General features: G+C 39.7%; 1 protein-coding gene, 2 long non-coding RNA genes and 2 pseudogenes across 8 annotated transcripts; 4 read left to right on the forward strand and 1 right to left on the reverse strand.

The window, feature by feature from the left end:
* Positions 1–9,359: 9,359 nt before the first annotated feature.
* On the reverse strand, positions 9,360–13,845 carry LOC143421044 (uncharacterized). The gene is made up of 2 exons (XR_013100767.1): positions 12,733–13,845; positions 9,360–10,197 (listed from the first exon to the last, which is right to left on the reverse strand). It is a non-coding gene; the product is annotated as an uncharacterized LOC143421044 (long non-coding RNA).
* An 11,757-nt stretch (positions 13,846–25,602) lies between these two features.
* On the forward strand, positions 25,603–30,253 carry sox4b (SRY-box transcription factor 4b). The gene has a single exon (XM_004565132.3). It carries the CDS (start codon positions 26,199–26,201, stop codon positions 27,441–27,443), a length of 1,245 nt encoding a protein of 414 aa, XP_004565189.1. The 5' UTR covers positions 25,603–26,198; the 3' UTR covers positions 27,444–30,253.
* A 4,583-nt stretch (positions 30,254–34,836) lies between these two features.
* On the forward strand, positions 34,837–173,568 carry LOC101476487 (uncharacterized). 6 transcript variants are annotated; one of them, XR_013100771.1, is made up of 9 exons: positions 34,837–34,950; positions 36,466–36,849; positions 91,819–91,955; positions 126,165–126,440; positions 131,505–131,567; positions 146,520–146,576; positions 155,446–161,034; positions 170,338–171,496; positions 171,576–173,568. It is a non-coding gene; the product is annotated as an uncharacterized LOC101476487 (long non-coding RNA). The 6 variants fall into 6 exon arrangements; XR_013100768.1 differs by lacking the exon at positions 131,505–131,567; XR_013100770.1 differs by lacking the exons at positions 34,837–34,950; positions 131,505–131,567 and adding an exon at positions 35,013–35,427.
* A 63,251-nt stretch (positions 173,569–236,819) lies between these two features.
* On the forward strand, positions 236,820–250,180 carry LOC106675675 (uncharacterized; annotated as a pseudogene).
* Positions 250,181–266,149: 15,969 nt separating this feature from the next.
* On the forward strand, positions 266,150–282,344 carry LOC143421001 (uncharacterized; annotated as a pseudogene).
* The last annotated feature ends 6,014 nt before the right edge of the window (positions 282,345–288,358 follow it).

Below are 288,358 nucleotides of genomic sequence, written 5' to 3' on the forward strand. Positions count from 1 at the left end.
CACAGCCTCAGATTCTCCATAGCCTCCTGCATGGCCTTGCAATCCATCCGCAGTCAGGCTGGTCCGTGATACTGCAGTCAATTCCACCTTGGTTCACACTCCATCCTGCTCCACAATTCTTATTATAGGTATCTCCATCATGTTGAAATTCAGCATGAAGATGGACAAAACTTACAGCTTTCCTTGTGCTTGAGTTCTGTAAGTTATTGACAAAATCCCAGAGATTAAAGAAGACTATCTGAAGTTGAAGTGGGTTGTAGTCCATGTGGGAACAAATGACATCCAGTATCAACAGTATGAACTTGTGGTTACAGTCACCTGCTGAGTTTGCAGACCTGGCTGTCATCAATGTGTAACGACTATGGGGTGATTTTTATAGATAACTTTGACTTGTTTTGGGAGCACAGACAGCTTTACCAAATAGACTGTCTCTACACTCTAATAGACTGGGTTCATGGAGGTTATTGGCATAAATAGCTTAATGTTTACACCACTTGCATGCTGCACCTTTCTCTGACAACTGCAACCCAACTGCCACAATCTGGTGTTTAAGTGATGACGTATGAATCCTTCTCCTGGGTCTAAACGACTCTGTGTTTATTAAGGCAGTTGTATTTTTAACGTGTTTTAATGCTTTGTATCTTGTTCTATTTAATCTGAACAAGCCCCTAAAAAAGGCAGTAATCACTGTCGGCCTCTCTTGGGTTTTATTACCACTATTCATTTTAAAAGTCAGTTTTAAAAACATTACTATGTAACTACAGCTCAGCCCATGAAGCGGTAAATTAATTACTAACCTCATATTGTGGATCGATTATCTCAGTTGTTCTCCTGACTGAAGTTTGGTCCGTTTACGGCATCCTGCCATGCAATTGCATTTGTCCCTAACCATCAGGAACCATCACGTTAGCTTTCATCGAGTGGAAAAAAGTTAGCGTTTATCCTCCAACTTCACTGCGCTAATGTGTTTATATTATGCTAATCATGGCTTTGTAGCTAGCCAACTCCGGCCTCGAGTGCCGGTGTCCTGCAGGTTTTACCCTGGGTCAACACACCTGAATCAAATGATTAGTTCGTTACCAGGCCTCTGCAAAACTTCAGGAGATGTTGGGGAGGTCATTTAGCCATTTGAATCAGCTGTGTTGGATTAAGGACACATTTAAAACCTGCAGGACAGCCCTCGAGGCCTGGAGTTGCCCACCCCTGACATAGCACATCATTATATACCAGGTAGCCCAACTTCAGTAACCCCACAAACATCACTGCTATTTAATGATAATAATAATAATAATAATAATAATAATGGATTGGATTTATATAGCGCTTTTCAAGGCACCCAAAGCGCTTTACAATGCCACTATTCATTCACTCTCGCATTCACACACTGGTGGAGGCAAGCTACGGTTGTAGCCACAGCTGCCCTAGGGCAGACTGACAGAAGTGAGGCTGCCATATCGCGCCATCGGCCCCTCTGGCCAACACCAGTAGGGTAAAGTGTCTTGCCCAAAGACACAACGACCAGGACAGAGAGCCCGGGGATCGAACCGGCAACCTTCCGGTTACAGATATGCTTCCCAACCCCCTGAGCCACGGTCGCCCCAGTTTAGTTTAATGTCTTCATTTATGTTCCCTTATTTAGAACATGGTATATCATGTTTAGGTGGAAACTAGCGAGCTACCTTCCTGCTAACTTCTAACTCCGTTAAATTTCAGAAATTCTGTTTCTGTGGATGACTGGATGTTAAACTTAATTGTTACACCTGGTAAAGCAGCCACACTGATCATTTTATTAAAGATGAAAGAATTTTGACAGTTTGTAACTCTCAGTGGTGCTGCAGTATTCTTTTGACTTTAGGACCTGTAGCGGAGTTTGGACCCAGAAACGGCTAATGACGTCAGACTTAAAGGCTGAACCAGAACTACACGTCAAGCTTCAATCCCTTGAGTGACCAGTTCACATTTTTAATAGAGTAATTCATTTAAATGGGGACTTTAATTATTTAATGCATCTGCATGACTGTCATAGCCACCAATAAACCAAATCCTGTGGAGACTGTCTGCTCCTAGACCAGCGGTCACCAGTACCGGTCTGTGTTTGGTACTGGGCCGCGAGAGTTGAGGTTCGGGTGTGAAATGTATGGTTTTCAGGGTTTTTATCGGTTTTTAGCATAATTTTGTTATCGTTTTTGTCGTTTACTTGTTTTTCTGGGTCGTTTCACGTGTGTTATGAATAAATCGTCTTTTTTCGGTACCGGTACTAGTTTTATTTTGTTGTATTTATCTGCAACACCTTAAAGGCCGGTCCGTGAAAATATTGTCGGGCATAAACCGGTCCGTGGCGCAAAAAAGGTTGGGGACCACTGTCCTAGACCACCTAAGAACAAACAAAATACCAGAAAAAAATATTTGAATTATGAAAAATCACAAGAAAAAAATACTTTTTTAACTGTACTAAAGAACAATAAATAAATAAATAAATGTGGAGTATTAAAAACACGAGATTACTCTCTTTCAAGTCCCTGACAGTTTATGACTTAATTGATTAAAAGATTGATTTATTTTGCCTCACAGAAACCTGGCTGCAGCAGAATGAATATGATAGTTTAAATGAATCAACAACTGAAGTTATATTAACTGTCAGAATCCTCAAGGCAAAGGCCAAGGAAATTATTTTAACATTCATATATATTTTGCCAATAACAGCCTCAATACTGTATTGAATTATTAGACTCAGCTGGCTTTTCTCAAAATGTAAAGTAACGTACATATGGCACTGAACAGTTTTTCCTGAAAACCCTCTTTTGTCTGACAATTTCTTAATAACATTTAATTTTATAATAATGGACTACACCGAACTGGAAAACATTTTCGGTACACTAGATATTTCACTGAAAATGCTGTAACACAATTTAAAGTTCTTCCTTCTATGTTCAATAGAATTCTTTGTACCAACACAATTAAGAGCAGTTACAAGAACCTCACTCCCACAGAAGTCAATTATCTTGGTAATAGTATTATATCTTTATGGTTTATGGCCCTGAATACAGTCACTCCAAAAAAAGAAAGTGTCAAATCAAAGAGTCAAATTGATGATTCTCAAATGCCTTAAAGTAAAAATGGCATTGTACTAATTTAAATAAGTCTTTGTTATAGTTTTTTGCTCTCTAAAAAAAGATTTCTTTAAAAATAAAATTCCAACCATAAGAGAAAAAAAATATTCAGAGTCATCCCTCAGACATATGATTAATTACAGCAACTTTAATAACTGCTGATATTTGATTACACTATTTCATGCCTATTGATCTTTCTGAATTAACTTCAATAATATCTTCCTCTAAATCATCTACATCTTTATTGGACATCATTCCTAGAAGACCGATCAAAAAAGTATGATCATTACTCAGCACCACAATTTAATATGCATATTAAAAAAAGGTAAAAAGTCCTTACTTCATCGAACTATCTTAGCTAATTCTAGAACAATTTCCATCCTTATTAAGCACAAGGCCACACATAGGCCAGCACAAGGCAGTTGCATACACACTGTTGGTCCTATGCTGGCCCATGTGTGGATTACCTCCGGCAAACCTGATCTGGGCCACCAAAGGGCCGTCAATCTTTGCAGTATGTGAGCCATCTGTAGGTGGTGTGCAGCCACGGGCCAGTTGTAGACAGACTGCTGGCCCTGTGCTGGCCCAGAATAGTTTCAGCTCTGGCCCCAGATATCAGCCTCTAATGTGTACATTAATCAAGCCATGTAATAACAACATGTGCCAGAACATGCAAAACAGGGCAAAAGTAACATGCCGAAACTCTGTTCAGACAGCAAATGGACTGATTATTGTCTAACACTTTACTACTCTCCCAGAATACTTAATGTGCTCTATACAACATGCCACATTCCCCCAATCACACACTTTCTCTTAACTGAGAGCTTTCTAACTACATACATATTCACACTCTTGACATGCAGACTGGAGGAGCCAGGAATCGAACCACTAAACGTCCGATCAGCAGGTGACCTGCTCTACCGCCCGAGCTACAGCCACCCAGTGGTAAACACGAGTAAACCGTTACTAGGTTTTGGATAAAGTGTACACTCACAAACTTGTCAGACCTGCATTTGAAACATTAGCTACCATAGCAGTATAGTATTGCAACATGGCATTTGGATCTTCTAACTAAAATAGGAACATAAATAGTGCCATCATTGCCAGACCTGGCCCATATGTGGTTGACATACACTCTGCCAAGACACCGGTCAGTCAGAAGTGCCAGCTTGATGCCAGATCTGGGCCAGACCTGTTTTCTATGAGCCTGGGCCACATAACCCAAACCACAATCAAGCCAGATATGGCATGCCATCACGTAGACAGTGCCATCTATGCCAGGCCTGGCCCATATCTGGATGACATACGTCTTATCATGCCAGAAGTCAGCCAGCAGTGCCGGCTTGATACCAGATCCGGGCCAGACCTGCTTGCTATGTGGGAAGTTAGCCATGTAGTTCCACGTGGTTTTTTGCTGGACATTTTATGTTATAGATGCTTCCCTCAGGTAATATTATTAACACAACACTAGGATACATTTTCATTTCTATGCAGATGAAACCCAACTATTTTTATCTATATTATTCCTCTATTTATTTATCTTTAAAGCCACATGCATAATTCAATTAGTTATAGAACATAGTTGGTGCAGGTGTGTCTTAAAGAAAAAAGCTTTGATTTCCCATAAATTTCTCCTCCTAAATTCAAACAAAGCTAAGGTTATTATATTCTGCCCTAAAATCCTCAGAAACATGGCGTCAAATCAGATCCTTACTCCAGATGGTATTACTTCGGCCTCCAGCAACACCGTCAGTAATCTTGGAATAAATTTTGACCAGGATATGTCCTTCAATACACACATTAAGTATGCAGGACTTTTTCAACTCCTCAATGTGTCTAAAATTAAAAACACCCGGTCTCAGTCAGATGCTGAAAAACTAATTCATACATTCATTAATTCCAGGCTGAAGTATTGTAATTAATTATTTTCACATTCTAAAAGCTTCCTTTTAATCCAAAATGTTGTAGTGAGAGTACTCAGAGGGACGAGAAAGATCATATTTCCCCCATATCAGCTTTTCTTCACCACTCCCTATCAAATCCAAAGTTGAATTTAAAATCTTTGTCCTCCTCACTTACTAAGTCTTGATGTGATCCCATTTTATCTTGAAGACCTCGGTAGCACATTATCACAAAAGAGCACTTTGCTCTCAGACTGCCACCTTACTTGTGGTTTCTAAAAGTAGAATGGGAGGCAGAACCTTCAACTGTCAGGTCACACTCCCATGAAATCAGTTCCCATTTTTTAAAATCAGACTAAGCTTTCCTTTTTGATGAAGCTTATTGTTAAAGCTGGATCAGGTGACCCTGTGATGGTGCAGGGTTATAATTATTATATAGGCTCATACGGCTACGTGATTTATGTGGTGCTCTAAGTATTTCATCTCCACTCACAGTTTTTCACGTCACAGCTGTTTATATACCGCTCCAGCATGTCATTAAATTTTTGTTTCCTCCCTCTCTTAGTCTGTGTAATCCTATCTCCCTAGGCTCTCTTTTTCTCTTCTCCCTTCCCTCACCCCAGCTGGTCACGGTAGATGGGTACCCCTTCCTGAGCCTGCATTTGACTGATGTTTCATCCTGTTTAAAGAGAGTTATCCCTTATCACCATTGCAAAGTACTTGCTCATGGGAAGTTGCTTGATTATTTGGGGTTTTCTCAGGAATCCTTTAGGTCTTTATCTCGCAGTATAAAAGCCCTCAAGTTAGCTAAATAAATAAGCCTGAATTCAGCTGAACTGAACTTTTGTTGTTATGTGGTGTTGTTAAAAAGCTGCCCAAGTTACTTAAAAGATTAACTAATAATACAAATATGTGACTATAATGTAAGAAACAGTGTGCCTTCAAATGGTTAGTCTGACCTTAATATTGTGTTTCCTTGTAATCTTTGTCTTTAATGATAAAATGTTTAAGCATAGCAGAATCCATTTTTATGCAACAGATCTATCTGCAGGATTTTTGCTTACAAATGCAAAAGAAAGGGAACAGTTATATCAGTTTAACTGAACACAGTGGACAGATGTGTTTCACACAGTCGGCTTTGTGTACACTAAACTTAAACTATGAGGTGTGTGTGTGCTAGATTTTTCCATTCGAGTTCAAAAGAGTTATCTCTTTATCTGTTTATTCAACACAGGCTGAGTCACAGTGTTGAGTCAGTGGTTTAAAGCAGGTTTGACCTGCTACATGAAACCTGCCTCACATCATCTGGAGGGGCGAGACGGCTGCAAAAACAATAACAAAGAGCACTTTGTGTCAGCAGACTACCAAAGTGACACATTTCATTATGCATGGTGGAGAGAATCTCCAGTAAACACTTTGATGTTTTTCTAAAATGTCAAAATACAATTAACATACAATCCAATTCAGTGTTAGCAGCATACTGCTTTGTGTTATGTGTTACAAGTTTTGTTTGGATTAGCAGCAAACACAAGAAAAGTAGGAATAAATGAATGAATGAAAATGTGTGAAGAAGATCGGATTCAGTGAAAGAAGTGCGACGCTTTCAGTTATTTTATAATGGGCATTATAACAGAGGAGCTCTACACACATCACAAATCTTGTGCTTACTTTGGAAGTGATTTTATTTTCTGTATTTCTGTCATCATGTGCAGAAGCAGAAAGACGTCACAAAATCAGCGTTTTGAAAAATAATTTTAATCACATTTTTCACAAATAGCTGCCTTGTACAGTTCTTTTGAAATATACTTACAGAAAACTTAGTGGACAACCACTTACCTGTTACCTGATCATTTAGTGTTTGCCTTGCTGGATTTACTGGCTGTTAACCAAAGATGACCAGCTGTATTAAAATATAAATGACATAACAGCATCAAAGTGATTCGCTTGCCATTGTGGAAGTCAGTAAGAAAGGAGGAAATTAGATGAATCATTTGAAAGAAATGCCTTTTGCTTAGCTTAATGCATCAGACAGACTTCAGAGCCGATAGTCAAACTGACTACATCACAATCCATCACAACAGTATATGTTAACTTTCCTCCTTTCACACATCAGATATAACTACAAGTCAGCAGGAGAAAGGTGAACAATTTGTTCTTCATTCAAATAGTTTAAGGATACTTCCTGTTATTTAGTCTTTATTGCCTTGTTGTCTTATTGAGGCCTAACATTTCATATAATAATTAGAACAGTCTGCTCTAATTAGGGTTGCCAACCGTCCCTTAAAATACGGAATCGTCCCGTATTTAGAAACAAAAGTACACGTCCCGTATTGAGCTAATAAGGGACGCACTTTGTCCCGTAATACAGTGAGAATCAAAAGTAGTCTATAAATGTTAATGGAATTAACGCTTTGTTGGAAAGCATAATTCCCAGCCCCTCTTCTGCTTTGTGACCAATGAGCTGACAGCACACTTATGACAATTCGAGTATGACAATTCAGATTACCGCTCATCTCATTGGTCGATGAAAGGTCGCTTACGGAGAAAATACCGGAAGACAACAGATGACCACAACAAGAAGCATGGTCAACAGGGAAACAAACGCCGACACTGCGGTGCAAGTCTCGGACGACAGTACACCTAAAGCTGGGCAGACACTGTGCGATTTTCAGTCACGTTATTCAGCTCCTGCTCAAACTGCACGATTGACTCGCAGGGGTTAGAAGTTGGTAGGTCACGATGCAGGTCTCACACTATACCGCCCGATGCTCTGATGCGACCTGAGTGCTCACACTGTGCCTCCATAACATGAAGGTTATAACAGAAAATCTGTCGCTCGCTCTCTCTGTCTTTCACTCACACAGACACACCACCATCAACTTTGCTAAATTGCTAATGAAAAACATGATCAGGCAGCTGTGATTGAGCAGCAGTGTAGATCCAACTATTTTCACGGTTGTTGTGGTCGTGATAATTTTGTGATGCCACATCGAAAAGGCTCGGATGAGCTTTCCAAAGTTCTACAAGTTGTGCCTCCATCACTTGTGTCCAGATCACACGCTGCACTGCCGTGCTGCGCCGTCTTTTTCACCGACGTTTACGTGTTTGCGCGTGAGCAGTGTGAGCGGCTCACGAGCGATTGATGATCGGGAGCTGCTCGAGGTGTTAATCGCTTCTCGTTACCCCACGTATACTACACGATGCACGATGAAGGCCAAAATCTGGCCGATCACCAAATCGGTCGCACGACTCAAAAATCGGCTCAAAATGGGCCAAAAATCGCACAGTGTAAGCCCAGCATTAGCGCAGCAATGTTTGTTCGCTCAGAGAAAGAAAAATAGGCTGCAAAAGTACTGGGAGGAATGGGAAAAGGGAAACACCTGGCTGGGAAAATACACCATAACACCTTTAAAGCGCACTGCACTGTGTGCCGGCGCACTTTTTCCATAGGCATGCTTCTAGTGGTGGGCACATGAAGAACATGAGGGGCGTGAAAGCTCGGGGAACCCTTAACCAATTTTTTGTCCACCAGGCCACGGCAGAAGCAGATATGGTATGTAAACACTGGTTTGTTGTTTAAACCCTCTGGTTAAGGTTAATATGGGCATGTGCGGTGAATATCAGCGCTATGTGGCCAGAAGTGTGATAATATCATTTATTTTGTGTAATAAACAACTGCAAGGATGGATGATTACAACAAATAGATGAATAATACATAAAAGTAATACATAGATGAATAATGATGATGAGTTAAGGTGCGTAATCATGGGAACAAGCGGGTTTACAAACAGGAGCAGCTGATTAGCATTAGAAAAGCTGAAATAATACCTCAACTGAAGCCAATTGTACTAAATGCACTATATGTGCACTGTTACAAGAATGATTTTGTTCTATTGTTTTCTATTAATTTATATAATTTTAAGTTAAGCAGGACAGAGTTCTTTTAAAGAAAGATTTACTTATATTCTCAAAAGCTAAGCATGACAGGCTTCTGTTTAAGAAAGAGACCTGTTTTACTGTGTTAATGTTGTCATTTTGAGCTAAAAATAAATGGCTAAATGATCATTTGTTTCCCATATGGTCATATCACAAAGAATATGCATCTGCTTAAATCAAATTCAAGTCAAATGGTTAAAAAATAATTTCACACACAAAAAAAAGAGCTACCACACTGGGAAGGGTGAAGACAACTGGGTTGCCCGGCCCTGGCCACGAGGTGTCCCTTATTTATTTTTCAGGGAGTTGGCAACCCTAGCTCTAATGCATCTGAGCAGGAAGAGTTAATGAAAAGGGAACAGTGCTGTCTTGGAAGCAGATGACTGAGACAACAAAAAAGAATATAATGAGGAATAATATAGCGCTTTTTCCGCCTACTGAGGACAGAACTGTATTAGACACGGTGAGGAAGCTTAATGTGAAGGACGTGACTTATAAGAGGCAAAAACATTTTTTCCTTGATTAATGTAATGCTATGCGGTCAGTTCACCGGTTGATCCATGAGCATTACTGTGCCAACGTTACCTCCTGGTGTGCCGGTTATTTCCATTAATTCAGACTCAATGTGACATTAGAAATAAACCACAAGGAGGACGAGTGTCATGGCACTGATGAGAGAGTTAAGACTACAAGCCTGGGTTTTTCAAAATTCTCATTACCATTTGTATTAAAGAAATAGAAATGTTAAATGATATTTAGAATGAATGCGGTTTTTTTAGTATTTAGTGTCTAATGGTCTATTGAAACAGAAATGTGGCATTTGTTGAACGTAGTTGTTGCTAAAAAGTCTTACATCACCATGGATGTGGATTATTTTCCAGCACATCTACCTCTTAGGTACACATTTGGAATTTACTTTATGGGTCAAACACAAAGCAACACTAAAGAGAAACATAGCACACATTAATTTAGAAACCAGATTCAGCAACACTACAACACATTTCCTTGTTAAATGCCTCTATTATTAGGAATATATTCATATATCTGTATTTATATTTAGCTAAAATTACTATGTTTAAAAAATAAACTGTATTTGAGTTACATAAAAAATCACTGTAACGGTGGACCCAAGAAATACCAGCCGGAGCGACTTTGACAATGCAGACCTTTTTATTAAACTCGGGGTTGTACGTGGACACATATACTCCCGCGCTCTCTTTCTCTGCTGTCACCTCCGTCTCCGTCTGTCACTGCCAACATATAAAGAGACACAATCACTGTCAGATCCCAGCACACCTGTTCACCCCGCCCCTGCGCCGCCCCGGGAGCTCACTGCGTCACCCCTCCTCTGCAGCTGGCCAAGGACCACACCCACGCCACAATCACTATACTATTTGAAGCACATTTAAAGCAAAACCTGCCGAGAACCAAGACTCCTCACTAACATCAAATAGATGGCGGTTACATTAAGGACCATGGAGCAGAGTGCATTTGTTTCCTGGCGTTGAAGTCCTGCATAAAATCTCCAATTCTGCAGCACTTTTATGACTGTTACTGACAACTAGCATTGTCCACCATGTACTTGGCTAATAATAGACTATGCAATGTTGAAGTAGTGCCAGCCATGAAGGCTTTTTTCATCTCCCTTGGGATTTTAGAGACATTTACAAACCAGGTTTCAATAGGAAACAAGATAAAAGTGAGACGAACAGAGGAAAAAATATAAGTACATTTAGTAGTAGGCAATTTTGACAGAGACAGAAAACACCATTGCCGACAGATGTGATTTACTCTAAGTGGCTTAAAACAAGAGATGTGCTGTGTAGTTGCCATTTACAAATAATGGACCTGTCATATATGATGTGGGAAGACAAGGGTATAGAAAATGGGGGATGCTACTGATTCTTTGTGTGAATGTTTATGCAAAGGTCAACCTTATTATACTGATATACAGAGAGAGCACAGTAGCAAAAACAAGCTTGTCAAACAAGGCAAGTATCTGTCAGGGTTACAAGGCAAGCAGAAGCCTTGTTAGTGATTATTTAAGCTGCCAGAGTGCTCCAATGAGGGGAAATAACACTCTATTTATAAATTCACATGTCTCAGGGCAAAGTGTGTTCTGTCCTGGACTCGTGTACAGAGAGAGAGCAAGAATGAATGCTAACAAACACAATCGTAAATGCTTCTCTAGGATATTTCCATTGTTTTTTTGTTACTTACAGTAGATGTGAACTAGAAATCCTACTAATAAAATTAGCAACATTTGTTTTATGACTGTAGGTATAAGTAAATAATTCAGTGATGTTGGAATTTGTTGTGTGAGCAAAACCAAAAGAGATCAGAAAGAGCTGGCTGTACTTATGCGTTCTCGCATCACGAATGCAATGTACGTGGCATTTGTTTAAAGTGTGTTGGAAACCATAAAATAAATATAAACCAAAAAAGTCTGAGCAGTTCTTACAGTCTTACAGTCTGATGGAAGAAGTGCTCCCACCACCTTTTTCTTTAAAGAGTTAAAGGAAATACAGGATTCTGATCAAGCCTATTCAAGAAGGTGAAAGCAGTGTAATTCTCTTTCATGAATAAATCATTTTCTCCCCCTTTCCAGCCTCGATTTTCCTTGACAGATGCCTGTGTGTCCTCTTCCATTACCCATGTCATTTCCTCTCCTTCAAGTGCAATTCCTGCTCTTGTCCTTAACACTGATCCCTGAGGACTGACATGTAAAGGGAGGGAAGTGATGGGGGGGGGGGGGGTCACGAGGAAAATTGGTAAAAACTATAAAAAGGTTGCAGTGGGTGCATTAAAAAAACAGACTTAAAGACAAAAGAGCACATAAGATAATTAAGACATCTCTTTGTTAAAAGTAATAATCATTATGAAAAAGAAAAAAAACTTGCAGAATGACACAATATAAATCCAATGCTGCCAGATGGACAAATGCTCAACCAGCCAGGCAGTCACACTTGAATATCGCACCTTACCAACTGTACAGTCAGCTACACAAAAGCTGTGAGAACCAGCTTGGAGGCCATCAGCTTTCAGACAGGCAGCTTTCTATTCGTGAGGCAATCAAATAGATATAAAGCCGAGCTCATGAGTTAGGCTCACACACAGATAGATATAACTGCTGCTGCTACTTTTATGCTTCCTCTCTACTGACACTAGATAAAAGAAGCTAGATAACATAATCCAGTATGAAAAAGTGTTGCGGTTAGAGTTAGCCATACATGATAAATGCTGGGGAGGAGAGAAAAGAAGAAAGAGGTAAATATATAGGGGAGGGGTTATGGGGTGGTTGAACGTAGGGGAATGAAGTTTAAAGAGTGCTGAGAAAAACTGGAGTGGGTGGTCAATATGGAGTAAGAAGGGTGCAATAGAAAATAAAGAGTCAAAATCTGTGGAAAAATATGGAGAACATAAGCAAAACCAAGACGACGTCCCGGGGTGACTTTTCTGTTTCTCAGCTGTTTGTGTGCCAGAGACTTGGGTTACACCACAGTCAGCTCCATTCCCCCCAGACACCCCACACAATGGATGATTAATGGTAAAAGATGAAAGTAAAGCAGCAACATAGCAGGAAGAAAATAACATTGGATATGGGGAGAGGAAGGGTGTGAAAGGTGTAAAATGAGTGGATGGAGGAAAAAAAGACAAAATGTAGGAGAGACAGCGCTGAGGATCGGCTTTCTCTCTCCTCTGCCACGGCTAATTTGTGATTGTGTTTGTTTCTGTATCTCATCTTCTGCTTTTCATCTTTTATTCATGCGGTTTCATCCCCCTACCTTGTTTTTCTTCATACATTTCTCCCTGTCTCTCTCTTTCTCTCTCCCTCTCCCTCTGTCTTTAACTCCAGACTGTTAAATGTAGGTCACTCTGTCTGGAAGCTCCCCTCTCCTTTCTCCCTCTCTCTCCCTTGCCAGTCATTCAGCCCATCGTTTCCTGCCTCTTCTTCTCCTCCACTGGGGATGCAATTTGTCTGGGCTGGGAGCCGGTTGCCGGATAGCTTGCTCGCCTGGCTGGATACCGCTGTACTGGATATGATTTATATTGCGTATGGAGAGTGCAGGAGCTGCACAATTATAAGGCCCGGCCGCATCTATATCCTGGAATTAGCGGAGACATTTCCAGTGCTTTTTCCCTAGCAACGTGCAGGTGGAGATTGAGCATAGCCAGAGCCCAAGCTGCTGCAAGACTGTTTTTTAAAAGAGGGCAGGAAAAAACCTTTGGCATTGCCCCTGCCTTCTTAATCTCGTCCAAAAAAGAAAAAGACCCTTGGAACGTTGCGTGTTCGTTCGCTTCCAAAATCCACCACATAGGTCCAAATTTCGTTTTCTTTCCTCTCACTTTTTGTGTCTCGTTATTGGCAGGCAGGTTGAGTTGTGCATATTCCTTTTGTCAGGATGATGCTCCGAGCCTCTTTGAAACAACTTTCAGCACAAGGCAAGAAAACAGAGATTTTTGAAAGGTATTTCTGGATTTTACAGCAGCTCTCCATCAAGAAGCGTAAAAATATCGTAGTTATGTCAAGGCTTTGCTTGCTCCTCTTCTCTCCCCTTCCAAAAAATCTGGGAGTGGAGTGGTGAGTGTGTGTGTCTGCTTCCCCTGCTTGCCGCAGTGCAGTGCGACTGGCTTGGAGAAGTGAGGGAGGCAAAACGCAGACTGTTGCTAACTCTGTGGTGGCAGACTGGCAAAAAGAGTGGTTGAATTGTGTGGAGCTGGATGGCTGCAGTTTTAGTAGCACAAAAATCAGCTGAGGCTGTCAATCAGCCATCACTCACTGTCAAGCACAGTCAAAACAAACAGCCTCGTGCATTAGTGGGAGCGTGAGTGGGTGTGTAAGTGGGTGTGAGTACAACAGTCATCACCTCAGAGACCATGCAGACAGACACCCTAAAATTCATATAGACAAAGACACCTCACGCACAGACACGCAGACACATATGACTGCACATACAGACAGCACTTATCCTGACTAGCAAGGTTTTTGCTCTGCCTCTATATTTAGTTTAGTCTCCTGTAGTTTAGATACCTTAATGTAGTTTTCAACTGCCCAAAGATACAGATACGTATCTTTCTCTGTCTTATTGGGTTGAGAAGATCAGGCATTCATACAAAGCTTATCATAATTAACTAAAATTAGACTAAAACTAGGTTTGAAACAACCGATTACCTGGAAGAAAAAGAAAAAATGAGAAAAGGGTACTTATGAAACGACCTAAATTCTAAAATAAAAGTACAGATGAAAGGTCTTCAGTTTTAGTCTTTGACATTGAATTGAAATTCAGCAACCCCCAAATAATCAGGCTTTGGTACACGTATCTTTAATTCTTAAAATGCCAGTGCTCTGTAAGAGTATTTGAAATGCACACAGGTCAGAGGAGGACCTGACTTACCACCTCTTTCACCTCTCCTCGGGTGTCTTCAAAGCTTTTTTCAGAGGCTTTCCTTCAGTCATTCACATTTTTCCCCACTCCTTCTTGCTTGTTTTTTCCCTCCTTCTCGTCTTCACATGAGCAGGGCCAAGGTCTTCAGATGCACCTTTGTGTAAGGCTCCCTTTTTTTTCACTGACCCGGCTGATCCCAGTCTCCCTTTCCTCCACTGCTAAAAGCTAGCTCACCTGCTTTTGCCACTGGTTTTCCAGGTCCTTCAGCAGGGTGGCCCGCTCCATGTCTCGAGTGCTTTAAGATTTTTTTCAAATGCTACTTTCATCTTGCCCTTGTCCTTCCTCCAGGCAGCACTGCCTGTTTAATTTTAAAAGAGTTTGTCCTGAGGGGAGGTAATCTTCTTTTCTCCTCATACTTACCTTCATATCTGCTTTCTGTTTTGTGACCTAATCTTTCAAAGCAAAATTTAGCCTGCTGTTCTCTTCCTTGGGATATTAAGGAAATACAAAAGGATACAATTTCTTCTATTTTCTTTCTGACTTTAATGCATTCCTCTATCAAACAGTTCTGTTTTCAAGGTCTGGTTAATTATATTATAGCACATATGTCTCCAAAGAATACATATGGACATCTACAGTTATTCAGTTATTTAAAAACACATTGCTATGGAATGAATGTACCTACAGTCAGTGGAGAGCCATCTACATGTATGTCTGGTGCATTTTTGCTTGATAATGCAGTGATATCTAAGAGAATGTGAGTTGTAAATATACTGTTTGTGCAGTGCAATTAAATATAGTAATCTAAATGTTTTTCTAAGAGCTGAACAGCTGGTGGTTATTGAATTTCTGTTGTCAGCTGACTAAGACTCAGTTCACTAGCACATGGCTTTCAGCATCCAGACTGAGATAAGAAACATGGAGGATGTGATTTTTTTTTAAAGCCTTCAACCTTTGAAACAAGTCTTGTACAGTTCATGTTTGTTTTAAATGAGAGTTTGCATTCTTGAAAAAAAAAAAAACAATTTGAAGGCAGAGCCAACTGCTTTTTCCCTTTGTTTCCAATTCACACAATGCTTGTTTTGTGTCATCACTGCAACACACAGCGAGTGTAAAATAGCCACTTACCAGAGATTACATTTAACCTCTGTCTGGTTTGTTTAAACCAGTGTGTGTTTAATCTAATTTAAATTCCCAATCAATGATAATCCACGAATATATTGAAAAGCAAAGTAGACATGCATAAGAGGAATATCCAGTGTCAAAATGTTCTGATTCCTGCACAGAGCAAAATGGTCGATGAGGAAGTAAGAGAAAAACACTGCTATAGAGGGCCTAAATACAGCAGTGTGATATTGCAGAAACAAAGATATGTCATTCTCCTGATGATAACTGAGAAAATGTAAACACAAGTGACAACCCTTTTAAAACCTCTCTCTGACTTAATCTGACACTGTTGCTCTTGCTGCCCTTTTTTTTTTTTACCCCTTTCCCCTCTCACCCCTCCCAACCTCTCCCCCATCCCTCTGTGACATGCACATACACATTGTCAGCCACATCCATCCATCCCATGCCTGCTAGGTGTGAAGAGGGAGATGGCAGTCGGTAATTGGTGAGAAAGCACTTTATCACTTTGCTGGAGAATAGATTACATCCAATGTGTTTCTAATATGATTGAACATAGAGAATAGAAATCATATCCCCTCTTGTCACAGAAACCCCAAAGCAAACTCCTAAAGTGAAAAACAAAATGCAGTACTACATTGCCCTGATATTTGTAATAAAATGCACTCTGATTTCACAAAACTGCTCATGATGGATGCTGGAAAGAACTAAAGTTGTTCTGTTTTTCTAAAAGGACCACAACATACAAAAAAGTGGAATGTAATTAAAGCCAATAAAGAAAACCAAAAAAAAAACAAACCCACTTACACACATTGTACTACATCTTGCTGAGAGCAAATTGTACCTTCTTGCTAATTGAAGTCTTTAAAGCTGTAAGCTGAGACACATTTACATCATGTACTCATGTCTGCACAATCAAACAGCATTTTTACAGGGCTCTCAATAGGTCTGCCCATGATATGTTTCTCCAAATGCACTGTATGAAGGTTTAAACTTGGGAATAAATCAACACAGATCTTTCATTTTACATCTGTTTGTGTTCCATCCTCTACCCTGAAAACATACCACAAGTCACTGACTTCCCACTGACAAAGCATATTCTTAAAGACGTGAAGCAGAGAACCATTTCTTGTATGCTTCGCAAATGTGCTACTTGTGTTATATATACATAGACCTGGTGCCATTTTATGTAAAGTGGAGCGCTGGTGTAAAAGACGGCTTCTAATTTCTCCAAAACTTAAAACCTTATTGAGATGCTCGTTTGTTTCTTCCTTCTTTTCTTTCCTCAATTCTCTTTTCCTTTGACCCTGATATTGACTGACTGCACCATCACTGAAAGAGCAGAGCTTAACTTTCCTTATGTCAAAACTGTGTAACCATCAATTCTCCAAAGAAGATCGTTAATCTCAGGAGATGTGAACCACACACATACGCTGCTGTCTCATCACCTGAGGTTCACTCCAGGGAGCCTTCCATGTGTGTCATCCAGGCACTTTGCCTGGGGCAGGTTAGGAGGTGTCTCTGGAGAGGTATGCCCCACACTGACACAAACGCACACGTGCGCACACAAAAACGTTGGAGGTGACAAGGTGACGCTATGTCTCTGTGATACCTGGTCTCTGTCAAAGCTCAGTGACAACTGGTCACCTCTGACTGCTCGCACACACGTTGATGTGTAAATGAACTTGGGCATATGCACACAGAGATGCGCATGATATAAGCTACTCTATCACACCAAACAATGATATTTTGAAAGTGCAGCATTTTGCACATGAATGTCAGATGTCAATCATCATATTTAGTTTAATACACATGCATTAATAGTAATCTTTCTTTGCCTGCACCCAGAGCTCTTTATACCCTGCTACACTCTGTGTTGGATGACAGAGAATCCAAATGGAAAGCGACACTATCTGTGTTCTTTTTTACCATCTACAGTGGGGCAAAAAAGTATTTAGTCAGCCACCGATTGTGCAAGTTCCCCCACCTAAAATGATGACAGCGGTCAGTAATTTGCACCAGAGGTACACTTCAACTGTGAGAGACAGAATGTGAAAAAAAAAATCCATGAATCCACATGGTAGGATTTGTAAAGAATTTATTCGTAAATCAGGGTGGAAAATAAGTATTTGGTCACCTCAAACAAGGAAAATCTCTGGCTCTCACAGACCTGTAACGTCTTCTGTAAGAAGCTTTTCTGTCCCCCACTCGTTACCTGTATGAATGGCACCCACTGTATACTGTATTCATCACTATGCTCTCTAGGTACAACTGTTTATTTAGATGGAAACTGATATTATATCTAATTTGGGTCTAAAGCTGACAGTGTGGCTACCCCACAAGCACATTTGGTGGCTAGAGTAAAGGCTTTCTCTTTAACTGGACTGTTTGCACACTGCACAATGGACAAAACCACTGAGGCTGACACAAGCTCATTGAATATATAGCAGCACCCTGTGTCTCACAGAAAATAATCAAATGCCTTATAACGATGCACAAAAACAAAATATTTATACGTGTATATATATATTTTCTCACACACCATGATAAGTTCAAGGCACATATACCTACTCTGTGTGTCTGTGTGTGTGTTTGCATTTCACTTAACCATTGCCTTGGTAGTTAAGCCCTGCCTGTGTTTGCGCTTCCTAGAGAAACAACCTTGAAATGCGACAGATGTTCAAATTCACCTTTCTGAACTTCACAAATCAAAGCAAGACCACTAATAATAAGCTCCTGTCAGTTTAGAAAAGGGGAGATTGTGGGGGTTAAAACCAAAAAAACCAAAAACGTATATATGCACAAACATACACGCTCCCAAACACACACCGCCAATCATTAACAGCTAAACTAGGGGTCATACTTTGCAGCTGCTCTTTCTGGATAAGATAAGACTTTGCTGCTGTGAAAGAGACACTGTTGTGTGTTCTTTTGTGTGGATTTATGTCTGCATCTTTGGCTCTATCTGCGCTTGAAAACACCTGTTCAAACAAAGCTTTAGAAATATTACTGAATAAATACATTTTATATATACAGTAACCAGCCATCTGTCTGTTATAAGGTTGTAAAGGACCCTGTTGGGGTCATTGACTTCAATGACTTGAATATAATAAATCAAAGAACTTTATTGTCTCTATTGTAGTTTAGTAATACATGCTGTGGGTCCTACTGCCATGTAGATCCATGTGCTTTCAAGAGGTTGAAAGTTTTCCTGAATTTCTGTAATTCTTTGGATGCCACCCATGCCCAGATCATCAAGTTACAGACCCCTGGGCACAAATGTTTGGTGGACCCTAGCCAACTTCTTTTAGTGGTCACACTGTTTTTCTTTCTTCAGTAATCAGACATATCATACAGGAATGTTGACATCCATGTACACAGAGTAGTTTGAAATGAAGGGCACTGTGCCTTACTGAAAAAATGAAAAGTAACCATCACAATACAACTTCACAACAATCTCTAAAACCTTCCAGGCCATGCACTGGGATTCTCCTTTAGAAAAATGAACAGGTAGGAACAGAGGTGTCACTGCTCATCACTGCTTTTGTTACCTGTTGAAGTTCAGGACCCAGCCTGCTGGGCTGGGGTCAGCATTCACTTAAGTTTTAACATCACTCTCGGTTCTTGGCTAGCTTAGCGTTAGCATGCTATCTGTGCAGATGCTTGCAGAGAGCTAAATTTGTGTGAGCAGTGTAAAGTAGTTGTTTCGTCCCTGGATGCAGTTTGCACTTTACCATCATGTTCTTGTCCTTTTGTGCAATAAAATTAAAAGTAATGTCCATATCTACTGCACAGCTGCTTTCTTCTTCCAGCACACAAACCGAAATCAGTTGATTGTAGCGCAGTGCAAGGGGAACTGATATACTTGATTGATAGGCAAGCAGATTAACATTTCCAAGAAACTGAACTACTGGGAACCCATCCCTACTTCTCATCACTGTCTTTGTTACCTGTTTAAGATCTGGCTCTGGCTGCTGAGCTGGTCAGTATACAATCAGCTTTAACATCATTCTGGGTTCTTTGTTAGCTTTGTGTTTGCATGCAGTCAGTCTAGATGCTTGCAGACAGCCAAAGTTGTGTTAGTAGTATAATGCTGTTGTTTCTGTCCTGGATGCAGTTTGCATTAAACCATCGCACTCGTTTTCATTTCATGAAGATATGGCATGCAGATAACTGAAAACACAAGTAATGACATAATTGTAAATGAAGTTGCAGTTGACAGTGGTATTTACTCTTGCAATTAATACAAAATCATTATATTTAGCAACTTAACACATCACATTACTAAAAAAATGTAGAGTGACTACTAACATGTTACTTTGGAACATTTTACACCCACCACTTAGGTATCACTTTTTTTTCTTTTTTCTTCTATCATGCCCTTTTCAGTCCTTTTGGAAGTGCTGAAATACTCTTCCAAAGCTAGCTGACTTTGGGAGAGACAACTAGTCTCAGCAATATATGGAAGAAAGGGGCAGATTGTACATTGTCCCCGTGACATGTGCCCAGAATGCCCATTGGATAAACCCAGATGCCACAGTCCACAAGGTGAAGCAGAGGGGAAAAATCCAAGGCCATTCCAATATTGGGGTTATATCACTATCCATTAGTTTTTGTTGTGTTCAGCTCTCTACAGAGTATAACATAAAACAGTGTTATTCTTGTTGTGCTCAAAAGAATAACACAAAATCCTTGAAAAAAGTATTTCAGCCTTGCCGCCGGCCCAGGCCCTTCCTATATAATGGTCTTCTCCTTTTACAGCTACCTAAGGAGGCAGGTATGTGGTCCATCTGCAGACTCTAATTCAAGTGGCATGCATTGTCAGAGTGTAATTATAAACATCCGATCCACTGGTTATCTTGATTAACTCTTGCGCAACCAACATCAGGCAAAGTAACCATGCAGATTGCTGTGTGGATCAAATCAAATCAAATCAAAATTTATTTATATAGCACATTTTTAAGACCGAAGTACACCAAAGTGCTTTCCATTAAAATCGCAGTACAAATAAAATCACAATAAAATATAAATTACAAATATATAAAATATAAGATAATTACATAATCTAAATACAGAGCCAGATGTAAATTACCCTAATTTGCCTTAAATGCTAGATCAAACAAATACGTTTTTAAACGTGATTTAAAAGACTGAATGGAATCTGACGCGCGAATATGAAGAGGGAGAGTATTCCATAGCCTGGGTGCAGCAACGGCAAAGGCACGGTCTCCTCTGGTCTTCAGCCGAGACCTAGGTTGCACCAAGAGCAGTTGGCCCGATGATCTTAGTGCTCTCTGAGGGCTGTACAGACAGAGGAGATCAGCTAAGTAGTCAGGTGCCATATTGTTCAAAATTTTATAAGTAAACAATAAAATTTTAAAATCAATTCGATATCTGATAGGAAGCCAGTGTAAATTTTTCAAAACAGGGGTGATAGAGTCAAACTTTCTAGTGCCGGTCAAGAGACGTGCTGCGGCATTCTGGACCAGCTGCAGACGCTGCAGAAGGGAAGATTGTAGACCCAAGTAGAGAGAATTACAATAGTCCAGTCTTGACATAATGAAAGCATGAATGAGTTTCTCCATATCTTTGTGTGGTATGTAGGGTTTAGCCTTAGAGATTAGGCGTAGTTGATGGAAGCTAGTTTTTACCACAGTAGAGACCTGTTTGTCAAGTGTGCACATTAAAGTGATGAGCTTCTGTTTAGTATTCCACGCTCTCTGCTAGTTTGTGGAGTGAAAATAATTAGGAGTGTTAGAGATAGTGACATGCCTGAGATGCATAGGAACACAGAGTTCATTCATTTCCATGAAAAATTGTGGAACAATTAAAACCTTTCACAGTTTTTTACATCGCTGACACCCTCCAGACATCCATTACCACCACTCGCCTCACTACATGCTTAATACTGCAGTTGTGGCTATTTCTTTTGGAAGATTGCAATAAAGGTCAACCATGGCTGGGATGAACAAAAAAAAATGTGGTAGTGGAAAAAGCATAACTGTTAATTTAATTGTGTTTGTTAATGCTGGTGATTGTGTTTCCCAGCTTCACTCTACATCCCATCATATTTTCATAAGTGATTTCATCATTAAACTTTGTATTTTCCTATTTGCCATTCTGGGATTTCCATTACTTATATTCCACTTATATCTATACTCTTTGGGGTTTTTTTTAATTATTTATCATGAACATTCACGTATTTAATTATTAAAAGGCCAGTATTTTTTAATAGATCAACTACTGTTATGATTCAAGCAGAGTAAAGTATCCCATATGGAAAAGATATATATAAATCTTATAAAGTTTGTATCTGTCTTGTGTGAAACTTGTATGAAAAGCATACAAGAGTGAAAACAGATGTAAGATCCCTTGAAAAATTATATAAATGAAACTTGTATGTTTTGGATACTTACTAAAACAATATATGAAAGTAATGAGAAAGTGGCCACTTTCATGAGTAAATCATATAAGTTTTTACTATTTCTTTTCCATATGAGATAAGCAGGGTTTGTGACAGCCGGGAAGTATAACACCTTCATCAATATTTAAGTATGGGAAGATTTAAGTTTTCATGATACCGACTGAATGCACCCCGAGTGGGTGGCTGACCATATGGTGTCAGTGTTCTGAATAACAGATGACCTCAGATCAGATTTATCTTCGGGAGGGAGATGGGGCGAGAAAGGAAAGAGAGACGGGGTTCTTTGGCAACAGTGTTCACCTAACATTCATGCCAATAAAACAAAGTGGGCTTGAGAGTAGAGAGAGGGAGGCAGAAAGCAGAGAAGGAGCACTGAATGACAGATGGGTAAGAAGAGAGAGTGCACACAGAAAGAAGACAGAAGAAGGAGAGTTAAAGAGTTTTTGCTGCTCTGTAGCCTGTATAAAGACATAAATACCAAGTTCCTGACGCAATCTAAGACCCAAGCAAAATTCAGTTTGTACTTCAGTAGAAAACCTGACATTTCTATAAGTCTTATTTAAGTGGCAGGATATTCAGAAGCTTTGAATTCCACCTTTTTTTCTCATGTTTATGTTTATTTTTACCATCTTACCCATTTCAAGTCGTATTATATTTTAAGTGTAATGTAACATAGGATGTAATGTGTGCTAATGTATTTTCTTACACGTTTTTATGCTTAACTTCATTTAATTGTGGTCATTCTATTTGGTTCAAGTAAATTTGGATCTGGGAGGGGCAGGGAGAGAGAGAAAAGAGAGAGAGAAAAGAGAGAGAGGGCGAGAAAAGTTAGTGAAGTGAAAAATGGAGGGAGGAGTTGAGTGAGAGAGAGAGAAAGTGTGTGAGAAGGAAAGAGTGAGGACAGACAAAGGAAGTTGGGGGCTTGGGGTGTGTACAAAAAGAACACCTGTTGAGATTGGGGTTGGCACGCGACCCACTCCGACTCGCGTGGCAGCTGCACCTTAGTGTAACAATGGCAGTAAAAGAGAGAGACGGAGAAAGCGAGAGGAAAGTTTGAATGCACTACTTATCCTTTTAGGTCGTGCGAACCTCTGTGTGTGTGTGTGTGTGTGTGTGTGTGTGTGTGTGTGTGTGTGTGTGTGTGTGTGTGCGTGTGCGTGTGTGTGTGTGTGTGTGGCATGTTAATGTTTACAGAGAAGGTAAGGGGGGGGGGGGGGCAGAGTGAAAGAAAGACAGATAAGTGTGCCAAGAAATTGCCGTGTATTCAAGTTAACTGTGAAACCAAAACTAGGTGGAAGGTTGCATTTATGTTTTAGAATAGAATAGAATAGAATAGAATAGAATAGAATAGAATAGAATATACAACACCTGCTCAAGGTACTGAATGAGGTGTTAGGTTTAAAAGCTTACCAGCTGTCCCTCCAGGTGCACAGAGCTCCCAAGAGTTTGTTGGAAGAGAGGAAAATGTATGAAGAAGATATACTACCCTTGAAATTGTTGTCTGTAATTATTATTACTACTGAATTTGTACCAGCCTCAACAGACTCAAGCTGAAATGTGTGTGTTTTTAGCTTTAAACTTGTACAGTAAATGGTCATTCCTGGGCTATAGCACAGCGACTTCTATAGCAAAGAGTGAAACTGCATCGTGTTGTCCCACATTTCCATAATAAAAGACGCATTATGGCAAAGTGTGAGTTTACGAGTTAACATTCTTATATCCATTGCAGTTCTGCTCCATGAACACACAAATTGGAGCCCAATTACCCACTGCTTTACTTGGATGCACTGCAGATACGAGGCCATATTGAATATAATTGTATCCAGTGAAATGCATCCAGTAACTCTGGCGACTGTACTTTCATACTAATTTCCCTGTGGCGGTCTAAGTCACCTCTGACTCCACTTTCATTAAGACACTGAACATCTGATCAACTCTCCTGGTCTCTCTCTGTTACACAGACACTTGGCACTATTTTTTTTTAAATTATTATTTAGATTGATTTTTTTAATGTGAAGAAACAGGCATGCTCCCCTGGAAGCCAGAATCATTAAAGTGGTGACTGTTTTCAATCTTTTTTTTAACACCACCATATTGCTTCCATTTCCAGTTAATTCCACAGCCTGTTCTACCTCAGTGCAGTCTGTTATACCTTATTCCAACATACCCGCAGATACACGTTCACTCTGCACAACCGTATCGCTTGGATGCCTCCCTGTCGCACAGAGACATTATGTAATTCACCCCTGGTAACTGTATTCAATGCTGGGGTTGATCTCTTTTTACTCTCCCTAAATTTTCTGTAGCACAGACCGAGACAGGGTCCTCTCCGGCTATGCGACGCCATCTAGCGTCACTCCTAACTCCGCATTGTAGTTTAAAGCCTTCCTACGTCCTACTCTCATTCGTCTCTTTTCATTTATGTGACTCATTACATTTAAAGTAGATTAAATCACAAATTGTCATACTGGGTGAACTGGATGCCCCGAGAAAACAGAGCCTACTACGTGCTGTGATTGCTTTAGGATGATAATATGTCTACAAGCAAAATATGTTTTTTTTTTCTTTTTACCCAGATACTTTTTGCGCACCTTTATTAGGTGCATGTGTTAAGATTCAGGAAAACAAGATAAAGTGATGCTGTCTGTTGGCTTTCTGTTTTTGTACACACGTTTCATCTGATTGTGGTCTTACCTTGCGCTGTGCCGTGCGTTTCTCTCTCACCGGTGCTTTTTGTGTTACGAAAAACTGCACTGAGTGTCAGTTTTGAGTTGTGTGTGCGTGTGCGCGCGAACGAGAGAGACAGAGAACAAGCGCTCTCGCAGGCGGTTAATGCGCACACACATCGCACACACAGCCTACTTCTTCTTTTTTTTCTCCTTTTTTTCTCCCTCCTCGCTTCTCTCTTTCTAGTGCGCTGGAGAGGGTTCGTTCGATATGTGTTATGTGACAAAAGACCGCCCAACCCCGCCTCGGAGAGAGAGAGGAGTGAAAGCAAAGCAAAGCATATATACAGCTTGGCTGTCTTGGAGTCTTTACTCACACCAGCCAAACTATCATGTCAGTCTGCTCGCACGGTGACCACCTGTAGGCAAACTATCACCAATTAAACTAATTATCGCATGTTTCAGTCAGTCGTTAGAATGATAATCAGTTTAAATGAGTGATCCCATTATAATATAGCCTGCAGTATACGCCAGATAACCTTAGAGTGTGTTATCTTTAGCATTGCAAGCACACGGCAATGGACCACTGTATCAGCTGGCTTTATTATAGGTGCGCACCATGCACAATATCCTCACTCTCTGTGTGAGGATAATGGAAGAAAAGGAGGCTGGTTAAAACAGAGTGCGTGGCTTTTGTGCCGTCTCGGGCGCGCTGGTACAAACTGCACTGTGTTTAAACGGCCATATGGTGAAGTATACTTAGCTTTCCTATAGCAAGGCTACATGTTAATGATATACACATGGGCTGGTGGTGAGGGGGGTGTTCATAACATAAGCCAATGTCTCTTTAAAAAAAATGAAGTTTCTTGTTGTATTCTGGAATGAGGTCAGACACGAGGCTCCTCATTGCACGCGCTGATTATTATTAGATTCCATTTTTGGCCAATCGGCGCCGAGGTGGGCGTGAGTCTGGCGCGCAGGCAGGCTAGCGACAGGATTTCATTGGTGGATTTTTATCGCCGTTGTATTACGGGAAGGAATAAATGCAAGTAAGGGGGCCGGGCCGTGAGGGCTGCTTGAATCGCGACTGTAGTTGATGGGAGGCGGACAGTGTAACTCGCTCTAGCTGATTTTTTCTCCCTTACACAGCATGCATGGCTTTTGTTTCTGATGCAGAGAAAAGCACTTACCCTACACACTGTACTTGGGAGCCCTTTGTAAGTGCCCGAGCGCACAGTGTGGCACCCGGTCTGCGCTCTGCAGCTGCATAGACTGTGCTCAGTGGCCCCCACGGCTAAACTGGTTTTTTATAACAGAAGGGGAGACTGAGAGACTGATTACAGGGTACACAGTGGAGACTGGGCTACCATCCGTGCTGTTTTAAACGCCAACAGAAGCTGGAAATTAAACTTTTTTTTTCTTTTTACGCATCTAGCCGACTGAGGCTACTCTGGACTGAAGTGTTGCCGAGTTTACTGCGCATCTCAGGAGTGAATTATTTCTTGCACTGGCTTTTACTCGGCTCAAACTGTGAAGAGGAGGAGAGAAAAGAGCTGAGTTTGCTTTAATAGTGAATCAGAGGAGCAAGGAGAGAGGGAGAGAAAGAGCAAGCACACCGCTCTCCCCCTCTGTCTGCACAGCTGGGCAGCATGGTGCAGAAAATGAGCCACACAGAGAGCACCACCGAGGCGCTGTCCTTCTTCGCCGGGGACTCGAGCTCCGACTCCGGGGCGTGCATGGACCTTGAAACGGCCGCTTCGCCTCTCTCCCCGGGCTCCACCGCTTCTTCGACCGCCGGCGACAAGTTGGGAGACAACCCGGCGTGGTGTAAAACTCCCAGCGGTCACATCAAGAGACCCATGAACGCGTTCATGGTGTGGTCCCAGATAGAGAGGAGAAAAATCATGGAGCAGTCCCCGGACATGCACAACGCCGAGATCTCAAAGAGGCTGGGGAAGCGGTGGAAACTGCTCAGAGACAGCGACAAGATCCCCTTCATCAGAGAGGCGGAGCGGCTCAGGCTGAAGCACATGGCGGACTATCCCGACTACAAGTACCGGCCAAGAAAGAAGGTAAAATCGAGCGCATCCAAGCCCGCAGGAGAGAAGGGGGAAAAGCTCAACTGTAGCTCCAACAACACCAGCACTAAGACGTCCTCCTCTTCGAGGAAGACCGGATCCAAATCACCCAGCAGCAGCAGCAAACCCCACAAATCACTTTTCGGGAGCAGCAGCAATAGCACCAAAGCATCAATGTTTGCCTCTGAGCACCCAGCAGAGCACCACCACAACTCTCTCTACAAGTCCAAGTCCGTCTCCTCCTCAGTAGCCAAGCAGATACCTGATGGCAAGAAGCCCCGACGAGTGTACGTGTTGGGGAGCAGCGGGACTAGCTTGAGCGTGAGCCCGGCGTCTTCCGTCGTGGTCCCGGCCAGCCCGACGCTCAGCAGCTCGGCGGACTCCAGCGACCCGCTCAGCCTGTACGAGGACGCGGCCAGCGGCAGAGAGGAGGGTGCGGACTCCCCCGGCAGCAGCGGCAGCTTGGGCGGCTCTTCGGAGCGCCACGGTGGGCACACGTACAGCAGTCGGCGGGCTTCCTCGCCTACCCCCTCCGGCTCTCACTCCTCCGCCTCGTCGCACTCCTCCTCGTCCTCCTCGGAGGACGAAGAGTTCGAGGACGACTTGCTCGACATCAACCCGAGCCCCAGCTTTGATAGCATGTCGCTGGGGAGCTTTGGCTCCTCGGTGCTGGACAGGGACTGGGATTTGAACTTTGAGTCCGGCTCCGGAGGGTCCCACTTCGAATTCCCCGACTACTGCACACCCGAAGTCAGCGAGATGATCTCCGGGGATTGGCTAGAGTCCACCATCTCCAACCTGGTGTTCACGTACTGAGAAAGGCAAGAGACGACAGGTAACACCCTGAAAGCAAATTAATAATAATAACGAGAAGAAGAATGAGACCACAAACAGAAACGGGGACATAAGTGGGCGCAATAGTTTGTGTTATAGGTTTAACTGCATCAGACTATTAAAGCTCCGCTGAAACTACCCCCCAGTCCTTTCTCGTCCCCCAAAATAGGCAAGAGGCTGCATATCCTTGGAGAGCTACACTTTAAAGCAAATAAATGCCTTTTCTAGGCTACTTTTCTTTGGATGCGTCGACTGTGGGACTTAATACCAACACGACAGTGAAGGGGGTGAAGAAGAAGAAGAGGAAGTAGTACTGGAGACTGAAAACGCTCAGTCGTGGACTGTTTTGAACTGAACAACTTTACTGTGATTGATTTGCACGTCGTTCACTTAATCAATGTTGTTGACGATTTAGCAAAAGAAAGAAAGGAAAAAAAAGAGACATTTTGCAACTTTTTACCAATCGCCAGGTGAACTTCACCACTAAAAAGGTACAGAAATGGGACTGCCGTGCGACATTTTTTGTTGTTGTGGTGTGTCACTAAAGAGGGATTTAAAAAAAAAAAAGAAAAAAAAAGTGAAACCAAGGTGGGTTGGAGTTTTTTTTAAATTTTTTTTCTAAGTCGACTATTTTCTCAAAAAGCAAAAGGAAAAAAACACGTTAAGCATGATAGCCTACTTTGTTCCTATCTTGTGCTGAGATTTTCTGTGAGACTGTCGAGCAGTTTAAAAACTAGTATTAGGGTTATTTAAATGGATAGGTGGCGCTCGCTTCGGTTCTTCTCTTTAAAAGAAAGAAAGGAAAAAACGGACATTGAAATAATCACCAGCTGTTGTAATTTTTCAGACTTCAGGATTCAAACGCAACTTCAAATCTGTGCTGAACTTTATACACATGTTCTCTATGATTCAGGACCAAAATTCTTTTAATGTTTTCGAGATTTTAACTATAGAGAAATCCTCACCGGTTTCGCTCTCTTCTTTTCCCCTTTTCTCCTCCATCCTTTGAGCTTTGTTTTGTACATGTATTCAGATGCCATTTTATATGGGATGTTGTATTTATATACTGGGCCAAGCATTTTTGACTTGATCATTTTTTAATTTCTTGTATACATGATCTAGTCCTGTATTATTATTATTTTCTTACACGATTGTTTGTCAGTATGTCTGTGTCTGTCACATTTCCTTCTCAGGCGAAGGGCTAGAGTTAAAAAAAAACACAACTTTTGATTTCTTTTTTTATATTTAAATGTACACACTTTTGGACACTTAAAAAGAGAGGAAACAGTTTGATTATTTTCTCAGTGTATTTTTGTACAAATCTATATAGAAACTGGGGGAGTCAACAATCGGTGTGTGTAGCCTACTAATACAGCTGTATTGGATTTTCTAATTTTTAATACCACCGGCAGGCTGCTTTTCATGCTGCCTTCAAGTGCTTACAGTAAGCTCGTGTGCTCTAAGGTTTTGTTGCCTGTCCAAACGTTTCCCCCACATTTTTTCTTTCTTTTTTCTTTTTTTTTCTTTCGCAAAAACAGGCAACAAAACAGACCTTTTAACCGCGGTGCCAATTGTTTTTGATTTTAGAAATCAAAGGCACCAAACTACATTTACCTACTGACGAAATGAAGGAGCCCCCGTGGCTCAGGTGTGTAATTCATGTTTTACTTCAGTAAACAGGCAAACTTTGCGTGTCTTTTACCAGCATATGCTCTTAAGACTTCTCTGATATCCAGTCCCTAAATATTTCAATATCCTGTATTGACCGTAGCCTGCAGGCATGACATGCTTAACTTCTAAGGATTTAATTGCGATTTGCCCGACAGCACTTGAAAGCAGCATCAGCCTTTGTATCAGCCTACCTTCAACGTTTACAGTGCCAGACTGCAGGCTCCTTAAAGACACAGGAACGCATTGTTTCTGCAGGCTATTCCTGTGGGCCATGTGGGTTTAAGAGCATCACTATCTTGAGCAGCCACTTTGCTTTTGCATTTCCTGTCAAATATCTTGCCTGTGACAACAACAAGGAGATTGTAGCTTTAAATTTGACTTATTTCTTGATGTTTTCATTAACTGATGTCACATTTGCCAATCAACCACTGGATTGAAATAGCACTAGCGTTGCAGCAAGTAAACAACAAGGATGATAACATCAAGCGTATTCAAATTTCAGACTTGAGTTCTGCAAACACCTACTTGTACTGCGTTTCTCATTGTATTTGAATATATAATCTTTTCTACTTGTGGGCTAACTATTAGCTAATAATTGTTTTAGTATCTTTATGGCATGGTGAATAGCATTTGTATTTCAGATTCAGGTTATTAGCTGTTGTGTTTTTCAGAAAAAAATGGAAAAAAATGAGGAAAAGCGATGAAACGTGAACTCGGTCTTTGTATATTTGACTGTATCATAAAGCAAAAAGATTGTGTGTTTATGTACGTTGTTGCTATCGAGGACAGGCACTGTCTAGAGCTGCCATCTTTTACACATCATTACCTACATTCGAGGTGGTCAGTTCAGACTGTTTTTTTATATATAAATATGAAAGCATTTTTAAATATATTAACTTTATTTTTCATCCATCCTGTGCAATATGATGTGTAGAATTATCATTTATTGTCTCTAATCATGCCATAAACAAAAGTACCCACCCTCTTTTTGAGTCTCAGAGAAAAGGGGCGGGGACTCATGCCAGCTAAATTGTGTCCATTCACTGCCTGTCAGATTGTTGATACAAACTTGTGTACAGAACTTTTTCAAGGAAGGAAATAAATATCAGCTGGAACTGAAACTCAACAGCTTTTTTCTTTATTCATGAGTGTTGTTTTTTTGTTTGTTTTTTAATCTCTCTTTCAATGCCACAAATACCCAAGACATGATACATTTGTGTTATTATGTTCCAAGTTCATCTCCTAACAGTAGTTGTCCAAACTGTGTTTAATTATTACATTATATGTTGTTAAGTGTTTTCTATAAGAGGATGAAGATTTTTTACTCACCACTTCAGCTGCTTTTAATTGGCTCTTCTATTCTTCTCTCCCCAAGTTAATCAAGCCATGGTTTACTTGGGGAGAAATGGACAACTGAAAGCAAACGTTTGCGATGCGGGCTGAAAATAACTTAAGTGCTCAAAATAACTTATAAAAACTGTCTTGAGTAATGAGCATTAACTGCTTTTGGGGAAATGCACTCCAGCGGTGTGGCAACACGCTCCCCCACCAAAAAAACTACTATTTACATAATTTTAAGAGGCAAGCAAAAATGGTTGTGAGGTCTGCAGTGTGAAAGAAAAGTGGTTTAGCGAAGAATTATTCAAATATTGTGTTGTAAACTTTCTCAGCCACTGTGGCAATTGCACATTAAGTCAGTTTATATTATCCATGTCTGCACATCGCAGGGACTTTTATTTAAGTTTCCTCTTAATGCGGTGTAAATGCCTCATTCATATAGGAAACTTTCTGAAAACTGTCGCAGCTCAAAAAAAGCACACACACTTTAAATTCTAGTCACCACAAAATGGGATGGTTTGGTTTGGAAAGAGTTTTGTAGCAGGTGTCAGCATCCCTAGAGTCACTATCCACTTTATTCTGTAAATAAAGCTTAAAAGGCGATGCTCTTAACCCCTTTGTGACATAAGTTTGATGCTGGAGTTAAGTGGTATGGAAGCTTTATGTTAGGATTCAAGTCTACATCAGATATTCAAACGTGTAGATTTGTTTATTTTAATTTTTTGTATAAATGACATGACCTTTTTCTGTATTTACTGTTTTTATTATATTTACACATCACCAAGAAACCGCATGAAGGCTGCACCCATCTGTTCAAGCACACATGTAAAATATGATTTATGTTTAAAATTCTAATGCATTATGCATAACTTAAAACCACGCTGCTACTGGGTCAAAGCAGAAAATAGTTTAGCGTCACGCGTATCGAACAGAATACACAAGTCGTATTCCCAGCAGCGCTAAATCATGACGATTAACAACGACCTCAGAGTATCTTTTGGTGTTGCTACAATGTTACTTCTGGAGTTCACGTGAATTTCTTTAGTAATAAAAAACAGAAGAGATAGCATTGAATGGACAGAACGCTCTTTATCCCTGAATATTTAATAAAACAACCTGGTAACCGGAAAACTGTTAGAAAGATGATGCAAGAATACAACCTGAAAAGGAAAATATGAATTGCCTGCTGCACCCCTCCTTTATTTCCCCTTCAAACCTCCCCTGGATAATACATGAAAGAGAACACACCCAAGCCAAGAACTGATCATGAAAAGCGATCCCACACCATTGCAACTGACCAAAATATGCCTCAAGCAGTTAGGGCAGGTTTGCCTAAGCACCTTATTTCTTCTATATAATAGCACACTGCTTATTTACGTCATTAATCAAAGACACACACATACTGAGACCACCTTAAGTGACTGAATGAAGGCGGCTCATTACTGAATACATAATTATCTTCATCCAAGATATGTCTATTCTATTCTATTCCAGCCTGTTGTGCCGTTACGCTGGCATTCAGACTTGATTCAGTCATGATTTCCCTTCCCCCTCTCCCAGACAGACCCTTATTGTGGGGGAAGGGCTGTTTTAGCAGCAGTCAGCCAAGGGCCCTCCAGCGTAGCTGACAAGCATGTCTGTCTACAGTATGCGGATGTGTCTGTGTGTGTGCATGTGTGTGTGCGGGCATGTGCATCATACCACATGACATGGGTATTTTTTGATAACAAGGCAAGAGACTGTATACTTAACTCAAATATTAATGGTTTAATTTATTATTATCATTGTTATTATTATTATTAATTGTTGCTATTTCTCTTCTGTCAGATACTTTAACACAACAGACGATGCAGCTCGAAGCCCACAGCGACTGGTTTTATTGCATAACAGTTTATTTTATTAAATTACTGTAAGTGTTCCATGGTTATTAGTGTAACTGGTTTTGTGAAACTGTTATGTATGGTAAAAACACCAGCATGTTTAGGAGTTATCAGTTATTTTTATTGTCGTAATTAGATGCATCTTGATGCCCTTTTTCACTGTCTGACGTCTACTTTTAAATAAACGAGGAGTAGATGTATAAAAAACAAATCTGCATTGATTGTGGAAACAAAGTGAGCGTGTACAAGTGCATAAATCCATAGTGGATATCATGATACGACTGCTAACTATCTCCTTAATGAAATGCAGATATATGCATTTTATAGCAGCTTAATTAGTCGTGTTTTAAAACTAACCTTACACTGCAAATAAACAGTTATTTCAGCTGCCAGTTTTAGCACCCACTGCATACTTCATATCTTAATGTCCTCATGATTGTGAAGCAATAATATCTGTACTGTTTGGTATAATCTTGCAAATTTCTTAAGATTTCCAGCACTTCTGTGTGTCTGTGTGTGTGTTAAGCTCCTCTAAGCTGTATGTAGCCTGTTCAGTGTGCAGTCTCATGCCTGGCTCAGCTGACTCCTCAGTGGGAGATGTGCAGGCAGCAGTCAGGGCAGAGCAGAGTGGAGCAGAACAGGCTGATTGCTGGAGTCAGTGGCCCAGTAAAACCACAGCAGGGGGGGATAAGAGCTCTGCCGGAGGGGCAGAGAGAGGTATGACTGTATCTCTGTCTGTCTGTCTGTATATAATATATCCATCCTGAGCTAAACCCAAGGGGGTAGATGGTGTTGCTGTGGTGATGTGACTATATGACTATTTATCTGCTTTCTGTGATTTACACCCCCCCCCCCCCCCCCCCCCAATTATTGATGTGCAAATACCATTTGTTATAGTCGCTGTTAATACACAGATTTCCGTGAGGAGTAGCTCCTTCCTTTTATATATATATAAATGAAGGACACAGTAGTGGTGTTGTCGGCTATCTTTAGTTTTTAAGTTTTTACCTAACTGGCTGTGTCTAGATGTTCCCAAAATGCATTCACTCACACACTTGTGGAAACCGGTGTACACAAAGAATGCCGCACACAAAAGCAGTATTGACTAGTACGCTGCTTTTTCAGGACCCAGGTCAGGTCCAATAGGCAGAGCCACAGAGGCTTTTTCTTCTGCCTGTGAACAGCAGTGTGGTTAATCACTGTCACTGCATGTATTTGCATTTGAATGTTTCCTGTTGTCCTGCGTGCTCCTTTACAGCCGTTACAAACGTTACAGCCGGGACAAAGAGCTGCACATAACTGGGAGAAGGGAGACGTGATTATGACTTCTTCCCTGCCCCTGCTCATCTCCCTCTTCCCCCTCCTTCCAGCACACCCACATGTAATATTACCAGCACCACCCTCACCGACTGCAGTACCAAAAGCAGCCTTCCTAATGAAAAAAAAGCCTGAAACTCTGAAACTCCTTTAATTTATTTTTTTATTTCTCACGACATCCATACAGATTTACATTTCCTATTGGAAGGAGTTATACAACAAAGAGTAACTGATGTTAAGGTAGTGGTTAAGTAAAATTTCAAGTTAAGTTATAAAAACTAGAAAGTTTGCTCATGTAAATGAACTTAATCAAATTAATTAATTAAATAAATGAATAAATATTTATGTATTTACAGGGTGCAAAGATGTCTAAATATTCTATTTACGCATGTTTTGGTGTATCACTGTTACTGTTCTCCAAACTCAAAATAAAGCTTTTGCATAAGATTTGACGTAGCAGTAGCACAGCGGATCCCCGTCATTACAAGTCTAGAGCTACTGATATACACACACCACTTCATTCTTTATTAAAAAAATAAAAATAAAAATAAAAATCATTTCCCCCCTTTTTTTGGTCTCTTTCTTTGTTCCCCTGCTACTGCTATCCAGACACAATGGTTGTCTCCACGCGGAGGATACAGGAAAGTTTTTGTCAGCCAGCCAAAAGACAAGAAGAATGGAGGAAAAAAGTATTTCGGAAGCAAAGATTTTCTAGTGTGACAGTTTTATGAGGGTTTCTTTTGGTTGCGACTTGAACGAAAGAGAGAGAGAGAGAGAGAGAGAGAGAGAGAGAGAGAGAGAGAGAGAGAGAGAGAGAGAGAGAATGCTCAGTGAAGAGCACCTTGCAAGCCAGTGCCACAAAGAGGCTTTAATGAATAAACAAACGCAAGAAGAAAAAAATTTGGGTAAAAAGAATAAATAGATATCCCACGACACAGACAGACATAATTAGCTGCTTTGTAAAAAAAAACTTTTGGGGAGTTAGTGTGTTTAAATAAAGTAAAATAGTAATAATAAGTATAATGATAGAACCCAACACCGTGATCTTTATCACTCGCACGGATCCACAGTGTACATTGTTTTGTGCATAGTTGTTTGACTTTGAGAGGGCGGGACTCTTTGGAGAGCGAAATGAACTAGGCGCGGCCAAAAAAGAGCCCCATCCATCTATCACACGTGTAGACAAAGGGGGACTCCACAACACAAAGCTAGATGTGCCCTCTCAAACTTTTTTTTTTTCCTACAACCGACAGCAGCGCGCGCACAGGAAGCCGACTGCCCAGGTGAGTTGTCTCCAAGCGGCACACTGTCTTTGCTTTCAATCCTCGAGCGATTTTTTGGAATTTATTCCCAGTTAAAAGTTGCGGCTGTAGTTGGTGCGTCAGCGCTCAAACTTGAGCACAAAGCAGGAGGGAGAGGGAGAGAGAGCTAGAGAAATCGAGGCAGCAAGGAAGGAGAGAGAGAGAGGGAGCGAGAGGAGCGGTCCCCTGTTCCTTTGTCTGATGCGGGTCGCTTTGAGGAGAGAACTTGAGGGGGATGCTCACACACGCATCTCCATAACGCTCATTAACACTCAACTTGTGCTACTTAGAAGCAATTGTCAGGGAGCTTTCATGGAGTTGAGGCAGAGTTTGTGGGGTTGCTGTATTTTTTTGTCTCTCGAGGATGTTGCGACACAAGACAAAGCCTGTCAGAAGTTTGCGGAGGAAAGGACCTTTTTACGCACGCGAGAAAAATCACAGTTGGCTGATGGATAGTTTGTAAATACTTCTTTTTTCCTTCTTAGTGCAGTAGTTTTATGACTGTTGTGTTTACGTTCTTGCGAAGTTGTCTTTCTGCACTATGGGAATTCCGCGCAGTGCAATCAGGTGTAAAGTCTCCAAGAAACAAGAAACGGTAACACAGAATTAAACTTTTTTTTCGCACTAATGAGAAATGATGTTTATAGGCAACAAAAAAGATGCAATGACGTGAATCTAAAGCGAGCTCGTCTTGAAAATCTTTAAGAAACTTGTTAGAGTTTATTTGGAAATAGATCAACAGGTATAAGTCGCTGCAGCTTCTTTGTTAGGCTACTGTAAAGGCTCCTTTGTTCTCAGTCCATACAAAGAAAGCTAGCAGAAAGGAGCGCAGATCCACCAGGAAACAACTTTTTCTTTTCTTTTTCAAACTTGCAAAGTTAAATTTATGTGATATATATTTTTTAATTATGTTGTTTAATTCTAGTATTTCAAAGTGTTTGAATAGCTTTTATTTGCCTTGTTTTCTTTTAAAGAAGCAAATACCCGGGAAATGTCAATGTAAATACTTTTTATTGTTTATTGAGTTTTATTGTTAAGTTCCACCTTCATTTTTTATTATTTTTCCTCGTTATTTAAAAAAATAAAGTGGACACGATTTAAAAACAAACAAACTTTCTTTATGTTGTGAAGGTGTGGCCAAACAACTTGTGTGGATTTGAAGCATTCCACAGTGGAGTAGCTCTACCCTTAAACTTTGCATTATTCAGCAAAGGGGAGAATTCACACCTACAGGATTTACATGTGGTTTGAAACCAAATCAGTTTGTTATTCTATATAAAGAAATATATATATATTTAAAAGTTTCTAAAAACAAATTTGACTCATACAGTTCATTCACACACTTTTACGCTGCTTATTCACTCCTAAAGTACGAGTTTAATATGATTTAGACTGGGATTCCATTTGAATGAGAAAAATGTGCTGTAGCTTTGACTGACTGCAATGCCTTTAACCTTTTTTCTTTTTTCTTTTTATTTGTCTGGGCACTGTCCTTAGGTGGGAATTTAAGCAATTTAACCAGTACAGTGCTTGCTTCTGATGGATTAAGAAAATAAAAAAGATGTGTAGAAAAAAAAACACACGGAAGATGTACAGATTCACCTATCAAGCCATTTTTAAGATGAAATGAAGGATTAAGAGACTGTTCACTTTTCTTCTGGATGAACATGAAGACTTATCTCATGAGGATTTAGACTTCAGCAGCAGCAGCGCCAGTCGGATTGTGTTTTAGGCACACTTGGAAATCTAAACCTCATGGAGATACTTTGAGGATTATAAAAGATGTGCATGTAGAATGCCACAATACAAGACGCGTCCTGGGCCAAAGTCCTTGGGATAGCAGGATATTGCTTTCCTGATCCTTCTCAGCCCCCAGAATGGGTAGGTAATATTACTCTTTAGTGGGAGATGGTATGTGGCACTTGTTCAACCACTTGTTTGCAGGGCTGGTACATGTGTGAAATCCCTAGCACACGCAGGGACACACAAACACACACACACTATTTTCCAGCTACATTTGTCATCAGCTGTATTTTGTAAGGCGTTGTGTTGCCCCTGTACTGTAATCTGAGTTTATTTGTAATGCCATATATTATTTAGGCTTAAAGCTAAAATCAATATACAGTTGATAAAAGATTATTTTGAGGCAACCAGCTTGTCTTATCATGCCAGTCATTAGTCATTGCCCCTGAGAAACTAAGATAATTTTGGCATGGTTAAACAATGATGACTACCAATACTGTAAACTTGCAATTCTCGCAATGTATTTTTGTATTCCACACTTGTTATGCACGGGGACATTTTTTTAATAACACAGTGAATAACCATGAAATGCCCAAAGCACCTTAATGAAGCTGGACGTTTAGTCCAAGTTTGTTGCACATGACCACTAGTCTGTATTGTAAAATAATGAGCTAAAAGTTCATCTGATGATGTGCAGTTTGTACAGTTCAGTAGTAGTAGAGTCCCTACCTCATGACATGTTTATATTTTAGTTTAGTTTTATCTGTGCATGGTCTCGGCATAGCACAGCAGCATCATTGTGTCATAGTCGGAGTGCATGTTTCATCTGATTTGACTTCAGTTATCTTTTATAAAGCCCAAGAACGCTTTTGGGCCAAATTTGAGTGTCCACGGTCTGATCAGTTTTAACACTGATAGTTAGTTTCACTTACGATTGCGTGACAGTCGCATAATTTGCACGCACTGTGATCCACAGCATTCATCAGTTGCGAAATGTTCTGTAGAAAGAGAAATCTTTCTTCAAATGCTCAGTTCATTCAGGGGTCAGGCGAGAGCGAGACCATCCTACGATGGAGAAGGCAGTTTTGTATTTCGCCTAATGCTTTAGCAGCAACTAATTCAGACGAATCTCTTAGAGTCAGAAAAGAGTCACAAGCTATTCAACTGGCCTTCTTAACCTGCATTTGCATTCTACTATACAGGAGTGTGAGGGAGAGAGGAGAGTCACTCCTTTCTCTCTCTTTGCAGCCCCTTATCAATGATGTCATTGAGAGCCAATGAGAGCGTACAGTGGAACTTGTAAGCATCCAAGCTCCACCTTCCAGTCGCTTTGTGCATGGTAGCCCACATGGTCCTGCAGCATCACATTTTCACCATGCATTACTCTGCAGCAGAGAACGGGAGAGAGAGAGGCAGAGATACAGGGATGTGGCTCTTGGCTATGTGTTCTGATGTTAATCTACCGTGTCTGCTCAGAAATGAGTTGTTTATCATTTTAAACATGCAAAGAGCAATCAGATAACATTTTAAAAATGATTTGCCAAAAGCCTCTGAGATACTATTAAATAAGATTATAAAGAAGAATAAAATCCAGCCAAATAACATCGTTAATGTATACTAAATTATTGAAAGTAAGGCTAAAATGCAAAGAATCATTGGAGAAGATTACCTCGATAATATCCCTTAAATCAGTTCGAAATTTCAAATTAGTTACTAAAAGACATGCGGGTCCCTGACAATGCTTTCATCGGCTTTAATCACATTACTCACTTTTTTCTTCTTGTAACCAGTGGAATTGACTGGAAGAGAAATATTTTACTTGCTTCCTGCTGGTGTTGTGCTAAAGACTCACGTCACTGTCTGGAAGTGAGTAGATCAGTTGGAATCAAGGTCAGTCGATAGTGTGACACACAGGTAGGGCAGATATAGGTCAGTGGCACAATATGGGTGGTGATGAGTCACAAACACACACAGACAGACATAGAGGGAGGGAGGAAGAGGGAGCATGGCAAATTGGACTCTGAGATATGGAAGCTTTATTTAACACAAATCATATCAACTTTGCAATGTAACATATAAATGAACAGGAAGTGCATATTAAGCTGCACTCATAACTCTGTAGCTCTTACATGTGACATAGTGAATTTGAGTTGTGCAGTTGCATCCAGTACTCAGATAATGAAATAGTGAGTAAAACAGACACATCAGGGTTATAATAAATAATCATTATGACATGCCCGGCACTTGGCTCTTAATAGAGATTGCACTGGGGTGCTTTTTCCCACAATACAGCATGCTCCACTCTGTGCATCTTAATTACATTGCTTATCAGTAATGCTGTTATCAAGTGCGGGGCAGTTTTCTTAGCATTTGCCATTCAGTGGACTCTTTATGAGAGGATACATTCTTGTATGCGGTCGCCCTAGTGGGAGCTGCAAATCTAAACCTAATCCACTGAGTTACACAGGATGACATTAACGCAGCAATCTGTGCCATCTCTCAGTTCTGAAGTCTCAATATCCATCTAAGCTGCTCATTAAAGTGGGGAATGGTTTAACACCCTCTTTTTCTATGCGCCATATGCACAACTAAATCTGTGTCACTATAATCGCTTATCCATCCTTGTTTGTTGTTACACTAAAATGCAGCTCATTCTCTGCCTGGAAGTGAAGTCTAATAAGAGCCACGCTTTGTACTGCAGAGTTGGAGCAATGTATTACCTTAGATTCTCATCCCGGAGATGCCAGCATTCTTACATCTACATTGTTTCTATCCATTTATAATGCACAGCATGTCTGTAAACCCGACTCATGCTATGCAAAGTGCATTAGATTAGAATACAACATTAGGCCCAGAGTAACTAATCACTACAATGAGCCTAATTCTCCTAGACATTGTGTGGTTGGGCCTCTTGAAAGCTATCAGGTTTATTTTTTACCGCTCGCTGTATGGAGGTTATGGGAAATGCAGCTGATAGTGGCTCACATAAAATCCCTATAATAAATTTATGTGTACGCTGCTGGTGTTTTCTGGTTTATTAAGCAACAAAATGACAACAAATGCCACTTAAGGCCCAATCTGTTTATGCAGCATGTGATGCCTACACACCGTCGACCCTTAACTGTGTATGTTAACACTGCGCTTTATCTAATTCATGCTATTTTTACAGTCTCATATGTACTGTCTGATGCTCTGATACTAGCGCTGACAGATGGCCAAACAAATTTTGAGTTGGACCTTCAGAGCGCAACAGCCGCTCAAACAGATTTTGTATGTGTTATGTTCTGCGCGCCTTAACAAAAGAACAGAATTGGTTGAGATGGGCTGGTTGTCAAAAACAGCAGCAGTTAATAATCTTTTCATTTTCTCCACCAGCCGATTTTGGGCTGATAGTCCTTTTTTGCATATCATTGAGTCATACAGTTGGTACAGTTCAGTGAATTACAGTGCAGTAAAACAGGCCCACCATTACTAATCATGACGACAGCCCTAATTCTCCGAGCTACAGGCATTCTGTGGTCATCCTGTTGCAAACTATCAGAGCTTAGTTTTACCACTCAGCGCCTGTAGCCGAGAGATAAGTTAACGTGCTCTGCTGGCATGCTAATACATACCAGCACTGGGGGACAGGAATAAATTATTTCTTTATGACTGCGCACAAGGCAGAGCATTTGAAGGGAGCGTAGGGAGAGATAGAGAGGAAACATAGGGAGATGAAGCAGAAAGAACAGACATGGGGGTAAATGATGGGCAGAGAAGACAGGAGGGGAAAAAAGGAAATAGAGATCCAGACTGAGAGGGGAAAAAAGAGTTAGAAAGAGAGATAAAAAAGACAAGGATAATGCAGATAGCAAGCATCATTGTGCTCTTTATACCAGCCTTTCTTCAGTTTGTAGTAATTCTGTCACCATGCCTGTGGTGAGAGAAGCAGCCATAAGTTAAGCTATGAGCTCATTATCAACAAAGGGTTTGTTTTGGGAAATAATAATGGCAGAGAAAGTTTTATTGCTCTGACCAGGAAACAACAGCCTGCATCCACAAACGTGCGACCTTTTCACCGGTTTTGCCCTACTTTTAAACGCTCAAGTCACGCAACGACAAATGGGTGTCAGATAACATTAAAGTGAGTGAAATCTCACTAAAATACACCCGGATTGGTTTCAGTGAAAATAGCTTTGATTCAAATGGCAATTTAAGCTCTCTGAAACATTAAATAAAAGAGTACTAACATTTAGCTAAATTATTTTTGAGTCTGCGTGCTGATGTCTTGTGTCGTGCCACGTTGTGTGCTTACACTTGGCAGCCGCTGTACGTTTGCACTCTGGGATTTTAGTAGAGGCAAAACCACACCACAAACAGTAGCATGACGAGTCAGTCAATACATAAAGGTAAGCGCCAAATCAAAATTCACCGGATGATAGCTCGCACGAGGTGTTGCACAGCAGGTCTGACTGTCTCTGAAGATATTGCTTTCCAACCCTCTTTCATCTATGCCCAGGTATAGATATGGGGGACACAATTTCCAATAACAGCCTTTAGCTGTCTGGTGGTCTGTCTATTATGGATCAACTTATTACCTCCATAAATGCAGAGCGTGTTGCTGTCTGGGAATGGGCTGATAATCCCTCTAAAGACTGGGGTTTTATCAAAGCTAAATCTGCTACACACACACGCACAGACACGGACAGGCATGCCCCACATGAGTACACATAGACACACACATACACACACACATGACTTGCCTGGTATAAGCATAGACATATGTGTGAGGACTAGGATTTTATCACAGACAAATCTGTGATTGTCTGGTAGTTAAAAGATTATAAAGCAGTGATTTTATAGACACAAACACACACACGTGTCATTAGCGCATGAACACTGGCTTCCTTGCTACAGGCACAGTGTAGTTAAGTGATATCATTGCTGCTATTCTTCAATACTGTGATTCGCTTTGGATTATTAATCTGATAAGGGCTCAGTAAATCATTTCACTGACAGCTTTTATTATATCCACTTACTTCTGTTTTCTTTTTACCCCCGCTTTAATATAAAGTCCCATTCCCAGCCATGCCCGGCTTTTTTCAGTTTCCTACGATTGCAGAGGTAATGTGTCTAACGTCACCATCAACACTGCAAAGCCCATTTCGATTTTTGCTATAGTTTTACAGAGATAACATTTTGAACATCATGTTTCCCCTTTTGAAAAATAGAAGAAAAAAAAAATAGTAAGATGTGTGTCAATCCAGTTAAGGAGAAAACGGTTCTGAGATAAGCAGTCGGGCACTGCATTGTACAGCCTAATTGAAATGACAGCTGTCTCAAGCTAATTGATCTGCAGCAGAGCCAGAACACAGGGAGTGAAGAGACGCTGGCCTTCAGTGCAAGGTTAGAGAAAGAAAAGCTGCCAGTGATGAAGACCCAGCTTGCAGCCAGCACGCTGCTTTTTCGAGGTTGGACCTAGACTGAGTTGGCACTGTTTTCCCAGACCAGCAAGTCAGAGGAGAATGCCCTCCAGTAGTGAATGCTTGGACTGTCCTCAGTGCTGGGTACTCACTCTTAGATGCAAGTACATGACCCGACTGTATCTGTTTACTTTATTTTCCATCATTCTTTTAACAGCGTTGGAAGGATGTAGGCTTTCTGTCATTTTTTGACAGAGCAGAGCAGCACTGAAAATTAAAAATAGCATACCGTCAAGTCACTCACGGGCAAGTCGTGACAGCAGTAGCAGTTCATAAAATGTAACATACATTGCAGAGTTCCCCATTGGAGCATGTCTATGAGGACTAAAGGACCTTAGGTGCAGAAGAAGTGCACACTGCTGGATTTCTTTTGGTTTAAGCCCCACAATCAGCTACTTTTGGTGACTCCTGGAAGAAATGTCCCTGCGACTCGAAAACTCTTGCTAAACAGAGCTCTTAGTTTCCCCCATGCATTCGATTACACTCATGTCCATGTAGTTCACATTTTCTAGTTTAGACACGTTGGCCGCTTCATTTTGGTGTCTCGGAGTCAGTTTGGTGTCAATACTTGCCCTTAATCAGCAGGCAGAAGTTAGGAGTTACATAAAGGTTGTGTATTTTGGTGCTTTAGATGAAATGAACTCAAAGTAGCGTTCATTTTTTCAGGTTGTGTGTAATTTGACAGAAGTAGGAGATATAAGATGACAGAAGAGGTGTTGCTTACCTCCATTGTGTGCTTGTAAACAAATTTACAGTGATTTTGTGTCACCTTTCCACATTCCCTCCAAAAGATGTATTCTGTCAGCCAGAGAATGATGCTTCCTTATATTAGGGAGCAACCTGCCTCAGCTGCCAGCCATATTCTGTAAACTGAAAGGAAAATTAAAGACAGTTATTCTGTTTGAAACTACATCCTTTGATTTCCTAAAGGATTTATAATGTTTTGACAGTAATTATTTAAAATATTAACTTTAAAAAACAACACAAAACAATCACAGCAAGAGAGCAAATATTTCATACAGGGATAAAAGCGCAGGAGAATGAGTGAGAATCTCGAGAATGCAATAAATGAGCTTTAGCTACAATCCTGCTGCCCTGGAAATGTTACTTGAGATTTTTTCTTAGTTTCCCTTAATTATTTATTTATTATATTTTATTATATTATATTTATAGTGATGATTTTTCTTTTCACTTATTTCAAAATATGAAGTACAGTTTTCTTGTCTCTTGTGTCACTCTATCATTTAGTCCTGGGAACTTCAGATATAGAAATATATATAGAAACATAAAGACAATGTCTAAATAAAAAATGCTGTGTCTTAATGACATGCAAATCCAAAGTATATCTTTGAGCTTTTTTGAGAAATAGATAGCGAGTGGAAGTGGGGTTTTTCCAGTTATAGGTGGCAATATTAGAGTTAGGTGGTGTGTTGTCTCTTTTTGTGTCTGTTTGATATTTTGTGATATGCGCTTTCTGCTTTTGGAGAAGTATTATTCAAGCAGGTTAATCCAGAATATTATCTTCTGTCATCTTGCCTCTGCACCATGTCAGGACTGTGTACTTTGGCTGACTAATACCAAATCTATTTTGATGTTTTGATGGAGATATCTTTGAGCTTAGCTGGATATAGTGTGATAAATCAGATTATGTCCCATAACACTAGCTGAGATATCAGACTCGAAACTGTCCTGCTCTATGCAAACAACTCTGCTTTCAGGAATGGGAATTTTGTTGCTATCAAGATTACCGAGTAGAATAAAGATATCTACATCATCTTACTCAATGCCGTTCCTAACCTTTTGGGAGATATAAGGTGACATGTAGACAGCTAGGACAGGAGCCTCATTTAAACCATATCTGCCAACAGGGCCTGGATTTCTTTGGATGTGCTTTTGCATGCTGTTCTTTTCTTTCTTTTTGTTGCAAAAAGACTACAAAGTTTTAGAAAGTCCATAAAAGCATTTATTTTAAATATTCATGTCTACCCTTTCATCAATTAAAATCTTATTCTGTTTTAAAATGGACCTTTTGCTGATAAAGTACAGTGTGATTGGTACTTGTTACAGTATGGTGAATGTCATACTGAGAGATAACTCAGAGTTTATCTATGTGCATGGCAGTGCCATTTATAGCTATGATGGTGAATATTAAATGCTGGGATTCCTTGAGGCAGATAATGCCTGTGACTGTAAGTCTTACCCTGAGAGTATCTGCAAGGACACGATTTTCCAGTCCAGTGCGGGACATAATCTGAGTGCCTGGAAATGGGCTGAATAAACTCAAGTTAATTTCCTGCTCTGAATAAAGCAGTAATTCCAGGCTGGATACAGCCTTGACGATGGACACAGGTGGATAAAAGCGCAGGTTTTTGTAAAACATGGCACCACACGCAACAGTAAGGGCTCACATTTAATTTAAAAGCTGTTTAAAGCAATGCACCTCAAGCTAAGGCTTTTCTGGGCAATATTAAAAATTCAGTGGAGTATAAAGGTTGACATATTGCTTTTCCAGGTCATACGAGGTCAATATGAAATCTCTGGTGGGAATGCGGCTGAATGAGGCCAAGTTGTGTCCCACTCTTATTATTATTATGCATTCAATTGCTTTGCATCAGCTGTCAGCTATTCTGTGCTATACTTGGTTACCAGCTCTGCTGCACAAGGTCAAGTTCATGGTGCTTGTATATCCTTGCTGAATAAGACTGATTATGACTCAAACCCACCATAGTGTGTCTGACTCATTGACAATCACTGAAAGTCTTACACATATTTGCACCATCATCCGCCTGTAGTGTTTGGGTTGTACGGCTGGGGGCAAAGTTCATAAAACCTTAACATAACCTGCTCTTATTAAGACTAACAATCCACTTGAAATCACATTTGGAGGCAAATTTCTTTTCAGACAAGGTCACCTGAGAAATGAGCTGATTAAGAATGAGTCATACCTTTATTTATACATTAGGCAGTTACTCGGCACACTTTGACAAACAAGCTATCAGATATCTGTCACGGGCGAGACTCATCAGTGGCTCCGTAATCTGTGCCCCACTTTTTAGAAGCCTATGATCAGTGGGCTCAGTGGACTCATTCAACAAGCAGCTGAAGACTCATCTTTTAAAATTGGCATTTGGGTAGAATTTCATTTCATTTTATTGTTTTATTTCATTCAAATTTTTTTTTTTGCCATTGTTGGTTTTGTTTGGTGTGAAGCACTTTGTGATTTCAAAAGGCGCTAAATAAATAAATGTACTTACTTTTTGCCAGCGAGCCTGTTGTGGAAATAGGAATCATTTACTATTGTCTTAATTATAAGGAGTGGAACTAATTTACTCCTCAGAACCTGGCTACCTAGTACAGCTACTACACTACGTTTCTTTTCTGGTGTTCAGGCTGATAACTTGTTAAATATTAATTCACTCTTTTTCCAAACTGAGGTACCTCCTTGTACACTTTAATTGGTTTAGTGGGCATTAAGAATGCTCACATGCAGCTTAATTGCCCATTAATATGACTCATTTACTTTTATTACAAATTGCCTAGCCTTATTTCAGCACTTCGGGCAGACTAGATGAAACTGACTGGACTTGTTCTGCCTAAAATTCAATCCAGAATCAACTAAATCTTCCTGCACGTACAAATTTAATCCATGTGCCTAATTTAGGACGCTTAGAAAACAGACATATGTGTGAGTGTCAAGGTGTTTCAAGCGCCTCAGTGATTCCATGCTCATTTGTGAGACAGAGGATGCTTTACCGGCTACTTGGTAAGATCTCTGATGTCCTCAGCATGTATAGTAATGAGAACTGCTGACACAGTGATCCAGGGACACTCAGACACAAAGATGTTCAGGATGAAAGCACGCAGACAGAAGGTGTTTTTTCTTTCTTTCGTCCATTCTTATCTATTTCACTTCATTTCCTTCATGTGATTTCTCACTTTCTCGTATCTGTTTGCCCTCCCTTGTAATTTATTCCATCTTTCTTTTCCCTGTTGCCTACACTGCATGTCTGAGTCTGTATTTTTAAATATATATATATATATATATAATTTTTACCTCTGACTTCATTTTTCAGATTTTCTCCATCACACACAGACTCACACTGAAGTGCTGTCTTGCCACAATAGACAGTGGGAGGACTGCGCCAGCCTCCTCTTCAGTTCACTGCCAGTTCACTCAGCTGCACACTGACAGGAATGATGCTAGAGAGAAATGCAAATCTGATCATGACGGCTATGCCAGCCACAAATGTTAACATCCCTCCTCAAAACTTTAGGTACCGTTTTGCATTCACTTGAAAGTGCAGCTCTAGACTTTTAGACATGGTTTTGTATTATTCTCGTCTCAGTGCGGCTAGACTGGTAATGTACTGTCACTCTGTGCTGATTCACCTGTCCCTGTAGCTCGCACGGAGTCTAAAAATATCACTTCAGGCTTTGTGAAAGTCAAAAGCATCTCATTTCTCATTTGATGAGAATACAACACAAAGTGGCATCATTACATTAAGTGCATTCTGGGACCCCAAAATGCGAGGTTGTCACCCCTTTGTGACGACCTTGCAAAGATCATCAGTCTTACAAAGTTTTTTATTTGGCACAGTTTCTTTTCACAGTATGAATGGCTGGTAATTTTGGTTGTGTAGAGCAAAGACAAGCTGTCCTTGTCATGTCGAGTATTTTTTTTATGCTGGACTGTGCCCTTGGACAAAAATATTAGAGTCCCCACTGAGTTATGCACTCTCCATCAGTCTGTGTGCATGTCTGCCTCATCATCTTGGCCTCTTTCTCACACACTGCACTTGCACTACCTCCTCTGTCACTTTCCCTCTTCCTCCTTTAGTTACGCTTTGACTTTTTCTTCTTTTTTGTCTCTCTGCTTTCTTTTTTCCCTCCCTCAGTCTCTTGTCTGCATTGCTGTCTTTCAGAATTTGCTTTTTTAAGTTTCCTTGTGCTGTCTGCCTGTCACAGTTGAGATGCATGTCTGTCTTACTCTCGCTTTTCTTAATCTCTGGCTGCCTCTCTGGCTGGCTGCATGACTGTCTGTTTCTATAGCTCTGCCTCTGTTTCTAGCTGTGTCTGTCTGTTGGCCTCTACCTCCCACTCTCTAACTCTCTTTGTCTTATGCTCAAATGCCTTCTTAGCTCTAATGGCTTTTTTTTTTGCTCTCTACTTAACTCTATTTCCATATTTTTTTCTGAACCATTGTAGTTCTCCATGTTAACATAGCCCGTTGAGCACCCCTTCATTTTGCACTGGTTTGCTCCTTCTCTCTTTTGATGACTGAGTCATTGTCCTCCTCCGTCACATGTGTTCATTCAATCACTGTGAGAGCTCACTTCTTGAGGAGTTTCCCTCCTTAGATTACCTCTGACCTGCATGGGAAAGATGGTGACTTATTCCTTTTTTAGCGAGTTCACATTACTTTTCATGTATTTTAGGCTACCTGCATAATACCAAGTACAGTTGGCTTTGACCTGGATGTGTACAAATTATTTTATCTGCCGAGAATAAAATATTTGCTCACCATCTTCACAACATTTATGGCGCTAACTGGCCTCTAGCAGGTACAGCTAATATTTTGCACTCAGTCAATTTTGATTTGATGGAGTTTGTTTTTGTGTTTTTATAAGTAAAATTAAACTGAAATGAATTGAACTGAAATCTATGCCAGTTCCCATTTGTGTTTTGCAGGGCTCGTCATGTGTGTATACATACGACATGTACATTTGTGTAAGATCCCATCCATATTCTGTGCTGTTGAAATTCTGTGTGTGTCTATATTTAGATTACCTTTCCTATTCAACACATTAGGATATCTCTCAATTAGTGACAAGGAATTTCCAAACCACTGGAGCCATTGTCTTAAACTAGGGCTCCATAAAGCTTAATTTCCCATAGAGAAAAGGGGTAGCGGGGTTGTTTTGACGTCCAAATGTTCTTATCTCATGCACTATTAAGTGAGGCACTGGGGTGTGTTGGTAACATGGTTTAGAGTCCGTCTGTCACAGCCTCAGGTTATGCTGCTTCTAGTGCACACACACGCATACATGTACATAGAAACGCATGCATATTCACACAAATGAAAAGACAAACTACATGCACACATAAACACATAAGCAACTATTTTTTTCAGCCACCCATTTGCACACCTAAACACTGCCTCAGGGCTGTATAGCACGAGTCCTGTTTGGCATTGGTGCAGGTCAGAAGGGTTCCCTGAGACTTCACTTCACTGATCACATCAGGGGACACTAATAGCTTTTATGTATGTGTTTCCATATATATTAAGTATTGATTCCACTTTGACTTGAAAGGTAACATAGGGCGTTTTGGCTGGCTTTGGATTATTCAGTTTGATCTCAGTGTGAATATAATGAGAGAATAGTGTACATGTACGGCACACTTTTCTTATTACATTTTAAGTGACATTCAGTACACTACTGCACATGCATTTCCATTGAGAGTCAATCCATTCTTTGTAACAATAATGCAAATATTTATTTTTACTACACCTCGAGTATTTCAGCAGACCTCCTTCAATGAACCAACCCAGTCATCAGGAAGCAGGAAAGAAAGGAAGTAAAGGATGTTTGAGCATATGTAAGAGCACCTATGAGTTTGGTGTTCGTTTATCATGTGAACGTTTTCTTCTTTCAAATCAAAGACTTTGCTAAAGAACACTTCACTTTATTTGCTTTGCAACCCAGAATAAAATGTGAATGCACTGAATGCACTTTCAATCATTTTATAGACATGGAGTAGAGATGGATAAGAAGATGAAAACAAGCATGAAACTAATCTTTAAGCACTCAACAGCATGGAATGTGGAGTTGCTGCAAATCTGTGAAAAGCACAAGAGTAGTTAATTGTTAATAATAGTAATAGCTATCGTTACTTCTTCATGTATGTGTGTGGAAATGCATATATTTCCTTGGTTAAGAAAAATCTGTCTAATAAAATCATGCCAGTTCAAGAACATCCTTGAAGAAGTGAGCGTTTCACTGTCGAGGTCAACGACCAAGAGACGCCCTCATGAATGTAAATACAGAGGGGTGCAACTCAATGGAAACACTGAAGAACAGAAAGGCCAGATTAAACTTTGACAGAGAACATTTAAAAGAGTCTGCACACTTCTGAAATTTTTTTTGGACAGATGAAACCAAGATTAGCATGTGCCAGAATGATGGGAAAAGTAAAGAGAAGGAAAGGAACCGCTCATGTGAGCACATCACATTAACAGTCAAACATTGGAGATGCAGTATTATGGCACGGGGGTGTATGACTCCCGGCTGAAACAGATCTCTGATGTTTAGTGTTGATGTGACTGCTGATAGAAACAGCAGGTTGAATTGTGATGTGTAGAGGGCTATATTCTCTGCTCAGATTCAACCAAATGCTGCAAAACTGAGCCGACACTTCACAGTGGCAGTGGAACAGCACCTAAAGCACACTACAAAATCAACCCAAGGGTTTCTCAAAGCAAAGAAATGCAGTATTCTTACATGGCCAAGCCAGTCACCTGATCTCAACCCATAAGTGCGTGCTTTGCAGTTACTGAAGCACAAACTGAATGCAGAAAGATCCACAAAGAAGAAGCTTCAGTGATGGCCTCAAATAGCATCTTAGCATTTGTTGATGTCCATGAGTTGTAGACTTTAGGCCCATCACTGACTGTAAAGTAATCCACTGTGTTGATGTAGAGAGGGAAAATAACCAGAATGTGTAATTTCCCCTAAACCAAACTAGATGCAGTTGTAATGCACTGACGCAGATCTCCATGTGCATACATACGTCCACCTATAGATGAACTGAAAAACACAAGCAGATGCAGACATCAAGCCTGGGAGAGGCTCTGGCAGGCTGTGAGGTGCTGCAGTGAAATTGATGCCACATACACTTTGTGTATTTTGCTTGTGTGTGAAGGCGTGCATACATGTGTGTTTTGGCCTTAACTGCTGGCAGTCCCGTGTAGGAGCTCTGATAGTGTGTGTTTGTGTGTGTCTATAAAAGATAGAGGCCAGATTTTGGGACAAAAGTTAAAGATTATCCTAAGTTGGTACACTCTTTTTGTTTTTTCCTCAAATTCATCCTCAAGGTTTTTCTCATATTGTCAGACTCTGACACACACACACACACACACACACACACACACACACACACACACACACACACACACACACACACACACACACATAGTATACAATGTCTTTGCTGCAGGCACCAAAGTAACATTCTCTTTTTTTTTTTTTTTTTGCCTGTCCCGTTTGGCTCTTTTGCCATCAGAATTGTTGTCTAAAGGCAAAGAAAGATGCCCAACGGATTTACTTTACCAAATTGACCATCCCAGCCTTGCCGTAATGGTCCATTTGATTCACCTTTTATTGTTTATTTTATTTTCACTTACTGAATACGGGACAGACTTGACTGGGGGAAAGAGGGGGAGAAAGAAAGAGGGAAAGAGAAACAGCTGAGAAGAGGGACGGGGGAGAAGGGCAAAAAACAAAAACCAACAGAACGGGCAGGAAAAAAAAAAGAAAAAAAATGCATATATCAATCACCTGGATCACCTGCTGAGAAAGAAAAAAGAAAACAAGCAGAAGAGAACAAGAGTAATAGAATAAACAACATCACAATGATATATGGGAATATGACAGTAAATACTAAATATTAAACATTATTGTGCAGCACATAAGATCAACAGCACACAGTGTGCTTTGAGGTAGGAGCCAAAAAGGGTGTAGTTTGTGGGTGTGATCACCCGTGTGTACACCTGTGAGCATGGACGCGCTTGTTTTTTTAAAAGGTTCCTTCATGTAATGATCTGCTAGAGGGTGTGGGGGGGCCACAGCCCCGTCCTCCAGGGCATGAAGCAGGTATGGAGGAGATCAAAACTCCAGACATCCAGAGGCCCCCAGAACACAAGAGACCAAGGAGCTCTGATAGTGTGTGTTTGTGTGTGTCTATAAAAGATAGAGGCCAGATTTTGGGACAAAAGTTAAAGATTATCCTAAGTTGGTACACTCTTTTTGTTTTTTCCTCAAATTCATCCTCAAGGTTTTTCTCATATTGTCAGACTCTGACACACACACACACACACACACACACACACACACACACACACACACACACACACACACACACACACACACACACATAGTATACAGTGTCTTTGCTGCAGGCACCAAAGTAGGTAGTCAGGCAGTATTTGTCTTTCTTTGCATGCGTGCCAGGTAAACTGATGCCTGATGTGTCTCTGCATATGTGTGGATGAAACTGGGTGAGGGGTATGTTAGCGTCCACGCAGTCATCATGGAAGCAGGAAAGAAAAGAAGTAAAGGATGTTTGAGCATATGTAGGAGCACCTGTGACTTTGGTCTTTGTTTGTCATGTGAAAATTTTTCCTTCAAATTAAAAACTATTCTAAACATGAACTACAGAACCCACTTTAACTTCTCTGCAAGACAGAGTAAAATATCCACAGCTAGTGGGTTTGTTTGGCAGTTAACAAACTCAATGAAGTCTCTTTTCTTATGATTTCACTCTGAGCTCACGGAAGAGCTGGGCTTCTACCACCAAAGGCACCAAACTTAGAATACATTTTTCTGTTTCATTTCTTTGTTTTCTGGTTATCCAGGGCTGAATTCTTTTTTTCTGCTGTCACACAAAACGCTCATGTATGCTTTAAGCTTTTGCTGAGTGAGTAACACAAAGTACGACAGACTGTGTGTAAAGTGCTAAGTGAGCAGAAGACTGCATGGCAGCCTCTCACAGAGTTTGCCAAATGCATGTTGCCTTGGCAGAAGAACTGTCCTTTCTGAGCAGCTAGTGGTACCAATGATCTAGCTAGTGTTACATGTATACGTCTGTGTGTTGGTGAGTCAGACCGCTCAGTATTTCTCAGTTTGTTTGGAGCACCAAGTAGCATCTGAAGAGAAGAGTGGCTTCCTGCTCTGATAATGACAGAACAGCATGCATTTTTAGCGTGAGTGTAGTGTATCTACTGATAACATCAGCTTAAATCCAGATTAGAAAATCCCTAGAGCTTGTATTTATGTTTGTAGGGCTGGGGTGTGCTCTTTTAACTAATCTGTTAGGTACAGTTTTTCACAGTCGTTTTTCTATGTGGACGCATGCACACAAAAATGCCGGTTTGTCCATAACACAACAAAGGGCAAGATCTTCTGACAAGCCTGGTGAGCCCTAAAGTGGGTTTATCAACAAAGCACTTCGGAGCAGTGAGGAGGAGGCGAAAGAGGAGATGAAGAGTTTAAAGTAGCAACAGGGGTCTTTTCTACTTAAAAGTTTACCCGAGAGAAACTTTTGAGATCAAGGCCCAGGCGACTGACTAGCAGCTGACCAAAGTCCGGGTAAAAAAACACAAACCAAAACCAAAAAAACATCATCTGAAAACTTGGGGAAGTTACGAAAGGCTTCAAAGTGAGACAGGTGTGCTGGATCCTGTGGTTGTTGTGATACTGGAATTTAAAACTCGATACCAATATCCAGGAAAATGTCATAGATACTACCGTATTTCCCGGACTACAAAGCGCACCTGAATATTAGCCGCACAAGCTAAAATCAGGGGAAAATCCTGTTTTGTACATACATTAGCTGCACCTGACTAAAAGCCGCAGGTGATTCAATGTTGACTTATCATATGTTAGAGAATATGCACAAAGGGAATTGTCAGGAAAGAGATGGCTGTTTGGAGACACACCCCTTTTATTAATATTTTGAAAAACAAGTTATGGGTACATATTTGCATAACTTTTTAGGTATATGTACAAGTAGCGGTAATTACAAGTACGAAACATGTACTGTGCTTCATAAATGAGTACCAAAGTCCTCTTCTCCAGTGTCGGATACGAACAGGCTCAGGATGGCTTCGTCATCCACTCTCAGCTTCTTTCCTTCGTTGTCACTTTCAAAACCAAACAAATCCTTGTTGTCAGTAGGGATGGGTACCGGTGTCCGGTGCCATGATGGCACCGGTTCTGACATAAACGGTAGTAACCAGACCGAAAAGCAGCGCACATTTCGGTGCTTTATTTCGGTGCTTTTTTTTCCTGAGCTGTGATACACTTTAGATTCTAGCCAATCATTTTACGTTTCCGAGGATAGTAGGCGGGGCCAGGTACGTACGTTCTGTTAGAGCAGAGCTACAGATTAAAAATGTCCAAGGCGAAGCGGTCAAAAGTCTGGCTGTACTTCATAGCAAAAGATGCAAACTCAGCAGCCTGCAACAAGTGCTTTAAGCTGATACTGTGATACTGTCAAAGGAGGTAACACCTCAAATCCGATGAAACACCTGGCGACGCATAGCGTTTTTTTTAAAAGCCCAGAAATGCGCCGTATTTGATAGCTTGCCGCGAGACCTCACACCGAGCACATCTACTGCCGGTGGGTTGCCTGTTATGCAACATCCCCCAAAAACACGAAGAGGAGAGTCCTGGCCCCTAGCCCTGCCAGTGTAGCAGAAATGATGACGGATGATGGTGGCAGCAGCCGTTCTTCTCTGCGTGAGTAGCTAATTTACGTTGAGTAGGCTAACCACGTTATTACATTAATGCATGTAAGGTGAGCTAGCAAACATCATCATAGCTACATGCGGCTGTCTTCTTGTTTGATGGCAGATACTCCCTTCACCCTGGCTAAAAAGGCTAAAATGACCAAAGAAAAAGTGGAAAACAGTTAAACATGAGAGGTTTTTGGACAAAGTTTGTGTTTTTTCCATTGTTTAAGCACTGCTTCCAGCCAAGAGTGATACCATATATGCCCCATAGCTGCAGAAAAGGCTAACATTGTTATCTTTTTACAAAAAACAGCTGAACATGAGAGGTTTTTGGACCAATTTTGTGTTCTCCATTCTTTAAGCACCGGTTTGAGCACCGTTTGAGCACCGGCACCGTTTCAAAAGTACCGATTTGGCACCGGTATCGGATAAAACCTAAACGATACCCATCCCTAGTTGTCAGTGTCAGAGTCGAACACCCTCAGAAGGGCTGTAGCGGTGTCCTCCTCTCCATCATGCAGCAGTCCAGCCCTTCGAAATCCGTTGGTGATCATGGATGTTTTCACACTTTTCCACGCTGTCAGATTCCACCGGTGGAGTTGAGCATAACTTGCTTTTCGCAAGTTTATCGCCGCTCGTCATCCACGCCTCCCGCTGAACGCGTAGCGCTACTTTGAAGTTTGTTCAAAGTAGAGTGGTATGTTGTGACCAACATACCACTCTTGAACCCCGATACTGTGTGTCTGATCACATGCCCTTCCGCCAGACAACGTGGTGCTGTACAACAGCGGAACAAACAAAACAAATCATCTTACGATATGACAAAAATCATGGACAATCCATAGAAAAGCCGCACCTGACTAAAAGCCGCAGGGTTCAAAGCTTGTGCAAAAAGTAGCGGCTTATAGCCCGACAATTACGGTAATTTAGATGCCATGAGAGAAAAAATGACACAATTGTGAGGTTTATTAAAAAAACAAAAAAGACTACAACAATACTGGTTGGTGCAAAAGAATTCAACTATAACCCTGTTTAATTTCTGTGCTTCTGGTGACTTGGCACCATATTTTTAGGGGTGTGCAAATAAAACTGGAAGCTTGTTAACATTACAGACAAGCAGGACTGATAATGTTTGCTAATAGCTGCTACCTTAATTGTGACTTAACATATAGCTAATAAGGGTAAAAGCTGAACACCTAATGCTAAAATGTTCTGACCAGGTATGTATTTATATTAAGTGTTTAATTAAGTGTTTTCTTAAGTGTTGTTGAACCGGAAGCTTTATTGACCTAACAAAACACCTCATAAAGACTGGGGTATGAGTCATTAAGGTTACATTCACACTGCAGGCGAAAGCGCACTTTTTTGACCCTATACAACCCATATCCGATCATGGTATGACAGTGTTAACAGCACAAATCCGACCTAAGTCACTTTCGTATGTGGTACTGAATCCGATACATATCTGATATTTTAGAAAGCGACTGCTGTTTGAATGGTCATGTCACATTAATAATAATAATGGATTGCATTTCGAGAACCTCAAAACGCTTTACAATTCCATTATTCATTCACTCTCACATTCACACACTGGTGGAGGCAAGCTACAGTTGTAGCCACAGCTGGCCTGGGGCAGACTGACAGAAGCAAGGCTGCCATATCGCGCCAACGGCCCCTTTGGCCATCACCAGTAGGCGGTAGGTGAAGTGTCTTGCCCAAGGACACAACGACCGAGGCTATCCAAGCTGGGGCTCGAACCGGCAACCTTCCGATTACAGGACGAACTGCCGACTCTTGAGCCACGATCGCCCCTTGAATCTGTCTTTTTAAATCTATTAAATTAAATCTGTCTTTTGCGTCACTGACACAAGACAGACGCCAATTATCAGTGCCGGAGAAGCGCCCAAGAAGACATCGTGAACGCTTCCTGGCCTTCCATTGTAGATGTTAGCGAAACTGTTGGGAAGACAACGTTGGAGAAATGTGAACATTTTATTTGTATAATAATCTGTATAATCTGCAGATTCTGACAAAAATCTGCAACTATCCTTTGAAGCACCGCTCCTCTAACAGCAATCCGATCGTTCAGTCTGACGTCACTAGCCATGTCTGGGCCTAAACTCTGCTGCAGGTCCATATATCAAATGATCACTGTGGCATTACTGAGAGTTAAAACACTGTCTTTAGTCTTTCATCTTTAATAAAATTATCAGCGTTCTGCTCTACCAGGTGTAACAACTGAGTTTAACATCCAGGCATCCATGAAAACGGAATTTATGACATTTAACGGAATTAGAAGTTAGCTCGCTAGCTTCCATCTAAATACAATATAGCATGTCCTGACTGCGGGGTTTTGGAAACAAATTAAAACGTACAGCTTTCTTATCACTTCCAACATAAATGAAGACAGAAAACTAAACAGCAGTGACGTCTGTAGGGTTACTGAAGTTTGGCTAGCTGGTATATAATGATGTGCTACGTGACCGCTAGCAACACAGCTATGTTAGCATAATATAAACAAGCTAACTTTTTTTCCACTCGATAAAAGTTAACGTGAGTGTTCTCGGTGGTCAGGATCAAATGTAATCGCATGGCAGGATGCTGTAAAAGGACCAAACTTCAGCCAGGAGAACAACTGAGATAATCCATCCACAATACGAGGTTAGTCATTCATATACTGCTGCATGGGCTGGGCTGTAGTTACATCGTAAGGTTTTAAAAACTGAGCTTAAATAAATGATTAGCGGTAATAAAAGCTGAGGGAGGTCAACGGTGATCACTGACTTTTTTTAGGAGCTTTTTGAGATTAAATAGAAGAAAATACAAAGCATTAAACATGTTAACAACACAAAAGCCATATTAAATGCAGACTACTTTAGGCCCGGAAGTAGGATTCGTCACGTCATCACTTAATAATCGGACAAGGATAATTATTAGACCATATTTAAATAACAAAATAACTTTATAACTTAAAGCAAAATTGGGAAACGTAAAGTTCGAAACAAATCTTTATATTAAGGGCCATCAGTCAAACAATACTGTTTGGTCTGGGTCTAAACAGAGCGCGTTGTGTGTGACATCTTCTTTTGCACATGCAGGCCGCTTTGAGGGCCGTGAACGGTTCACACTAGGGTGCGTTTGCTGTCACATTTTATTTGTAGTGTGAACAACCACACAAAAAAAATCGGATTTGATCAAAAAATCTGAATTGAGCATTAAGACCTTCAGTGTGAACGTAGCCTAAGATGCTATGCTAAGTTTGCTGCGCTGCTGTTCATGTGTCAGGTGCTGGTGAAGAGAAGGGCTTTATGCCTGCCTGTCTTCAGGAGTGTTCTGTCACATTGCGAGCCAGCTGCTGGAAACAATGCTGTTTGAAATGATTAGTCATACTAAAAGTAATTTTTAGTATCAGTTAGTATTCAATTATGCCATGGTATATGCTAGCTTCTTTAAAATTTTGGTATTGAAAGGTACTGTATTGGTTCTGGAATTGGTTATAGTGACATCCATAGCGGATATCTTGCATAGATAAGAAATAGGGGGAAAAAAACAAAACAAAAAAATAAACCACACACAAAATACACACTCACATAAATTTTACTAGTTGCACAAAATTTCAAGCCAATTTGGAACAACGTTCAGACTTGTTTTATTCATGATGGACTTTGTTGTCAGAAAGGTGAGACAAAGAACCAAGTTGGGTGCTTGTATCTTAACATGCAGCATGCATTATGCTCACTTCTCACTGTGACTTTAATTAACCATCGTTCAGCCTCATCACAAATTTTTAATAGTATCCAAAGCTATTTTTGACAATACCCAGCAAGCCTGCCTATTCAGATAATTAAGCTCCAAAGTTGCCATCACAGCCAAAATTTCAAGTTTAGGGTTGTCCCAAGGCTGTTGAATTTTTTATTTTTTTTCCACCGCCACATTCTCCTAAATTTGCATGAGCGGGCCTAATTAGAGGTTGAATTTGGTTGCAAAGCACTGACTGCACCACCAAGTTTTTATCCAGCCTTAAAGCACACAAGAGGCCTGTCTTGGTGTCTCAGCAGAATTAAGCGTATAATATCACAAGTGTTGATGCAGCTCACAACCCGGAATGTTTTCCCTGCCGCTCTTCATTTCATGCTATGACATTTACATTTTTTTAAGAAACCCACATTCCTTTAAATACTGAGACAAAGATAAAATGAAAGCCAAAGTTGCAAATATGGTAACGAAACCCAGTGAGTTCTTTCAAACATTTAGCAAAAAGATAGTAATGCATTACATGGTGTGTTTCTGCACAGTATATGTATTTGTGCTTCAGAAGTCATATAATGATCTCTACAGGGTCTTTGAAGCATTATGTGAGGTATCAGTCTCATGCAATGTTACTTCCCACTTACAATGTATCTGCATAGCCAAAAGCAAAGAGCCTGAAGTTCAGCCCATTAAATGGATCCAAGTTATCCTCAGGCTTCTTTTCCATCCAGCAGGGTTTTATAAGGGGTATATTTCACTGACTCACTGGCACAGCTGAGCAGGGAAATCCTTCTCTTCACGGTCTAGTTAGGATGACTGATGCAAATATGCTGCTGCTGAGTCCAGACACTGACACCATCATCACACTGACCCACTTAAAGAGCGAGAGAGCGAAATAGAGACAGAGTGAGAGAGGATGTTCCAAGTCATTTGTGACTTACATTTATTATTGTGACTTCACGTGTTTTAAGTCGTTTCAAAGCTATTAAAGCACCAACTCGTGCACGCAAGCTCTGTGATGTGGGAAGGAGGACGAGATATATTTCAGCTCATTTCAGATGAATGTCCGGGACATTCTTTGGACATGCATGAAAGAAAGAGATCAGCTTCAGATCATTTGTGATGCATATTGCGTTGTATATTTTCTGTGCAACCACATGCCTTTCCTCTGTGTGGGACTTTCCTAATTGATACATATGGTAGCCATCAACTTTTGCATGGATCTTTTGATCTGGTCGTCTTGTTAAGGAAAGAGTGAATGCTCGTTTTACAAGATCATGATAGTATCATCCAGTTTTATTTTTGTAAGTTTGAACATTTAGCAATCTTAGACTAAGGATATAGTTAACTATCCCCTCTATAGCCTTGGCTTGTTCAGTCTGGTAAGCATTAAAGAGGAACTCATTTAACTTAAGTAACTTTACCATTTAACTGTCACAACCTGGCTTGATTTGGTCCAGGTTTTTGCAAAGAATGAATGCCATTGAAATGCAGCAGATTTAACTGGAGGTGGATGGAGTGGATGACAGGTGAAAGATCAGTGATTACTGGTAATATTGGCAATCAAGTCACTGCAGGATTCAGTACTAAGCCTGAACGCTACTCGCATCAACCAAGATCTGTGAGTGCCTAAACGTAACCATTAAAACTAACAATGCTGTAGCAGCAAAAGCTGTAAATCAAATACATTGTTACGCATTCATCGTCAACATTTTTACAACTTGTCTGGTTAATAGAAAGCATATTAAAAGCTGTATGATTTCTTCAAAATGCATTTTCAGTTGTTGACTACTTGGCTTTAAATATCTTCTAGGCGGCAACTTTGTGAGGTAAAAGTGAAAGGCACTATGGGACAGGAAGTCTCTGATTGTAGCCCGGCCCACTAATTTGTCTGGGTAACAAACAAAGTCAGCATTTTGGAAGGGCTGTAACACAACTGATGAAAGTCGTTATGTTATTTAAACGTTTACAATTGCCCCATTTTATATCAAGTAAATTAGACTGATTGTGAATCAGTCGCAAACGCCCGTACACTTCAGGAGTTGCACGAAACTCATCTCTAATCCTTGCCGTTGTCACTTATTTTTTTTCTCACCAAGTTTATGGCTTTTTGTGTATTTGTTATTTGCTTATTGTGATTACTTTATTGAAAATATCTTGCCCAGCTACTGAAATCCACATGAGCTCCTATGCCTTCTTCTTGTTTATATTCCACGTGAGTGCTGCTGGCCTTATTGCTCGTTAACCTTTCCTAATATGACCTGCGTGTATTAATAACACTCAGTAGGAAAGGTCAATCAATGTGTGTGCGTGCATTAGTGTTTGTTTAATTGTTTGTCAGCAGGAATGCTTATGCAATCTGTAAGTGGCTCTGCATAGGAGGTATATGGGCTTTTCAGTGAAGTGGTGAGGGTAAATTGAATTTGCTCTTAATAATTAACCAGGACAAATGGTTTGATTTTTGTAATTCAGTTAAAACATAGGAACGCAAAACCCCTTTTTATCTATACAGAATTGCCTTGTACTCAATTACTTCATTAAATTCAGCTTGACCTTAAAGAATATTATTACAATATAAATGTATATATCTGACTCGTGAATTTCAACCAATTGTCTCATTAAAATGTTGCGTGCAATTCTACGCTGACCTTTTTAGTGCAGCAGTGCTTGGAGATGCTTATCTTCCAAAAAGAAAAAAAATGAAGATTTTCGATGTGCACCACTAAACAAATTACATAAAAATGTCCTAGTAGGCTTCTAATTGTTATAGTAGTAGTAGCAATGCAGCTAAATATGTATCAGCACAGTGATTCAGTTATTTAACTTAGCTTTCGATTTTTGCCGTTTTTCTGTGTTAAACTACTGGATCAAGCAGTTTTGATGATTTATTTTTAGCTTCTGCACTGTAAGTGAACCCTCTTTAATGAGCTCCATGTTTTTTTTCACTCTGGATCCAAATCATTGGGAAAGGAAGTCCAGGCATGTGTGCATCTGCAGAATCAGAGAGTGGGTATGCTTGGCAGTCAAACAGATCAGGGTGTCATGCGTGAATCCACTAAAAGTATTGATTATAGCTAAGAATGCTCAAATGTTCGGAGAAGTCCCTGCTAACCTGCCTACTGAGTAGTCCTGCTTGGTGCATTACCACCTGCTTCCTGAAACATGGATGTCTGAGTGATGGACATTGTTAATAAAACCAAAGCTTACTGTCCTGAACCATGAACCGTGGATAATTTTCATTTAGTGTTAGTGTTTATAGTGATCGTGCACTTATGTCTACATTATCGTGTACTCTTGGCAAATAGTCTATATTTATAGTTTTTTGAGCCAGAAGTGACCATGTTTGAGTGAGAGGATGGCGTGCTGACACAAGTCTTTTTCTTTGACTTAGAGTGATGTACATTTTGTCATCGGATGGTGAGCGCAAGGCTCTGACTGAATGTCCGTGTTGATGTTTTGACTGTGCAGACTCGTCCTCTGAGACGGCACATTATTATGCATCAACTATCTGCCCTTCAGGCAGACCTCAAGAGAAGTCAAACAGGAATGAATACTTAGCAGAGGTGTCTCCAGCTGTTCATGTCTGCAACAGAGTACAATCACTCAGTAACGCTAACAAGCCTGGTTAGCAAGGTGTGTAAATGTACTGTATGGTTAAATTGCAAAGACGCATAGATGTGCTAATTAGTGCATACAAGCAAACAAGACGTAAAAAAAAAGCTGCAGTACACTTATTGGGCAGTCTGTCAGTGCATTAACAAAATAACTTGTTGTATTATTCATCCAATACCTGTGTTAGACATGCACCAACATTACAAACATGGACACGTTGTCTAGTTCAGAGCAAAACTTTCAAACATTTAAACCTAAATACTACCAGTAATGACAGCTAAATGTTTGTTGACATTGACAGCTTGGCACGGGGAATTAACGATAGATTATTGAGACTTGACAAAGTGGCATTCACATGGGTCAGTGAGGATTATTTCAACAGGGCCACTGAGGTAAAGAGATATTTTGATCAACACCTCTGAAAGCATAATACCCCATGCAGGTTTTTGTAAACTCAGTAATGCACAACTCTAGTACACAAATAGCAAAGTTGATGACAACAATGTATCAGCATGTAAATGTTAGCTAAAACAGCAGCTTGGTGCTTCATATATTAACACATCCCCATTGGCACCAAATAATCTTCCAAGGTCAGGTTCAGCTCATGGAAATCTTTAAATGTGCAGTGAATGCTTTCTGTGTTTTTGAAATATTAGATCGTTATCTGCCATCCCAGAATTGCGTATGAAATTTGTCTTGAACTCTCTGTTTAATACGTCCTTGTGCTCTTAATTTTTTTTGTCTCAGACCTCAACAAACCGTTTTTCATTTTGTTTTAGATAACAGACCACCACTGTCTAGTATTATTAATTATAGCCCACAACAAGATAAAAATAATAAACGGAGGCATTGCTTCACAAACAGAGAAGCATACCTGAGTGTTTATCTCTGTGTGGTTGACTGCTAGGTGAATGCGAATGCAGTCAACCACAGCTCGATTCTTGGTTTATGTACACTGTATATATATATATATTTACAAGCCTGTTTGTTGTGCTGACTTTGCTGTGTAAGAGCTTAAAAGCATGCACACAAAGTTCAGCTTTCATTTAATTGCAGCCCACCAAATACCCAATTTTGGGTCCCAATCCGTGGTTTAGAAAAACAGCCGACACGACCCACTGCAGACGAGCATTTCATGTTTTCTCGGTGTGTGATTTCCAATCTGACTGAGGCCCGATAACAGCGACATTGCTGTTACTCATTCCCTCAGATCCCCATGCCTTCGTCTCTCCTAATCAGATTTCTCTGGTTGGGTTATTTATCATCGCCAGCTCTGACTGTGAGTGATGCTTGGCTAATGGGTTTAGCATTCAAATGTGCCGGCTTGATGCGACAGAATCCCAACAAGGGTTGTCATTCCTGTGGCAGCAGCAGCTCCAGAGTGGCGTAAATAAGAGCAAAAAATAACACTGAAATTTGCATTCATGTCATGTCCTTTTTTTTTTTTTTTGAACTTTTTGGTTTGATTGATTTTAAAAGTGTTAAAGTAATATGGAGATAGAGGTGAAGAAAGGAAAAAAGAAAGAAAGTTCAAGTTTGTTAAGAATGACAAGATCAAGATGTTCATCCATGCATATGTTTACTGATGTATCCATCCAACCATCCATGAACTGTGCATTTCTGTTTGCCTGTTCATTTATTTCCAGTTCAGATGGGATAAAAAAGGGATCTTGACTCACTGAGAGAGAGCCAGGAAATAAAGAAATGCATCAAAAAACAGTATACAGCACAGAGTCTTTGACAGGGTGAAGAGCCCATAAACAGAAATGAGTTGTGCTGAATGACAGTTATGGTTATGACAGTAAGTCATAAACCAACAGCTGTGAGTCTTCTGCGACTCTTCTATCTAATTTCACAATTGCACCTGCACCGTGCGGTGACATTCTGTGGTATGTGCTTGTGAGACGGGTCGTCGTCTCTTTTTGTTTGTTGCACAATCTGCAGCGATGACAGAACGCTAAATAACAAGACAGCTGTTTGTCTCTCGATGATATGTGGTTGAGTGTCAGGTGCATCCTTTCCTGCACTGTAAAAAAAAACGTGCTGTTTTTACAGGAAAACCCTGGCAGCTGGGGTTACCAGGGACTTCCTGTAAAAACGCTTTACAGATGCAACTTGTAAATTGATTTACAGTGAATGAATCTCAGATTAAAACTGTTAAATCTACAGGAAAAAGAAGTTAATTTCACACATAGATGTAAAAGATACAGGAAATAGTGTATTTATATATCACAAGTAATAAATGCTTTTTGTGGATCCATAAACTGCAAAATTAACAGGGAAATATCGTACAAAGAACTAATTTAAAATGGTAGAACTACAGTGAAACTGTGCATATTAAATGGAGCTGCTCTGTAAATTATACATAAAATCTATGCTGAATATTATATGTTTTAATGTAAAATTTTAACCATAACCCAGCAAATTTCTTACTGCTACGCCTACACCCAAACATGCAAAAATACATCTTGAGAAAACACAAGAGAGGAAAATATCACTTTTGGGAAATTTATTTTGCAGCCACATTAGCAAAATGACAGCAAATGGATCCATTTTTCCAACTAACACAATATGCAAGGCACACAGCAACTACACAATTCAATCAAAATATAGGCTATAAAAGCTGTGGAACATTCCTGCAAAGCAAGAACCATGTTCATGAAACAAGCATTTGTTAGACCCTCCACCAGAAAAAGTTAACTAACCTGTTAAGACTTTAAAACAAAAAACACATATTGTGTCAAAAATGATCATAATCACCGTGCAACGCAACACGCACCCTGCTGTCACCACAACCATGGCCCTGGTCAGAAAACATCAGCAAAACCACGTGGTGAAACAAACCTACACATGTGGTCTAGAAACACTGCAGTAGCAGCATGTTGTTTTTTTCTTTTCTTATGTAAATAAAGAACATTCCTACAAAGAAAGAACATCTTCATGAATTGGCTTCATGCATTCGACCAGTAAAAGGTTCCAGTACACATTGTGGAACAAAATTAACAAAGTAAAACTAACAGTCCACAGAGAGTCAAGATTTAGGCTTAGCGCCACTCGTGGATGGCGAGATCCTGAATCAGGGTGAGGACTCGAGGGTTCACACTGAGACGACGCTTTGAGTTTTTGTTCTCTACTTTGGTTCCTTTTTCTGGGTTTATGGAGAAGAAACACCTGTAGAATAACAATCATATAAAAGTTTATTAAGCATTTTTATAATTGATCAGTTAAAATACACGTACAAAGTAAGTAAAAATTAAGTATATACATATATATACACAGTCATGGCCATGACCACGTTCAAGACAAAGTATAACCAAAATGCTGTGGGGAAGTGAACAATGCATGGTCAAAAGTATTGGCACCCTTCACGAGTGTCTTCTGCAGTGATATGTCACACTTTAGCATTGTTAAAATCCAAAGCAAAGGTTATAGGTAGTCAGACGTCAGTTGACGCTTGGTCTAGCCCTGAGTCTCGGCCAGGCTTGGACCCGGATTCAGACTGTTAATGTATTTAAAAAAAACAAACAAACAAAAAAAACAACAACAAAAAACAGAAAAAAAACAACTGAAACCGGCTCCAAAGCCGACCGAGACTCAGAGCCAGACCTGGACTCGAACCACATCAAAGCCAGACTCCAGATCCCAGAGTCTCAGTTATGAGAAATAACAAAGCCATATTTGTTCACCTCTGAAGAAACTCTAAAGTGGAAGCAAGCTCAGATGGATAATGGATGTTGAAATTGTAGTAGCTCCCGAACATGAGGCACAGTGCAGAAATGAAGGAGGATATGTTTGTGCTGACGAGGTGCCGATCAACACTCAGCATGTATCTTCTTGAGGAATAGCAGGACTGTCCTGTGAACAAATTATTTAACAGGTTATATCAATAAACACGGCAGTCACATGACATTCTATAAAAAGTGCACTTAAAAAAAAAGAAAGAGAGAGAGCTATGAAACAGACTTACCACACACGATAATAGTGGGTGTCAGAGGCACTTGCTCCAGTTGTACCTCATCTGCCAGACATGTATCTTCAACACAGAGAAGCATGGACTCCTCCTTCTCTTCAAAGTAGCTGAGCAGAAGCAGGACCATCTCTTTCACATCATCTGAGCAGCCACTCTGCGGTCCCCGCATCCTCTGAAGCCTTGCATAAGTCTGAAGGAACACCTTGCTTTTGCTGACAGCAACTGTGGTCAAGTAGTCCAGTAGCCTTTTCCCCTTCAAATCCAAATTACGTGTGAATGTCTCTTTGAGGTCAATCCCAGTAAGTTCCTTGAAGTGGACAGACATGCCAAGTTCATCAAACCAAAACGGCCACTCCTCCCTAAGGCATTTGATACTTTTCCCCTGATTGACATGCAGACGTTGTGTGTAGTAAGTGGACTTCATTAGACTTTTTACCTCTTCTGGATTGGTGTCAGCTTGCTGGAACATCACCTTGAGTTTTTCCATCTTTTGCTGTTGGCTCTCTGGAGTTTCTTCAAGAGGCAGAAATTCTACATTCCATTTAATGCACCCGTATGTATCCTGCATGGCTGCTCTTTCTTCTAAAGGGATCTCGTCTGTGTGGTCTGAGTCAGTCTGATGTTTTCTTTTTCTTATTTTGGGTGTTGAAGTGCGCCTTACATTTTCAATTCTGTTCTGCAACTGTTTGACAAGTGAAAGGTAGCCTGCGCCAACAATCTCACCCTCTATTAAATCTTGCAGAGAATTGGGATATTTTGCCACCATTTTTCTTGCAACGTCAATTGAATGTTTTCTACCTACATGAGGGCATTTTTCCATCATCTCAGTCACAACAATCCGGACCATTTGCCTCCTCAGTTTTGGGCGAGGCCTTTTCCCCCTCTCAAGAAAATGCATCACTTCTGCAGGAAGTTTACTCCATGGAATTTCAAAGTTGTCATCCCATTGTATGTCACATCCTGGGCTGCTGGAAGAGGTCGACGATAGACTTTGGGGTGAAAGTGAGAGCAATGACAGCGACTGGGTTGATGAGGCTTCCACAGATGATAGCGAGCTGTTCTCTGGAGTTTGGTCTTTAAATTACAAAACAAATACAATTATGATTCACACTGTATGTCTGTTCATGACCATCTCTGCTTTTGAGTTTGAATAGTTGTTTGTTGTTTTTACTTACATTTCTGTTTCCAAGCAGAAAGAAGCTTTCTTGCTTGTACAGGTCTTAATGCTGTCATCAAATCTGCCTCCGTTACGAAGCGTAGATCATCACTTGTCTCAACTCCAATGGACTGCAAGTGCTCCTCCAGGATGTTTTTGTTCACAGCTTGAAGTTCTGGTAGGACTTCCGTGATGGCGACATCTAGGAAGGTTCGCTCTGAGTCACTCATACTTGCACTGAAGAAGAAATGCCACATCCAAACAAAATAGAAAATCACATACAGTTCATACACTTGATGGAGCAGGGTGTGGATTACGTGACACTTATATTAATGTTAAACTATTTACAGTGAGAAGTGAGCTATTAGTTGGACATTATTTTGCCACAATACTATGCTTTAGTGGAATGACTCTGTATTCTTGAAGAATGTATGATACCAAAGGATAGAAATCAGGCAGGTCATTAATGTTGATACACTGTAACCCAAGACTGTCCTTTGTCACAGAATACAGATGGTATTCTGAGAGGAAGATGCCTTTGTGGATATCCATTAGAACATACACAGATGTGTCATTTTGAATCAAGATGAGTAGAAGTTCACCAAACTCCATACACTCGTCATTTCTGTACACAAGAAACTGTCCCTTTTTATATGCAGTGCCCTTGTACTGAATGTCTGTGGTAACTGTGGTATTGCTTTCTGAAAAAGCTAACTCCCTGACCGCATGCTGAATAGTGTCACTGTAGAGGTTGGGATAAAACGCACAGCTCTCCTTGACTTGCAGCAGTTCACGGCATTCTTGCCCTGCTAAAAGATAAGCCTGATACATCTGATGACGTGTTGACAAAGTTTGACAAATATTTTTGAAGCTTTTCAAGTGTCTGGCACATCTTTTGAAGTAACTGTGTTTACATTCAAACCTAAGCGTCCATAACCTCATCAATGGACCAAATTTCAACAACAGTGCTGAATAATGGCGCAAATAGTGGTGCTTGGGTTTTAGTTTAATTCCAGGAAACAACATCTCTCTCATCTCCAAATATTCTTGGATCAAAATGTCAGCGAATGCTATCTGGGACAAGGAAATGCTCTGAGCACAAATAAGATCCACAATGTCTTTCAACTGGAGAGCTAACTGCCATACTTCATCCTCATGGTTTTGTACTTTGTCACCAATCAAAACTGGCAGCAATCTCAAAAGGTTCCAGTTTTGAACGGCTTGCCCTGATAATTTGGATCCGTCAGGTTTGACAGTACATGGCTTTGTAAGTGCTTCGGATCCTTTATATTTAAACTGTTTAATGCGTCTGTTTAAAAGGGAGTATGTGAACCATTTTTTATTTTTTATAATGTTCTTCAGGTACAGTGCTAGATCATATGACACAACTCCTTCAAAGAGGTCATGACCTAGACAAGGTGGGAGACCAGGCTGGGATACGTGAAAAGACTGAAGGGTATTGAAGATGGAGTTTACCTTTATTCCTCTGACGTCTTGGATAGTTTCAGACTGGAGATCAGCAACAGCCGCGTCATATGTCTCTGGAGTGCGTGGAGGACCACAGGCATTCGGATCAGCATAAAACTCACTTCGTGTTACTTCACAGTACCTGCAAAAATATTGAGAGCAGCTGAAGTTTTCTGTAAACCCTCCTATGCAATGAGAACCCAAGTTGTCCCCAGCAATACAGTAAAGACCCCCTTTTACAGTTTCTCCATCTACATCTATTCCATCTGTCTCCAAAGATTTCAGATCTGCCAACAACTCTGAGAAAACTTTGGCTATTCCAAAACGCTTGAAGTCATTCTCAACACACAACAAGACTAAAAACATGTTATCTGTATTTGAACGCAAATGAATGGGTAAATTTGCTAATGACAGATAGACTGCAAGAAGTTTGTGCGTCTTTTTAGCAGAACCCAGGGGATTCACTACCTCAAATGAATCTTGGTACAAAATCAGTTTGAGGCTTTCAGGGTTTTCATTAAAGAACTGGTGACATTTGAAAATTTTGCCATCATATAAATCCTTAAAAATTTCTACATCAGGACCCCCAAACTGTTGTGACTGTGTATTCCTCCATAACTGTGACTCTAAAAAGCTCTTCAGGGTTTCTCCAACTGGTATGTCGTAAGCACATTTTTCTGTCATGTTTTCATCCATTCCCAATGGCACTTTCTTGGGTTCTGTGTATTTAAACATTTTTTTGAATGTTTGATTTCTGGTGTGTGTTGTTCCTAGTTGTCCCTGATGGCAAGCAGAGAACAAATCTGACTCTTTAATGCAGTCACAGATTTTAGTGACTGCTTCATCTGATAGGTTCATTTCATTTTTTAGTAAACAACTTACCTTATTAATTGTGTAGGCTTGACCCAATTCGTGCACATTCTGCATTTCCTCAGCAATACTCTATATAGTAGAGGCAGGAATTAGCAGCTGTCCTTGCAGTTTAAGGTAAAAGAGACACATGTTTCTGAGATAAGAATGACTATCCTTCTCTGGCATATCACTGGCTGAACTAGCAGATGCCATGGTTTCATGTGTGTTTTCTGAATATTCTGTACTGTCATTTGGGGGCTGAGGACGAGATTCCTTGTACATGTCATCAATACCATCTGGAGAACAAGCTTTATGCTTCCTACACATGTGAGAAGTAAATGATGACTTTTTTGTAAACATATGCTTACAACCACTTACTGGACATGACACAGACCTGCCCTCTGCAATATGATCGTTTAAGTGAGACACTAGCTCTTTCACTGTTTGAAAATGGCGGGCACATAATGAAACCGCACATTTTAAATCTGCAACAAGAGCTTTAGGAGTAGCTTGAAGTGCAGGTGCATTGTGCACACGATAAAAATGCCCCTTGAAAGCAGAGTACGTGGTGAATGTTTGGCTGCAATTGGCGCCAACACATTTAAAAATACAACAAGGCTCATTCTTATGCACTCTGCAATGTAGTACATAGCCTCTTAATGTGACCAATACCTTTTTACAAAAGACGCAGATGATCATTTTTAGTATTTCAAAAGTTTGCCTGTGCTTTTCAGCTGAACTAGCATGCTAGCGCTAGGTTATGAGCATTGGTCTAAATATCAACTGGTGCTTTTATCTCGAAAAAACGTCGCCAAGATATTGAACTTACCGTGCAGACTTTCTGACGAACAAACACAGATCCTCAAAAAACACTTGAAATCGTATGTTTGTAATTTGTCCTAACAACGTAGTTGCTGAAAGTTCGACGTTTTCTTATCTAGTGCTGGCTCGTTAGCTAAGTTCGTGAACTAGGCGCTCTTCTCCTCCCGCCCTCACGTCATTATCCAATCAGAGACGAGCTTCAGATGCACATTCAAAATTAGGCGCGCTCAGTGCAACGTGAGTGGCCTGAAGTAGCTTACAGCTCTGTGGAGATGAGGCACCATAGAGATCCTATGGGAGGCACTGTAAGTTTGTTTAGCCTGTAATAATGAGACATTGCTGACCTAACCCAAAAAAGTATTCTAGTCTAAGTATCACATTGCAATTAAAAGAAACATAAAGAATACAAGCATTATGACAGAAGCATTACTTAGTCGTTAAATAATAATTTCTTATTGGTTACCCTACAATAGGCTGCAAATAGCCCGAATGATTTAAGAAAAAAACATGATGTAAACAATTTTAATTGTATATTTTTATATAGCCTATAAATGGAGAGGCAACCTCTCAGGTTCACAATGACATCTTCTGTGAAAACATTTTTATTAGTCCTATCCATGACTTTGCATCATTTCATGAATCATGTTAAAAGTAGGCCCAGTACATCCATGCAGTTGTAAAGTGACTTATAGGTCATGTGTTTTTAAGAAAAACTGACTAAAACTGTGATTTTTACAGTATTTGCATGTCAAATTAACATGATTGTTTGGTTATGAGTATTACGGTGTTTCACTGTTTTTATTCACAGTATTTGTAGTTTTAACCAATAAATTTGATTATAATCACACATTCATGTTGTAAATATAACAGGAACATTCTGTTTAAAGGTTTACAATAATTCACTGTGATCGAAACAGGAAAGTTGTGTTTTGGGGTTTACTATACATTTCTGTAGGGGTTTTACATGGTTTTTATGTCAATTTCACTGCCCTTTTTTACAGTGTGATGTTTGATCTAAGGCCATAAATTAACTGATAGCAGTGATAACGACGCAGAGTGCATGTGTATGGATGCACGTGTGGGCTTGTGTGCGTGTACGTCAGACTCTGCAGTCTTCACTGTTCCATGTAAATAGCTCCATATGTGTGGATGGAAGACTTTATAGGGCTCATGGGAAACATTATGGACGCCCTTATCGGCTCATCAGTCATGTAACCCGGTTACAAAGGGAAACATTTGATCACAATGAGCGATATCAAGAATGCTTTACTTTCAACTATTAGTTCTGCTCCTTAGTAGTTTCTAAAGTGTGTAGATTCTTCCTCAGCAGATTGCTAATCAACCACCAGTTTCAGCATGATTCCGGGCAAGTCTCGACATGCATACACCCTCTGAGTTTAGGCAGTTTGTCTTGCCTTCCAGGATTCTGCTCACACCTACACTCACAGAAACACATGCGGCGCCAGTTTACTGGGATGTTTAGCATTCATTGGCGTCAAAAGAAAAGAAAAAGTGAAAAAAAACCTCAATTTAAAAAATGCAACAGAGCACATCTGTATCACCCTACATGGCGGTAAAGTTGCAAAACCTGATCATGAGTTTATCGTTATGTAACACACTGTTTGTTTCTGTATCTGTGGCGGGATTTTGCTGAGGCCTGACAAGCTGCATGGACAAGTTAACCAGGTAGTTAGTATCTTGTTCTGGTTAGAAAAATACAACGTCACCTCTATAATCTCTATCATGTCGCACTCATAATAGATTACAGTTTTTTGCTGCAATCTCATCCTTTTTTCACCTCCTCCAGCCTTATTTCTCAGTGTCTCTCGTCCCTTTACTCCTAGTGTTTACTTCTATATTATTGCCCCTGTATTTTATCCTCGCATGCATTACATTTAATTACGTGGTTTGCGCTGGATCATCTTGCTGAATAAAAAAAGTATCTATTACTTATCCTAGAGTATTTCCTTGCAGCACAGTTTAAATGTGATTGAATTGTCACAGTGTATCTGTGTTTTGTCCCTCCTTTTGTGCGGGCTGATGAACTGACAAACCCTCATGTCTCTGTATTTTGATTCAGTGTGCGTGCTTATTTGCCTAAACGTGTGCGCCTAGGTTATGTGTCCCAGCATGACTTCAAGTCTCCCACTTAGCTTTGTAATTACCTTTTTTCCTGCTATGACTGTTAATTGGAGTAGGGGAAAGTCACTGCTGTGCACATGCAGACACACAGATTAACACATGCACAGTTGAGCTGTCTCACCGAGAGCGATCAGGACTCTTAAGTGCTCTTAATTAAGTTAAAGCTCCACAGTGACATGTTTTTGTATTTATCTGTTCTGATTTTTCATTTATCATTTTCTGAAACTAATCCTTTGTGTATATAGTTACCCCGGTGAGTGGGAAATGACACTTTGACAGCCTGTTCGGTCTGCTGTTGACAAGTGCGAGTGAGAAATTTCATTTTTCATTCGGATGCAGGGGAGCTGACACCAAATGACTGTGATGAAGTTTTTAATTGAATTTTGAAAATGGTTATGTATTTTCATTTTTACATATTTCATTACTTACTATGTCGAAAGCTGCTCATCAACATTTGCCACGAGGACAAGGAAACTCAAACTTAACATCAGTTTGCAGCTTTTTACATATTGATTTGACAATACTACAATTTGACATGCTTCGATGAAAGCTGCTAAGTTGGGGAAATTATGTTTTAAGTGTTAAATATGTATATTTTAACATGCTATTTGTTTTGTTGATTTTTGTTAGTCTGTCTAAACTCTAATTGAGATCTTTTCCGACTGTTTTTTTCACTCATTCATAGCATTCAAACCTCACAGTTTTCGAGCCTACAGTTACAGGGCCTAGTCGGTACCATTACTGGTACCATGAAGCTAAATGTGAGCTTGCACAAGTAGTCCACATCCATACATGCCACCGCCCGTCGGACATTATGTTTAGGCTCATCTGACTGTTCGGGTGCTTTCAGAACAGATCATGTGGTTTGAGTTATAGGTTAGTATAAATCAGAGGATCAGTGAAACAGGAAGGCAGTTAGGCGTGAGTTGAATAAAATGGTTTTCTGATTGTTACACTGCCAACACATTGTAACTTATTATAGCTTTAGTTTCTTTCTCTTTCTGTCTGTGGCTTTCTCCTTCTTTCTTATTGACTTCAATAACGTTTTCTTTATTCTTTATTCATTCTGGAATCAAAGGTGATCTATAATTTCATAATGTTGACAGACTGACAAAAAGTAAAAAGTGTGCAGAGACAGAAGATTTCAAATAGAGTATCTGAAAGTGTCACTTCAAGATCCAGTCCAGAACACTGCAGTTGATTGTGCTTTTTTTTTAAGTGCTTTGTTTTTTCTGGTTAGAAATGTTTAAAATGACAGCTATCTCCTGGCACATGATGTCTCGCATGTCACAGTATTCCTGTTCTTAATGTATTGCAGTGCGGGTTTCAAGTTTTCGCATCATTCTTGTATGCCTATTTGCAGGAATGTTTCCCTTCCAAGTCATGAGGTCAAGGATTCCTGCAGGTGCATGGCCCAAAGGCTGCATTTTTGGAGACATCAGAGAAAGTTTCTCATGCTGACAAAACAAGCGAGACACGTAACAATAACCAACACACATTTTTAGGAGGTGGACTTTCTGCAACCATCAGGGATGTGTCTGTACATGGGATGCATTTACACACAGATTACTTATTAATTTTTGTTTGGTCCGCTTGTTCCAGTGGTAAGGAAACATTTTTTTTGTCATTTGCATTTTTTCTTTTGCATTTTGTGAGTCTGAGATGTAATGTGTGATTGTAGCCATGGTTGAGACCGTTCCTAGTCTATGTGTGTGTATATCTGTGTGAGTGCGCACGCGCGTGTGCATGTACGTAATTTTGTGACAAGAAAGCCACAGATTATTGCACATGAAATGTTATTCATACAAAGCAGCTCTAGCGTGACTATCCCCCTGCTACAGCACTCAACAGCCTATTGGAGAAATACAACAGAACAAATCTCAGTGAAAATAACAGTCTGCAAATCTCACAAGGGAGGTTCTCTTCAACTTCTCGTCATTTCTGATTTTACTTTTTTCCAACTGAGGTCCTTGTTGTAAGTTAAAAAAAAAGAATGTGTCCTTTTTTTTATATGAACAGAAAGGCTGTAAACATTTGTGTGCTGGGAACTGTTACAGTACAGCATGAGGGTGTTGTCTAGAAACCCCCCAGAACAAGGAAGCTGTCTAAAAGTTTGGAGGTTAACACTAACTAGAGGTGGGAATTACCACACACTGCATGACACAATTATTACAATACTTTGCTCATAATAGGATATTCTGATATTAGTGCAATTTTAAACATTCTGTGATATGCTGAGCATTGCAATAACATATGCTGCCATTCTTAACCTTTTTTCAGCTGCAGATTATTTCCTCAAAGTAATATGTCATCAGTGTCAGTTTTGACGGACAAGATAAAGATATTTCACTTCAGTTACTTTGTTGCTGGAAAATAAGACTACCAAGTACACTAACAATGTCAATGAATGGTATCAAAAGTCAGTCTGAAATTGACTGGAGTCAAGGTGGCAATTACATGCAGTCTGTTTGTGATTTTACAGCAATTACCTGCAATAAATCATTAAAAATCACATATCTATTGCTGTCTACATAAACAGAAATTCATATTTAACCATTATATTTGCACTCAGTAACCTTCGTGTTCTTCATGGATATAACCAGAATACAACCAGCCAGCAGCTAGGTGTGCTCACAGACAAAGACTCATTCAGACTTATGCAACATGTTGGCAATCTGTCTGCCTTTATAAACAGTCGTTCCAGGTTAGACTGCAACTATCTGCACAAAGGTTGCTCTCCTATTAGGTAACCTGTGCAATCGTTTTGCAGTCAAAAGTGGTTGACACCCTCTATCTGTGGGCTACTGTTTAGTCAGCTCATGTTACAATTTGTTGCAGAATTTGAAAAAATAAAATCAATATAATCACGGGGAAGTTATTGTTTTTTTGTAGATGCAATGTCCTATTTTTACATATGTGGCTAAGTCATTAGCTTGCTCTGAATTTAGAGGCAGCTTTGTCAAGCTAAGTGTATCCAGTGTCCAGAAAATATTGTGATACCACGCTGTATCGACTTTTTCTCCCCACCCCTATAAACACTCAAGAAAAAAAAATTTATACAGTCTGCTTACTAACAAATAGCTGCTCGCAGGTCATATAACTTGTGTACAGAAAAGAAAATAGAAAAATATAGAAAAACATGAAAAGAGAAGTTGTGCACACTACTTTTCTTTTCCGTTCCTTTTGAGAATTGCACACTCACTCAAGCACCCCTTTTCTCCATCATATATCCTTTTACACTATACTTTCACTGCCCACTCAACATTTGACCAGAGGCTACAGAGTGTGACCATTCAACACGCTGACATCAAAATCCATACTTATAATGGTGCGAGAAGTCCGCGTTTGATATTTGATTCTGGTGTCTGCTGCGCAGGCAATCTGGAGCTTTACAAAGTAATGTCTTTGAAATGTCACACAGGATTATTGGGGGTATAGGGAGATTATTTTTTAGTGATCTGGAGATCTCTTTAGCTCACTATGTAGTTTTATATTGTGCCTTCTTCACAAAGGCTTTGTGAGTGTGATAAGAGATCGTGATTGAAATGATGGGCTGGCAGTTAAAAAAAAAAGGTAAGTGAAGAAAGAGGACCAGAAAAAAGCCTTTTGACTAAAAAGATTTCTAATAAATAGGTTAAAAGACAGCAAGAAACAAAATTTGAGGAAACATTGAACAGAAAGTTTGCAGAGATCAACTATAATGTCAGTGCAGTGAAGGGACATAAACAAACAAGCAGTCCATCATCTTTTTGTCTCATTCTATCAGTGCCTGAGTTATTTTCTTATCCTAGCTCATTTTGTTTTTCTGCATCCATACTTACCCCACCCTGTTTTTAAGCTGGATCTTGTTGTGTTTTTTCTTTCCCCCATTCACTGTTAGTTTTCTCTTCTTCTTTTCCTTTTCCTCGCTGTGTCCTGTGATTTCTTCCCTCTGGTGTTCTGGTTTTGTAGATGTAATCTCTGTGATCTCGATGCGAGCTGTTTATAACTTCTAAATATGCCGCTTCCCTACCTTGACTTATTTTCCCAGAGTAACAGTTATGAGGCAAATGTTTTCATTTTCATGGTGTTCTGCATGCTTATCTTTTATTTCCCGCTAGATTTCATTTTTGGCAATCCAGAAGTTATTTCCTACGGTGAGAAGTGATAGGTAAAGTGGGAAAGCATTTCCTCTGTATTTTTCCTGTTCTGAAGCCGTAGTTACAGATCCTGTACGGCTTCTCTGTTGTTGAGTTGTACTGCCGCGGTGAAATGTTCTTAGAGATCATATTGGAACAAAATGGCTTTTTGTATCGCAGATTGAATAATAATCATTTTATTGGTTATTTTACCTAAAAATCATTGTGCCATAACAATTTCCCCTGGCTGCTCTAAACATGTAAAGCGCAGCCTGACATGGCTCATAGCTCAGCTATAATTCTGATAATATATGGGCGTAATAACACAGGGGAGAACTGTGGAAGACATATTCTTTTTAATAAACAAGATTTCAGTCCTATTTCTACTCTCAGAAAAGTCCTTGAACAGTAGCTAAACAAGTGGCAGTTGCTATGCAACATCCAAGTGATAAATTTTGCTTTGGCACGTTCATTTTATAATCATTGCTAATGCAGTTGTTTCTGTGTGTCTGTATGTTTTGAAACCTGCATCAGTCAGTCAAAACGGCACTCAACAAGCCGTTTCAAAAAAGATTCTTTTAATAGCGCCGTCTGCTGTTTTTGAGAAACTGTGGGTCTGCCTCACCGACAGTTAAAAAAATGAATAAAGGGAAAGTATTAGAGCATTTGAAGCCCTGCAATTGTGCGGATGATTATTAAAAGGATTTTTCAAATTCTGATTTCATTTAGATGTGGTAGAAATGCTGACAGACCGCTATTGTTCACCGCACACAAAAGAAACTTCTTTAGGCTTACTTTATAGCAATGAAGCATATTTCAGCCTAACGCCACAGCTTTGTGAGGCAAGAGACGGCAGAAGAGAAGAATGGCCTCTATAGTCTGCCTTTGACACTTATGCTGCCTGCGACTTTTTAACCCTAACTTCCATTGGATGAAAGAGTCCCTGGGTCTGTCTGCTGCCTTTTTTTCATTCGCTCCCCTCCATGTCTGTCACTGATCTGATCATCTCTCTCGACCCCCCGCCCCTTCCACACACAGTTCCTGCCTATTCTCTCCCAGCGCCTGTGGTCATTTTCAGTTAGTGGTTGAACTGACTCTTTGAAACAGGAGCAGCAGGAAAGAGAGTGAGAGCCAATGAAGAGAACAAGGCAGTAAAAAGTAACAGAATAATGAGAAGAGAATTAGAGAGCTCTGAAGACCGAGGAAGCGGGGAGAGAGAAAAAGGGATTGATCCTGATACTCGTGTACCGACGGCCTCTTTTTCAGCAGACCTCACTCTCCCCATGAACTCTGTGTAAAATCACCTTAAGCAATTAGCTTTTTAGTGTTATGCTCCATTTACCACTGTTGCATAATTATGCAGAATTAAAGTGCGAGCAGAGTTTCACAAACAGAAAGCCTGATCCCATTGTCTCCTTTCTCCTTCTGAATGTGATTAGTATTTCAGTGTAAAAGCCTCAGCCATCCATTGTCACTCCATTTCTCTCCTTATATTCTTCTCATGTAATTTGAGAAGTAACGCAATGAAAAAAAAAAATCCCCCCGCTCGTCTGACCCACCGTTGAACCTTTGGTTGCTCTGACAGATCGCTCCAACACAAGCCTTTCATTTCATCAGTGAAAAAGGGTCTCTCTCCGCTATTTTTTTTAATGCGTCGCGTCTCTCAGCGCAAATAGACAGCAGTAAAAAGATCAAGTCCAGTGCCATTAACGTGTGTGATATCTGCGCTTTGTGCGTGTTTGTCCACCTCGGTGCCATTGATGTATGTGATGATTGTGTGTCTGTATAGGGCCCATTTGTGAGATAAGGAGCTATAGTGGATATAAGGGACGTGCAGAAAGGGGCTTTGTTTCGTCCAGACATGGTGAGAGGTATTGCAGACAATTATAATGTTTCTTTGGAGCTCGACTCTTCAGAAGATGACACACCCTAACACAGACCGCCCATTCAGTCCCTGTGGTTACGTATTGGACAAATGACAACTGTGCAGGTCTACGTCTGTGCAGACATTATATGTCTTAAAGAAATGATATTATATGAACATCTCTTAATGAAGCTTTTCATTTCATGCATTTTTAAAAATGATTATTTCTGTGGATGAAAAGCAGCAAAAATTGAGATTATTGTCAGGCGAGTGGAAACACTGAAATAAATATCATAAATGAAATTTTAATTTTCCTGCTCGAGGACATTTGTGAGGTTGTAATCGGTAATTTTGAGCCTAAAAGAGACTAGATAAACGAAATGAAAAAAGGTTTAGTATCGGTTTGATTTTACAAAAGGTGTAAAGTGTGTGGTAAGAGCGTGCACCCAGAGATGCAGTAGATGTATGGGATCGTTAAAGTATGGGAATGGGATCAAGCAATACTGTAGATGGAGAGCACTGTTGTACTGTTTTAGTTGTAGCTTAATCTATTATATTTTGGGAGTACAAACTATGAAGTTCTCCCTCTGTGTGTTTTTTGAGGTTTTAAATAATTAAAATAATAAAAATGATTCCCATGTCTGAACACGGGGGCGGACTTAGCTATGGTTTGAGATGTAAAATATACTGGTTTTCTGTGTCAGAGTATAAAGTGCTCAGGTGTTTCAAGGTTTGAGAGTTCATGTGTGGCCTCTGTTGGTGTCAGAAGGACTTGCACTGTGGGACTGGTTTTATTTCATGTGCATAACTATTAGTGTGCGCATATTTCAGTGTTTTTCAACTGCACATCTGACACGCACTGAACTCTTCACCCCTTGCATTGCAAATCTTTGGCTCAGGACCTGCAGTGCTTGGCAAACAATCTAGGAAATGGAAATAATTTTGTTTGTGTGTGCGTTCTTAATTTCTAGGTAATTTCTAAGTGTAAAGCTGAGGTGTGTTAGTTGTTTTGATTAAGATTTGAGCTGAAACTGATACATCTCTGCCTTTTGACAAATGAAACATTTACATTTGAGGTACACAACATGTACTTTTCTCACTTTTGTGCCCTTAGCCAGATTCTTAGTGCCTATAAAATGTCAGTATTTCCCCATGTGGAGAGTCCAGGAGTGTTTTAATGATCAGTTCCTGTACCACAGCTTGATAAAAACTGTAGTTCCATAAAAATATTTTGCTAAAAAGTTTTAAGCTGCTGATCTGTTCTGTGTAATAGATTACATTCCAAAAGTAAGCTTTCCAGCTTTGTTCACACTATAAAGCTTTTATAATAGCTTTTATGAACCTCAGGCTTTGTACAGTATGAAGCTTTTATCTATAAGACTTTCAGCTGTGCGTTAGCTTTGCCAATAAGACATGCTGTTTAAGAGTTGGCAGCTGGTCTCTAGCCTCCACAGTAAATGGTTTGCAGCTGACTCTTATTCATAGTGTGTGTTTTTTCCCCTTTTTTCCTTTTCAAAATGATTTTGTCATGACCAAAACTTTTCTTAGGTAGAGTTACCAATCTTTGCCAGCTTGTTAGTCATGCTGTCCCACGTCTGAGACTCAAAAATCTCTACTAAGCTAATTTATAGTCCACTTTTTTAAAAGGGTGTTTTAGTGCTTTTTAAATATTTATTTATAAAAAGGGAGCTGTAAATCATCACAGGAAGCTCTAATACTTCTTTTTAAAGATTAAGGTGCCCATGTGGGAAATCCCGTATGTTTAGCTGCTGTGGTGGAACTTGCCATGGGAGACATTCCTTTCTACCTGAGTAAGCTGAGGCACACACACGCTTGCACGCACGCACGCACACACGCACACACACACGCACACACACACACACACGCACACACACCTAACATTTTAACAAGATAGGCCTGTTGTGCTTGTTCTCACTAAAACTAACAACTAATATACTATATCAGGAAGCAAAGTTATAATAAAGATAATAGACGTGTATGTGAGGCTGTTTGCGAGGGGGGAGGAAGGGGTAGGGCTGCACTTTAATTACTTACAGCTGAGCAACTGAATCTCTCTCGCCCTCTCTCTCTCTCTCTCTGTCTACCCTATAATCCACATTTAAGTTATAAACACTGTTAAGTTTCCATCTCTTTCTTTTTCTCATCTTGGGTGGCCAAACTGTGTTCATGACCCAAATTATGCTTCTTTTGCCTAATAGGGCTAACATTTGAACACGTGTATTTAAACACAAACTTTAGCAGTTTAGTTTTCTTTGGTTGTTTGGCATATAATTGCACGTCTTAACAGCTTTGACAGAAAACTGAGGGAAATTATGTGAAATTGCAGAGTGAATAATAAGCGAGTCTCGTGGAATTAAATACAAAACTTTACAATGGAAGAGATGCAAAAGAAAATGCATTGCTTGGGATGTTTTCCTGTTATCTTTGTGTTTATTGCAATTGTCACAAAAGCCCTAAGAAGCAGTTGTTGTAAAATTCATATAATTACAGACTTCCTTTCACGCTGCTGAGTGAAGATTATAAAGCCTTTCTCACAGAGGCTTCAGGTTTAATATTGCTTGGGTACTTGTAGTTCCTGGGTAGCTAAAGTTGACGTTTGATACTCTATTGATCCCTTAACAGAGTTTTCAGGTTTTATTGAGGTCAGAGGTCAAGCTTTGCTGTAGAAAAAACCCCACTGTGGTTGGAGTTGCTGGCAGGTAGCAATAACACCACCCCTCACTTCCATTTGATTTCAGCATTATTCTGAATGGCTGATAAGTAGTTTGGATTAAGTTTTACAATTATTAATGCGGTAACCAAATTAATAGTTTAATTTATTGAAGTTGATGACTAAATGCTCAAACTGAGGTATTTTAACTTCCCACTGTTCCTAGAAAATGTACTGAGCCCGCTTTCAGATGGGCTACTATATGCAAACTGCTGAAGTAAAAGGCTTAGATATTCAATTCAATTCAATTCAATTCAAGTCAATTCAATTCAGTTTTATTTATACAGCACTAAATCACAACAACAGTCGCCTCAAGGCACTTTATATTGTAAGGTAGACCCTACAATGATGCATACAGAGAAACACCCAACAATCACAGGACCTCCTATGAGCAAGCATTTTGGCGACCGTGGGAAGGAAAAACTCCCTTTTAACAGGAAGAAACCTTTGATAGAACCAGGCACAGGGGCAGCCACCTGCCGCGACCGGTTGGGGTGAGAGAAGGAAGACAGGACAAAAGGAGAACCAGAGATTAGTAACAAGTATGATTCAGTGCAGAAAGGCCTATTAACACATAGTGAGTGAGAAAGGTGTTTGCTTTAAACAGAGCTCGGAAAAAAACCTGAAGCTGTGAAGCTGTTGTTGCATCTTTAGGTTCTTAGGTATGCTCACTTTTAGTAAAGACGGTGGATTGAAACTGTGTTTAGTGGTGTGCATACAGATGGTTGGTGTTCAGGTTTCCCTCAAATGCCTTTATTTTCTCTAACTCTGACTTCGAGGTTCACTGTAGAGGCCATTTGAATACAGTGACATGTTTACGAAACCAGTTTGAGATGATCTGAGCTTTGTGACATGGTGCTTTAGCCATTAGAAGATGGAAGATGGGTACAGTATGATCATAAATGAATGGACATGATCAGCAACAATGCTCAGGCAGGCTGTGGCTTTTTAAAAAATGCTGAGTTGGTGTTAAAAAGACCCAAAGTGTGCCAAGAAAATGTTATATCCCCCACATCATTACAACACCACCAGCAGCATTTAAACTGTTGATATGACGCAGGATGTTGTTCGTGCCAAATTTGAATGCTGAAATCCAAAACGTTGCAACAGAAATCAAGACTCATCGGACCAGGCAACACTGAATATTTTCTCGCCTTTGGACAGTTGTCTATAAACTCTATAAATGATCTGTGTGTGGTATTCTCAGTAAACCAGCTATTTCTGAAATACTCAGAAAAGTCCATCTGGCCCCAACAACCACCCTGATCATCTTTACCACATCTGAGTTAGAAAGAGTGAGTACGTGAGAGTGAAAGAGGGAGAGATTTTCTTATATAATGTGAAAGTAAATAAAAATACAGTAAAACTGTGAGGGTCAGCATAAATGGACAAGGTGGTAGAGGTGAAGAACAGAGTGAAACAGAAGCAGGAGTGTAGGAAGTTATGAGTAGCTGCTGACACCACTCTTTAGCTGTACAGTATATGGAGAGTCTCTATATGATCTGTGGGTGGCCTGAATTCATTCGGTGGAAACTGAAACCAGCCTATCCTCTCTAGTCTTACATCAACAGAATGTTATTTATGTGTTCTATTTTAAGGTGAAAGCTCTGAGTTTCTCCCTCTCTGTCTCCCTCTTTCTGTGTGTATGCCTGGAGCATTCCTCTTACTGCAAACTATGTGAAAAAAAATAAACCGGGTTGGCTACGTTTCCCTAAAGTTAATGATTATAAAGAGGTGTTGGCAGACTAAATTATCACCTTCTGAAAGGACTCTTTGAAAAATATGTGAACCACACATATCTGCAGGAAATGTCAGTGTAATCCTGCCACCCTTACCTCACTGACTCCACCCATTTCTGAGCTTGAAAAACCCTCAAAAGCTACATAAATTTTTGAATGAAATGTTGATTTTTGTCCGTAAAAAGGCATCACTGTAAAAAGGTTAGTTAATCTATCGATAACATTAGATGCACCTGAATGATATAAAGCAGAATGATTCCTTCTCATAGTATCACATCACTGAAACACTTTGCCTCCTGTTCAGATTATGTGCAGGTTAACAGTGCCAATCTTAACTCAGTTGATTGATACGACCGTTTCGTTTCTGAGGAATTCCACACGCTTAACTCTTTTGCCAAAACTCCTGTATTAAAATCATGAGGCGAAAAATCCCCCAGATGAAAGCGCAAAAAGAGCCAGTGTAATATGACAGCTAAATTTGATGGCACCGGGCAGACTAAGATGACTGCTCTGAAAATCTAATGAAAGGTTTCTTTGAGAGGCCATGTTAGCAGGTGAATGGAAGTGAAATATGTAGGCTTCCTCCTCCTCCTGCTCCCCTCTCCCCACCTGTACTCTTTCTCCAGGCTGAAAGGAAAGCCTGTCTAGGCTTCGACTCTGTGTAACCACAGCTCACTAACAACTTCTAGTGATTCATTTCTGTGTGATTTATCTATACAGTTGTCCGTGTCCCAATGAAGGAAGGAGTTATTCCAATATAGCTACTTTTAAAGCCTTTTTTAAATTACACTTTTCCTTTCTCTTGCATAAAGAGGCATTGTACATGGGACAGACCAAAAAGAAAATTAAATAGATTAAGTCTTTATTCTGATTGTTTTTAAGAGCGAGTTATTAATTCGACATAAGAAAAGGTAATAAATTAAATGACTGTTTACATTTTCCTCTCCTCATTTTTAACATTTTGTGTCTAAGTGAGTAATGCTGTTCATTATTCAAACTGAAGCTTAGGAAACAAAACGAGATCTGACACACCCTTGTATCAAGCCCCTGGGCTAGTGAGAGACAATATGTTGTTCTAATATGCTAATTTCACATTATGGATTCAGTGAAAATGAGCATGTGAGATGATCACACCATTAAAAGTTAGCATTAGCAATGTACTATGCTAATCACACCAGATGGGACCATTCTGTTTGTGTAAATTAACTTCCTCCACTTCTTTGTCGTCAGACCTGGGAAGATAATCCTTGACAGGCCTTACTTGACTGAAATATATTGGCTGAAATAAATTCATTTAAATGAGCTTTCAGGAAACAGTCCGAGCTCAGATACCCTCAGACTACGAATGTGCTGCGCGCCTCATTCCAGGAGCTGCTGTAAATTACTTTTTCATTTTCAAGGTTTAAAATAAGCTGTGAAAATATACCAGACTTGGTGGTAACTAAAAGAAAATGTAACTGGTATGTTTTAGAAATACATATGTATCTTGGCAACAGTGTCTCGCTTGAGCCTGTAAGCCTGAAGTACTCAGCTGATGGGGTCTTTTCAGGAGTTTGTGTCTGGTTTTATGTGAGTTATGGGTAAGCCCTTTCTTTCCTCTTGTGCCGCTTGCCAACAGTCTAGCTGGGTAGACTGATTTGCTCATACACATCTTTGGTACAGTCTGTTTCTGCAGTCTGCATATAATCATTAGCACTTTAGGATTTTAGAGTTATTCTTCTATCGTGATTTGCTCTAGGTGGTGGCTTGGGGGAAGGTGTGATAAGTACTAATGTGAGGAAAACATCTACCTCTAGTAGAGAAACTTGCCCCATTAAAATGCGTTGTTTTTATGCCAAGAATACTGTCATTATCATAACAAACTACACAAATGGACTCTGATAAAATTCAGTAACCCTCCTTAGCCAAAATCAGTATTAGTTTTCCACCACTGTCCCCGGGCATGTTCTGGCTCTCTGGCTCCATAATCCAGGGCATATTCTAAGATCCCTAACCCAGCAGTAAGCTTTGTTATTGGGCTTTCGTCCAGCTCTGCTCTTGGGAGGTCCAAGAGCTCCTCTAAAACCCCTCTGGTATTTTTTTTTTTTTTGTTATGTGAAGGATTTTTATTTTCAATCACACTGTCCCAATCCCCGGGACAATTAGAGGTCGTCACAGAGCAGTTTACAGAAAGTGCAGAGCAACTGAATGTTGTTTTGGAAAGTTGTTATGGTCCCTTGTGTAACTGAATAGTCTTGGAACAGCAACATTAAAAAGAAAGAAAGAAAAAAAACTTCACAATACAGTAGCAGAAATAGGTTGCTTATCTTTTAATATTTTATACTTACCAGAGACCTTGTTTATCTAAATCCCCGAAAAGTTGAGGGTGTCCAAGAAAATTAAATGTTTTACACAGACATTCGGTAAGCATTTCTTCCAAGACCTTATTCAAATCCCAACATGAGATAATTATATGTTTTCATCTTCCAGGTACTTGAACTCATTATCTCAATTCAGTCTACTTATATCATCAGATCTAATAATTTCACACAAGGAGCTTATACAGTATCATGTAGTGCTAATAGACCTTTACATCTTGCCAGATTTATGTTTGTAAAATCAATGTTTAAAGAGACAATTTGGCATTTTTGTTATGTTCCATTTCTTTCACTAAAAGATAGCCATAGTTACCCTTTATTAGAACTCTGTCACACAATGCACACAACTTTTACTTTGAAGGCTAACAATCTCCATTGCTTTTTACTTTGCACTTTTTACAGTAGTACAACACTAGATGTTGGCATGTGCTAGCAGATAAGTCGGTGTATTCCATGCAAACTACAGGCGACTGCAGCAGTCTGCTAGCAACCAAAGCTATCACAAAGAAGTATCCCCAGCAAGTATCCCGAGCTCTTATTGTACTTAGCTAGTAACCAGCCATTGGGGAATTTGCCTTTTTCCCGTGATAGCCAGGTGGTTGCTGAGTGGTCTCTGGGCTGGGGTGACTTGGGCCTTATTCAGCAGTCTCTAGCTACCTTGTATGATAGCAGTATTGTTCATGCCAATGTTTACATGTAGGACAAAGCTCTCCAGTGGTGATAGATGGAAGCACATGAGAAAAAAAGAGGTTATATACAGCAATGTCTCAAGTAGAAGTAGTGGTAGATCATTGGATTCTTCAGCTTTGTTTCCTTTTTCAAAAAGGTGATTACTTCATTTATTATTTTATATTACGTTCAGTAACATAAAATCAAGTGTATATATTGAAGCGAAAATAGATCTTTCCATAAACCAATACTTACTATACTGACATGACAAAACCACAATGTAGAAGCAGAAATAATGTATTAGTGCACTGAAAACACAAGGAAACTACTGTTCACTTATTGTGTGCAAGAGCTTGCTCTAAATTGCTGCTTAAAATATTTGTCCAACATTAGAGCTAATGATAGCATAAGGAAAAAACAAGCAATGCAACATTACCAAATTATAATCACCCGGTATTTATGAGCCACTATTTAACAGTTGTGGCAGTGGAGCAGTTCATTTTGTGCCTTTAAATAACTACGTCGAACTCATTAACCTTTCACATGTACACATTACTTCTGCAACCAACCCTGTTCTCTCTCTTTCTCTCTCTCTCTCTCTTGGCCATTATCTTGTCAGCATGAAGTCATTGTCTGAACCAATCCCAATGATGTAATTTCCTTCATAAACAAGTCCAATTTCCTCTTGAGGTTCCATGTGAGCTGAGTTTATCCAGAGTGCCCCAAAGGGACTTCAGTTTGCTTCAGTCTTTCTACTTCACCCAGTATACTGCAGGACTTTCCATTACAGCTTGCTTATTTCTATAGGTGGATGAGCCTTGTGTGCAGCAAAACCACATAAGACGTGTTTGATGAGACAGACCCTGTCATAAAATCATTCATATATTAAGATGTTCTATACTCTTCTATAAGTATCCATCCATCCGTCCATTTTTTTTGCTCCTCCAGTTTAGGGTCACGGATGGACTGGAGCCATCCCAGTCACCAAAGGGCTTCAATAACTAGTCCATAAGTAATATACCAAACAGTTGATTCTTTTCATCTGGATGCAGTGTTTTCCATTCATCAAGTGACTTCCTCTAAAAACACTGCATCCAGATGAACAGAATCAACTTTGTGGAATTTCCTTACCTGGATGATTGAGGATGCATCAAAACTTAAGTAATATAGTTTTCTATAAGTACCCTGGCTTAAAGTGTAGATTATCTGAGTGAAAGCATATAATCTTTTGATAGGTTTTTGTTGGAGCAGTGGTTCTTTTTTTTCTTTTTACAGCAATGCAGATTAACAATCCAGTCACAACCTGGACTGATGTCAATGCTCAGGCATCACAATATGTGGAAACGCTGCGCTGTTCAAGCAGAAGTTGTAGTTTCTTTAAATCAGCAAGGTGAAACGAACGACCACAGCATGAAGTGTTTTTGGGATTTTTTTATGGAGTACATCACAGCTGTGGCCTGCCTGCAACAACATGGCCTTGGTTATTGTATTCAGCAAACGTAATCACAATCTAGATGAGCTTTAAAGCTGCTCGTTGCTGTCAGGGGAAAAAGAGCACCATTTTCCTTGCCAAATACCCTCCTTGGTCTGTTTCTCATGGAAGAGTGATATGGGTTAGGAGTTTAGAACTGTAACACACCCATGTGTTTTAACAGTTCTCCACCACATGTGTTATCAGCTGAATGTGGGAAAGCCCCGCTGAGAGAATGACATCATCCCCTAAAACTAGTGATATTTTTAACACACAAGGGTGTAACTGGGAGGAAAGAAGGCCATGGCAGAGACTGCTGAAAACAACTGAAACTAATGTAAACAGATAAAGAGGCAGATGCCAATTAAGGGTCGGAGGAGAGCTTTAGATTTTGCACAATTTGGAAAAGGTGCAAAAGTGCACAGCGTACAGTTTATGGAACTTCCAGAAAGAACTTTGAATCTCAAAGCTTTAAAAGGTTATCAAAGCATCCTTTATAATAAGTAAAACACAATGTGGGCTATAAAATGAAGCATTTGCAATATTTTTTTCACCTTTTAAAGCTCCAACATAGTCGGGAGTTTGATCTTAAAATGTTTTAACTCTGCATGTGCTGTCAGTTTAGCCATAATTAGCATGAAACCCAGTGACATAATTTATAGTTTTGCAGTAAGAGAGAAGGGTGGAACTGGAAAATCGCAGGGAATCTTTGGAAATGAGTGAATGCTAAGAAAGACTGAAAACAATGGAAACAATGATGATGCCTGCAGTTTTTTTTTCTGGGAACAGGGTCGTGATATGCTATAATTCACTGGCATTACCATAGAAACATGAGCATGTTAAAGTAATTGGTTTCGACAATAAATACAAAGTGTGAGCACACAATGTCTCATCAATTCTGAATAGGGCAAAAGACGCTGAACTGCCTTCTCAGCAGTTGAGCCTGCATTTCAGACTTCTCCAAAGGTTGTGGGCTCTGTTTAGCAGAACTTTGGCAAAGACACAAACTCATCCTAATAATTGTGAAGGTTTCTTCCAACATATTAACTGTCAGCTGAAAGTGTTCTTGCAGCATTAAAAGCATAGACACTTAAATCTGATACTTCTCTTACTTTAACAGGCATGTTTTGGCTTAGTGTGTAAAATCTTGCATTAACGTTCTAAAATTCTGTTAAACATTCTTTAGGTTAGACACCACATGATGATGTAACATTGTAAGTGTTTTTTTTTCTTCTGATCTACTGATACTGATACTATCTGGCGTAGTCGACTGATTAAGGGGTGAAGTCAGCTAAAGTCATCTGGCCACTGCTTCTTTAAAGAAAAGTGGTGAGCTGCTCATGCTATTAAACTAAAAAAAGGGGGGGGGGGGGCTTTGGGGAAGCTTACATCACCATTGTCATTACCACCATGACCACTGCACTGACCAGCAATATCATCTGCCTCACCGCTGTCATCATTATCAGCTCCCAAAGCTCAGTGCAGTAGCATAATAAACTCTGAGATTTAAAGCCCTGCTGGAAAGATGACATCATCTTTAACCTCCCAATAATTCTTCAGCGAAGAACTGACAGAACTGAAGAGCTAGCTGTGTAAATGATGTGGTGTGTTGGCATCTTTGCAGGAATTGTCAGCTGCTTTGCTGTCTACATCTCAAAGAAAAGGCCCTGTGGGAAAGTTGACATCATTCACATGCTGCAGAACAATAACTGGCATCTCTAATCCTCTGACATAAAATTGACATATGTCTAGAATTGGAGGGGGAAAAAATATGTGAGCAGTGGAAATCGTTGGCCCTTCTGCCGGAATCATCAGCTGTTTGGCGTTCTGGAAATGAGCGCGGGGTTTTTTATTTTAGCAGACTTGTCAGAGACACAGCCCGTGAACTGCAACTGCGAGGGTTCAGCGGTTCTTCATGAAATGCTGTCACACATCTCTGTGCAGTGTTCCAAGGGTATCTACTCTGTAATGTCCAAGATCGCTTAATAACCCTCAAGAATATGTCTTCAGTCTAACCCCAGGCTAAATGACATAATTCCTAGACAGTGAAAGCTCAGCTGTAAACTTCAAACTGGTATGAAAGGAAATAAATATGAGGTCAAAAGCATCTGAAAATTTACAACCATAGCGGCAAGCCCAAGGTTAGAAACTTGAAAACTTGTCAGCAGGCGTTCATCAAAGATGCAGTAAGGGCTTGAGGGACATACAAGCTCTCTATTGCAAAGTTTTGTGTTTTCACAGAAAACTGACAGAAAGGCAATGTAGTAATCTTGCTGAAAGGTATAGTTATATGCAACATTTCAATTCAGTTGAGTAAAATTCAATTTCATTTATATAATGACAATCACAACAACTGCCAAAGTGAATACTGTTTATCTTGTTTATGTTTACTGATCAAATATGACATAGAAATGTAGATAAAATGTGTTTTAGATAAAAAGTTTTCATATAAAGCTGTTAAAATGCATAAATACAAAGTAAAGAACCATTTTTTTTACACTGTAATCTAATAGCTAATTAATCTAATTTGCTCTTTTCTACCCTTTTCTTCATGGGGGTGGGGGGTCCACTGGATGCTGCCTTTGGGAAAAAGCACTCAGTTTACTAAACTGGCTGAGAAAGCATGCCCACTCTACACCAAGATTTTATATATATTTATATAATGGCGGTCTAACCTGGTACCTTTACTGTTAGTGTTTGGAATAATTTAAAAGCAACAATAGTAATTACAAGGAACTGCTGATGAAGTCAAAGTTCATTTACTTGGTATTTATTCTGTATATGAGCAGTTATGATGTTAAAGGTTAGCACCTAGAGCTGGGCGATATGAGATTTTTTCATATCACGATATGTTTTTTTCATTTCAGGCGATAACGATATCTATCACGATATAAGCCAAATAACTATATTTGTAAGATTTAAATGTGCCGTTGCTCACAAGTAAAATGTGAAATAATCAGCAGCTTGTTTTTATTTAAATATTTATTTCCCATAATAAGTTCAACAGGGTAGATGTACTTAAGGAACATGAGACTTTTTCAGATAAATAAAGGCAAATATTGCAAACTACACAAAAGGCAGCCGCTAAAGCGTTTAAGTTTCAAAATAGAACAAACGAAACAGACTAAATTGTCAATTCCACTTAGAAACAAAATATTAATTCTAAAAATAAATCTTAGTTTGTTTTACAGAAGAACAGACAAAACTGACTAACTTTTGTCAATATCAAATAAACTGAGAACTAAAAGGAAATTCTCAATCTCTCCTTGTTGTATAGCTGAGCTTTTCAAACAGTTTTAACAGTTACTTTAGTCTGACAAAAGCCGAATGACGAATTAGCGCTTCCAGTCAGAGACTGAGGCTACGTCCACACGTACACGGGTATTTTTGAAAACGGAGATTTTCCGCTTTCGTTTTAAAAAATAATCCCGTCCACACATAAAGGCAGAAATGAAGGAAAACGCTGCTATGAACATGCCAAAGCAGCAGGTGGCGCTAGATTCCTAACCGCGCAGAAATGTTGGCCAATCAGAAGTCTAGAAGCCTCGGTGGGAAAAAGTAAACAAAGCTGGGGCATAGAAGCAGAACAGAGTCGTATGTGTGGACGGACAGTAACTGTGTGTATATGTAAGCATTTAAACACTGCAGAGTAGAATTAACAGTATTATAGAAATTCATTTCACCGAAACAATAACGTGGCGCACAGTGTGACGCATGCACCAGTTTATTGTATTTCCAGACTTGCTTTCGGCACAATTTACAGTGCACGCTACTCTGTTTTTTGTCAGACTTGAAATAGCCGAAATACCTTCACACTACGGAACTTCTATGGCTCTTCCGTTCGACAATCTCTCCGGAACCATCATCTGTTTTCTCTTCGGTTGATTTTTCTAGTCGGCACACTGATTTCCTCCATTACGTGCTGGCTGCTTCCCAAACAAACACACGTGCGGCTTGGCACTTGTGCTGTATGTAACAAGTCATGCGACGTGACGCTGCGGCTGTGATTGGTTCGGCTCTGCGCTACTTAATTTGGATTGGCTGACCTTTTTTTTTTTTTTTTTTTTTTTTTTAAGAGGACAAGAGCGGCGAGGTCTATCGCGATAGCTTAATTTCTCTATCGAGTAAAAGTTATATCGCGATACATATCGTTATCGTTCTATCGCCCAGCTCTATTAGCACCCCATAGCATACAAAATCAAATCAAGACAAAATGTGGCATTTACATCCTCTGACTTGCTATAGTACGTCCCTCTGTCCTATTTAGGGATTCATGGGGTTCTACATGAATATTTGAATTCATTTGCATGAACAAACAAGCTGTGTTGCTCATGATGCAGTGTTGTTTAGCTGGCTTGTCTGGGGTTCTCACCTGCTCAGGAAGAAGGATGAGTAACACCTTTAATTGTTGAGGTCACTGAATATTGCAAAGTCCATAAAAGGGTCTAACAAAGCTGAATCACTTAATGAATCAGTAACTGGAGAACCAGAGTGGAGAACCAGTGCCGTTAGAGTTTCGCGGGCACATACAAGAAGGATACATCACATGCTGAGCCTTTCTAACTCCTCAAAGAAGTGATGGCATCACTGAATGAATAATGAAAAGCTGACGTCTCAAGTGTCCTGTATACTTTGCATTCTCTTCAGATCTTTCCTCAGGCACAATGTAACTTAGTGTCTGACTCAAGTGAGTCACGCTAACATCTGTAGAGAAAATATGGTGTGCTGTTTTTAAGTCAGTAAGTGAGTGACTCTGCCTGATGAGTCATTGGGTTTATACTGGACAAACTCAGTGGCTCATTCGCAAATATTTAATCAGAATCCGTAGCATCATTTTACAATAGGAACAACTCTATAATTAGTCAGTGAGTTGCTTTATAATAAGGAAAAAAGTACAAGAATTCAGGTTGCATGCAAAAGCTCAGGCTTTTACACCAGGATATCAAAGTACACATGACTAAGCTGCTGATAGTGCTACTTTTAACAGGCATGGATTAAACACGCTGGCTGCTTATGCCCATGTTCAGGATGCCACAGTGTTTGAATTGGATGTCAGTACGATTTCAGCATGTGACCGAATGATGAGCGTGAGTCCTCCATGTGACTGGAAGGATCTTCAAGTCGTCACCTAATTATTGTTGAAATCCCCTACAACACATGTACGCAGACAGACACACAGTTGGACATGTCTTCTTTCCTATGGAGTATTAACTCTTCCTTGTTTATCCAGTTGCTATGAAAACACAATCAGCCACAAGTCAACACTGAAATACTCCAAACAAGCTTGATTATTTCTCTAATTAAGCTTTAATAAGCCCTTATTAAACGGCCACAGGCCTCGTTAGGCGGTTCATTAAGCCATTTCATCCTTTTATTCCTTCATTAAGTCCCTTTTTCTTCTTTCTTTTCTTCTCAGGGAGTGTGGGAGTGGTGAGGTCTGGGAGATCACGACCTTAATTCTCTCCAAGACAGACGGTTTAATTAACACTGGAAGAATCCTCACTGACTCCAGACCTCTACAGTGAGAATGTACAGGGGAATTGGCTTGCCAAGGTAAGTCACTATGCTAATGTGCTTTTTACTGGCAATATACACTAATAACCTCTTAGGTTAGAACAACTCTGTCTCCTGTATTTGTGATGTAATTAGATGATAATATTGTGTGCATTAAAATATGCAAAAAATATCAATTCACATCTAATTTGGCAGTGTTTTGGAGAGATGATTATCATGAGCATGAGTGAATTAAATATGAAATACATTTTTTTTGAAACCTCAATCTTAGAAATGGAGGGGTAAGCAATTTTTAAAGTGGTGCAAGCTACAGAACAGCAAGATGTAAATATTCAACCAACTGACAGCATGCTAAAAGTGGATAATTTTTTTGGTTCCCCTTCACCGGGTAGCACGTTATGTGCAGTCAACACTGACATTTTGGTTGCAACAGCTGTCGCAAAGTGCAAAATGTTAAGATCCCACCACTTGTGTGTGGGTTGTTTACAGTTAGAAGCAGGAAATCTATTCGTGTTATCAAGACAAGTTCGACTGCGAAAGCAACTAGAACGGAACATTTGCCACAGATAGAGAGAAGTCTGAAGTGGCTAACCATCAAAACTTCCTAAATGTTGATCACCTTTTTAAATTTTCTCACATTGGTTTGCACTTTGACATTATGCACCAATACTGAGTTAACAGTATCCTGTTTGAACAGTGTATCAGTTTCAGGATGGCATCTAGTTAAAAATATCTTTTTACAAGGATTTGATGCTCACAGTGATGCTTGTGATAGTTGTTTTTTGTACTGACTAAAGGTAATAAACTGATACCAGCTGGACACCCAAACATTATGCTCAAAACGAGTTTTCGGCATTACAGTTTTGGAACTAAAAAGAGTCCCTTTTGAAAAGTGAAATACTAAATATTCACCCTGAAGCTCAAAAGTTGCAGATAAGGGTTAATAGCACCTGTTTTTAATGTCTGCTGTGTTGGGGGATTCCCCTCTCTGTGTGGAATAGTGAATCTCCCACACACAGAGCTTCTATTTCACATGATAACAAACAGCACCTGACAGTGTGTTTGCCTTTAGCAGTAAAGAAATTTATACCCCTGGGAATCTTAAAGAACAGGTGTTCCTCAGTTCATCCACCATAACGCTGTTTATAATTGCATTAAGAATCAGTACACTCAGAAAAATAAATGGACCTATTGTACTTGCAGGGCAATGTTTTTCCTGCGGTCTCTCCAGGTGAGGCTTGACGTTGAATGACTAAGACTTCTGATCCAGATTTAACTGACATTCAGCCTGGTTCCCATTAAAACAAACATAACAAAACTATGTTGTTAAAATGTTTATGATTGCATAAGACTGTGATTTTCTCCAGCCAGCTAGGACGTTTGAGTGCTAACGTTGTACCTTTGCATATTAGTACATAGCATAGCATTTTTCTACTTAAGCTTTGACAAGTCGGTCAGTATATCTCACATCTGCACCTATGCTCAGCTAACATGCATGCCTCCAGATGGTGAGAGGAAAGGAGAGCACCCAGTTAGAAAAGCACCAGGCACGGGAAGAACAAAGGCCCCAAGAAGGCTGACACCCAGAGCTCACTTGCAGAAAAGAGAAAAAAAACAAACCAAAACCCCCCCAGAATTATGCAACTACATGTTTACTGTTTGGAAACAGCTTTTTGGTCCTTGAACGGATACCTTTAGTCAGTGTCAGAAATTAGTAACTCTAACAGTAAGTACCAAACAAGTAGGGCATGGAAGCAGTACATCTAATGTAGACGTGTGTGTATTTTTGTGGGGATAGAGAAAGAGAGTGGTAGAAAATTAAATATTGTGGGAAAAGTTAATGTCTGTATGTGTACGCACACAAAAATGCATTTTTTAAAATCCTGCTGAGGTAACAGATGTTCACTGTAGCGATAAGCAGCGAATGTCCAAACTAATCACTGGTTTGTGTGTGTGTGTCTGTGTGAAGGGGAATATGTGTCCCTGTGTCAGTCAGAAAAGCTGTCCTTCACCTGTCTGTGCTGTTTTTGGTACACTGTATGCATGTGTGTGTGTAGGCTGACATGCTCTAGTGCACATAGATAAATATTACACCTTCAGTGATGAAGTGACTGAGCTTCCTGACACTTCTCCAGATGTCCAAACCCCAGGATTCACCGTCTGCCTCCTTCATTTTTTGTCTTTCTTCCTGTCCTGGTTGTTTTGGATTTCTTTGAGTACCAACACAGCATCCCTGTTGTACAATTTATTTTATCACAATGCTTCTGTAGATCACTCGCTTCAGTTACCCTTGCTAACACATATAGCATTAAACACGTACTCAACATACACATGCACATTCGTATTTACTGCGGTGAATATGAATATGCCCCCTCCCCGCATGGAAGTGCTGGTTTTGACGTTATGCAAAGTCACAGCTCCTACATAGGAAGACAAAACGAGAAACACACACACCCCATATGTCAAGTGATAAGTTACAACATTAGTGCCAAAAATTCCATTGAAAAGCAGAAGCTCTGACTGTTTTTACCTTTTTTGTAGAGAGAAATGAAACTTGTGTAACTACAGTATCCACAGTTGAGAGATTATATTGACTTACACATTAAGTATGATGAAAAAACGTAGAAATATCTGCCATTATTGTGTATTTAATCAGAGATGCCTTTGCAGACGGCTTTTTGATGTGCTAAATAATGCTCGGAGCGAGTAATCCTAACTTAAGTGGGTACTTGGTTTTATTCAAGTCCAAATCTGAAAATAGGGGGATAAGCTTTGGACAAATGCTGAATCCACAAGATTACGGTGTGCAGCTTAGCCTGCTGAGCAAGCCAATCACTGGCTGAGTGTCTTAATTGTCTGTAATTGTAGCTGTAGTCTAGTCAGTGAAACAATCAAAGCAAGCTATTACAAGACCTCGGTCACCAGCCCTTAGGGTGGGACCTTAGATCTCCAGATACGTGCATGCACATAGAAATATACAATTGCGTATACATGCACGCATCCATGCACGCACGCACACAGAAACAGACACATACACATACACATACACATACAAGCAGTCACCCACACATTTCCTGTGTGTTTCATGTAAGACAGTCTTTTTCTTCCTTCTCTTCTGTTTGGAGAGGAAGTGCAGGTCTAATGACTTTTCCAATGCGTCACAAGCAGTGCATGTGGGAGGCAAGCAGCCGCACTGCACGTGTGTGCATGTGAGAATCTTTATGCATATATGTATGAGTCTGTGAAGGGCTTGACACATGCGAGATTTGTTATTCATTTGTTAAAGGCTTTATGTGTATTTCGCCTGTCTGTTTCAGAGAAACTTCACAAAAAGTTTGTGAGCGCTTTTGAAATAAAGTTATTCATGTGCTTGTGTTCACAGGAAGTGTGCACACCTAACTGAGTATTTTTGGTCAGCCTCTGAAAAATAAGCATCTCATAGGGATTCCGATTCACTCCTTGCATCGATGTGGCCATGTGCACCACTGAATACTGCATGTGTACACAGTTTGTTTTTGAAAGTGCATCTTGTTTCTCGTAAACAGAGCTACCACTGAGAACATACACAACTGTAAAACCTAGTCTGTCTGCACTACTCATACTCTACATATCAATCCTAATCAATATTTTATTTTATGGGAGAATGTGTAGCAAGCTGAACTTTCAGTAATAATATTTTCTGTTAATGTATAATGTATTTATGATGGTTGCTGCCAATATTTCTCCTCATTTTCAGTGTCCCACTGCATCATTGTGGGGCTCTGGAGGGTTCCACTCATAAATCACCAGCAACTGGTGAAAGTCAGGCTTTTCACCATGAAATGTAACAGTTTTTAAAAAATTGGAGTCTTTTTAAGGAAACAGTTGAAGCAAAGACAAACCGTTACAATGGCTGCAGATTTCATGTGTCCATTGGTATTGGCACTTTTTAGTTTTGTTCCATTGGTGCATTCTTGAATTAGAAGTTTTTATGGGATGCCCTCTCAACCTCGATTTCCTACTCAGAAAGTCCAATCTCTATCCATGAATGTACTGCAACAGCAAAAAGCATAATGATTGTGATCCCTGAATGGCTCTACTTTGCGAGGAACCAAACAAATCTGACATTTGTGTTTCCAGGTATCTGGACTGCAACATATGTTACAGCTAAGTTAGCTGTAAATGCAGGCAACAAGAATCAGAGGAACTGGTTAAGATGCCGTTGCACAAAAAGGTGACTAAATGACTAAATGAACTGAGCAAAGAAAAGTGGCCATGGAGAAGCTCAGTTAGTAGTAGGAAGCGCTGGAGCTAAAGCAGGGTGCCAGAAACCTGACTGAGTTTACTTTGAAACTGCAGACACATGGATAGAAGTTAACTAGAGAAAGAATACGTTTAGAATAGCACATTATATACAAGTTACTGAACGTGTGACTGATTATATAAGCAGAGTATCTACTAGGTGGTAGACATGTTGGAGGTTGTAATGTAAGGCATGATCCTTAGCTCTGACCTCGAGCATAGATTTCTAGCAACACAACTACATCGCCACAAGCAGGAACCATTCTTCTTGGGTTGCCAGTGTGAAAAACCATTAGCTAATCCCCACAATGCCTTGTTCCCCAAGCTCCAGCTGCAGTGAGCTTGCACAGTTCAGCTGAGGCCACAGAGAAGTGTTTTGCTCAAAACAAGTACCCATTCAAAGACCAGGGTTGGTTCTTAGCAACTTCAGCAAGTGACTATTGAAACATTATTTTAGGTGAAATGAAAAACAGAATCAAAAACAGTGTTTTGATTGGATTCAAGGCCTTTACTGAACCCTTCCACCACATTCATCACTCCTATTCTTTACCTTTGCTCCCTAGTGCCAACTCCATCATTTTCTTCACTGTCTTATGCTTATGAACACCCACTCACATTTTCCTTCTTTTTTCTCCTCCTTTCATGTTTTTCCTTCAGTTTATTCCTCTTTCTACTTGTCCTTCCATTCTCCTCTGTCCTCCATCGTTTCATGCCCAACACCCAACCTCTTTCAGCAGCTGTTCGTCTCCACTCCATTCCTTTTCCACACTTTTTCCTTTGGATCCTTTACTATCATTACATTCTTTCTGTTGTTTGACATATTAAACTTCTTTGTGCTTTACTGGCTTTAAGTCTGGCTCCAATGCCACATATGTGGTGATCGAAGGATGAAAAAGGTTATAAGTATAGTGGAAAAGCAATGGCTTGGTGTAAGTATGTATTATTCAGTGATAAAATGGAATGACTTAGTTGTCTGCAATACCAAGAGCAAATGATAGCTATACATTTACAATAATCATTGATAATCATTACTAGTTAGTTTAGGCACCTATTAATTTTCTTACCAAAACATGGGAAATGTCATGAACCCTCATGCTTGTCTACTGAATATAAGACTACAGGCTTAGCATTGGTTAGCTTAGCCTTAAGACTGGGTAATCATTAACATTCGCATCTGGAAAACAAGAGCTAAAGTTGCTACTGAATGAGTATGATCACCACTGACAGTGAGAAGAAGACATGGGAATGAAGCCCAACAGTCTTTTCCCCTGACATGTTTGAAACCTTTACTAGTTCTCATCAGTTTAAGTTTTATATCAGCATGAAACTGTCATCCTATTTGTATTTATGATTTTTCCCATATATTTATTCCCCCCCCACAGAACCTTTAATATAGGCTTTAAAAAAAGAAAAAAGAAAGTAGTAGAGATAAAACAAATGAGATAATGTGTCAATATAGTAAAACTTAGGAGGTGAAGCTTTACTTGTCTGATCTGATCTGGCTGTCTGGTTTCATATTTAGTATTCACATGTGTGCGTGATATTGAGCTTCTTCTCTGACTCTCAGCCAAAAAGTCAATTGTTCAACATTAATTTTTCATATCACCATGGCGGTTTCAGTCATAGTTTTAACAGCGTATTGACCTGAAATGTGTTTGAAATCAACCAATTTGCAGAATCTTCTTTTGCCTGGTTCCAGTAAATGGATAACATACTGTACAACAACCATGTCTCTACAAGCAAACTGTATTATTATTTCCCTTATTAGATTTTATGTTGTTATTGTTATTTTGTTCTGAATTGTTATTTGCTTAGATTTGGGCACTAAAACTGATTACTTATTTCAGGGAAAGGGATCATGATTAAAATGTAACCTTTTATCACATTAACCACCTTAGGAGCTCCTCCTTCATTTTCTGGGTTACCAGGGTGAAAGAGTTCCACCCCATCTATTGTATGATTGTTCAACTGAAGAGCAGCTAAAGCAGCAAAACCAATATATCATGAGGTTGAAACTATTGATGAAATGTCACAAATCTGAAGAATTAAGTCGCCCTTGAAATGTAATTGAGAATGCAGTTTAGCGGCGTAGGAAGGTAATTCTTAGGAGACAGGCCTTATGTTTTATTGGTTTTAAAGTACTGACTCAGTTTAGCCTTGAGTTGCGTTTATTTTATTTGCAGCTGTATAATGAAGGGTCTTGGGTTTATCATCTCCACCAGGACCCTGTAAGGGAAGTCATTGCGTTCCGTCCTGCATGCTCTCTACTGCTCTCGTTAGCTTTTCATATCCCTTCTATCTGAGACTACTGAGGCAGTTCAGCTGAGGTCAGATAGATAGTGTGCGCTGCCCTGGGGATACACAGATTGGCTACCAACCAGAGAACCAGAATAAGTTTGAAGGAGATGTTCAAGTATGCTTTCAATCCCTCTCTCTCTCACTTTGCTGCTATATGCCAAGGCTTGTTGCTTGTAGAGGCTTGTGCCAGAGGCTTAAAAGAAATTTTGGGAATAATACTACTACTAATAATAAATAATAATAATAATAATAATAGTCTCTTTGTTTGAGGGATAGAAATGGGGTAAGAAAGTGCTTGAAGCAGTGAGAAAGCCAGAAAGGCAGAGGCAAATACTTGCTCAGGCTAAAGCCTGAAGTCATTGCAGGAAGCTGATATTTTCCCAGACTTACTTTACTCTTTCTCGGAGTCTGATCCAACAATTGCAGCTTCCTCTGAGGGGCTAATAATACAGCAGAACCATTGTGCAAAGCGTCATTTCCTTTTGCCTGATTTAGCAAGAGAGAATGTTTGCATGCAATCTTTCCCCTCCCAGTGTGGTTGGGAGATTTTGCTGCCATCAGATTGGATTGTCACACCACATCGTAATAATGCACTATTATAGTCTGGCTCAGATGATCGTAGATACACAGATAACAGTCCTTTAGCTGCTATAGCTGCTCAGCTGTTCTCTAAGTCTCAGCTGTCTTGTAACAGTACTGTTTTTTGGTGTATAAAAAGACGAGCAACATGCTTTAATTTTTAAACAGTGTTTTTCTTTTACGCACATAATGACCTGAGATACACAGACTGATCACTGTGCATCTCAGCTTAGCCTTGATCATTCCCGCAGGCAAAGCATACTCAGCCTGTCTGACCAGCTTGACCAGTTTATCTATCTGTGTTTTTTGTGGATGCGTCTGTGTGTATGTGTGCGTGCGTGTGTGCGTGTGCATTCATATCTGTTCACCTGGCTCTCGGCCTATCTTGCAGTTTGTCTTTATGTTTGGCTGACTATGCAGTTTCTATTTTATCGGTACGTCTACCAGTTTGTGTGTATGTGTGTGTCCATGGGTGAAATGACCACTGGGTTTCCTGCTGTGTTGACCACATGCTCAGCTCCATTCTCCTTTCCTTCAGTGCTGCTTTTTACCCCACTTGGCTGCTCTACCTTGACTACCCATGTTGTTCTGTCTTGCCTGGCTTTTCATTTTGTAGTGAATGGTCATGGTTTTGGGCCTTATTCTATCCTTGAGGTTTTGGACCTCATGGGGATCCCTTTCAGGTAAAACTGGTACACTGTGAAAAGAAAGCCTACAGGGACAAACACACAGGATTCAGATGGATACATTTTGCTACTCGCAGTTGAAATTGTAAATGTCACGTGCAGGTTTGCTTTTGAAATCACCTGGAGCCAAAGAGGTGTTTTATGACACCTCTGTGTCAGGAGATAAAGATCTAGGAACCACAGCATGAGCAGTTATAGTCCTTTTCACTCAACAGATAATGCAATGAGCACCACCTACAGTGACTCAAACAATACTGAATGGAAATGAATAGAGTCACAGTGCTGCATACTGAATGACAAAGAATGATAAAAAACAAAAACAACAAAAACAACATCCTCAAAGAAGCCTTGTGCTCTAAATTTGCATGTTTAAGAGTTCTGATTTTTCTTTGTTAATGCCAGTGCTGAGAGGTACTCTTAAAACTCAGCACCACTGCCATCTTCATTATCATTACCACCAAAAAGTGCAACAAAATCCCTCCTTCTCTATCTCTCCACTTGATCGCAGCTCTATTTCCTTCTCTCCTCATAGCCACATTCTCCAGTAGTCAGAGACAATAATGGTCTAATTTGTCTGGGTGAGAGCTTGTGAGTGCAAATGCCTGGCCAGTAGACCATATGGTGTTGAGACTCAAGGAGAAATGCATGTCTCTGTGTATGACCTTACCTGTCTGAAAGCATGACATATTTGTTTGTAAAACATGTGCAGCTTGTGTGATTAGAGATTAAGTGTGTAGATATGCCCATTTGTCTTTGAGTGTGTGAAGAAATAAACTACCAGTCAAAAGGCTGGACTCAGGGAATTTTTTAAATGAAAACCTGTTGCTTGATTCAGTAAATAAATTACAAAATAATTGAGGAATATAGTCAATACACTGGGAACTTCTTAGATAGGGTCAAAGCTATTCCCAACACGGTCAACCCCAACAACTCAGCAGAACTGATTGTGTTGCCTACTCCATTATAAACAGTCCTAACTCTTTTTTCTTCTGTAAATAGTTCTTGTAGAGCTTACAGTTAAGCTCTGGGTCACTGCATGTGAAAATGTGTTCTAATTAAGTGGTGTCCACACATAATGATAAGGTATTGATAAAGTATTTGTTCCTGAAGACTCGTTTTATCCTGTGAAATTCTGTCTCTGCAAAACTACAAAAACGCTCCCAAACCCTGCCTGGGAGATGCCATCAATCACTTATCCAGCATCTTTCATTTATCTCTGATGGTCTCTTGACCTATCAAGTTGCATTTTGTCCAACTAAGTCTGTGTCATTTTACTGGAACTGCAAGCTACAGTCTAATACAAGTATCGTGTACTTGTTTCGCTTGTTTCTTTATATTATGTGCTGTGATTTACTGAAATATGTGCAAACAGAGTATTTACAATTCTAAAGAGGTTGAAAGTGTTACACCCCGGCCTAGGCAACCGGCGTGCAACACAGGAAAAATAAAAATAAGGGAAAAAAACAACAAAACAACTACTACGGTTTTCCACGAAAATATCCCAAAACAAAAGTATCGACAACTATTTACCTCAAAGCAAAATAAGACATTTATTTACATCAAAACACCAAACTATTTACAACCGGGGGGGAGATCGCGACCATGACAAACACAAGGCTTAAATACATAGAGGGAGCAATCAGGGAATGGACCACAGGAGGGAAACACAGCTGGGGCAAATCAGAACTGACGAGACAAGGAAGCGTAAACTGAACACACTGAGATAAGACAGACTTTCAAAGTAAAGCAGGAAACACATAACAGTCACGCCTAAAACAAAACACTGACAACACTGAATCGTAACAGTTCCCCCCACCCAAAAATCAAACATTTAAAACATGTAACCCTAAAGAAAATGTTTGATTCATGACCAGCGCATACGGCACCGGCTGCTGTTCTGCGGCGACGCTGATGGCTGGACGGGCCCCTTGGATCCTCCAGTGGAAACGGAAGGCTGGAGCGGTCCCTCGGACCCTCCAGCGAAGGCAGACGAAGGCTGGAGCGGTCCCTCGGTCCCTCCAGCGAAGACAAACGAAGGCTGGAGCGGTCCCTCGGACCCTCCAGCGAAGACGACGAAGGCTGGAGCGGTCCCTCGGACAGCGGGTGGCCGCGGTCCTGGAGTCCCTGAGGAGGGCGGGGCTCACGGCCAACCCGAAGAAGTGTGCGGTTGGACGGAGGGAGGTACAGTATCTGGGGTACCACTTGGGGGGCGGGCAGGTGCGTCCACAGGTGGAGAAGACGGCGGCTATCGCATCCCCAAGACTAAAAAGGAGGTGAGACGGTTTCTGGGGCTGGCAGGTTACTATCGCCGTTTCGTGCCAGGGTTTGCGCAGCTGACCAGCCCCCTGACCGATCTCACCCGAAAGGGTGCTCCAGATCTGGTTCAGTGGACAGGGCCGTGCCAGGCGGCGTTTGTGCAGGTGAAAAAGTCTCTCTGTGGGGAGCCGCTGCTTCACACTCCTAACCTTTCCCTCCCTTTTGTTCTGCAGACTGACGCCGCGAACAGAGGGCTGGGGGCCGTTTTGTCCCAGCAGGTAAGGGGGGTCGACCGTCGCGTTCTTTACATCAGCCAGAAGCTGGCAGAGCGTGAAAGACGGTACAGCACTGTGGAGAAGGAGTGCTTGGCTATCCGGTGGGCGGTCGACTCCCTTCGCTATTACCTCCTGGGGCGCTCATTCACCCTCTGCTCGGACCACGCCCCGCTGCAGTGGCTCCACCGCATGAAGGATGCCAACGCCTAGATCACCCGGTGGTATCTGGCTGTACAGCCCTTTAAGTTCAAGGTGGTCCATAGGCCATAGAAGCAGATGGCGGTGGCTGATTTCCTTTCTCGCTTGCGGGGGTGGGGGGGGGGGAGTAGATTCGGCCGGACGGCTCCCAGGCCTCAGTCGGGCGGTGGGGGTGTGTGGCGCAGGTGTGGTCCCGGGCGCGGCTGCAGGGGAGGAGTGGTGCAGTGAGCTCAACGGGGCGGTGCTGGAGATGCCGGTGAGAACAGCTGATGGCGATTTGGACTGATGGTGGTTTCCTTCCCTTTTTATAGTGAGATGGAGAGGAGCGGGGAGAGAGGGAAATCAGCTGGGACCGACAGCTGTCAGACTGTCTTCAGTCATAACCCAGGGAAAAGTATAAATAAATGTGGAATCTGGTGATAAAGACCTGTGTGTGTGTGTACCTGTGTGTAGTGCATTTCACAGACTCAAACAAGTTTTGCTGAAAAACTGAATATGGAACAAGCAAAGCTTAATACTAAACAATATATACATTAGCTGTATAATACCAGTAGGCCAGCTCTTATAGTAATTTGGTATGGCTTTGCGGGCCAAATGTAATTAGGCTGCAGGCCAAATTTGGTCCGCGGGCCAAAGTTTGACACCTATGGCATAGTGGATCAAAATCCTATGGTACTTTTTTGCATGGCTGAACTGCAGCCCAAACCATGACAGAGCCTCAACCAGGTTTTACAGATGGATGTACTCACCGTTTCCCCATCCTGACCTCTACAGGGTGGGCCATTTATATGGATACACCGTAATAAAATGGGAATGGTTGGTGATATTAAAATCCTGTTTGTGGCACATTAGTATATGTGAGGGGGCAAACTCCTCAAGATGGGTGGTGACCATGGTGGCCATTTAGAAGTCGGCCATCTTGGATACAACTTTTGTTTTTTCAATAGGAAGAGGGCCATGTGACACATCAAACTTATTGGTAATCCATCCATCCATTCGTTTCCGCTTATCCTTTTCAGGGTCGCGGGGGGCGCTGGAGCCTATCCCAGCTGTCATAGGGCGAGAGGCAGGGTACACCCTGGACAGGTCGCCAGTCTGTCGCAGGGCCAACACACAGGGACAGACAACCATTCGCACTCACATTCATTCGCACATTCACACCTAGTGACAATTTGGATTATCCAATTAACCTATCCCCACAAGCTGCATGTCTTTGGACGGTGGGAGGAAGCCGGAGTACCCGGAGGGAACCCACGCAAACATGGGGAGAACATGCAAACTCCACACAGAAAGACCCCGGCCTGATGTTGAAATTGAACTCAGGACCTTCTTGCTGTGCGGCAACAGTGCTAACCACCGTGCCACCGTGCTGCCCCTTATTGGTAATGTCACAAGAAAAACAATGGTGTGCTTGGTTTCAACGTAACTTTATTCTTTCATGAGTTATTTACAAGTTTCTCTTTGTTCACAGCCATTGACATGTCGAAGAGGTTAACACGTGAGGAGCGGATCGAAATTGTGTTGATATCTGGTGAACGCAGTAACCGGGTCATTGCAGCAGATTTCAATGCAAGACACCCTACGAGACCACCCCTCTCCCATGCTACAGTTAGCAAACTGCTTGCTAAGTTTCGTGAAACTGGTTCAGTGTTGGATTTGCCAAAATGTGGACGCAAGAAAACTGTCACTAATGAAGAAACATCAGTGGCTGTCCTAGCTTCATTCAGCAAGAGCCCACAGCGTAGCGCTCACCGCATGTCACTGGAGAGTGGCATTAGTCGAACATCCCTTCGGCGGATATTAGCTACTCACAAATGGCACCCTTACAAACTCCAGCTACTGCAGCATCTCAACGAGGATGACCCAGATCGGCGCACAGAATTTGCCGAATGGGCAAAACAAAAATTGGAACAGGACCCTCAGTTCACGCAGAAGATTTTGTTCAGTGATGAGGCAAACTTTTATGTGAATGGTGAAGTTAACAAACAAAACCACCACTATTGGTCTGACACTAACCCACATTGGATGGATCCCTCCAAGACTGTTGGAACAACAAAAGTGATGGTTTGGTGTGGTATATGGGGTACAACGGTAGTGGGTCCAATAGTTCTTCATCAATGGAAACCTCAAGGCCACTGGATATTTGAAATCGCTACATGATGTTTTCCCTCTTTATGCACTGAAGCTGGCACGTTCCCTTAGTTTTTCCAGCAAGATGGTGCACCACCACATTATGGGTGCCAGGTCCGAGCATTCCTAGATGAACAGTTTCCTGGAAAGTGGATTGGTCGTCGTGGGCCAGTTGAATGGCCCCCAAGGTCTTCGAATCTGACCCCCTTAGACTTTTATCTTTGGGGTCATCTGAAGGAAATTGTCTATGGTGTGAAGATACGAGATGTGCAGCACCTGAAACTACAGATACTGGATGCCTGTGCTGGCATTTCTCCTGCGGTGTTGTTATCAGTGTATGAAGAGTGGGAGAAGAGGGTTGCATTGACAATCCAACACAATAGAGATTGACAGACCACGTGACTTTCGCGCATTGCATGCCGGGAACTCGTGGCAAAACAATCAAAGCAATGCATCAAATGCAAACATTTGCAGCACCGCAAAACGTTCATTCTTCAGTTCCAATACCTTCTTGCTTTTTCTTTGTCCCCCAAAAAAGTTATGTACAAAACAAAGGAGAACAAGGCCGGTCCGTACAAAGACAGACTCGACGAAAAGTCAAAGAAAAGATACGAGGAAAAAATCAAAGGAGTGAAAGGTTTGGACCCTTACGAGCACACAGAGTGTACAAAAGATGTGAGTGTGCTGCCCAACTTTCACCACGCTCATATTTATAATTATACGGTTCTTTGATGAGTGCATACACTCATGAAGTTTTAGCAACTTCAGGTCACTGCAACAAGCCCAGGTACAGTTTACCGACGGATGGGTACAGGACCTTGAAATGCACCGTGTAGAACGAAAGACCATCGTACATATCACAAGTTTACCAGTCTCACAAATCGTCTTCATAAATACACATTGGTTAACCGTTTCTTAATAGGACCTTTAAGCTTAACGGTAATTAATTAGTAGTGGAAATAATTTCTGGTTCGCATTACAGAAATGTAGCAGTGACAATAATATTGTATGCTGTAATCGTACTGGGCAATTAGTGATACAAAAAAACCTGTTTTATCCTGTGAATAAAAGTATATGTTTTTGTCAATGTACCATGGTAATAACAGAAGCGAAACGCAATATTGTGTCAGGACAATTCACTATTTATACACAATTAATAAAGGAGCATAGCGCGACAATTTCTGTTCAGCACCAGACTTGCTTTTAACCTATATCACCAATTATGTTAAGAAAAATGACGCATTAACTACTACAAAACACTGACCTTTGTGGAAGTGCTTGGAGCAGACTAACATGTGAGCTGGAGTGTTCTGAGACGTTATATTTGGTCTTTGAATGGCTGCAATCCAGGCCATCCGTTGCCTCTTTGTTACTTCGGAAACATGGCTCGAACAATTTCTCTTTAACGACGTAATACGATAACAACTGATCTCTTTACCTGTCGGTTTCCCGTGGCTGTCATGCGACCGGCTATTGCAGTTAATAATACAACAGCTTCTTGCCATTTTTTGTGTTTCTTTTCTTTTCTGTAATTTCAATTGAAAGCCTGCGTGCGCTAGTACCTCTTGCCACGAGTTCCCAGAATCCCTTACGGTTTTAACCCTGAATGACGTCACATTTTCAATCTCTATGGGCAGCACATTGAACACATTTTATAAGTGGTCAGAAACTTGTAAATAACTCATGAAAGAATAAAGTTACGTTGAAACCAAGCACACCATTGTTTTTCTTGTGACATTACCAATAAGTTTGATGTGTCACATGGCCCTCTTCCTATTGAAAAAACAAAAGTTGTATCCAAGATGGCCGACTTCTAAATGGCCACCATGGTCACCACCCATCTTGAGGAGTTTGCCCCCTCACATATACTAATGTGCCACAAACAGGATTTTAATATCACCAACCATTCCCATTTTATTACGGTGTATCCATATAAATGGCCCACCCTGTAGACTGAAGATGATGTGAACCAGAAACTTGAAATTTGGATTCATCGCTTTATCAGACCTGTTTCCACAGATTTTTAGTCCAGTTCTTGTATAAGTTGGCATACCTCAGCCTTTTCTTTCCTTTTTTCTTCCTTCGGTGAGCAGTGGATTAACTGAAGGGTCAGATGCATCTCTCAGATCCTGTGTCACATGTTTACTTAATTTCCCATTTCTTAAAGACATGACTTTCAGATACTGTTTCTATGCTGTAGATAGTTTTTAGGTCTGCTGCTTCATCCTTTGTCCTGAGCTTGTCCAGGTTCTTCAAATTGTTTAGGAAACACTGTATACCACACTGAGATATGCCAAGTTTTTGGCTGATAGCTCTTTGGGAATCATCTTGATTGTGTAGAATTGCTATTTATTTCTATCAAACTATGTTTTCTTTGGCATTTTTCATAGATTCAACTAAAGAAATGTGAAGAAATGACTTGTTTTTGTGTCAGGCTGCTAGTAACAAACTAAACAAACTACAGTTTAAAATCTTTTTTTCTGTATTGTCTGTTATGTGTAGACACAGCAATGGTCATTTCTTGAGTTAGGTGCCTTTTTTATGCTTGAATGATTCGTTGGCCAGTGTTAAGTGGTTTAACAAACAAAACAAAAGCAGCCAAACCCTAAAAGACCTCCAGGAAGCCTGGAGAACTATTGCTCAAGACTACTTGGGGAAAATATAAGACAAGAAAGTCTGGCTTCTTGGAAGCAAGATAAAAAGAATTGAGGGTGTGGGTCAAAACTTTTTCACAACACTACATTTGTGTTAGTTATGCACAGCCTCTATCTTCTCTTCCATAAAACTCTTGAATGGTAGGATATATTCTACCCATGAGTTTTGTCTATGTCTTTTCATTATGGCATTAGCTGTTCCAATGTGGACTTAAAAAGGAAAGCAGATCTTCAGTCCCAAGACAAGAGCTGAATTAGTGTGTCCAAGTCTAGACTAATCTGGATTATTAGAAGGTGTGCCATAGTGGCATGAAGTTTAAAAGAAGAGGATTTGGCTTGGGGAGTGTTTATGTTTTACCTGCTTCCTTTTTCTGCTTTGAGAGGAAATGAGGGCTTAACTTCAGAATGCTTGTGGCAAAACATAAAGACAACTTTTCTCTGGTCCCATAACTTTATTGCATCATTAACTGCTTCTCTTTTGCTGATTGAATTCACTAACAAAGTGCCCATGAATTCTTAAAAGCATGTTATTGATATAAAGTCCACTCAGAACAATTGAAATAAGTTCTTGCACCTCTTTGCCCTACTATAAACATTCACTTGTGCCCTTTTAAACTTGCTTGCAGACACTAGTAAAATTCCCCAGCTGTCTGCACTCTCTCTTTCTCTCTGTAAACCTAGCCAGCTGCCTGCCCTCCACTTTTGACCTTGTTTTAATGAACTTGATTGTTTGTGTGTTTATATATATATGTATGCGTGTGTGTGTGTGTGTGTGTGTGTGTGTGTGTGTGTGTGTGTGTGTGTGCATATTTGAGTGAATATATGTCAGTTGGCTCCCACTGTGACCCTTGACCTTTTAAGACTGACAGGCTAAATCTAGCCTCCCTGGTTCTCTGTATGGCTCTCGTCTCCTTTTCTTTCCCCTGTTTCGTGACTGATACCCTGTCAACGGGACAAGCTCTCAGGTTGTATGTGTGTGCATGTGTGTATGTGTGTGTTTGGGGTGAAATATGTCTTACAGATCCAAAGAAACAAATAGTTTATGACCCCTTTAACCTCCACTTTGACAGTCGGGTCAGAGTGACCCGAACAGTATATACGTAATATAAACATGGCAGTGGGGTGCTTAAAAGTGCTTTCAACTATATATATATATATATATATATATATATATATAATTTCAACAATAAAAGGAGGGCTAATTACTCCATAAAGATGGGGAAACAGCACAGTACCAATCCATTCACCAGAACAAGGAACAAACTGCTGAAAGAGAAGCTTTTACATCAATGTTTTTGAATCCAGAAAAACACTCCCTGTATTGTACAGACCCAGCACAGACCATCATGTACTCCCATACAAAGAGTAGATTTGTAGTGTGTCACATCAGTGTAGTGGGAACAATCCTGGCAGACATTTTTTTGAATAAAACGAACCCCGTCAAATGCAAATTTTCATATCAATACATTTTGTGTAGAATGTCCACTGGCATTTTTAAGTGTCTACTGGAAAGCACACAAAGCATTCATAAATACATTTAAAATTATTTTGTGAAAAATAATGTGTGTTTTTCCACCGAACTTCATTATCTGCTAATTTGCTCACCTGGTTCTTTCTGCTCTTCTACAATCTCTCTGTCCTCTCTCTCTCTCTTTCGACATCCTCCTCGCTCCTTCTTTGCTCAGACAATTACACACAAACACATTATTTTCAATGAGAAAATAACACAAAAATATAATCTTAGGAAACTTATAAGATTCTCATAAGATTCTATACACATTTGATAACCCTGCTTAGTGATGTGAAATCATCATCAGTGTGTATGGGCAAAACAGAAGCTACTTTGGCTTTATAACTACCTATCCACACGCTCCTGTTTCTTTTTGCTGTCTCTCTCTTTGTTGTCTTTATCCTTCTCTCTGCCTCTCTGTTGTCCCCTCTCACTCTTTGTGCTGTCACCTAAACGTCAAATGTAGCAGTGAGATGAAATTTCCAATCCAATAAAAGGCATAAACTTATCCATATTAATTTACAGCCATATTCAAACTGAATACAGGCTGCCGTTGGCCATTGACATTAACATCCTTTTGACATGAAGTAAGCAGCTAGCTTATTGCTAGCAGCTAGCAATAAGCTATAGGACCACTAATTTGGAAGGTTTAAATGAAGCTAGTAATCTCCAGATATCTAGCCTATATTGATTAATATTTATGCTATTTATTTTATTTATGCTATTTAGACAGAAAATATTTATAAGCAGACACTTTCTAAGTCTCAGTGATGTCCCCAGCTGTAGAAGCATTGTGATATCAAGAACACGGGACAGTTAGACGTGTTTTCATTGTGTCCCGTCTCTAGTAGATGAGTTGGCAAATTACGACACTTTCAATGATGGCAATGTCACAAAATTTGGGGGTCTTTGATCACCACAAAAGAAGGGTCTAAACTTGCCTTTGCTGAAAGGATTGCTCCACCCCCATATCAATCCTTCTTGTAGGGGAGACCGGGGATAGTTGTAACATGGGTCAGTTGTAACACTTCCAATTTCTCCAATCAGGGCTAAGTTTCAAATGATGTGATTCATCCTGTGCATGCCTAATTCAGTTCTGCTATCACATGTAAAAAATCAGCACATTTTGTCAAACACAGACAATTTAACACGAATAAAAATCATTTGTATGCCAAAAAGTAAGTTTTTCTTCTTTATTTCAATTTCTAATAGCATTATCTGCTTTGCAGTTAAACTCATCAAACTTGAATTATGTTATTTGTATGTCTATGGGGATATATTCTGTGTAGGTCTTTAGTGCTAATGTTTTAGCCGTTGGCTGTAATGTTAGCTAGTTCATGGCTATAGGAGTCTGGGTTAGTTGTAACAATAATGCACATGTTACAACTTACCACACTATTACTTTAACTTATATTAAACAAGTTGGGGCAACGACATCAGCAGAGAGAGGTTCACTGGTCACTTTTGTATATGCAGTTAATGCCATTGGCAACACAATTCCTCCACTGTTTGTGTTCCCACACATACATTATGCAGATCACTGTGTCAGAGATGGACCAGTAGGAAGTACTGGTAGTGGAAATAAATCAGGATGGGTGCAAGAAACAGATTTCCTCATCTTTCTGAAGCACTTTGCAAACCACACCAAGGTAAGCCATGATAAAAAGTAATGGAATTGCGATGCTGGTGAACAACTACATTTTTTCAGCTTCATTGTTATGTTCAAAATTGGTGCAAGAGTTGTAGGTTATAATGCCCACTGAGCCAATGAGGCCAAACTCAAGGAAGACCAACCAAAATTAATGAAATATTCAGTTGCAGAAAATTCCATAATTTGTCTTTTTTGGGGGGTTGGAATATGTTCAAAAGCTAGATTTCTGCATTCTGTTACACACACACATAGCTACATAAATGGCTCTAAGTGCATTCATGTGTTGAATAAAAAAGATTACATGTTAATGTTTTGTCAGTACCCTTATTTCATTATGTTACATTTCACCCCAGGATATGTTACAACTAACCCAGACTATGGGGTTAATTGTAACATTTCACTCTTTGTGTTTGAGACCATACCATGCAATGGGTAATTGTGCTGTAGAGAAAATAGCTGCACTATGTATTAGCAGAGACATGTAAATACTTTGCATTACATTTTGAATCCACTACCTTAAAAGAGCTCCAATTTACAGACAAATGTCAAAAATGTTTCTGGTCTCCCCTACTCCTCATTTTGTTAGACTAGACTAATCATTAAGTTAGCTAGCGGCTATGGCTAATAAAAAGATAGTTACGTTAATGGTTAATGTGGGAGCTAGGCCTGTTGTCATATTAAAGCCTTAAAGTCGCAGGTTGAGGCTGAGAAATCTCTGCCAGTGACAGAAACAGTGGAAGCCTGTCTTACCAACTGTACGTGATCACCGATCAGATTATGATTCAAAGTCAGCAGACGCTCAGCACTACTTTAGACAAGCTAGAATTATTGTTGTCTTTTTAATTGTTTCTGGTTTTTTCACTACCTAAGAGAAATATTTCAAATATTTTTCATGTACATTCATGGATACTTTATTAAGTACACCTGATCAACTGGCTTTGAACCTGGTATGGGTTTTGTCTGTTCAGAATACTTCAGAAACTGCTGATTTACCCACACAAACATCTCCAGTGTTTATAGAGAACTGTTGGAAAAAGAGAAAATATCCAGCAATCAACAGTTCTCAAGCTAGTTCACACTAGTGTTGATGGTGTAATGGTGTAGGAGATATTTTCTTGGCACGCGTTTAGCCTCTTCGAATCGAACATTATTTATAACGGCCTACCTGAGTGTTGTTGCTGGTCGTAGCCATCCCTGTGACAAAGTAGCTATAACGGAATTAATTTGTGACTAAAGTGTACTCATCTTCTGATGGCTGCTTCCAGGAGGATACAACACTTTGTTAATAAGCTCAAATCATCTCCCAATGGTTTACTGAACATGATGAGTTCACTGTACTCACATGGACTACAGAATCACCGGACCTTAATCCAACAGGACCACCTTCAGGATGTGGCAGAACAGGAGATTTCTATCACAGATTTGTAGCTGAAAATCTGCATCGATGGTGTGATGTTATCATGTCAGAGTAAGGACTCAGAGGAATGTTTTCAGCATCTTGTGGAATCTGTGCCAGTACTTAATGTAAAAGAGTGTCCAAGCTGGTGCTACAATGGTACAAAGTGTCCAGTGATTTTATATACCTTATATAACTTGTTATATAACATTAAAATAGTTTTGTCAAAATCACAATAGTTTCATTTTGACACTGTGGCGGTATCTGCTCAGGCAGGTGGAACAGAGCACACCCGTTTGTGAATGGGATCACTTAAAAATGAGGCGACTTAGAATTTTCAAATCAATACCACAGATACACCTACTAGGAGACTGAGGGGAAGGAACAATGACAAACAACAATTAGTTGATGCTTAAAGCTGGTTTATTTAACATGACATAAACAGTAAATTGTATCCAAGTTATCTGTCTTAATGTGTTGTGCAAGGTCTGGCTGAAGGACTGATGTGCAGAAATGATGTTATGTCCCTCAATAATTCACAAGACCTGCTGCTCTGCTTCGAATATTGGTAAGAACTTCACCCAGTGATTACTGAATGGATTTTCACCAAAATTTTGCCCAAGTTCAAGACCAGATTTGTTGGTTGTTTTTTTGTTATTTAGTCTATTTTGTTTTAAATTTTCACAAGAATTGCTTGTTCCTGTAGAATATTGGTGATCCCCACAATCAGACGATTCCCTATGTGCAAGCATTTACCCACAGTGGGAATGAAAAACCTGCTTGTAAGAGGAAGAAACATCTGGCAGAACCAGATTGTTGTCACAGCAGTGACTGGTTGGGGTGGGGGAAGTGAAAAAAAAAGCCAAGGTGATAATTGTTGGAGCAACTTAATTATTTTTTTTGTTAAAATATTAAACTGTTGTAATCAGATTTAATTGAGTATTGGGTTTTACAATGTGGATAAGCATTTGCACTGGAATGCATCTGTAATTTTGCTGTTAATTGCTTTTTCCAATCCCTGTTTGTGGTTTTAAATTGAATGTTTACTTTTGTCTGGGGTCAAAGAAACAATGCTGGGGATTGCAGGAGATTGATTTTGTGTGGTGTTTCTTGTTTCCAATTTTAAGTCTGCTGAGAGATCACAAGGTTTTCTCCCTCTGTCCTTCTAATGTCAATGCAAAGGGAACTCGTAGAGAGGTCAGTGTCATAGAATAGATGCTGGAGAACCTCCAGTGTTGTGATGCCATCAGCTTGTCCTAGGTCACGGTTTCCTTCCACATATAGCTATGCAAAAACTGCATAAAAAGCACTTGCAACAACAAATACATAATATTCCATAAACACGCTTTGCCGATCCGATCAGCTGTTCATAACATTTCCTAGACGTCATCGGGAACTTTCACATGTCCGCCATTACCTGCCCGAAACCGGAAGTGACATCATTTCGTGGAAATGTAGTTTTTTACCATCAGGGCCTCATGAGCCTATACTGGTGTTTTTAAAAGTTATCTTTGACTTTATGACTTTCTGTGTCGTTTCTGGGATGCTTAGGACTCCTATTGCACTGCTGGAAATAGTTTATTTTGATGCATATGCTGCTTTTTTGCAAATTTGCACTATGATATGTATTTTCATTTTTCCTGCAGTGTATAAAAATTGGTGTATTTCAAAAATAAAACTATGAAGACACTCAAAATAAATTTCCTGTGGTGGGAAACTATTTTGTGCAACTTTTTTGTATTTACAGTTTTGAGGGATAAGCCTCTTAAATTTCTCTAACTAGAAATATATGTTAAAAAAACAAAAACGATTTTCAATTTTTTTGTAGTTTATGTAAATACTATGCACTTAATGCATACATATTATTAAAATTTGGGCTATAATGGTTGTATTGATGTATAGCAACTTGAAATGCTCCCAAAAATGGCATTGCAGCATATAAAATATAATATAAGCTCTGGTGGACTTGGTTCTATGGTAGGTCTTAAAGGGTTAAATGGAATACGAAGCATAATTTTAGGCTCTCTGTACCAAACCGTCTGCTCTCAGGAACCAGGAATCACTTAGATATGGGACGTGCTTGGCCAAAGTCAATAACTTTAACTTTGATGGGATACTGATGGCGTTCCACAACCATTATGTTTCCAGGTTTGAGGTCAGCATGCACTATTCCCAGAGAATGCAGGTGGAACAGAGTATTTGCTAGTTGATGTAAAATTAGACTTGTTTTTCTTATGAGGACACCCTGGTTATTCCAATCCTCTATGTTGCTCCTCATGTGCATATGCGTGTATGCGTGTGTGGTGTGTGCATGTGTGTGTGAAGGTGGGTGTCTAAGTGCCAAAGACACAGGCAAAGAGACAGAGCATATTCAAGTGTGTTTTTGTGTAAGGAGGTCACAAAGGAAGACACTGTCCAGACTTTTCAAAAATAACAACATATAGAGTTGCGTTTGGACAATGTGTGTGTCTGTGTTTCTGTGAGTGCATATATGTGTGTGTGTGCATGTGTGTATTACTGAAAAGAGTATCTGGTTATTATTTAGTCAGGCTTGACTTCTGACCCTCTCCTTTTTGACCTCCCGCATCCTGTTCATCTGGGGAGATGGGCATACATTCATACACATGCACCCACTCAATACCCCACCCCCATCACCACCACCAACCTAACAGCGCCACCCCCAGCCCTCTTGGCCACCAACAGACACGCTGGAGTCACAAAGAGTTCATGTTTATGTGAAATGAAGTGAAATCAAAGGTTTATCGATTTTCTCTCGTGAGTAGTTCAGCATACACGACTTATCCGTGATAGAATGTGCTGGAATAATAAAAAATAAAGGATGGCCTATAAATGGTAAATGGCCTGTATTTGTATAGTGCTTTACTAGTCCCTAAGGACCTCAAAGCGCTTTATACATCCAGCCATCCACCCATGCACACACTGATGATGGCAAGCTACATTGTAGCCACAGCCACCCTGGGGCGCACTGACAGAGGCGAGGCTGCCGAGGATGATCAAAGGTGGCTCAGAAATGACGTAAATACACACACTCTGTAAAGGCATACAGCTTTATTAGAGTCTATATCTAAATATTCTTTCCTAACATACCCGTCTGCACGTGTTTTCAAACTGGATGTGTTTTGTAACAGGATTTAAAGAGATTTCAATCTGAACAATGAGACTGTGAAAAAAGAATATGCACTCCCTCCTAAAAAAAACTAAACAGAAACAAGATGATTAGACGGAGGCTGCTGCCACTGCACTGACAAAAAAAAGGAAAGCATCAGATGTAGGTCTTAGCTTTGTCCCGCTGGATGCCATTACATTACTCTTCAGTCGTGGTATTTTATCTACTCAGAGCTTCATTATGCTTCATTAGTCATTGGATGGTTTTTGTGAGTCATTGTGTAAACAACACTTGCATTCATATATGGCATGCACAATTTGTAAATTTATGTTTGCATATGCTGTGCATGTCAAATATTGCATCTGTAAGCAGAAAAGGGGAGAGAGACTCGTCAGTGCCTTTTATAGCATACTCACCTTCTTATCTCCTTTTGACATTTCAAAGACCAAAACCCTCGTCTGTGCAGCTATAGCTGAAGCGATAAACTGCTGTGGTATACTGGATGGCACTTCACCATTTTTGCATATGGTGTTTAACAGCACTATTATGTGTACTTGAAGCGGCATACATTCATTGCCGTAATCATCGCTGCAAATATCCAGAAATGTGATAGCAATAAAGCATAACCACACAATGTCTTGAAATATAAGACAAAAAAAGAATGTATTGGCACACGGCGTAATTTTATTTCACCAAGTCTTCCCAAGTTGTCAAACGTCAAAACAGAATGCAGCAGTATAGAAAACAAAATAAAAACAATAAAAATACAGCAGTGAAGTGGAATTCAATAAAATGAGTTGAAAGCGCAGGCTCGCTTATGGTCAGGCTTGAGTTTAGCCGGAGGGCAAAACTTTGCTTTTAACTGCTGGGACTGGGTGAATAGGTTGACTTAGTGCTTGTGTGAAATATTTGTTTTGGCAGTGTTAGAGTGAGTGTGTTAGTGTGAGGGAACTGCTGTGTTGGTGTGTGGATGTCAACAGATGTCTCTGTGTATGTAAGCTAAACATGCCCTATTCTTAATTCCAGGGTGAACCTGAACTTCCTCCCCTTTCAAGTCTTTTTTTTTCTTCCTTTCTCCAACACAGACTGACACAAGATGAATGAGTCATCTTTCAGACAGTTTTTTCTCATTCTTCTTTGTACAGATGTTTATTGTTTTAACAACATGCCTCCATAGGGGCAGGGAATGTGACAGGACGCTGTCCGCACAATGATTACCACTAAATAAACCAAAGAAAGGGGTTTATTAAGATTGGAGTTAACATAAAACAACAAACTAAAGGTATCTGGAAGACAGAGAGAGTACTTTATTTACTTTCATGCTACTATGAGGGTTGTGGTGTGCATTGCTTTTTGTGACAGTGAGCCTGAAATGCCACAATTACTAATGTGATTTTCTTAAAATAATATAAGTCATTTACTCATTTTTTATTAGCTTTTACCTTTTCTTGCCCTTTTCTTATTACACTGAAGTTGCTGTCCATTTTGGATGTTTCCCGAGTCCTCAGAGGTGTCAGTGCTACAGCTTTGTGCTTGTTCACTGTCACCTCACACCAAACCTGACCTGATCGCTGCCCACCTTTGAAAGAGTGAACTTTGACCAGAAAAACCCCTGCCAGGTCCTAATGATGTAGAGAGGATTGCGGGTGACAGGAGACGAATGCGAAGACAGACACACGTGGGCTGGTGCACAGACTTTGAGACACAATAATAGAGTGAAAAGGGCTTTTCTGCAGACCCGAGTGACGAGAGAACACGCACACACACACAGAGCACAGCTTACAGCTTACACAGGAAACTGCTGAGACGTGCGGGTCATGTCCGCTTCCATGTTTATAGTCTTTACAGACATATTAAAGCAGACACGTGCACACCCACACGGGCACACCTGGCGTAATCAGTTATCTTTGTTTTTGCATATTGTCTTTTTGACAAAGTAGTATGTGCTTTAGTTTAGCCTGAGCCACGGGGTCAATTTGACATTGTTTTATTATTGCTCTTTGAGAACATATAAGCAATTCTTCAAAAAGTCCTGAAGAACATGCATGCAATCGCCTTACCTCCTGTAATTGACTCTTCTGAAGGTTAAACTGGACACAAACTAATTTGCTTTGGCCTCCGAGGGCTTCCTTCACCTAAAATAACGAGCCACGCAGTTTACCCTTTACTAAACCTCCCCAGTAGACCACAGATGGCCTTTCAATTACCGAGCTAAAACATGCAGAATGGCAACGCATAGCATTATTAATGAAGTGCAAGAGGGGCTGTATTCATATCTCATCACGATAAAGCAAGCAAAACCACACATACGCAAAAACACGGAGACACACACACACACACACACAAATTTGCAGACATGCTCATGCACACATGAACAGACAGATATACAAGCATGTGGCAGTGTACTAGTCACATATATGGCCATGCACATATACACACACACAAACCAAGATTACCTTTCTTATTTGCTTAGCATGCAATCTTTCTTAGGGTCACTACTCCATTCATCTACATTGCACCAATCTATAAATCCAACCCTCTGATGCCAAGGAAAGCCAGTGCATATGCAGAGCGATCTGGAGCTAGTTACTGTGTTTCTGCTGACTCATTTGCACATCACATTGAGCTTTTACATTTATTATAAATGGAGTAGGCAGCAAGAAACACTGAGGGTCAGTTTTTTTTAATTCTGAAGTTATCAAGCCATTTATTTGAGGGTGGACTTTTTTTTATTTCTCTCTCTCTAGTTTGCCATGATAATTCTTCTGTTAGAGTCCACAAGTATAATAGCCTATTTAAATTAAGGAAACTTGCATTAAATAAAATTAAAATGTGAACAAGGAGGGTGAAAATTGAGAATAGAAGGACCATAATTATTCTTTTCTAACTGTAAAATCACACTGGCCACAGGGAGCAGGGTATTAAATCACCAAACTAGCAATTAGCAGCTGACCCGCACTACCTCCTGAGCCACAACCACCCACATATACAACTGTAATACAGTTAGTGATTTGAAGTTTGCTAAATCAGTAGTCTTTAATATTTATATTTTACTTATCTAATAAAAGTTTTATGCAAGCAGTCTTGTACAATTTACATTTTTATAATCTAAATGTTTTGAGTGAATAACCAATATTTAATATTACTGATTAAACTGGGACTGTTTTGCACGTAAGTGTTTGTATTTTCTATGCAGTGTATATATATTACATGCTGTAGTGCTGGCACAGAGCATTGACCAGCCTGCTGAAGTCATGTGGTCTGGTGGATTTCATTTACCCAAGCCCAGCATCACATGGCCAATGATAAACAAGGTTTAAGATTCCAGACTTTGCCACACACTTTAAAAAAACAAAACAAAAACGTATTATAATTCAGAAAATAACATGTCTAAATTTGCTTATGCAATATTTATGGTGACAGAGGGAGAAGGAAATCATGACAGAAAACCTCTGTAGTCTTTACATCAGTGTGACGGCTAAATGTTACTTTCGAGTGTGTTTTGTGTGGAATGTTTGCACACACATTAAAAAAACAAAACAAAGAAAAATCCGACTCACACTGTGACATTATGAGATGAGAAAGTTGTGAAAAACTGTATGTATGTAAGTCCCACTGTTTAGGAATATATAATTCTCTATTGATATGCTAAAAAGACATTTGGGATTGGAGTTTTAAAGGCAGATATCCACCAGGGAGTTGTGGGCTGGCAGAGGGTAGCTGCATAATCAGCTCTACCATCAGCCAACTGATATTCTGCATAATAGAGAGGGGATTTCTGGGTCAGTGTGTGTCTGTGTGTGTTGTGTATGTGTGTGGCTGTAGCAATGTTGGTGGGGGTCTATCCTTTTATCCACACGGATGTGTGCATGTCTGCATGTGTCCTATCCGCATGTGTATGTATGTGTTCCCTCCACGGCTTGGTGTTTACGTGTGCATGTGTGTATCTGGGGCTCTGACCCTTTACCCCACCGGGAACAGATTTCATTAGGGAACAGAGAGTGAGGTACATGCAGACAGACAGACAGAGAGCCAGAGAAATAGGAAGAAAAAAATCAGGGGACCAAATGAATGAAAGATGGGCAGGAGGCAAGTAAGGGTAGCTTTAGAATGTATTAATAGGTCAAAGGTCACTTCATTTTCACAACAAGGAAAAAGAGCCAATGCAAAAGAAGCCATGACCTTTTGTAATTCACACACACATATGCACGTTTGTATGAAGCTTTTTCCAATTAGACACTTGACCCAATGCTAGGTTTAGCCTAGCGTTAAAAATATCTGCCCATCTGTCCCCCACACGAAAGAGAAGACCCCACAATGTGTCTGTGTAAACAGTTTTATGGCCCCACGACATGATTAATACCTGGTCCACTTTTTCTCAAACAACCCAGCTGAACAATCTAGACTTAAGTGTGGTTTAATTAAGTTGCCGTGCGAGTGTTTGAGGTGTAGGAAATGGGTGAACAAGGCATGCAGGGTCGCTTGATAGAAGGTTAGAAGATTGCGTGTGTATAGCAGAAAATGAGACTGTCAGGTTCCATGTGTGTACAAATGCACCCGTGGTGCTCTCTGTATTTGTGTGCTTCAGTGCTTCTGTGTGGAAGGTGTGGGTGTATACAAATAGGTTTACTGAAAAATCAGAGTCTTGAGCCGACCAGTGTTGCAAAAGGCAGGTTAAAACTTTTTAAGTTTAAAAAAAGAAAAAATAAAGATGAGGAGAAGAGGAAGAAAGGAAGAAAAAAAGTTGTGTAGCAATAAGCATTAGAAAAACTAAAGGAACAAATGTGATTATTGCTCATATTCAGTTATAAGTTATTAAAGGAAAATTAAGTCATATTCAAAGAAAGCAGGGTGAAACAGAGAAGAAGTTGATTGATGAAAAATGCCAGGATAATCTTAGAGGAAAAAAATGGCATCGAGGTACAAAGCAACCACAACAGAAGCCCAAAACCTTAACAAAGCCCACCACCGTATGATCACACCACACCACACCACACCACCGTATGAGTGTTGTGGTTTATCTGACAGGACGTTCCCATATTTATTACAGTCATAAACTAAACTGCCCGTGTGGTCAAATTACAGTATCTTGGCTCACACATGTGTAAAAGATCAGGTTCTTTAGTCATTTGTAGGACAGGTTTTACTGATGGTTTTTGTAAAAAGTTTGCTTTTTTACTGGCCAAGTTCTTGTCATGTTCTTTTTTCCACGACTGAATTTCGATTGCTGGCTCTTGAGTCGCGCCTTCCTATTTGATTTGTTACATGCAGGACTCATGACGTTAGATAACTTCAAATGTTATTCACGGATGTGTATTGCCTTGAAGAAAGTGAAGGATGAATGGTTTAAGGATGAGAGAAAGATCGATGGATATAGAGAGAAGAAAATCCAGAGAAACAGCCAAAGGGAAGCAGAGCGTTGAGAAACAGACTGAGAAACAGACAGACAGCTAGGACAGAGATTGAGTGAGAGTCAGAGACAGAAAAAAAAGACAGGGAGAGAATTAAAGGAACCACAACAGAAGCCAAAAGCCCACTAAGTCTCCTACTCCTTATGGTGGCGGGGTGTGGTGTTGGGGATCTGGCACAACTTCCTACAGTACAGCCCCTTTCTAAACATCTCATATATACACCCAGTCAGACACAAAGTCACGGCTAACCACATCACAATTTGGTGCATATGTGTGTGTGTGTGTGTGTTTGTGCATGTGGGAGTGTGTGCAACCACTCAGCTCAGCTGCTCCCAGGCTCACAGAAAGCATTGGCTGCTTGAGCGTGTCAGAACGGTCTCTTGATCTCATCTGTCTTTTTATTGCCTAATCCCTATCTGTATTTTCTTCCATTCTCCCCTCTTATATACCCCTCTTATTGCCCTTCATCTTCTCCCTTCTACCCAACAATCCCTATCAATACAACTTTAGTTTCTCTGGAAGCATTTTTCAGTTCATACCAGTAAAAGTGTTTCTTAAGTAGTGTACCGGTAATTCAGTAAGTTTGACATCTGTCTAACACATTGAGCCTTTCTAAGCATTCCTGTTTTTATGGATGAGATTCAGATCGTAGCCAGCCCTCCATATGCGTCTTTCACGCACAATCTCAATGGGTCGATAGTCCGATGAGGTTTTTGGCTATGAATGTTTCATCCTGGTTTACATAACAGTAGCTGAGCTCTTTGGTAGCACATTGTGAATGTGTGATTACAAAGTGCTGTTTGTTCTACTCAACCTCTTCTTACTCTCTGTCTGACTGCGCTTTAAATTTCCCTCTTCTTTGTTTCTTATTTCAGATAAATACTTTTCATTTGCAACTTACCTCATTACATAACATTCAGTTTGTGTTGTTAAATTTTGCAGACAGGAGTACATAAAGAAAAACAACAGTGTAACTGTAACTAAAGGTCCTCATTTGTACAGTTTTGTTACTTTGGGATACCTTTAATTTTTAAATATTTTTTTTTATATGTAGCTGCTTTAACATTGATGGAATGTAGAAATAATTTTGAATAAATTATGATTTTAAACTAGAAATTATGCTTGAAATGAACAAAGCAAAGGGAAACAATGTAAAGAAAATCTATGGTCATGTTTGTATGTCTATGAGACTATACATCATCACAGACGTTCTAAATGCTAGCATGTTAACAACAATTGGATAGAGAAAAAATCCCTAATTTTATGTGCCAGTTTAAAAGAAATCAATAAAAATCTGTTCAAATCCTGATGGGGACATGACATTTGTGTACCAAATGACATGGCAGTCCATCCAATATATGTCAGGACATTTCTCTTATCAACCTCAGCAATCCCGTTGAAGCACTCCAGACTGGGCATGTTGTCGTGCACTAGCTAAAATGTGTTATTAACTGTTCCTTGATTCTTCTTCCTCCTAGCGTTTTTCCCACTCGGTTGCAGGGTCCGCTTTTCTGCAAAGTCGTCTCCACTTGGGTCGGTCAAGGGCGTCGGTCAGATCGGCTTCGATCTTCTTCACGTCGTCCTTGATTCGGTCCATCCATCTCCGCTTTGGTCTGCCTCTAGGTCGACGTCCTTGGGGGCTGAGCCGCAGTGCTGTTCTCACCACTGAGTTCTCATCGCTCCGTACCACATGTCCGTACCACCGCAGCCTCGCTTCTTGTATCTTATCTGTGATTGGCGCGATTCCCATCCTCTTTCTAACGTCGGTGTTCATGACGTGGTCCCATCGTGTTAGGCCTAGGCACCATCGCAGCATCCGCATTTCCATCGTGTGAAGGGCTTGTTCGTGCTTTGCGGTGGCTGGCCAGCACTCGGATCCATAGAGGGCAACGGGGCGCACTACACTCTTGTAGATTTTTGACTTGAGGCGATTGGGCATTCTTCGGTCACACAGGACGCCGGTGACTTGGCGCCATTTCATCCACGCTGCGTTGATCCTGGCTCATACATCTAGTAGGATATCGCCGTCATTGCTGATCATCGATCCGAGGTATTTGAAATGAGGTACTTTCGCCAGATCTTCTCCATTGACGCTGATCGTGCCGTCGGTCTGGGGGCCAGCCTCTAAGTATTCGGTCTTGTTGGTGTTGAGCCTCAGGCCGAAGTCAGCTAGGCGAGTCTTCCATTGCTGCGTTTGGTATTGCAGTTCTATTCGCGATTCATCGGCCAGGAAGACATCGTCGGCGTAGAGAAGTGTCCAGGGATGGGGTGACTGGAGATCCGCCGTCGCAGTGTCCATGCAAAGGATGAAGAGCAGCGGGGAGAGTGCCGAGCCTTGGTGGACGCCCACATTGATGTTAAAGGGCGGCGATGTTCCCACTGGGCTTCTGACCACGCTGGTGACTTGTCGGTAGAGGAGCTTTGTCCAGTTGACGTAGGCTTCAGGAACTACATGTGATCGCAGGGAGTGCCAGATGAGGTCGTGTGGGACACGGTCAAACGCCTTTTCCAAGTCGAGGAAGGCCATGTGGATGGTCTTGGACTTCTCTCGGTGCTTCTCCAAAAGCAGGCGGGCAGCATGGATGGCGTCCGTCGTGCCACGCCCCCTGATGAAGCCACATTGGTTGGGCGTTAAGTTGATGATTTCTCGCATCCTGGCGTCGATGATCCGTTCGAAAACCTTCATGGTATGGCTTAGGAGTCGGATCGGGCGGTAGTTGGAGCATTCAGCCACATCGCCTTTCCCTTTCCAGATGGGCACCGTTATGCTGGTTGACCAGGCTGCTGGGACGGTCCCGTCTCTGATGATGCTATTGAACAGGCTGGCGAGGACTAAGGCGCCTTGGCGCCCGAGCAGCTTCCAGACTTCAGCTGGTATGTCGTCTGGTCCGGTCGCTTTACCATTCTTCATATTTTTAACGGCTGTTTCCACTTCCTTGATGGTGATTGGCGGGACAGGTCCTGGGACGGGCGGGGCACTGTGGATTGGCTGGTGAGGGAACTCCACGTTGCAGATATCGGAGAAATACTCGCTCCAGCGATTGAGGATGGCGGGCGGGTCGCGGAGGGTTTGATGGTTGGCATCCTTGATGTGTTTGACCTGGCCAATATCCTGTGTTGCTCGATGGCGGCTGCTGGCAAGGCGGTAGATTTTGTTCGCTCCTCCGGGCGTGTCCAACTCTTCATACAGTTGGTCATAGTGCGATGCCTTTGCCGCTGCTACCGCCTTCTTTGCGGCCGATCGTAGGGCCCTGTATTGCTGGTAGTCGCCATCGCTGCGGGATTGAAGCCACACTTTGAGTGCCGACTTCTTTTCCTTGATGGTTTGCTGCACGCTATCATTCCACCACCATACTTGCTTGTCGATGAAGTGCTTCCCTGGCTTCGTCGCCCCCAAGGGTGTTGCCTGCTGCGTCACGTATTTGACTGGCGATGTTCTCCCAAGCCTTGTCCACTGGCTCATTGGAGTCCACGTCGAGGTGTTCAAGGGCGTCCATAAGCTGCTGTTTGCACTCAGGGAGGCGCCACCACTTGATCTTCTCCACCGTCGTGGTTGGTGTTCTTCGTCGTCGTTGGCCAAGGTTGAGTCGGAGATCCATCACAAGTAGCCGATGTTGAGGGCCAATATTGGTTGATGGTATGACTTTTACGTTCGTGACTAGGCTGAGATGGGGTCTTCGGACTAGCCAGTAGTCGATTTGGGTGTCTCTGCCGCCGCTGGAGTACGTGATGAGGTGTGCCGGCTTCTTTTTGAAGAAGGTGTTGGTCACGGCAAGATCGTGGGCCTCTGCGTAGTCCAGTACCCGGCAACCGTCGTCGTTTCTGGTCCCAAATCCTTGGCCGCCATGGAATAGGTGATATCCGTCTCTCCCCTTGCCTACATGTCCATTTAGGTCGCCGCCTACCGCCACGTGTTCCTCAGGGCTAATCGTTTGCAGGTGGTCGTCGAGGGCGCGCCAGAATTCTGTCTTCTCCTCGTCGGGGCAGTTGGTCTGTGGTGCATAGCAGGAGATAATCCGTAACTGTTCCTTGATTAATGCACTTATATGTGGAAATAAATCTGTCTGGAGACCATCTTTGAAAGGCAGAGTACAAAAGTAAAACCTTTCCCCACAAGGCAATTTCCTTAACAGACAGTAGACCAACACAACACAATACATAATTATAGTACATCGTACAAAACACAATACAAGGTCCAAATATCCTACACTGTTAGAAAAACAAACAAAAAGAAGAACAGATGGAACAAAGGACAACCTGTATCTATTAGTATTATCTTCGTACAACTTAAACTTTAGCCCTAATAGAAGCATCTGGAACTCGATGTAAAGGATGCTGACAATCCCAAATAGTGGTTGTAGCTTGAAGAAAGATAGCTGTAAGTCAGCTGTCAGTGGAAACTAAAACTTACCTCTACAAAGATTATAAGAGTCTAAAAAAACAAATTTTATTGTTGTTAGAAAATTTGTAATATTGTGGCACAAGCAGAACTTTCAGGCTGCGCCTTTTTGCTTCTCAGAAGGTTAGTATAAGTCTCAGCAGACGAGTGTCTGTGCTTTTGATTATTAAAGTAGGAATTAATGTCATCGCCCTTGCAGACAGACAAAAAGCTGTCTTGTGTCAGTTTTTCCAATATTTGCACATTTAATCAGCATCAGCATCTTGATCATCTTACTAATGTGCAAACCTTCAGATGCATTGCCTCAAACAGTCCGTGCTATTATTGAAATAAACGACACCAGAATCTTTTGATTCTACGAGCTCAATTTATGTACATGAAAACACAGCCTGCATTTCATTCAGTTGTCGCATGCAGTGCGCCTATAATTAGAGTGATTTACTGAGGCAACAGATAATTATATAATCATAGGCTGTGAATGTGTTGTATACTCATTTAGGGAGTGAAGCTGGAATCGATATTTCTACACATAACCGAGGTTGCTTTAGTTCAAGAGGAAGCAGTATAATAAAATATCGCCTAAAGCCTGAAAAGTTGATACTTGTTTAGTAACATCCAATAACTTCTGTGTCTCAATTAGATTCCTATCAGTTATCCTAATATGCTCTTTACTGAGTGATGGAAACGTAACTAGAATCTTTCATTTGTTGCATAAACATCACAGATAAGGCAGTGTGTCTGCTTCAATTGGAAATACAGTATATTACAATCCAATGAGTACGCCATCACCTGTGGTCCAACATCAGCTCCAAAAGCTGCTATTGCTATAAATTTTAAGCTTTGGAGCTAAAAGGAAGTATAGATGCCACCATGTATGAGTCAGGTCCTCTAACCACCCATAAATGTGAAAATAGTTAATGTGTTTCCATGCTGGTTCAAATGTCTATTTCTGCATCATTTGTGGTCCCAACCTCAGTTCCTTCTTCTCTAAACCAATAAGATGTATGAGTCAGGTTCCTTTAGCCATTTATAAGCATGGCATTGAGCAGACAGCCACCCATAAATGTCTTTGCCTGTGTCTCCAACTATTGCCAAAAGTCTTATTGCAGGGACTCTAAATGTCTTCTTAACCTGTTGATGAATATGTTTTTTCACTTTTCAAGATTTCAGGATGTGTTTCGTAGAAATAATATATGTCTTTTTTCGCAGGCAACTCTTCTTTCCTCTCTCCTTCATAAAAGTCGACATTTTACTCTATCTCCTTATTTTTCATTCTGTCAGTGTTTCTGACTTAATCTCTTTCTTAGTGTTTGGTGACTGTGTATGAATCAGGCCTTCTGGTGCATTTAGTTACATTTTCCTCCTTTTTTCTCTTGCTCACTGTCATTCTTTGTCAGGTCCTCTTGGCCATAGACTGAAATGCTGACAGACGATGCCCATGAATGATGAATGATGACTGGAGGTCTGTCTGGTGCCAGCAGAATGCATAATACAGCATCGATACAGCAATCGCAGTCCTCCTCAGCAGAAACATGGTGCAGTTTCTTTATCACATTATTGGAAGATTTGCCCCAAGCAGGACAGCAGGACCACTCAAAGTGGAAATCAACCGCAATGTTGAATGTTGTTTCGGTTGGAGTCCTAAATGAAGCAGCATTACAAAGAGTTTTCTGGTGAGTGCTGAAATGATCATGTCAGGATAAAAACAATAACCCGAATAGATTTTTTGTTAATCTTGTTATACACATATCTTTGTTCTTATCTCTGTATAGGATAAACCATATTTAATCTTAATCTACTCTAACGTGCTGTAATGTGACCAGATATTATAGCTACAGCCTTTCAGTGTGTATATATGTGATTTACATTTTATACTTTATAGGTCTTTGTTTGGATATGTTTCAAACTTTTAATGTGGATGTGAGTTCATATCTTTTTTTGCATACAGTCAGTGTGTATGTGTGTGTGTTTGCAGTGGGTGAATGGAAGCACATATACATTGACTTGAGGCATGTTTACACTTCTGCATTTATGTGCTACTGATTAGGTGTGAAAAGTGGCACCCAGAGTGTATGGGGAGTGAACTATATGTGTCTGCATGCAGACCCCTATAGTCTAGGGATGTATGGCAGTGTTGAAGCATGTTGTGGATATATTACTGTGTGTGTGTGTGTGTGTGTGTGTGTCTGTGTATTCCTAGTATGTAGGTCATCGGTGTATTCCTGATGAAATGTAGTCCTCTGGAGAACCCTACAGATATGAGGGCCTAAATTAGACACTATTATCTGTGTGTGTGTGTATGAGAGAGAGAGCTATACACATTTGCCGGACCAGAGCTTCACAGACATGTGTTTTCAATTTTGTGCATGCTTTTACATGTAAGAGCAGCATCACGAGTGTGTGTTTGTCCATCTGTGTGCGTAGGTGTTAAATTGCATGTAATTTCAAACATTATGTATTTATGTATGTGAATGAAAATGACACAGTGGTATCATCTGACAGACTCGTTGCCTATTATCACTGACCTGGGACTGTAAACCTCGGCCCTTGATTTTAACGACTGTTGGCACAGAAAGCCTGTCCATATTGTCACATTACCAAGCCAAACTGCTAATAAGCCTCAAGCACCACTCCAAGAAGAGTATGTGACCAAATGTAGGAAACACACACTCTGCTGCATAACATACACAAGAGGTGCATTTGCAGGAGTGATGAAGTTAGTTTTAAGGGTGACTGACTTTTATAACATGTAAAAAAAAGTGTTTGATGTCTTTTTGTACGTCTTTAACACTGAAATTTCAGTTTTGGAAATCCATTCAAAGCTATTACTCTTACATCTTGGTGTTTTGTATAGCTGCTGTTGGAGAAACAGGGCAATGATGATTAGGTTTCTTTAAAGTATACAGGACATACATATTTTGTGTCACTTTCTAGATACAAAATGTGTCTTTCTGAATACCCTGTGATCTTAGTGCTGTTGAAACATTACATATAATCCCCTTTCATTTCGAGATGTCTACATTTCCAGGCAGCCGACTGTCAGTAAGTCACAGGGACAATATGCAGTCAATCTGTCAAACCAATTCAGAATTTTGCCAGAGCTCAGCCCAAAAGTTATATTCAACCTGAGAGAGATGAATGGGAGTGAGAATGTCTACCTTTGAAAAGCTTCATGCTTTGACCAAATCATATGCTGTCACTCCTAAGCTTTAGAAGGCCTGCACTTTTCATCAAAGCCGTTGATGGCTACCTTTCACAGTACTGTCGAATACACCCTCAAAAGCTTCCCTCCCTCCTTTCCTTCCATCCCCTCCCAAATCTCTTTCTTCTTCCCTCCGATGTCTACTACCCCCCTGCCCCTCCACCCAATCCTTCCATTCCCCTTGTCCTTAATCCCTCCCCTCCCTCCTCTCCTCAATCAAACCCTCAAATCCCTCCAGGTTTTTTTCCCCCCTGTGTGTATGTGTGACTTCAGTACTGTCAAGATAGATGAAACAAGAAAAATTCAGATTCATCACAGTCATAACCTGCCATGATGATAATCCACTGCTATTCTTCCCTTGTGGCATTAGGCCGATGTTACTGGCCTTTTTGGGGTTTATTTGCATATTTGTTTCCCCTTTGTTTCTTTTGATGAATTATTTACTGTGGAGTAAAAATGACAGCAGAGATCAGTGATGATTGCTGTCACGGGCGGATGTGAGTTCTTTTCTCCTCTTTGTAATTGTTCTCTTCTTTGCTGATTTTCAATCAAGCTTTTTTTCTTTACTCATATTTCCTGGTGACAACAGACAATAAAGTGGGGGGGAAAACACACAGATATTTTAACATTGCCAGTGAAACCTTTCCACTGTCTAGCGGGAACGAAGCTTCCTTTGTTGTCGTAGTGATTATAGGGTAGGGAAAAGCTGCAAAAAGAGGAGAAAAGGGAGAGAGAAGGGATCAAATGGAAAAATACTGTGAACACAAATGTGCTAGGAGGACCACCTCACACACCTCCCACACACACACACACACACACACACACACACACACACACACACACACACACACACACACACACACACACACAGGGCAATTGAGTGAAAACACACACATCCTGCCCTTCATCATCCAACCATAAAAGAGACTTGATTAGAATAAGATAAACGACTAATAATAGTCGAGCAGTGCAGTTTGCGATCCTTTCAACTTTCTAACTGGAAACAGAAACGTCTTGCTGAGTTTCCAGGAGCTTAAGGTTTAGGCAGCATGTGTATTTGCAAACAAAACAATGTCTTTCGAGTTGTAATCACAGTGAGCTGTGTCCACATGCCTTGATTGTAAAGCCTCAGAAACATTGTCTTCGCAGTGTGTATCAGGATCTACCCTCATGTACACACACTTCCACGCGCGCACACACAACACACACTGCCACCCTGTCCCTGTGTTGGCCTATCCAAGAATAACAATGCATAATTCATGTTCCAAAGTCTCGTCTGCAGACAAAAGTCAGCGCTTGCATTTATTATTTATTGAAAACAGCTCACATGATGAATCCTTTAACAAACAGACTAAGCACTGTACCTATTTCTTTTTCTCATGCTGTTTGTGTTTTGGCATAGATTTAAGTAGGCTCATTAGCAGAGATGAGGATGCGAGGAGAGGAGAAGAATGGCAGGGAAGAGAGAGGTGAAGTGAGCCTGTGTGTGTGTGAGAGAGAGAGAGAGAAAGAGGAAATGAGGCGAAGGGATAAAGGGATAATTTTTTGAAAAGGTGTGAATTAATGAGTCTTGGGCGTCGCAGACTAATTAATACAAAAATGAAATGCTTTGAGCGCTAAGTTTAAGGCCTTCATTACATTTAAACAATGAAAGTTTACCCCGCTAACCGCTGGGTGTTTGACTTTACTTAACTGCACTGAAAAACCTGGATGTAACAGATTTGTGTTGCTACATAATAACCGAATCTTTTTTCCATGGCTGTTGCAGTGCTGCAGCAGTGCTACACTCCAGCAGAATCAGTCCAAGCAAACACCCGTGCACACCCGCTTTCCAATGTCATGGCTGCACTTGTTGTGTGGGCAGTTTGCCTTGAAGACGGGGAGCAATTTATTGTAGAGTGAAGGGACCCTGTGCTATCCTATGCTAATGCAGTCATCATTTATTCCAGAGTACTTGTATTTTTTTCTCTCTCTCTCTTTCTCCTTCTACTCCACCCCCTTCACCATCCATCACTCTTTCAAGCCATGAGGTATTATCTTTGCGGAACGTTTTATATTCAGTCTTCCTTTAGATGGGTGGAGGCGCGCGCACACACAGTCATTTTTGTTAAATAAAAACGCAATCAAATCTGGTCTCGCAAAGGTTGAATAATTGATGTGTTATGTTAAAAAAGGAATGAAATAATCATAGCCTGTTGGATGTTGGAAGAATATCAAACCCAGCATTGGTGCTTGGCAGACTGGGCTGAGCAGGGACGGCTGCCCTGTAAAATAATAATGAACAGCAAAGAGTAAGGAGATTAGGAGATTTTTGTTCTGCACTGTACCTGACACTTTGTAAATGCCCACCCATGCTTTTGTTATACAGCGTGACCAGGATCCATCTATCCTGCACTGACAAATCAAAATTTTCTGTAAATGATTCATTTGGTGTGCCATTCCAGCAGCTCTGCAAAAATGGGTGCAGTAGTAGGTACACACGAAGTTGCTGTTGTCGTTGCCGCTATGGAAACAATACATCTTAGGCATATTATTTTTTTATTTAACCATTTGCCAAAGCGTCAAATAACAATAATGTTGTCATTTATATTAGATATTAACAAAGTCACAATACCAGACCAGACTAAATAATAAATCTGAATAGCATTCTAATAAACATACTTGATGTTGCAGTGATTCATGGTCAGCTCATCAGCATTCAGCTTTACTAGTCTACAGTATAAGCTCTTAGGGGTGATGAATGAAATAATATCTGCTTGTTTGCCACTGTAGACTAGTGGGACCTGTTTTCACAGCCATAAAAGTCAGCTATGAATATATACATAGTGTACATCTCTTTATGGATCATGCGTACACATCCACAAACACAGACTCCAAATAATATCATTGTTTCAAATGAAGATGAACTGTTTTTATAGTAAGGAACACCTTTAAGATTGTGCCCATTCGGTATGTAGCAACCGTGCAAAATGAGCATATTCATTCACAGCTCCACTGAGTCGTGTGCAGCCGAGCATTGCTCACCGATAGCGTTTTTATTAATGTTTCAGATTTCCATTAACCAGATGTGTCTGGGTCAAGAGGTGCATTTGTCCTCTCTTTTAATGTGGTGATTGCAGCTAGGGTTTTATTGATACTTAAAGATGCTGTACAGGATGCTGTGTGAGCAGCATGATAAGCTGCTTGATTGTAAGTAAGAAGGGCAGGCAAAAAAATATGTGTGTGTGTGTCTTGTTCGGGGATCACTGAGACAAAAACTTGTCATTTACTTATATATTTATTTCCTTCTTGATTCACTAAAGGATAATATGAAATACACTCAGCGTGCATTAGGCCTTTATATATTCAGCGCACCACTGCAAACCTATAGACAGCCACAAAACATGTACAAACAGTGCCATTTTATCTGTGCTTCTCAGTTTTTCTTTATTCTGCCAAACCCTTCCCTCCATCCCTTTTCTGTGCCCTCTGACTAGTCAAACAGTGTTCTACTCAGGGGGCTTATTTTATTAATTCACCATTTCCTCTGTTACAGGCCGCTTTCATTGTAGTCCACATAGCAAGAAGACCACCTCATAGGGATTTTCCTCTTCACCAGGTAACCACAAAGGGTAAAAGAAGCACATTATCCACATGTACAACACCCAACCCCTCCCACACACGCAAGCTTTTTGTGCTATATTGTGCTGACCACCGTCGCAGCAGGAAAAACACAAGCGCGCACACACATAGCATATTATCTTTATGAGGTGTTATACACCAGTGACCACCAACACAGGGTCTCAGTGTTCTCTAATCCACACTCAGACTGAAAAGACTGTTCCATGCAGTAGAGGGATTACACTGTCGGATTAATGTGAGTTTTAATTTGAGTCATTTTGAGAGCCCGTGATAATAGGAATAGGTGCAGGGAATAATACCACTGCTCCGATATGAACTGAAATGTGGTACAACTTTATATTATTTTATTACAGCTGAGTCGGCTTCAGTGAGACACACATTGTTTGCGTGCGTGTTTGTCCTTGTTTGTCTCACTGGAGATGAGCACGCAGAAGCTTTATAAGTCTGTGAAACCTGCTATTATCACTATGGCTAGCACAGATATTGGAGTGGCTCAAGGAAAAAGTTTTCATTTAGAGTCACTGATTAGCTGCTTATTGTGCCCAAAACAATTTTGAAGTTATTATGAAAAGAAGGCAAAATGCATTGTTTGGAATTTTATTTATTTATTTTATAGATTTTCCACTTTTAGAGATTTCAGACCTGCAGTGAACAAACATTACTCTGCTTTTTCCCCTCTCAGTCCTCATCCGTTTGTATCAGCATGTTACTGCTTTTCAGCCTTTTCTGACTCTAAATGAATCAAATGCTGCTGTTGTGTTATCCAACAGTGGTTGGAGAAGGCAGCATTACCAAAATTATTTTGACTTTGTGCAATGAATTTGTTATATCATTGTCTTTGAAATGGTTGTTCTAAAGATGGGGTCCACTTGTAGTCAGTTGTTGTCTTCAAAGCAACTTCAGTGCATCAAGATGGTTATAAAAAGGGCAATAAGACTAAGGTAGTTCGCTGCTATCGGTCTGCTATCAGTGAATGGAGTTAAGTTGCCATTCGCTTGCAATCTGTTTGTGAATTTGGTGAAAATGGCAAATCTGTTTCTGTCTGCATACAAAAGAAATTCACATTAAACAGAAATTTAAGTCCAGTAAGAACCTTATAGATCTGAAAGAGAAATTCAGAAACGGCTCCACAAATAGTGACATAGTTGCTCTAGGAGGGCAAAATGACAGGCGCTTGACAACCTATCTTTTCTGAAGGATTGATTCTGAATTTGGCTTCCAGCTCCCGATTGCAAAGAGATGCATCACAGATGAGAAATACTCATTTATGCAGACAGATTCTGATTGCAACATGGTGGGATTGAGTCTACATAGTTTAGGTACCTAAATCTAAACTAAAGGCAATAGGTGAACCCACTGCTACCCTCGCTGACGGCAGCAACTTCTGACAGAAGAGTACTATTTGACACCCAGGGATGAAAACACTGTCTGTTTTCTTTATATTTGATCATTCTTTGTGCATTACCAGTACGAAACAGTTCTTGTGTATAGAACCCAGTGCTTGCAGTCCTCCATTCTAGGCAAAATAAACAACAGCTGCTATCAAATATGGTAGATTAACTCCAAAACAGAGAGAGCCCAGAAACATGATATGATGTTCATTCCAAAGTCATATTCTTATTATACTATTGATACAACTCTGGCGATTGTTATAATCCTAACAATATAATCCTAGAAGTAAGCAATTTTAGTAAAACGTGTAAGTGGTGTTTATAGATCATTCATTTTTTTCTACATGAATAGAGGCAGAAAAAAGCTTTTTCTCTAGAGTGAAGATACTTTCTCTACGAGCAACAACAAAATCATGGTTTTCAGTTCAGTGGATGCGATGTTATATATTGTTGGGTTTTTATTTTCTACTTCTAGAAGGAGGAGAGCTGTTTGGAGTTGGGGTTAAAAAAAGAAGAAGAAGAAGAAGACGGGTTGTATTTTAGTTAATTCAGATTCAGGTTGGATTAATTAGATTTTGCACAGTATCTGTGTAGTGCAATATGGCTTCATCTCCCCTGTAGGAGATTACAACAATCGAATCCCAAATTCTCTGTGGTTGTTGATCCATATTGCTTTTGAAAAACTCACTGCTGAACTGTTCTCTGAAATTGCTTGCTGGAATTTTCATCAGTCTGTTGACTTAAAATTAAAAATAAAAAGTCAATAGATTTGTTAAACAACAGAAATGACTCTTACTGGGAGTGACTGGGAAAGAAATGAATTCCATCACTGCGTAGACCACATCATCTCCTTTGGCTCTGCACCACCGTCCTCTCTCGCTGTGATCAGACAGTCAGTGGTGATTTCATTTTACATAAAGTAGAGGAAACTACAGTTAAAGTGCCATATCTCAACTTTGACTTGAAGTTTATGTTAAGTTTATGAAACTTACAAAAGAAAAGGTTTAAAAGTAATTGGACATGTGACACTGTGTGGGCAGCTCTCGCTTTATTTAAACGTTTTCATACAAAATATGCTGTAATTACGTGCCATCTGCAAGTAAAGACAAGAAAAGCAAATGAAGTAAGCATAATAGAAACACTCAAGAAGCACATCTGATAAAACAAGGCCAATTGCTTTGCTGAAATCAAACATTCTAAAAACAACGGTGTTCACAGAAGAAATGGCAGGGAACATTATATTAACAACATTGCACGCCATGTTGGTAATGTATTTTGCGTTTTAAACAACCCCCCCAAAGAAGAGCTTTGAGAACTTTTCTTGAAGGCTACTCAAAGAAATTATTGGGACACTTGCCTAAAAGTTCTAAGGTGGTTATAACAAACATTGACTTTCGAGCACATTAGAAATGCACAAATTGTGCTTGCACATTTAGATAAATCCCTCAACCTATATCCCATTTTCCAACCAAAATATGAAGAAATGAGGGGTCACTCAAGACTTTTGCATAGTACTGTATATAGGATCATAGCACTCAGAACTCATTAGAGAATGATTAACCTGGACAGCGTCTCATAATTTAACAGGATAATGATACTAAGAATATACAGCCAAAGACATTTTTCAGTGTAAAGAGGTGGAACATTGTTAGTTTGGCAAGCATTTAAGGTCCTCAATCTTGAGAATCCATCAAAATCCATCCATGCAGGCTTCAAGCCATGTTCTTGTAGCCAGACCACAGCAGGTTTGGATCTGTCAGTGTCCCATGAGAAATTAGTGGCTAATAAGGTTGCTGCTACAGCATGTTTTAGCTATAACAAGGTAACAATAACAAAGGTTTATGCAGTTTTAGACCAAGTATGTTTTTGAAGTGACTTTCTGGGAATCACAATTTTTTCTTAATAAGACGGTAAGAAATATCTAATCATGTACAAACTACATATCAATCTGCACTCAGTGCATGCTAGCTTTCTGAACTGTGCAGTCTGTGCCTTTTCCCAGCTTCTGTGCTATATCCCATGATTCATCTGACTTGTAACAGTTGTGTTTTATGAAAGCCTTTTTTCAAACAGTTTCCAACTTTGATTTCCCAGGTTCAGTGTATTAAACACTCTAATATGATACATTTTAAATTTTATATACACAGCCTGTTGTCATAACTCCTAAGGAAACAAAATAAATTTGAAGTCTAATTTCAGTTTTCAGTCAATACGTCAGTTGGTTCGCAGCTGTCAAACATTCATCTACTAAGAAGAATTTGAAAACATTCGGATCCTTTACAGAGGGGTTGTTACAAGGTATCAAAATGTCTAAAAAAAAAAACCCACTACCCAAGACAAAGAGATTACCCCAGCACTCCTCAGCGCGATGATTTTTTGAAGCCCCTCAGAAGAGCATTTGAGCTTTGTATAAAGGAAAAACAACACAGGAGAAGCACCGGGACATACAGTGCAAACTCCAAAACACAATACACAAAGAGATGCAGTGCAAGCTACAAGAAGAAGACCAAGAGATGCAGTGCAAGCTCCAGCAATTCGAGAAGAAAAATGAAGGGCTTCAAGTGATGTTTAATGAAGCATTCAAAAGAAATACACAACTGCAACAAGAGAAAGAAGATCAAGAACCTTCAGTGTAAGCTTCAAGAAAAAGACCAGGAGATGCAATGCAAGCTCCAGTGCATGGAGAAGAATATGAAGGGCTTCAAGTGATGTTTAAACAAGCACTCAAAAGAAATGCACAACTACTGAAGGACAAAGAACAACTGGAAGAGATGCAAAAAGAAATGCAACATGATCTCCAAGAGTTTGAGAAGAAAAGTACAGTTAAGAGTATTATACAACAAAGCAAATGACAAAAACATTGAAATTGAGGACGAGAAACAAGAACTAGAAAAAATATGCACAGAAAGCAGAGTAAAATCTAAGCAATGGTGAGCAAAAATACCCATTTGCAACAAAGTGCAGTACACAAACACTGAAATGCAAGAGGAGAAGCAACGACAGAAAATAAATACATAAAGACATCCAGTGTACACTTCACGACCTGCAGAGGAGACATCAAGAGTTACTGGCCATATCTGACAAAGTACAACAAACAAACAACGTCATGCACAAGGAAAGGAAAGTTCAACAAGAAAAACATTAAAAGAAAACTGCAAGAGAAAAACAAAGAGCTCAAAGAAAAGCACGAAGAAAAGCAGGAAAAATTAGAAGAACTGGAGAAAAGGTGTAAGAAACTTGAGCTGCAGCATACAGAGCTTTTCAATGAGATGACAAACCTCACAGCGCAGAACAAAGATCTGCAGGAACTGTGCCTGCAAAAGAAGAAAAAGCACTTCAGGTTTTTCATGAAGAAGGACTCCGCTGCTTCTTTAGTTCAGCCAGGAAAAGAGTAGCCTGATCCTCCTCCTGCAGGGGCAAAGTAGACAATAAATGATGAAAATAAATTTAAATAAATAATGTCGTTTAGGAACACTACTGAATGTTACTTAAGAAAATCTGAATAAGGTAAACTGAGCTTTATTTAACCTGACGCTCTGTATTAAGATTTGTTGACAGGTTTGAATTGGATAACAGGATGAAGGCAAAGAATAACTCACGAAACGTTTAAGAATAATTCACCTTAATTGGATAACTGGACATACGTAAAGTCTCACTTTAACCATTTGTCTTTGTTTTATGAAGAAACGTTTACATTTATAGTGTCGACTAATCGGTAAGGGTGTGACAAATTAAGTATGAAAACAGCAAAGGGGTCAGTTGAAGCTGCACACATGTGTGTGGACTGTCACAATATGCAGATCAATTGCAACTGTGAAATTAATGCAGAATTATTCTGTAGAGCATGGATCCCTTAGAACGTACCATCACGTGCACAAGAAAACCCCATTTACACAAAAAGGAAGCGTCATTCAGAGTTGCAGCTGTTGAGTAGAAATGCATGTACTGAGTGTAGATTGCTATGTAGTTCATTAGATATTTCTTATATTAGCTTGTTAGCTCGTATTTTATGAAAGTCCATTCCATTTTTTCAAAGAGTTTCCAACTGTGATTTCCCAGGTTCAACGTATTAAACACCCCATTAACTTTGAAAGAGCCTTCATTTTTATTTGAAATTGACTGGTCTGCCAAACAAACAAATAAGTAACTGTCCAAATGCTTGGATCTGGATGCCAATAAATTCTGCAAATACTAACCAAGTGAACAAAAGAGTTGCACACACTTACTTTAAGACATATATGATTTTTTAATGTAATTGCATAAATCTCCCTCTGCAAGAAATGCAATGAGAAGTTCAGTGCAGCTGCTGTTCGCTTCTTCTGAAGCTGTTCTAAAGAACTTTGGTGATCTTTTTCCCATTTTCTTGGTTTCCCACTGACTTGGTACTGTATCATATCTGTAGCCTTAGCGATGGGTGTCAACCTCACAGGGAACAGAGATTATTCCAACACTGACAGTTACTCACAGCTATCTGGGCATGTCTAAAGAAGCTATATGCATCATTTAAGGTAGAAATTATTATTAATGTCCTTTGATGATAAGAATATGGTTAATAATTATTAATACATATCCTTATTCATTTGTAGTGCAGACTCAAAGTTCCCTAGCTTTTGCTGGCTAGCAGTAATGCACAATTCATAAACTTGTTTTATTTGTTTTTGTTTCTTTAAATATAAAGGCTAAACTCACAGCATTTCTTCCTCTCTGAATACACCTTCTGGGAAAAGAACAACTACAGAATTGGAAGAGTCTATAATGTAAATAGAAAGAACCACGGACCAGATTTTAAACTGAAATCGCCTTTCATGCTGACGTACACTTGAACAGAACACGCAGCAGCTGGTAAAATTGCAATGTTTTGCGCGCTAATTTGGTATGTGCTTCAAAATCAGCAAATTGGGACAACCTTGCTGAAATGGAGATGCTTTTGGCAAGTGAAATGGCCTGCCTCATATATTATGCTAAAAAAATACACATTTGAAAGGAACGTCTGACGCTGTAAGCAGGAAATTGGGGGTAAATTGGCACATTCTCTCAGCTTAAGTTAATTGTGCTCGTGCTATTGTCAGGGCATTTGCAGGGTGACAGACAGATGGGCGAGGGCTGACACATGTATTTGGAAGAGTTTAAAATTCAAATGCTCCTCATGTGTGAATGCAGACACCTGCGGTAATCAGCTGGCTGGTGTGTATGTGGTGTGAGTGACGTGCAACCTTGTATTTACCCATAAGCCTCTCTGTCCCTGCCCGTCTTGCTGTCAGGGTTCCTCCTTGTTTTCTGGTGTCAGGTATGCTGTCACGTTTTCCTGAGTGATTAAAAACCCTGGAAGGAAAAAAAAAAACACTGTGTACTGTGGTTATATTTTCTAAAAGGAGTTTTAAAGTAAGGAGGCAAGGTATTTATTTCTGTTTGAGCTCCTGGGCATGGTTGATCTCTGTGCTATTAAAAATTCATTCACTGATAAAATACCCCCACTCCCCACCCCCAACGCGTTCCTCTCCATCTCCCTTCCCCTGTCTCCCTCTGTAGAACGCTCATTTTCTCAATGGTATCTCTGTTTCTTTGTGTCAGTTCACTTCACTTTATTGGCATGGGGTGTGATTCACTGTCTCTATCTCTCTTTGTTCGTGTTGTCTCTCCTTTCATTCTGCGTCTCCTTCCCTCTCTTTCCTCGCTCTTCAAAAATCTGCCATGGAAGCGAGACAGAAGAGCGCCTGCTGTTTCTCTGACACACTCTTCCTCTCTTAAATCAAAACCAACTGAGGCGAAATCAGGTTATTACCTTAGCAGTGTTTCTTCTCTCTCCCTCGCACCCATTCTTCCATTTTTGCCCAAGGTCTATGAAATTTTACACTTTGAAAAGAAAGGGCAGCCGCTCAGTCAGACGAATGGGTGCGAGCTGAATTTGAAAGGAGATTGCTGCATAAATAAAACAGAAAAAATAAATAGCCTACTGAAGTGTGAGATGGATGTCTGACAGGGCCTGACGATGTATGCGTGCGCATGTGTGTGTGTTTGTGTGCATACTCTTGCCCCTCGGTCTGCCTTCAAACGCTACACCTCAGACCCCTCACACGCACGTACCCGTTACAGGGGGTGGTGTTATCAAGTTTGTTGTGGTCAAATATTTGTGATTTCTTTACTGCCTTTCATCCTTGGAGGCAAATAAGGATAAGCATTTATCAGTATGTGATCTCAGAGAGTTGGAAGAGCTCCATAAGTTCTCCGAAAGGAACAAGTTTTGAATGTATACTACACACAGACGAAAGATGGGGAATAAGGGAAAACACAAAGTAAAGACCTAACTTTCAGCAGAGGTGAGCAGACTGAATGGAAAGCTGAAAATAAAGGGAAAAAGTCCATTTAAAATGCATGCATTCAAGTGATACAGATGGAAAGGGATGAAAGAAGTTATAACAAATTGAACAGAGTAAAGAGTTGAAGGAGAGGAGCCCAAAAAAGCAAGGGCGGTCAGTAAACAGCACGGCAGAGAGTCAAGCAGACATAAACAACTGCAGCTAAAGATGGATGATAAAGACGGAGGAACGGCTGTATCGGTGATGAACGATCAGCAATGTGGACGGGCAAATGAATGATTTGAGGAGAAGAAAGGGGAGGGAAAGGTTGTAAACAAGTCAGAATAACCTCATAAGAATGGCATATCCACCAGAGCTAGGATGGATTGTTGTATGTTATACAAAAAATAAAGGAAAGTTGTCACAATGAAGTAACCTTTGCATGACCTTGGATTGAAAGGGAAAGTAGGAAAGTGACAAAGTTAAAATCTAGCACAGCACGGAGATCAAGGACGCAGATTGTTGAGAGAGGGAATGAGCACGGAATAATGAAAAACATGTAAAATAAATACCTAACCTTCTGTTTGCTTTTCAAAAGTACAAATAGAATAAGATGTCGGCGCTTTGTAGACGACACAAACGTGTTTTCAATGAGGCTGCTGTATGGAGAGACCAGGTTGATTAGGAGCTGTGTCATCTTTTGCCAAGACTCGCTTTCTTTGAATAAATACAAGAATCTTTGGAAGACTCAAGAGTGTGTCTCTTTGTGCACTTGTGCATGTCTGCCTGTTTGCCTCTTTGTACAAGGCCCAGATGATCGGGTCAGACTCACACTTCTGTGCGTCCATGACCTGCCAACAACACCTCCACATTAACGCAGGAGAAGCAGTTGATACCACGGACCTAATGAGCACACTTGAGCATGTGAAAATAAAGCAGGGCGGCTCAACTGTAAGACTTTTTTTTGTTTCTTTTTCTTCCTCCTGACAGGCTTACCTTTGTAACACAGATTTTTCTTTGTAAAATTTGGCTATGATGAATTGAGCTGGATGTGAAGCCAGCCATATATGCAGCAGGGAAGTTCTTTTCAAGTCCAATTTACCTGATATGTCTTTGAACTGGAGGAAATGGGAACATCTGTTTAAAAGCCCCAAAAATATATGGGAGTAAAAGCTCCAAAAGGCCCCTGCTGACCCTTGGTTCAGTCAAACAGTAGTGCTGCTTTTTAATGTGCAGACTGCTAAACCACTTTGTGCTGCTTGTATTTCTGTCATAGAACTAAACCTGATAACGAACTGTTGTATATTTATAGCTCCCAGATAGTGTCTCGTCACACCTTCTTGTCTATACCATATTACGTGACTGTATTCATGTCAGCTGCACTTTAATTAAATGCAGACATCTTTTCATTCCCTACATTTGTTATCACTTTGAAACAAATCCATCACACCTTTTTTGCACACATGATTTGAAGCCTGAACAAATCTTAGCAGGGCTTAATAAATGAAATCAATTCATGATTTTTACTTTTTTTTTTTTTTTAAACAACCTGAATTCCTCAGTGGTGAGAACTAAACAAGGCTCCTACATTCATCCCAGCAGCCCACCCTCTCTCACCTGTGCAAATTACTGTGTGTAAACAGATTGGATCGCACTAGCTTCATGTGGTTAGCCACTTCCCTAGCTGGGACAGGCTCCACTCAGGAGAAATAAACCATTTCCTGTTCACCGAGGGAACGATATGCTCAACTGTAACATACTGTAATTCTTTCCAGACGCTGGGTAGATTTGATCTTGTTGGAAAAAGTGCAGTACTAACAGGAGACATGTTCAGTAATGCAGAATACTTTAAACACATTCATAGGTTTCATTTCTTTAATGGGTGCATGCTAAAATATTGAAATAAAAACATGGAGTTAAACCCAGTGTACTACCTGCAGTCATTTTAAATTACTCCATATAGGACAAGATGTCTTGTAATCCTTAATGTGGGTTCCTTAAGGGTCAGCTTGAATTAACAGTCATCTGGGCCCTTTATTTCCTTTGGGCGTGTAACTGTTTTAAACTCCCAAAGTAAACTCCACGCCTTGCAAATGTGTAGCTGTTCTGTTTCTTACTCAGTGAAAAAGCTTATGTAAGCTTAAAAAAATATCATTTTATTGTAACATTATTCATTATTATTTATTGTTTGTGTCATCTCTCTGAGATACTTACTTTATATGTAATCAGTCATCCAAACAGTTCATTATGAATTGGACACAAGAAACAGATTTGGCTGCAGATGCAGTGCAGAACCATCCTTGTTTGAACCCGTGGAAGATCCTCCAGTGCCGGATATATCTCAATGCATCTTCTAGTCTTCTGCTTAGTTATCACACTGATAATCCTAAAACTGTGAAAACAGACACTATCCTTAATTGGTTTGTATCATATCTCTGAAAAACGCATAGTTTACTGTCACTTTGGAATGTAATTTGATGTCTTTTTTTAATGAATGCTATTGCAATATTGGGCTAGACCCTCAATGCTACTGATGACATCTAATCTTCGTGACAGCTTATTTTGCAGGCTGACTTCTCTTGATCTCCCACACTGATATGCAGAGTGTAAATGTTTGAATGTTTTATCGCACAAGTGAAAACGGGAAAGACAGAGGTTTAAAAATATGGGCTCAGTTGCAGTAGGCATTGGATTAATTATACAACGATTCAATAATTGCAGTATATTTAAATATTAAAAAACATTATGAACATTTAAAGTGAATGAGTTAGGAAGATCATTAATGGATAATGAGTTTAGGAATATACGATGTGTTATGTGTTAGTGCTTTGATAGGATCATCAATCCTATACACTTTTTATTTGGTTAACGGGAGCTTCACAAGGTCTCCTCATACCCTGCTCTAATTTTTAAGTCCGACCTTGTGTTGGCGTGTGTGTATGTGTGTGAGTGCGTGTGCATGTATATGTAATAAAGAAGAATTTCACTTAGTGTGGAGACATATCCTGGCAAATCCACAGCTCAAAACACACAAGCAGTAAGTTTCCTTGACCTCAAATGTTGTTAAAATATTCACGAGTACAAAATATTGTTTCTTCCTCTTGATTTTACCTGATTTTCAACCTTCTTTTCTTCCTTTAATCTTTTTCTCTTGTTAGCCCACAGACTGTGTTCTGTAGTACCACAGGAGTTCTGTCGTCTGCAGAACAATTATGTCAATTATCTCGCATTTAAATGGTTTCCAGAGAGGAGTTCCTTGGCTAATAACAGTCAAATGAAGTGACAACTAACCAATTAATCTCACTCTAATTGCTCAGTAGGTACAGTCAATCAATCATAATGCCCCTCTCTCTGTACTTTCTTCCTTGCTTTCAGCGCACATTTTACACTCGGTAGCTTGGCTCACTACATGTCAATCAAATATTAATTCATCCTTTCGCTCCTGTGGGGATGGAAGTGCATTCCAGTGTGTTGACTTCATGGCTATGCTGCTAGTCAGCACATTTGACTTCTATCGTGACAATGTTTGCTTGAAAATGCTTTATGGGCAAATTAAAAGAGTAAAGCAACAGTAGAGATAGGGAGGCCATTCATTTCATAATTGCATGTTTGCAGCTTTGATCATGTTACATAGACAAACATTAGCTCACTGTTAGTCTATATTTAATAGTCTAAATTGCCAAATCACTGCTCCATATGCTAGAGACCAAGAGCCTTTGAACTGACAGTTTCACAGACTCGAATGTTATGATATATCTTGTGAGATTTACACTATGTGCAGCTTTGCTTTCTGCACCCTTGCACACATGTATCCAGAGCCACAAGCTTGAGTGAAGCACAGAGCTGAGCAGCTAAAATCTGCCTGAGTGCTTTACTGAAATAATTTATTCCGGTGTCATTCCAGAAAAAAAAAGGTCACATTTGCAATTTGCAGCAGTGGTGATGGAAATCTGAAAAACAAACTATTACTGTTTAGTACGTTTAAAAAAGTTGAAAAATGACACTTTAATGTGAGCTTTGTGAGGTTTTTGGGAGAGCTTATTTATGTGGTCAGCATTATGAGGAGGTAGGGTTAGTGAGTGACTCATTAAAAAAAAGGAAACAGCAAAGAATGTGAGCCTGTGTTTTGTCCTAAAGTGGGAGAATCCGCTCACCACTCCAAAAATTTGGAGTTCGTAACATAATGCTGGGTTTCCCTACAAGTAATGCTAGTCAAAAATGTCCATACAAAATCTATTGGTTTCTCTGAATCGTATTTTTTTGGCATAACAAGATATTTTCACTGAGCACGTATTGACAATAATATCCAAGTTTTATTCCAGTCTTATTTATCCTGGCACATTTAATCTCAAGAGCTGCTCATTAAACGTCTGTCTTTAACAAATTCCCATCAGCGAGATGTTAGTCACCTGCACGCTATTAAAACATCACAACATTGAGATAGTCATTCTTAATTCTCTCATATTAACACTTTACATCAGGTGCATCAGGGTCTGTGAGTGTGTGTCATTCACTACAAGTGCTTGAGTAAAAGTGCTAACAAAAAACTTGCTATTTTAACAAACGGGGATGCCATTTATTCTCCACAAAACTGCACTTTTATTATAAATCGTGTTTTGGACACTTTGGATTTTTGAAGTTGTGCCTTGAAGCTACTGCTCACTTATTTTAAATTTCTCAGTCTCCAAATGTTATTGCAATAAATGTGTTTATTGAGTCAAAACTTGTTGGATATTTTGTTCAGAGTGATCCCACACAAATGCCATAGTGCTGTCTTCTATGGTTAATGTAGTAAACCCATAATGTCAGCGCTTATTATACTAGCTATTGATTTTTCAAATTTGCGTCCTTTTGCCCCTTTTGATGTGTATATTCATAGAAATTAAGCATAAATATCATCACAAAGACTCAACTCAAAACAGAAATTTTGATTAGTAAATGTAAACCCCAGAGGAGCACTCAACAGTCAAGCAGATATCACTGCCAGCAAAGTCCTTGAAACTGCTGTGAACCTCAAATGTTTGCCGTTCACATCAGTGCAACAACACAGTTGATGTGGAATAGGCAGGCCTCCTGCCATATTTGCAGTTTCAGGATTTAGCCTGAAATAACAAAACAGTTCTTAATAGTTCTTAGTTAAGCTCTGCAGGGCCTACATGCAGTATAAAACTGACCGCAGTACTCTGGCATTACATGTAATTAGTTGCTGCCCAGCACTGCCCGCCATGTATTCTGTCAACAACAAATGTATATCTGCAGGTTGTATTAACTGCAGCTATACATGAATTGGCTCAAAAGTCTGAAATTGATTGGGGGGGAAGAAAAATCTGCCATGTGGGCACGTATGCTTCGTCCCACACTGTCACGGCTCGTGGTGTCAAATGTTGTCTGAAAATATTGTTTTCCCTCAGTGATGTTTAATTGTTCCTCAACCAATTCCCCTTTCCATTCTCATTCCCACCACTAATTAGGAATGGAATTTAACTAGCAATGACTTTAGCGGGGAATCAGAACACACCCAGCCATTATAAAAAACCTAGGGACCCATAATGTGGTGTGGACTTGGCCACTGAAACCATGGGGTGGAGAGACATGAGGAGAGAGCTGCTGCTTCTCTCTGCTGCTCTTTGCATTTTTGGTTCTGGTCTTTGTTGCCATTGGCCTGTCATGAGAAGTTTCTCTCTTCCCATTTTGAAATTGTTTTCTGTTTGTGTTCCTCTGCTCTTCTGGCTTTTTTTTGTTTTCCTCTCAACATCTCTCCGTTTCTCTCTTGACCTTTAGTGTCACCTCATTCTTTTTCCTCCACCCTCGCTCACACACACACACACACACACACACACACACACACACACACACACACGCGCGCGCGCTCTTCCTCCTTCCCACTCTCTCCTGCCACAGTAAGACCTAATATGAACTTTTGCTAGGAGCTGAGATCTATTTTATTGCCAGTGTTACTGTGAATGCCTTCATAAATTTAATGCTGTAATGCCTTTGAACAGCCTTCAAGTCCTCAGATTCATAAACACACACGCGCACGCACACACACACAGATACACGCACAGTTGCTCCCATTTTTTCCCACTTTTCTTTATGAACTTCCCAACACATGCACAATCGCACACGCACAGATGTGATGTGTGAATGAGGTCTTTGAGGTTGTTTTTGCTCACATCAGACACAGCAGCCCCAGTGTTTGTTTGCAATTTCCACTGGCTCCGGTCCACTCCACCAAACCCATGGGAATTTGTGGATCAGCATCTTCTCAAAAAGCTCCTGGGCGTCACAGTGTACGAGTGAGCACAGAGCGAGTGCAATGGGTGCAGTGATGCTGTTAGTTTTATGTGGTATTTCAGATGTACTCTATGTGCCATAGTTTATGGTAGAATTTAATAGGCAGTGCTGTAGTTTAAGACTGACAGTGTCATTAAATTACTAAATCACTGCAAAAAAAAAAAGTAAATATATACAGTTTGTCCTTTTCAGTTTCTTTTAGTAAATATTTCATTCTGAGTCCTGCAGAAAGTTAAGAGGCTCTTGAAATTAAATTTGATGTATGTTTCTCTTCATACTTTTGCTATTGGGTTTTACACACTGTATTATTATTCTCACACAATAACACTCAGAATACAGCCTACAAGGCTGTTTTTAACCAGAATATTTAAGGACTGTATAAGCTACAGTGTTTAGCTGCTGTTTAGCTGCTGTAATTTAAGCTAAATATATATACTGTGTAAAAAATGTCAAGACTGGAAGCTAACTACAGTGTTTTATGTAAATGCGGAGCAGATGTTCTTATTGAAGTGATGTCAGTGTGTAAATAATGTTAAACATACACGGCAGCACAGTAACAGTGAATCATTAGCACCTGCAGTAGGAACATACAGCAAATTTAAAAAAATACATAAATAAAATTGAATTGAACTGAACCTGCTGTAGGTTGAAATTAATAATGCACAGTTCAGTAGAGGCACAGTGAGTTTGTTTCATGGGTTGTTTGGCTTGTGATATAGATCATAGGCACTCACATGCATTAGGAGACATGTAAAGAAATCTTCAGAAAGATGAATAAAGGTTTGGCGTTTAGACTTCAAACTCACAGAGAACAGTCTCAGAGATGACGTAAAATCATCTCGTGTAGCACGCCGCATTGTCATTCATAGCCTGGAAGCAGACATCTGAAGCTTTGCGTGTAACTGGAGAGTAACATGTGTAGGTAAACAGTGTTACTGTTTGTTTCAGGTGTGTCAGAGTGAGGCTCAGTGGGAAAGATTGCTGTGTCTAGACAGGAGTGTGAGGGTAAGTGTAACATTTTCTCTTTGTTGTAACTTACGGCAAAGACGTGTCTACGTCTCTCAGTTTTCACCCCCTGTTCTCTTTTCTGCAACCCTGATTATTTTTTCTGTTGCCTCCCTCTCTCTCTCTCTGTTTCTGTGCTCCTACAGCTGATTGCATAAATAATTTACGGCATGTAAATCCTTAGCAGCTGTTTGCTCCTCTTTGCCCCGTTTGTTCCTGTTTTCTTTCTTCCAGGTTAACATGGGACTTTTCTCAACCTTGTCACCTCTCCTCCCCTCTCTCTCCCTTTCTGCCTCTGTGCCTGGGGTTAACCTATCTTTCTTTCTCTCTAATTACACTGTTCTCAGTTCCAGCCCTTGTGTCTTCCCATGGGTTTCCATGTCTTTATGTAAGGAGTGGCTTTTTCTTGTATTGATGGGAATTTTGACTTGTAAGTCCATAGCTGTTGTTGTGTATTTGCATGTGGATGTGTGTGTCTTCCACTGTGCGCTTCTGCATGTAGATTGCTGCTCCACAAGACAGCCACCGTGTGGCTTCAGACCCTTACAATCAAGACGCTTATATGGGCTTATTGTGATTACAGTTCTTAGCTGTGCCTATGTACAATTTCGTCTGTCACTCCAGGCTTCAAATCCTCTAAGAAGGATCTCCAATTCAAATTGCGCTGTCAAATTAAGTTTTCTTCTTTTCTGCCGTAGTCCCCTCAATCCATTCCCTAGGTTGGACATGAAGCAATTTTATGTTAAAAAAGAAATAATAATAATACTAAAAAAAAAGAGTCGCTCTGCACAAGAGAATCTATCAGAAAATTGTATGAGGCCAAATTCAAGGGGGGAAAAAAGATGAACAACAAAAGGAAAACTTTACCTTTGGCTCTGTTAAGTCATTTCTTTTCCCCTATTCAATTTCCATTGTTTAAGACTGGGGCTGATCTTTCCAATATTGCTGCTAATCTAACTTCAAAGGGATGCCGGTATGTTAAAACACTTTTTAATTGTGATAAGGAATACGCTTTCATGCTTAAACCCCTTCTCCTCTGTTCGTCTGGACAGAACCCACAAATGCAGAGGCTGTTTTTTCACTCGGCAATTAAAATTAGAATTGGTCACATTTTTCACTGTCAGCCATTTCCTTTGCACACAAAGACATGCGGGCCACACAAGCGTGCGCGTACAGACATATGCAAACCCAGATACATACAATACACATGGTGTTTTTGCTCAGTTGAACCATATCTAAAATAGCTTGCATGAAGACCATTAAAGAAGAAGAAAAAAAATCCTCCTCAAAACTAAAACAACCCTTAAGACCGTGCGGGTCTGGTAGGGCTGATGATTCACCACAAGCTTCCCTGTTACTTCTATGAGACATGCGATGCAGGCTGCGCCTTGTTGTCCAGAGATAACAGATTAACATGATTGCTGAGTGAATCATTTGCACTCTAGTGCTTTTGACATGGAAGATTCTTGAGGCTTTGATACTTGCACAATATTTTGAAGGAGTGGAGCAGTAAGATGTAATTCTGTTGTGACAAAATCAATTTGGATAAAAGCACAATGTAAAAAGCAAGAGTGGCATGAAAATGAAGTATTGGTTACAGCTGATAGGGAAATTGTCTATTTTGCCTCAGAGCTTTGAATATGAGTGCATCTAAAAAAAATTTCATAAGAAGAGTGAAAATTTGAGGAATGGGGAAAAACAAATATACTGTGCTTGCTGCCCAACCCAGTCACGTGATGGGTTTTTGTGTTTCCCATCCAGGATGCATTTAAATGTACGTCTGTAAATCAAAGCTTTTTTAAATATACATGAAGTGGCTCAGTATTCTCCGAGAATAGTTGTAATCTGGAGAGATGTGTCCTTGTGTCTTTGCTTATGGCCCATGTTGAACAGGGACATTTGTCATACTTAAAAATTTAATTTCCTCTGTTGCAGCTCCTCCACACTTATTTATCTAGTCTTATATGATATGTGAAAAAGTGTAAGAGGTGGGTCACTGAATCCTTCTTTTCAAGGTTCATCAAAAACTAGTGACAAAGAGCTGTTTTTTCCCACTAGAACTCCATGAACAACAGAATCTGTCAGTAATAAAAAATACCAGCAATTTATCTGACCCTTGCTGAGCAAGCAAGACACAAACTTGCAGAAATACGATGTATTACTGCTCCCCCTACAGTCAACTCACAGTTAGACAGATAGCCACTTATATTTGAGTGGTGATGATGTGTCTGTTCGTCACACGAAAGCAGACACACACAGACACACAAAAAAGTCGGCGCAGTCCTGTGACCACACACCAAACTTCAGCTTGTACCATCTCCTGTAGGCTGCAAGAATGCTGGAGTGACAAAGGCAGCACTTTGGACAGCTGGCACAGGTTCAGGTGTGGGCCAATAACTTGCCTGTAGTGGAAAAGTCCTTTTGTGACTTTGCAGTCGAGACAGGCAGCTCTGTTCTTCCCTGCAGCAGCACTCACATTTCACACTCAGTTTGAGCATTTGCAGTATGTCAAAAATCCTGACTGAGTGTTTCGCTGACATGACTTAGACAAGGATTTGTTTCTGCATTTGAGGAACAAATTACTAGTGACGGCACAGAAGTAGAACCTTCTTGAATCCATGTCCACTCTGTCTAGATTCTTGTTTTTCAGTCTGAACCAGTTATGTGCATGTGCGGTTGTGTATGTGCTTAAATGTGTTCATGTCTGTGCTTGTTTTCCCGTGAGATTTATTTGCATGTGTGACTGCGCGTGTGACCCTGTGTGGCTGCGTGACCCGATTGTGAGTCTACAGTACTCGGCAGAGTGAGTGAGGTCTGTGAATCTGTTTTGCTTTTTTTGGGGTTGTTGTGCAGCATGGCCTCATTACCCAGGTGTTTACCCCTAACCACAGGAAGCTCTTGTCAGTGACGACTGTCTGCCGGCAAACATTGCCTGAGGGAAAGAAAGACAGGGAGGAAGGAACCTAGCAAAAGAGAGACAGTTGAGGGGAGGCATGAGAATCAGAGATGTCTGTCTGTCTGCTTGTCTGTCTGACTATCTATATATCTGTATATACTGTATATGCTCTATATATATTTCTCTAAATGTGTGTGTGGTTGTGCCAGTCAAACCTTCACTGGCAGGTCACTGGGTTCTTCTGTTTCTCCACCAGTGAAGGGAGGGAGGATAAGAGACGGGGAGGGAGAGAGGAGAGGAGGCATACAAGCTGCTGACAGGGATTTATGAGCTGATAGTGTCAGACTGCAAGCACAACAACAGTCTCCCTGTCTCTGCCTGTCTGCTCATGGAGGGAGAGAGTGACAGAAAGAATGGAGGGGGTGTTGGAGGAAGAAGTGAGCCAGCAAAATGAGTTGAAAATGAAAGAGCAGAACAAGAGAGGAAGTGAGCCAGGGAATAAGGCAGGATCAGGATTGGGATGTTATTTTATTTGATTCTTTCTTTGTCGTTTACTCTTTTCCTTTTATCACAATGTGGTTTTTTTTCTTCACAACCCTTCATTTACTCGCCTTTCAACATCACCTTTGTATGACTTGAATTGACTGTTGCGTTGGCTGATTTTAATTGTTTAGACCAATGATGTGAGTAAGAAACAGAGCGTTTAAGGCTGCTGTTGGTCTTGCATGGCCAAGAAGAAGATGATGATGATGATGATGACAGTACAAACACTGTACAGAGATGACCAGACATTCATATGCTGGATGGTAACATTTCTTCCATTGTGTTGTTGTGACACATCAGTAGCTCAGATAAAGACGGTGATTATGCGTTTGATAAGCTGAGGCTACTGCAATGAAGTGTGAACAGTTGTTCCATTTTAAGAACTGTGCAGGAATACATGCTAGCACAACTGTTCTTTGTAGTTGTGTGTCTGTGTGTGTATGTGCGTAGAAGAGACAGAGTGGCTGTTTAGATATGTCATGGTGAATCACAGCTAAAGTGTTCACTGCTAGATGACACACAGTAATATATAGTAGTTGGACTGTCTGACTGTCTGGCGTATGAGAGATCCATTCTGGAGTTAATTTTGTCTAATTAATGTTGTAGGATAAATCCATAATAGCTGTCTTTAGTTTGTTTCACAATATATTCCCATGTGGCTACAGTTAAGAAGATAGCACTTAATTCCCCTATTATCAGTATAAAATCTTATCTTATACTACACTTGCATAGTGAATCTTATGGGAGTCAGTACTGTAACTATATATCTAAGCTACTCATCCTTTGCGTTTAGGTATACTTATGGTATATTTCAACTTTTTACATGTGGTACAGACATGCTGAGTGCTGTTGTCTGTTAATCGCATATTCTTAGGCCTAAAAATATGTTGTACTTATAGACAACCCATAAACTTAATTTCCAAAATTGATTTCCAGTTTTGGAAGTTGTATAATTGTGCCTGGAATACCATGCCCTGTTGAATGTTATGACTATGATAATAACAGTGATCCAGATGTGAAGTCTGCCAGACTGGCATGTTGGGGGGAAAAGCAGCCTGACTGTGCACAGCATACATGCCCCCTGGGAATAATACAGACATCTAGTGATTTATATGTCAGTTCTTTTTTTTCTTTTTTTTAATGACATAGTATTAAAGAGTAGTGATTCATGAGGCTCTTTTCATTTCACATCGAAACTCTGACTTGTTTCAGGCTATAGCTTACACTTTCCAGTATGCTTAGTAATGATCCTACAATAACTTTCCCAGAATTTCAAATGCCAGCGTCTTTCTTTTTGAATTCTTGTCTGTAGATAATAGTCACAGCCCCTGTGCGCCAAATATTGATTCAGTGACGACAACGCCAGTTGGGCATAGATACCCTACGGTGCAGATCCTTCATAAGAAAAGCTGGCCCTGTGGTTGGTGCTTTTTTCCAACCAGTAACAGTACAGCGTGGTAAGGAGAGTGACAGTTTGGGATTTTTTTTTATTTTTGGACAGCTAGTGGTAAAAGATAAGGGCAGAAAGCAAGGCAACCTATGAAATTTAGAAAGAGCATGTTGCACTGTTGGGGCCCAAATCTGAGCTGCACTGAATGTTATCACAAAGGTAGTTTGGATCCTTTAACCTCCTAGGACCTGGCGTCCACATATGTGGACATCACATTTTGGGTTATTTAGACCAAAATACTCAATTTTGCTCTACAAGGGCCTGATATCCACTTACGAGGACATTATACTGCTACTGTTCTATCAAATTTTTAAACGAATATCCTCATATGTGGCTCTTATTTTTCTTAAAAACAAAAATAAGGTAAAAAAAAAAAAGATCTGGTAATTCTTTGTATTTACGTTAATCGGGCCCCAATATTCCCAACTATCAAAGAGAAATTAAAAATGCATGCCGTGGAAGAGTTTGGGTCTTAGGAGGTTAAAAATTAACTTGATATTCCACCAGTTTCAAACAAATATCTCATCATAGTAGTATGTACTATAAACGTATGTGCTATGTGCAATACCTGTTACTCAAGGTAACCAAAATATTTCAACGAAAGATAGCAACTGTTGTTTTTACCCATCATATTTCTGCTTTGTTAAAACCCAGCCACATGGGGGCCACAAACATACCTCCTCTTGTCTGAAGAGTCGCAAACATGCAGATCATCGGTAAGAATTGTGATGTGTAGTGAGATTAGGTAACAGGTGAAAGAGAGCTGGGAGAGGTGGAGGTTTTCACCAGTGAGAAGAGGAAGAACAGGAGTACAAGCGCAACATTTCATGTGTCACAGTGAGAGGGAGACAGGTGGAAAGGTGAAGATGCAAGGAGAGAAAGAGATAGTGAAGGTAAGGTTGTTTATACACTAGGGGTTCACCATTCCAGAGAACAAGCAGTGCACAAGAGAGGTGAATAAGAGAGTGGAGGCAGGGTGGGGTGGGTGGAGACGAGTGTTTGCTGTGATTTGTGACAGAAAGACAGCAGCCAGAGTGAAAGGGAAGATTTACAAGATATTAGTGAGACTTGCTATGATGTATGATTTGGAGACCGTGTCACTGAGAAAACAGGAGGCGGCAGCAGAATTGTATTCCTAAGATTTTCAGTGGTGAGAAAGTGGCAACCACTAAAGGGAGAGAAGAAGAAGATATTCGCCTTCTTTTACCCTTTTGAATTAATTGAAACTTTTATCCATAAAGACTAAATGCATAAAATTAAAAATTCTTATATCTGTTTCTTATGTATGTGTTTGCACAGTGCAGATCTACACAGAAGCTTACAGGAAACTGAAGAAGACGGGTGAGGTTAAAGAGGACAGCACGATGGAAAAAACAAGAATGAAAGCAGCCAGTGATAAATATTAACTTTTGTGAAACATTTTGAGCATTTGCATCACTAAAAGTCCTCATATATAGCTGTTTGTCATCGCCTTAAACTGCTAGAATTTGATTTTAAAAATACGGGTATCATGTAGCGGTTCAAGTTAGAAGCTGGGAATATGCAATCACATCTGTAAGAGTTACATTTCGCAGCTCATTGTATCTCTGACTGCAAAATAAAGTTTGATAACAATCTGTTTTTGTGTTATTAATATGTTGTATGGAAATAAAGAAAAAAAACCAATGAAAGCACTTTTTAAATGCTTTTTTGTAAATCTGTTTTTTAAAAAAAAACAATATGTCTGCACAAGGGCCTGTAATTAAAAGGGAAAAGGGCCTCAGTGTGGCATTTCCTGTATGCTATAGGAACATCACTGTGGATTTTATGTGAAACATTCAGAAGTGGTGGATGTCACAACAATCATAGCCACTAACCTGTGCTAGTCTGGTAAAACATGCTAAAAGCCCGTTGATGTCGAGTCCCTTACTGGGATGAAAGTCACTATTGTTTCTGTCTCTGTGCGCACGCCTGTGTTTTTGTGCGTGTGTGCACATGTGTGTTTGTCTGCCCTTACACTGATCTGAAGAGAAAGTAGTTTCAAAGGGAGCGACTCACATGTAATAACATGCACTCGGCAAGTGACAATCCACATGCACACACACACACAGGTGAAAGGTGACAAAATTCCCTCTTTATATCTTTACATTGCAAATTCTTTGTTGAACAGTGTATCTAGGAAAAGTTCCAACACAACAGTGTATTCACATATATACTCTCTATATATGTGCATTTTAACTCTCAAGAAGTAGCTTTTACAATTTAACCACAAGGGAACAAATACTACATTAAGAACATCTATTCATACAATATGTAAAACTCTGGAGAAGTATGTCCAGCACTGCAAAACATCTAAAGACTTCCACTTTCATCGTCACAACATAGATTATCAATCAATATTGCATTGTTTTGAGAAAAAAATCTAAAATAACATAAAGAACTTTAATGATCACTCAGGAGACTTGTGAAAATATGAAGCTTTACTTTTCATATGAGAATACCAGCAGTCTGGGAATGCTCAGAGGTACAGAACCAAGTGCCTCTTCCTCTGCTTTCAGAGAGAAAAGAGAGAAGAGAGGTAATTATTTTTCCTTCCACATCTGCATCTTAAAGCTCTTTAAATAGTTTAGAGTCCAGCAGCTCGTTCAGTATGCTGCGATAATGATGGTGGTGACTTTAGATGAAAAATATCTCACGTCTGTAATTTGATTTGAGTTTGATCGGAGGTGACTTTTAACTCATAGGGTAGGGAAACCTAGGCGTAGGCTTGCTTTTACAATATGCTTATTGACCAGTTCTTTATCCTCATAGAGCCAATATAAAAACAACAAGTTCATATCGCAGTACCAAATATGAAGTCAAAAATCCCTATACTATAAAATGCTGCAGCAGGCTCCTACTCAGCGCAGCGCCATGGCAACTCAACGCACAATTTTATGTCAATCCATCCAGAAGTTCTTTAGAGGTTCTTTAGCTACATCATCCTGTCCCATAACTCCACTGCCATGGCTAAAGAGTAGAAAAAAAGTGTTTTTTATATAAGAATGTCCATTTTCAGCTAGCATAGAGCATGTGAAATACCAGAGCAGGGTTCGCTTAGGGACGAACTTCGAGGCCGGCCTATCTTTCTCCTTCTATCTTTGCATGCGGTTACTAACACCAGCTTCCCTCGTCACATGCGACCCCCCGCCTCACTTGTTCACCCACCATATTTTCCACCTACAGTTTATTGCACTTCCTCTTCTTCTGCTCAAGGCCCCTAGTCTGTCTGCCAGACAGGAAAAACAAAGACTTTGGGACTATCATTACGGTCCAAATGGTATATCACACTGTACCATTGAACGGTACCTCATTGAATATTCAGTAGTGTTACACAGTATCTATTTAAGAAAAACTAAAATAAATTCATTAGATACTTAGGAAGTTATGGACATAATTTAAGTTAGCTTTCATCTGTGTCCTCATTCATGCAAACTGGTATTTGAAACACGAGCTGTGCTTTAAACTTTAATTTAATTTGGTAAAGAGCCGAGAAACACAGCCGACTTATCAGATGAACACACGTACAAGCATGCATGTTTAACTGCACGCAAGGTGTCAGTTGAATTGCTGTCCTTGTTTCACAGTTTCAGGCCAAGAATGAAACTATTTGAGGACAAAACTCACTAATGTTTAAATTACATGCTTGACATCAAATAATTATCAAATAAAATAAGTAGGGCAACAGCTATATTTACCCTATCACATGAATTTATTCCAAAACCGGAATGATTTTATTGAAGTTTTATGTTTTGTTGGTCAATACCTCTCACTACGTAATTGCAATTTATTAATTAATTAAAAAAATGTCACCAGTACATATTTTCAGGCTTAAATAATTGTAAGAGACAATTAAGTGTGTAATAGTATATTATGACTGCAATGTCCAATTAATTGCTGGAATGTATCTTTTTCCACTTGTTAGCTGCCATGACTGTTTTTTTCCCTCTTATGTACCTCAGCCAGGATGTGCACAAGTCTGCCAGCCGTTAACCCCACAGAGGAAGTGTGCAGGAAATGAGATCAGCCTTAAACAGAGGTAACGCCTAAGCCTGAACCACTGACACCAGACCAATAACTGTCACTCATTGCACCTGATGCAGAGATACTAAAAATGTAGCAAATAACAGGAAAGTAACAGAAAGTAACAGTAACAGAACAGAACAGAAACGATCAACACAGCAGAGCCATCAAAGAGAAAAGCAAATCATATGAAAGAAAACTAGAACTGAACTTAAAGAAGGGATGGGCTTGAAAAGACAATGAGATCAGATCAAATTTAGCAGAAGAGAACAGAGAAAAGAAAGATGTGCAGCTTTTAGAATCACACATATTCTGGTAGAAAAGATAACAGTGTTAAAGTTAGGCTGAATCTATGCGTGACCAAGACTACATTGTTGCATTTTGCTTTACAAGGCAACAGAATAGACTAAAACATTACAGCCAAGACCACATTAAAACGAAACAGCCCCGTGATGCTCAGAAGAAAGAAGAAAATTACTTGTATTAACTTTTAGATATAATATATTTGGAAAATATGATGTTTCAATAGCTAAAAATACCAATTCTGTGGGCAAACTCATACAGTAACTGCTGCTACGGCCTGTACGTATTCTTGTTACCATGATGAAAAACACATTTCGAAACTTCACAGAGGAAACCAGGCCTGGCAGTACTGTGTGCGCACATGTGGATGTGAGTATATGTTGTGCATTTCTATACACTGATCTCAGCACGCACATCAGTGCACATCAGAATGAAAAAGAAAACACTGCATTTTTTTTTCATTGAGCGCACAGACAGGAAGAAGGAGCAACCATGTACACTATATCCAAGCACAACAACTTTTTTTTCTCCTTGAGGTGCAATACACAACTGCAGTTAGTAGAAACCTGCTTTGTTATGCTAAGTTTATGTTCTATTTTCATTAAACCCCTACATAAATTTGTCAGTTTTTTTAAAGTGCCCGAATATATACAAACTGAATATGAGGGCAATCCCAAAAGTAAGGTCTCCAAAGCAGTGGCGACGTAGAGAAACTGTTCGTATGGCTGCTGGCCACACTGTTGTGATGGGTGCTTCCTCCAAACAAGCATGCATGGCTTCGCTGGGATGCTCAATCTTGGCTCGGCAGCCCTTGAAAATGGAGCTCCCGTTGAACGCTACCACCAAGTGCAAAGTTCGCGCAGTTATTTGAGAATGCCAAAGGTGTTAAACCAGTTGAAATTCATCGCCACTTGACAGAAGTGTATGGACACTCATGCATAGATGTCAAAAATGTTTGTTCCCTAAGTTGAAAGAGCATTTGTCTGGAAGGCGATTCTGCTCCGACGAAGAGGTCAAAGATGACGTTCAATGCTTACTGAAGGACATGGCAGCAAGCTGGTATGACATGGGCATTCTAAAACTGCCACAGCATCTACAAAAATGCTTCGACCGAAATGGTGATTATGTAGAAAAGAAAATAATTCTTCAGCCTTAAAAATCATGTAGATATTATAGAAAGTAAACAGAGTGATTTTCTAACGAAGACCTTGCTTTTGGGATTCCCTTCGTATATCAGAGACTCTGCAGTTGTCAATCACTTTCTTATTTACTTCATAACTTAGTCGCTTGAACTGCTCACCGATCCATCTGCTTGACCGTGTAGTGGCGCATGTTTGAATATTTGTTGAAGAGCAGCTTTTGTATTAAAGCCACTCTTTTCAAATAAAAGATACCAGATAAGTAATGTATGCATGACCCTTTACTCAAATATAATGAGGTCCATTTTGTACTTAAGGGCCATTAAAAGTACTTAGAGATTAACATTTCTAAATTTTACTGTCTGCAGATGGGACTCTTTGTCAGACAGACACTTGCCTCGATGAAAAAATAGCCAAATGCAGCAGGAGTTATGAATAATAATAGTGTAACAAAAATAATACTAATGTTTCATAGCTGTGAACTGTCACCTGACCGAAAAATATAATTAACATATGGTGATATTCAAGGCTTTGTAACACATTACGTGATTCAATGAGTGACTGATGAAGCGGGTAAATATACGAACAAATAAATGAATAGGTAATGAAATGATTAATTATTTAATTAGTTAAACAAACCAAGCAAGCGTCAGACACTAACAATGCTCAAAAGCATCATTATCATACCTGCATAATCACACCCTTGCACAAAATGTCACACGGTTTTAACACCATTTTAAACCTATTTATGTACTTTTAACCACGCACACCTAAATCCCACTTTGCATACTTTATTGGCATGTTCTTCTCAGAAAACACACAGAACATGTGAACTCTTGGTTCTTAAATGACTATCACTTTGCTCCGCTCTTTATAAATGTCATGTTGTTGTCAAATTAAGATATTTATTTAAGACATACCAGTCTACATCCTACAATTTACCTTTAGAAGCAGCCCTGCTAGTGTGGAATCACTGATAGTTAAAGATTTCTGAAGGGACTAAAACCAAGGTTACAATTAATCAGAGATTCTCTGTTAGATCAAGACTTTATCTCCACTGGAAAATCAACCCCTGCTCCTACACATCAGTCTGATAGAAGAGTAGCTGGAAGACAATCAGGAAGAAACGGCATAGAACAAATTATAGGGCCATGGGTGTGACAGAGCATTGCATTCCAGAGGCAGACTCTCAACTGTATAACTCTGGAAGTGAATCAGTCTAATATTGTGATCCCAGATATCCACTGTCGCAGGTTTGGAACAATTCTTGACATGATGTCTGCTGCCATGTACAAATGCCCTGACATATGTAGGGCCACGAGTGAGCATAAGAAGGGTATCGTGAAGCATGTAGCTTTACGTTTTTTTGAAAACCAGTGGCTTTCAGTAACAGCCTGCCCCACTTCATTACCATCAACATTATCCAGATATATTTTTTGGTGTGTGTCCTGAGGTATAAAACAAGGCTTCCTTTTACCCATTAGGAAACTAAGAACTCGGCTTCCCTCTAATGAAGGGTGAAGAAAAAAAGGTGTACAGGGAAGAGGATAAAGACTGAAGAAGTTAAAATGTAGAACAACGTTACTGTTTGACTGATGTGTGCTTGTGGTGGTCATCAGGGTCATCATGATGAAATGCGGTGGTCAAACAATGAAGCTGTTCCAATTAGCAAAAAGTATTGCTGCATCTATAACAGCTTATTAAGGTTATTATTAAAGCATGCGTTTAAACAGTTTGGCTCACTGATATCGACGTCTCTTTTTCAAGCGAGTGTTTACACATAAACACAAGACATATACAGTTTAGGAGTAGAAGGATGGGCAGACAGAAATAATGTAGCGTCACAGGTTTTTGTAGCTCATTCAATTTCTAGGCACCATATTATTTTAAATACAGTTTTACGAAGTACCGTGTGACTAAGAGACACAGCTAATTTTAAAATGTCTTGCAACCTGACATCGAAAGCACTGTAGTTAAATTTAATCAAAGGGCCGGGGCAACCAGTCAGGTTTTGTAAATAAACACCTTACAAAGGTGCTCTCTCTCACTAGCCAAGTATGACCATGCCACTTTGCCATGTAACCTGGTGGGAAAAGCAACATCACCTTTGATAAACTGCAATTAACTGTGACACGCAGAATCAAATGGCTACAGGGTAGATGGAGATAAGTCTGAATAGTCATATTAAGTGTAATGTAATAAAAGGCAGTTTAAAAATAAATAAAAATCACAAAAAGTGACTGCTGACTAAGAAAAACAAATCATGATCCTTAGGTTAGTGTCCAAATCTTTTTTATCTTTTCCAAAACATTAAAATACTGCTATCTTGGACACTTACAGGATAGTTGGACACTTGTAGGTAGTTAAGTCTTAACTAAATAATATTTGACTCAGATTAACAAGTGAAACAGAACTGTAATATGTTGATAGGATGAAAGCCTTAGCGGCCTCAGTAGCTCCCTGGATCAAGAGACTGTATTCTCAGAATTCTATTAACAAGTTGATCGCTTTGTTTTGTAAGCTGGCCATCTGTAACCCTGCAATACCTGTTAGGGCAGGTGACTTCACCAAGAAAGGAGCAGGAGAGAGAAACTATTCAAGTGAGGTCTTGCTCCACCAGAGGGAGAAAACCACGGGCAATATATATGCTCCTTGTGTATGTAAAAAAAACATATTTGATACTAAAGTCAGGCAGAAGAGATTCCTCCAGTGTGGGGCACACATCTGCACTCTCCTTAAAATTAAAGGTAGCATCCACAAGGTTTTTCACACGTCTCATTTTTACTTAGAGGAAAGACAGTCGCTACATCTACATCCTCCTCGTGTTTTCCCCCCTGTTTCAGTCCTAGAGTGGCAGTATGTGATGGACTGTGGAAGCACTTTTCTCTTCCTAGTGTGACCGTTTCAATCCTTTTAATTTACCCTGAGTACTAAAAAGTGGAAGCCTGAACCATGATTGCTGATTATTCACCTGGACTGTATTCTGTATTCAGTATATTGTTTTCCCAAACAGGGCAAAAACTTATCATGATCATCTTTACATGGCACAAAAATAGCACAAGGATGTCCCTAGTGGCGTGCCATACTTCATCTGCTATTACTCTTGTAAAGACAGGGACCGGCAGCAGAAAGGAAGCGCTCACCTCTTTGTCTGATGCAAACACGACTAGCTTTGTGGAATTAACATATCTCAGCGAGACACATATTCAGTATTGAATATGTTTGTTGGTGACTGCAAGCAATAGGCTACCCCTCAGGGGCATAGAGGCATCAACTACCTGAGGCTTGTAGGGTCCTTTGTTCTGATTTTGCTTATACTCTTATACAGTAATAGGACAGAGATGTCAACTTTACCGATCTGGAATACAGTTATTTCAATTGCTGCTAGCTGGCTTATAATGTCTATACTCCAGCAAGAGTCCCCCTCTGCATGTAAGTTCACGAAATTGCAAGCAGTACAGTTGTACAGGGAATCACATCCATCATAGCCAGAAGTGAAAATCCAGAGCAAGTGAAACAATTCAGGATCTCTGACAGATACATCAACAGTAAAACATACAGCATGACTGCGCAAACATACAGAAATATCAACACTTACATATGCAATACGATACACAGCAGAGGGAGTCTATGACAGAAAAAAGTATTAAATGACAAAGAACATATTCTATGAATCTTTAAAAAGCTATTATCAGTATCTTATTATATGTATACAGCGTATATATTTACATAAAATATGCCTTCTAAATGTCATTTGCACAGCATACTCTACTGTTTCATTTGTTCTAGGAAACAAGGGCAAACTAATTTAGCAAAACAGAGTCGGCTGGCTGATGCAACACAGTGAAATTTTAGGAGCAATCATGCACAATGAACCACTTCTGTCAGACCACCTATCGAGCTGCATGTGTGTGCTTGTGCATGTGTGTGTACAAATCAGTGTCAATATTTTCCTGTACTGTATGTGTGTAGGTGTCTAAGTGTGCACCTGTCACTAATGTACATAAGAAATTCATGTCTTCTCTGTTCTCCACTCCTACAGTGCAGCCTGAAGGCAATTTTCATCACTACCTCATGCAACTGCAGGTATCTATTGTGGCCTGTTCCTAGTATCTTGCTGAAGTTTTGGCTGTAGGTGATATGATCCGAAAATCCCTCCACTTGAGCTGTGCCATGTAATTTAAACTGAAATCCATAATAAGTCTGCTCAGAACAGTGCTACTGTTGTGGCTTATTTGTCACTGTTGTAGGTGAAAACTGCTATTATTTTTGTGTATTTATCCATCCATCCATCCGAGGAAGAGAGAGTCTGCCAAGACTCATGTCCAGACCCATATAAGAGGCATGAAAATAAATAAATAAATAAAGGCTTGGAACTGACTTGACGTCAGATCTAAGCACAGCAGGCCATTTATTTTTTAAAGTTGCATGGTTAGATTTGGAAATGGGTGTATCACAATCTAAACTGCAATCTTTGTAAAGTAGTTTGGTTCCCAAATTTTACCAAACAGCAAGTGAAAGCATCCATCCATCCATCCATCTTCATCCGCTTTGTCCGGGGCCGGGTCGCAGGGGCAGCAGCCTAAGCAAAGAGGCCCAGACCTCCCTCTCCCCAGCCACCTCCTCCAGCTTATCCGGGGGAATACCAAGGCGTTCCCAGGCCAGCCGAGAGATATAATCTCTCCAGCGTGTCCTGGGTCTGCCCCGGGGCCTCCTCCCGGTGGGACATGCCTGGAACACCTCACCCAGGAGGCGCCCAGGGGGCATCCTTGTCAGATGCCCGAACCACCTCAGCTGGCTCCTTTCGATGTGGAGCAGCAGCTGCTCTACTCTGAGCCCCTCCCGGATGGCCGAACTTCTCACCCTATCTCTAAGGGAGAGGCCAGCCACCCTTCGGAGGAAGCTCATTTCTGCCGCTTGTATCCGCGATCTCGTTCTTTCGGTCACTACCCACAGCTCGTGGCCATAGGTGAGGGTAGGGACGTAGATCGACCGGTAAATTGAGAGCTTCGCTTTTACACTCAGCTCCCTCTTCACCACGACGGACCGGTGCAGCGTCCGCATTACTGCAGCTGCAGCCCCAATCCGTCTGTCGATCTCCAGCTCCCTTCTCCCATCACTCGCGAACAAGACCCCGAGATACTTGAACTCCTCCACTTGGGGCAGGAACTCATCCCCGACCCGACCAAGTGAAAGCAAAAGTACACAAATTAAGGATGAAAAAAAAATAGTGCCCGAATGAGAGGAGCCAAAACAGAGTCAACAAAAAATGTATAACACAAATGATTTTTGTGTCTTGATAGACATGACATGGATTCTAACTTGAGCTATGGGTTGCTTTTACAACAGCATCAGATCAATCATAACCCATTTTTAACACTTCTAGGGTACACTTGATCTGTTTCTCAACCTGAAAAGCCTGGCTCAGTTTAATCTAGTTCAGCCTCCCTCTTTCTCTCAGTTTCTCTGCTCCATTCCAGCTCCTCTCTGGGAGTTGATCACCCTTTGGCTACTCTACTTGATTTCTTCCATGACTCTATACTTTTCTAACAGCTTCCTGATTGCCTCGCTCTTGACCTTTATATAAAGATGAAGCTGAACATGAAACTCTGCATGCCCACAGATTAACCCCCTAAGTAACTTGAAATATTGGAGACTTAGCTAATAAACAAATGCATTAGGAACAGGGTACCATACAAATGTTGTGGTCCACTGAATTTTATGACATCTTCAACATAAAAATGTGGATGACATTATATTTAATGTTTCTAATTTGAGCTTGGTTCATTCTGCCTTTTTCCTTTGTCTCCTGTAATGGCTAAAGCTCAGCATTTTTTCATTTAGTATAATGAAATCATTCAACAATGAAATATCACTGAGCTTTTTAACAATACAGCTGCAATACAATCTATGTCTAAATATATGTAGTTAAAAACCATTTAAATAGAATGATGATGCAAATGTTATGTAATGTTATGTTTGCATAACTAGAGTACTTTGATACAATATTATATTTGTCTAACACGTAAAAAACAACCAGACAGTTTTTAATTATTCCACCGTGTCTCTTTGTCCTGTCTTGCTCCCCATCACCCCCAACCAGTCCTATCAAATGACTCCCAATCCCTGAGCCCCAGGAAAGTGAGTTTTGTCTTCCCACTGTCACCAAAGCGCTTGCTCATAGGAGGTCAAACGCTTGTTGGAATATCTCTGTTTTCTCTGGATTCTCTGTTTTCTCTGTAGTATTGTATGATCTTTACCTTACAATATAAAATGCCCCGAGGCAGCTGCTGTGATTTGGTGCTATATCAATAAAATTTAATGTAACTGCTTTATTTATAAAATGATTTGCTATCTACAAAGTAAAATGTCAACTATTTAGTCTGTGGTATACTGATGGTAAGAAAAATAACTTTAGCAGCAGATTTGTGGCTGTGTATTGCACACTAAAACTTAATAAATTAAGATGGCTAGCCAATATAACAAATGACAAGTCCAAATATGATAACATCTTTCCCTAAAAATCTAACATGGCAGTGGAAAAAAATGCTGTTTTGAGACTTCAAAACGCAGAATTGAAAACCAACAGGTGCTGCAGCACTGCAGACATTTCTATGTATACACTGTTTCTATAGGAGAAACAAGATCTTTACTGCATCTTTGATGAGTTGCCTACTGAGATCTGGCCTCCTTCTTGGCAGCCAACTAAGCTTGCCCCTGCTTATACATTTGCTGCTAAGCTGCTACAAGTAAATGTTACAAATCTATGAGTGAGAAGAAAGTTATGACAGGATGGCAATACGAAGGAGGAAGGGAGAATGATGTATTTGTTACAAGTGGTAACAATGATATTAACAAAATAAAAATGTTCTTCTGTTTGACTGATTAAATATGGCTCTTTTTCACATCATGCTTTCTGCAAATCAATCACTAGATCAGATTTGTGTCAGATTGTGTATAGTTCATTTTTATTATGTATTTATGAATCAAACCATACCTACAGTACTCTACAATCAGGCTCAGCCTTGCGTAACCAGGTCACTAATTCTTGTCATTGATGAATGTCAGATTATCAATAATATATTTCATCTGGAAGAAAAGCTGTTTGCTTTGAGAGCTCATTCTTCAGTGTATTTTCTATGATTCCCTGTATTCTAAGTATTTAGACAATGAAACACTGATAACTTAATTACCTTGGATGTGAAATGACAGCAGTTATTTAATTGTTCACTTTATATGGCTAAATGCGGCCTTTAATTAAAGCTGCCAGTCATTTGCCTCATAATTAGTGTGTCATGCCATATTTAGTAAAGCAATAACAACAGGGTGCCAAAACATTAGAATGTCACATCTGTATGGACCTCAGCCAATTACTTTGCATTGACTTACATCACTGACAATGAGCTGAAATTGTCTCCGTTTAACAGGTGGACATTCTCTGAAGTCAATTAGCGCATTTTTTTTTTTTGCTCTCTTCCTCTTTAAACAATCAGTACCATCACCAACAGTTGATTACAGCAGAAACTGTGGGAAGAAGCACTCAAATGCCTTTGGTTAATCTTTGGTTGTGAGAGAAAAGCAAATCTGTTTCAAGTAGTGTAACAATGTACTGATACAAAATGTTAGCATGTTTGGCTAGAAACGTATATACAATATGATTATGTGAGTTGCTAATGATGAACTAGTTTTATATTAGTCCCATCATTCCATTTTGCCTATTACCATTTACCAATCACACTTCTCTATGTGAACTGCTCCACAGGCCTTAAAAACGGTAACATACTGACAGAAATGCTATGCTAATATGCTAATTGATTAGTTTAAGCAGGGTATTTCTATTTACAATGACACGCGCAGCTGTGTTTAAGGCTAAACATTCCATTCCATCAAAAGTTCAAAGTTCAAGAGTTCTGGTTCAACTGAATGCCCCTTCAAGTCAGATTTCTGATTCAGAAACTCAAAGAAGCACCACCAGTCCAGAATTCACAATCCAAGATGGCGGCAGGGAACATAAATAGTAAAACTGCAAAACCCATAGTCTGTACTGCCCCTATTGTATATTTATAACTTGCTAAATAGGCCACACACAGAGCACTGACCAGCCTCTATCCCTGAATGAGCAGCCGTGGTATTTTCGAGCACAAAAAGGTGGTTGATTCAATCCTTTATTTCCAGAGATCCAGATTGAAATGGAGGGCAAGTGAAGTGGACGTGGCTAACGTATGTAGCTAGAGTGGATGAGTGATGTCAGATAGTCAGCGAAGCCAGCTGCAGGTCAGTTGTTCCAGAAACGACAAAACTGGACACTCAAGGAAACAGCAAAATACAATAAGGGAAATAACAACAATACACATAACAGCCGAGTTACAACCATAGGAATTGCTGATGGGCTTGGGATGAGTGGAAGGATGAGCTGGTCTTAAATTCCTGCCTGCTGATTGCTGCTGGATCACAGGTGGATGATGAAGGTGTGGAAGCAAGCCTCCGTCCCCATAAGCAGTTACCGAAGAACCAGAGCTAGCATGGACAATCTTCTAAAACCAGTCTTCTAGTCTTTAGTCACTGGTTGTAAAGCGCAAACAGACAAACAGTTCAGGAATTGTTAAAAAAAACTGTGTGCTACACTCAGAGAAATATTTATGTTCCAAAATACTGATTTTAAGTAATTAAGTCATTTTAAATAACACTGATTTTACATATTTCAGTTGCATTTTACTCAAGATTATTGCTTTATCTTTATGGAGTGTGTTCCATTGTTTCAGTAACATAAGCATTTAATATTGACCCCCTTATCTCAAATATGAACTGATATGTAGAAACATTTTTATTTATTTACTCCTCGAAGTACCTGCCTACCTCAACAAAATCTCACCTCTGGAACATAGCTCTTGTAGAAGTCAGTAAAAATAATCCATTGAATGTGCTAGCTGAACCTCACAAGACCTAGTTCATCGACAGCAAACAGTTACACCAGCGAGAAGTTCCTCCTAATTTGAGTTAACGGCCAGATTGGAGTTGGAAAAAAATTACACTCGAAAACAGCTGCTGATGTTATAAAATTCTGGGCTGCAGTTCAGCATTTGATCATTACAATCCATTAGCCTAAATCGAGAACAAATAAAAGAATAGGTCAGGTTTTCTGTAGCCCTATAAAGTTTATAGTCTTCTATAAACCAACAATATTGTATTTCACATAATACAGATGCCAAGCAACAGGTGATAGCACAATAATACTTTGCATTTACCAACAAATAAACAAACCCAGTGAACTGTGTGTCAAGCTGATGGAATACTCTGATATTTATATATTTATTTATTCATTGGATGAAAACCGGGTTGAGATAAGTATTTTTACTAATTTCTCAAAGTTTTATAATGAATAGCACATAATTAGCTGTGGAGTGACTGGTGAACCATACAATGCAGTCATCACCATCAGTTTCACCATCACAGAAAAGAAACTGGTTTTAATCATCGTATCACTGCATAACTTTGTTGTTTCGTTATACAGTCTGTGTGATTCTGACTTAGGAAAAGCACAAAACATGGAGCAAAACTCACTGCAGAGACCTGATTAAAATTCAAGGCAAGTGCAAAATAAATAAATGAAAACACCATCACTGTTGTCCATCTAGTATTTCAGATGCCCAGTCCTGTCACCTGCAGCATTACAGCTTAAGGAAACACACACACTTCCTGTTTATCTGTGAGAACAAAAGAGAACATCTGGGAAAAGACCTGGGACAAACCCAACCAAACATGCTTGCATGTTTCTATAAACATACACAGGGTGGCAGGAAATACCCCCCCCCCCCCCCCCCCCCAAAAAAAAAAGAAAATACTGTAATCGTTGCTCTCTCAGATGCTGTCTCTCTGTCTTTCTCTTGCCGCCTCTCATAATAAAAGCTGGTTTGACAGGCCAGTGTAGAGTACTGCATTTGTGGCACAGGAGGGAGTATTCTATTGCTGCTGAACACCAAATTGTATTATTGAAGTGCTTTTCTTATTCCTCCTTCGCTATCTGTCCTTATATTAAAAATGTTTCCAGTCTTCAATAAAAGCTTAATGCGGTCTTATACACGCAACATTTGCAAGTGAATTGCAATGCACCATATTGCCTCCGATGGTAATCAGAAAAACATTGTGCTGTGCGAGAAAGAATAGCCAGGCCAATATCGAGCGTGATTGTGCTGAATGTTATCTGATGGAGATGTTGGAAATAAAGGCAAACTGTATGTAAACTGAATGCCACACTGGTTGGCCATATGGCCGGCAATAAGATGCAGGCAAGTGAAACAGCAGGAGGAAATTATAGTTAAATTATATCCACAGCCCTGTTTGCATGCAAAGTCGTAAGTAAATAAGACAAGCATATGGCACAGAATAAGTTAAGAATATGTTATATGTGAAATATGCTTAAATTGTGAAGGAATGTGTGTGGTGTCTTTGTGCAGTCAGGTAATCATATATTACTTCTCCTTCTCTCTGTCTCATTTTCATCCCAATCAAGTTTGTCTTTTATGATTCATGCTTATCTCTGTGCTATCTCAGCTTGTTATTGTGTACCTGTGTTTTTGGTATCTTGTACTCTCTTGATATTTTACTCTTGATCTGTGTGATTTCTTTTCCTTCCTTTGCAGGATCTATCTTTTTCATCTAGTGTTGTTCTCATGCCTCTTGCCCACTCCCCAGCCCTCTTTCCCCACAGACAGTATATTTGGATATCATTCGGCAGAAAAGGTGTCTTACAGGGAGGCAAGAAGCCGTTTGAACATCAATTTCAGCAAAATCAAAATAGTGCGCAAAAATTCCTCACTCTTCACCCATTTCTGAGCTCTTTTTTTCCTCTCTCTCTCTTTCTCTTTAATTTTTTATTTTGCTCCTCCCTGACATCTCAGATAGTGACAGTGTGGTGACAGGCTGGCTGATTAAAATAACAGCAAACATAGAAAAACGTGGAAAATAGAAGGGGCAGGGGTCAGAGAAGAAGACAGCAGCTAAAAAAAACACAGATAGAATAAAAGAGACAGAAATTAGAGGATAGAGAAAATGACTGCACTAGAATGCGGTCCAAAAGAGTTGAGAAAGCAATAATAGCTGGAGGAAAGTAGACAGGAAACCAAAAGATGTTGGACAAACTGATGTGCACATTTACACACTCAGCAGGATATTGGTGATAAATATACTGACAGTAGCTTCTTAACAACTTCAGGTGTGTGCTGCCATGCTGTCTGACATTTACACCTGGGACCTGAATTCAGAAACAGTGAAGGATGAATAATATTTTTATGCTGTTAACTCACAGTAATGGGAGACTGAATCTGACAGCGATCTGTGTATCACTGCTCTTTTAGTTAAACTAAGCAGCAGCAAATATATTTCCTATAACAAGAAGTAATAAATGAAAAAAAGAGATTTATAAGAGACAAAAAATAAGGCCTTCAAGAAAGCTGGCAAGTGTAACAGTCTTATTCCCTTTTTCCTATCTCATTCAATGCCTTCCCTCTGATTTGTAGTGACCCAGTAAACTTCGCAGTGAACCAGAATCGCTACAGCTGATTGGCTGCATAAGTGCTAGAGAGTCATGTGATCAAACACATAAATGCACGCTTCTTTGGGGCCGCACCTTCTGAGCTGTAGTTGGCAGTTTTCTGCAAAGAACTCCCCTGTAATTTTTCTTGTGTTCATGTGAACATTGCTGAGCTCCTCTTTAGCCTGTCACGCTAAACTTACCTCCTCTCCTTTCCTCTAGGCTCCTCTCCCCCTCCAATCCTCTTTAGTCATATGCTTCACAGTTTCTGTATTATGAAGTTCAGTCTGTCAGTGGGTGCAATATCTCTTGGGGAAAAACAAAGAAAATGGAAAAATAACCAAAAAAAAAGAGATGTGTATATATTCAACCCAGTTTGCTTTTCTTAACACATGCCAAAGAATTTGTAACAGCTTTCAAGCTTCAACACAAAAGCTCGTCCCCTCTACCTTTTCCAACAACCACAATGTGCTTGTCTGTGAGATGGTGCTCTCATCTCAGGTTAAGAAAAAGGTTAATGCTTTAGGGTGGTGGGGTGGGGTGGGGTTGTGTAGTAGACTAGACTTTTTCTTGGCCGGACATGGTGGCTTCCTGAGAATTCTTTGGATGAAGGTAAGTTTACTCATCATTTTTTGTAATAACCCTAATAGCTGCATTTTTAACAAGCCAAGCTTTTCATTTAAAAAAACTATAATGCTCTGAGTTGGACACTCCCATTAACAGTTCAATGTATTTAGGTTAAAAACTCTTCTTTCTATAGAGTATAGACCCTTTTTTTAAAAAACAAGAAGTGTCAACCCCACCCCACCACCCTAAAGCATTAAACTTTTTCTGTATGGATTTCAAAAAGATTTATAAACCTCATCATTCATTTTAAAAGTTGCACTTTGGTGGACTTGGTGGTGCATTTAAATGGTGGTAGCTTTTTATGTACTGTACAGAAGAGTATAAGTGCAGTTTTATTTCTCCTTAACAAAGCTAACATTTTCTTAAAGAAAGGACAGGGAAAGCTTTTATTCCACTGCAGGAAGTTGCCATAAAGTTTTACACCAAATCTCTGCTCTGTTTGCCTTTCTGATTCCTCCAAAGGACTGATGAGATGACCTCATAATTTTGTGATAGCTTAAATACACAGCACATGAAACCATGTTAACAATGGAGGGAATGTTGATTGCATACTGTAGCCACAGTGTGTTGCCGTTTGTCGTGCCAGCCTATAATGACAAGTTTTAGGTAGTTGATGCGATGTTTGAGAGAAAAAGAACTCTACCTTGAAAGTGTAATTTCAGATGTACCACGAAAGCAGCATTCCAATGAGCAGCTTGATGCTGCAGTGACGCAGAGTGACTTGCTCTGTCATGGGAAGCAGATCTTTATTTACAGCTCACTTACATTACAGTTACGCAACAGCCAGACACACAGCTCAAGTTTCCCACAAGGCAGCAGTCTTCACTTTGCTTCTCTTCTCTTCAGACTTTTCTGCATTGGTTTCCAGTTTCCTCCCTTCCCTCTCATCCTCTTGCTGTTTCCCATACTGTTATGTTTCCATATGCTACAGACATTGGTAGTTTATGGACTGAGGTCTCCTACCCTATCCTACTTGGCTGAAATTCTGCTGTGTAACATAGTAATGTAGTCTGTTGCAATCTTTTGCCATCATTTTTCCAGTACATCATCCCCTTCCTAGCCATTCTTAAACAGGCAGCTCTTAAACAAAAACTGCTTTATAAGTAACTTTTGACCATGTAACAATACTTAGTTCGTAATACTATTGGCTTTTTTTGAACTGTAATAGCCATGGTTAGAGGACATTTTTATATGTTTGTTCAGATGCTATCTTTATTTTCCTGTATTTTCAGCAGCTACTCTGTGGTGCAGCGTAACTGATCTGAATCTAGTAAATGAGGCTTGCAACTCCAGCTGCTGACGAGGGCAGACACGTACAAAGGTCTGATGTTGGAGCCTCGGGAGAACAAGGACTGGACATTGTTGCCATATCGTTAAAGTGCACATCTGTGGTTATTCGAAATAATAAATAATTGGAAATCATTAGATATTATCCCAGTACCTGTGGGGTTGGCACGTTGCATGCACTTATTTTTTCCACTTGGAGTTTTCCAGTTTGGAGGTGATGACAGATTTAATTTGTACTGTATTAGGGTTGACCAAATTTTCTTCAAGGCATTTGCAGAAATACATGAAATGCATATGTAATATTCCACCGCTGTCTCTTCCAGGTAGCCTACAATGTTGATTGTCTTCAATTATAAATAAGCTCTCAACTGAGCTAATGTCAGTTCATGGGCAAGTCGTCTTTAACAATGTACAGCCTCTACTTGGCTGTCTCCTCCAGCGCTGCTTGACTCTTGGCCACGTTTGATTTAATCACTATGTGGGCCAGACTCTAGACGATGAATGATAACGTTATGATGTTAACATTTCCCCTCTACTAACCTTTGCAAGAGAACAGCCCACCACTCTACACAGTTATCAGAATGCATACTTTTTGATTTAATATCAAAACTGAGGCTATACCAGGCTTAACATATCAATAATATATAACAGGTGAAAACTGTGAGCTGTTCTCACTGTAGACTGTAAAAAGTAATAATTGCAGTGGCAGTAAATAGACCACACTCGATTTCTTTAAGCTGACCTGTGAAAAGAAAAGGCAAATTTGGTCCATAAAGCGAAAAATATACACTGAAAGTAGAAGATTTGAATTAGAGGACACAGACTTTGATGCAAGGAAGGTCTTCCTGAATATGATTACTGTGAATATTTAGTTCATATGTGTCATGGTCCCCGTGCCTGCTCGGCTGGCCCTGTGTGGCTACATGTTATGTTTTGTCTTTTCTCTCTCTCCTCTCTCTCTGCTCGCTGCCTGGGCGGAGCTCATTGTGAGCTCCCGGCCTCCACCACCTGTAGGCAATCACCTGTGGCTCCTCACCTTGTTTGCTCCCGCTACTTAAGGCAGTGACTGAGAGCACCTCGCCGCTGGACTATTGAATAACGCTCGTCAGTGCTACTTTAGCCTCAGCCAGTTTTGAGCTCTGTCCGTGAAAGTTCCGTGCTAACCCTTGTTCTCTGTATGCAGATTTCTCGTGTTTGGTTTGGAGACTCTGGACGCTTTTCCCGACCCCGCTCTGCACCCCTGGGAACCCTGGCCCCCTTCTCCTTCACCTGTATATAGTGCACCTGGAGTGTGTAAATAAACCTGTTTTTCTGAGATTTCAGTCTGCGCCGAGTCCTCCCTGCTCCTCCGTGACAATATGATGAAGTGCGCTTCCACACTGCTTACGTCTTTGTGCGAGTTTGTGATATGAGAAATGACTGGTGGTGTTAATTACATTTTAACACAGCAGGGTTTAATTATACAAGTGCTGTCTGGGTAATAGCCACACATGCTTATATCTGAAAATTTAAATCACAAGAAATAGTTCGGCTGACCTGATCTGAACTCAGCTTGTTAAGGTAAAGAAAATAAACCTACTTTAAACAAACACAATAAAAGAAATAAATAAAGTGTAATAAAATAAATTTAAGTTACATCATGCAAAAATAATGAAATCATAAAAATCTAAAACCAAATTTTCGTTTAGCCAAAAATGAATTGACTGAGCACACACATACTCACACATGCACACACCAAGGCTGCCTTTTCCAAACTCAAACCACATGAAAGCATTCAAACCCAGCACAGCTGGGTGTGTGTCTGTTTTTTATCACCCAGCTTAATTTTGCCATATGATGTCTTGTCTTGCCCAGAGTCTTAAATTTCAACGTCCCGCCTTTTATTATATTGGCATTAATTATAAAAATGATAGGGATCTGATGCCTTGTGTGTATGTGTATATGCATGTGGGTTTAGATATAGACCTCCTTAATCTTGCTTAGTAAGAAGGGTGAAATGCTAATTATACAGTAACTCTGTCATCTTTTGGGGATTAACGCCATATATCAGCCTACTCACTGTATGGAAGCCTCTGGCAGGCATTTAAAATTGTCAAAACTTGGGGATCTATGCATAAAATCTTATGTAACCAGTACACTATGCTGTACATTATTGCTTGGAAGCATTACAATACTGTGAAAAAGTCTTAAGCCAGCCCTCAATGCTTTATATTTAGCTTCAAAGTGAGGCTTTCTTTGAATTTTTAAAAAGTGGTCTTGAGTAATACTTTTCTGAAGGTCTTAAAATGTTTTTCATTGGACATTATCGAGTCCAGTGCTTGTACCTGCCCATTTTAAGGGGAATGTTCGTTGAGCCACTTAACACTGAATCGTTCAAGCATAAAAACACAAGTGTCCCAGTTTAGTCAAAAAACATTATGCTAGAGTTCAAAAACAGCACTCTCTTTTCTCTATTACCACTACCTAATTCCACTTTCTCTTAATGTAATTTCATGACCACAGTGCCAAAATGGGTCTTACACTGAAATGTGATCACCGAAAACACAAATGCATCAAAAATATAACGTTTGTTTGTTATCTGCTTTGGTTGGTATTTTACTTTGTGATGTGTATTTTGAGAAAAGCAGAGAAGAGACAGCATTCGGTGATTGGTTTTCATCTGACACATTCCAACACAGTCTTTTATCAGCTGTTATATTTTAATCTTCGAAGCTTATCATCATATTCATTATCACATTCTTGATTGTGATCACTTGGTTTTTTTTCACCACATTATTGACTAAAGACAAAATTTAGTTGTCTGGAATATGGCATGTTGATTAGTTTCTGTACATTATTACCTTTTTAATCATATTGTTCCATGTAAGTTGACTTAATATCTCTGAGAGCTGATGACATGAGCACAGCTCTCACCCGCTGTCCTCTTTTCCACTTGCTTTTGTCTTTGCTCTTTGCCTTTCTACATCTCCTACCTCTCTTTATCCTTATTGCTTTCACAAATAGTTCAGAACTACAAAGGATAGGCCACAGTCCTACACACACACACACACACACACACACACACACACACACACACACGCACACGCACACACACACAGGGACCCCTCTGCTGTGTTGCTGTTTCCAGAAACTGGAGGGGGTTCTGGGAGCAAAAAAAATGAGCTCATCAGTTCAGCCTGGAGGTGGTGCTGGCAACACACACACACACACACACACACACACACACACACACACACACACACACACACACACATAATTTTTCTTTTTCTCTCTTTCTATCCCATACACAGACACAGAGGCAATTACCACAATCCATGCTCGGGAGGATATTCCATCTCTCTCCAGCCGACTTGACCGTGACTCACTGTAAAGACTCAGGGCTGCTGAAGTGGTTGCCCCAACTCCTCACCCTCTTCTTTTTGTTGTTCCAAAGAAATGCATGTGGTTTTAAAAGAGAAGAGTGCATGTGTCAGAATATGTGTTCATGCTCGTCGACGGGGATGTTTGTTAAGTGTGCATCAGTGCACGTTCTCAGATCTAATCCTGTGCAGCAAGCGTATGGAGATTTTCAGTCAGTTGCATCTGTGCATGTGGTAATTTAAGTTTCTGGGTAGCGGGGATTTTGTGCACACGGATGTCCTAATGCATTCATATAGCTATGAAAGCGAAGGTGACGATGAGGAGGAGCAAAAGACTGATGATGGAATGTTGTCAAGTGCTGTCTGCAGGAAGTCTAGGCTTGTTTATTTGAAGGGAGGATTATCATTTGAATGAACTGCATGAACCCAGACTTAAAGCATGGTGGCTCTAGAAATGGAGGTCATGAACTAGTAGGTTGAATAATTGCATTGAGTTTTCACTGCTCATAGCAAACAAGTGGGTGGTCTAAATCCACATGACTGCAAGTTTAAAAAAATTCTCATTAATGTGAAGTTATTGAATACATTTTATGAGATAAAAGGCAAACAATAATGGTAACTGAAATACAGTAAATTTATGGAAACTAAATGTGCTAAATTTGACAAAGTACAGTTTATTAATGTCATAAGTAAATTAATGCTCTTAATTAAAAACTCACAAGCTCATATGTTTAGCTTTGCCACTAAGACACTCTGTCCTTCAAACAGTACCTGCCTCAAAAGACAATTTCTTTGTCCTAAATGATCAATTCAGCATTAATAAACACATAGTGGTTTGTTGCCACTCATTAATCATCCTCAGCTTGGGCTCTTTGGCTTGATGCAATTAACTGGTTTCATTGAGATTTCTAAGTTGGAGTGAAATACAAAGACAGAGGATGCCTTCTGGATTATTGATTCAGTTTACTTGCGTGTCCTTTCAGTTGTCTCCACTAATCTCACATTTTTGCTTCCACGTGTTACTTGCTACTTCTCTTCTCTTCTCTTCTCTTCTCTTCTCTTCTCTTCTCTTCTCTTCTCTTCTCTTCTCTTCTCTTCTCTTCTCTTCTCTTCTCTTCTCTTCTCTTCTCTTCTCTTCTCTTCTCTTCTCCTGGACTCCTCCTTTCAGCTCTGTCTTTTCTCTTGTTCTGTCCTTCACTTGTTTTTTTGGCGTAATGATGCCTCACAGCTCTAAGTTATTAGATCCAATATAATTTTCAAAGCAATAAAATCTGTGGATTTTATTCTTTGTCTTTATTTTTTTTTTTCCATTACCCTCGGAATGTATTATAACAAGCTTACTTTTGATCCTTACAGGCTCAGGTTTAATTACATTCAAAGAGACATCACTATCAGCCATAGAGCAGAATAAGCAAAGAAGGCTTTTTTGATTAAGACCATAGTTTCTGTTTTGGGTTCTATTTTTTTATGAGTTAATATCTGGATTCTTTGTGATATCAGCCATGACTGGAAGTTTGAAACTTATTTTTCAATAACCTCATATTCATATGGAAAGTTAGGCTCTCCAAATCCAGGATGGTGAATATTTAGCAAGCAAAATGTCACACAGGAATATGGTATTAACCTTTTGATATTGAATCATTTACTATGCAAGTTATTAAAATAAACTTTTTTCCTTTTCAACCGGAGTCTGGATGTGTGTAAATGCATGTGTTTCAGTGTGCAGTCGGTTGAGAACGGGTTGGAAAGGTCAGTATGCTGCATTATCAATTACATCTTTTTCGCAACACTTTCAAACAGATAGAGAAAGAAATTAGACCGGTTCCACTTCACTTTGCCTCATAACACTTAATAAATTGAAGAACCAGTCCTAACCTAATATTTAATGAATTCAGTATGAAGTCTGAACAACAAGTCTTCACAATTAAATGCTATGTTGTTGTTGCAGGAGGCTCATGGGTTGATCTTTTTCATACATTTTCATCAAGATACAATTACTTTCACAAGGTTCACAGCACTTTTTTAAAATATTTTTAACGTACCTCTTATCTTTTATTAAGACATTGTTTGCATGTCAGAAGAAACGGAATGCTGTCATCAGCTGTAAATAAGAGCAATAACAAATCACAACCCAACACTGATTATGTGAATAACGTAATGTTATCAGCCCTGATTTCAATACATTATTATTTTGGCAAAACAGTTTTCTTGCCTTTCTCATTTTGTGGGAGTTTATTTTGAATTCTTCCTTAGTGGAATTTTAGCCACTTGGGGGCAACAAAGCAAGTCATAATACTACACATCACTGATATTAAAAATAGGTGGCTATTTACATATCCAGCAGACACAACACCGGCAACGTCAATTTTTGGGGGGAGTGTATTTGTCTCAACCTGATGACTAAGTCCTATATTTGCTTAGTTTTGTTTTTGTCTACGAGCAGTCGCTGATGACTCAGTTCCCGTCAGTCATTACTGACATGCTATTTACCTCCTTGAGGGGATAGGATAGCTGCTGCTTTTAAGCTGGATAGCTTTCTCTGGCTGCTGGGGAAAAAAGATGCTTAAAAATCCATTAAGGAAAGAATCATAACTTCCTGTTTCTGGTTTAGTATGGGCGCTTTCACATCATGCTGGCATTTCCTCCTCATTCACTATAATACCCCAAAACACAAGACTTTAACCAGTTAAAAGTTGTTATACTGATCTCTTCCTTTTAATGGATGAGCTTGAGCAGGGTTGTTTTGTAGATTTTTCCAAACTGTAACTGTGTGTGTAATCATTTAGTGAAGTGCAGAACACTGTTGCTTCATGCTCTGTTATGCTTCTTAAAATCAAGAGGACACAGATGTGGGCAGTGGGCAACTTATAGGATTCCCTCTTAATAATCACTTACAAATGGTCCTGGTGCTTTCTGTCCTATTCTCCCATTGGCTAAAAAAATTGAATGGTGAGTTGTATCCATGTTGCCATTTGTCAGTGTGTTAGCGCTGCAACATATATTGGCAAACAGTCCAGGATGTACCCCACCTCTTGTCTCGTGACACCTGGGATAGGCTCCAGCTTCCCTGAACTGGGTAAGGAGAAGAAAATGGACGAGTAGATGTTGCCAACTAATTACGTTATATAGCTATAAAGTATTTTCCTCCATACTGTTATTGAAAGTGGAGCATACAACCAAATATTACAATTTGCTTTGATAGGAACTTTTTTGATCATCACTCTCTACTGAAAAGATAAACGGGAAGCAGAGGAATCTGAAATATGAGAAAAGATATAGAATAAATTAGGAACCATGGCAGGTGTGACAGTAAAAATCTTGAAAGAAAAATAGACAGAGCAATAAAGTGAGTAGTTTTATTTGCTGAAACAGTTTTTAAATCCAAATAGTATTTCTATGAATAATTAAAACTATGATAATTAATAAATAATTGTTTTCCAGCTTGAAGGTGATCAAAGTTGTGATGCTAAAAAGGGATTAATACTCTGGCAGTCATCTGCATCTTCCTAATACAAAATAATGTGCAATTATTTTGCTATGATTAAGTGCTATATTGACATCAGCTGAAAGATAGAAGTGTTTATAAAGGGGAATCATATTCATAAGACAGTACGCATGGATTCTAATATATGGTAAATGGACTGGTACTTATATAGCACTTTTCTACTTAATTTGAGCACCTAAAGCAGAAGTTTCATTCACACCTTAGAACATTTATCCAAAATTCACTTTAACAGATACAGTAGTGCTCAGTATGTTGCCCGAGGATATTTTAACACACGGACAGGAGAAGCTGGAGATCGATCCACTGACATGCCTGGTAGCTGACCTGTTCTACCACCTGAGCCACAGATGTCCCCTAAAGTAATTCATGTGTGAGTGTAAATGTGTGTGTGTGTGTGTGTGTGTTTTGGTGAATAGATATCACGATATACAGTGGGGCAAAAAAGTATTTAGTCAGCCACCGATTGTGCAAGTTCCCCCACTTAAAATGATGACAGAGGTCAGTAATTTGCACCAGAGGTACACTTCAACTGTGAGAGACAGAATGTGAAAAAAAAAATCCATGAATCCACATGGTAGGATTTGTAAAGAATTTATTCGTAAATCAGGGTGGAAAATAAGTATTTGGTCACCTCAAACAAGGAAAATCTCTGGCTCTCACAGACCTGTAACGTCTTCTGTAAGAAGCTTTTCTGTCCCCCACTCGTTACCTGTATGAATGGCACCTGTTTGAACTCATCATCTGTATAAAAGACACCTGTCCACAGCCTCAAACAGTCAGACTCCAAACTCCGCCATGGCCAAGACCAAAGAGCTTTCGAAGGACACCAGGAAAAGTATTGTAGACCTGCACCAGACTGGGAAGAGTGAATCTACAATAGGCAAGCAGCTTGGTGTGAAAAAATCAACTGTGGGAGCAATCATCAGAAAATGGAAGACATACAAGACCACTGATAATCTCCCTCGATCTGGGGCTCCACGCAAGATCTCATCCCGTGGGGTCAAAATGATCATGAGAACGGTGAGCAAAGATCCCAGAACCACACGGGGGGACCTGGTGAATGACCTGCAGAGAGCTGGGACCAAAGTAACAAAGGTCACCATCAGTAACACACTACAACGGCAGGGAATCAAATCCCGCAGTGCCAGACGTGTTCCGCTGCTGAAGCCAGTGCATGTCCAGGCCCGTCTGAAGTTTGCCAGAGAGCACATGGATGATACAGCAGAGGATTGGGAGAATGTCATGTGGTCAGATGAAACCAAAGTAGAACTTTTTGGTATAAACTCAACTCGTCGTGTTTGGAGGAAGAAGAATACTGAGTTGCATCCCAAGAACACCATACCTACTGTGAAGCATGGGGGTGGAAACATCATGCTATGGGGCTGTTTTTCTGCCAAGGGGACAGGACGACTGATCCGTGTTAAGGACAGAATGAATGGGGCCATGTATCGTGAGATTTTGAGCCAAAACCTCCTTCCATCAGTGAGAACTTTGAAGATGAAACGAGGCTGGGTCTTCCAACATGACAATGATCCAAAACACACCGCCCGGGCAACAAAGGAGTGGCTCTGTAAGAAGCATTTGAAAGTCCTGGAGTGGCCTAGCCAGTCTCCAGACCTCAACCCCATAGAAAATCTGTGGCGGGAGTTGAAAGTCCGTGTTGCTCGGCGACAGCCCCAAAACATCACTGCTCTCGAGAAGATCTGCATGGAGGAATGGGCCAAAATACCAGCTACTGTGTGTGCAAACCTGGTAAAGACCTATAGTAAACGTTTGACCTCTGTTATTGCCAACAAAGGTTATGTTACAAAGTATTGAGTTGTATTTTTGTTATTGACCAAATACTTATTTTCCACCCTGATTTACGAATAAATTCTTTACAAATCCTACCATGTGGATTCATGGATTTTTTTTTTCACATTCTGTCTCTCAAAGTTGAAGTGTACCTCTGGTGCAAATTACTGACCTCTGTCATCATTTTAAGTGGGGGAACTTGCACAATCGGTGGCTGACTAAATACTTTTTTGCCCCACTGTAGATAGATGTTATACTATGTTCTATTTCTATTGTAAAGCGCTTTGGGTGCCTTGAAAAGCGCTATATAAATCCAATCCATTATTATTATTATTATTATTATTATTATTATTATTATTATTATTATTATTATTGCTGACTTCATTCAGTGCTTACTTACTGCTGATTGTACCATAAGAAAAATGACTGTCACTGCTGGTCATTGCCCATGAATCATAATGGATCCTTTTAAACATTCATCTCAGATGCACTTATTGTGCATTTGCATGGATAAAGGTGATTTTAATTTGATGTTTTCATGAATTCTTATGGTGATATTCTCAACAATGCAATACCATTAAACATCCATCCATCCATCCATCTGTTACCCATTATATCTCAAAAAACAAGAAAACAAATAATAATGAAAAACCCCACCAAAAATTTCATTTTACAGTGTTGTGTAACATTTTGCTTGGTCCCTGAGTCATAAAACCTAACAAGAAATTGTCATTGGTCATTTAGAGAACAAGACAAAAAATTCAGGGTGTTAATGTAAAACTGGCTGAATGAAGTTAAAAAAAAAACCCCAAACCAAAACAAACCAAACCATTCTGAAGCTTACTTTTCTCTTTTCATGAATACTGATGTGAACTACAATCCATTTGCAGCCACACGTCCGCTCAGTCTGCAATTTATGATTCAAGCTGTAACTACCTCATTTGATCCCATCCTTGTTATGCTAATTTCCTCTCACAATGGTAGCAAATCAGTTTGATTTAACTGTGCAAACTGTGTGAGTAGAGGAGTGGTTGCTTTTACAGTTCAGTTTGTGTGTCTGCTTGTGTGGGCTTACACCTGTGTGTCTGTGTATGTGTGTGTGCGCATGTGTGTGTGTGAAATACAGCGTACAGTTGTCACTGCACTGAGAGGTGTTTTTGTACCAAAGCCAAAGCTTCCAATCTGCATTTTGATGTCATTAGCCTGCCACATCAGGTTGCTTCAGTGGTACTTTAAACCCAGATTGTGTTTTCAAGAGCACTACACAGAATATGCAACAAAAGGTTTAAAAAGCATCAAAAAGACCCTTATAATGAAATCCGAAATTATTTTAGAAATTGGTCATTTGGTATTCTAGATTTTCTTACATCTGTATAGTAAAAACTAAAGCACACAACTGAAAGCACACAACTGATATAGTTAGTTATTTTTCTGTTATGGTTATCATACTGTGTTTCTTACTATGCACATATTATTTCCTGTTTTACAGGACATTCAGAGGTTGCAAGCCTTCCAAAATAGCACTACTTATCTTCACGCCAATAAGTTGTCAAAAAGTCAGCTCAGTGCTGGTTGTCTCCTAGTGTGAGATTTGCATTGGTCTTGACTTCCTTTTCACACCTTTTCCTTCTATGAGTGTCTTTAAACATTTGAGACTGCTGGTGAGGTGGTGCTCTTTTTGTGGTATATATCACCTCTTTCTGGACTGCAGTATATACAGGTATATATGTATATACACTCAACAAAAATATAAACGCAACACCTTTGTTACTGCTCCCATTCCCCATGGGATGGACGTAGAGACCTAAAATTCATTCCAGATACACAATATAACCATCCCTCCCAAACAGTGGTCACAAATCAGTCCAAATGTGTGGTAGTGGGCACATCTGCTATATTGAGATAATCCATCCCACCTCACAGGTGTGCCACATCAGGATGCTGATCTGACATCATGAGTAGTGCACAGGTGTACCTCAGACTGCCCACAACAAAAGGCCACCCTGGAATGTGCAGTTTTGTCTCACAGCAAAATGCCACAGATGCCACAAGCAATGAGGGAGCGTGCAATTGGCATGCTGACAGCAGGAATGTCAACCAGATCTGTCGCCCGTGCATTGAATGTTCATTTCTCAACCATAAGCCGTCTCCACAGGCGTTTCAGAGAATATGGCAGCACATCCAACCGGCCTCACAACCGCAGACCTCGTGTAACCACACCAGCCCAGGACCTCCACATCCAGCAGGTTCACCTCCAAGATCGTCTGAGACCAGCCACCCAGACAGCTGCTGGAACAATTGGTACAATTGCACAACCAAACAATTTCTGCACAAACTGTCAGAAACCGTCTCAGGGACGCTCAACTGCATGCCCGTCGTCCTCATCGGGGTCTTGACCTGACTCCAGCTCGTCGCCGTAACAGACTTGTGTGGGCAAATGCTCACATTCGATGCCGTCTGGCACGTTGGAGAGGTGTGCGCTTCACGGATGAATCATGGTTCACATTGTTCAGGGCAGATGGCAGCTGAGAATGTCCCAGTTCTTGCATGGCCAGCATACTCACCGGACATGTCACCCATTGAGCATGTTCGGGATGTGCTTGACCGGCGTATACGACAGCGTGTACCAGTTCCCACGAATACCCAACAACCTCGCACAGCCATTGAAGTGGACCAACATTCCACAGGCCACAATTGACAATCTGATAGACTCCATGCGACGATGTGTTGCACTGCATGAGGCAAATGGTGGTCACACCAGATACTGACCGGTTCTGGGTCCCCAGACCCCCAATAGCGCAAAAAACTGCACATTCCAGGGTGGCCTTTTGTTGTGGGCAGTCTGAGGTACACCTGTGCACTACTCATGATGTCAGATCAGCATCCTGATGTGGCACACCTGTGAGGTGGGATGGATTATCTCAATATAGCAGATGTGGCCACTACCACACATTTGGACTGATTTGTGACCACTGTTTGGGAGGGATGGTTATATTGTGTATCTGGAATGAATTTTAGGTCTCTACGTCCATCCCATGGGGAATGGGAGCAGTAACAAAGGTGTTGCGTTTATATTTTTGTTGAGTGTATATGTATATATATATATATATATATATATATATATGTGTGTGTGTGTGTGTGTGTGTGTACGAAGCTCACTCACATCAAGTCACAAGAACGTGTTCTGGAACATAGTTATGGTCAAAGTTTTATTGATCACCTCAAAATTACTCAAAGTTTTGAAATGTCATGTGTACACACACAGACATTCTGCATAGTAACTACTAGTCCACGATGCCCTTGAGCTCTGGTCCTTGTTTTTTTCTAACCTGACCCTCAGTGATGTGAAAGACTGTGTGTCAGAAAGAGAAAGTGAGAGAGTAGAAGTGAATCTATCTTATTTGCTTATTTTTTTATTTTATTTTTTTGCTCGATTCTCTGAAACATGAGGTAGGGTGAAAACAAACCTCAAAGTCAGGTAGTGCTTGACTTATGCAAGTGATTTACGAGAGTTTCTTTTCCTCTGAGTCTAATAACTGGGAGTCTGGAGCTGAGTCATTGTATATAACAGTGATATCTGTCAACTGTGTTAAATGGTAAAAATGGTAAATGGCCTGCATTTGTATAGCGCTTTTCTAGTCCCTAAGGACCCCAAAGCGCTTCACACTACATTCAGTCATTCACCCATTCACACACACATTCACACAGTGTTAATTGAATATTGACCTACACTCACCAGGCACTGCATTGTTTCAGCCTTACCTTACCTTGCTTGTACAGGGTTGGGTCGCCTTTTGCTTTCACAGCTGTCTCACTTCTTCATGGCACAAATTCGACAAGGTGCTGGAAACATTTCTCAGAGATTTTGGTCCCCACTGACATGATAGCAAAAACCCAGTTGCTGCTGATTTATCAGCTGGAAATCCATGACTAGAATCTCCTGTTCCCCCACATCCCAAAGGAGTTCTACTGAATTAAGATCTGATGACTGTTGAGGTCATTTGAGTAGAGGGAACTCATTGTTATGTTCAAAAAATCAGTTTGAGATGATTTGAACTTTGTGACACAACATGATGTATTATCCTGCTGGAAACTGCTATCAGAAGATGGGTACACTGTGCTCATAACCACTGTGGTCATATGATTAGCAACAGCACTTAGGAAGTCTATGATGTTAAATGATGCACCACCAGGAGCCTGAACTCTTGATACAAGGCAGGATAGATCCATGTGTTTATGTTGTTTACCGCAAATGGAGATTCATCAGAATAGGCAATATTTTTTCAGTCTCCTGTCATTCAAATTTGCTCATCCTGTGCAAATTGTAGCCTCAGTTTCCTGTTCCTAGCTGACAGGAGCGGCACCCAGTGTGGGACACTGCTGCGGCACCCAGTGTGGGAAAATCCCAGTACTCAGACCAGCCTCTCTAGTACCAAAAACCATGCCACGTTCAAAGTTAGATCATCTTTGTTCCCCATTCTGATGCTTGGCTTATCTCAATCCTGCCAACACATGTAAGTACACAGAGGTGCTGCCACGTAATTGGCTGACTAGATATTTGGAGTGGTTTGTTTTCAGTTTGTTTTTCAGGTGCAGGTCATCCTGTTTCTGGTCAACTGTTTTTATTTTCTTTTTTGGCCTCTATTCTACTGCTCTGTTTCCCTTTGCCACTGAAGAGTAGGAACGGAGTGCCCAGTAGATGGGGAAAAAAGAACGCATTAGAATGGTGCAAATCAACCAATTAAAACAAAAACAAACACACAAACATGGTGTAGATAATAGTCAAGTATAGTGGCATTAATAACAGGAAGCCCAGCCCAGCCCATTCCTTCTAGATTGGGTGTAAAATAGAAGGTGGTTGTTATGGGAAAATACTGTGCATCCAGAACGAGGTAAGCAGTTATGTACTGTAAGCTTTGACTAACAACGCCTTCTTAATCCATGCTGAACAGTTTACTGTAAAGCGATGCAAGCAAGATGTCTGTTCTCTCCTCCGGAAACTAAAGTTTAAAGTTTTTGTTCAACATCAAGACTCAAGTACAAGGGTACATCACTGTTGTTAGTAGTCTAAATGAAAACCACCTTCACATGTAACTTTGTAACTCCTGCATTAAGCTGTAATTTTTCATTTGTATTCTTCTGTTGAATTGACTTACCATAAATCAATAAAGATATGGGCTGATAATGTTGTGATGAGCAAAGCTCAGCTGTGAAATTAAGTTTTGGAATTCAAGGTTGAAATTAACACAAGTGAAGCATCGAGAAGGATAGAGCAGCAAGACTTGTTAATCCTTAAATCCTTAAAACCCTCAAGAAGGAAAAATGTGATTTAACAAGGGCCATATTATTTTAACAAGCTTTCTGTTTAGCCAGCCATACTTGTATTTATCCCAAATCTACCACACTCTCTCAGTATCTCTCCGAGTCTCTGTTTGCTGCATCCTAAATCTAATGTGTTGCTTTTTTCCCTCATATACTTCTCTTTCTCTTTTATTCTGTAAATCAATTTTGGGCTTGAGGCTGCTGTGCCTTGCAGGCATAGCTCTCTTTGATAGCGTTCCCACCACAACTCTGTATGTGTGTGTGATAGCACCCACCACAGCTCAACAGCCAAGCCAGATTTCAAACTTTTTTGTAGGATTTTGGTTTAAACTCAGCTATGATGCTGCCTAAACAGAAGCGTATAGACACATATGCACACACACACGCTCACATACGCACATGCACTCAGTGGTGTGTGTGTACAGGGTTTTGGTTAATGGCAATGTAAAAAACTGAAGTTTCGTTCCTCTGCTACACATGTGTAGGCTTAGCAATAAAGAGCTAGAGACAGACAGAGGGAGAGAAAAGGAGAGGCACAGCTTTGAAGGCAGATGTACCTAAAGGCAATGTCCTTCAAAGAGTTTGTTTCTCAAAGATTTTTCAGGCTGGGAAGAGGGAATATTGTGCATAAATGTTGGAGATAATGAGCTGATTCCCACATGTTGTAATTTCTAATAGGTACATACACACACACACGCTCTCATTTTCATATCTTACTGAGGACATCTAATTGACATAATGCGCTCCCTAGCCACTTACCCTAAACCTAACCATCAAAAATGAATGCCTAACCCTTACCCTATACCTAACCATAACCTAATTGTAACCCTGACACTAAAACTACATTTTGAGCCTGAAAAAGGCCTTCAAGCTCATGGAGACAGGCATTTTGTCACCATAAGTGACTTTTGGTCCCCACAAGTATAGTGGTATGCCAATTGTCTGTCCCCACAAGGATGTCTAAACATGTACGTACACACACACACACACACACACACACACACACACACACACACACACACACACACACACACACACACACACGTATACACGTGTATGACTTTGTCAGAGGAAAAGATTTGGGATGAGTCCAAACTAAACGCAATTAAATCACAACATATTTGACAGTAAAGCTATTACATTTAAGAAAGGTTAAGGGAAAATGTTTTGCTTTGCTGTTATTATTTTATTGTAGAATCTTATGATACTGTAGATTGTGTATTAAAATACAAGCAACACATCACCAGTGGATCTCACTATAATTGTTTACTGTAGATGTACTGTTTTTCGGTCCAGATGCAACGCTGAATATCCAAGTGCCTGGCCTTTATTAGATGGAAATCATAGGCATGTTTTTTTTCCTATCTTTGCTTTTCTATTTAGCCACAAACAGTAACTAAAGGTGGATGCCCCACATGTTCTTTTTTGTCATAACAGCTTCTGTCTTCTCTTTTGACTCAAGCATGATTCATTCCCTCAGGTCACATGTGCCACACAGTTGTCACTCAAGCTCTGCTCTCCAAAACCTACTGGCTCCACCGGGTTGTGTGCGCTCTGCTGCAGATGTGTCTCCCTAAGCCTTGCGCTAAGCCCTCTGTGCTATTCTAAACTCCGACTGTAAACAAGTGTATGGAAAGCTCTGCAATAAATAAGAGTGGAATGCAACATGTAAGCTGACATCATAGCCACCTGTCTTGCAAGAGAGCCCAGACTTTGAACTTAAAATCACTGTTAACCGGTTGTGTTGCATCTTATGTGGAATAGCTCCCCCCATTGACTGAAGACTGTATAGCAGGTAAGTGTATATTGTTGGATTTGTTTGATAGTCAAATGACTGTAATATTGTGTTTTGGAGGAAGTCAATCTGAATTATAACTCTCACTGCTGAAAAAAGCAAAACGAGTTATTGTTTTTTTTCCATAGTGGACACATTTCAAAACCATCACAGTCTCTTCTAATAAAGTACATGTGAAACATTGATTTACATTTGTTACACACATTTTCTAATTGAGCACTGCTGTTTGTTTAACATACACAGTGTCATCAGATGTTTTTCTGGAGAGCCCCAGCCTTTCCTACTCCCCTAGTAGTAGTAACACCTCCTTAGTAACCCCTACTTCACTGTGCTACAGAGAGATTGCATCACACTGGCTCTTTACCTGTGAAAGACAAACAACACATTCTTTAATCCTGTGAATCAAAGGTATTTCTGTATGTAATTTTTTTTAAAACATCACTGCAATTAGTGGATAGAGAAGGAAAATGTTTCTGATAAATACGTACAACCCTGTTTCGAAAACGTTAGAAAATTATGTAAATGCATGCAAATAAAGCCTCATTTTTAATTTGATAAGCTTGTTTAAAACACCATTAAACCTCACTCGTGATTGCAGAAACATGTCGCTACAGTATTTTTTTTTTCCAGTGTAACATAATTTAAGGTCAGTCACTGGATAGAAAGATCAAAACTTTAAGGTCATGCTTCACTTGACAAACTACAAGGGCTGCGTCCTCTCAACCTCTGAAACCATGGCTTCCTTGAAGAGATGTGGCTGAAGAGACAGCAAGATGAAATAAATCTGTCATAAAATAAAAATAAAAACTGTGTTTCTGGTGATTTTCTATTGAGATTATGAAACATTAACTTTGAAGTTGTAACATTAAGTCAAAGCATGACATCATGACATGCTCTGGCAGGCACTGATGTCAGATTTTCTGCCTCAGTGTTTAGAATCAGTGAGCCTTGGTGGGTAGAAGTGATTTCACAAGACTGCCGAAATATAATGAGCTTATATAGCTTTAGAGAAGATGTAATCTTTTCTTAAAATATCATTCTAATCAAATTTTCCCCCTTTTTATACAGTGCAATTGGTTGGATAAGTGAAGTTTAATAATATAGGAAAGACAAGTTCCTAAACTTGTGCACTGTGTGACATCTGCACCTTAATTGGTTGTTCTTTAAACACCTTTCTCTTATAATGTCACCCGGGAAGCTGCATGATATTACTAATACAGAAAATAGTGTAAAGACCTCCCAGACCTGAAATCCAGCATGTGTGCAGCCCTCATTCTCATTAGACCTGCGGCTTTGTTTATGTTAAATACTCACAGATGAGTCTCATAAAATCCTTTTAGCTACTTGGACTACAGCTAACAGTATGCTATGTAAATTAGATTTAAAAAAAATATATATTTTTAATACCACACTAAGTAATCTGGGATTTCAGTGAAAGCCCTAATAAAATACTTGAACATAAGATTTTAATACCTAGAATATTTCTGAAATACCTGTTGTTTTATTGCATGCTTGTGAAATTAAAAATTGTTTCCAGGGAAAACACGCTCTTCCATAGACAAAAAAAAAGTTGTTTAGCCAAAGACGTTAAAGACACAGTTTTCCCCTATTTGCTACCCTTACACAGTCATTAGTCCTCTGCTGTTTTATTGAATGTAAATACTCACATCTCAGTGCAAATAGTTTAAACTTTTTTTTTCTCTGAACTGCTTTAGGGAATATCCAAACTTTTCATGACACATGTTTAGCAGAACTTTTGGTCAGAAGATTTGCTTTTTGCCCTCTTTTGATTGAAAAAATTCAAAAACACCTCGTGTCTGTGAAAGTTCTCAGTCATCCAGGTCATCGTAGTCTAAGGAGCTTGGAAAGAAAAGTGTCTGGACCTCTTTAAGTTGTTTGAAGACGTTTCACTTCTCATCTGAGAAGCTTCTTCAGTTCTAGGGTCAAATGGTGGAGAGTCCCAGATTTAAGCCCTGTGGGAGTTTCCATTGTGCCTGTTGGGGGAGGGGGGGGGGGGGGGGGGGGGGGGTCAGTCCCTAGAACTGAAGAAGCTTCTCGGATGAGAGGTGAAACGTCTTCAAACAACTTAAGGAAGTCCAGACGCTTTTCTTTCTTTCAAGCTCCTTAAAAACATCTCCTCTCACCTAATCTTAGATGTCTTGTCATGAACAATACATCTGAAACACTTTCAAAAGAATCTTAATCAGTCATCTGTTTCATAAACTCAAGCACTGTTTATGATTGAGCTCAAAGTCTGTAAGTTTCAGCTTGGATGAGAGGGCCTGGAAATGATCAGCACCCTACTAAAACATTTTGTTGCAAGGTGTAGGCCTGGCCTAAAGCAGCAGAGCAGATCATCCTCAGTCTTCATTCCAGTAAATGCATGAACAGTGTGACTGGGATGTTATAGCAACAAATGTTTTTGGTCCTGTGCTTGTTCTGTGGACTAAGCTTCAGAAGTACCTGGGACCTTAAATGAATGTTCTATCACCAATCGATTACTCTGTGAGTATTTTACTATTATTGGTGATCATTTCATATATGATGAAGACCTATTTTCTGAGTTCAATCTAATTTACTAGGCATGCTAGATTTCACTGTGCTAACAACAAATGCACTTCATGATTCCAAAGATACTAGCTTAGTGTAGATAGCAACATTTTATCATAAATATTGCATAATTAAAATAAACTACATAACTTAATGTTTTTACATCCTGCAGTAAAAAGGAAAAAAAACACAAGCTTTCTCTTTAAGCACAAAAACAAAGCACCCGTGTTTGACAAGTGACATTATTACTTCTTAAAGGTTTGTATTAAACAAATAAACCTAAATGTAATTTAAGTAAAAGTCAGCATCCAGAAACTGACACTGCTATCATTCATATAAAACAAACAAAGATTTGATTTATGTCAACCTTATTACACAGGCAAGCACATAGTAGGAAATGTGCTAGTGCTTCAGTGGTACAGCTCATTTTGAATGTCTATATCCAGGCTTTCTTACCCACATCTCTCTTTCTCGCTTGCTTTAAGTCTTTGCTGTTTTGTGTTTGATCTTGCATGAACTTAGACAGAAAAAGGTTTTGTTATATTGTAATATAAAATTCAACCTTCATCAAAATTCTTAAGATGTATAGCTTCAAAACTATAATAGATTTTGTAGAATTTATGTAAAAAAGAAAATGTTTTATAGATGATGATGTTCCATTCACTGAAACTGTGAAAGTCCACGAGAGAGCTGAATCCTGAACAACAGTACTTGACATAGAATATATCAGTTCCTTTGTCCTGTAAGTTTGAAGCTGAAAAAGAATGAAGAGTTTTGAGTTTTCAATAAAAACTTCAATATGAAAAACTGCAAACTACATGCTCATATGGATGACTTGAAGTCATATCCTTAGGCATACTTTCTCACACTCTGAGACAGTGGTACTTTTCAGGGTATTTTACTATCCATGTGCTGCTGTGAGCAATTAAAGGTCCAATGGGACAGACAGGAATGTAGCTTTGGCTTTTAACATACAGTGAGCCCTCTGTGCTGCTCAACTCTGACCAACCTTGAAGCGTTTCGATGAGTAGATGGAAATACCTGTTTGTAGGTGAAAACCATGCGCATATATGTCTATACAAACCACATGTCCCTGCATATGAACCCTACTGACCTGTAAAGGGATTAAACCACAGCAGGGTTCTTACAGCAGTCAACCTTTTCACAGTTGCTAAATATGCACACATGCAGGTGAACACACACACTCACATCGGCACACACTCACACAGACGCGCACCAAATATGTTCTTGTCATCCTGTCCTCCACCTCTAACTCTAACCTTTGTCACAGACCGTTTTCACAGACATGCAGATGTTTCCTGAGACCAGAATCTGTTATCTATGGCAAGAATTGCACCAAATCGTCACAGCTGTATTTTACTTTTAATAGAGTATTTACAAGTAGCAGTGATATACAATGAAATGACAAGTTAAATGTTACTGTAATCTGCAACAGATGAATGGCATTGAGTTATACTCAGTCTAGTTAAAAATGATTGTGATTTAAAAGTTTGTATGTAAAATATAACTTTTTAAAAATTTTGCTTTTAAGTTTTCTGCTATTTAAGCATGTCTTTTTTAAGCATACTGTCTGGTATACTGACAGCATGGGGTCAGACTCAGCACAGCCACTGGGATAAACATAAATTCAAAGTCAAATTTATTTATATAGCACATTTCAGACAACAACTGTTGAGCAAGTTGCTATACATTTAAAATAATCTAAAGAGATTAAAAAAAAAAACAGAGGAAAACATGAAGACATAAAATTTAAGAAAAAGTAGTAAAAAATGAGAAGATTTGAGTAAGAAACAAGATAAATAAAAGTAGTACAAAGTCATTTTAATGTAAAAGCCAAGGAATAAAAGTGGGTTTTCGGATGGGTTTTGAAAGTGTCTAATGTTGGGGAGGTCTTGATGTGAAGCGGCAGTTTGTTCCACAATTTAGGAGCAGTCACAGCAAAGGCCCAGTCTCCTCTGTGCTTTAATCTGGACCTTGGGACAGCTAGGAGCATTTGATCTGCAGACCTCAGTGATCTTGCAGGAGTGTACCAACTCAAAATTATTGAACAGAACAACTCTCAGTACAAATCCCATGCTGTCAAGTAATTGACCCCACTAAGGTGGATTGTCATTCCATCAGACAAGAATGCCTAACACACTTAAGTAACAAATATAGATTGTCTTTAAAGATATTAAAATAGTTGTTACATTTTCCATGGTTCACTGTTGAGGTGATATCTAACTCTAATTTTCCTTAATGGATTGAAGGTTTAAAAAAAGCCTAAAAGATCTCTTTCTTTAAGTTAAACACAATTTCTATCTGCACAGCTATATTTTTATCATGTCAGAATTACTGCTGCTGGAAGTACTGTTGTCTTAATCACAGCCTTTTAACTTCCAACATGACAACGGTGCCACCTAGAGGACTCCTAGCATGCTCTTAATGAATGAGCCTCCACAGCACATTTCTGACCATGTGCTAGTATATACCATTTTATTCTTTACATCACTAGATTATATAAATGAATACATAAATCATCTGTGGGGGAAAGCTACTAAGAAGACATGATTGATTAACATGATAATTGATTTTAATATTACATTCATAATCCGAAATACATTTAAAACTCCAGGTGCTTTGAAAAGTGAAAATGCATCCAGAATCTACAGTTAACATTAATATATTGCACTAAAGAAATTTATTATTTTATGTGTCTAACACAAAAAAATACATAATTTTCCTCCTTCACTATCCTTCTGGACTTGTGATATAGGATGACTCTTCTAGTGTAACAGTGCGTGTTACCTCCAAATAGCACCTCTGGGGTTGAGAAGTTGCTGTTGTGAGTTTGCATATGTGAGATGAAATACTCGAGTCTGTGTGTGTGTGTGTGTGCTTGTGTGCGCTTGTGTTTTCATGCATCTCTTGGGGTACCCAGCTGAAGCCAGCTGTATATCACGCAAGTCTCCCTTGTGTAACTTCAAAGTCACAGCATGTTCAGTTCAGGCTATTCATGACACAGTCACCGGAAGGACACATGTGTTTATGGAACCTGGACATACTGCTGTACATATAATGTCGTATACTTACTCTGTACTTCTTTCAAGGATATCATTTCAGCAAGTTTTCTTACCGAGCTATATGGGAGGACAGCAGAGAAATCTCTCTGGCCCTGGACAGAAGAAGCAAACATGCATGCCATGTGTCCTTCACACAACTTGAAACTGAAATAACCATGCTTTGAAAACTGCCGTAGAGAATTTGACTGTCTTCATAGCGCTGTGACTTTGTATTTCAGTTTTGCCTGAAAACTTTTGGACCAACACAATCTGGGAAAGGATAAGATGAACAAAAGAGACTGCAACAGAAAGTGGATAGAGGTAAGAAGATGAGACGTAATCTGTAAAGAAACATAAAACAAAGTTCTCATGTACAGACTACATTCCCACAAAAAAATAAAGCAAAACAAAATAAAAAATAACTGCCAAAGTGGTTCTGGACTACTTGTCCACCTTTTGAGGTTGTGGCTTAGGAACTAAAGAAAGAGATCTACTAATTGGAAAGTCAGTGTTTCGATCTCTGGCTCCTCCAACCTATGAGTCAAATAGTGTTTGAGTGTACTTTAACCCTTGGATGCACAACCTACCAATACCTACACTCTTCCACGAGTGGGGTCAAAAATGATCCTAAATAGAAACAATGCATTTTGCTATAAACTCAGTTGTTATTCTTCAAAATCTTTAAATCAAAGAGTTGTTATATTTTCATATTTGAGGTATTCCTCATAAAACATGTTTGTGACATGAGGCCCTTTGCATTTTTATTAGTTTTTTCATTAATTTTAAGAAATTGCAGTTTTTGTATCACTTGTATCACTTTTGTATGCTTGCTCTGCATATACCGTACTGCAGAAGCTGGGTCTTCCTTCTGAAAGGCACAAGTTGTTCATTCACTGTAACACAATCACTGAGAATTAATTTCTGCCTGCAGTTGACTAGGAACAGGCCCCATATGTAGTGGAAAGCTGCCATGTGGTTTGTTTTCAGTCCGGCTCTGGTCCTCTTGTCATCAAAGTGCAAGAAACGGCGAATATCTTTAAATCTTTGAATTGACATAGTGGCCTTGTACAATGGGTTATGCAGAGGACTCCCAAAAAACACACTGACTGGTACATCCCAGTTCTTCTCACTTCCTGCAAGAATGTTCAATCAAATGAAGGCCAGGAGCTTATGTTTGATTACATTTTTCCACTCTTTTCCCCTGTCTGTGGCTACTCTTTGTGCCTCCATGTTTGTGCATGTCAGCACCTCTTCTATTATATTATCAGACATGAACATCTTCCATGCATCTATTGGGGAGACAGTACTAAACCCAGGTGCAAGCCCCTGCCGACTAATTCAGAATATTGTGGCTAAAGCAGTAAGAGGGCCTCATTCTGTTAGACTCAATATCCATTTCCTCTTCAGAGGACTCATCAGAGGACTCCTCTGTGTCTGACTGGCCTTGTCCAGTGGGGGGGGGACAGTAGTCTGGGTCCTCTATATCTGAGATGTCAGATTCTGAGTCAATGCCTCCAATTGGGCTCTTCATCCCATCCGTCCGGGATCATTTATAGGGCAAGGTCCACAGCTGGCCTCATAGCAGCCATGTTACTTTAAATATTAAAAAAATAAATCAGAAAGGACAATGTTTGAAATGCACAGGAAACTATAAACAGGGCTGCACATAAATGGTCCACAGGTGCGCATTCACTGTCAAAATAAAAGACACGCACCAGATAAGAAGTTGGAACGCTCGTTTGCGTACATTAGATGTTCTGGAGGAGGACAGACATTTGTTCAGAACTCTAAAGATGTCGAAGAAGCAAGCTCTGTAAGCAATTACTTTGGCGTTCCTCCACCGCAAAAGAAGCGCGTATTCTATGAATTTCCGGGAATACTTTTATTTTGACAGCGAATGCACACTTGCGAACCACTTATGTGCAGCCCTGACTATAAATCATGTATGTTACTGTGTAAAAATTAATTCTTGATCCATCAGAAGTGTAAGTGGGACAGTCAGAGTTGCTAAGAATGAAAGTTTCATAGAAGATTCCATAGGAACTGCTTGGGGTCATTTATGACCCCACTTGTGGAAGAGTGGGGTAGCGATACAAAAACTGCATTTTTTTTTAAAATTTATGAAAAAATTAATAAAAATGCAAATAGCCTCATGTTACAAACATATTTTATGAGGAATACCTGGAATATGAATATATTACAACTTTTCATTTTAAAGATTTTGAAGAAAAACAACACATGGGGTCATTTTTGACCCCACGTGTGCATCTAAGGGTTAAAACTGATTTTAAAAAATGCTTTGTATGTAGATGTAGAAAAAACAATGTGTGTGAACAGAGGGAGATGGTACTCATCTTTCTAAACAGAAAAAACCCCAAACGCTATAAATACTAAATACAGCAACTAACTTTCACTTACACTGCTACTCAGACATGATTCAGGATAGGATTATATTTCACCTCAGAAGTTTGCACAATTATTCAAGATAAACATAATCAAAGTTTTAATTACATTTCCACAAAAACAGGCGCTCAAACTTGGTATATAAATTTGTATAAGAGTTTTCACAGGTTGCGAATGCACAGCACTAGAGTGATAGGGGAAAACAAAGAAGTGTTTTATATAAATTGCAGAAGCCAGGTGCACTGTGGGCGGTCAATTTCCTTATTTAAAATAAAAACAAAACACTGCAGCCTTTCAAAAAACAAAGCCAGTACAGGATATTCTCACTCTATAAAAATAGGTCAAAATGACATTTCTTTCTTCTTCAACATAAACTTTAAGATTCTCATAAGATGCAGCACATTAACTTGTAACATTAGCAAACTGCAGTTTTACTCACTGTACACAGCCTAGCACACTGACCCCCCCCGCCTCTCCTTCTGTCTGTTCCTGTGTGACAGAGTCAGTAACACCACAGCAGGAGGTGAAAGGAGGAGAGCTGCAGGCAGGAAGAGAGAGGAGAGGGAAACTGCAAAAGTACAGCACAGATTCATGCCTAACATTAGACGGCGGCAATGCAAAAATGTGTGACACTGCAAAAAGAAGGCACAGGGAAGAAAGAAAAAAAGAAAAAAGGTCTGTGTGCGATAGGGTTTAAATCCAATAACTGCATGCATGTATGGATCCGAGTCATTGTTCAAATATTTGAGCCTTTGTGTGCGCGTGTGTGTGTGCATGTGCACTTGCACAATGAATGGGGTGCCAGGCGGCAGCAGCTGGGAATGCCTTCCTCTGTTCTCCTGTCATCAATAAATGATCAGAGTGGGCCATCTGGAGAGAGGGAACCACCAACCACCAAGACCTGGCACTGAACGAATGACACAGAGAAAGAAAAAGAATGTGAGGATAGATCAGTGAACAGTAAGAGTAAGAGCGAGATGGGACAGGAAGGGGGAAGTTAAATTTAAAGAACACTGGGGAGGCAATTAAAAAGGATGGGAAAAAGACCCTACAATATATTGGTGGAGCTCAAAAGAAAATCGAATATTGTGAAAAGTTGTTTTTTCATGATTTAATTCAAAAAGGCATCATCTCCGATATTCTTTTGTTTAAATTGTTATGATTATAGCTCACGAAAATCAGAAATCAAGCATCTTATGTAATTAGAATATTCCCAAACAGCAATCAAAAAAAGGATTTACTAAATGTGGAACTTCTGAGTATGTTTTTTATTCTACAGTACTTGATTGAGTTTCCTTTACCATGACTTACTGCATCAGTGCAGTGTGAGGCAGCTTGTGGTGTTGCTAAAAGCCAGGTTGCTTTGATAACAGTCTTCAGCTCATCTGTACTTTTGGGCTGAGTATTTCACATCTTACTCTTATCAGTGCCCTATAAATCGTCTGTAGGGTTCAGGTCAGGTGAGTCAGCTTATCAATTAAGCACATTACAATAAAATTCACATGACAATAACATGGTAAGCAAACCATTTGGAAGTAGTTTTGGCACTGTTTGCAGGTGGTAGGTTTAATCAAAAAGGAAACCGGCATCGCCATAAAGCTTTTCAACAGATGGAATCCTGACCTGATCTCCTGGTAGACAGCTGTGTTGATTTTGGATTTGTTGAAACAGAGTGGACCAACCACCAACAACACCAGCAGATGACATGGCACAACAAATCCTAACAGACTGCACAAACTTTACACTGGCATTTCAACACCTTACATCTGTGTCTCTCTAGACTCTAGGATCTTGATTTTCAAATGAAATCAAATTTACTTTCATTTGAAACGAGGACTTTGGACCATTAAGCCACAGTTTAGTTCTTTTTTCCTTAGTCCAGCTAAGATACTCCTGACACTGTCTGTGGTTCTGGAGTCTTTTGCCATTACTTTTGCAACACTTGACTGAAAGTGGCTGTGCATGGTGGCTGTTGATGTATTGCAACCACCTGGGATTCCTCTGGCCCACCAGTAACCCCTTCACTTCCTGCCTGCTGAGAGAAATATCCAAGAAGAGCTCAGACTCCACTCCTCAATTATCAGCCAACTTTTTCTACTGTGTACTTTACCCCTGACCATCACTAACCCCCCATTTACTCTCCATTAGAGCTTCCTGTTCATTCCTGTAGAAAGATACTCACTGGAGCACTTATCTTTTTCAGACTCCTGCTTTTTTTCCCCATTCCAAGTAGTTCTTAAAAATGTTGCAGTTCAAAAGCAAAACGTGCTGTAATGTGACTCGACAAATTTGCATCTAGACAAAAAGAGTAAACTTCGACCACATGTGCCAGAAGAAAAATGCAGTTGTTTCAAAAGAACTCACACTTTTGTATACTCAGATACTACATTTGACATAATACATACATAATATGACATTTTCAGAGACAGAAAATATGCAAAGAATATGCATAAAATAATTAGCCAATTTAAAGTAATTTTTTAAAAAGTATTTATTTTCACATTTTGTTTGTGGCTGGAGTTAAGAGAGTCATGGTCCTGAGTCTTTGACTTAGTATTTTGAGTTTTATACTGGCGTGTTTGTTGGAACGTTATAAGATAATGTAAGTTCTTGTTCCTGAATATGTTATGTTCTAGTGCCTCTGAGTTTGTTATTTAAATTTCCTGAATTCTAGTTTCATTATTTTGTCTGTCTCTTATATGTGGTCTCTGAGTCTGTTTTTTTTTTTTTACCTCTGGTCTACCCAGTTGTGTCTCAGTGTTCTGTGGTCTCTCTGGTCTCTCATTTTTAGAAAATCTTACTAAAAATATTTAAAAAGCCATGCTATCCAAGCTAACATTTGAATTGGAGGAGAGTTAATAATTAATCACAGAATTGGTGGAAGTAGTATACATTTATCACTCTTTACAGTAGCTTAGTACAGCTCAGTACAGCACAGTATGCTGGAAGAACATGATAAATATTTATAACAATAGATCCTGTTTGTAGGCTTGCATTACAATCACATGACTTTCTTTTTCTCACACTCACTGACATTTTTCTAAAATATTCTAATATGCTGAAACTTGTTTTTGTTATGTATGTACTACATTTTATTATGAAGTAAGTATAAAGTATGTATAAAGCTACATATGTATACATATGTACACTTTTGTCTGCTATAGCCACTGGACTGCCATACCATTATAACCAAAAAAGCAAAATTATTCATTAGGAGTCTTGCTATCAGCCACACAAACTTCTGTGGCCATTTCATTATGTGAGTTATATTTTGAGCATTTATTTAAGAAAGCAATTTAATTCATATCTCACATTAAATCATAATTTATATATGTTACACATTATATGCTATTTAATCTTTGTTATATGTACATTATAGTACTTCTCATAAGCACACATGATGAGTCCAGACAAATAATTATATTTTAATATTGTCCCCTACATCATTAGCTTAACATGACAATTTTACAGTAGGCTACCTCTTAGGAATTCATATCTAACATCCCCAAGCAATATGAAGCACTCTCTCTAAATTTGTGTCTGCGTTCTTCTGTGTTTACATGTATGTCTAAATGCAGCCCTAATTTGCATTTGCATGGTCATTTCAGATTTAATTTGCCTCACTGTGTGACTAATTTGTGCTCCAATAAGTAACATATGCCCCAGGCCATATAACCTAGACATTGCATGGTTTTAAATTAGCTTTTATAATCCTTAGAGGCTATAAATATGTTCAGTGATTAGATATTTTAGTAAACTAACCTATTAGAATTTGTTATAGAAAAGCCAAGTATATGGTAAGCCACACAGCACACAACAGACTGCCTAATTTTTAATGTTACAACGTTAAATACTGTAAGCAGAGCTGGACATAAAAAAGTAGGTACCATATTCATATTGCCTCTTTTTGGTAGCACTGGTTTAACTTTTCCTTTGTTTAAAACCCTTTTATACTTCAAGTGTTTGTAACACTTTCCAATAAATTTTGACCCATTAGATTTTTTTAAAAATTTCATTTATTATAATATCACAATTTTTACTATTTTCACTATCGTGTTTACCTTATGATGTGTTATGAAATGCTGTGTTAGTTTTCAGAATATTTTCTGTCTTGGGGCTTGTCAAGAAGTTTTTCACAAATATTAGACAACTGTTGTGTTCTTTTTGGTCAGCTATAGTTTTAGCTTCAAAATTCTCCCATTCCCTGTTTTCCATATCTCTTTTTCGTTACTAAATCATGAACACTGACCGTTCCAACCTTTGTCCATTCATGGCTAATGGCTCTCACTTTGGCTTGCTGGAGTCTATGGTTGCTTTTTGAGAGCTTAAACCCTACTTCACTGTGCTCCACAGGTTCTATTCATGTGATTCAACAGGTTTGGTGATAATCAGGGCTGGGTGTTATTAGTGACACTGAAATCAGCTTTCTTTAAGATCTGTTAAGGATGACTTTTGATGGTGACTTCACTACTTCTGTTTTCTCAGAAGCTACTCCACATTTGTAAAAATGTGATCAGTACAAGGCATTTCTGTCCCATTAAATATGTTTTAATGTGCTCATTAATTACTTGAGATCCATCCATCCATTCTCTTCTGCTTATTCTTGTCAGGGTCACTCTATGGGAAGAAGCTGAAGTACTTGGAGAGAACCCACGCAAACATGGAGAGAACAGGCAGACTCCACACAGAAAGATCCCAGCCTGATGGTGAATTGAACTCAGGACCTTCTTGCTGTGAAGCAACAGTGCTAACCACCATGTTACGATGCTGCCGTGTGTGTGTATATATATATATATATCTATATATCTATATATATATATATATATATATATATATATCGCCCCGTGCATGGGGCTAGACGGCCAACACGTTAACGAACTAACTGCGCTAACACACTAGTTCCCACCCATGTAATTGAGCATTGCATGGCACATCCAACATACTGTTTTACTTTAGTCCATGACTCGCTTACCTTCAGGGTCATATGTCACATGAAAACCAAAATAATTCCAAACGCCAGATCTGAATGAGGGTGGGGGAGGTGCCCTGCGCTCTTCCTTCTGACGATGCTGTCTGTGTGGAGCGCTCAGTGGATCTGCGCTCGACAGTGCAGCCTAGGCGGAGTAGTTGAACGCAGATTCACTGAGCGCTCAACACAGACAGCATCGTCAGAAGGAAAGTTGATAAAATAAATTACAAATGTTGTATTGTTCGATACATATGCGTACCGAACCGAAAGCACTGTATCAAACGGTTCAATATCGATACGAATATCGTTGCACCCCTAATATATATATATATATATATATATATATATATATATATATAAAACACCCAGCACGCCCCTGCGGGTGGTTTATCCTTCAAGCTCGGGTCCTCTACCAGAGGCCTGGGAGCTTGAGGGTCCTGCGCAGTATCTTAGCTGTTCCCAGGACTGCGCTCTTCTGGACAGAGATCTCCGATGTTGTTCCCGGGATCTGCTGGAGCCACTCGCCTAGCTTGGGAGTCACCGCACCTAGTGCTCCGATTACCACGGGGACCACCGTTGCCTTCACCCTCCACATCCTCTTGAGCTCTTCTCTGAGCCCTTGGTATTTCTCCAGCTTCTCGTGTTCCTTCTTCCTGATATTGCTGTCATTCGGAACCGCTACATCGATCACTACGGCCGTCTTCTTCTGTTTGTCTACCACCACTATGTCCGGTTGGTTAGCCACCACCATTTTGTCCGTCTGTATCTGGAAGTCCCACAGGATCTTGCTCGGTCATTCTCCACCACCCTTGGGGGCATCTCCCATTTTGACCTCAGGACTTCCAGGTTATACTCGGCACAGATGTTCCTGTACACTATGCCGGCCACTTGGTTATGGCGTTCCATGTATGCCTTGCCTGCTAGCATCTTGCACCCTGCTGTTATGTGCTGGATTGTCTCTGGGGCATCTTTACACAGCCTGCACCTGGGGTCTTGCCTGGTGTGATAGACCCCAGCCTCTATGGATCTTGTACTCAGAGCTTGTTCTTGTGCTGCCATGATTAGTGCCTCTGTGCTGTCTTTCAGTCCAGCTTTGTCCAGCCACTGGTAGGATTTGTGGATATCAGCCACCTCCTCTATCTGCCGGTGGTACATACCGTGCAGGGGCCTGTCCTTCCATGATGGTTCCTCGTCTCCCTCCTCTTTCTTGGGTTTCTGCTGCCTGAGGTATTCACTGAGCACTCGGTCAGGTGGGGCCATCTTCCCAATGTATTCTGATTGATATATAAAAAAAAAAAAAAAACACCCAGCACGCCCCTGCGGGCGGTTTATCCTTCAAGCTCGGGTCCTCTACCAGAGGCCTGGGAGCTTGAGGGTCCTGCGCAGTATCTTAGCTGTTCCCAGGACTGTGCTCTTCTGGACAGAGATTTCCGATGTTGTTCCCGGGATCTGCTGGAGCCACTCGCCTAGCTTGGGAGTCACCGCACCTAGTGCTCCGATTACCACGGGGACCACCGTTACCTTCACCCTCCACATCCTCTCGAGCTCTTCTCTGAGCCCTTGGTATTTCTCCAGCTTCTCGTGTTCCTTCTTCCTGATATTGCTGTCATTCGAACCGCTACATCGATCACTACGGCCGCCGCCTTCTGTTTGTCTACCACCACCATGTCCGGTTGGTTAGCCACCACCATTTTGTCCGTCTGTATCTGGAAGTCCCACAGGATCTTAGCTCGGTCATTCTCCACCACCCTTGGGGGCATCTCCCATTTTGACCTCGGGATATATATATATATATATATATATATATATATATATATATATATATATATATATATATATATATATATATATATATATATATATATATGTGTGTGTGTGTGTGTGTGTGTGTGTGGCTGGCTGGCTGGCTGGCTGGCTGGCTGGCTGTCTTTCTTTCTTTCTTTCTTTCTTTCTTTCTTGATGGCTGACTCTGGTATAATACCTGGGGGAAATAATACCATTCTTTCCCCCAGGAGGAGCGTGGAAACAGGAGGGCAGCAAGCACAGGGATTGGGAGAACACGGGAGCGGAGAGCACAAAGACACAACATGGGAGTCAAGGGAGCACACAGGTATTTATTGTTATTTTCCTGCACTGTAAATTAACACACTGTTGCAGTGAAGAGTCCTGTGTTTTGGGTCCTATTTTGACACTGTCTTTATTAGTTGGAATGTGCCCTCACTAAATTATTAATTAACATACATTAATTATTAATGTATTTATTATTGATGCTTAAACAATATTGAAGTGATTTGCAAGTCACTTTAACACCCCACTAACACAATGTGCATTCCCAAATTTTGAACTGTAAATTTCCAGATTGTTTTATTTAATTTACTTAATATATATAATTCACTCACTTGCTGCACATAATGTCCTCTTTGTATATATGTACTTACTTTATATATTTTTCTCTCTCTTTTTGCACATTCGAGGAGTGTATCAGGACACATTTCACTGCATGTGGTACTTGTATAACTATGCAAATAAAAGATCTTGAATCTTTGATGTTTCATGCATATTATTTAAACTGACAGCACATTTAAATAAACAAAAAATGCTTGAAATTAGTAATCTGTGTTTGCAACTGACATAATTTAAATTTTAAAAAAATTATTGCGCTGTGTATTGTACATCTAGTCTAGTTTCTTGACTTTTGAGGGACTGTTTAGCTTGATGGGGTAGGAAGATAGAGTAACAAGCAATAATACTCTAATTTTTCTTTCTGTTTCCTGCTTTCCTTGACTTTTTCATTCTTTATTTGCTGTGCACAGTTTTACTGTTAATTATGATCAAAGAGTTTTTGGTTGTGTATTGTGTGTCCTAACATTAGTCACACTTCAATGACATGAAGTGTGATCTGCCTGAAGCACAGCAGACTAAAAAGCAAGGCATACAGACGAAGCAGTGGGGAGAAAGAGGAAGGGAGTAAGGAAATAATTTTGTACATTAGGCTAAAACAGTGTGATCATCGAACATTTTAGTGCAAAAAATAACAAACCCAACGGACTCAAAATACCTCCATGCTTATTTACAGTCTGTCTCTATCAGCCAGTTACTTAGACAAACTAGCCTGCTCACAATTTCAGAGCTCAAGGCAGCTCTATTTTTTTGTTACAATATGACCTGCAAGTGAGAACAGTCTCTCACATGGAACAGAAGTGGCAGGACTAATCCAATACTTGTGGGCCAGGACAAACAGCTGTGGGTGGGTCCCTGCTCAACTGGACCACCATTGCAGTGGGCAGTCTGTCTCACTGATGGTGGATTCTGCTCTACCAACTCAGGATCCTGTTACACGGGGCTTCCTCATCTGAATTAGAGTCTGAAGACAATGAAGAGAGTGTTAAGTTTTGTCATTTATGCTTAGAAATATTTAACCATATATGCTTAGAGGTGTATAATCAATTGTGTAGTGATAGGATGTGTGATCTTTAGCAGGCTGCAAAGGCTACATCCTGGGAGCATGGGAAGAGGTCGTACCTTGTTTTATTGTTTTACTGTAGGATTAACGTAGCTATGTCAGTTTTAGTCTAAGTGCTTTTTCACATATAGATGAACTGTTGGACTTCCAGACCAGCAGGTTTAGGGAAGTCATTTATGGGGTCACACTCTGACCCCACGCACACACACAGGCAAGGTACTCTTTGTTTGTATGTAGACGTCGTATGTTAATGAACCTATGCATATTCATGTAACCTCAATAAAAGAGCAGTGTTACGGGGGAGCGGACGAGAGCAACTGGGGTCAAGCAAAGGAACGGCGTTTGTCCGGTTCTCTCCCGTGCACGAGAATCATGAAGAACTTTGCCTACTTCGTGTCTTGCTTTGCTGTGTAATTATATTGTCTTCAACGTTCCAGCGAATAGGTTCAAGCTACAAACCTATCAGAGAGGAGGAGGCTCTTTGTCTTTGCTGGCTCCTTTGCGGTGGCATCTTTACACTGTTCCTGCAGCAGGGCCTCAAGGCTGGTCCAAACCTCTTCTCACTCTCCCCTTGCAAGGCACTTTAAATCCTTAAAGCGTGGGGCAAATACAGTAGCTATCTTGAGCCACTGACGGTTGAGTATAGCTACGCGTTGAGATAGGTCCTTTATGAAGGGAGCCTTAAATTTCACCGTGTAGTTTGAGTCATCATCAGAGACCTCCATGGTGGGATGCAGGTGGCAGAAAGCAGGTAAAACCACTGAACATGAGACATATGTTTCACCTCCAAGAAGCTTAGTCACAAACCTGTAGTAGACAGAAAGCAATTATTAATCTACATAATAACTGTCAACTATAGGGCTTTTTGAAGAAACAGTATAAATAAGTTAAAAAATAGTTTTATTTACCTGCATGGCTCAAGGACAGTCGCCAGCTTTTGGAGTTTTATCAGCTCTGATGGAAAAATTACTTGCTTGTGCTTTTGCCTAAAGCAGCAAAACTAGCCTCTGGATTCTTTAGTAGACGAGAAACCATATCTAATGTTGAATTCCACCGCTGACCTACTAACTTTGGTCCTGAAACCAGTCATTTCATGAAGTTTGGGCTGCCGACACCTTTTGTTTGGTACGCTTTGGTTGGTGCATTTAGATTGGTAACATTGAAGTGGTATGCAAACTCCTTTTTGCACAGTTTGCACAAAACTACGTTTTTATCAAGGCTTCCATCAGGTAGTCTTTTGAAATGAAATTTGCCTCAGATCACTCCTGGCAGCACACTTTCGTCTGATTTTTTGTAGCTCTGATGTGTGCATTAGTGTAATCAGTATACCAGGAAATCGTGCATTGACAAAAATTCCTCTTTGCTTGGAATGCAAAGTGCTATTAAATGCATTATTTTTTTAACATGTGTTTTCAAATTAATTAATCGCAATTAACACATTAAATTCTCACCTCTACTGTAAACAAAGAATGTAAGACGTGTATGAGGCAGAACTCTGAGATGCAAGGAGAGCTATCATGTTCTCTTTGGTTTTACAGTGCTTGCCTTGCTTGCCATGATGAAATTCTCTAAGAATAAGTTATTTTGATGATGATGAGGAAATTTCTCTTACACCATTATCAGGAACTGTAACTTCAGTAGAGCCCTCTCCTTCTAGACGGTTCTAGTTTTTTTTTTCTTTTTTTTTTTTTTTAATCTTGCATGTCATATATAAAATGCCAAAGAGCACACCACAGATATTTGTCAATGCCAAATGTCCAACTCTGTTGTGTAAATAATTGCAAAAACTTTTGGAGATGATTAATCTCTGTAAATATGTTTATTTGCTTTTCAGTATGGGGGAAAGAAAAGATTGCCATTTTTCATCTTTCTACTCATGTCCTTCATCAGAAGTTTATTTCAGTTTTATGTCATTTTGATATCAGTTCTGCACGATACCATCTGTTGAGGTTGACATGCAATGTTCCTTGTAAAATTTTAATTGCCTCTGGAACACTGGTTTTTCAAGCAGAAGCACTTGATTGACTTCAATACAAAGTTGTGTAAACTGCAGGGTAAACTGCATACAGTGTCAGTTTCTGAGAGCTGCAACAGGCCTCTATTAAGACATTGACTTGCATTCTTCCTATCAGGCAATGCACGAGTTCCCTGTCAATGTGCATCACTAAAATGCACTATGGGGTGTTCTTTTATCATTCATTACCCGTGTCCACAAGGTCAAATTGACTAGAGAACTAACTGCAGGAATTTTCCTTTTGTCTATGATTGTTCACACATAACTTTTGATGTGCCCAATCTAGACAAAGCAAGCAGATATGTTGCGCCTCACTGAAACAGTACTGACCTGGCCAACCTTCAGTGACAGTGCTACAGCACACATGGGATCTACTAGGATAAGAGTTCAGGGGTGCTGGCTAGGAGAAAATAATTGGGCATCAGATAGGGCACAATCGAGCCAGGCCAAATTTATCCAAGCAGCAAATAGACAGATAGAAACCAGGCAGTTAGTAAGTACAGTAAGGCCAAAGCACAAGTGACCTGACCAAGCTATATGGTGACGACATGTTTTCACACCGCAGGATTTATATATAGGACGTTATTTCGGATAGAATTTGTGAATTTCTCTTTAGATGGTCTTGCTTATATGTCTTGGTATTCACATAGCTTTTTTTAACTCATTCACTGCCAGCCATTGGCAGTGAATGAGTTAAACCCATTGACTCATTCACTGCAATTGACGGCTATAGACGTCAATGGCAGTGAATGAGTTAATTGATATGTTTAAACTTGAAACAACAACAATAACAACACCAAATCCTAATTGTAAAGCACACATTTTCCCTGTAGGCTATTATCTCAACTACAACTTCACTAAAATAAACCATCAACTGTTAAGGAAAATTCAGAAAACGCTTGTGCTTCTTTAATTAGCTAACTGATGAATATAGCATTTTTGACAAAGGCGTGAGGTGAACTTTAACACAGCTTCAGAGTATGAAAATGTATAATTACTAAAAGATAAACCATAAAATTGTAGTTTTTATGTTTTTATTTTCCCTTTTGTTTTACAGGTAAGGTTTTACTGGTATAGTAATTTATTTCAATTTCATGTTTAATCACCATTCCAGTTTACTGCCTATTCAAAAACAGCCAATCCAGTATGTTATGAGCTGTAGAGGATTAATGACAGTCATTAACAGTCTTCTTATTTAGATTCTGCAAACCAAAGCCAACATGCAAGAACCCCAGCCAAAGCAGCACTGTTTGACCAAGTCTATAAACCAGTAGACATATCCTCACCCTGTTTTCACACTGCAGATCTGTTGGTAATTTTTTAGAGCGACATCTAATATTGCATTAGCGACATAACCTCTGTCACACGTTTCCTACAAGAGTATAAAAACCATTTGATGGAAAGACGCTTACAAACCATATGTAATCATATATAATCTTACTTACTCTGCTGAATTGTTTCTTTTATGTATTTATTTTTGTAATTTTCTTTTAAATATTGTAATGTGCTTTATTTGCTGTAGAAGAGAAGTCTACTATAAATCAAATGCCTCTGATCCATTTAATTTGAAAAGGTAACACTGTTTTTTTTTAATGATAACAAAAACAAATCAATAAAATTAAATGGGATAGAATTTTAAAAAGATTGCTTGGCCAACAGGGGAAAACAAACAAACTTTCTGACCTATACTGTTTTGACTTGAATACCATTTGTGTTACATTGCCTGATTCTAATGTACAGCTTTTCTCTTATACCTGAAGACTTTATACAACATGCCTCATTCGCCCAAGCACTTTTTATGCTTAAGATTCTATCTCACATTCACACTCCAGTCCATCTGAGAGGAACTTGGAGTTAGTATCTTGCCCAAGGATATTGGCACACAAACTGGAACAGCCTGGGATCAAACCACCAACCTTTTGATTAGTAATTGAGCTGCTCAACTTCCTGAGCTACAGCCACTGATGAAGAGTCCCTCATGATGCATCTTTACTACAGTACATAGATGATATAAACAATAATTAGGCATTAACCATTTGAACCTTCCTTTCCCTTCTTGGCCTTAAAAAAAAGTTATTTATACTAGGGCTGGGCCATATTATACCGTTCACTTGAACCGGTTTACTTGAAAAGACTTGATATTTTACCCCAAATATAAAATTTAACATGCATATTATATAGAGATTGAAAATGTGACGTCATTCACGGGTAGAACCGCAAAGGATTCTGGGAACTCGTGGCAAGCGGTACTAGCGCACGCAGGCTTTCAATTGAAATCAGTCACACAGCGATAAAAAGAAACACAAAAATGTCAAGAAGCTGTTGTATTATTAACTACAATAGCCGGTCGCATGACAGCCACGGGAAGCCGACGAGTAAAGAGATCGGTTGTTATCGGATTACGTCGTTGAAGAGAAATTGTTCGAGCCATGTTTCCGAAGTAACAAAGAGGCGACTGGATTGCAGCCATTCTAAGACCAAATATAACGTCCCAGAACACTCCAGCTCACAGGTTAGTCTGCTCCAAGCATTTCCACAAAGGTCAGTCTGCTGTTGTAGTTAACACGTCATTTTTCTTAACATAATTGGTGATATAGGTTACAAGCAAGTCTGGCGCTGAACAGAAATTGTCGCGCTATGCTCCTTTGTTTATTGTGCATAAATAATGAATTGTCTTGACACAATATTGCGTTTCGCTTCTGTTATTATGGTACATTGACAAAAACATATACTTTTATTCACAGGATAAAACAGTTGTTTTGTATCACTAATTGTCCAGTGCGATTACAGCATACAATATTATTGTCACTGCTACATTTCTGTGATGCTACCAGAAATTATTTCCACTGCTAATTAATTACCATTGAGCTCAAAGGTCCTATTAATAAACGGTTAACGAATGTGTATTTATGACGACGATTTGTGAGACTGGTAAACTTATGATACGTACGATGGTCTTTACTTTCTACACGGTGCATTTCAAGGTCCTGTACCCATCCGTCGGTAAACTGTACCTGGGCTTGTTGCAGTGACCTGAAGTTACTAAACTTCATGAGTGTATGCACTCACTCCAAGAAGCGTATAATTATAAATATGCATATAAATATGCTACGATGAGATAGCTGACTTCATCTAACTAGCAAATGTTTTCCAGGCTACGTTGGTGATGCAGTTTTTTTTTAAAAATGATATTTAAAAAAAAAATCATTTATTTATGTATGATATTTTTGTCATGCGATTTTAAAGCCAGTCCTACAACCGCATCCAAGAATAACATGCAGCTTATCTCAGAACTGTCGGTGAAAATTATTCTTGGAGCTAGGTTTAATTGAGCTGCATTTTAAAGAGGTGCAATTTCACAATTTGTGTATATTTTCTAAGTTCACTATTTTGTCATGTGTTGAGAAAAACACAGATTTAAAAATTACATGGTCTAATATTTACATTTAGCATATAACTGCAACATGCTTTTTTTCGTTTTTTTTTTAAAGACTCGAAAGGACTTGAAATTCAAAATTTCAGACTTGTGACTTTACTTGGACTTTTACACCAGTGACTTGAGACTCGACTCTGACTTGCCTGACATTACTTGAGACTTGACTTGAGACTTGAGGATAAAGACTTGAGACTTACTTGAGACTTGCAAAACAATGACTTGGTCCCACCTCTGGCATATTCTGACTGAGAGATTTCTGAAAAAATTTTAACGTGCATCTCTGTTATCACTTCCAACATAAATGAAGACAGAAAACTAAACAGCAGTGACGTTTGAAGGATTACTGAAGTTGGGCTAGCTGGTATATAATGATGTGCTACGTGATCGCTAGCGACACAGCTATATTAGCATAGCATAAACAGTGAAGCTCAAGGATGAACGGTAACACTTTTCCACTTGATAATTAGTTAACGTGAAGGTTCCTGATGGTTAGAGACAAATGCAATCACATGGCAGGATGCTGTAAACTGACCAAACTTCAGTCAGGAGAACAAATGAGATAATCCATCCACAATGCGAGGTTCGTCATTAATATACTGCAACAACATGGGAATAGAGCAGCTGTGACAGAATACAGCATTAATGAATCAATGGTACAGAAGTGGAGGAAGCAAGAAGAATGAGTTGAATAAAGTTTGATTTATTTGACTGCTTTGTTTCGCTTAATGTGCCTTATAATCCCAGGCACCTTATGATCTGAAAAATAAGTATTTGACTTTTTTATTTGGGACACTGTAGTTTAATGTTGCAAAGGACCTCTTTTTAACTTTAGTCGATATTATACAAGGTATAAGATTTTAGCTAATTTCAGATGACTTGAATGGCAGTAAGCTGAAAGGCTATTATGAACTGTTTGTCCAGTGATGCTAAAACATTGTTGCTTTCCCTGGGTTTAGTGTCCTTCTGAAGAGCACACATAAATATAATGTAGCCATGGGGATTTGGGCTAGAATTGAGCCAGCGTATGTGTATATGAGTGCGTGACTCTGTATGTGTTAGCTTAGTCTATGTGCATTTTTGACCCCGGGGAGCCTGGTTCAGACCAAATTACCTGTCAGGGGTTGACATCACCTACCCCCCAACCAATCATACACAGAGGACAACTGGGCTCTGCTCCAAGGCTTCAGAGATCTGTCACCTCAACTAGCTTTGCATTCTCTCCCCATCTTTCTTTCTTTCTTTCTTTCTTTCTTTCTTTCTTTCTTTCTTTCTTTCTTTCTTTCTTTCTTTCTTTCTTTCTTTCTTATACTCCTATCTCCAGCTCCTACACAAAATTAAAAATGAATATGGTATCCATATCCAATCTGGAATCAAATCACAGGCAGAATGTACCAAATCTGCATTTGGGATGCTACTTTTGAACTCCCTGATTATATTATTGCTTTGCCAAATTAGGTACAACTCATTATTTATGGCTGACTGTTATTTATTCTCTTCACATGTGAGTTGTTTTTGTAAGATTCTGATATTGAAGTTTTCTGCATTTTCACTCCCAGGGTGCCGTTATAGCAACATTGTTTAACTACAGCTAATACAGTGCTTCTTTAGCAAGAGACAGTAAACGAAGGTCAGCAACTTAGAAATGAAATTTCAAACTGAAGCAGATAAGCAGATAATTTCTATACACAGTAAATACACGGTGCTCACCAGAGAGTGAGAGCATAATAGTCTGAACTAACCTGTCAGATTGGGCTGCAGTTGTCAAAATAGCAGTTGGAGGCATTGGAATGAAGGTCACTGATTTCGAAGTAGACTTCCTACAGGGATTGACCTGACTGACTACTGACTGCACAAAGAAAATGTGATGTGTATAATGTATTTTTAACACCATGGACCAAAGCTAGACATAACTAGTACTGATTATTATAGTGAAAAAAAAAGTTTTGCTTAAATGTAACTATCAGGCAATGTTTAGATAATCGATTTTCTGTTTATAATAGCCAATATTTAGAAATGACTCTGTGTAATATATGCCCAAGACTCCAGAGCAAATATTTATTAGTAAAAAAAAAAAAATCTAACAATTATTACACCAAGCAGTACTATCAGAAAGGGATTTGTGTCATCCCAAATGAATTCTTCAAACAGCTGCAACCACACAGAACTGCTGTCATAAATATTTACTCTTGTATGGCCCATCTCCTCAACTGACATTAATCAGTCAGTCTGGAATTACAGGGAGAGACAGAAACTAGGCTAAACTTGAAAAATAACTAGCTATATAACAATGTTTTAATCATTCTGCCACGTACCATGAAAGAACAGATCAATGTAAAAGTGGGATTACTAAGAGTGTAATTATTATTATTATTATTATTATTATTATTATTATTATTATTATTGTTGTTGTTGTTGTTGTTGTTGTTGTTATATTGATTGATTGATTGATTGATCATACTTTATTCATACTTTATATCATTATATATTATTATTATTATTATTATTATTATTATATTACTGATTTTATATTGTATTTATTCAACCATTTATTCATTAATGTGATACAAGTTAAATCATAGGCAGAAACCTGCATAGCTTTCAAAAGAAGTGTTTCTGTTGGTGTCCCCACAACTGGAAAACAATTCAAGAATCCACCCTGGAAACCTGACCTGAGCTGTATCCCACATTTAAACGATATTAAAATAAAGCTGGAGCCTTCATAACATAAAACAGACTATATCTTTGCCCTTGATGCAAGAGCACAATAAAATATTTAATCTTATATCAGCTTGTTATTATTAAACAAGTTTTCGTTTAGTCATGTTTGTTTGAGTCAGAATGTCAATGAAATATGCAATAGTTTGTAGACATAAGAAGCTCCACTTCAATGAAAACAGCACCCCCAAAAAACCTTAATGAAGTCCAAAATGTATAAAACGAGTTCAAAAATTGTAAAAGGTTCAAACTTTGAACTTTTTTTTGCATCACTACTGATACTGTTTGATAAATCAACTCCTACATGTACACAGAAACGTATCATCTGCTTTATTAAACTGCTTTTTCGTGTGTAATGAAACTCCTGTTCCATGCCGGGTGAGTGCCGAGTATGTTTGTGTATATGGGGTGGGAATGCACATTTGTGTCTGCGTGCGCCTGTTCGTCTGTGTCTATATGTCAGGTTGGGCCTTAGACTCCACCTCTCTGGGAATATCTCAGGCTCTCCGAGGTATTGAGGCCTATCTCCCCTCACCACACTCCCTGCCGGTGGCTGATACCCTCAGACGTTGGTGTGTTGGTGGTTCTTGGTGTCTGAGGCTGGGCGCTCATGTATGTACCGACTCACTCCTGGTGGCTGATTGGTGGGGCCTGGCGCCTGTGGCCTGGCTGGGCCTCTTCCGGGGGGTGGGGTGCCCTCAGGCCTCTGGGCCTGAGGCTCGGTCCTCTCTGGCACAGCTGGCTGCCGGCAGAGCCTGTGGGCACGTCACTGCAGCCCCCTCTGGTCTCTGCTCCGTGGCTGCTGGGTGACCTCTTGTTCGGGGCTCTCCTCAGCTCTTCCCAGGAGGGTGGCACGGTTGCCCCTTTGGTGGTCCTCCTTGGGTCCTCGTACACTGGGGCCTCTGGATGTCTGGGGCCTGGATCTCCTCCATAACTGCTTTATGCCCTGGGGGACGGGGCTATGGCTCCCCACACTCCCTAGCAGATTGTTACATGGAGAAACCATTTGAATACAAGCATGCTGATCCACACAGGTGTGCACACAGGTGTACACACGGGTGTTCACAGACACAAACTACACCTTTCTTGGCTGCTACCTCAAAGCACATTGTGCGCTGTCGATCATGCGTGCTGCACAATAACATTTAATATTTAGTATCTACTGTTATCTCCTGTTAGCTAGTTTATTGTGATGGTGTTGTATTTATGTTGCTCTTTTTTGTTTGTTTTCTCTTCTGTTTTTTTAATCTCCATACAGGTGATCCAGGTGTTGTCACGGTCCTGGGTCTTATGACCCAGTGTTTTGAGTTTCAGTTCTTTTGATGTTCATAGTGTATGTTTAAGCTTATCAGGTTTCCTAAGTTTATTTGTTATCATGCCTAAGTGTTTCTAGTTCTTATTATTTCCCCCTCGTGTTCCAACTATGTTAAATCTCCCTTGCCCTTCGTGTGTTTCATGTCTGTTGTCTTATGTTGTTATGTCTGCCTCTCATGTTCCTGTTTCATTTTGGAGAGATCTCGTGTTTTTATATTATGGATTATGTTTTGAGTCCTTTGTGGTACTGTTTCGTGTTTCCCTAGATCTCAGTTATGGTTATCTTAGGTTTTGCTCTTTGGCTTCATCATATGGCTTCCCTGTGTTCCATGTTATGTCCACTGTGATGGTTTTGTACCATATTTCAGGTTCCTATATTCTGTCTCCCCAGTTGCTGTTAAGTTTGCATGTTTAGAATTCAGTCAGTGTGTTTCCTGTTTTACTTTGAAGGTCCATGTCTCATGTGAGTGTTTCTAGTTTTGCTTCCCTTGCCTCGTCCTGCTTTATTACCCTCAGCTGTTCCTCCATGTGTTCCCACTTCCCCTAATCACCTCCTGTGTATTTAAGTCCTCTGTTTTCAGTGTGTGATGGTCAGGTCGTCTGTTGTCCACGCCATGTTTCCAAGTTTCTTGTCTCGGTTTTTCTTATTGTTTGTTTAGATTTCCCAGTTTAGGTTTGTGTTAATTTTGCTTCAGTTTGCCTTGCCCTTTGTTTGTACCTTTTTTTTCCAGCCATATTAAACGGCTCGCTTTTTGTTAACATTCAAGTTTTGTTCCCTGTTCCTTGGAGTCTGCATTTTGGGTCCTTTTTCAATTCATACAGTCTGCCCTCGCCAGACTGTGACAGGTGTTTTGTTTGTTTTTCTTTTTTTTTTCTTCCCCCCTTTCTCACCATCTCTTCTCCCCTCTATTTTTTCTCTCTCTCTCTCTCCCTCTCTTTCTTTCATTCTTTCTCCCTGTCCTATCCCCCAGTCATGTCTGTCCCGTCTGTAACAACCCAAAATCAAATCAAATAAATACATAATTATAATAAAGGTCAATCAAATGGACCAATATGGCAAGGCCATGATGATCCACTTGGGAAAGTATATCCGCTTGGCATCTTTCTTGGCCTTCAGACAACAATGCTGATGGCTAAAGATCCAAACGGGACAGGCAAAAAAAAAAAAAAAAAAAAAAATCATTCTGCCACGTACCATGAAAGAACAGATCAATGTAAAAGTGGGATTATTATTATTATTATTATATTACTGATTTTTTATTGTATTTATTCAACCATTTATTCATTAATGTGATACAAGTTAAATCGTAGGGAGAAACTTGCATAGCTTTCAAAAGAAGTGTTTCTGTTGGTGTCCCCACAACTGGAAAACAATTCAAGAATCCACCCTGGAAACCTGACCTGAGCTGTATCCCACATTTAAACGATATTAAAATAAAGCTGGAGCCTTCATAACATAAAACAGACTATATCTTTGCCCTTGATGCAAGAGCACAATAAAATATTTAATCTTATATCAGCTTGTTATTATTAAACAAGTTTCCATTTAGTCATGTTTGTTTGAGTCAGAATGTCAATGAAATATGCAATAGTTTGTAGACATAAGAAGCTCCACTTCAATGAAAACAGCATCCCCAAAAAACCTTAATGAAGTCCAAAATGTATAAAACGAGTTCAAAAATTGTAAAAGGTTCAAACTTTGAACTTTTCTTTGCATCACTACTGATACTGTTTGATAAATCAACTCCTACATGTACACAGAAACATATCATCTGCTTTATTAAACTGCTTTTTCGTGTGTAATGAAACTCCTGTTCCATGCTAAAGAGCTTCTTTCAGGACCTGCAAACTACAGCCAGTTTTGCAATACATCAAATTTTCTACTGTTTTACACTCTAGCCATGCACCACAGGCCCAACAACATGTAAATCTTTCCTTATGTAACTGATTTTTGACTGCTGACGAGGCCTAAAATAAGTTATCTCAGTGGAGCATTTAAGGCTATGATGACCTGATTGTCTACTGATCATCTGGGTGTTTTGACTCAAGATACAATAGATGACAAGGACAACCTAGCTGCTGAACATTTTTTCTGAACAGCAGCAAACTAATCATAGCTTTTTGCTCTAGAGAGCGCATTTCCAATAAGTCAACAGGAGGTAAGTGCAAAACTATTTAGTTTTTGTATGTTTTTGATTTTTTGCAGTCTTAAAGAGCCTGTGTTATTTTTATTATCATGTAGTTTTATTATTTATTTTATTAATTGTATTTTTTGTCAACATGTAAGTCCTGGAAAAGAACTCAAAAGGGAAAAGGAAAATGCTCATCCACCAAAGGATTCATTACATTGTCAACTCAAACCCAATTTGCAAGGAAGTACAGCAGGTTTTAAAGTTATTTAGTGATGCTGTCAGGCAATTTATTCCGACTTTGTCCGATATACATGAAGATTTCTCTGTTTTGAGCTCCATAGGATTTGTTGTAAAGAACATATGTGGGAAGATATGGGAAGATCCACCCTTTCAAGCAGAGTAGAATGTAAGCACTGTCTAAGATTGACTAGCTGTCACCAGACATTGATTTCCTCTCGCCTACTTACTTGCTTCATAGAAATAAACTAAGGGTAAATCCCATGGTACCACATACTTCCTGCATGGTCAGATTGATGCACTTATGCAGTATATTTTTCTTTTTTCATCTTGAGATGTAAAAACCATGTTTCACTAAGTAACTTTGGAACATACGCCCAATGTGTGTGTGTGTGTGTTTAGGAGGGTTCTCACTAGTATAAACAAACAGCTGCACGGCAGGTAATAAGAGAACAGTTAAAAGTTTAATATTAAAATGTCGTCAAGACAAGGTACACGCTTCTGAATTAAGGTGTTGTGGTATTTATGGGCTGATTGGTGATCATTATTGTTATGATTGCAGCAGTTAATCGGCTCTCTAAAAGAATAATGAGATGATGCTTGTTAGCAAACCAAACACCTGCAAGGGCAGACGTTGTGCATGTGTGTGTAGGTGTGATGTGTGTATGATTGGATATGGTCCAAATGGAGTACTAATAGCTGCACTTGTTGCCACCTTAATAAGAGAACCTGGCATACACAACTCTCCATTCATCACTCTCAACACAGAGTTGAAAAACATTTCTGTGTTGTAGTCACTGCTTCTCCAGTGTGTTTTCTGGCTTTATTTTTTCTGTAATTTGCAGTTTGTCCCTTTTGCAATACTCACTGTACCCCCCCCCCCCCCCCCCCCCCACACACACACACACACACGCACACACAAGACCGTTCAGCTATCTTAGTGAGGACCTTCTTTGACATAATTGTCTCTCTAGCCCCTTACCCTAACCCTAACCATTGAAAATGACTCCCTAAATAACCCTTACCCTAAACCTAACCATAACCCAATTGTAACCCTGACACTAAAACCACATTTTGAGCCTCAAAAAGGCCTTCAAATTTGCGAGGACCGGTTGGTTCTCACAAGTATAGTACAATGCAGATATCGGTCCTCACAAAGATAGCTAAACAGGAACACATACACACACACATCACCTTTTTTTCTTCATTCTTCATTAAGTCCAAGAGTCTAGTAAACAAAACTACATGATTAGACAAACAGGCAAACAAACAAAGGCCCTATCAAATTCTGAGTTTCTTTTACAACCCTGCAAATAATTTATTTAAGAGTTGTAAAATGAAAATCATATCTAGCCAGTCTTTCCAGTTTTCTATCAAGTCAGACTTTTAAATAAATGTTGTTAAAGATTAATTAAATTGGCACTATTGTTGTGCCCTTGTGCATTAACATATATAAGACTGAGGAAATATGAGTAGTACCTTTAGGCTTATGTTAACACAAACTTTGAAAGTGCGTAGAATGACAAAGTGTAATGTAGGAAGAGGAAGACAGAAACAGTAGATAAAGAGGAGAAGTGCAACAGAGTTTTCACTGTTGTTACAACTCAGCAGGGGAGCAATATTTTTTCCTGCTAGTGTGAATCCAGATAACGAATAACTATTACATAAAGTAGTCTGGGTTTTTGTATGTGTGTGTGTGTGTTTTCAGAATATGTGCATGTGCAATAAGGGTGATTTGTGGGTTTTGGTGAAGACATATTCATGCATTTAGAATCACAATGTCACATCAAATAGAAATCTATCATTCTCAGGATTTTAGCTGCAGATCCTCTGTCTTTGGACACATTACATTGTGTGCAATATATCCTGATACACATAGGCCATTCTAGTTATTCTCAACTTATAGACAAAACCTATAACAAATCCAAGCTTTGTCAGAAAAAAAAATCTAAGAAACATAATCAGGTATTAAATATGGAATCAGTGTGAGAAGGCTGCACAGTCAAATTGTTTTTGTGCAGGGAAAAAAAAAACGAAACAAAAAATAAAATCTTTTCTTTAATTTGGCGCTTCGCTAGTTCTGCAATAAACACCCAGTTTTTGTCTTACCTTACAAAAAATTTATAAAGATTTCTAGGAAGTATGGAATATATGAACAAGCCTGTCTTTAAAATATTAAAAGCTGTTTGTATGACAAACTTTGCAGAAATAGCAAAATGCCAAAGTTTAAAGAAAAGATTTTGTTTTGTTTTGTTTCATTCAGTGGTGGCATCTTTAGGTCCTTGGCACTTGGTGCCTGACACCTCACTTTCCCTGATAGTTTGGACTTTCACATCACACTTCGCCCTAGCTAATCCTGTCTGCCTGCCTGTGTCTCATACTTGTATTGACAGAAGTAGCTCTAGGCTTTTACAAACAATAATGTTGGCAATGAAAGCACTTCCACTGTAGTTTCTTGTGAAATAGTGCAGGTTTTGCTATCCAACTAATTATCCAGTTTTAGGTGGTTTCCCTCATTCACTAAAAGACAAACCATTTCAATATAATCAGGTTACATTATCTGTAAGATGCTGGGTAGCTTTAAATCATCTGAATATCTTTTTAAGATATACACTAAGATGAACTATAATGCCCTGCCATTTGATTGGACTATTGCTGGCACATAGTTTCCTAAGGAAAGCCCCATGTCCACATTGCTTCCTAGTAAACATCAAACTAGATTAGGGGCAATGCAGAGGGACAGTGGAGGATGAATGGTTGGTTAGATATGCATCATGGGTTGAGGGAGGCAGACCCCTGCTGGTTGGCCTTGGCTGCCGTAACCTTTAATTACAGCTACACTGACAGGATTCCAGATGTCTCAACTAAAGATACACAATCTCATACTGGATTTTTCTTGCACTAAACTGATTTAAGGATGCTTTGGTTATATGGCATTTGCAATTTAATTGGCCATGTATTAAATGCTTTCTTTTAATACCTGATATTCATCTAGCTATTAGAAGATCTTATTTAAAGATTCAAAGTCAATACAAACTGAACCCATTTACTCGGTGTGATAAATTAAGACAAAACATGTTCTTGTAGTGATTTTAAAAGTTAGGTTGTACTGTGGGTTTTTTTGTCATCGTCCTGGGTCGTGTGACCCAGTGTTTTGAGTTTCCTTGTATTTTTATATAGTTTATTTTTAAGTTCATCTTGTCATGTTAAGCTCCTCCCATATGGAAAAGAAATAGAAAAAAAATTGCATAAGATGTGGCCTACTTCATATAGTGAATCATATAAGGCTTATATGATTTACTCATGAAAGTGGCCACTTTCTCATTACTTTCATATATTGTTTTAGTAAGTATCCAAAACATACAACTTTCATTTATATAGATATAAGGGATCTTATATCCGTTTTCACTCTTGTATGCTTTTCATACAAGTTTCACACAAGACAGATACAAACCTTATAAGATTTATACATATCTTTTCCATATGGGCTAGGCTGCAGTTGTAGTTTTTTGTTTATTAGATCCCTTTGTGTTATCACCCCCTGTGTTTAAGTCTCTCTTGTTGGTTCGTGTGTCTAAACCTGTCATGTTTCATGTTTGCGCGTTTCATTTTGTCAAGCTTGTGTCATGTCGGCGTCTCGTTATGTTTTCTGTTTTGTTTTGAAAGTCATGATGTTCATTTGGGTCAGCTGTTTCCTCATGTGCTTCCACTTCCCCTGATCACCTCCTGTGTGTATTTAGTCTGCCATGTTCATAGTGTGTTCATAGTATTCATAGCAAAGTGTTCTTAGTGTTCTTAGTCCTTGTCTTCCTAGTTATCACAGTTGAGTCACAGTTTTCTTAGTGTTCAGTTTTTCCAGTTTTCCCAGTTTAGGTTCTAGTTTAATTTCGCCACTGTCCTTGCTGCTTTGTTTTTGTCTCCGTCTATTAGCCATAATAACAGCTCACCATTTGTTTCAAGTTCAATACCGTCTCCTCGCCTGTGTCTGTTCCTGGGTCCTCATCAGTTACCGAACATGGTTGCAAACTGTGACAGTTTTTGAATCCCATAATTTTCTTGTTGTACATATAAAACATTTCTCTAACCTTCTCTAATGAAGTTAGAAAAGGTTAGCTAGCTTTTTCTTAATTTAATTGTTTTCAAATTTGCACATTTTTTTGGACAAGGTAATGTGTTTAGCAACAATATCTAAGATGCATAAGTTTTAAGCTAAAATTAATCGTAACATATACGTTTTTGATCTTTTGCCCTGTGGAATTTTTCCCCCTCTGCAGGATTAATACAAAAACCTGGAACCTCTAAAAGCCCCTAATTTATATAAACATTTATGTTGCTTTTACATCAGCGGAATGTTCTAAGAAAAAGCTCAGAGTAATTGATGTTATTACCATGCATCTCCTGTCATTGCCTCACTAAATGCACAGGGACAGAGACTCACCTAAATGGCAGAGAGGAGCAGTGACCTCAGGAATGGTGGAAGTAAACACTGGAGCGTACTTTGCTAACGGTATGCATTTGAGTCAAATACAAATGTGAATAGGCACAGAGAAGGAATGCAGTAAAGAAGTGGGGAAAAAGGAACTAAGAGAAAGGCACAGGGGAGAAATAGAGAGGAAACGCTAATGAGATAAAAGAGCAATTATTTCTTCAAGTGATTGCATAGATGAGGGATAATTTATTATAAATGTGGGCTTAACTTCCTTTGACTTGGATGCATTAGCTTTGCCCCACAAGTGTTTCTCAATAGATCGCTAGAATTGCAATTTAGTCCCCTAGTATTATGCAAATGGAACTGCTGGCCAGCTCCTAATTCATAGATTGCACTCAATGGCCCCTCACCAAACCATTGTCCCATAATTAATGACTCATTCTCAGTTTTTCCCTCTATGGTTCTTGCTATTTACAGCTTAAACCTCAGAAAAAACCTAAGTAGAAAAAGAGTAAAGACAAAAACAAAATGGATTTACAGGAATCAAACTATCAAAATGAATAACCACTTTTAAATGTATAAATGGCACATAAAATGTATTAAATGATAAATGATAATGGACATAACATAAAATGTACTGATTGCTATAGAAATTAATAGTGTTAAAATGTCACTTATTTAAATGCAATGAACATCCCTGTTTATTAAACAAAACAGTAATTTAGCACAAATTAAGTTTAATAAGTAAGCTAAGCAAAAGTAATTACACCATCTGTGGTTTATATGGTTAGAATGCTCAAGGGACAGTGAAGATTGTTATTTGACATGTAGTCATTATGGTGGTATTGCTTTCTATTTGTAATGGTATCTTAAATTACAAAAATCACACACACATAAAAATTATTTGGCATATTTTTAAAGCATGTATAAGGGTGACATACCGATATCCATTTTATAATAATACATGTAAAAGGGGATAAGGATGTCAGTCTTACCACAGGTTTTTACAGTTACCTTATTCCTAAAATGCCACCTTTCTACCTAAATACTTTACATTCATCAAGCCTGTGACAAAATTCAGGGATGTCTCCCATTCTTTGCAGATTGTCATGTTATATATATCTCATATACAGGTACTATATTGTTGAAGTAACAAATGGTCCAAGCAGTAATCAATTCTTCCCCTCTATGATAAGAAAATACCATATTGGACACATAGGCATACAAAAATAAAGGCTGTGTCTTTATTTACGCACACTTGACAGGAATGCAGATGGAAAGCCACGTCTAAAAGCACATCCACCCATCCACATATCTGCCAATTCATTTTTCAGTCCACCAATCTGCCCCATCCATATATCTATTCCAGTCTTTCTCGAAGTGTGGTACGTGTACCACTAGTGGCACGCGGGAAAGCTCCAATTTTTTTTAAATACCAGAAAAAACCAGAAAACGTGTCCCCAAGTGTGAGTCCTTTAAAAAGAGTAGCCTTTCCTTATCGCCAGCGGTCGCTGCCACTACGAAGTGCTAGTGGGCTTGTTTCCCTGCAAAGGCGGCACAGCGCTGTCACGCTGATGGTAAAAACACGGCCCTTTTCCGTCGTGCCACCATCCCAGCCACCATTGATGAGTTGGAGGCCCCAGGGAGGATTGGTAGGGGTGCGGGAGGCGGTGAATAGGGAACTATCCCCTGGATGGCGAAGCTCCTGGTAGCCAGGAGAATGCAATCCGCTTCTTCTGCAAGTGAGTGGTAATCCTTCGCGGCCAGCAGTGGGGAGTTGGCGACGCCAGCTCGTACCAGCAACTGTTGGAAGAAGACGTGAGTGAAGAGGAATCTGCCGTCATCCGTTCCTAGCAAGGACAGCATGCTCTCCATGAGCTCGAGTGCAGTACCATCACCCAGGCCCGAGAGGGAGAGGAATTTCTTGGCCATTCTGTTTCAGAGAGGGAGTAGCGCGACAGCAGCAGCACCTTGAGAGCGGTGTATTTCCCTTGGGTGGGAGGGTCCTGGAGGAGGGTCATCACATGCCGGGTGGAAAGTGTATCCAGCAAGGCCACCACATGATGGTATTTCGTGTTGTCAGCTGAAACGCCACGAAGGGCAAACTGAGTTTCGACGTGCATGAACCATGAAGGAGGGTCATGAAGCCAAAAATCCTACAGCTTAACCGCCACAGCAAAAATTTAAACGTACAGCTCTGCTATCACTTCCAACGTAAATGAAGACAGAAAACTAAACAGCAGTGACATTTGTAGGGTTACTGAAGTTGGGCGAGCTGATCTGTAATGATGTGCTGTGTGGTGGCTAGCTACACAGCTATGGTTAGCATAATATAAACACTGAAGCTGGAAGATGAACAAATGTAACTGCATGGCAAGATGCTGTTAACGGACCAAACTTCAGTCAGGAGAACAACTGCAGTCATTAATATACTGCTTCATGGCTGTAGTTACATTGTAAGGTTTTAAAAACTGAGCTTTAAAATGTATAGTGATGATAAAAACCGAGAGAAGCCAACAGGGATCACTGACTTTTTTAGGGGCTTGTTCTGAGTAAATACAACAAAATATAAAGCATTAAAACATGTTAAAAATACAACAGGAGTAGTTTGGACCCAGAAGCAGGTTTCATCAGGTCATCACTTAAAGATTGGATATCCCAACTGTTGTGAATGTTTTAATGCAGTACAGTTGTTATTATTATCACATCTTGTTTATGACAGTTAAGATAAATAACATTCATATAAGAAATAAAATTGTCTCGTGTAAACTGTATGTGGTGTTAAATAGGCCTATACTGCTGTACTTTAATGTCGGTCATAAGGGTGGCACTTCAAGAGCCATATATTTTATGAGGTGGTACTCATTGAGAAAAGTTTGAGGATTGAACAGATCAGTGGTTCTCAATCAAAGTTACTTTTGAATTAGGGTCAAAGACCAGAGATCCAACCTAGTCAGTCCTGATCATGTAAAAGGTCCCTGAAACGAAAGTATCTTTTACACCCAACAATACTTGCAATACACTGAATCTACTTCAAAACAAGGTAGAAAAACTGAGATGTCAAATTGACTGTACCTTAAAAACACACCAGCAAACAGAAAAATGCTGCAAGAAGAGCATTTTTAAGTTTAGTCCAGTTTGGGTTGTCTGGTTTGTTATTAGGTCCCTTTTCATGCCCTGGTCTTCTCTCTGTGTCCTTTTTGTCTGGTTCTTGCCACTGTGTGTCCTCCCCAGCATCACCTCCTATGGGTGCCTTCCTGTGAAGAGCACACACAGGAACACTTGTCTTCATGTTGCCTAGTTGTCTGTTTCTCCATTTAATTCTCTGTGTGCTCTCTCATCCCGCTGTTTATGTTCTTTGGCTGTTTTAGTTTTCTTATCTATTCTGTAGGTTTCTGTTGTCTTGCATTTTGTATACTTCGTGTTTTACCTTGACAGTCACTTGTTCGGTTTGTACTATATTTCGCTGGGCTTCCCCTGTCTCTTCAGTTGATTGTGTTCAGCCGTGTACCCCAGGTGTTTCCTCTCTGCCCTGAATCCATCTGGTTTGGTGTTGTTCCTCATTCTTGGCTGTGTATTCTGTTTGTGAGTTTACTTCCTAGTTTTTCCCAGTTGTATTCATTCCTTCCAGTTAAGTTCTGCCTGCCCGAGTCTGCATTTTGGGTCCAATCTCTTTCCCTCTTTACGACAAAGTTAACAGTTTTGAATAGATAGATTTGAATAGTGGGGATAGGTTAATTGGATAATCCAAATTTCCACTAGGTCTGAATGTGCGAGTGAACGTGAGTGCGAATGGTTGTCTGTCCCTGTGTGTTGGCCCTGCGACAGACTGGCGACCTGTCCAGGGTGTACCCTGCCTCTCGCCCTATGACAGCTGGGATAGGCTCCAGCGCCCCCCGCGACCCTGAAAAGGATAAGCGGAAGCGAATGGATGGATGGAGGGAGATTTGAATAGATTAGTCAGAGATTTAGTCTGAGATTTCAGATTACACAATAGATATAAAATCAGTTTGTGTCTAGAGTAACACATTTTTCGATCTTCATAACTGAGATAACAAGTGACAGAACAACACCATACCCCCAAGTTTTATACCTAGTTGCTCATTTTCTGAAGCACTAATTCCTGAAGTCAATTCAACATTTTGGTTAAACCCTTGAAAGTCAGCAGTTTGATCACATCTCAATTGTTTGAACACCACTTTACTGTGGTGATGTTCATAGGCAAAATTAGAAAAACTTTGTTGTTCTTCAAATAACTATGTTACTGTCTATATATTTGTGTATATTTGTTTAGGGTAACCAGCAATCTTTCCATGAATAAGGTTGTGAAAGGAGCCTTTAGAAAAATGCAAGTAAGTTTTTTGGGTCTGCTAGTTTTCTTCTCCAGAAAATCTAGAGAAGGTGGTCAAGAATTCAGAAACGGGTCAAATCAGCTTTAAATCTCTTTGCAACACAGGGTAACACCTGGTGGGGAGTCTTTGATCCAATTGTGTAAAAGGCACTTCTGAGCAATTAAAATAAACTTCTGAAGATGTTTGTAGTCTCATGCAGGGATATACAATTCCCTTGAGAGAATGCCCAAGAGGAAATCAGCAAGTTCTTTTTCTTACATTTCGTCCTAAATATTTCCCCAATTTCCTTTGAATTAACTACTTTAAAAATAGATTGCACCCCAAAAAGTAGTGGAAATATTTTCCACTATCAGTGTGGCATTTAGGAGCGAGGAAATGTTACCATTTGTGCATAGTAAGATGGGATAATATATTTGAACATTTTATAATCGCACGCATCACAATCGCAAATACATATGCACAAGAATTAACCTATCAACAGTCAGTGTCAGAGGGCTGCAATATAGATGAGCATATCTGATCAAACTAGGAAAGGTTATGCAAATAGGATCACTGTAATTAAACCAAATTCATGCATAAAACATTGAGCTACCTTACTCTCTCTCTGTCTCTCTGTGTGTGTGTGTGTGTGTGTGTTTGCAGAAAGTCTGCCTCCCTGCTGCTTCATATCCTTGGGACAAAAAAATGGGTGGGGCCATTATTCCTGACACTGCATATAATATTGAGATGTTAGATAAAGCATTGTATGCTTTATCTAACATCTAAAAAAAAAAACCCTCAAAACACACAGGATGTGTACACATACTTGTTTAAATACTATCTAAAGTGAAAAGAGTTTCTATTTTTTTTCTCTTCTAAACCAACATTGACGATAAAAGCAGAGCTCAAGCACTTTCATGTAGATAAGTGACTCAGCAGCATGATTATTCTTCTGAAACATAAAAAAGGCTTGGAAGCAAAAGTAAATGCAAATATATTTAGACAGATAGATAGATAATTAAATAGATAATCTTAGACTACAGATCATCAAATTTCATACAAAAAATAAAACAGATTATTATTGTATGGCTGGGGCACTTGCTTACAGACTTCACTATTCTCTGGCTGTCTATGTGACTCACTGTAATTATGCTTATCCTCTGTTGGGGTGACGCCCACCCACAAAACTCCATTTGGCCCTGAAATCTTTCTGGATCCTGATTCAGTTGTCATGGAAACAAGGAGAACGCCAGGCACGTGGTTGTGCCTTTAAATCCAATTAATATGCAGTCTGACTTATCTGTTTTTCTTAGAATGGGGTGTATGTCTTGGGTGACAGGGTGAATGGGGTCTGGTAGTTGGTGTAAAAAGAAAAGTTGGACAGGGGAGATTAATTATTCTTTATTCTGATTTTGGGGTGTGAAAGTGAGAATGTGTGCTTAAATGGTGTAAGGACAACTGGAGGATCAATTCATGTTATTGTGAGTGATGGGTAAAGATATGAGAATGAAGGGACACAAGATAATTCACAGAGCTCTCACAATTTTCTATGATATATGTCTATCAACTAGCACTACACATTATCCTTTCTTATTAGACACAATGTAAGGGTCCTTCAGGTGCAAGAGAGGCCTTGATCTTACAAGGGGGGCCCTGACACCACGAGCGCGCAAAGATGAGGAAAGAGAAAGAAAAGTAGAAGAATAAAAAAATGAACATAAGGAGGAGTGAGAATATGTGAAAAGGAGAAGTGATGCAAAAGAAATAGGAGTGGAGCCAGGTGACAGCCTTGTAGAAGCAGCCAGCTGGAGAGAGCCAAACACTGAAACCAATTAATTCCCTCCACATGTTTTGAGACAGAAGTCTGCACTTGACCCTGCTCAGAGCTGAGGAAAAAGCAGGAAGGGTGTAGACACCAAGGGGGGTGCAGGTTGTGGCGACAAACAGTGCACTATAGAAGTACGAGGATTAAGGAGCTAGAAGAGAGCAATTGAGAAGGGAGCTAGAAAAGAGTGACACAGACAGTGTATGTAAGGGGAGTGAGACAAGATGAGTGTAGGAAAATATACAGCATGTAGAAAGATTCATACAAAAAGGAATAGGGATTATGAGACAGCTTATTTCATATATATATATATATATATATATATAGATATATACATACTGTATATATATATATATATATATATATTTTGTTCATTTGTTTTTTGTTTTGGAATATACTGATCCTTGGTTTGCATTTAGTGCACTTTTATGTTCATTTGTAAGTCTGTACAGCAATATGGTTTAAAGTAATTGTTTGTGCACGTCAACCTCGGAACTTAGACATATTATCTCTTGGCTGCTAGACTGCAATTTACAATGGTGCTTTCATAAAGACACACCTTAACATCTTTATGAAAGCACAGACAGAGTCTTCACATTTTTTTAGAAGAGAGTAAATATAATAAGCTCAGCGATCATTTAGGAATGTACTGGACCATGACAAAAAGTCAACTGTAGTTTGCACAACACTATTTAGAAAAAGGGTGTACAAAGCCTTGGGTATGATCATGTTTTTTAATGATTACAAGATAAAACTTAAGACAAAACTGTTTTTAAACAGTGTGCATTTTACAGGATCTTGGTAGCTAATAAGCAAAAGTTGATATGACTTACTATAAATGTGTTGAATTTAAAAAGTTAACAAATTTGTTTCATTTTCATTTTTGCATCTTTTTTTTGACCTTTAGGGTGAAACTGCTGCTCCAGTGTATAAAGTGACATTAGAAAAGGAAGGTATTTTTTCTGTTAATTATTGGTAAATAATGCACACCAGAAATCTACTCGAATTACACAGAAATATGCGATGCTTATTGGATTAACAAAGAATCTACTTAGCTGGACTTTTAATGTTTTAAGCAGTTAATTACATATTACACAGACTTTGCAAAACAATTAATGAAAGAGTTATATCTATATTACAAATAATGCCTGAACAGGCTCAGGCGGAAGCGATGTCTATTTATATGCCTGGCCTATATTCTTATTATTAAAGCTACCCTACCTTCCAAGTAGAAAAAAGAAATAACATCAACAAACAGTTAAAAAAGAATATTCTCACATGTAACATTCAAAAATATATTTGTTGAGCATTCTATTGAAGACCACAAATAAATATTTAACGCAAAGTAAACACTATATTTACTTAAAATAGGGATACTGAGAAAACTTGTGCACATATTTTTGTACTATGCAATACTGATTCATTATATATTGCCTTATTTTATGACAATATATAATGTGGTTTTATACTGTAATAAGATATTGCGTTGTGTTAGCATCTTAAATAGCTTTAAAAAAATGAAAATATATTTTTCAATGCTATTTATGTCATTTTTTGCATGACAACAAATGTCCCGGTGGATAAGAAGAAATAATTAGAGCATATGGATATGTCCACAAACAATTGCAAACCAAGCCAAAATGTTGGTGAAACCATAAAAAGTGTTATGTATATGACTCTGTCCCTTAAAGTAAACATTGTGGCTGCAGTGGTAAAGCCTATGGCGACTACTTGGATGCACAGTAAGAGTGTAGGGCACACCCACTGATGTCTGCTCTTCAACACAAATGACAAAGAGATTTGTGCATTCTACTGAAACTATGCCGTCCCTTTGTTACTTATCACATGTCAGTCATTGGTGACACAGTCTTTTAATCCCACTTAACCTTATCTAAATGTGGGTGGTACTTCTACAGAAAGCAAACAACGGTCACTGCCTCTAGGATTCCTGTCTTTTTAGGCTCATTATAGACTGTTTGTCAAATCATCATTTTTCATATTTTAAACTTGAAGTGTAAACACTAATGACGTGTCAAAATTTAAACTCTAATTCTGTCCTAAAGAACTGCTATTAAAAAGGACCAGACAATTCTAAAACAAAATAATGTTTGCAATAATTTTTTTCCTCCTCTTCTTCTTAAATTTGATTTCAGTTTTGAAATCCTGTGTGAAATGAAATAATATATATCTTATATTTGGAAAGGAGAAAGACCATAAAAACAGATCATTTGAAAATATAAGTGATCTTTTTGGACCCAAAGTCAAAGGGCATAAGGGCAGTTTCAGCTAGCAATGCTTTGTCTTCTCTTTGGCGCATTCAAAGCCAGGGAGAGAAAAAAGACAAAATGATTGGAAGAGAAAATCCTATCATTTGATTGTCTGACTACATCACTCCACCTCCACATGTTCAACACCCCATGATAGGAACATCTCTCTGGGACAATAGAGTGAAACAAGTACTTGAGCGGGGGAGGCAATCTGGAGCTAGAGATGTCATTAGGGAGGACCTGAGAGCAAGCAATTGAGCAGAGTGCTTCCCTGGAGAGTTGGTTCTTTCATTGATATTCCCTCTGAACATTCCTCGTCATCTTTCTTCCTTTCTTGCTTGCTTCTATCGAATATATGGTATCTTCTCAGGTTTAACAAATATATGAAGCTATTTTTATGCAAATTGTTTCTTTTTGAAAACTGAGTCTGCTTTGCTGGAATTCTCATCTGCACACTCGTGATACAGTTCTGTTAATTGTCCTTGTGGAGTCATCTAATCAAATTAATTATTTTGCATTTTGTACTTTCATACCTACTACAACAATAACAGTAAAAAAAAAAAACAAAACAAAAACTTCTTAAACAAATAATAATTTCAGATATTTCTTGTGGGACGCTCAGTCAACATGACACTTAGTTATACAACTCTCCAAATAGGGAGACTTATGCTTTAATTTCAGATATTTAGTTTTCTTCTTGGTACTTTTTTTTCTTCTTTTTTTTGAGAATATGCCTCTTCACTACATTAACATTGTACATTGAAAAATTTGGTGTCTTGATCAATCGACTATACTGTGTGTAACATATCTGTAATGAAATTGGTCTGAAGTGTCATGGCATAAACTCCAAAGGAAGCACCATGTTCCTGTCATTCAATTGAAGATTCGTCTAACCTTTTTCACAATCTATCAAATAGAGTCAGAATCAAATTTTTTGTTTGTTTGTTTTTATTATGATGAAAAATAAATCATGTGTAATAATATTTACAACCAAACCAAACAATTGTCAGCAATTTTACATACCATCTTCAACTGTGAAAGCAAATCCATCTTTCAAAAACACTGGGAGACGCTGTAAAATGTAAATAAATAAAATAATCTCATAAAACCCTTTCTATTTACTATAGAATATAGAAACATATCAAATGTTTAAACTGAAACTTTACTATTTCATGAAAAATATTACCTTATTTTGAATATTGCAGCAGTGAAAAGTCTAAAAAAAAAATTCTACAAATTTCAGAATAATGCTCCTCAAAATTGAGAAGTCTTTGAATATCTCATTATCTGGAGTACATAATATTATTAAAAGATTCAGAGAATCTGGAGAAATCTCTGTGCACAAGGACATCAATACTGGATGCCCATGAGTTTCAGGCGCTAAGGTGAAAATGTATTTAAGGCATGATTCTGTCATGCCTTTTTAAATACATGGCATGCAGTGGGCTAAGAAACAATTCCTGAAATCACTGTCTATGAACACAGTTGGCTGTGCCATCTATAAATGTGGTAAAGCATGTTATGCAAAGAAGTCATATGTGAACATGGTCGAGAAACCTCCTCTTCTCTGGGTCATAGCTTATTTAAAATGGACTGAGGCAAATTGTAAAACTGTTCTGTGGTCAAACAAATTGAATTTTGTTTTTGGAAACATGGATTTGGTATCCAGACTAAAGAGGAGAGGGTCCATTCAGAGAGGAGATGCACCATCCAGCTTGTTATCAGCATTCGTTACGAAGTCAGCATCTCTGATGGTATGGTGGAACATTAGTGCCTTAAACTGACAGCTTACACATCTGGAAAGGCACTATCTATGATGTAAGGTGTATAAAGTTTTTAGAGCAACAAATGTACCTATCCAAAGTATATCTTTTTCAGTAAAGCATATCTCTTATGGTATTTTTCAGCAAGACAATGGTAAACTGCATATGGCATTACAACAGCAACGGCCTGCCTGCAGACTGCCTGGGCACATCGTGAAATAAAAGATATGGCAAAGAAGACACAGGACTATTGAGCAGCTAGAATTCTTTATCAGATAGGAATGGGACAATATTCTTATCCCTAAAGTCCAGTTACTAGTCTGCTCAGTTCATGGATTATTATTGTAGAATTCTTGCTGCTGTTTTTGATGATGATGATGACGTTGATGAACGGTTTATATAAAAATGTAAATATGAAACAGATACATCTCTTTAACATATCCTTCAATTGGATATATTGACATTTGACAAGACTGTGTATAACAGTAAGCAAACTTACAAAAAAATCCCAAACAATTATTATTTCAGCAGGATGGTCATCAAACGTTTCTCAACAAACCTCAGCATAGGAAAATAAATGGTAAATGGTCTGTATTTGTATAGCTCTTTGCTTGGTCCTAAGGACCCCAAAGCGCTTTACACTATACAGGGAGTGCAGAATTATTAGGCAAATGAGTATTTTGTCCACATCAACCTCTTCATGCATGTTGTCTTACTCCAAGCTGTATAGGCTCGAAAGCCTACTACCAATTAAGCATATTAGGTGATGTGCATCTCTGTAATGAGAAGGGGTGTGGTCTAATGACATCAACACCCTATATCAGGTGTGCATAATTATTAGGCAACGTCCTTTCCTTTGGCAAAATGGGTCAAAAGAAGGACTTGACAGGCTCAGAAAAGTCAAAAATAGTGAGATATCTTGCAGAGGGATGCAGCAGTCTCAAAATTGCAAAGCTTCTGAAGCGTGATCATCGAACAATCAAGCGTTTCATTCAAAATAGTCAACAGGGTCGCAAGAAGCGTGTGGAAAAACCAAGGTGCAAAATAACTGCCCATGAACTGAGAAAAGTCAAGCGTGCAGCTGCCAAGATGCCACTTGCCACCAGTTTGGCCATATTTCAGAGCTGCAACATCACTGGAGTGCCCAAAAGCACAAGGTGTGCAATACTCAGAGACATGGCCAAGGTAAGAAAGGCTGAAAGACGACCACCACTGAACAAGACACACAAGCTGAAACGTCAAGACTGGGCCAAGAAATATCTCAAGACTGATTTTTCTAAGGTTTTATGGACTGATGAAATGAGAGTGAGTCTTGATGGGCCAGATGGATGGGCCTGTGGCTGGATTGGTAAAGGGCAGAGAGCTCCAGTCCGACTCAGACGCCAGCAAGGTGGAGGTGGAGTACTGGTTTGGGCTGGTATCATCAAAGATGAGCTTGTGGGGCCTTTTCGGGTTGAGGATGGAGTCAAGCTCAACTCCCAGTCCTACTGCCAGTTTCTTGAAGACACCTTCTTCAAGCAGTGGTACAGGAAGAAGTCTGCATCCTTCAAGAAAAACATGATTTTCATGCAGGACAATGCTCCATCACACGCGTCCAAGTACTCCACAGCGTGGCTGGCAAGAAAGGGTATAAAAGAAGTAAAACTAATGACATGGCCACCTTGTTCACCTGATCTGAACCCCATTGAGAACCTGTGGTCCATCATCAAATGTGAGATTTACAAGGAGGGAAAACAGTACACCTCTCTGAACAGTGTCTGGGAGGCTGTGGTTGCTGCTGCACGCAATGTTGATGGTGAACAGATCAAAACACTGACAGAATCCATGGATGGCAGGCTTTTGAGTGTCCTTGCAAAGAAAGGTGGCTATATTGGTCGCTGATTTGTTTTTGTTTTGTTTTTGAATGTCAGAAATGTATATTTGTGAATGTGGAGATGTTATATTGGTTTCACTGGTAAAAATAAATGATTGAAATGGGTATATATTTGTCTTTTGTTAAGTTGCCTAATAATTATGCACAGTAATAGTCACCTGCACACACAGATATCCCCCTAAAATAGCTAAAACTAAAAACAAACTAACAACTACTTCCAAAAACATTCAGCTTTGATATTAATGGGTTTTTTGGGTTCATTGAGAACATGGTTGTTGTTCAATAATAAAATTATTCCTCAAAAATACAACTTGCCTAATAATTCTGCACTCCCTGTACACAATCATCCACCCATTCACACACTCGTGATGGCAAGCTACAGTGTAGCCACAGCCACCCTGGGGTGCACTGACAGAGGCGAGGCTGCCGGACACTGGCACCACTAGGCCCTCTGACCACCACCAGTAGGCAACGGGTGAAGTGTCTTGCCCAAAGACACAACGACCGAGACTGTCGGAGCCGGGGCTCGAACCGGCAATCTTCCGATTACAAGACGAACGCCCAACTCTTGAGCCACGATCGCCACCACCAAAATAATAGATTTTCTTATACAGACTGGATCTATTTTCACTCCTGGACTTCTAGATGTGTTTTCATATTGCAGAATGATCCCTAATTATTCTGCATTTTTTTATTCTATGTATCTGCGAGTGCCCTGCCCAGGGTGTACACTCTCACCCTCTATAATTGCTGGGATAGGCTCCAGTCCCCCTGCATCCCTTCTGAAAGCTGATGGAAGGATGGAAAAAAAGTTGGGTTTACTACAGACGATTCAATTTTCAATTCAATTCAATTCAATTTTATTTATATAGCGCCAAATCACAACAAAAGTCACCTCAAGGCGCTTCATAAATACAGAGACAAACCCAACAATCATATGACCCCCTATGAGCAAGCACTTTGGCGACAGTGGGAAGGAAAAACTCCCTTTTAACAGGAAGAAACCTCCGGCAGAACCAGGCTCAGGGAGGGGCGGCCATCTGCTGCGACCGGTTGGGGTGATCATAGTTTAAAGATATAAGGCCTCCCAAACGTTTATGTGTAATGGGATGGAAGGATGGTACGTAAACATTGTGATTCCAGGAAGAAAAAAACATCTCACACTTTGTGAGGTAGAAGTTGATGATACTGTAAACAATCCATGACAGACCCAACCACATCTCAACGCTTTTCAGCACACTTTATTATGGTTGCTTGTTTACACGCTGCTGCAGCTTTTCAGCCGCCAACCGAACACACACCAACAAGAATATAGCTCAGGACCCAGTACAGACTTTTAAGCTGTTGAGGCGTGATTGTGGATGCTGCTCAGGTGTGTCCGTCCACCTACCCTGCAGACCAAGCCAGAAACGAGGTTTCTGTAAGGCAGAGTAAATTGATGTAATCGAGTAATGTTTAATAATAACAGTTCTTCCTGGTGCAGATGTGGATACTGTATTGTTCTTTCTTTGTGATTTTTCATGTTTTTTGCCAATTTTTAGTTTGTTGCTTGTCTGTTTAGGAGCAGACACGGTCTCTAAGGGCATGGGGGCTCTGGGGGTGATAACAGGAGGGGAGAAACTGCAGAGAGGCTTGTAAGACTGCAACTTTGCTTCCTGGCCTCAACTCTGGATAGTCACGTTTTAAGGGGTTTAATAAATTTGGCCAGATTTCTAGAAATGAGAGCTGCTCCATCCAAAGAGTTATGGATGCCATCTCTCCTAACAAGACTGGGTTTCCGCCAGAAAGTTTCCCAATTATCTATAAAGCCCACATTGTTTTCTGGACACCAATCAAATAGCCAGTAATCTCAAGAGACCATGTGGCTAAACATGGCACTCCTGGTCCGATTGGGAAGGGGATCAGAGAAAACTACAGAGTCTATCATTGTTTTGGCAAAGTTACACACCAATTCAATTTCAGTTTTAGTGATCTTCGATTGACGTAGCCAGGTGTCACTACTGCCAAACTGAATTATAATTTTACTGAATTTACCTTTATCCTTAGCCAGCAGTTTTCAATTTCCCTCAATGTCACCTGCTTTGACCCTTGGAGACAATTGACCATGGTTAGGGTTAGGGTGTCTCTGGCTTTACATGTCTGAAAACAGAATCACCGATTACCAGAGTTTGATCCCCAGCAGGTGTGTCACCACGTGGGGAAAATGTCTCAGACAGATAAGACTATGCTTCCTCCTTACCGTCACCTAGCCATATTGCTTTCCTGGCCGTTGGGGACAATTTGCCAGGGGAGAGCTAACGCTACTTTCGGGTTAGCTTAGTGGGGGCCTGGTTAGCTTCAGGTTTTTCAAGGGTCCGAAGCCGAGTCTCCAATTCAGTTCCAGAGCTGCCTTTGAGGCCAAGAGCCTCGTCACAGCTGGTTGCATTAGATAGTACCTGCAGCCCATTCTGTTTACTTACTCTAGGTAGTCCATCTCTTTCAATTGTGCCATCAGCTCCCAACACAATGTTTATATTGTCAAGGAAACCAGAAAAGTAGCTGTTACATGAGGGAAGCTAGACTATAGAAAAGGATCAACCGAGCAGCAGGAGTAGATAACTACTCCTTTGTATAAGAAGGAACAGGAGGAGCACTTCCCAAACCTTATAACATGACCTCCATCAGGCTACTTCTGCACATATTTCTGAACAACAGGTGAGAGACAGACTCTGTGAGGGTGGCATGAAGGCCTGCCATCAGTTAATGGGACCTGTTCACAGCCTAACACTGTGCTACTCAAACACAGAATTGGCAGAGACACTGTACTGTATGTATACTTTATGTTGTTTAAAATGTCATCTAGCATGACTTGTTTAGGAAACACAACAAATAATGGCACACATGGATGTGCCATGCTGCAGGAGCTGGAGTATCTCTGGAACCTCAGAGGGTGGAAGAAAAATCAGTCAGGAGGTAGAAGGAGCAATGATCTGTAGCCACCACCTGGTAAACCGTTCCATTTTGGGAGTTGCCTTGTTATTGCCTGTCCAATGCACATGTTGTCACTTTTTAATTCAATTCAATTTAGTTCAATTCAATTTAGATAGTGCCAAATTACAACAGCAATTACCTTAAGGCACTTTAAAGCACTATCGCAAGGTATAGATCCTTCAATATTACAGAGAAAAAAACCCAAATCAAAGGAACCTTCTTTTGAGTAAGTACTTGGTGGGAAGGAAAAATTCCCTTCTGACAAGAAGAAGTCTCCAGCAGTATCAGGTTGAGGTAATAGGGGAAAAAAATCACACCGTATAACTTATATCAATGTCAATCTGCCCAATTTGACAGAGCCAAAGAGTGAAAGCCATGGTCTGTCTGGTTAGGCACCAGATGCTTGCCATCCAGATTAAACACCTGGTTAGACAATATATTTCTAGTGAATTTATTTGGATTTAGAAGCATGAAATTAAAAGACTTTCCTACAGTGTGTTATCTGGCTTCATGTATCGATAAAGAAAAGAGGACCTCCCATTTATATGAACAAATTGGAGTCTATAAGGGATGGAGCTGTATAGTTCCTTTGATTTGTTAGTCTGTTTGCCTAATGATTCTGTTTATCGGTTCCATTTGCACTTGCACTATAACCAGCTGATTTCAGTTCATGTCATCGAGGACGAAAATAGAGGTGTTGTCTACAGCAGGAATATGTACAGTATTTGAATTTTTATTGCACAAAAGGACAAGTGCATTATGGTAAAATGGAAACTGCATCGAGGACAGACACAACAGCATTATACAGTGGGGCAAAAAAGTATTTAGTCAGACACCGATTGTGCAAGTTCCCCCACTTAAAATGATGACAGAGGTCAGTAATTTGCACCAAAGGTACACTTCAACTGTGAGAGACAGAATGTGAAAAAAAAATCCATGAATCCACATGGTAGGATTTGTAAAGAATTTATTCGTAAATCAGGGTGGAAAATAAGTATTTGGTCACCTCAAACAAGGAAAATCTCTGGCTCTCACAGACCTGTAACGTCTTCTGTAAGAAGCTTTTCTGTCCCCCACTCGTTACCTGTATGAATGGCACCTGTTTGAACTCATCATCTGTATAAAAGACACCTGTCCACAGCCTCAAACAGTCAGACTCCAAACTCCGCCATGGCCAAGACCAAAGAGCTTTCGAAGGACACCAGGAAAAGTATTGTAGACCTGCACCAGACTGGGAAGAGGGAATCTACAATAGGCAAGCAGCTTGGTGTGAAAAAATCAACTGTGGGAGCAATCATCAGAAAATGGAAGACATACAAGACCACTGATAATCTCCCTCGATCTGGGGCTCCTCGCAAGATCTCATCCCGTGGGGTCAAAATGATCATGAGAACGGTGAGCAAAGATCCCAGAACCACACGGGGGGACCTGGTGAATGACCTGCAGAGAGCTGGGACCAAAGTAACAAAGGTCACCATCAGTAACACACTACAACGGCAGGGAATCAAATCCCGCAGTGCCAGACGTGTTCCGCTGCTGAAGCCAGTGCATGTCCAGGCCCGTCTGAAGTTTGCCAGAGAGCACATGGATGATACAGCAGAGGATTGGGAGAATGTCATGTGGTCAGATGAAACCAAAGTAGAACTTTTTGGTATAAACTCAACTCGTCGTGTTTGGAGGAAGAAGAATACTGAGTTGCATCCCAAGAACACCATACCTACTGTGAAGCATGGGGGTGGAAACATCATGCTATGGGGCTGTTTTTCTGCCAAGGGGACAGGACGACTGATCCGTGTTAAGGACAGAATGAATGGGGCCATGTATCGTAAGATTTTGAGCCAAAACCTCCTTCCATCAGTGAGAACTTTGAAGATGAAAGGAGGCTGGGTCTTCCAACATGACAATGATCCAAAACACACCGCCCGGGCAACAAAGGAGTGGCTCCGTAAGAAGCATTTGAAAGTACTGGAGTGGCCTAGCCAGTCTCCAGACCTCAACCCCATAGAAAATCTGTGGCGGGAGTTGAAAGTCCGTGTTGCTCGGCGACAGCCCCAAAACATCACTGCTCTCGAGAAGATCTGCATGGAGGAATACCAAAATACCAGCTACTGTGTGCAAACCTGGTAAAGACCTATAGTAAACGTTTGACCTCTGTTATTGCCAACAAAGGTTATGTTACAAAGTATTGAGTTGTATTTTTGTTATTGACCAAATACTTATTTTCCACCCTGATTTACGAATAAATTCTTTACAAATCCTACCGTGTGGATTCATGGATTTTTTTTTCACATTCTGTCTCTCACAGTTGAAGTGTACCTCTGGTGCAAATTACTGACCTCTGTCATCATTTTAAGTGGGGGAACTTGCACAATCGGTGGCTGACTAAATACTTTTTTGCCCCACTGTACTTCTAGGAGAACTCCAGCTCTTTGCAAACATCTGCACAGACACCATGCTAATACAAGGCATGTCATCAGATATGGCAGCCTGACAGAATGGTACAATAGTACAATCAGGCTGCCAGCTAATAGCATCACGATAAATAGCATATTTGCAATGGCAGACCTGAACTATGTCTGTTTCTTTTGCAGTTAGGATGTAGTTTGTAGCTAAAAGCCAAAGGAGCTGCACAAGAAATTAATGCATAAAGGCAGACAGAAAATATGTCATGTAATGGGAAAATAAGATTGTGGACAAAGAAATAATGCAAATCTGTAGTTACGTTAATGAACAACATGTATGTGGAGTGACAGTCACCTTCAAGGGAGGCAGACACCTGGTATTTGACATGGATTTGTATGAAACTAAGCAAAGTTACAAGAACAACATTTATTATTTGAACATGATTTTTCATTCTTTAAACAACTCATAGTCATGATCACAGTAAGCATATATAACAATGGGTGAGTATATGAAAATGCAGATCGAACCTACTTTGAGACACATACCTATGCTTTAAGGTAAGTCCTTGGTAGAATATGTTTCCAGTTTTTCATGTATTTTATATTATATATATATTTAATGTAGTACTGGTAAAGAACAAGAAAATTAAAAACCGAGACAAAAATCAGTTTTGCACAAATTTTATTCTTGTTGGGAATTTTTTCCCTTAAATCTTCTCCAAAAATTGTGTAAGTGTTCAAAACATTTAATCAATATCTTTTAAACTAGTTTATAGGCAAATAGTTATGACAACAACTAGGAAATTCTGAATTATTACATGACATCCCATGATGTTTTCAGAATAGAGAAATACAGTAAGTGAGGTTGTCTGGTTGGGTCCGTGACAAAAAGTTCTGTTGTATGCACAGCACTGTTATGAAAAAGGGAGTCACCTGGTATTTGACAAGGGTGTATATGAAATTAAGCAAAGTTACAGGAATAACATTTATTATTTGAACATAAATTTTCATTCTTTAAACAACTGTCAGTCACATGATCACTGTGTAAACATATATAATAATGGCTCAGTTTGTGAAAATGCAGATTGAACCTACTATGAGACTCCTACCTACAACTAAAGGTAATTCCTTGGTAGAATAGGATGATATGAGTTTTTCCATGTATTTTGTAAAATATATCTATATAGATATATATAGATATATATTACCAGAAACAAAAAAAAAGAAAAAATAAGAAAAAAGAAAAAAAAACCAAAGGGAAAAAAAACAAAAAAAGTACTTAACTTAAACGTGACAGTAATATCATTAATAACCTTCAATTGTCAAACTAATATATTTTTGGAAATATTCTACCTTATCAAGGCTTAATTACTGTTATAATTTAAAAATTGACAATTGTATTTAAAAAATTACTCTAAAAGAAATTTCAAATTGCAAACCATTAAAAAAATATTGTACATCTGTCAAATCCTCTACTCCAGATTAAATATGATAAACTTTACCTGAAATAATGTTTTCTTTTCTCTATAGGATGTTGACTACGGCTGGAATATATGTCTTGTTGTCTATTCTAGGAAAGCTGAGTGGAAATTTGGGTGAGATTAAAAAATGTATCTAAGAAATATAATAAGTAAACGTGAATTCATTACAATTCTAGGACTTGGTTAATTTAACAAACGAAAAGATAGTAAAAGTAAATAACTGATTTGAAGAATTCATATTTAATTATATATTTTAATTAGATCAGTGAAAAAGTGTTTTCAAAAAGATTATAAGAAAAATTCAATTAAAGAAGCTGACTGTAGATATTTTGGTGAAATGACTTACACCACTGTTAATTACATTTGGTAATTCTGTGCATCTTTCTATCTTTTAAATATCAAGGTGAAAATGTTGCCAGACTTGGACAAGTGGCTCAGTCTTCAACGTATGGGAATGCCAAACCCGAAAATGCCATTGATGGGAATCGTGCCAGCAACTACAACCAGGGATCCTGTGCCTGTACAAACAACAACTTGAATCCCTGGTGGAGACTTGACCTTTTGAAGACATATAAAATCAACACTGTGACTATCACCAACAGACAAGACTGTTGCCCTGAGAGGATCAATGGAGCTGAGATCCGCATTGGAAATTCACTTAATGACAATGGCAATGCGAATCCCAGGTAAATGAGCTATTCATCTTATACGTGATTCAAATTTTGTCATAACAGTCATATATGTGGGAATCATTACCTGTTAATCTGTTTCCTTGTCATTTGTTTTCAGATGTGCTGTAATCTCATCTATCGCTGCTGGGGCATCACAAACCTTTGCATGCAATGGAATGGAAGGTCGCTACATAAACATCATTATTCCTGGGAGAACAGAATACCTGACACTTTGTGAGGTGGAAGTTGATGGTACACTTTCAGGTAAATCTTGTCCAATTCCTCTTGTGTGTTCTGGGTTAAATGAACACATAATGGGTTTTGGAGTTCTTCTTATCATATTAATGCTAATATTTGCAACTTTTCAGAGACTAATGTTGCCAGACTTGGACAAGTGAGTCAATCTTCAAAGTATGGGAATGCCAAACCCGAAAATGCCATTGATGGGAATCGTGCCAGCAACTTCAACCAGGGATCCTGTGCCTGTACAAACAACAACTTGAATCCATGGTGGAGACTTGACCTTTTGAAAACATATAAAATCAACACTGTGACTATCACCAACAGACAAGACTGCTGCCCTGAGAGGATCAATGGAGCTGAGATCCGCATTGGAAATTCACTTAATGACAATGGCAATGCGAATCCCAGGTAAATGAGCTATTCATCTTATACTTGATTCAACTTTTGTCATAACCGTCATATATGTGGCAATCATTAATTATAATTGTAATAGATTTCTACTTCTATCTCTGTTTTTTTTAGAGTTAAGTTCATCAGGCAATAAAGAGCAGCACCTTGATTATATGAAATTGACATTTATACAAACTTTTACTTTAGATTAATCTTATGTTACCTGTTAATCTGTTTCCTTGTCATTTGTTTTCAGATGTGCTGTAATCTCATCCATCGCTGCTGGGGCATCACAAACCTTTGCATGCAATGGAATGGAAGGTCGCTACATAAACATCGTTATTCCTGGGAGAACAGAATACCTGACACTTTGTGAGGTGGAAGTTGATGGTACACTTTCAGGTAAATCTTGTCCAATTCTTCTCGTGTGTTCCACGTTTAATGAACACATAATGGTTTTTGGAGTTCTTCTTATCATATTAATGCTAATTTTTGCAACTTTTCAGAGACTAATGTTGCCAGACTTGGACAAGTGAGTCAGTCTTCAACGTATGGGAATGCCAAACCCGAAAATGCCATTGATGGGAATCGTGCCAGCAACTACAACCAGGGATCCTGTGCCTGTACAAACAACAACTTGAATCCATGGTGGAGACTTGACCTTTTGAAGACATATAAAATCAACACTGTGACTATCACCAACAGACAAGACTGTTGCCCTGAGAGGATCAATGGAGCTGAGATCCGCATTGGAAATTCACTTAATGACAATGGCAATGCGAATCCCAGGTAAATGAGCTATTCATCTTATACGTGATTCAAATTTTGTCATAACAGTCATATATGTGGGAATCATTACCTGTTAATCTGTTTCCTTGTCATTTGTTTTCAGATGTGCTGTAATCTCATCCATCGCTGCTGGGGCATCACAAACCTTTGCATGCAATGGAATGGAAGGTCGCTACATAAACATCGTTATTCCTGGGAGAACAGAATACCTGACACTTTGTGAGGTGGAAGTTGATGGTACACTTTCAGGTAAATCTTGTCCAATTCTTCTCGTGTGTTCTGGGTTAAATGAACACATAATGGTTTTTGGAGTACTTCTTATCATATTAATGCTAATATTTGCAACTTTTCAGAGACTAATGTTGCCAGACTTGGACAAGTGGCTCAGTCTTCAACGTATGGGAATGCCAAACCCGAAAATGCCATTGATGGGAATCGTGCCAGCAACTACAACCAGGGATCCTGTGCCTGTACAAACAACAACTTGAATCCATGGTGGCGACTTGACCTTTTGAAAACATATAAAATCAACACTGTGACTATCACCAACAGACAAGACTGTTGCCCTGAGAGGATCAATGGAGCTGAGATCCGCATTGGAAATTCACTTAATGACAATGGCAATGCGAATCCCAGGTAAATGAGCTATTCATCTTATACTTGATTCAAATTTTGTCATAACCATCATATATGTGGCAATCATTAATTATAATTGTAATAGATTTCTACTTCTATCTCTGTTTTTTTTAGAGTTAAGTTCATCTGGCAATAAAGAGCAGCACCTTGATTATATGAAATTGACATTTATACAAACTTTTACTTTAGATTAATCTTATGTTACTTGTTAATCTTTTTTCTTGTCATTTGTTTTCAGATGTGCTGTAATCTCATCCATCGCTGCTGGGGCATCACAAACCTTTGCATGCAATGGAATGGAAGGTCGCTACATAAACATCGTTATTCCTGGGAGAACAGAATACCTGACACTTTGTGAGGTGGAAGTTGATGGTACACTTTCAGGTAAATCTTGTCCAATTCTTGTTGTGTGTTCCACGTTTAATGAACACATAATGGTTTTTGGAGTTCTTCTTATCATATTAATGCTAATTTTTGCAACTTTTCAGAGACTAATGTTGCCAGACTTGGACAAGTGAGTCAGTCTTCAACGTATGGGAATGCCAAACCCGAAAATGCCATTGATGGGAATCGTGCCAGCAACTACAACCAGGGATCCTGTGCCTGTACAAACAACAACTTGAATCCATGGTGGAGACTTGACCTTTTGAAGCCATATAAAATCAACACTGTGACTATCACCAACAGACAAGACTGTTGCCCTGAGAGGATCAATGGAGCTGAGATCCGCATTGGAAATTCACTTAATGACAATGGCAATGCGAATCCCAGGTAAATGAGCTATTCCTCTTATACGTGATTCAAATTTTGTCATAACAGTCATATATGTGGGAATCATTACCTGTTAATCTGTTTCCTTGTCATTTGTTTTCAGATGTGCTGTAATCTCATCTATCGCTGCTGGGGCATCACAAACCTTTGCATGCAATGGAATGGAAGGTCGCTACATAAACATCATTATTCCTGGGAGAACAGAATACCTGACACTTTGTGAGGTGGAAGTTGATGGTACACTTTCAGGTAAATCTTGTCCAATTCTTCTTGTGTGTTCTGGGTTAAATGAACACATAATGGGTTTTGGAGTTCTTCTTATCACATTAATGCTAATATTTGCAACTTTTCAGAGACTAATGTTGCCAGACTTGGACAAGTGAGTCAATCTTCAAAGTATGGGAATGCCAAACCCGAAAATGCCATTGATGGGAATCGTGCCAGCAACTTCAACCAGGGATCCTGTGCCTGTACAAACAACAACTTGAATCCATGGTGGAGACTTGACCTTTTGAAAACATATAAAATCAACACTGTGACTATCACCAACAGACAAGACTGCTGCCCTGAGAGGATCAATGGAGCTGAGATCCGCATTGGAAATTCACTTAATGACAATGGCAATGCGAATCCCAGGTAAATGAGCTATTCATCTTATACTTGATTCAACTTTTGTCATAACCGTCATATATGTGGCAATCATTAATTATAATTGTAATAGATTTCTACTTCTATCTCTGTTTTTTTTAGAGTTAAGTTCATCAGGCAATAAAGAGCAGCACCTTGATTATATGAAATTGACATTTATACAAACTTTTACTTTAGATTAATCTTATGTTACCTGTTAATCTGTTTCCTTGTCATTTGTTTTCAGATGTGCTGTAATCTCATCCATCGCTGCTGGGGCATCACAAACCTTTGCATGCAATGGAATGGAAGGTCGCTACATAAACATCGTTATTCCTGGGAGAACAGAATACCTGACACTTTGTGAGGTGGAAGTTGATGGTACACTTTCAGGTAAATCTTGTCCAATTCTTCTCGTGTGTTCCACGTTTAATGAACACATAATGGTTTTTGGAGTTCTTCTTATCATATTAATGCTAATATTTGCAACTTTTCAGAGACTAATGTTGCCAGACTTGGACAAGTGGCTCAGTCTTCAACGTATGGGAATGCCAAACCCGAAAATGCCATTGATGGGAATCGTGCCAGCAACTACAACCAGGGATCCTGTGCCTGTACAAACAACAACTTGAATCCATGGTGGAGACTTGACCTTTTGAAGACATATAAAATCAACACTGTGACTATCACCAACAGACAAGACTGTTGCCCTGAGAGGATCAATGGAGCTGAGATCCGCATTGGAAATTCACTTAATGACAATGGCAATGCGAATCCCAGGTAAATGAGCTATTCATCTTATACGTGATTCAAATTTTGTCATAACAGTCATATATGTGGGAATCATTACCTGTTAATCTGTTTCCTTGTCATTTGTTTTCAGATGTGCTGTAATCTCATCCATCGCTGCTGGGGCATCACAAACCTTTGCATGCAATGGAATGGAAGGTCGCTACATAAACATCGTTATTCCTGGGAGAACAGAATACCTGACACTTTGTGAGGTGGAAGTTGATGGTACACTTTCAGGTAAATCTTGTCCAATTCTTCTCGTGTGTTCTGGGTTAAATGAACACATAATGGTTTTTGGAGTACTTCTTATCATATTAATGCTAATATTTGCAACTTTTCAGAGACTAATGTTGCCAGACTTGGACAAGTGGCTCAGTCTTCAACGTATGGGAATGCCAAACCCGAAAATGCCATTGATGGGAATCGTGCCAGCAACTACAACCAGGGATCCTGTGCCTGTACAAACAACAACTTGAATCCATGGTGGAGACTTGACCTTTTGAAAACATATAAAATCAACACTGTGACTATCACCAACAGACAAGACTGTTGCCCTGAGAGGATCAATGGAGCTGAGATCCGCATTGGAAATTCACTTAATGACAATGGCAATGCGAATCCCAGGTAAATGAGCTATTCATCTTATACTTGATTCAAATTTTGTCATAACCATCATATATGTGGCAATCATTAATTATAATTGTAATAGATTTCTACTTCTATCTCTGTTTTTTTTAGAGTTAAGTTCATCAGGCAATAAAGAGCAGCACCTTGATTATATGAAATTGACATTTATACAAACTTTTACTTTAGATTAATCTTATGTTACTTGTTAATCTTTTTTCTTGTCATTTGTTTTCAGATGTGCTGTAATCTCATCCATCGCTGCTGGGGCATCACAAACCTTTGCATGCAATGGAATGGAAGGTCGCTACATAAACATCGTTATTCCTGGGAGAACAGAATACCTGACACTTTGTGAGGTGGAAGTTGATGGTACACTTTCAGGTAAATCTTGTCCAATTCTTCTCGTGTGTTCCACGTTTAATGAACACATAATGGTTTTTGGAGTTCTTCTTATCATATTAATGCTAATTTTTGCAACTTTTCAGAGACTAATGTTGCCAGACTTGGACAAGTGAGTCAGTCTTCAACGTATGGGAATGCCAAACCCGAAAATGCCATTGATGGGAATCGTGCCAGCAACTACAACCAGGGATCCTGTGCCTGTACAAACAACAACTTGAATCCATGGTGGAGACTTGACCTTTTGAAGACATATAAAATCAACACTGTGACTATCACCAACAGACAAGACTGTTGCCCTGAGAGGATCAATGGAGCTGAGATCCGCATTGGAAATTCACTTAATGACAATGGCAATGCGAATCCCAGGTAAATGAGCTATTCATCTTATACGTGATTCAAATTTTGTCATAACAGTCATATATGTGGGAATCATTACCTGTTAATCTGTTTCCTTGTCATTTGTTTTCAGATGTGCTGTAATCTCATCTATCGCTGCTGGGGCATCACAAACCTTTGCATGCAATGGAATGGAAGGTCGCTACATAAACATCATTATTCCTGGGAGAACAGAATACCTGACACTTTGTGAGGTGGAAGTTGATGGTACACTTTCAGGTAAATCTTGTCCAATTCTTCTTGTGTGTTCTGGGTTAAATGAACACATAATGGGTTTTGGAGTTCTTCTTATCATATTAATGCTAATATTTGCAACTTTTCAGAGACTAATGTTGCCAGACTTGGACAAGTGAGTCAATCTTCAAAGTATGGGAATGCCAAACCCGAAAATGCCATTGATGGGAATCGTGCCAGCAACTTCAACCAGGGATCCTGTGCCTGTACAAACAACAACTTGAATCCATGGTGGAGACTTGACCTTTTGAAAACATATAAAATCAACACTGTGACTATCACCAACAGACAAGACTGTTGCCCTGAGAGGATCAATGGAGCTGAGATCCGCATTGGAAATTCACTTAATGACAATGGCAATGCGAATCCCAGGTAAATGAGCTATTCATCTTATACTTGATTCAAATTTTGTCATAACCATCATATATGTGGCAATCATTAATTATAATTGTAATAGATTTCTACTTCTATCTCTGTTTTTTTTAGAGTTAAGTTCATCAGGCAATAAAGAGCAGCACCTTGATTATATGAAATTGACATTTATACAAACTTTTACTTTAGATTAATCTTATGTTACCTGTTAATCTGTTTTCTTGTCATTTGTTTTCAGATGTGCTGTAATCTCATCCATCGCTGCTGGGGCATCACAAACCTTTGCATGCAATGGAATGGAAGGTCGCTACATAAACATCGTTATTCCTGGGAGAACAGAATACCTGACACTTTGTGAGGTGGAAGTTGATGGTACACTTTCAGGTAAATCTTGTCCAATTCTTCTCGTGTGTTCCACGTTTAATGAACACATAATGGTTTTTGGAGTTCTTCTTATCATATTAATGCTAATATTTGCAACTTTTCAGAGACTAATGTTGCCAGACTTGGACAAGTGAGTCAGTCTTCAACGTATGGGAATGCCAAACCCGAAAATGCCATTGATGGGAATCGTGCCAGCAACTACAACCAGGGATCCTGTGCCTGTACAAACAACAACTTGAATCCATGGTGGAGACTTGACCTTTTGAAGACATATAAAATCAACACTGTGACTATCACCAACAGACAAGACTGCTGCCCTGAGAGGATCAATGGAGCTGAGATCCGCATTGGAAATTCACTTAATGACAATGGCAATGCGAATCCCAGGTAAATGAGCTATTCATCTTATACGTGATTCAAATTTTGTCATAACAGTCATATATGTGGGAATCATTACCTGTTAATCTGTTTCCTTGTCATTTGTTTTCAGATGTGCTGTAATCTCATCCATCGCTGCTGGGGCATCACAAACCTTTGCATGCAATGGAATGGAAGGTCGCTACATAAACATCGTTATTCCTGGGAGAACAGAATACCTGACACTTTGTGAGGTGGAAGTTGATGGTACACTTTCAGGTAAATCTTGTCCAATTCTTCTCGTGTGTTCTGGGTTAAATGAACACATAATGGTTTTTGGAGTACTTCTTATCATATTAATGCTAATATTTGCAACTTTTCAGAGACTAATGTTGCCAGACTTGGACAAGTGGCTCAGTCTTCAACGTATGGGAATGCCAAACCCGAAAATGCCATTGATGGGAATCGTGCCAGCAACTACAACCAGGGATCCTGTGCCTGTACAAACAACAACTTGAATCCATGGTGGAGACTTGACCTTTTGAAAACATATAAAATCAACACTGTGACTATCACCAACAGACAAGACTGTTGCCCTGAGAGGATCAATGGAGCTGAGATCCGCATTGGAAATTCACTTAATGACAATGGCAATGCGAATCCCAGGTAAATGAGCTATTCATCTTATACTTGATTCAAATTTTGTCATAACCATCATATATGTGGCAATCATTAATTATAATTGTAATAGATTTCTACTTCTATCTCTGTTTTTTTTAGAGTTAAGTTCATCAGGCAATAAAGAGCAGCACCTTGATTATATGAAATTGACATTTATACAAACTTTTACTTTAGATTAATCTTATGTTACTTGTTAATCTTTTTTCTTGTCATTTGTTTTCAGATGTGCTGTAATCTCATCCATCGCTGCTGGGGCATCACAAACCTTTGCATGCAATGGAATGGAAGGTCGCTACATAAACATCGTTATTCCTGGGAGAACAGAATACCTGACACTTTGTGAGGTGGAAGTTGATGGTACACTTTCAGGTAAATCTTGTCCAATTCTTCTCGTGTGTTCCACGTTTAATGAACACATAATGGTTTTTGGAGTTCTTCTTATCATATTAATGCTAATTTTTGCAACTTTTCAGAGACTAATGTTGCCAGACTTGGACAAGTGAGTCAGTCTTCAACGTATGGGAATGCCAAACCCGAAAATGCCATTGATGGGAATCGTGCCAGCAACTACAACCAGGGATCCTGTGCCTGTACAAACAACAACTTGAATCCATGGTGGAGACTTGACCTTTTGAAGACATATAAAATCAACACTGTGACTATCACCAACAGACAAGACTGTTGCCCTGAGAGGATCAATGGAGCTGAGATCCGCATTGGAAATTCACTTAATGACAATGGCAATGCGAATCCCAGGTAAATGAGCTATTCATCTTATACGTGATTCAAATTTTGTCATAACAGTCATATATGTGGGAATCATTACCTGTTAATCTGTTTCCTTGTCATTTGTTTTCAGATGTGCTGTAATCTCATCTATCGCTGCTGGGGCATCACAAACCTTTGCATGCAATGGAATGGAAGGTCGCTACATAAACATCATTATTCCTGGGAGAACAGAATACCTGACACTTTGTGAGGTGGAAGTTGATGGTACACTTTCAGGTAAATCTTGTCCAATTCTTCTTGTGTGTTCTGGGTTAAATGAACACATAATGGGTTTTGGAGTTCTTCTTATCATATTAATGCTAATATTTGCAACTTTTCAGAGACTAATGTTGCCAGACTTGGACAAGTGAGTCAATCTTCAAAGTATGGGAATGCCAAACCCGAAAATGCCATTGATGGGAATCGTGCCAGCAACTTCAACCAGGGATCCTGTGCCTGTACAAACAACAACTTGAATCCATGGTGGAGACTTGACCTTTTGAAAACATATAAAATCAACACTGTGACTATCACCAACAGACAAGACTGCTGCCCTGAGAGGATCAATGGAGCTGAGATCCGCATTGGAAATTCACTTAATGACAATGGCAATGCGAATCCCAGGTAAATGAGCTATTCATCTTATACTTGATTCAACTTTTGTCATAACCATCATATATGTGGCAATCATTAATTATAATTGTAATAGATTTCTACTTCTATCTCTGTTTTTTTTAGAGTTAAGTTCATCAGGCAATAAAGAGCAGCACCTTGATTATATGAAATTGACATTTATACAAACTTTTACTTTAGATTAATCTTATGTTACTTGTTAATCTTTTTTCTTGTCATTTGTTTTCAGATGTGCTGTAATCTCATCCATCGCTGCTGGGGCATCACAAACCTTTGCATGCAATGGAATGGAAGGTCGCTACATAAACATCGTTATTCCTGGGAGAACAGAATACCTGACACTTTGTGAGGTGGAAGTTGATGGTACACTTTCAGGTAAATCTTGTCCAATTCTTCTTGTGTGTTCCACGTTTAATGAACACATAATGGTTTTTGGAGTACTTCTTATCATATTAATGCTAATTTTTGCAACTTTTCAGAGACTAATGTTGCCAGACTTGGACAAGTGGCTCAGTCTTCAACGTATGGGAATGCCAAACCCGAAAATGCCATTGATGGGAATCGTGCCAGCAACTACAACCAGGGATCCTGTGCCTGTACAAACAACAACTTGAATCCATGGTGGAGACTTGACCTTTTGAAGACATATAAAATCAACACTGTGACTATCACCAACAGACAAGACTGTTGCCCTGAGAGGATCAATGGAGCTGAGATCCGCATTGGAAATTCACTTAATGACAATGGCAATGCGAATCCCAGGTAAATGAGCTATTCATCTTATACGTGATTCAAATTTTGTCATAACAGTCATATATGTGGGAATCATTACCTGTTAATCTGTTTCCTTGTCATTTGTTTTCAGATGTGCTGTAATCTCATCTATCGCTGCTGGGGCATCACAAACCTTTGCATGCAATGGAATGGAAGGTCGCTACATAAACATCATTATTCCTGGGAGAACAGAATACCTGACACTTTGTGAGGTGGAAGTTGATGGTACACTTTCAGGTAAATCTTGTCCAATTCTTCTTGTGTGTTCTGGGTTAAATGAACACATAATGGGTTTTGGAGTTCTTCTTATCACATTAATGCTAATATTTGCAACTTTTCAGAGACTAATGTTGCCAGACTTGGACAAGTGAGTCAATCTTCAAAGTATGGGAATGCCAAACCCGAAAATGCCATTGATGGGAATCGTGCCAGCAACTTCAACCAGGGATCCTGTGCCTGTACAAACAACAACTTGAATCCATGGTGGAGACTTGACCTTTTGAAAACATATAAAATCAACACTGTGACTATCACCAACAGACAAGACTGTTGCCCTGAGAGGATCAATGGAGCTGAGATCCGCATTGGAAATTCACTTAATGACAATGGCAATGCGAATCCCAGGTAAATAAGCTATTCATCTTATACGTGATTCAAATTTTGTCATAACAGTCATATATGTGGGAATCATTACCTGTTAATCTGTTTCCTTGTCATTTGTTTTCAGATGTGCTGTAATCTCATCTATCGCTGCTGGGGCATCACAAACCTTTGCATGCAATGGAATGGAAGGTCGCTACATAAACATCATTATTCCTGGGAGAACAGAATACCTGACACTTTGTGAGGTGGAAGTTGATGGTACACTTTCAGGTAAATCTTGTCCAATTCTTCTCGTGTGTTCTGGGTTAAATGAACACATAATGGTTTTTGGAGTACTTCTTATCATATTAATGCTAATATTTGCAACTTTTCAGAGACTAATGTTGCCAGACTTGGACAAGTGGCTCAGTCTTCAACGTATGGGAATGCCAAACCCGAAAATGCCATTGATGGGAATCGTGCCAGCAACTACAACCAGGGATCCTGTGCCTGTACAAACAACAACTTGAATCCATGGTGGAGACTTGACCTTTTGAAGACATATAAAATCAACACTGTGACTATCACCAACAGACAAGACTGTTGCCCTGAGAGGATCAATGGAGCTGAGATCCGCATTGGAAATTCACTTAATGACAATGGCAATGCGAATCCCAGGTAAATGAGCTATTCATCTTATACTTGATTCAAATTTTGTCATAACCGTCATATATGTGGCAATCATTAATTATGTTTATAAAAAGTTCTACTTCTACCTCCTTTTTTAGAGTTAAATCCACCATACAATTTTGAGCAGCATCTTAACTATCTGAAATTGACATTTATACAAACTTTTACTTTAGATTAATCTTATGTTACTTGTTATTCTTTTTTCTTGTCATTCGTTTTCAGATGTGCTGTAATCTCATCCATCGCTGCTGGGGCATCACAAACCTTTGCATGCAATGGAATGGAAGGTCGCTACATAAACATCGTTATTCCTGGGAGAACAGAATACCTGACACTTTGTGAGGTGGAAGTTGATGGTACACAACTCGATTCTTACAATGAATCTGAGTGTAGCTGGGTCTAAACAAAAGAATTTAGTCTTGTAGTATTCCTTAAGTTTTAAAGTAGGTGTGTGACAATAAGGGTCATTTAGTTAGATCAATCACTTTTTACTGAATGCTTCCATTCATATATGACTTCATAAATAAATTTTGCCTTTATCTGTTGTATCACATGTAATATTTTACAAAACATATTACACTTTCTGTTTCTTTTCCATGCACATGTTTAAACTCCAAATAAATATTGGTGCAGCACACGTTTGAAGAGTCATTCGTTTCCGTTCCAGAGACATAGTTGAAAGGTTAGAATCCTTTGCTCTACCCATCAGTCAATCAATCAATCCTTAGAGAACCACCATTCTGTCGTTCCCTAAAAGTGAACATTAACTTTGTTAAAAGTCCAAATACCCACAGGTACAAACATCTGACTGGCACTACCCCTCTAGGTATCCCACGCAGGATTCTCATTGCATCATTATATGCAACATGCAGCTTCTGGATGTTGCATTGCTTGTAAGATGACCACAAGGAAGCAGTATATAGTGCTGTGCAATACGTTTTAAGCCAGTGGTTCTCAACCAAGAGAGGCCAGCAGTGATCACTGACTGTTTTTTAGGTGCTTGTTCAGATTAAATAGAACAAAATACAAAGCATTAATGTACAAAGCGTGGATGTTTTAATCCAGTACATTTGTTATTATTATCATCATTTGTCACATCCTGTTTATGACAGTTGAAATATATAACATTCATATAAGAAATAAAATTGTCTCCTGTAAACTGTATGTGGAGTTAAATAGACCTATACTACTGTACTTTAATGTCAGTTATGAGGGTGGTACTTCAAGAGCCATATATTTTATGAGGTGGTACTCATTGAGAAAAGTTTGAGAACCACTGCTTTAAGCAAAGCCACTGAACAGAAGCTGAACTTACATGCAGTGGTATTTTCCTGGATATAGCGCTTACAACATTGTCTATATAAATATATATATATCTAATCGTCATCATTCATTTGATCAGTAATAAAGTGACCCACGTATTTCACCTTTTTACAAACCTCAAGAGTAGGGCTGGGTATCGTCACTGATCTCTAGAATGGATTCGATTCCGATTCACATGGATCGATTCGATCCATGATTCGATTCGTTTTGGTTTGATTTGAATCGAGGAAATTTTGCCTCAGACAGCCAGAAATATTATTTTATAATTCTGATTTTTATATCTATAAAAAGAGAGCTGACACTTGTGAGACTTTATCAAAGGTGTAAGCATCACAGCAGATGTCAAAGTAATTGAGGATAAAACAGAAAAACATGAAGGAGATTTTACTGGCCTGGCTTTTTAAATCAGATAACCTTAAAAATATTCTGCACTCAAACAAAACTGAAGAAAACCATAAATCAACATATAAACATTACCTGGTGCTGCTGAAGTGAAGCAGAGCAAAGTTACAGAGGTTTTATTAGAGACACAGCCAAGCATTTTGCAGTTTCGCATAATTTTAAAAAGTTTACATTTATTCAGTATTGAGACTTACTTGTCAGAAGTCAGTTAAATAAAAAAAGAAAAGAAAAAAAACCAGCGGCTGACAGCGCTGTAAACAATGGTAGACTGGTGGTTAATAAGCAAGCGAATAATGCAGAAAACAGATTTTTAGATGGAGTACACAGAGAGAGACAGAGAAAGAGCTGTACATGAAGTGTCATTTTATCGTGGTGGAAGCAACAGCAAACGTAAGAGGGAATTCATGACAATGTTTATGTGAACCGAAATGGATCTTCATTTGCTGCTGGTTCAGTCAATATTGTTTGGAGAGTGATGAAACCTGGAGCTTCCGAATCTAGTGCAAAAAAGACGTAAACACAAAGCGCAGACCCGGCAAAACATCAGAATCTGTGAGCTGTTGGCTTTTAGCCCCAACAGCGTGTCCGTGTGAGAAAGCCAACATCTCACTGATTGTGATGCGTCACCGGGTCCGCACTTTGTGTTTATGTCTTTGTGCAGAATCCGTGTTCCTGCTCTCATTTACTGTTTTAGCTGTTTGGTGGTTGTTGGAATTTTGTGAGGTTTGACCTGGATTCTGTAGATTCTGGAGTTTTGGGGAAAATAATTTTATATTTACAAATTGATTCAGGATTTTAATGAATCGATATCGAGTTATTCATGCTCAAATCGATTTTGGTTGGTGAATTGGTAAATTGTCCAGATATCTGGCAGACTAGTTCAGAACTCAAATTCAGACTCGTCCTCTACAAACAAGAAGTCCTGACATAAAGCCAGATGGTCTGTCCTTCAAGCTCAGGTCCTTTACCAGAGGCCCAGGCGCTTGAGGGTCCTGCGAAGTTTCTTAGCTGTTCGTAGGACTGCGCTCCTGATGTTTGTGGGATCTGCTGGAGCCACTCAGCTAGTTGGGGAGTCACTGCACCTAGTGCTCCAATTACCACTTGGACCACTGTTACCTTCACACTCCAGATCTTCTTGAGCTCTTCCCTGAGCAGTGGCGTGTCTAGAAAATTTTTGTTGGGGGGGGCAGGTAGGGGCACAGATTTGGAGAAGGGTGGCAGATGTAATTGGCAGATAATGTTTAAAAAACATTCTACCAACCGTTAACCATAATTTAATAACCCTATAAACCTAATAACCGAATGCGCTTTTAACTCTTATTAGAATGAGATTTTAACCACTACGGTGCAAAGTTTTTAGATACTATGTTGATAGAGTACAAGAGATACAATCAGTGCTTTGTCACTGTTTACTCAGCATTCAAGGACAGCAATATTTGCATAGTATTTTTACTGACATATAGTGCACATATGTTTTGGGCAAAAACATTTTTGAATATTAAAATACAAACATCTCTAACAAACAAATTGACAAATTAGCCAATGCCAATGTAAAACTTTATCTGCCTATTAAAAAAAGAAGATAATCTTCTCACAAACTGGTGTTTGATTTTGAAACAGGAAAAAAGTGGGGAAACAACTGAAAAGACTAACATTTGAATAAAACCTGAAAGCAAGTAAATACTTTCTATGCTGCCTTATGGTAAGCTTTGGTAATATTGATAAAGAACAACACTGGCTGATGATGAAATACAGTCAGCTGGCATGGTAACACTGCCAGTATTAACTGGGACAGAAAATCGGGCATTTTGACTAGAGACCGGCCCACCAGGTATTAAAGCCATAAAGCCTTTGAATGAAAACAAACGCTGTTGTGACAGTGATGTACACTGTCTTGTTGGTATATGTATGATTTCTATACATTTTAAGTCAGATAAAAACTTTGGTTGTAAGATTTAGATAATTATTTAATAAAAGCTAGATATTTTAAATGAGAATAAGAAAGTAAATGGTAAATGGCCTGCATTTGTATAGCGCTTTTCTAGTCCCCAAGGACCCCAAAGCGCTTCATACTACATTCAGTCATTCACACACACATTCACACACTGGTAATGGCAAACTACATTGTAGCCACAGCTGCCCTGGGGTGCACTGACAGAGGCGAGGCTGCCAGACACTGGCGCCACCGGGCCCTCTGACCACCACCAGTAGGCAAACATGGGGTTAGTATCTTGCCCAAGGATATTTGGCATGCAGGCAGGAGGCAGCCTGGGATCGAACCACCGACCTTCTGATTAGTGGCTGACCTGAACTACAGCCAGGTGGTAGAGCAGGTATTTCTTTGTGCCCCCCCCCTTTCCCTGTTAATGCCCTACCTGGCCCCCTGGGCGGATCTAGGAATGTTTTGCCCCCTGGCAAAACTTTCCTAGACCCGCCCCTACACAGTTACCAGCTGTCAGCTGCTTAGAAAAGGATGCTGGTGTTATTCGTCTCTCAGAAACAGTTCATAACTTCCATTCAACTCATTCATGTGACCTAAAAGGTAAACCTGTTTCTCCATCACCTGTTCAGCTCTGATGATTCAGTAAGGACATCTCCTGGTTTCATGTTTCCCTCTCACCACATATCCAAACCGATATCATGACCAGCAGTTTTACAGCTGTGGCTCCAGCAAACATCAGCTGATACTAGAAATTAATATTAAATAAATTCTAACAACAGCTGATCAAGCTTAAACGTGCTGCTATTGTTTAGCGCGACATCCGCTGGTTTCCTCTTTCTGGCGCAAAGTGGGCGATAAACAAACAAGAGAGAAAAGCCGATCAGCTGATCATTGATCAGTTTCATGATTGAAGTAGCAACAGGAGAGGCAGGGGGAGAGAATGAGAGAAGAAGATGCAGCTGTGCAGCGTAACGACAGAATAACTCCAGCTTTGTGCCTTTTTTTCATTATAGCGAAAGTACGGGACAAACTGTGTCTCTTCTCAGCTCAATACGAAACGCATAATATTTTCTCTGAATGAGGGACCATTCCACTTTTTTAAGGAGCCGTTGGCAACTCTACTAACTAAACTTATGAATAAAATAAAGTTCACTATCAGTAACATCATAGCACCCACCCAGCTGTATAGAAACTCCGTCATGCTAGCTAGTAGCAGTACGAGTTATTGTAACTGACTGTAAAAAGTCAGCACAACGAAAATAAACTCCACCTGAACTTGGTTTATATCTGACCCAGATAGACTGCAGGCCATAACTTCTTACCTGAAGTTCAGTTCACCTGACACTCGGACTGGCGGCTGCCTCGGGGCTCTCCTCCTGCCTCCCCTTCCCTCATCCACCTGCTGGCCTCTGTGGAAGTCCCGCCATAGCCACCACCAAACAACTGAGTTATTTTTACACATCGACCTGCATCTGGCCAATCCACCACCTCTCATTGTTCATGCCGTTACAAAAAAAAATAAAAAATAAGTCACTGGGCATATGCCCGGTATGCCCGATGGCCAGTCCAGCTATGTTAACCTGGGGTGGCCAGTCTGGTTGGGGGGGTGGCCTGTGCCCCCCCAGGCCACCCCGCTGGAAACGCCACTGTCTCTGAGCCCTTGGTATGTCTCCAGCTTCTCGTGTTCCTTCATCCTGATGTTGCTGTCATTCAGTATTGCTACATCTATCACTGTTGCCATCTTCCTCTGCTTGTCTTTCACTACTATATCTGGTTGGTTAGCCATCACCATTTTATCCGTCTGTATCTGGAAGTCAATTTTAACCACCCTAGGGGGCGTCTCCCATTTTGACCTTGGGATTTCCAGGCCATACTCAGCACAGATATTTCTGTATACTATGGCGTTCCATGTATGCCCTGCCTGCTAATATCTTGCACTCTGCTGTTATGTGTTGGATTGTCTCAGGGGCATCTTTACACAGCCTCTATGGATCTTGTGTTCAAAGCTTGTTTCTGTGCTGACATGATTAATGGCAGGACTACAGGTTGAATGACTGACTGAGCAGCAGCCTGAATGGCTGAGTGTAGTGATGGTTGTGGTGGAAGAGAAGCAGGTGGTAGTGTGGATGATGGAGCTAAGGGCGACTGAGTGGTAGTAATGGCGGTTGGGGAGAAGGCTGGACTGTGCTCTGGGGAGAAGGCTGAATGACTGACTGAGGAGCATCCTGAGCAGCTGAGTGTAGTGATGGTTGTGGGAGCAGATGTAGGACAGCTGGTGGTGTAGGTTCCCCTGAGCCTGCAATGCGGATGAAGGGTGCAGGCACCTGCTGGACACCAGTCGCTCCCACCTGAAGAGTAGGTACAGGTGCAGAGATCGGCTGGGTCCTGGCGGGCCTCACCTCAGGGGTTGGCACAGGTTTCGGCAGGGACTGGGCGGCTGCTGTCCCCACCCGAGGAGCTGATACGGGTGCAGGGACCAGCAGAGCCTCAGCCAATCCGGAAACCGGAACAGGGAACAGCTGGGCGCCAGCCCCCCTCACCTGGGGAACTGAGGCAGGTGCAGGGGAGTGCTGAGCCACAGCTATCCCTAGAGCACAAGGGGCCTGGGAGGCGGGCCTAGAAAGAACAGACTGCAAGAGATTAATTCCCTGCCCTGAGTGAGCGGATGAGAAACAGCACTCTGACTTCGCAGATTTAAGTGTGCTAAAGCTGTAGCTTACAGGCACTAAAGCACCACCTTCAGGGTTTACAACCTCTAGAGAAGTGTGATCTGCTGATGCACCAACAGTCTTTGAGCTTCTTTCTTCGGAACTAACCATGCTTATACTGTCAGAGGAGGGGTTAATAGCCAATGTAAACATAGTCCCGTGCACCGGAAAGGCAGATGAAACAAAGTCTTTTACCTCCGGATCGCTGGAAATAGTCTCGTTGTAGCAGCTGCTGTTGCGCTACTGAGAGCCCCGTCTGCTGCTGCTGTGGCGTGGAATCTCAGTTTGACGAGGCGACCTCCACGGTTACCCCGTCTCCTGCGTCGCTTCCGCACATCCAGTGGCAGTGGTAAGGAACGCCAGTGTGGTGGTGTTACTTCCAAATCGGGAGGCAGAAAGCCTTGGTTGTCATTTCCAAACCGAACTAAAGCTTGGGTAGATAAGCCTATTTCCAATAATGTCTGGCGATCATAAAACAATGTAGGGCTGACATGTTGCACAAAATTGACTAAAAGCAATAAAAAAATAAATAAATAAATAAAAGAGAGCAATAGATGGCGTGCCAAACACACAGGTGCCATGTTGGCCACCTGACCTAAGCCTAATCGAGATGGAGAGCAGAGTGAAGGCATGCAATGCAAATAAATAAACATGTTCAGTATAATATATCTATTTTTTTGTAATGTTGTTTAATTTATATAGCAAATGTAACACAGTAAGGGGAATTGTTGAAAAGAATATATCAATGGGCCAATAGGCTCGACTATACGAGCACACGGGTGAGTTTAAATGAGACACAGAGACAAGAATGTAACTCAAAAGAACCAGCCAACTTTAGTGAAATAAACCGTAAGGTTGAGAAGCACAGGTTAAAGACACTTTACAATGGTAGAAAGGAAGCTTACAAAAATTAAAAGAAAAGTAAAACACATAAACTACTAAAGCAATGACTTGGCCAAGTGTTACTTTTGGTTTTCAATGTCCGGGTTTCAATGCTCGGGTTTCAATGTTCGGGTGCACCCTAGTAACATGACTCCTTAACTCTTATAGAAACAGTTACACAAATCCAATGTACATTCAAATGAAAATCTCACACTCTTTTCACATGTGGAGAATGTTCTACACAACAGCTCATTATTTAAAGTCCCAAATAAAAAATGTCCAAGGGGTAGTGTCCAAAAAATTCCCAGGGTGTGAAAGAAAATAGGGGTGAGAGAATGTCAGTCAGTGGTCTTATGTATAACCAGCTGTGCGTGAAAGTGTGAGTGTGTATAGGAATTTCTTTTACTTATGTATTAACACTTATTTTATTATTATTATTATTATTTATTATTATTTTATTGTATAATGCCTTGGTGCCACTGGATTTTAACATGTCTGACACACATACCGCAAGACAAATGGTGGGGGTCTAGTAAGGAAGTTGGGGGGAAGCAGACACTCCACACGAAGAGTCTTTTGTCTCTTCAAGGACTTCAAGGAGGTAGCCAGTAGAGCAGGGCGATATGGCCAAAAATATTTATCACGATATATATTTGAAAATTTGCGATAACGATATAACCGACGATATAATTGATGCGAGACAAAATACAACTCCACAACATTACTAGCGCAAAAAGACAACCTTCCATTTATTTTCACTTAAACAAGAAGCTGGTTTTTATGTACATTAAAGCTTTATAAAAATGTAACAGTGCAAATGCAAATTGCTTGCTGAAAGTTTAACCAAAAGGCATTTCCAGTAGAAATGGGCTGACATATCCTGAGCATAACCATGTATAATATCCACTGAAGTTAAAAAGAGGTGCTTTGCAACATTAAACTGCAGTGTGCAGTACGCATTTTTCGGACCATAAGGTGCACGGGATTATAAGGCACATTAAGCGAAACAAAGCAGTCAGATAAATCAAACTTTATTAAACTCATTCTTCTTGCTTCCTCCACTTCTGTACCATTGATTCATTAATGTTGAATTCTCTGGCAGCTGCTCTATTCCCATGTTGTTGCAGTATATTAATGACTAACCTCGTATTGTGGATGGATTATCTCAGTTGTTCTCCTGACTGAAGTTTGGTCCGTTTACAGTATCCTGCCATGCGATTGCATTTGTCTCTAACCATGAAGAACCTTCACGTTAACTTTTATAAGTGGAAAAGTGTTAGTGTTCGTCCTCCAGCTTCACTGTTTATGTTATGCTAACATAGCTGTGTCGCTAGCGATCACGTAGCACATCATTATATACCAGCTAGCCCAATTTCAGTAACCCTACAAACGTCACTGCTGTTTAGTTTCCTGTCTTCATTTATGTTGGAAGTGATAGCAGAGCTGTACGTTTGATTTTTTTCAGAAATCTCTCAGTCAGAACATGCTATATCCTGCTTAGGTAACTAGCGAAACTAGCGAGCTAACTTCCGCTAGCTTCCTGCTAACTTCTAACTCCGTTAAATGTAATACATTTTGTTTTCATGGATGCCTGGAAGTTAAACTTTATAGTTACACCTGGTAAAGCAGCAATGCTGATCGTTTTATTAAAGATGAAAGAATTTAGACAGTTTTTAACTCTAAGTGATGCTGCAGTGTTGTTTGACCTGAAATATACGGAGTTTAGGACCCAGATTACTCCCAGATTTAAGAGCATCTTAGTCCGACAAATACGACAATAACGACGGCCGCTTGCATGTTCTGCAAAAAAATGTGCTTTGTTGTGTATCTGACGGACAAACACCAAACCAGTTCCACATCACTGAAGTTGCACCATTTTTACAAACCAATTCTGGTTCATCTGTTTCACTCAACAATCGGCCATGTGCGTATGAAAACAAAGGCACTGCGCATGCGCGTTTTACTCCCATTCTATCGCGATATTTCATTTTCCTATCGTTGCCTAACATTATACCGGTATTACCGTGAACGGTATAATATGGCCCAGCCCTAGTAGCCAGGGAGTGTGAACTAGGGCTGGGCGATATATCGAGTTTTTTAAAAATATCGATATATTTTCATACGAGATATAAGATGTGACAATATCGTTTATATCAATATAGTCTATGTTACGTTATAATTATACTTGTGGAGCCGCAGGTTTGCCTCTCTTTCGTCCACTTTTGTCTCTACGCAACGTTACTCGGCCTCGCCTCTCCTTCACTGAACACAACTCCCCCTCCCCCATAGCTTCACCTGCAGGCAATGACAAGATGAAAGCGGAAAATCTCCGTTAGCGAGTTACCGTGCGTGGGGCTGGATGGCGTCAACGTGTTAGCGAGCAAACCGCGCTAGCGAGCTAACCGCGCTAACGACATGCAGCCCGGAGGGGCACGGCCTAAAATCCTTTCATTTTTTCAAAAATCGACAGTGCGCCTTATGTATGAATTCTGGTTGTGCTTACTGACCGCGAACCGATTTTATGTGGTACACAGCGCTCAGCAATCTGTCAAAAAATGTTTTAATATGACTTTGCTAAGCTACGGAGCTGCACCGCTTGATGGATTGTCGGAGGATTACGGCTACCGAGGAGGAGCCTCGCGGAGTGATACGTACTGTGTGTGTATAAGGACCACAAATGGCACCTGTTCAGAGACGTGGTGCAGCTGTGAAATCTGTCTCTTTGTTATTATGCTTAGCGTCTATTAGTTTACATTTTGACTGCACAATTGTGAACTTTTTGTTATGCACAAAAACAACATTGTTTTCTTTTATTTATGGACCATGATTATTTAATAAATGCTGATAATTTATTTTTGAGTAATTTCTTCATGTACATCTACGCTGTATGTAAATAAAAGTGCCCGTGTGACATCTGGGACACAGCGTGACTAAGAACTCTCTTTTTGTTCTTAACTTATGGCTTAAAAAAAAAAAAAGAAAATCGAGATATATATCTTATATCGCCATCCAGCTAAAAAATATCGAGATATGAATTTTGGGTCATATCGCCCAGCCCTAGTGTGAACCTTAAGGTGTGAAACAGCTGTGTACTGCCTTTTGTTCCTGAAGAAGGTATTTAACTGACAGCCATGCTAGGCTCAGTGAGACTCTGCTGACCCTGCTCTGCGGTCATGCAGGCTCTCCACAAGCTTGGTGTTCTGTTCTTTGTGTGTTTGGATTAAAGAATGTTAGTTACCACTCACCGCTTGTCTGCAGGCTTTATTTAAATGGAAAACTTCCACAACAGAGTGATACAGTCCTACCACACAGCAAGGTGCAGCAGATCATCAAGTGGAAAAGAAGTGGATCTCAGTCTCTCTACGTCCAGGTGGGAAGGCTCGCCATCTATTTCAAACCCTGACCTGTCAACAGACAGGGTCAGAAGAGCAATTCAAATATTAATTATGCTGTTCAAGCTATAATTCACAATTTAGGATTTTGTTGAAATCACATTCAACATCAATTTGCAATTAAAATACTCAAATTTGCAAAAATAAAACATCTCTCTTACACAAACTATGCATTAAACCAAGTAAAGTCAGTGCATATACGACAGTTATTAATCAAACAATTCAGATAAATTCAGTTTCTCAACAATAAAATGCAAAACAGACTTAACTGAGACATACAATATGTGCTCACCGATCTCAGTGCATCACGGCCGAATACAATGGTATGCGGGGCTCTAAATAACGTAACAGGACATGTTGTTTTTCTCTTTAATAACTGCAATACGACGTGAAGGAAAATAAACATAAGTTGCGCTTCAAGTGTCTGGAAGCAGATTGAGATGAACTTTCAGGCAGTTGATAACAACTAGAGCTAATGAAGGCTAACAGTTTAGCTCCACACGGTACTTTCTAAAATCGCCAGAAAACTGCAGCATTCGCCTGTTTACTCACTGTGGCTTCTTTTAACATGAAAGGTAGCTGATAACCAGCGAACTTGGTTGCAACTTATATCTAATACTTTTTCCTGCTCAAAAGCTTCAGTCTCTCTTTTCTCCTGCCAGCATGCAACTACCTCCACACATAGCAGCGAACACAGAGCACATGGATGGGACATACAGCGGCAGGCTGCTCTGCCATTGGTCAAAGCATACTGGGACCTGTGCATTTCGATTGGTTGGGCAGGCTGTCCATCTCTCCTCATATCAGTCCTTAAAGTGGTACCCTCATTGTATGTGGGTTACAAACAACATGTATGTGGAGTGACAGTCACCTTCAAGGGAGGCAGACAACTGGTATTTGACATGGGTTTGTATGAAACTAAGCAAAGTTACAAGAACAACATTTATTATTTGAACATGATCACAGTAAGCATATATAACAATGGCTGAGTATATGAAAATGCAGATCAAACCTACTTTGAGACACATATCTATGCTTTAAGGTAAGTCCGTGGGAGAATATGTTTCCATCTTTCCACGTATTTTATACTGGATATATATTTTTAACCCCCTCCCCCCAACAAAACCCCCAAAACAAAACAACAACAACAACAAAAAGCAAAAAAAGCAGTACAACTTAAATGTGACAGCAATAACATAAAGTTAGGCAAGACTGAGGCTGAAAAGGTCAAAGTTGCAGTAAGTGAAGGTAAGGTGTCTATGAAGTGTCCGGTCCGTGATCTTCCCCACTTTCCTCAGGCACCAGTTCTTGTAGACATCCTGGAGGGGGCTAAGCTCACCTCCAATTATCCGTTCAGAACACCGCACCACTCTCTGAAGAGCTTTGCGGTTGAAGGTCCTGAGGATGCGGGGGCTCATGCCAAATCTCTTCAGTCTCCTGAGAAAGAAGAGGTGCTGCTGCGCATTCTTCACTGTTTTGTTCATGTGAACAGACCATGTGAGATCCTCTGCCAGATGTACACCTAGGAAATGGAAGCTGCTCACTCTCTCCACAGCAACGCCGTTGATGGTGATGGGGGTGTGTGCTTCTCTACAACTCTGGAAGTCCACTATCAACTCCTTTGTCTGTGTGACTTTGAGGGTGAAATGGTTCTCCAGGCACCACTGTGTCAGGGCGCTGACCTCCTCCCTGTAGGCTGTCTCATCACCTTTGGTGATAAGACCCTCCACTGTTGTGTCATCCGCCAACTTCACAATGGTGTTGGAGTTGCTAGTGGCCGTGCAGTCGTAGGTGTAGAGTGAGTATAGGAGAGGGCTCAGTGCACACCCCTGTGGAGCACCAGTATGTGTGTGGCATCTGTCAGACAGCTGCAGAGAGAGCTGCTCAATCCTAGATTCTGCAGTTGTCTGTCCAGCTTCGAGGGAACGATGGTATTGAATGCTGAGCTGTAATCTACAAACAGCATCCTTTTCTCCATGTGCGAGAGGGCAGTATGTAGTGTCAGGGCTATGGCATCATCAGTGGACCTGTTGGGGTGGTATTCAAATTTTAGAGGGTCCAGTGAGTTGGGTAGTCCAGAGCAGATGAAGTCCCTGACCAGCCTCTCAAAGTATTGCTCACGAAGGGGGTCAGGGCTACTGGTCGGCAGTCATTCAGTGATGAGATGGTGGAGGATTTGGGTACAGGGACGATGATGGCTGTTTTGAAGCAGGCTGGGACTACAGACAGAGAGAGGGAAAGGTTGAAGATGTGTGGAAACACTCCAACCAGCTCGACCTCAAGCATGACTTGAGGACACAGCCGGGATTCACATCCAGACTAGTAGCTTTGCATGCATTCACCTTTTTGAAGCACTTCCACACATCCTCCTCAGCACTGACGTCATCCACAATGCATACATTGTCCGGTATCCTGGTATAGGAATAGCAATAAAGTGTGTTAAAGACAGACCTTAAAAAACACTGTAGTACTGGTAAAGAACAAGAAAATTAAAAACGAGACAAAAATCAGTTTTGCACAAATTTTATTCTTGTTGGGATTTTTTCCCCTTAAATCTACTCCTTAAATTGTGTAAGTGTTCAAAACATTTAATCAATATATTTTAAACTAGTTTATAACTAGGCAAATAGTTATGGCAACAACCAGTGGCGGAGCAGGGGGGTGGCTTACTGGGCTTAAGCCCGGGTTGTTTTCTCAGAAGCCCGGGGTAATTTTTTCATAGTTAGATGCCTGGCTGACAACTGTATAAAACAAAAAACTACACACAATATTCGAAGCACATAGTGCACACTGTGGGAATTTACGACTGTGCGTAAATCCCCCCTAATAATGGTATGATCTGAACTCAGGCACTAAGTGGGGTGGGGCAGTTGCTGACTACGAGTGCGCTGTTGGAGAAACGGAGCCAGGCAGACAGAGGAGAACTGAAGTTTGACCAGGTACCAAAGCAAATCATTCATACTGTACAAATAATGTAAATATGAAGGTGTATCACAAAAGATATCAAACTGATCACTTGACCCATTATTACGTTAGGCTACTTGCTCTTCAAGTGAATCAACAAATGGCGAAATGAAAAGCTGAAGAACAACAATGCTGTTTTTTTAGAGAGTCTTAGCGTACATGTTTGTTTATTTCATATTTTCAGTTGTTACTAGGGGTGTGGGAAAAAATCGATACTGTGTAGTATCATGATATTTTGTTTTCTAATAATGTATCGATACAGGGACAGCAGAAATCGATATTTTGTTACAAAAAAAGTTTTTGTGGAATGGAACATGCTCTGACTTCAGAGCATGTTGATCCTTTTTCTGAGCAAAAGATTAACTTTTTTTTGGCAGCAATAAACATGACAGTTTACTTATTTTAATTTAAGACATTTTTTTTATTTTAATTAAGTTTAGATGGTTGCATTCAGTTAAGTTGGACTAGACTGTAATACAAACCGTTCAGTTTGTCAACATTAAAACTGACTGAAATGAGAGAAAGACTGAGTGTGAGACTTTGATATTAGATAAAATGAATATTGATAAAGTTTACCTTTATGTACAGAATTCGAATATCGCAAAATATTTTAAAAAATTGTAATAATATCGTATCGTGCGTTAAGTATTGTGATAATATCGTATCGTGGGATGTATGACGATTCCCACTTCTAGTTGTTACCCTCCACAGCTAAATAAATCGGTTTCAGTAATGTACTGATATACAAGAATGGACATAAGGGGCTTCTTTCAAAGAAAAAACTCTGGTAGTATTTTATATATTATGCTTTGTTCAGTATATTTCTATGCAAAACAAGAGGAACTTCAATACACAGCAGTATATTCACAGTTTAAACCAGATATTTACATACACTTTATGGAAAACACAAGAACATTTTTTTTACTGTTAAACATCAATTTAGAGTAAACTTGTTTTGTTTTGGATAAATAAATATTGAAATATCTTTTGAATTAGTTTAATGTCAGAATAAAGAGAGACAGAGCTGTGTATTTTTATCACTTTGATCAAATTTAGGAGTACATGTACATTAAGTTTATTGTTAATTAATAAGAAAACTCCAGACAATTCTATTCTGAGCTGAAGAAGCTTCTGATAGGTTAGTAGAGTCCATCTGAGTAAATTGGTGGCACAACTGTGGATGCATATAAGGCAAAACACAGAGCCTGTTTCTTTGAAATGGGAAAATCAAGAGATGTCAACCAAAACACCAGGAAAATAATTGTGGAGCTCCATAAGTGTGGCTCAGTTTTGAATACAATTTGGTGCCATTTACAATTAAGAAATACAGACAATTTATCTCTTTACTCTTAAAGTTAACAAATATGTTTTTTATATTTATCAATCTAAAAAAATAAACATTTAGTCTGATTTGATGTTACAATTAAAAAAGTGTTTGTGTTTTGATCTGAAGAGTTTGTAAATATCTGGTTTCAACTGTATATTTGATGATTGTCAGCACTAAGATCCGGTCTTTTATCAGTTCCCAGAGTCAGAACCAGACACGGAGAAGCTGCATTCAGCTTTTATGCTCCTTATATCTGGAACAAACTCCCAGAAAGCCTCAGATCAGCTGAAACACTCAGTTTATTTAAATCCAGGTTGAAGACTCACCTGTTCTCAGCTACATTTGAATAAAGCACCAAATCCACACTTTAAGCTTAAATTTCAAAACTTACATTTAACTACTGATTTTATCTACTGTTCTGATTTTATCTGTTTTGATTTTATATACTGTTGTTTGTTTGTTTGTTTGTTTGTTTGTTTGTTTGTTTGTTAATTAGTTAGTTAGTTTATTTGCTTGTTTTAATCAATTTTAAATCATGTTTTTATTTGTTCTTGTTTCTAATGTCTCTGTAAAGCACTTTGAATCACCTTGTTGTTGAATTGTGCTATACAAATAAACTTGCCTTGCCTTGCCTTGCCTTGCCTAAGAGGGAGAGAAAGGAACAGAGAGAGAGAGGAGAATGAGGACAGAACAGAGATGGAACAAGAGCAGGTGAGACACACATGTTAGTCAAATGGTTGTTTACCAAAAGTATCACCGTATCATAGGTACTCATGTATCTCGTACCTAGTGTTTCTTTTTAGGTTTGCTATTTTTCAAATTCTACATTTATTAAGTTATGCAGGCTTTTTTGCACAACAAGGCTAAATAATTATATAAACTTTTCTCAATCTAAATAGTGGACTTTGGTAGAATTAAAAAATAAGTGTAGTGCAGGTCTATGATGATTTTTAGTGCTACTATCATCTAGTTCTGATTCCGTCTTGGTTAAGTCCTAAGTAGTCCTGATTTTGAACTGTTGTAGTCCTGTTTTAATTCTGGATCAGTTCTGGGTCTGGTTGAATTGGGGTTTAGTCCTCGTGTCTTGATACAGCCCTGACCTTGTTCTGCCTTGCTCCTTAATTAAAAAACTACTTTTAGGTGTCCTGCACATGTGATATATATTTTTCCCTATATGAAGTCATTCTTTCTTGAACAAAACTCAAAACAGAGCCAATTAATCTTTCAGTCATTTCTACCCCCCCCCCCCCCCCCCCCCAAAAAAAAAAATCCCACATGCATACCACCATTTAGGGCTAAGCCCCGGGTGTTTCAAATGTCTGGCTCCGCCTCTGGCAACAACTAGGAAATTCTGAATTATTGCATGACATCCCATGATGTTTTCAAAATAGAGAAATACAGTAAGTGAGGTTGTCTGGTTGGGTCCGTGACAAAAAGTTCTGTTGTATGCACAGCACTGTTATGAAAAAGGGAGTCACCTGGTATTTGACAAGGGTGTATATGAAACTAAGCAAAGTTACAAAAATAACATTTATTATTTGAACATGATGTCACATGATCACATGATCACTGTAAGAATATATAATAATGGCTCAGTTTGTGAAAATGCAGATTGAACCTCCTATGAGACTCCTAACTACAACTGAAGGTAATTCCTTGGTAGAATAGGATGCTTTTCCATGTATTTTGTAAAATATATCTATATAGATATATATATATATATTACCAGAAAAAAGAAAAAAAAGAAAAAAAAAAGAAAACAAAAAACCAAAGGAAAAAAACCAAAAAAGTACTTAACTTAAATGTGACAGTAATATCATTAATAACCTTCAACTGTCAAACTAATATATTTTTGGAAATATTCTACCTTATCAAGTCTTAATTACTGTTATAATTTAAAAATTGACAATTTTATTTAAAAAATTACTCTAGAAGGAATTGCAAATTGCAAACCATTAACAAAAATTGTAAAATCCTCTACTCCAGATTAAATATGATAAACTTTATCTGAAATAATGTTTTCTTTTGTCTATAGGATGTTGACTACGGCTGGAATATTTGTCTTGTTGTCTATTCTAGGAAAGCTGAGTGGAAATTTGGGTGAGATTAAAAAATGTATCTAAGAAATATAATAAGTAAACGTGAATTCATTACAATTCTAGGACTTGGTTAATTTAACAAACGAAAAGATATTAAGTAAATAACTGATTTGAAGAATTCACATTTAATTATATATTTTAATTAGATCAGTGAAAAAGTGTTTTCAAAAAGATTATAAGAAAAATTCAATTAAAGAAGCTGACTGTAGATATTTTAGTGAAATTACTTACACCACTGGTAATTACATTTGGTAATTCTGTGCATCTTTCTATCTTTTAAATATTAAGGTCAAAATGTTGCCAGACTTGGACAAGTGGCTCAGTCTTCAACGTATGGGAATGCCAAACCCGAAAATGCCATTGATGGGAATCGTGCCAGCAACTACAACCAGGGATCCTGTGCCCATACAAACAATGACTTGAATCCATGGTGGAGACTTGACCTTTTGAAGACATATAAAATCAACACTGTAACTATCACCAACAGACAAGACTGTTGCCCTGAGAGGATCAATGGAGCTGAGATCCGCATTGGAAATTCACTTAATGACAATGGCAATGCGAATCCCAGGTAAATGAGCTATTTATCTTTGAAACTTTGTCATAACCGTCATATATGTGGCAATCATTAATAATGTTTATAAAACAAATGCTACTTCTACACCGTTTTTTAAAGTTAAGTCCACAATACAATTTCGAGCAGCATCGTAACTATCTGAGAGGGACATTTATACAAATTTTTGTTTTACATTAGTCTTATGTTACTTGTTAATCTTTTTTCTGGTCATTTGTTTTCAGATGTGCTGTAATCTCATCCATCGCTGCTGGGGCATCACAAACCTTTGCATGCAATGGAATGGAAGGTCGCTACATAAACATCGTTATTCCTGGGAGAACAGAATACCTGACACTTTGTGAGGTGGAAGTTGATGGTACACTTTCAGGTAAATCTTGTCCAATTCTTCTCGTGTGTTCCACGTTTAATGAACACATAATGGGTTTTGAAGTTCTTCTTATCATATTATTGCTAATATTTGCAACTTTTCAGAGACTAATGTTGCCAGACTTGGACAAGTGAGTCAGTCTTCAACGTATGGGAATGCCAAACCCGAAAATGCCATTGATGGGAATCGTGCCAGCAACTACAACCAGGGATCCTGTGCCCATACAAACAACGACTTGAATCCATGGTGGAGACTTGACCTTTTGAAGACGTATAAAATCAACACTGTGACTATCACCAACAGACAAGACTGTTGCCCTGAGAGGATCAATGGAGCTGAGATCCGCATTGGAAATTCACTTAATGACAATGGCAATGCGAATCCCAGGTAAATGAGCTATTTATCTTTGAAACTTTGTCATAACCGTCATATATGTGGCAATCATTAATAATGTTTATAAAACAAATGCTACTTCTACACCGTTTTTTAGAGTTAAGTCCACAATACAATTTCGAGCAGCATCTTAACTATCTGAGAGGGACATTTATACAAATTTTTGTTTTACATTAGTCTTATGTTACTTGTTAATCTTTTTTCTTGTCATTTGTTTTCAGATGTGCTGTAATCTCATCCATCGCTGCTGGGGCATCACAAACCTTTGCATGCAATGGAATGGAAGGTCGCTACATAAACATCGTTATTCCTGGGAGAACAGAATACCTGACACTTTGTGAGGTGGAAGTTGATGGTACACTTTCAGGTAAATCTTGTCCAATTCATCTTGTGTGTTCCACGTTTAATGAATACATAATGGGTTTTGGAGTTCTTCTTATCATATTATTGCTAATATATGCAACTTTTCAGAGACTAATGTTGCCAGACTTCGACAAGTGAGTCAGTCTTCAACGTATGGGAATGCCAAACCCGAAAATGCCATTGATGGGAATCGTGCCAGCAACTACAACCAGGGATCCTGTGCCCATACAAACAATGACTTGAATCCATGGTGGAGACTTGACCTTTTGAAGACATATAAAATCAACACTGTGACTATCACCAACAGACAAGACTGTTGCCCTGAGAGGATCAATGGAGCTGAGATCCGCATTGGAAATTCACTTAATGACAATGGCAATGCGAATCCCAGGTAAATGAGCTACTCATCTTTGAAACTTTGTCATAACAGTCATATATGTGGCAATCATTAATTATGTTTATAAAAAATTCTACTTCTACCTCCTTTTTTAGAGTTACGTCCACCATACAATTTCGAGCAGCATCTTAACTATCTGAGAGGGACATTTATACAATTTTTGTTTTACATTAGTCTTATGTTACTTGTTAATCTTTTTTCTTGTCATTTGTTTTCAGATGTGCTGTAATCTCATCCATCGCTGCTGGGGCATCACAAACCTTTGCATGCAATGGAATGGAAGGTCGCTACATAAACATCGTTATTCCTGGGAGAACAGAATACCTGACACTTTGTGAGGTGGAAGTTGATGGTACACTTTCAGGTAAATCTTGTCCAATTCTTCTTGTGTGTTCCACGTTTAATGAACACATAATGGGTTTTGAAGTTCTTCTTATCATATTATTGCTAATATATGCAACTTTTCAGAGACTAATGTTGCCAGACTTGGACAAGTGGCTCAATCTTCAACGTATGGGAATGCCAAACCCGAAAATGCCATTGATGGGAATCGTGCCAGCAACTACAACCAGGGATCCTGTGCCCATACAAACAACAACTTGAATCCATGGTGGAGACTTGACCTTTTGAAGCCATATAAAATCAACACTGTGACTATCACCAACAGACAAGACTGTTGCCCTGAGAGGATCAATGGAGCTGAGATCCGCATTGGAAATTCACTTAATGACAATGGCAATGCGAATCCCAGGTAAATGAGCTATTTATCTTTGAAACTTTGTCATAACCGTCATATATGTGGCAATCATTAATAATGTTTATAAAACAAATGCTACTTCTACACCGTTTTTTAGAGTTAAGTCCACAATACAATTTCGAGCAGCATCTTAACTATCTGAGAGGGACATTTATACAAATTTTTGTTTTACATTAGTCTTATGTTACTTGTTAATCTTTTTTCTTGTCATTTGTTTTCAGATGTGCTGTAATCTCATCCATCGCTGCTGGGGCATCACAAACCTTTGCATGCAATGGAATGGAAGGTCGCTACATAAACATCGTTATTCCTGGGAGAACAGAATACCTGACACTTTGTGAGGTGGAAGTTGATGGTACACTTTCAGGTAAATCTTGTCCAATTCTTCTTGTGTCTTCCACGTTTAATGAATACATAATGGGTTTTGGAGTTCTTCTTATCATATTATTGCTAATATATGCAACTTTTCAGAGACTAGTGTTGCCAGACTTCGACAAGTGGCTCAGTCTTCAACGTATGGGAATGCCAAACCCGAAAATGCCATTGATGGGAATCGTGCCAGCAACTACAACCAGGGATCGTGTGCCCATACAAACAACGACTTGAATCCATGGTGGAGACTTGACCTTTTGAAGCCATATAAAATCAACACTGTGACTATCACCAACAGACAAGACTGTTGCCCTGAGAGGATCAATGGAGCTGAGATCCGCATTGGAAATTCACTCAATGACAATGGCAATGCGAATCCCAGGTAAATGAGCTATTCATCTTTGAAACTTTGTCATAACAGTCATATATGTGGCAATCATTAATTATGTTTATAAAAAATTCTACTTCTACCTCCTTTTTTAGAGTTACGTCCACCATACAATTTCGAGCAGCATCTTAACTATCTGAGAGGGACATTTATACAAATTTTTGTTTTACATTAGTCTTATGTTACTTGTTAATCTTTTTTCTTGTCATTTGTTTTCAGATGTGCTGTAATCTCATCCATCGCTGCTGGGGCATCACAAACCTTTGCATGCAATGGAATGGAAGGTCGCTACATAAACATCGTTATTCCTGGGAGAACAGAATACCTGACACTTTGTGAGGTGGAAGTTGATGGTACACTTTCAGGTAAATCTTGTCCAATTCATCTTGTGTGTTCCACATTTAATGAATACATAATGGGTTTTGGAGTTCTTCTTATCATATTATTGCTAATATTTGCAACTTTTCAGAGACTAATGTTGCCAGACTTGGACAAGTGGCTCAATCTTCAACGTATGGGAATGCCAAACCCGAAAATGCCATTGATGGGAATCGTGCCAGCAACTACAACCAGGGATCCTGTGCCCATACAAACAATGACTTGAATCCATGGTGGAGACTTGACCTTTTGAAGACATATAAAATCAACACTGTGACTATCACCAACAGACAAGACTGTTGCCCTGAGAGGATCAATGGAGCTGAGATCCGCATTGGAAATTCACTCAATGACAATGGCAATGCGAATCCCAGGTAAATGAGCTATTCATCTTTGAAACTTTGTCATAACAGTCATATATGTGGCAATCATTAATTATGTTTATAAAAAAATTCTACTTCTACCTCCTTTTTTAGAGTTACGTCCACCATACAATTTCGAGCAGCATCTTAACTATCTGAGAGGGACATTTATACAAATTTTTGTTTTACATTAGTCTTATGTTACTTGTTAATCTTTTTTCTTGTCATTTGTTTTCAGATGTGCTGTAATCTCATCCATCGCTGCTGGGGCATCACAAACCTTTGCATGCAATGGAATGGAAGGTCGCTACATAAACATCGTTATTCCTGGGAGAACAGAATACCTGACACTTTGTGAGGTGGAAGTTGATGGTACACTTTCAGGTAAATCTTGTCCAATTCTTCTTGTGTGTTCCACGTTTAATGAACACATAATGGGTTTTGGAGTTCTTCTTATCATATTATTGCTAATATATGCAACTTTTCAGAGACTAATGTTGCCAGACTTGGACAAGTGGCTCAATCTTCAACGTATGGGAATGCCAAACCCGAAAATGCCATTGATGGGAATCGTGCCAGCAACTACAACCAGGGATCCTGTGCCCATACAAACAACAACTTGAATCCATGGTGGAGACTTGACCTTTTGAAGCCATATAAAATCAACACTGTGACTATCACCAACAGACAAGACTGTTGCCCTGAGAGGATCAATGGAGCTGAGATCCGCATTGGAAATTCACTTAATGACAATGGCAATGCGAATCCCAGGTAAATGAGCTATTCATCTTTGAAACTTTGTCATAACAGTCATATATGTGGCAATCATTAATTATGTTTATAAAACAAATGCTACTTCTACCTCGTTTTTTAGAGTTACGTCCACCATACAATTTCGAGCAGCATCTTAACTATCTGAGAGGGACATTTATACAAATTTTTGTTTTACATTAGTCTTATGTTACTTGTTAATCTTTTTTCTTGTCATTTGTTTTCAGATGTGCTGTAATCTCATCCATCGCTGCTGGGGCATCACAAACCTTTGCATGCAATGGAATGGAAGGTCGCTACATAAACATCGTTATTCCTGGGAGAACAGAATACCTGACACTTTGTGAGGTGGAAGTTGATGGTACACTTTCAGGTAAATCTTGTCCAATTCATCTTGTGTCTTCCACGTTTAATGAACACATAATGGTTTTTGGAGTTCTTCTTATGATATTATTGCTAATATTTGCAACTTTTCAGAGACTAATGTTGCCAGAATTGGACAAGTGGCTCAGTCTTCAACGTATGGGAATGCCAAACCCGAAAATGCCATTGATGGGAATCGTGCCAGCAACTACAACCAGGGATCCTGTGCCCATACAAACAACGACTTGAATCCATGGTGGAGACTTGACCTTTTGAAGCCATATAAAATCAACACTGTGACTATCACCAACAGACAAGACTGTTGCCCTGAGAGGATCAATGGAGCTGAGATCCGCATTGGAAATTCACTTAATGACAATGGCAATGCGAATCCCAGGTAAATGAGCTATTCATCTTTGAAACTTTGTCATAACAGTCATATATGTGGCAATCATTAATTATGTTTATAAAACAAATGCTACTTCTGCATCGTTATTTTGAGTTACGTCCACCATACAATTTCGAGCAGCATCTTAACTATCTGAGAGGGACATTTATACAAATTTTTGTTTTACATTAGTCTTATGTTACTTGTTAATCTTTTTTCTTGTCATTTGTTTTCAGATGTGCTGTAATCTCATCCATCGCTGCTGGGGCATCACAAACCTTTGCATGCACTGGAATGGAAGGTCGCTACATAAACATCATTATTCCCAGGAGAACAGAATACCTGACACTTTGTGAGGTGGAAGTTAATGGTACACTTTCAGGTAAATCTTGTCCAATTCATCTTGTGTGTTCCACGTTTAATGAATACATAATGGGTTTTGGAGTTCTTCTTATCATATTATTGCTAATATATGCAACTTTTCAGAGACTAATGTTGCCAGACTTCGACAAGTGGCTCAGTCTTCAACGTATGGGAATGCCAAACCCGAAAATGCCATTGATGGGAATCGTGCCAGCAACTACAACCAGGGATCGTGTGCCCATACAAACAACGACTTGAATCCATGGTGGAGACTTGACCTTTTGAAGCCATATAAAATCAACACTGTGACTATCACCAACAGACAAGACTGTTGCCCTGAGAGGATCAATGGAGCTGAGATCCGCATTGGAAATTCACTCAATGACAATGGCAATGCGAATCCCAGGTAAATGAGCTATTCATCTTTGAAACTTTGTCATAACAGTCATATATGTGGCAATCATTAATTATGTTTATAAAACAAATGCTACTTCTACATCATTATTTAGTGTTAAGTCCACCATACAATTTCGAGCAGCATCTTAACTATCTGAGAGGGACATTTATACAAATTTTTGTTTTACATTAGTCTTATGTTACTTGTTAATCTTTTTTCTTGTCATTTGTTTTCAGATGTGCTGTAATCTCATCCATCGCTGCTGGGGCATCACAAACCTTTGCATGCAATGGAATGGAAGGTCGCTACATAAACATCGTTATTCCTGGGAGAACAGAATACCTGACACTTTGTGAGGTGGAAGTTGATGGTACACTTTCAGGTAAATCTTGTCCAATTCATCTTGTGTGTTCCACGTTTAATGAATACATAATGGGTTTTGGAGTTCTTCTTATCATATTATTGCTAATATTTGCAACTTTTCAGAGACTAATGTTGCCAGACTTGGACAAGTGGCTCAATCTTCAACGTATGGGAATGCCAAACCCGAAAATGCCATTGATGGGAATCGTGCCAGCAACTACAACCAGGGATCCTGTGCCCATACAAACAATGACTTGAATCCATGGTGGAGACTTGACCTTTTGAAGACATATAAAATCAACACTGTGACTATCACCAACAGACAAGACTGTTGCCCTGAGAGGATCAATGGAGCTGAGATCCGCATTGGAAATTCACTCAATGACAATGGCAATGCGAATCCCAGGTAAATGAGCTATTCATCTTTGAAACTTTGTCATAACAGTCATATATGTGGCAATCATTAATTATGTTTATAAAAAATTCTACTTCTACCTCCTTTTTTAGAGTTACGTCCACCATACAATTTCGAGCAGCATCTTAACTATCTGAGAGGGACATTTATACAAATTTTTGTTTTACATTAGTCTTATGTTACTTGTTAATCTTTTTTCTTGTCATTTGTTTTCAGATGTGCTGTAATCTCATCCATCGCTGCTGGGGCATCACAAACCTTTGCATGCAATGGAATGGAAGGTCGCTACATAAACATCGTTATTCCTGGGAGAACAGAATACCTGACACTTTGTGAGGTGGAAGTTGATGGTACACTTTCAGGTAAATCTTGTCCAATTCATCTTGTGTGTTCCACGTTTAATGAATACATAATGGGTTTTGGAGTTCTTCTTATCATATTATTGCTAATATTTGCAACTTTTCAGAGACTAATGTTGCCAGACTTGGACAAGTGGCTCAATCTTCAACGTATGGGAATGCCAAACCCGAAAATGCCATTGATGGGAATCGTGCCAGCAACTACAACCAGGGATCCTGTGCCCATACAAACAATGACTTGAATCCATGGTGGAGACTTGACCTTTTGAAGACATATAAAATCAACACTGTGACTATCACCAACAGACAAGACTGTTGCCCTGAGAGGATCAATGGAGCTGAGATCCGCATTGGAAATTCACTTAATGACAATGGCAATGCGAATCCCAGGTAAATGAGCTACTCATCTTTGAAACTTTGTCATAACAGTCATATATGTGGCAATCATTAATTATGTTTATAAAAAATTCTACTTCTACCTCCTTTTTTAGAGTTACGTCCACCATACAATTTCGAGCAGCATCTTAACTATCTGAGAGGGACATTTATACAATTTTTGTTTTACATTAGTCTTATGTTACTTGTTAATCTTTTTTCTTGTCATTTGTTTTCAGATGTGCTGTAATCTCATCCATCGCTGCTGGGGCATCACAAACCTTTGCATGCAATGGAATGGAAGGTCGCTACATAAACATCGTTATTCCTGGGAGAACAGAATACCTGACACTTTGTGAGGTGGAAGTTGATGGTACACTTTCAGGTAAATCTTGTCCAATTCTTCTTGTGTGTTCCACGTTTAATGAACACATAATGGGTTTTGGAGTTCTTCTTATCATATTATTGCTAATATATGCAACTTTTCAGAGACTAATGTTGCCAGACTTGGACAAGTGGCTCAATCTTCAACGTATGGGAATGCCAAACCCGAAAATGCCATTGATGGGAATCGTGCCAGCAACTACAACCAGGGATCCTGTGCCCATACAAACAACAACTTGAATCCATGGTGGAGACTTGACCTTTTGAAGCCATATAAAATCAACACTGTGACTATCACCAACAGACAAGACTGTTGCCCTGAGAGGATCAATGGAGCTGAGATCCGCATTGGAAATTCACTTAATGACAATGGCAATGCGAATCCCAGGTAAATGAGCTATTCATCTTTGAAACTTTGTCATAACAGTCATATATGTGGCAATCATTAATTATGTTTATAAAAAATTCTACTTCTACCTCCTTTTTTAGAGTTACGTCCACCATACAATTTCGAGCAGCATCTTAACTATCTGAGAGGGACATTTATACAAATTTTTGTTTTACATTAGTCTTATGTTACTTGTTAATCTTTTTTCTTGTCATTTGTTTTCAGATGTGCTGTAATCTCATCCATCGCTGCTGGGGCATCACAAACCTTTGCATGCAATGGAATGGAAGGTCGCTACATAAACATCGTTATTCCTGGGAGAACAGAATACCTGACACTTTGTGAGGTGGAAGTTGATGGTACACTTTCAGGTAAATCTTGTCCAATTCATCTTGTGTGTTCCACATTTAATGAATACATAATGGGTTTTGGAGTTCTTCTTATCATATTATTGCTAATATTTGCAACTTTTCAGAGACTAATGTTGCCAGACTTGGACAAGTGGCTCAATCTTCAACGTATGGGAATGCCAAACCCGAAAATGCCATTGATGGGAATCGTGCCAGCAACTACAACCAGGGATCCTGTGCCCATACAAACAATGACTTGAATCCATGGTGGAGACTTGACCTTTTGAAGACATATAAAATCAACACTGTGACTATCACCAACAGACAAGACTGTTGCCCTGAGAGGATCAATGGAGCTGAGATCCGCATTGGAAATTCACTCAATGACAATGGCAATGCGAATCCCAGGTAAATGAGCTACTCATCTTTGAAACTTTATCATAACAGTCATATATGTGGCAATCATTAATTATGTTTATAAAAAATTCTACTTCTACCTCCTTTTTTAGAGTTACGTCCACCATACAATTTCGAGCAGCATCTTAACTATCTGAGAGGGACATTTATACAAATTTTTGTTTTACATTAGTCTTATGTTACTTGTTAATCTTTTTTCTTGTCATTTGTTTTCAGATGTGCTGTAATCTCATCCATCGCTGCTGGGGCATCACAAACCTTTGCATGCAATGGAATGGAAGGTCGCTACATAAACATCGTTATTCCTGGGAGAACAGAATACCTGACACTTTGTGAGGTGGAAGTTGATGGTACACTTTCAGGTAAATCTTGTCCAATTCTTCTTGTGTGTTCCACGTTTAATGAACACATAATGGGTTTTGGAGTTCTTCTTATCATATTATTGCTAATATATGCAACTTTTCAGAGACTAATGTTGCCAGACTTGGACAAGTGGCTCAATCTTCAACGTATGGGAATGCCAAACCCGAAAATGCCATTGATGGGAATCGTGCCAGCAACTACAACCAGGGATCCTGTGCCCATACAAACAACAACTTGAATCCATGGTGGAGACTTGACCTTTTGAAGCCATATAAAATCAACACTGTGACTATCACCAACAGACAAGACTGTTGCCCTGAGAGGATCAATGGAGCTGAGATCCGCATTGGAAATTCACTTAATGACAATGGCAATGCGAATCCCAGGTAAATGAGCTATTCATCTTTGAAACTTTGTCATAACAGTCATATATGTGGCAATCATTAATTATGTTTATAAAACAAATGCTACTTCTACCTCGTTTTTTAGAGTTACGTCCACCATACAATTTCGAGCAGCATCTTAACTATCTGAGAGGGACATTTATACAAATTTTTGTTTTACATTAGTCTTATGTTACTTGTTAATCTTTTTTCTTGTCATTTGTTTTCAGATGTGCTGTAATCTCATCCATCGCTGCTGGGGCATCACAAACCTTTGCATGCAATGGAATGGAAGGTCGCTACATAAACATCGTTATTCCTGGGAGAACAGAATACCTGACACTTTGTGAGGTGGAAGTTGATGGTACACTTTCAGGTAAATCTTGTCCAATTCTTCTTGTGTCTTCCACGTTTAATGAACACATAATGGTTTTTGGAGTTCTTCTTATGATATTATTGCTAATATTTGCAACTTTTCAGAGACTAATGTTGCCAGAATTGGACAAGTGGCTCAGTCTTCAACGTATGGGAATGCCAAACCCGAAAATGCCATTGATGGGAATCGTGCCAGCAACTACAACCAGGGATCCTGTGCCCATACAAACAACGACTTGAATCCATGGTGGAGACTTGACCTTTTGAAGCCATATAAAATCAACACTGTGACTATCACCAACAGACAAGACTGTTGCCCTGAGAGGATCAATGGAGCTGAGATCCGCATTGGAAATTCACTTAATGACAATGGCAATGCGAATCCCAGGTAAATGAGCTACTCATCTTTGAAACTTTGTCATAACAGTCATATATGTGGCAATCATTAATTATGTTTATAAAACAAATGCTATTTCTACCTCGTTTTTTAGAGTTACGTCCACCATACAATTTCGAGCAGCATCTTAACTATCTGAGAGGGACATTTATACAAATTTTTGTTTTACATTAGTCTTATGTTACTTGTTAATCTTTTTTCTTGTCATTTGTTTTCAGATGTGCTGTAATCTCATCCATCGCTGCTGGGGCATCACAAACCTTTGCATGCAATGGAATGGAAGGTCGCTACATAAACATCGTTATTCCTGGGAGAACAGAATACCTGACACTTTGTGAGGTGGAAGTTGATGGTACACTTTCAGGTAAATCTTGTCCAATTCTTCTTGTGTCTTCCACGTTTAATGAACACATAATGGTTTTTGGAGTTCTTCTTATGATATTATTGCTAATATTTGCAACTTTTCAGAGACTAATGTTGCCAGAATTGGACAAGTGGCTCAGTCTTCAACGTATGGGAATGCCAAACCCGAAAATGCCATTGATGGGAATCGTGCCAGCAACTACAACCAGGGATCCTGTGCCCATACAAACAACGACTTGAATCCATGGTGGAGACTTGACCTTTTGAAGCCATATAAAATCAACACTGTGACTATCACCAACAGACAAGACTGTTGCCCTGAGAGGATCAATGGAGCTGAGATCCGCATTGGAAATTCACTTAATGACAATGGCAATGCGAATCCCAGGTAAATGAGCTACTCATCTTTGAAACTTTGTCATAACAGTCATATATGTGGCAATCATTAATTATGTTTATAAAACAAATGCTACTTCTGCATCGTTATTTTGAGTTACGTCCACCATACAATTTCGAGCAGCATCTTAACTATCTGAGAGGGACATTTATACAAATTTTTGTTTTACATTAGTCTTATGTTACTTGTTAATCTTTTTTCTTGTCATTTGTTTTCAGATGTGCTGTAATCTCATCCATCGCTGCTGGGGCATCACAAACCTTTGCATGCACTGGAATGGAAGGTCGCTACATAAACATCATTATTCCCGGGAGAACAGAATACCTGACACTTTGTGAGGTGGAAGTTAATGGTACACTTTCAGGTAAATCTTGTCCAATTCATCTTGTGTGTTCCACGTTTAATGAATACATAATGGGTTTTGGAGTTCTTCTTATCATATTATTGCTAATATTTGCAACTTTTCAGAGACTAATGTTGCCAGACTTGGACAAGTGGCTCAATCTTCAACGTATGGGAATGCCAAACCCGAAAATGCCATTGATGGGAATCGTGCCAGCAACTACAACCAGGGATCCTGTGCCCATACAAACAATGACTTGAATCCATGGTGGAGACTTGACCTTTTGAAGACATATAAAATCAACACTGTAACTATCACCAACAGACAAGACTGTTGCCCTGAGAGGATCAATGGAGCTGAGATCCGCATTGGAAATTCACTTAATGACAATGGCAATGCGAATCCCAGGTAAATGAGCTACTCATCTTTGAAACTTTGTCATAACAGTCATATATGTGGCAATCATTAATTATGTTTATAAAACAAATGCTACTTCTGCATCGTTATTTTGAGTTACGTCCACCATACAATTTCGAGCAGCATCTTAACTATCTGAGAGGGACATTTATCCAATTTTTGTTTTACATTAGTCTTATGTTACTTGTTAATCTTTTTTCTTGTCATTTGTTTTCAGATGTGCTGTAATCTCATCCATCGCTGCTGGGGCATCACAAACCTTTGCATGCAATGGAATGGAAGGTCGCTACATAAACATCGTTATTCCTGGGAGAACAGAGTACCTGACACTTTGTGAGGTGGAAGTTGATGGTACACTTTCAGGTAAATCTTGTCCAATTCTTCTTGTGTGTTCCACGTTTAATGAACACATAATGGGTTTTGGAGTTCTTCTTATCATATTATTGCTAATATATGCAACTTTTCAGAGACTAATGTTGCCAGACTTGGACAAGTGGCTCAATCTTCAACGTATGGGAATGCCAAACCCGAAAATGCCATTGATGGGAATCGTGCCAGCAACTACAACCAGGGATCCTGTGCCCATACAAACAATGACTTGAATCCATGGTGGAGACTTGACCTTTTGAAGCCATATAAAATCAACACTGTGACTATCACCAACAGACAAGACTGTTGCCCTGAGAGGATCAATGGAGCTGAGATCCGCATTGGAAATTCACTTAATGACAATGGCAATGCGAATCCCAGGTAAATGAGCTATTCATCTTTGAAACTTTGTCATAACAGTCATATATGTGGCAATCATTAATTATGTTTATAAAACAAATGCTACTTCTACCTCGTTTTTTAGAGTTACGTCCACCATACAATTTCGAGCAGCATCTTAACTATCTGAGAGGGACATTTATACAAATTTTTGTTTTACATTAGTCTTATGTTACTTGTTAATCTTTTTTCTTGTCATTTGTTTTCAGATGTGCTGTAATCTCATCCATCGCTGCTGGGGCATCACAAACCTTTGCATGCACTGGAATGGAAGGTCGCTACATAAACATCGTTATTCCTGGGAGAACAGAATACCTGACACTTTGTGAGGTGGAAGTTGATGGTACACTTTCAGGTAAATCTTGTCCAATTCTTCTTGTGTGTTCCACGTTTAATGAACACATAATGGGTTTTGGAGTTCTTCTTATCATATTATTGCTAATATTTGCAACTTTTCAGAGACTAATGTTGCCAGACTTGGACAAGTGGCTCAGTCTTCAACGTATGGGAATGCCAAACCCGAAAATGCCATTGATGGGAATCGTGCCAGCAACTACAACCAGGGATCCTGTGCCCATACAAACAATGACTTGAATCCATGGTGGAGACTTGACCTTTTGAAGCCATATAAAATCAACACTGTGACTATCACCAACAGACAAGACTGTTGCCCTGAGAGGATCAATGGAGCTGAGATCCGCATTGGAAATTCACTTAATGACAATGGCAATGCGAATCCCAGGTAAATGAGCTATTCATCTTTGAAACTTTGTCATAACAGTCATATATGTGGCAATCATTAATTATGTTTATAAAACAAATGCTACTTCTACCTCGTTTTTTAGAGTTACGTCCACCATACAATTTCGAGCAGCATCTTAACTATCTGAGAGGGACATTTATACAAATTTTTGTTTTACATTAGTCTTATGTTACTTGTTAATCTTTTTTCTTGTCATTTGTTTTCAGATGTGCTGTAATCTCATCCATCGCTGCTGGGGCATCACAAACCTTTGCATGCACTGGAATGGAAGGTCGCTACATAAACATCGTTATTCCTGGGAGAACAGAATACCTGACACTTTGTGAGGTGGAAGTTGATGGTACACTTTCAGGTAAATCTTGTCCAATTCTTCTTGTGTGTTCCACGTTTAATGAACACATAATGGGTTTTGGAGTTCTTCTTATCATATTATTGCTAATATTTGCAACTTTTCAGAGACTAATGTTGCCAGACTTGGACAAGTGGCTCAGTCTTCAACGTATGGGAATGCCAAACCCGAAAATGCCATTGATGGGAATCGTGCCAGCAACTACAACCAGGGATCCTGTGCCCATACAAACAACGACTTGAATCCATGGTGGAGACTTGACCTTTTGAAGACATATAAAATCAACACTGTGACTATCACCAACAGACAAGACTGTTGCCCTGAGAGGATCAATGGAGCTGAGATCCGCATTGGAAATTCACTTAATGACAATGGCAATGCGAATCCCAGGTAAATGAGCTACTCATCTTTGAAACTTTGTCATAACAGTCATATATGTGGCAATCATTAATTATGTTTATAAAAAATTCTACTTCTACCCCGTTATTTAGAGTTACGTCCACCATACAGTTTCGAGCAGCATCTTAACTATCTGAGAGGGACATTTATCCAATTTTTGTTTTACATTAGTCTTATGTTACTTGTTAATCTTTTTTCTTGTCATTTGTTTTCAGATGTGCTGTAATCTCATCCATCGCTGCTGGGGCATCACAAACCTTTGCATGCAATGGAATGGAAGGTCGCTACATAAACATCGTTATTCCTGGGAGAACAGAATACCTGACACTTTGTGAGGTGGAAGTTGATGGTACACAACTCGATTCTTACAATGAATCTGAGTGTGGCTGGGTCTAAACAAAATTATTTAGTCTTGTAGTATTCCTTAAGTTCTAAAGTAGGTGTGTGACAATAAGGGTCATTTATTTCAAGTTTTTTGCAACTTTTTAGTGACTCTTTTTTGTACCCCCTACTCTTCACGACACACTGCAGGGACATTCTATTCCGATCAATCACTTTTTACTGAATGCTTCCATTCATATATGACTTCATAAATAAATTTTACCTTTATCTGTTGTATCACATGTAATATTTTACAAAACATATTACACTTTCTGTTTCTTTTCCATGCACATGTTTAAACACCAAATAAATATTGGTGCAGCACACGTTTGAAGAGTCATTCGTTCCCGTTGCAGAGAAATAGTTGAAAGGGTAGAATCCTTTGCTCTACCCATCAGTCAATCAATCAATCCTTAGAGAACCACCATTCTGTCGTTCCCGAAACGTGAACATTAACTTTGTTAAAGGTCCAAATACCCACAGGTACAAACATCTGACTGGCACTACCCCTCTAGGTATCCCACGCAGGATTCTCATTGCATCATTATATGCAACATGCAGCTTCTGGATGCTGCATTGCTTGTAAGATGACCACAAGGAAGCAGTATATAGTGCTGTGCAATACGTTTTAAGCCAGTGGTTCTCAACCAAGAGAGACCAGCAGTGATCACTGACTGTTTTTTAGGTTCTTGTTCAGATTAAATAGAACAAAATACAAAGCATTAATGTACAAAGCGTGGATGTTTTAATCCAGTACAGTTGTTATTATTATCATCATTTGTCACATCCGCTTTATGACAGTTGAAATATATAACATTCATATAAGAAATAAAATTGTCTCCTGTAAACTGTATGTGGAGTTAAATAGACCTATACTACTGTACTTTAATGTCAGTTATGAGGGTGGTACTTCAAGAGCCATATATTTTATGAGGTGGTACTCATTGAGAAAAGAACCACTGCTTTAAGCAAAGCCACTGAACAGAAGCTGAACTTACATGCAGTGGTATTTGCCTGGATATAGAGCTTACAACATTGTCTATATAAATATATATATATCTAATCGTCATCATTCATTTGATCAGTAATAAAGTGACCCATGTATTTCACCTTTTTATAAACCTCAAGAGTAGGGCTGGGTATCGTCACTGATCTTTAGAATGGATTCGATTCCGATTCACATGGATCGATTCAATCCATGATTCGATTCGATTTGGTTTGATTTGAATCGAGGAAATTTTGCCTCAGACAGCCAGAAATATTATTTTATAATTCTGATTTTTATATCTATAAAAAGAGAGCTGACACTTGTGAGACTTTATCAAAGGTGTAAGCATCACAGCAGATGTCAAAGTAACTGAGGATAAAACAGAAATCAACATATAAACATTACCTGGTGCTGCTGAAGTGAAGCAGAGCAAAGTTATAGAGGTTTTATTAGAGACACAGCCAAGAATTTTGCAGTTTCGCATAATTTTAAAAAGTTTACATTTATTCAGTATTGAGACTTACTTGTCGGAAGTCAGTTAAATAAAAAAAGAAAAAAGAAAAAAAAACCAGCGGCTGGTATAACACACAGTGAAATGTAGCCTGACACGCTCCTCGACATGTGCAAAAATTGGGGGGGGGGGGGGGGGGGGGGGGTAGAGGAAGAACATTATATATATATATATATATATATATATATATATATATATATATTAGGGGTGCAACGATACACAAAATTCACGGTTCGGTTCGGTTCGATACTTTGGTGTCACGGTTCGATATTTTTTCGATACAAAAAAAATGTTCATGCATTTTTAATTTGTCATTTATTAAAATTATAAATATATATTTTAACTCAAAAGTACAGTTTTTAAATTTAACCCTTGTGCGTGTTTTTGATTTTGACAGCGAATGCGCACCTGCGGACCACTTATGTGCAGCCCTGGTTATTTAGCTCGTCATATTGCAGCCACAGAAATTATTTTGTCCATGAAACCATAAAGCTGCACTTTCTTTTTGCCTTATAGTCTGATTTGTCATAACTTCTCCGTTTTGTGGCAAGCTTTTATTTGGCTGTCACTTCTTCACCCTGACCTGTCTTATTTGGCTCAGCAGAACTGAAATGCTTTTACACACGCACTCACATAAGCTCAGCGATTCTCTGCGCGATCAACCTCTCACATGTTTAAGCTTGCTGCGGGAGATTTCACTTGTCATGTTTGCATAGTAAGCTAACGATTAATAAGACGATGTCAGAGGAATTGGTGCACAAATTATCATCACTCACAGATCAGTGCTGTCGCTCTCTATACACAGTTCGCACGATTGCAAAGTGAAAGCAAAAAAACAAGCGCAAATTCAAACGCGATTTCAATATGTCACATATTGACAGTGGCTCACCGATGCCAATGACATAATTACCCAGCTACATTTCTGAAAGAATGCAAAAGCATTGACATATATTTTTCCTACAATAGCCCGACGGGCAGGGCAGAGATAGATTTTGGTAGCCTGACTGAAAAAAATCGCTAGCTCCGGGACGTCGGGCTAGCGATATTGCAAGCCCTGTATCTGATTGAGGAATCACTCATCTTTGGAAAAGAGAGTTTATTACAGAGAAATGGCTCTTTCCAAAATAAAAGCTATACTATCCGCTTCTTCTGGGCTATATTCTCAGCAGCATAAGGAGAATCATGTGCTAACAGCTGTCTAAATGACTCGGCTAAAGTTAGTAGCATGCTTGCTTTTTTTGTCTGCTTCCACTTGTCTTTGCACTAGGATGATGTCGGCGTAAATGTGCAGTCATATTCGTTGTGTTCCCACTAGTGCTTTCAGGTTAATCTCGTTGAAATGACCTTAACGCCACAACACGGCAAAACTCCGTTAACGAGCTACCGCCGATCGCTCCGTGCATGGGGCTAGACGGCCAACACGTTAACGAGCTAACTGCGCTAACACACTAGTTCACACCAATGTAATAGAGCATTGCATGGCACATCCAACATACTGTTTTACTTTAGTCCATGACTCGCTTACCTTCAGGGTCATACGTCACATGAAAACCAAAATAATTCCAAACGCCAGATCTGAATGAGGTTCAATTTGCCTGTTGAAAGGAGAGCTTAACTTCTGTCTCGCTAGCTTGCCCTGCGCTCTTCCTTCTGACTATGCTGTCTGTGTGGAGCGCTCAGGGGATCTGCGCTCGACAGTGCAGCCTAGGCGGAGTAGTCGAACACAGATTCACTGAGCGCTCAACACAGACAGCATCGTCAGAAGGAAAATTGATAAAATAAATTACAAATGTTGCATTGTTCGATACATATGCGTACCGAACCGAAAGCACTGTATCGAACGGTTCAATATCGATACGAATATCGTTGCACCCCTAATATATATATATATATATATATATATATATATATATATATATATATATAGCATATACACTGGGTGAATGTGCAGTAGTAGCAGCAAGCAGGTGAATTCTGTACATTAATATGAATAGACATCTGACTATTTTGCAGGATAGACAATATAAACATATTTAAAATTAAAGGAATTTGAAATGTACATTGTGCCTTGGTTTAGAGTGTCTGGAAGAGAGTCCTGTCTCAGTCAATTATAGATGATGTGAGAGGGCGGGTGTGTGTATTTAGGGCACGGATGGCTTGGGGATAGAAGCTCCTCTTGAGTCTCTCTGTCCTTGCCCGGAAGATGCGGAACCTTCTACCAGATTGCAGAAGTTGGAACAGTTTGTTGCCAGGATGGGACGGGTCCTTCAGTATCTGCGCTGCTCTAGTCCGGCATCTCCTGGTGTAGGTGTCCTGAAGTGGGGGGAGAGCAATCCTGCAGCAGCGTTCTGCTGTATGGATCACTCTCTGGAGAGCTTTTTGGTCCTTCACACAGCTGTTCCCGAACCACGATGTCATGTTCTGTGTGAGGATGCTCTCCACAGCCCCTGTATAGAAAATCCTGAGGATCTTTGGAGAGACCCTGAACTTCCTCAGTTGTCGTAGGTGATACAGGCGCTGCCTAGCCTTTTTGGTCTGGACCTGAATGTGGGCAGCCCATGTCAGGTCTGAGGAGATGTGGACACCAAGATACTTGAAGGACTGCACCCTCTCCACTGGAGCTCCATTGATGATAATGGGCTTGTAGTCTCTGTGCTGACCCCTTCTGAAGTCCACCACCAGCTCCTTGGTCTTGCTGACGTTCAGCTGGAGGTGGTTGTCCGGGCACCACGATGCCAGATTCTTCACTTCATCCATGTAGGCCGCCTCATCGTTGTTGGAGATGGCACCCAACACCACTGTGTCGTCAGCAAACTTCACAATGGTGTTGGAGCCATGGGTGGCCACACAGTCTGAAGTGTAGAGGGAGTAGAGCATTGGCGAGAGGACACATCCCTGAGGTGCTCCTGTGTTGATGGTGATGCTGTTGGAGAAGCACCTGCCCACCCTCACCACCTGAGTTCTGCCAGTGAGGAAGTCCAACACCCATGCACACAGACGGCTGTTAAGTCCCAGATCCCTCAGCTTTGTGAACAGTCTGCAGGGCACTATTGTGTTAAAGAAAAAAAAGATAAAAAGTCCTTGGCTCACAAAAGGAATTATTAATGCTTGCAAAAAGAAAAACAATCTGTATAAACAGTTTATCAAAGTAAAAACAAAAGAAGTGGAACAAAGATATAAAGCATATAGAAATAAATTGACTGATATTATAAGAACGAGCAAACAACTTTATTATAGAAGAAGATTATATGAAAATAAAAACAATATAAAAGGAACTTGGGATGTGTTAAACAACTTAATTAAACAAGGATCTTCTGGAACATCATATCCTGAATATTTTACTGATGCAAATGGTGAAAATCACAACATGAGTAATATTGTCGATGGGTTCAATAAATTCTTCATAAATGTTGGCCTTGAACTAGCAGCGGACATCCCGTGTCATAAAAATGAAAATATCAGTAATATAAAATCAAATCCCTTTTCACTGTTCCTCTCAGCTACAAATGAGCAAGAAGTAATAAATATCACATTAAAATGTAAAAGTAAGTCTTCAATGGATTATCATGACATAAATATGTCTGTAGTTAAACAGGTTATTCTGAATATTGCTAGTCCCTTAACATATATCTGTAATTTATCATTTCAGTCCGGTTGTTTTCCAAAAAAAATGAAAATTGCGAAAGTAATACCACTATACAAAAGTAATGACAAACACAGTTTTACCAATTATAGGCCTATTTCTCTACTGCCTCAATCCTCAAAAATTCTAGAAAAACTTTTTAATTCAAGATTAGAAAAATTCCTTGAAAAACATCAAATAATAAATGTTGGTCAGTATGGTTTCAGAACGCAAAGAACCACTTCAATGGCGATAATTGAGGCAGTAGAAGAAATTACTGATACACTGGATAAAAATAAATATGCAGTTGGTATTTTTGTTGACCTCAAAAAGGCCTTCGACACAATCAATCACTCAATTTTACTGGATAAATTGGAAAGATATGGTATTTGAGGGAAAGCTGGTAACTGGTTAAAAAGTTACCTAACAGGTCGGGAACAATATGTTAGCATAGGGCATTACCATTCAGAGAAACTTGGTATTACATTTGGTGTTCCCCAAGGGTCAGTGTTGGGACCAAAACTTTTCAATGTATACATAAATGATATTTTTGATGTTTCTCAAGTACTTAAACTCATACTGTTCGCAGATGACACCAACATATTTTTCAGTAGCGATGATTATACTGATCTTGTAATGACTGTAAACAGGGAGCTAAAATTAATAAAAAAATGGATGGACATAAATAAATTATCATTAAATATAAATAAAACTAAAGCAATGTTTTTTGGTAATTTAAAATATAATATAGAATTACCAATTATCATTGAAGGTGTACCAATTGATAATGTGAGTGAAAACAAATTTTTGGGAGTCATAATTGATAACAAAATTTCATGGAAACCCCACGTCAGACACATAAAAACCAAAATTTCCAGAAGCCTCGCAGTTTTGAACAAAGTGAAACAATTCCTTGATAAAGATGCACTTCGTACTCTGTACTGTACCCTGGTTCTTCCATATCTTACATATTGTGTGGAAGTGTGGGGAAATACATATAAAAATACAACTAATCCATTAGTCACAGTACAGAAACGAGCACTGCGTATTATTCACAAGGCTGGTTATCTAGAACATACTCACAAATTCTTTCTTCAGGCAAAGTTACTTAAATTCCAGGATCTGGTTAATTACAATACATCCATAATTTTGTATAAAGCTTTTACTAAACTTTTACCGGCAAATTTACAA

Source organism: Maylandia zebra, linkage group LG11 (genome assembly GCF_041146795.1).
Source record: "Maylandia zebra isolate NMK-2024a linkage group LG11, Mzebra_GT3a, whole genome shotgun sequence".
NCBI classification, from domain to species: Eukaryota; Metazoa; Chordata; class Actinopteri; order Cichliformes; family Cichlidae; genus Maylandia; species Maylandia zebra.

Bases quoted from the DNA above. Each gene is read 5' to 3' on its own strand.
- sox4b (XM_004565132.3), top strand. From the start codon at position 26,199: ATGGTGCAGAAAATGAGCCACACAGAGAGCACCACCGAGGCGCTGTCC.